This window comes from Oncorhynchus tshawytscha, linkage group LG29 (genome assembly GCF_018296145.1).
Source record: "Oncorhynchus tshawytscha isolate Ot180627B linkage group LG29, Otsh_v2.0, whole genome shotgun sequence".
Taxonomy (NCBI): Eukaryota; Metazoa; Chordata; class Actinopteri; order Salmoniformes; family Salmonidae; genus Oncorhynchus; species Oncorhynchus tshawytscha.
The window spans coordinates 24,771,229-25,036,228 of NC_056457.1; the positions used below are offsets into that span (position 1 = coordinate 24,771,229).

General features: G+C 44.4%; 14 protein-coding genes and 2 pseudogenes across 33 annotated transcripts in view; 9 read left to right on the forward strand and 7 right to left on the reverse strand.

The window, feature by feature from the left end:
• LOC112227489 overlaps nucleotides 1–10,184 on the forward strand; it is a 21,263-nt pseudogene extending 11,079 nt beyond the window's left edge.
• A 4,850-nt stretch (nucleotides 10,185–15,034) lies between these two features.
• LOC112247526 (pinopsin-like) lies at nucleotides 15,035–26,614 on the forward strand. Its single transcript, XM_042308745.1, has 5 exons — nucleotides 15,035–15,799; nucleotides 18,177–18,365; nucleotides 19,297–19,436; nucleotides 22,735–22,968; nucleotides 24,389–26,614. The coding sequence occupies exons 1-5, from the start codon at nucleotides 15,433–15,435 to the stop codon at nucleotides 24,728–24,730; spliced, it is 1,272 nt and encodes a 423-aa protein (XP_042164679.1). The 5' UTR covers nucleotides 15,035–15,432; the 3' UTR covers nucleotides 24,731–26,614.
• Nucleotides 26,615–48,317: 21,703 nt separating this feature from the next.
• On the reverse strand, nucleotides 48,318–54,935 carry LOC112247516. Its single transcript, XM_042308910.1, has 7 exons — nucleotides 53,976–54,935; nucleotides 52,364–52,408; nucleotides 52,139–52,284; nucleotides 51,122–51,348; nucleotides 50,874–51,045; nucleotides 49,896–50,144; nucleotides 48,318–49,815 (listed from the first exon to the last, which is right to left on the reverse strand). Exons 1-7 carry the CDS (start codon nucleotides 54,046–54,048, stop codon nucleotides 48,775–48,777), a joined length of 1,953 nt encoding a protein of 650 aa, XP_042164844.1. The 5' UTR covers nucleotides 54,049–54,935; the 3' UTR covers nucleotides 48,318–48,774.
• Nucleotides 54,936–58,123: 3,188 nt separating this feature from the next.
• Nucleotides 58,124–62,048, reverse strand: LOC112247568 (COP9 signalosome complex subunit 9-like). The gene is made up of 3 exons (XM_042308898.1): nucleotides 61,854–62,048; nucleotides 61,017–61,089; nucleotides 58,124–58,323 (listed from the first exon to the last, which is right to left on the reverse strand). The coding sequence occupies exons 1-3, from the start codon at nucleotides 61,914–61,916 to the stop codon at nucleotides 58,286–58,288; spliced, it is 174 nt and encodes a 57-aa protein (XP_042164832.1). The 5' UTR covers nucleotides 61,917–62,048; the 3' UTR covers nucleotides 58,124–58,285.
• A 4,611-nt stretch (nucleotides 62,049–66,659) lies between these two features.
• Nucleotides 66,660–70,087, reverse strand: LOC112247567 (apolipoprotein D-like). Its single transcript, XM_024416370.2, has 5 exons — nucleotides 69,917–70,087; nucleotides 68,947–69,061; nucleotides 68,707–68,828; nucleotides 68,439–68,524; nucleotides 66,660–67,024 (listed from the first exon to the last, which is right to left on the reverse strand). Exons 2-5 carry the CDS (start codon nucleotides 69,055–69,057, stop codon nucleotides 66,798–66,800), a joined length of 546 nt encoding a protein of 181 aa, XP_024272138.1. The 5' UTR covers nucleotides 69,058–69,061; nucleotides 69,917–70,087; the 3' UTR covers nucleotides 66,660–66,797.
• A 2,333-nt stretch (nucleotides 70,088–72,420) lies between these two features.
• LOC112247538 (myoneurin-like) lies at nucleotides 72,421–89,737 on the forward strand. 11 transcript variants are annotated; one of them, XM_042308901.1, is made up of 17 exons: nucleotides 72,422–72,838; nucleotides 73,425–73,498; nucleotides 73,732–74,038; nucleotides 75,146–75,200; nucleotides 75,297–75,334; nucleotides 75,459–75,531; nucleotides 76,727–76,885; nucleotides 76,975–77,092; nucleotides 79,382–79,432; nucleotides 79,595–79,672; nucleotides 79,801–79,857; nucleotides 80,041–80,100; nucleotides 80,218–80,270; nucleotides 80,392–80,497; nucleotides 80,855–80,953; nucleotides 83,220–83,265; nucleotides 84,313–84,449. In XM_042308901.1, exons 2-17 carry the CDS (start codon nucleotides 73,466–73,468, stop codon nucleotides 84,315–84,317), a joined length of 1,338 nt encoding a protein of 445 aa, XP_042164835.1. In that variant the 5' UTR covers nucleotides 72,422–72,838; nucleotides 73,425–73,465; the 3' UTR covers nucleotides 84,318–84,449. The 11 variants fall into 11 exon arrangements, with proteins under 11 accessions (XP_024272106.1, XP_024272107.1, XP_024272108.1 ...); XM_042308900.1 differs by having other exon boundaries at nucleotides 72,424–72,838; nucleotides 84,309–84,474; XM_024416338.2 differs by lacking the exon at nucleotides 84,313–84,449 and having other exon boundaries at nucleotides 72,421–72,838; nucleotides 80,044–80,100; nucleotides 80,855–82,001; nucleotides 83,220–83,266.
• LOC121841298 (myoneurin-like) lies at nucleotides 89,561–96,401 on the forward strand (the record flags this gene model as incomplete). Its single annotated transcript, XM_042308452.1, has 4 exons — nucleotides 89,561–89,783; nucleotides 89,873–89,956; nucleotides 94,149–94,250; nucleotides 95,684–96,401. Coding segments are annotated over 4 exons (699 nt in total), but the record flags the coding sequence as incomplete, so codon positions are not given.
• A 5,507-nt stretch (nucleotides 96,402–101,908) lies between these two features.
• LOC112247557 (eukaryotic translation initiation factor 2 subunit 3-like) lies at nucleotides 101,909–121,527 on the reverse strand. The gene is made up of 11 exons (XM_042308743.1): nucleotides 121,418–121,527; nucleotides 120,603–120,666; nucleotides 115,202–115,329; nucleotides 114,813–115,029; nucleotides 114,526–114,684; nucleotides 104,047–104,181; nucleotides 103,861–103,955; nucleotides 103,552–103,696; nucleotides 103,282–103,451; nucleotides 102,717–102,889; nucleotides 101,909–102,625 (listed from the first exon to the last, which is right to left on the reverse strand). Exons 1-11 carry the CDS (start codon nucleotides 121,493–121,495, stop codon nucleotides 102,562–102,564), a joined length of 1,428 nt encoding a protein of 475 aa, XP_042164677.1. The 5' UTR covers nucleotides 121,496–121,527; the 3' UTR covers nucleotides 101,909–102,561.
• Nucleotides 121,528–123,616: 2,089 nt separating this feature from the next.
• On the forward strand, nucleotides 123,617–150,721 carry LOC112247534 (kelch-like protein 15). 4 transcript variants are annotated; one of them, XM_042308541.1, is made up of 10 exons: nucleotides 123,617–123,882; nucleotides 124,355–124,442; nucleotides 127,294–127,396; nucleotides 128,108–128,246; nucleotides 128,345–128,533; nucleotides 130,627–130,851; nucleotides 130,973–131,134; nucleotides 144,481–144,690; nucleotides 146,982–147,172; nucleotides 147,283–150,721. In XM_042308541.1, the coding sequence occupies exons 3-10, from the start codon at nucleotides 127,377–127,379 to the stop codon at nucleotides 148,121–148,123; spliced, it is 1,977 nt and encodes a 658-aa protein (XP_042164475.1). In that variant the 5' UTR covers nucleotides 123,617–123,882; nucleotides 124,355–124,442; nucleotides 127,294–127,376; the 3' UTR covers nucleotides 148,124–150,721. The 4 variants fall into 4 exon arrangements, with proteins under 4 accessions (XP_042164475.1, XP_042164474.1, XP_042164477.1 ...); XM_042308542.1 differs by lacking the exon at nucleotides 123,617–123,882 and adding an exon at nucleotides 123,958–124,198; XM_042308540.1 differs by lacking the exon at nucleotides 124,355–124,442.
• An 8,982-nt stretch (nucleotides 150,722–159,703) lies between these two features.
• On the forward strand, nucleotides 159,704–166,253 carry apoob (apolipoprotein O, b). Of its 2 annotated transcripts, none has more exons than XM_024416358.2 (9): nucleotides 159,704–159,874; nucleotides 161,593–161,709; nucleotides 161,921–162,043; nucleotides 162,192–162,224; nucleotides 162,453–162,507; nucleotides 162,598–162,693; nucleotides 164,116–164,207; nucleotides 164,792–164,881; nucleotides 164,983–166,253. In XM_024416358.2, the coding sequence occupies exons 1-9, from the start codon at nucleotides 159,854–159,856 to the stop codon at nucleotides 164,989–164,991; spliced, it is 636 nt and encodes a 211-aa protein (XP_024272126.1). In that variant the 5' UTR covers nucleotides 159,704–159,853; the 3' UTR covers nucleotides 164,992–166,253. The 2 variants fall into 2 exon arrangements, with proteins under 2 accessions (XP_024272126.1, XP_042164652.1); XM_042308718.1 differs by lacking the exon at nucleotides 159,704–159,874 and adding an exon at nucleotides 159,891–160,240.
• A 2,959-nt stretch (nucleotides 166,254–169,212) lies between these two features.
• LOC112247554 (diamine acetyltransferase 1-like) lies at nucleotides 169,213–171,886 on the reverse strand. The gene is made up of 6 exons (XM_024416364.2): nucleotides 171,627–171,886; nucleotides 171,172–171,223; nucleotides 170,995–171,078; nucleotides 170,152–170,253; nucleotides 170,017–170,057; nucleotides 169,213–169,677 (listed from the first exon to the last, which is right to left on the reverse strand). Exons 1-6 carry the CDS (start codon nucleotides 171,690–171,692, stop codon nucleotides 169,501–169,503), a joined length of 522 nt encoding a protein of 173 aa, XP_024272132.2. The 5' UTR covers nucleotides 171,693–171,886; the 3' UTR covers nucleotides 169,213–169,500.
• A 4,246-nt stretch (nucleotides 171,887–176,132) lies between these two features.
• LOC112247541 (acyl-coenzyme A thioesterase 9, mitochondrial-like) lies at nucleotides 176,133–184,845 on the forward strand. Of its 2 annotated transcripts, XM_024416345.2 has the most exons (16): nucleotides 176,134–176,312; nucleotides 177,281–177,375; nucleotides 177,565–177,591; nucleotides 178,747–178,792; nucleotides 178,948–179,118; nucleotides 179,194–179,231; nucleotides 179,305–179,388; nucleotides 179,546–179,649; nucleotides 179,746–179,819; nucleotides 179,973–180,040; nucleotides 180,123–180,234; nucleotides 181,238–181,328; nucleotides 181,413–181,498; nucleotides 182,058–182,145; nucleotides 182,228–182,378; nucleotides 182,479–184,845. In XM_024416345.2, the coding sequence occupies exons 1-16, from the start codon at nucleotides 176,299–176,301 to the stop codon at nucleotides 182,535–182,537; spliced, it is 1,308 nt and encodes a 435-aa protein (XP_024272113.1). In that variant the 5' UTR covers nucleotides 176,134–176,298; the 3' UTR covers nucleotides 182,538–184,845. The 2 variants fall into 2 exon arrangements, with proteins under 2 accessions (XP_024272114.1, XP_024272113.1); XM_024416346.2 differs by lacking the exon at nucleotides 177,565–177,591 and having other exon boundaries at nucleotides 176,133–176,312.
• A 10,139-nt stretch (nucleotides 184,846–194,984) lies between these two features.
• LOC112247552 (diamine acetyltransferase 1-like) lies at nucleotides 194,985–226,432 on the reverse strand. The gene is made up of 6 exons (XM_024416362.2): nucleotides 226,188–226,432; nucleotides 201,911–201,962; nucleotides 201,731–201,814; nucleotides 196,912–197,013; nucleotides 196,770–196,810; nucleotides 194,985–195,838 (listed from the first exon to the last, which is right to left on the reverse strand). Exons 1-6 carry the CDS (start codon nucleotides 226,251–226,253, stop codon nucleotides 195,662–195,664), a joined length of 522 nt encoding a protein of 173 aa, XP_024272130.1. The 5' UTR covers nucleotides 226,254–226,432; the 3' UTR covers nucleotides 194,985–195,661.
• A 9,188-nt stretch (nucleotides 226,433–235,620) lies between these two features.
• On the reverse strand, nucleotides 235,621–245,593 carry LOC112247525 (annotated as a pseudogene).
• A 30-nt stretch (nucleotides 245,594–245,623) lies between these two features.
• LOC112247524 (pyruvate dehydrogenase E1 component subunit alpha, mitochondrial-like) lies at nucleotides 245,624–259,774 on the forward strand. Of its 3 annotated transcripts, none has more exons than XM_042308829.1 (11): nucleotides 245,624–245,805; nucleotides 255,423–255,491; nucleotides 255,697–255,870; nucleotides 256,028–256,154; nucleotides 256,290–256,381; nucleotides 256,452–256,559; nucleotides 256,630–256,785; nucleotides 256,858–256,929; nucleotides 258,161–258,228; nucleotides 258,562–258,670; nucleotides 258,782–259,774. In XM_042308829.1, exons 1-11 carry the CDS (start codon nucleotides 245,743–245,745, stop codon nucleotides 258,944–258,946), a joined length of 1,203 nt encoding a protein of 400 aa, XP_042164763.1. In that variant the 5' UTR covers nucleotides 245,624–245,742; the 3' UTR covers nucleotides 258,947–259,774. The 3 variants fall into 3 exon arrangements, with proteins under 3 accessions (XP_042164763.1, XP_042164764.1, XP_042164765.1); XM_042308830.1 differs by having other exon boundaries at nucleotides 256,467–256,559; XM_042308831.1 differs by lacking the exon at nucleotides 256,452–256,559.
• Nucleotides 259,775–260,998: 1,224 nt separating this feature from the next.
• LOC112247560 (ribosomal protein S6 kinase alpha-3-like) overlaps nucleotides 260,999–265,000 on the forward strand; it is a 38,167-nt gene continuing 34,165 nt past the window's right edge. For all 3 annotated transcript variants that reach the window (XM_042308511.1, XM_042308513.1, XM_042308514.1), the window contains exon 1: nucleotides 260,999–261,396. In XM_042308511.1, the coding sequence (XP_042164445.1) occupies nucleotides 261,334–261,396 (63 nt within the window). In that variant the 5' untranslated portion in view covers nucleotides 260,999–261,333. The remainder of the gene's footprint in view (nucleotides 261,397–265,000) is intronic.

A 265,000-nucleotide genomic window follows, 5' to 3' on the forward strand; every position in this document is an offset into this window, starting at 1 on the left:
CCCTCACACAGACACACCCTCACACAGACACACACAGACACACCCTCACACAGACACACCTTCACACAGACACACCCTCACACACTCACACAGACACACACTCACACAGACACACACTCACACGCAATATGTGTTTGACGGTAGTACTTGAAAAGTTTGTGTGTGTTTCTGTGTGTGTGTGTGTGTGTGTGTGTGTGTGTGTGTGTGTGTTTCTGTGTGTGTGTCTGTGTGCAGATTCTCCATAAGGTGGATGTGGAGGGGGAGAGGCTGGTGAAGCCAGATGACTGTCCCCAGGATGTTTACAACATGATGCTGCAGACCTGGAGCCCTCAGCCTGATGACAGACCAACATTCACCGCCCTCAGAGACTTTCTATTGGAGGTAGACACACATTCAATTCATGGTTCACCAAGTGACCAGCAGAGGGCACTGTAGGAACATGAGTGATTGCAAGACCGAAGCTACCCACCTAGTGGTAATAATGATGTGTGTGTGTGTGTGTGTGTGTGTGTGTGTGTGTGTGTGTGTGTGTGTGTGTGTGTGTGTGTGCGTGCGTGTGTGTAGACCATGCCTACAGACATGAAAGCGCTGCAGGACTTTGAGGAACCGGACAAACTCCAGATCACCATTAATGACATCATCACCATCATCGAGGGCAGGTCAGTGGGTGTGTGTAGGTGGGGGAGGGAAGAATGATGTTTCTGAAAGTCAGATAGCTATGTAGAACAGACATGCTTCTCTGTAATGTGGAAGAGGGAATCATATCAGTGTCTCTGTGTCTCCAGAGCAGAGCTCTATTGGTGGAGAGGTCAGAACAGAAGGACGTTGCGCGTGGGACAGTTTCCTCGCCACGTGGTCACGTCGGTTAGCGGCCTGTCGGCCCAAGACATCAGCAGACCCCTCACACACTCCTTCATTCACACTGGACACGGAGACACTGACCCACACAGGAGCTGGGGGCACGCTGACCGCATAGACAGGTGCACACACACACACACACACAAACGCACATTCCTGGCTGTTACCTGCAAGTACAGTGCCTGACCACTAGAGTGCAGCAGAGCCCTGTCAGTTGTGCTCTTGTTCTTTAGATGTCAGGCCCAATGGAACCAATTGGAAAAGAACCCAAAGAGCAAACTGCATGTCATGTAAGTTTTATAAAGACAATTTGAAGTACTGTGTTTACGCTGCACTACATCCCTGGCCTCTACCCCCTCAGCTTGTACTTGGGAAACCCCATGGACCCCCCTGATGTTATGGGAATGGATCCTTCCACTGCCCGGCCCACCAAACTACCCAACCGCACCAGGAGTGAGTAGGCTACACACACACACACACACACACACACACACACACATACATTTATTCTCTCCTTACAGTGTCTTCTTACCTCATTATTTTTGTATTCATTCCTAAACTCTCTCCGTCTTTCTCTTTCTGTCCATCAGAGCAGCCTCCCCCTCGTCCTCCCCAGCCTGCTGTCTTGATCCAGAGTAAGTCTGTCTCCCACGCTGAGTGTTTATTTAGCTGTCTATGTTGAGCTGACTATGACTCTCTGATGATAATGATGACGTTGTGTGTGTGTGTGTGTGTGTGTGTGTGTGTGTGTGTGTGTGTAGAGCCGTTCTATGACTCTGTGTTAGATGATGATGATGATGAATATGAAGGTGCTTCGTTGGGGCTGAAAAAACTGGGTGTGGCTATGGGCCTTAAACTCCGCCCGTGGGAGGGGCCAGGTGTAGGGTCGGCCAAAAGCGAGGTCTCGCTCATCGACTTCACCGATGACAGCTTTAGCTCGGCCACGTCCTCCCCTCTCACTGAGACATGCCTACCTGACCAGGACACACTCAAGGTACGTACACACACACACACACACACACACACACACACACACTGCGTGGGCAAAATAACAGTCTTCTCTTTCTCTCTCCAGGACCTTCCTTCCATCCTAGACTGGCCCCTCCCTCTTCCTGCCTATGACGAGGTTGCCACGGAAGCTGAGGGCCAATTGGCAGACATGGAGGTTCGATCTATCACTGGATTGGCTGAGGGGATTTTAGCTCCGCCCAGCACCGATGCAGAGGGGAGGGGCTTAACACAGTCAGCTGATCTGTTCCAGGAGCTGCAGAGAGAGGTACGGCACACACACCACAGGTTTCTAATTTGAGTTTGGAGTTTTAACGTACAGTTGAAGTCGGAAGTTTACATACACCTTAGACAAATACATTTAAACTCAGTTTTTCACAATTCTTGACATTTAATCCTAGTAAAAATTCCCTGTCTTAGGTCAGTTAGGCTCACCACTTTATTTTAAGAATGTGTAATGTCAGAATAATAGTAGAGAGAATTATTTATTTAAGCTTTTATTTCTTTCATCACATTCCCAGTGGGTCAGAAGTTTACATACACTCAATTAGTATTTGGTAGCATTGCCTTTAAATTGTTTAACTTGGGTCAAACGTTTTGGGAAGCCTTCCACAAGCTTCCCACAATAAGTTGGGTGAATTTTGTCCCATTCCTCCTGACAGAGCTGGTGTAACTGAGTCAGGTTTGTAGGCCTCCTTGCTCGCACACGCTTTTTCAGTTCTGCCCACAAATGTTCTATAGGATTGAGGTCAGGGCTTTGTGATGGCCACTCCAATACCTTGACTTTGTTGTCATCAAATCATCAAATGTATTTATATAGCCCTTCGTACATCAGCTAATATCTCAAAGTGCTGTACAGAAACCCAGCCTAAAACCCCAAACAGCAAACAATGCAGGTGTAGAAGCACGGTGGCTAGGAAAACCTCCCTAGAAAGGCCAAAACCTAGGAAGAAACCTAGAGAGGAACCAGGCTATGTGGGGTGGCCAGTCCTCTTCTGGCTGTGCCGGGTGGAGATTATGACAGAACATGGCCAAGATGTTCAAATGTTCATAAATGACCAGCATGGTCGAATAATAATAAGGCAGAACAGTTGAAACTGGAGCAGCAGCACAGCCAGGTGGACTGGGGACAGCAAGGAGTCATCATGTCAGGTAGTCCTGGGGCATGATCCTAGGGCTCAGGTCCTCCGAGAGAGAGAAAGAAAGAGAGAAGGAGAGAATTAGAGAACGCACACTTAGATTCACACAGGACACCGAATAGGACAGGAGAAGTACTCCAGATATAACAAACTGACCCTAGCCCCCCGACACATAAACTACTGCAGCATAAATACTGGAGGCTGAGACAGGAGGGGTCAGGAGACACTGTGGCCCCATCCGAGGACACCCCCGGACAGGGCCAAACAGGAAGGAACCGGCCAGGCAGAGACAGCAAGGGCGGTTCGTTGCTCCAGAGCCTTTCCGTTCACCTTCCCACTCCTGGGCCAGACTACACTCAATCATATGACCCACTGAAGAGATGAGTCTTCAGTAAAGACTTAAAGGTTGAGACCGAGTTTGCGTCTCTGACATGGGTAGGCAGACCGTTCCATAAAAATGGAGCTCTATAGGAGTGTTAAGGGAATTTTATCAATGGTGACTAATTATGTATACATTTCAATCAGGACTGACTAGTCCAAATGCTATAATGTACTGTACATATATGAATTTTCTCTCTTGCTCCCATTCCCAATTGTATATAATATAGTCAGGAGTTTAGTAACAATGACAGTCAGTTCATTCATTTGTACAAAGGAACAATCTCCAGATGGCAGGGACGGACTATCTCCAGACTGTCTAGAATGCTGATTTATACTGACTGACCTTGGCTTCAGGCGAGGAGGGAAGGCTCAAACTATAGGGCCTCTCTACTAGTGTCATGAAGAGATAGAACATTTAGAAAACGCTGACGTCATTTTCAGTTTATAACCTGTGGTAAAATGTGTATGTACCAGTACTCTCTTGAATTAAACGCTGTTACCTGACTTTTAAGACCGGGGCTCTGTCCATTCTTATAAAATATAGGGTCTTACAAGCCCTTTGAATGCATTGACAGAGTGATGAATTCTGATTGGGAAACAATACAGAGGAATTTAGAATTCCTTCGACAAGGAGAAAGCCTCTATAGGAGAAAGCCCTGCCTCCAGCTGTTTGCTTAGAAATTCTAGGGACAATTAGGAGGCCTGTGTCTTGTGACCGTAGCGTACGTGTAGGTATGTACGGCAGGACCAAATCGGAAAGATGGATAGGAGCAAGCCCATATAATGCTTTGTAGGTTAGCAGTAAAACCTTGAAATCAGCCCTTGCTTTGACAGGAAGCCAGTGTAGGGAGGCTAGCACTGGAGTAATATGATACATTTTTTTGGTTCTAGTCAGGATTCTAGCAGCCGTGTTTAGCACTAACTGAAGTTTATTTAGTGCTTTATCCAGGTAGCCGGAAAGTAGAGCATTGCAGTAGTCTAACCTAGAAGTGACAAAAGCGTTGTCCTTAAGTCATTTTGCCACAACTTATGCTTGGGGTCATTGTCCATTTGGAAGACCCATTTGCGACAAAGCTTTAAATTGCTGAATGATGTCTTGAGATGTTGCTTCAATATATCCACATAATTTTCCTTCCTCATGACGCCATCTATTTTGTGAAGTGCACCAGTCCCTCCTGCAGCAAAGCACACCCACAACATGATGCTGCTTGCAGCTTGCAAGACCCCTTTTTCCTCCAAACATAACTATGGTCATTATGGCCAAACAGTTCTATTTTTGTTTCATCAGACCAGAGGACATTTCTCTAACAAGTACGATCTTTGTCCCCATGTGCAGTTGCAAACTGTAGTCTGGCTTTTTTATGGCGGTTTTTGAGCAGTGGCTTCTTCCTTGCTGAGCGGCCTTTCAGGTTATGTCGATATAGGACTCGTTTTACTGTGGATATAGATACTTTTGTCCCTGTTTCCTCCAGCATCTTCACAAGGTCCTTTGCTGTTATTCTGGGATTGATTTGCACTTTTCACACCAAAGTATATCCATCTCTTGGAGACAGAACGCGCCTCCTTCCTGAGTGGTATGACGGCTGCATGGTCCCATGGTGTTTATACTTGTGTACTATTGTTTGTACAGATGAATGTGGTACCTTCAGGTGTTTGGAAATTGCTCCCAAGGGTGAACCAGACTTGTGGAGGTCTACAATTTTTCTTTAGATTTTCCCATGATGTCAAGCAAAGGGTCACTGAGTTTGAAGGTAGGCCTTGAAATACATCTACAGGTACACCTCCTATTGACTCAAATGATGTCAATTAGCCTATCAGAAGCTTCTAAAGCCATGACATCATTTTCTGGAATTTTCCAAGCTGTTTAAAGGCACAGTCAACTTAATATATGTAAACTTCTGACCCACTGGAATTGTGATACAATGAATTATAAGTGAAATAAACTGTCTGTAAACAATTGTTGGAAAAATGACTTGTGTCAGGCACAAAGTAGATGTCCTAACCGACTTGCCAAAACTATAGTTTGTTAACAAGAGATTTGTGGAGTTGTTGAAGAACGAGTTTTAATGAGATCAACATAAGTGTATGTAAACTTCCGACTTCAACTGTAGATTTTTTTCTCTTCCTGCTGACCTGCAGGTGATGGTGAAACTGCGTGTTCCCATGACAGCCGGCCGTTCCCTCCCCTCCTCCCCCCTCCCCCTCTCCCTGGCCCCCGGCCCCTCACAGACAGATCTACCTTCCTCCCCCTCCTCTTCTTCCTATGAGGACAGACCCATGCTACCTCCACGCTCCCCCATCCCACCCCTCCGCTCCTCCAAACGCATTTCCCTAGGTGAGAGGGATGACACGCCCCCTCAGATCCCTCCCAGAGACCACGCCTTCTCTCAACCCTCCTCACGCTCCGCCTCCCCCTTCCTTTAGTTCCTCCCCTCTCTGTCTCCCCTCTCTCCTCCTCCCCCTTTGTCTCCCACCCCCTCCCCTCTCCGTCTCCCCTCGTCAGAGGACAGGGCTGTATGGTGTTGTTGGTCCTCTCGGCTCTCTAGTCTCCTCCTCCCCCTCTTCCTCTCCTCCCTCCTCCATCTATTCCTCCAGGCTCACTGCTGCCCCTCCTCCCAGCGCTTCATTGGATCCCCTTATTGACAGCTCTCAGAGTTCTGAACGCCCCGCCTACCTGGAGAGATATGGAGCTGCCAAAATGGCCACTGTCCGACCCATGATGAAACAGCAACCAGGTGGGGGTGGGGCAAGGCCTAACACCTCTTTCAACAACAACAACCACAGGACTCAACATTTAACTACAGCTCCCAGCAGGCAACGGGAGAACAGCCTCATTCAGGTTAGAGATGTTCAGAACAAGCAGTGTAGAATGTGGCTGCATTCAAGTGTTCTTTGTGTTTACCTGTCAGAAATCAAATCAAATCAAATTTATTTATATAGCCCTTCGTACATCAGCTGATATCTCAAAGTGCTGTACAGAAACCCAGCCTAAAACCCCAAACAGCAAGCAATGCAGGTGTAGAAGCACGGTGGCTAGAAAAACTCCCTAGAAAGGCCAAAACCTAGGAAGAAACCTAGAGAGGAACCAGGCTATGTGGGGTGGCCAGTCCTCTTCTGGCTGTGCCGGGTGGAGATTATAACAGAACATGGCCAAGATGTTCAAATGTTCATAAATGACCAGCATGGTCGAATAATAATAAGGCAGAACAGTTGAAACTGGAGCAGCAGCACAGTCAGGTGGAAGTTGAAACTGGAGCAGCAGCATGGCCAGGTGGACTGGGGACAGCAAGGAGTCATCATGTCAGGTAGTCCTGGGGCATGGTCCTAGGGCTCAGGTCCTCCGAGAGAGAGAAAGAAAGAGAGAAGGAGAGAATTAGAGAACGCACACTTAGATTCACACAGGACACCGAATAGGACAGGAGAAGTACTCCAGATATAACAAACTGACCCCAGCCCCCCGACACATAAACTACTGCAGCATAAATACTGGAGGCTGAGACAGGAGGGGTCAGGAGACACTGTGGCCCCATCCGAGGACACCCCCGGACAGGGCCAAACAGGAAGGATATAACCCCACCCACTTTGCCAAAGCACAGCCCCCACACCACAGAAATACATTTAAATGCTTTTTGAAGTCCCAAGACTTCGGAACCTAATGAGATCCTACAACTGTGTGTGTGTGTGTGTGTGTGTGTGTGTGTGTGTGTGTGTGTGTGTGTGTGTGTGTGTGTGTGTGTGTGTGTGTGTGTGTGTGTGTGTGTGTGTGTGTGTGTGTGTGTGTGTGTGTGTGTGGTGTGTGTGTGGGTGCAGGGGCAGTGCATGGTGTGACAGCAGAGGAGTGTGAAGTGGCTCTGGAGACACACAGCTGGAACATCCCTCAGGCAATATGCCAACTAAAGGTACACACATACAGACACACACACACTCTCTCTCTCTCTCTCTCTCTTGCTCTAAGATCTCTCTCTCTCTCTAAGATCTCTCTCTTAGATCTCTCTCTCTCTCTAAGATCTCTCTCTTAGATCTCTCTCTTAGATCTCTAAGATTTCTCTCTTAGATCTCTCTCTTAGATCTCTCTCTAAGATCTCTCTCTCTAAGATTTCTCTCTTAGATCTCTCTCTTAGATCTCTCTCTAAGATCTCTCTCTCTAACATCTCTCTCTAAGATCTCTCTCTTAGATCTCTCTCTTAGATCTCTCTCTTAGATCTCTCTCTTAGATCTCTCTAAGATCTCTCTCTAAGATCTCTCTCTCTCTTAGATCTCTCTCTTAGATCTCTCTCTAAGATCTCTCTCTTAGATCTCTCTCTTAGATCTCTCTCTTAGATCTCTCTATAAGATCTCTCTCTCTCGAAGATCTCTCTCTTAGATCTCTCTCTCTCTTAGATCTCTCTCTCTTTTAGATCTCTCTCTTAGATCTCTCTTAGATCTCTCTCTAACATCTCTCTCTCTCTTGCTCTAAGATATCTCTCTCTCTCGCTTAGATCTCTCTGACATCTCTCTCTCTCTAAGATCTCTCTCTCTAACATCTTTCTCTCTGTAACATCTCTTTCTCTAACATCTCTCTCTTAGATCTGTCTCTTAGATTTCTCTCTGTAACATCTCTTTCTCTAACATCTTTCTCTCTAACATATCTCTCTCTCTAACATCTTTCTCTCTAACATCTCTCTCTCTAACATCTCTCTCTCTAACATCTCTCTCTCTAACATCTTTCTCTCTAACATCTTTCTCTCTAACATCTTTCTCTCTAACATCTCTCTCTCTAACATCTTTCTCTCTAACATCTTTCTCTCTAACATCTCTCTCTCTAACATATTTCTCTCTAACATCTCTCTCTCTAACATCTCTCTCTCTCTGTTATAGGTTGAACAGTTGTTTCGCCTGGGTTTGCGTTCTAGATCAGAGTGCCAGGAGGTTCTAGAGCGTTGCCAGTGGAACCTAGAACAGGCAAGCATCCTGCTTCTGGACTCTTATGGGAAAGTAGGCTGAGACAGACTCCAGGACTACTGACCTATAACCCCACAGATCTAAACCTACAGACCAGAAACTGCATACATTTCCCTGTAAATACATACATTTAACCCTACAGACAGGAAACCACAGACATTTCCCTGTAATTACATACATTTAACCCTACAGACCTGAACCTACAGACAGGAAACTACAGGCATTTCCTTATAATTACAGACCTTTAACCACAGACCTAAACCTACATACCGGAAACTACAGACATTTCCCTGTAATTACAGACATTTAACCCTACAGACCTAAACCTACAGACAGGAAACTACAGGCATTTCCTTATAATTACAGACCTCGAACCTACAACCTGGAAACTACAGACATGTCCCTGTAATTACAGACATTTAACCCTACAGACCTAAACCTACAGACAAGAAACGACAGACATTTTCCTATAATTACAGACTTTTAACCACAGACCCAAACATACAGACCAGAAACTACAGACATCTCCCAATAATTACAGACCTTTAACCACAGACCCAAACATACAGACCGGAAACTACAGTCATTTCCCTATAATTACAGACCTAAACCTACAGACAGGAAACTACAGACGTTTTCCTATAATTACAGACCATCAACCACCGATCTAAACCTACAGACCAGCCCACCTGTGTACTAGAGAACTGGGCGGGCGATAGAAATATACTTAATAGAACAGACATGGCTGAGTCCTACGAAGGGAAACACTGGACAAGCACACAACTGCATGCTCAGTAGTTATTATATAGTTATTTTATTTAGTTATATATATATATATTTGATTAATATCATTGTTAGTATTACACAGTCGCTCACAGGGTCAAATATGAAGTCTGAATATTTATTGTTTGAATGTCTAGGGATTATTTATGTTGCTGTAATGACTTCAGCTCTCAGAGTGTGTGTGTGTGTGTGTGTGTGTGTGTGTGTGTGTGTGTGTGTGTGTGTGTGTGTGTGTGTGTGTGTGTGTGTGTGTGTGTGTGTGTGTGTGTGTGTGTGTGTGTGTGTGTGTGTGTGTGTGTAAATACCTGCTGTAAATGCTGTTGATTGTACTGGTGGTGATCTGCTGTGATCAGGGATATAAACCACATTCTGCTGTACCTGTAGCACTTTTCATGACTTCAACACTGAGTCCACATGTAGTGTCCCGCACAGATATAACGTGTCATTGGAAAGCATGATGATGTTGTTGTATTGTAGATAATGTACTATTGTGATGTTAATATTACATGGAATACAAGTATATATGTGTTGATAAGTCCTGTAAACAGTATAGTGTTTAATGGTGTGTGACAGACAGAAGATTTTAAGATGATAAGAATAATGATAATCATGAAGATGGTGTGTGTGTGTGTGGGTGTGTGTGTGTGTGTGTGTGTGTGTGTGTGTGTGTGTGGGTGGGTGTGTGTGTGTGGGTGCACGCACGCACACGCATGCTCGTGTGTGTGAGTGTGTGCATGTGAAAGAGTGTGTGTGTGTGTGAATAATGATTATAATTACACGCAATCATACACAATATTATTACAGACCTATCCACAGGGAGGTACAGATACTGCAAGGTGTGTGTGTGTGTGTGTGTGTGTGTGTGTGTGTGTGTGTGTGTGTGTGTGTGTGTGTGTGTGTGTGTGTGTGTGTGTGTGTGTGTGTGTGTGTGTGTGTGTGTGTGTGTGTGTGCTGGCTCTAGCTGGTAGTGCTATAAACTGATGGTAGTAATATTGGCTGGAGGACAAAAGATCTGTAATACAACATGTCTGATATTTTGTAATAAACTGATTTTTGGATCAACTCTGGATTATATTCTGGTTTCCTGCTTGTTTCCTACAGGACAACACACAGAATAACAAACAATCAACAAGATAATAGAGAAAGGGGGATGATGAGAGAGAGAGAGAGAGAGAGAGAAAAAAAAAGGGTAAGAGAGAAAGAAGGAAAGAGGAAAAGGAGAAAGTGACATCCTTGAACTGGACAGAAATCGATGGGATCAAGTGGAGGGGAAAAATGTCTTCCCTGAGGAAGGGAAGGAGAGAGGTTAGAGAAGAGAGGGGGAAGGGAAGCTGTGACAGAAGAGAGGAAGAAGAGATGTCAGGGAGGAGGGAAGAGGGAGGAAGAGGAGGACTAGAAGTGAGGAGTGGAGGAGGGAAGAAGGGGGAGAGGGAGGAAGGCATAATGGGGCTGGGTTTACCTCTACAGTTCTTGAAACCATCACATACACCACCCGCATACAGACACCACATACACACCAAATGAGCGATGAGTAGCAGGTAAGATAGAAATGGTGAAGTAGTAATCTTAGTATATTCTACGTTCTTAGTATATCTACTGCTGCAAGTATCATTCTTAGTATATACACTGCTCTAAGTATCATTCTTAGTATATATACTGCTGTACGTATCATTCTTAGTATATATACTGCTGTACGTATCATTCTTAGTATATATACTGCTGTACGTATCATTCTTAGTATATATACTGCTGTACATATCATTCCTAGTATATACAGTGGGGCAAAAAAATATTTAGTCAGCCACCAATTGTGCAAGTTCTCCCACTTATAAAGTTGAGAGAGGCCTGTAATTTTCATCATTGGTACACTTCAACTATGACAGACAAAATTAGATTTTTTTTCTCCAGAAAATCACATTGTAGGATTTTTAATGAATTTAATTGCAAATTATGGTGGAAAATAAGTATTTGGTCACCTACAAACAAGCAAGTATAAAAGACACCTGTCCACAACCTCAAACAGTCACACTCCAAATTCCACTATGGCCAAGACCAAAGAGCTGTCAAAGGACACCAGAAACAAAATTGTAGACCTGCACCAGGCTGGGAAGACTGAATCTGCAATAGGTAAGCAGCTTGGTTCAAAGAAATCAACTGTGGGAGCAATTATTAGGAAATGGAAGACATACAGGACCACTGATAATCTCCCTCGATCTGGGGCTCCACGCAAGATCTCACCCCGTGGGGTCAAAATGATCACAAGAACGGTGAGCAAAAATCCCAGAACCTCACGGGGGGACCTAGTGAATGACCTGCAGAGAGATGGGACCAAGGTAACAAAGCCTACCATCAGTAACACTCTACGCCGCCAGGGACTCAAATCCTGCAGTGCCAGACGTGTCCCCCTGCTTAAGCCAATACATGTCCAGGCCCGTCTGAAGTTTAGTAGAGAGCATTTGGATGATCCACAAGAAGATTGGGAGAATATCATATGGTCAGATGAAACCAAAATATAACTTTTTGGTAAAAACTCAACTCGTCGTGTTTGGAGGACAAAGAATGCTGAGTTGCATCCAAAGAACACCATACCTACTGTGAAGCATGGGGGTGGAAACATCATGCTTTGGGACTGTTTTTCTGCAAAGGGACCAGGACGACTGATCCGTGTAAAGGAAAGAATGAATGGGGCCATGTATCGTGAGATTTTGAGTGAATACCTCCTTCCATCAGCAGGGGCATTGAAGATGAAAGGTGGCTGGGTCTTTCAGCATGACAATGATCCCAAACACACCGCCCGTGGCTTCGTAAGAAGCATTTCAAGGTCCTGGAGTGGCCTAGCCAGTCTCCAGATCTCAACCCCATAGAAAATCTTTGGAGGGAGTTGAAAGTCCGTGTTGCCCAGCAACAGCCCCAAAACATCACTGCTCTAGAGGAGATCTGCATGGAGGAATGGGCCAAAATACCAGCAACAGTGTGTGAAAACCTTGTGAAGACTTACAGAAAACATTTGACCTCTGTCATTGCCAACAAAGGGTATATAACAAAGTATTGAGATAAACTTTTGTTAGTGACCAAATACTTATTTTCCACCATAATTTTCAAATTCATCAAAAATCCGACAATGTGATTTTCTGGATTTTTTTCCCTCATTTTGTCTGTCATAGTTGAAGTGTGCATATGATGAAAATTACAGGCCTCTCTCATCTTTTTAATTGGGAGAACTTGCACAATTGGTGGCTGACTAAATACTTTTTTGCCCCACTATCATTAGTATATATACTGCTGTACGTGTAAACTCATCCTGTAAGTATTTCGCTGCACCTGCTATATTGTCTGCTAAACTGTTTACGCGACCAATAAACAGATTTTATTTGTTACGTTTCCCAGCAAGAAAACAAAAAATTGTCGCTCAAACAGGAGGAACTAACAAAGCATCACTGACAACAACCAAAACAAAGCAGGTGGGGGTTTTAGGTGGGGTTCTGAAAGACACTCATGGGGAGTCCACTGAAAGTTGACCAACAACAACTGGGTCCTAAAAGACACCCACCCTGAGCGCCCACTAAATTTGCTAAACTTAAAGACAGGAAGCAAAACAGGGAAGATCAAATAAAGGATTGTTTTTCTAGAAATCAAGTAGGGAGAGCCAACTAAAGGTGTTAACAGTCAACGTCTCTCAAGACCACTGGAGCACAAATGTCTCATGGCCATTTTAGGGATGTGGCAATCCGTTCAGAGTACAATATACATCCACCTTGTTTCTATTGAAAGGCGGTACTGTTCCGACCAAGATAAAACTCTGTGTGCAGGATGGCCTGACTAGAATCGGAGTGCTTCCAGATCTATCTCTTACTTTCCTTGTGCTCAAGCTCTAATTTATGTCGTTACTATTTTGCCTTTAGTTCTACCAATCTCAGTTGCACGTCAATGGGATGTTCTCAACCACCCGTAGGTACTTTTCAACATCCTCCCTCTCCGGGAGCATTTCCTCCTCCACCAAAGCAGTGTAAACTAAATATTTGACTACTGCTTTCAAATCAACATGTGCAACTTTGATATCATAATGATTTGCCTTCGTACATTTATATAGCATGTCCCATGTAGGGGTTTTCCACAAATGCTTCCAACTTAAAGTCCATGTTTTTGTTGTTAGCCTGTGTGTTTATGCAACCTTCAAAATGCTTCCACCAATCTGATGACCCCTCAGGGTGGCACAGTGATGCGGAAACATTGGTGATTTACCCAATAAATGATTGGGAGTTTATTTATAGGGTGTGTGACTGTCTTTATTTTGTATAGCTTATAGTTTTTTCCCCACTAGTCAGCACCTCTACATCAAATCATTTTCTCTGGGTGTGCGCCAGGTCATGTTTTTTATGTGGCAGAAACTCTACCACAGAAGTGGATTTTGAACACTCCAAATCTGGGCACAGCAGAGCTTCAGAGTAGGTGACTTATGGAGACTACTATACTCATGGGAAACAAGATCCCAGACGAGCCCCCATTTTGTTACGTTCCCCACCAAATTATCCCTCTCATCTCTCCATTTCTCACCTTTTTCTACTTGTCCCTTGTCAGTAGGGACAGTCCTCTGATGTCTCAGCTCTAAGTGTGTATTTGTGTGTGTGCGTGTGCGCGTGTGTACGTGTGTCAGTGTTTGTGATTGTGATTGTGATAGATGTGTGTAATGGTGTGTGTAAATGGATACTGATGTGTCTCTGAATTCAGGCCCTCACTCACTCACAGCTCAACCAGTCCCTTGACAAGGGTAGGAGAGAGGGGGAGAGAGAAAACAAGAAGATAATTACTTGACACATTGGAAAGAATTAAGCAAAAAACGGAGCAAACTAGAATGGTACTTGCCCCTCAACAGAGAGTACACAGTGGCAGAATACCTGACCACTGTGAGTGATTGACCCAAAATTAAGGAAATCGTTGACTATATCTAGCCTTGCTATTGAGAAAGGTAGCCAGACCTGGCTCTTAAGAGAAGACAGGCTATGTGCACACTGCCCACAAAATGAGGTGGAAACTGAGCTGCACTTCCTAACCTCCTGCCAAATGTAGGACCATATTAGAGACACATATAGTGCATTCAGAAAATATTCAGACCCCTTGACTTTTTCTTTTGTTACGTTTTTATTTCATTATCACATTTACATAAGTATTCAGACCCTTTACTCAGTACTTTGTTGAAGCACCTTGTTGAAGCACCAGCCTCCAGTCTTCTTGGGTATGACACTAGAATCTTGGCACACCTGTATTTGGGGAGTTTCTCCCATTCTTCTCTGCAGGTCCTCTCATGCCTGATATGTCTTTCTCATTTTGGAACTTTTGTGAGTGTAATGTTTACTGTTAATTTGATTGTTTATTTCACTTTTGTTTATTATCTACTTCACTTGCTTTGGCAATGTTAACATGTGTTTCCCATGCCAATAAAGCCCCTTAAATTGAAATGAAATTGAGAGAGAGAGGGAGGAGAGAGAGAGAGGGAGGATAGAGAGAGGGGGGGGGATAGAGAGAGCAGATACTCATAACAGTAAATGCAGGTCCTTCACCAGCCTGTGTCTCTCTCTCTATCCTCCCTCTCTCTCCCTCCCCTCTCTCTATCCTCCCTCTCTCTCTCCCTTCCCCTTCCCCTTCCAAGGTGGAAAATCTGTCGATGTGCCCTTAAGCAAGACACAACCCTAATTTGCTCCAGGGGCGCCATACTACTCAACTAATATGGCTGACCCTGTAAAATAGCATATTACGCTGCACCTATTCGGTGAATGTGACAATGAAACATCATTATTATTTTTATTATTATGAAATGACCACTTATGCTGCCATGTGCCCCCTTTCCCAACCAATCCTTTCCCTTACACTCTCTTGCATCAGGATACGTAACGTCACACCTTTAAAAGCGCGAGAAGACTCCCGGTGGCGGGCAGAGCAAGATGACCTCCGAGTACACACGGTGGACCACGGGGAGGGAAACACACACATATCCTTCACTGAGAGTTAACTGAACTTTACGCAGCCAGTCGGTGAGCGGGGCGCAGGAGAGGACTTCCGTTTCTACCCAGTGGAATTCGGAGTTGCTTCACCTGATGAAGGGATGTTGTTTTCAGCTAACAGTGAACGAACATTCACTTTTTTAGTGGTGTCCTTTTTCTCTCCAGCCCATGAGCAGAGTTGGATGTGAGTAAACACTACAATGTTTCACGCGGCTGTTTGTGCTCCTCTCGTGATGGGCTGACAGAGACAGAGAGACCGAACCAAATGGATTATCTTTCCTCCAAACTCCAACAGCCACCTGTAGAGTAACTAACGGGCCGGTATGATAGTGTCTAACGTTAGTCTGAGCTGCGGCGTGAGCTGCCCATGGGGAGTCAGTGACGGTAAAACGGTGGTCACGCAGGGAGGAGGCTCAGGTTCTCTGAGTCCTACGGGACATCTCGTGGTGGCAGTGTGTCTGGGGTTCATAGGTACATTCGGTTTCCTCAACAACCTCCTGGTGTTAACGTTATTCTGCCGGTACCATACGCTGCGCTCGCCCATCAACGTCCTGCTGTTGAGTGTGTGTGTTTCGGACCTGCTGGTCTGCGTGCTCGGGACACCGTTCAGCTTCGCTGCTGCCACGCAGGGCAGGTGGCTGATCGGTAGGGCGGGATGCGTCTGGTATGGCTTCATCAACTCCTGTTTGGGTGAGTAGCCTAGTGTGGGTGTGTGTGTCATATTTATCGACTAAACTTAGCCTACCACAACCCCAAACCCTAACCTTAACCAATTGAAATCATTTCCTTTTGCCAACAAACGCAGCTCAGCTGAAAGTATTCACTAAATGTGTTTGATATCATTTTGCAAACAATGTAATTCAATGGAGTTAATAAAGCCGCATACAAACATGGTCTCTTTTTTACTTTCCTGAGTAAGGCAGCTCCAAAATGCAGGTGTTTCAGCGTTGCTCAGTGCTTTCTGTGGTGGTGGGGTGGGAAATACGGGTGTGTAGGGGTGGGTCATGTTCTCTAGTTGCGCTGTGATTGGCTCACTGTTCTGTCACTCTTGGGGACACTAAGTCACTGCCAAATGTAAGGGTAGAGCTCGCAAATTCAAGCCTCATGGGTGCTGCCATAGAGTTACATTAGAAGTGCCCATCCAAGAAGGCTCAAGGTCATTGGCCACAGTTGAAAATAACATCAAACCACGTTATATCTAGTAGCTTTGATTGGACTGATCATGTCAACATCATACTTTAAAAATCGTACTTTGTAAGCTAGCAGTCATCATCATGTATCAAGTCGACAATCTACTGGCAAATCCTTTTTAATCCTTGTCATATGAAGAGAAATAATGAAGAGAAATTGTAGATAAAATGTATCTGTGCTCATCGGCCATTGGACATAAACATTAAAAAACAAGATGGAAATCGCAAATTCAACAATGAGTGGTTTGGAAGGAATAGGTGGCTAACAGCAAGCATTGCAAAGCCATCACTAGCCTGCTATTCAGTGGAGTGGTCCCGAGTCTGGGTTTAAGGGTCTCTTTTCCAAGCTTAAAATGATAAACATTCAACATTAGCCATGCTGTCAATCCAACATGACTTCTGCCGTGCTCAAAATAATTGGAAACTCAGGACCTGAAAATCTGACTTCAGTAAGTTCAAGACAACTGTGAACTCAGAATTTTTTTTGAAAGGTCATCCAACGCAGAATCGCACATTGGGAACTAGGCCTCTCTTTAGAGCTTGACCTGAAGATCACTGATGTCACCATGATTCGACCTTGTTTTTTTTACGAGTTCCCAGTTGTTTTGAATACACCATAAATCCAGAGAATGACAGAATTCTATAACAAAGTTTGATGACACAATTTGTCCACGAAAGACCGTCACACCACCTTCCTGTTCAAGTGAGCACAGCACAACAAGGTGAGTCCAGGAATGTCTTGTATACTGCTGCAAAATAATGTAATATGCCGGGGAGATATGTACACTGTAGCTAAGAAATTAATACTAAGTGTATGTTATGTTGTGGGCTCCCGAGTGGCGCAGTGGTCTGAGGCATTGCATCTCAGTGCTTGAGGCGTCACTACAGACACCCTGGTTCGAATCCAGGCTGTTTCACAACCAGCTGTGATTGGGAGTCCCATAGGACGGCACACAATTGGCCTAGCATTGTCCGGGTTTAGCCGGTGTAGACCATCATTGTAAATAACAATTTGTTCTTACCTGACTTGCCTGGTTAAATAAAAATAAATAGTAAGTTGTTAGTAGCCAATGTTCCTCACCCTAATAATTTGGTCCCTTTCCCCCTCTTAATTTTGCCTACTGTTCTGACTTGGTGGTGCACATGTAGCCTATAGCCTGTTTTAGAGAAATGTAATCATTGAATATTGTAAGAGCTTTCATTGTCTGCTTATATTCCCCCTTTATTTATTCTACGGTTCTGACTTGGTGTACAGGGAGAATACTGTAAGAATGGCCCATGTTCTGAATTCTGTTGCTGCACATTTCAAAAGTGCTGAACAAGTAGTTATATTGATTACGTCCTAGCTCGTTCATTAATGTCTTAATCAAAATAATGGATGGCCTCTTATCCAGTCGTCATCGCCTTATGCCGTAGTTTGTACATCTCAAATTTCAGTGGAAACCACATTTGTTTAAGCAAGTCAGCCATGTTTTTTTTAAAGGCAGTAAATGAGGCTGAATTAACTGTTTCGCTGCCAAACAAAGCTCCGCTGATAGCCAGGTGTAGCAGTGGTAATGTGTTGGGACTGCTGTTGGGACTCTGCTGTTGGGACAGCTTTATGTAGGCCCTAACAGCTTGTGGGCAGTTAATGTATTGTTGTGTTGTGGCTTTTCTGGCATGCATCTACACATTTTTTGTTGTTGTTGCCCCACCAAGATTTACATGCTAAAATCGCCACTGCCAGGTCTAATGTTTTAATGTTCAGCAGAGCTGCATCACAACTTTTGTCGGGATCCTGAGTAAGATAGTAGCCTAAAGTGATTAAACATACAAATAATTAATGTTGGGGTTTAAATCTCACTCTTATTCTCCAGACACTTGTGCGTGTGTTCCAGGTATCGTGTCTCTGATCTCCCTGGCAGTGCTGTCCTATGAGCGTTGCTGTACCATGCTGTGTCGGATGCAGGCGGATGGTACTGACTTCGGTACAGCGGTGGCCGGAGTGTGTTTCTCCTGGGTCTACGCCCTGGCCTGGACACTGCCCCCGCTGCTGGGCTGGAGCAGCTATGGCCCCGAGGGACCAGGTGCGTGCGTGCGAGTGAGTGAGTGAGTGAGTGTGTGTGTGTGTGTGTGTGTGTGTGTGTGTGTGTGTGTGTGTGTGTGTGTGTGTGAGTGAATGTGCAATAAGAAGTCTTCCATTCAAAGAAAATCTGTTGGCATATGGAACTACAGTATTTATTACCTAGTAACAGTATTCATAGTAAACGTATTCATAGTAACAGTAACAGTATTTATAGTTACAGTCTTCATAGTAACAGTATTCATAGTAGCAGTAACAGTATTTATAGTTACAGTCTTCATAGTAACAGTATTCATAGTAGCAGTAACATTGTTCATAGTAAAAGTATTTATAGTTAAAGTATTCATAGTAACAGTAACAGTATTCATAGCAACAGTAACAGTATTCATAGCAACAGTATTCATAGTAACAGTAATAGTATTCATAGTAACAGTATGCATAGTAACATAAACAGTATTCATAGTAACAGTATTCATAGTAACACAAACAGTATTCATAATAACATAAACAGTATTCATAGTAACAGTAACAGTATTCATAGTAACAGTAGTCATAGTAAGAGTATTCATAGTAACATTAACAGTATTCATAGTAATATTAACAGTATTCATAGTAACTGTAACAATATTCATAGTAACAGAAACAGTATTCATAGTAACAGTACTCATAGTAACAGTAACAGCATTCATGGTAACAGCATTCATAGTAACAGTATTCATAGTAACAGTATTCATAGTAACCGTATTCATAGTAACAGTATTCATAGTAACAGAAACAGTATTCATAGTAACAGTACTCATAGTAACAGTAGCAGTATTCATAGTAACAGTATTTATAGTAACAGTATTCATAGTAACAGTATTCATAGTAACAGCAACCGTATTCATAGTAACAGTATTCATATTGACAGTGTGTATTGTTGTACTGTGTTCTAGGAACCACCTGTTCAGTGGACTGGAGGACCCAGACACCCAACAACATCTCCTACATCGTCTGTCTGTTCACCTTCTGTCTGTTACTGCCTTTCTCTGTCATAATGTACAGCTACGGCAAGCTGCTCAGCGCTATCAAACAGGTAACTAACCCCCGACCTCTGACCTATTCTAACCCTTCACTCAGTTTACAGTTTAGAGAGTTGAGTTTAGAGCTAAGTGCCTGGGGTTTATGTAACTGTAGCACCACCACCTGCTGAACATATACTCTCCATGTACGTGTCAAATCCTCACCCCACTACTATTTTGACACACACTTCTCTCCTTCTCTTCTCACCAAAAATGTTATTTCCCCATGCTTATAAAACGAGTTTAGAGCTTAGAGAGTTAAGAGATGTGACAGTTTAGTTGAAAAAAAACCATCTAGCCGTCTGAACATTTAGCTTGGATACCATCACCCACTGTGGACTTAATGATGATATTTCAGGTTCTGAATCACTACAGGCAGTACAGATGCTTCTCAGTCCAGGACTTTATTATCTTCATCACCACCACATGTAGTAATCACACAGAAATCATCTTCCTTTACATTAGGAATGGAACTTGTGGTTGTGATATGGAGGACCAAAGCTGCCATAATTAGAATTAATTGAATAAATACATGCACACATAAATAGATAAATACTCATTTTTTTAAATTATCCCACTTTAATTGTATTCATTTATATTATTTCTTTAATTCTTTATTTATGTATTTTTCCTCCAGTATGATGATAAAGGAGTGATCAAGCAAACGTATGTGGGTGGTATCTAACACACCACTGGTTGATTAATGCCATGGCGTGATGATCGATTATATTTGCCTGGGCTGCATTCAGTATGACAGAACATGTTCAAAGTTTAAAGGCCATGTTTCACCTAGCTGCACAGCTATTTTCAGGTCTCTCCAGAGATGTTCGATCGGGTTCAAGTCTGGGCTCTGGCTGGGCCACTCAAGGACATTCAGAGACTTGTCCAGAAGCCATTCCTGCGTTGTCTTGGCGGTGTGCTTAGGGTCGTTGTCCTGTTGGAAGGTGAACCTTCACCCAGTCTGAGGTCCTGAGCGCACTGGAGCAGCTTTTCATCAAGGATTTCTCTGTACTTTGCTCCATTCATCTCGATCCTGACTAGTCTCCCAGTCCCTGCCACTGAAAACATCACCACAGCATGATGTTGCCACCACCATGCTTCACCATAGGGATGGTGCCAGGTTTCTGTACTGCACAGATGGTTGTCCTTCTGGAAGGTTTTCCCATCTCCACAGATGAACTCTAGAGCTCTGTCAGAGTGACCATCGGGTTCTTGGTCACCTTCCTGACCAAGGCCCTTCTCCCCCGATTGCTCAGTTTGACCGGGCGGCCAGCTCTAAGAAGAGTCTTGGTGGTTCTAAGCTTCTTCCGTTTAAGAATGATGGAGGCCATTGTGTTCTTGGGGACTTTCAATGCTGCAGACATTTTTTGGTACCCTTCCCCAGATCTATGCCTTGACACAATCCTGTCTCGGATTCTCTACAAACAATTCCTTCGACCTCATGGCTTGGTTTTTGTTCTGACATACACTGTCAACTGTGCGACCTTATATACACAGGTGTGTGCCTTTCTAAATCATGTCCAATCAATTGAATTTACCACAAGTGGACTCCTTTCAAGTTGTAGAAACATCTCAAGGAACTCTAGACCCTTTGCTATAAGACTCAGAATAGAGCTCAGGTTCATCCTGTTTCCAGGTAAGACCCTTGCGTTCAGTACAACTGAAGGCCACAGTCCTCAGTCTGGCAGCTTGAAGATGTAGCACCATCCAGGCCCATGTCACAGCAAGCCTGATAGAGATATGTCACGCCCTGGTCTTAGTATTTTGTGTTTTCTTTATTTATTTGGTCAGGTCAGGATGTGACATGGGTTTATTTTGTGGTGTGTTTGTGTATGGGGGTTTTTCGTAGGTTTTAGGATTGTGGCTTAGTGGGGTTTTCTAGCAAAGTCTATGGTTGCCTGAGGCGGTTCTCAATCAGAGGCAGGTGATTCTCGTTGTCTCTGATTGGGAACCATATTTAGGCAGCCATATTCTTTGAGTGTTTCGTGGGCGATTGTTCCTGTCTCTGTTTAGTTTGCACCAGTTTAGGCTGTTTCGGTTTTCATGTTACGTTTATTGTTTTTGTATTGCTCGTGTTTCGTCTTCATTAAAGATGTATCGAATTAACCACGCTGCATTTTGGTCCGACTCTCTTTCACCCGAAGAAAACCGTAACAAGAAATGACAATAAATGCATTATGTACTAAATTCATTCATCACCAAAGCTGTGTTAGCATTTACTGCACATTTTGCTGAACAATTCAACCCTTTTGTTAGTGTCATTGATATATGGAAATTCACATAGAATATTTACTTCTGTCTCTAGGGCATGGAACCCTGGTCCTGGAGTGCTGCAGGCACTTCATGTTGAGTAACTGGGTGGTAGCCTGCTATTTATGGCTATTTAACAGTCTGATGGCCTTGAGATAGAAGCTGTTTTTCAGTCTCTTGGTCCCAGCTTTGATGCACCTGTACTGACCTCGCCTTCTGGATGGTAACTGGGTGAAAAGGCCGTGGCTAGAGTGGTTGATGTCCTTGATGATCTTTTTGTCCTTCCGGTGACATCGGGTGCTGTAGGTGTCCTGGAGGTCAGGCAGTGTGCCCCCAGTGATGCGTTTGGCAGACCCCACCCCCCTCTGGAGAGCCCTGCACTTGCGGGCATTGGAGTTGCTGTACCAGGCAGTGATACAGCCCGACAGGATGCTCTCAATTGTGCATCTGTAATTGGATACCACGGATACCACGGATACCACGGAAAAGGGGTTGAAAAAAAATTGTGTATCTGTTTGGACTTATTGTGGTCAATATGCAATATGCCAATTATTTGTAGTGTTCTGGCCCCCTGAGCATCTGCTTAATAAATAATTGGCCCATGGCTTAATCTAGTTGATGATCCCAAATCTCTATACAATAACCATCTCTAAATGATACTATCTTCTGCATGAATACTTGTGCAATCAATTTGAAACTGGCACTCAATATAAACAACATACACATGGAGTATCTGAAATATATTTCAACTGCAGAATAGCAGCAGTGCTATATAATACAGCTACAGATGTAACAGAGTAACTAAAGATCATTCATTGTCGTCGATCATCAACCCCAAAACGTACTTTCTTGGTTGCACGCACAATCTTCCTTAAGAAGAGTACAGGATGAAGAAAGTTGAGGATTCCTGGGGATTGAGGTTGTTAGGGAGACTTCTGAGGCTCATTAATGTATAGACTTTAACTAGCTTGTGTTTCTTTCTAAATAGAGAATGTGTTAACAAGCTAGTTAAAGTCTATGTGTGTGTGTGTGTGTGTGTGTGTGTGTGTGTCTTCCCTCCAGGTGAGCAATGTGAGCACGGCGGTAACCCGTCGTCGTGAGCAACGTGTGCTGGTGATGGTGGTAACCATGGTAACGTGTTACCTGTTGTGTTGGCTGCCGTACGGTGTAGCGGCCCTGCTGTCGACCTTTGGCCCTCGCAACCTTTTGACCCCTGAGGTCACCATAGTCCCCTCTCTGCTGGCCAAGACATCTACAGTCATCAACCCTGTTATATACATCTATATGAACAGACAGGTACACACACTCACACACACACACACACAACCTGAACTCCTGTGTGGCGTTGTCAGTCTTCAGTTCCTCCCAGCCGTATCCATGGTGACAGTTAGTTGAGAGGAGCTGAAGACTTAAAAGGCTGCGCGGACTGCCACAGAGAGCGTGTGTGTTGTCTGTAAAATAACCTGCAACCTGTGCCTGTGTTTTGAAAGCATCCCTGCGACCAAAGACAACGTGCCCTATCGCACGCACCCATTCACAACAATGTAGAGATGCAGATTGTTCGTCAGCAGATACTACATCCCAACACAACCACCACATAATGTTGTCTCAGTGTTGAGGTCGGATTTGTCCTGGGTAAAATGTAGTAGACCACAAGTATACGTGTGGAACTGGAAAGTATACTAAGTACACTATGTTCAATCAGGTGTTATACACCCTGCTTGTATGTTGTGCGTGTTAGTTTATGTACTGTGTATGTGTCTTTGCGTGGCCGTGCATGTGTGTGCGGGGGGTTGTGAGAGCGAGAAAGGTGTGGGTGTGTACTTGGATGATACGATAATGCTAGATTGGATTTGATTTGAAAATTCTCCCGTCCCTTGATACTTAACATTAGCATAATATAATCATTTGCACCGATCCAAACACACTCTGTGATGTGCTCTGACTCTTTGATTTGACCCTCAGATCAGTTCTCAATGCAGCAATCAATGTGTGATTACTTGTGTGCATTTCTGTGTTCATGCGATGTTGTTGTGCGTGTGTTTCTCTCTCCCCCTCTCTCCATCTCTCTCTCACCCTCTCTCCATTTCTACCTCTCTCCATCTCTTCCTCTCTCTCCATCTCTCTCTCTCTCTCTCACCCTCTCACTCCATGTTTCCCCCTCTCTCTCTCTCTCTCTCTCTCTCTCACCCTCTCACTCCATGTCTCTCTCTCTCTCTCTTTCTCAGTATAGTGTTGCACAATGAAATCTCCAATGAAAACTAATATAGACAGAGAGTGTGGCAGTGATGATATGAGCAGGCATATGACAGGCCCTGACTTATGGGACCCAATCATATTACCTTTGACTGATGGCCCTTTGAGATCTAGAATAATCTGACCAGACAACAACACACACAGGACACACAGAATAGGACTGGCCACCCCTCATAGCCTGGTTCCTCTCTAAGTTTCTTCCTATGTTTTGGACTTTCTAGGAAGTTTTTCTAGCCAGCGTGCTTCTACACCTGCATTGCTTGCTGTTTGGGGTTTTAGGCTGGGTTTCTGTACAGAACTTTGAGATATCAGCTGATGTAAGAAGGGCTATATAAATACATTTGATTTGATTTGATTTGATAAAGGCTGAATAATTGCAGATAAAGATGTGAAGACTGTTTAGTGGTTGAAACACAGCTGACTGCATTGATGCGGTGTGTGTGTGTGTGTGTGTGTGTAGTTCTACAGGTGTTTCAAGGCTTTGCTAAGATGTTCTACTCCTGACCGAAGCTCCAGTTTGAAGGCGTCGTCACCGGCGACCAAAACTCTCGGGACCGTTCGCAATGGAAACGGACACGGCGTGCCGGTTGTTTTGGCGTCAGTAGGCCCTCCCACTCCGACTGACTCTGCCAACAGTTCCTTAGTGGTAGCGGATAACCTGCCACCGTCACCTCCCAAAATCCCTCCCCCGGTCCAAACCACGCCCCCTCTCCAAATCACTCCCCGGTCCAAACCACGCCCCCTCTCCAAATCACTCCCCCTGTCCAAACCACGCCCACTGCCACTCCCAAACCAAGACTGACCCTCGTAGCTCACTACAATGGATAGAGAGAGAAAGGCTTTGTGTTCCCAAGACATGATGTACGTTAGGAGTAAGAAGGTCATGGTAAGATGGAGGTCTCTCTGAGTAGTAGTCATTTGAAGCTGTGCAGTAGGTGGTTTTGTTCTTATCAATGTGAATGATCAGAAGTCTGACAGATCTGTGGTGAGGATAAAGTCCCCAGGAGTCACACACACACACACACACACACACACACACTGGCACGTATATACACAGTAACCAGTGGAATTATTTGTAAATGAATTGTTGATTAGATCAATGATGGTGAAATGTTTTATTTTGAGCACAAAATTATTTCTCTGATGGCTCAGGTCAGGAACATTGTTCCAGGGTAAGCTGATCCTAGATCTGTGGCGATGAGCAACTTCAACCTGAAGTAGTCTCTCTAGACAGACGGGTTGCCTCCCACAATGTACCAATGTTCAAGCTTAACATGCCTGTTTGTATACAACATCAGTTTGACATAGAGGAAAGGGCCCTTCGGCTTTCTTACAAATCTAATCAAATCAAATTGTATTTGTCACATGAGCCGAATACAACAGGTGTAAACCTTACGGTGAAATGCTTACTTACAAGCCCTAAACCAACAATGCAGTTTTAAGAAAAATATGACTAGGGTTGCTGGAGTCTTTGACCATTTTTAGGGCCTTCGTTTGACACCGCCTGGTATAGAGGTCCTGGATGGCCATAGTCACTGCCTTATCCGCTTGTTGCCCTACCGTAAACATCCCCCAGACACGAAATGGTAGCCAGCAAGATGGAGTTCAGGGAGGTTTTTTAATGAGGGCATTTTGCAAGGGGCTAGTTTGCATCAACTACCTTCACTAAAACCACTGCAAAGGTTTTGCCTGCAAACTTTGTTTTCGAATCGGGACGTTCTGGCATGTCTGCCTCGTGATTTGTTGGGAGAGTTGTCTGTCTGAAGAGGACCGTCCCCCGATAGTTTTCCTTTTTTTTGTTTTCTTGAGGTTTACCAAGAGAGTCCGTCATTAATCCCAGTGCTGTTGCTGCCCTTTGTCTGAGATTTCCGAGATTAAACCTGAAGTGAAGGATTAGCATGTTAGCATTTGGTTTTGAGAGTAAGCATGCTAGCAACAAGACAAGCATTAGCGCATTAGCCTGTTTGTATTGGGCTTGAATGGAGAATTAGTATGCCAGCAATGAAACAAGCGTGAGTCTGTTTGTATTAGATTTGAATGGAGAAATAGCATGCTAGCAATGACAAAAATAACAATTTGCTTTGGGTTTGAATGAATGATTAGCATGCTAGGGGTAGACCTTACAGTCAGAGATGGGGAATCAGCACACCAGCAACTGAGAGGATTTAATTAAAAAACACATTAGCTATGTCACAACAACAAATTACACCAAGCTACAAAAATAGGGCAAGCTTGTTCTTTTATTCACTATTAGCTACATTAATTAATAGTATGTTTTAGCTATGCAGGAACATTTCAGAGAGACACTGTTTTTTGGCAGAGAACATATTATTTGATTAGGTTTTTGATTATGTTTTGTTGCCTAAAGAGCAGGATATTCTGTGCATTTAGTTGATATAAGGATTATTGATGGGTTCTCTGACCCTGTTTCCATGCTTCGTACAGAAGCACTGATTGAAGATTTGATACACAAGGGGATTTGATACAGTGTGTTAAGCATTTCATAATAATATAATTTGAAGTAACATTTTGTGCAATTATAAATGTTTATATATACTGTATATATATATATCCCAGAGAGAAGAAGATAAGTCTGTCTGTACAGCCTCTTACAGAGGATTGGAGAAGGGAAGAGAAGCGGGGAGAGGAGAAGAGAAGAGACGAGACGAAGGAGAATAGAAAAGGAGAGGAGAGGAGAGGAGACGAGACGAGACGAAGGAGAATAGAAAAGGAGAGGAGAGGAGAGGAGAGGGGAGGAGAGGAGAGGAAATGTTCTCGTTCCCTATCACCCCTCATCTCTTTCAAATATATTCCTCTCCACTCTTTCTTTCTGCTTCCTCTCTTATTTGAATTCACAGCTGGCAGATTAAACCATAAATTATTAACTGAGTTACAGTATAGGGAAGAGAATACATGAAATGCCCCATCGGGGCATAAAGTAGATAATGTAGTAGATAATGTAGTAGATAATATAGTAGATAATATAGTAGATAATGTAGTAGATAATGTAGTAGATAATACAGTAGATAATATAGTAGATAATATAGTAGATAATGTAGTAGATAATATAGTAGATAATATAGTAGATAATATAGTAGATAATAAGGTAGATAATAAGGTAGATACTATAGTAGATAATATAGTAGATAATAAGGTAGATAATAAAGGAGATAATATAGTAGATAATATAGTAGATAATAAAGGAGATAATAAGGTAGATAATAAAGGAGATACTATAGTAGATAATATAGTAGATAATATAGTAGATACTATAGTAGATAATAAGGTAGATACTATAGTAGATAATAAAGGAGATAATATAGTAGATAATAAAGTAGATAATAAAGTAGATAATATAGTAGATAATACAGTAGATAATAAATGAGATAATATAGTAGATAATAAAGTAGATAATAAAGTAGATAATATAGTAGATAATATAGTAGATACTATAGTAGATAATGTAGTAGATAATATAGTAGATACTATAGTAGATAATGTAGTAGATAATGTAGTAGATACTATAGTAGATAATATAGTAGATACTATAGTAGATAATATAATAGATAATAAAGTAGATACTATAGTAGATAATATAGTAGATAATAAGGTAGATACTATAGTAGATAATAAGGTAGATAATATAGTAGATAATAAGGTAGATAATATAGTAGATAATAAGGTAGATAATATAGTAGATAATAAGGTAGATACTATAGTAGATAATAAGGTAGATAATAAGGTAGATACTATAGTAGATAATAAGGTAGATACTATAGTAGATAATAAGGTAGATACTATAGTAGATAATAAGGTAGATAATATAGTAGATAATAAGGTAGATAATATAGTAGATAATATAGTAGATACTATAGTAGATAATAAGGTAGATACTATAGTAGATAATAAGGTAGATAATATAGTAGATACTATAGTAGATAATAAGGTAGATAATATAGTAGATAATAAGGTAGATACTATAGTAGATAATAAGGTCGATAATATAGTAGATAATAAGGTAGATAATATAGTAGATACTATAGTAGATAATAAGGTAGATACTATAGTAGATAATAAGGTAGATAATATAGTAGATACTATAGTAGATAATAAGGTAGATACTATAGTAGATAATATAGTAGATAATAAGGTAGATAATAAGGTCGATAATATAGTAGATAATAAGGTAGATAATATAGTAGATACTATAGTAGATAATAAGGTAGATACTATAGTAGATAATAAGGTAGATAATATAGTAGATACTATAGTAGATAATAAGGTAGATACTATAGTAGATAATATAGTAGATAATAAGGTAGATAATAAGGTAGATAATATAGTAGATAATATAGTAGATACTATAGTAGATAATAAGGTAGATACTATAGTAGATAATAAGGTAGATAATATAGTAGATAATAAGGTAGATACTATAGTAGATAATAAGGTAGATACTATAGTAGATAATATAGTAGATACTATAGTAGATAATAAGGTATATAATATAGTAGATAATATAGTAGATACTATAGTAGATAATAAGGTATATAATATAGTAGATGATAAGGTATATAATATAGTAGATGATAAGGTATATAATATAGTAGATGATAAGGTAGATACTATAGTAGATAATATAGTAGATACTATAGTAGACAATATAGTAGATACTATAGTAGATAATATAGTAGATACTATAGTAGATAATATAGTAGATAATATAGTAGATACTATAGTAGATAATAAGGTAGATACTATAGTAGATACTATAGTAGATACTATAGTAGATAATATAGTAGATAATATAATAGATACTATAGTAGACAATATAGTAGATAATAAGGTAGATACTATAGTAGATAATAAGGTATATAATATAGTAGATGATAAGGTATATAATATAGTAGATGATAAGGTAGATACTATAGTAGATAATGTAGTAGATACTATAGTAGATAATATAATAGATACTATAGTAGACAATATAGTAGATACTATAGTAGATAATATAGTAGATAATATAGTAGATACTATAGTAGATAATAAGGTAGATACTATAGTAGATAATATAGTAGATAATATAGTAGATACTATAGTAGATAATATAGTAGATAATATAGTAGATAATATAATAGATACTATAGTAGACAATATAGTAGATAATATAATAGATTCTATAGTAGATAATATAATAGATACTATAGTAGATAAAATAATATAGTAGATAATATAGTACATAATATAGTAGATAATATAATAGATACTATAGTAGACAATATAGTAGATAATATAATAGATTCTATAGTAGATAATATAATAGATACTATAGTAGATAAAATAATATAGTAGATAATATAGTACATAATATAGTAGACAAGATAGTAGATAATACAGTAGATACTATAGTAGATAATACAGTAGATATGTGTCGTCTGGTTATCTGTTAGCATCTTTGACTGTTAATATTTGTCGTTACTGCTGACTGTGTATTGACTCAGCAACGTTTTATCCCGCTTTTTACATGCCAATAAAGCTGGTCTGAATTTGGAAGTGAGTGTGATTTCATAATTCTGTCAGGTTTCACTAGCCGAACCCACAGACTTCTATTAACAACTCAGGAGTGTGGAGGTGAACGGCGTTCGAGATGACGGACTCACAGTAACGTTAATGCTAATATTCAGCAAATTACAAATTGCATAACCAATGCTTAGTTGGGTTTACGGTCCACTACATCCCTGTTTAGTTGGGTCTACGGTCCACTACATCCCTGTTTAGTTGGGTTTACGGTCCACTACATCCCTGTTTAGTTGGGTTTACGGTCCACTACATCCCTGTTTAGTTGGGTTTACGGTCCACTACATCCCTGTTTAGTTGGGTCTACGGTCCACTACATCCCTGTTTAGTTGGGTCTACGGTCCACTACATCCCTGTTTAGGTGGGTTTATGGTCCACTACATCCCTGTTTAGTTGGGTCTACGGTCCACTACATCCCTGTTTAGTTGGGTTTATGGTCCACTACATCCCTGTTTAGTTGGGTTTATGGTCCACTACATCCCTGTTTAGTTGGGTTTATGGTCCACTACATCCCTCTTTAGTTGGGTTTATGGTCCACTACATCCCTGTTTAGTTGGGTTTACGGTCCACTACATCCCTGTTTAGTTGGGTCTACGGTCCACTACATCCCTGTTTAGTTGGGTCTACGGTCCACTACATCCCTGTTTAGTTGGGTCTACGGTCCACTACATCCCTGTTTAGTTGGGTTTACAGTCCACTACATCCCTGTTTAGTTGGGTTTATGGTCCACTACATCCCTGTTTAGTTGGGTCTACGGTCCACTACATCCCTGTTTAGTTGGGTTTACGGTCCACTACATCCCTGTTTAGTTGGGTCTACGGTCCACTACATCCCTGTTTAGTTGGGTCTACGGTCCACTACATCCCTGTTTAGGTGGGTTTATGGTCCACTACATCCCTGTTTAGTTGGGTCTACGGTCCACTACATCCCTGTTTAGTTGGGTTTATGGTCCACTACATCCCTGTTTAGTTGGGTTTATGGTCCACTACATCCCTGTTTAGTTGGGTTTACGGTCCACTACATCCCTGTTTAGTTGGGTTTATGGTCCACTACATCCCTGTTTAGTTGGGTTTACGGTCCACTACATCCCTGTTTAGTTGGGTTTACGGTCCACTACATCCCTGTTTAGTTGGGTTTACGGTCCACTACATCCCTGTTTAGTTGGGTTTACGGTCCACTACATCCCTGTTTAGTTGGGTTTACGGTCCACTACATCCCTGTTTAGTTGGGTTTACGGTCCACTACATCCCTGTTTAGTTGGGTTTACGGTCCACTACATCCCTGTTTAGTTGGGTTTACGGTCCACTACATCCCTGTTTAGTTGGGTTTACGGTCCACTACATCCCTGTTTAGTTGGGTCTACGGTCCACTACATCCCTGTTTAGTTGGGTTTATGATCCACTTTATCCCTGTTTAGTTGGGTTTACGGTCCACTATATCCCTGTTTAGTTGGGTTTATGGTCCACTACATCCCTGTTTAGTTGGGTTTACGGTCCACTACATCCCTGTTTAGTTGGGTCTACGGTCCACTTACATCCCTGTTTAGTTGGGTTTATGATCCACTTTATCCCTGTTTAGTTGGGTTTACGGTCCACTACATCCCTGTTTAGTTGGGTTTACGGTCCACTACATCCCTGTTTAGTTGGGTTTACGGTCCACTACATCCCTGTTTAGTTGGGTTTATGGTCCACTACATCCCTGTTTAGTTGGGTTTACGGTCCACTACATCCCTGTTTAGTTGGGTTTACGGTCCACTACATCCCTGTTTAGTTGGGTCTACGGTCCACTACATCCCTGTTTAGTTGGGTTTATGGTCCACTACATCCCTGTTTAGTTGGGTCTACGGTCCACTACATCCCTGTTTAGTTGGGTCTACGGTCCACTACATCCCTGTTTAGTTGGGTCTACGGTCCACTACATCCCTGTTTAGTTGGGTCTACGGTCCACTACATCCCTGTTTAGTTGGGTTTACGGTCCACTACATCCCTGTTTAGTTGGGTCTACGGTCCACTACATCCCTGTTTAGTTGGGTCTACGGTCCACTACATCCCTGTTTAGGTGGGTTTATGGTCCACTACATCCCTGTTTAGTTGGGTCTACGGTCCACTACATCCCTATTTAGTTGGGTTTATGGTCCACTACATCCCTGTTTAGTTGGGTTTATGGTCCACTACATCCCTGTTTAGTTGGGTTTATGGTCCACTACATCCCTCTTTAGTTGGGTTTATGGTCCACTACATCCCTGTTTAGTTGGGTTTACGGTCCACTACATCCCTGTTTAGTTGGGTCTACGGTCCACTACATCCCTGTTTAGTTGGGTCTACGGTCCACTACATCCCTGTTTAGTTGGGTCTACGGTCCACTACATCCCTGTTTAGTTGGGTTTACGGTCCACTACATCCCTGTTTAGTTGGGTTTATGGTCCACTACATCCCTGTTTAGTTGGGTCTACGGTCCACTACATCCCTGTTTAGTTGGGTTTACGGTCCACTACATCCCTGTTTAGTTGGGTCTACGGTCCACTACATCCCTGTTTAGTTGGGTCTACGGTCCACTACATCCCTGTTTAGGTGGGTTTATGGTCCACTACATCCCTGTTTAGTTGGGTCTACGGTCCACTACATCCCTGTTTAGTTGGGTTTATGGTCCACTACATCCCTGTTTAGTTGGGTTTATGGTCCACTACATCCCTGTTTAGTTGGGTTTACGGTCCACTACATCCCTGTTTAGTTGGGTTTATGGTCCACTACATCCCTGTTTAGTTGGGTTTACGGTCCACTACATCCCTGTTTAGTTGGGTTTATGGTCCACTACATCCCTGTTTAGTTGGGTTTACGGTCCACTACATCCCTGTTTAGTTGGGTTTATGGACCACTACATCCCTGTTTAGTTGGGTCTACGGTCCACTTACATCCCTGTTTAGTTGGGTTTACGGTCCACTACATCCCTGTTTAGTTGGGTTTACGGTCCACTACATCCCTGTTTAGTTGGGTTTATGGTCCACTACATCCCTGTTTAGTTGGGTCTACGGTCCACTTACATCCCTGTTTAGTTGGGTTTACGGTCCACTACATCCCTGTTTAGTTGGGTTTACGGTCCACTACATCCCTGTTTAGTTGGGTTTACGGTCCACTACATCCCTGTTTAGTTGGGTTTACGGTCCACTACATCCCTGTTTAGTTGGGTTTACGGTCCACTACATCCCTGTTTAGTTGGGTTTACGGTCCACTACATCCCTGTTTAGTTGGGTTTACGGTCCACTACATCCCTGTTTAGTTGGGTCTACGGTCCACTACATCCCTGTTTAGTTGGGTCTACGGTCCACTACATCCCTGTTTAGTTGGGTCTACGGTCCACTACATCCCTGTTTAGTTGGGTTTACAGTCCACTACATCCCTGTGTAGTTGGGTTTATGGTCCACTACATCCCTGTTTAGTTGGGTCTACGGTCCACTACATCCCTGTTTAGTTGGGTCTACGGTCCACTACATCCCTTTTCTCTCTGAATAGCGATGACATACAGAAATGTAACGCTTAAATTTTATTTTCTATCTCTGTGATAATAAAGCAATTGACCTGTACAGATGTTTGTTGTGCGATATTACTTGAATAAATGACATAATTATAGTATAAAAACCATTGATTGGTCTTCACTTTAACAACTTAGAGCATGGGTCAGACAGTTAAGAGCACAGGCTATTAGTGTCACCATGGTGATGATAATAAATGTAGATACACCATAGTGGATGATGCACACCAGATATGAGTCATACAAGAATAATGGTTCAATTAACAGCACACTCTATAAACATGTATTTGAACATCTACAGTCGGAAATGAAAGAGAACGCATGTAGAGCTGTGTCCACTGCCCCCTACCCCGTACCCACCACCCTCCCCCCTCTGTCTCTGTGTGGGCCAACAGCCGGTGCTGCTGAGCTCAGTTGTTTTAGGTGTCAATTAGAGATTAAACACACAGGCCACAGCATGTGTATGGAGTTGTGTGACATTGCTTTAATCACTCTCTTCTCCCTCCATGTCTCCTCACCTCCGCTCTTTCATCTTTTTCTCTGAGAGATGTTAGTGGGTGAGGGTCAACACACACACACACACCGCCCCAGGAATAGGTAGCTGAACCATCTGTTGCTACTAAGGCAGCTGCTCACTCTCTCACACACACATGAACACACATACGCACACGCAAACACACACAAACACACACATGAGCACACATACGCACACGCAAACACACACACAAACACACACCTCAGGCCTAATTTTTAATAGTCATGTAGCCACTCACTAGAACATAAAAATCTGTTTGATCTAAATATTGGAATAAGGGAGGAGTGGAGGAGAGAGGGTGGAGGAGAGGGGAATAAGGAAGGAAGAGAGGAGGGAATAAGGGAGGAGAGGAGAGGAGGGGGAGAGGAGAGGAGGGGAGGGGGAGAAGAGAAGAGAAGAGAAGAGAGAGAGAGGAGAGGAGAGGAGAGGAGAGGAGAGGAGAGGAGAGGAGAGGAGAGGAGAGGAGAGGGAGAGGAGAGGAGAGGAGAGGAGAGGAGAGGAGAGGAGAGGAGAGGAGGTTTATCATGGAGCAGCAGGTGGTCACTCACATACACATGAACACACATACACACAAACAAACACACACGCACGCACCCACACCTCAGGCCTAATTCCTCTCTAATCGTGTAGCCATTCACTAGAATATGAAAACCAGTTTGATCTAAATTTCTGTAAAAATAAATAACAAAGTTCTGAAATGTGTGTAGAGAGGAGAGGAGAGGAGGGGAGGGGGGGAGGGGAGGGGAGGGGAGAGGAGAGGAGAGGAGAGGAGAGGAGAGGAGAGGAGAGGAGAGGAGAGGAGAGGAGAGGAGAGGAGAGGAGAGGAGGGGAGAGGAGAGGAGAGGAGGGGGGGGGAGGGGAGGGGAGGGGAGAGGAGGGGAGGGGAGGGGGAGGGAGGGGAGAGGAGAGGAGAGGAGAGGAGAGGAGAGGAGAGGAGAGGTTTATAATTGAACAGCAGTTGGTGGAAGGGGGAAGAGGAGGAAAATCAAATTATTATTAGCTACCTAATATTTAATATAGGGATCGGTGGTGTAGTGGAGGTTAAACGACAACATCACCAGTAGGGATATGTTTTTTTTCAGAGAGAGATGGAATATGAAACAAGAGAGAAGAAAAGATAGTGAGGCAGAGAGGGAGAAAGACAGGTTTTCTTTCCTGATCTCTTTTAACCTTTGTTTATAATCTGCAACGTGAGCCTGAATATTCTCGGAGAAACATTGTCCTTTACACACACACACACGGATGTCACACTGCAGGTGCCCCACTGTCACACGCAGTGAGAATGGACTCTTTCAGCAGTGCTGACCTGTCTCGCTCTCTCTCTGTGTGTCTTTCTCTGTCTCTCTCTCGCACGCTCTCTCTCTATATATTCAGTAACAGTCAAAAGTTTGGACACCTACTCATTCAAGGGTTTTTCTGTATTGTATAATAATAGTGAAGACATCAAAATTATAAAATAACACATATGGAATCATGTAGCAACCAGAAAAGGATTATACAAATCCAAATATATTTCATATTTGAGATTCTTCAAAGTAGCCAAACTTTTCCTTGATGACAGCTTTGCACACTCTTGGCAATCTCTCAACCAGCTTCACCTGGAATGCTTTTCTAACAGTCTTGAAGGAGTTCCCACATATGCTGAGCACTTGTTGGCTGCTTTTCCTTCACTCTGCGGTTCAACTCATCTCAAACCATCTCAATTGGGTTGAGGTCAGGTGATTGTGGAGGCCAGGTCATCTGATGCAGTACTCCATCACTCTCCTTCTTGGTCAAATAGCCCTTACACAGCCTGGAAATGTTAGTCCCACTAATCACAAACCAGATGGGATGGTTTATCACTGCAGAATGCTGTGGTAGCCATGCTGGTTAAGTGTACCTTGAATTCTAAATAAACAACTGACAGTGTCACCAGAAAAGCACCCTCACACCTCCTCTTCCATGCTTCACGGTGGGACCACACATGCGGAGATCATCCGTTCACCTCCTCTGCGTCTGTGGAACCAAAAATCTCAAATTTGAACTCATCAGACCAAAGGACAAATTTCCACCGGTCTAATGTCCATTATTCGTGTTTCTTGGCCCAAGCAAGTCTCTTATTATTGGTCCTTTAGTAGTGATTTCTTTGCAGCAATTTGGCCATGATTCACGCAGTCTCCTCTGAACAGTTGATGTTGAGATGTGTCTGTTACTTGAACTCTGTGAAGCATTTATTTGGGCTGCAAAGTCTGAGGCTGGTAACTCTAATGAACTTATCCTCTGCAGCAGAGATAACTCTGGGTCTTCCTGTGGCGGTCCTCATGAGAGCCAGTTTCATCATAGGGCTTTATGTTTTTTGCAACTGCACTTGAAAACTTTCAAAGGCCTTGAAGTGTCCCACATTGACTGATCTTTAAGTAATGATGGACTGTCATTTCTCTTTGCTTATTTGAACTGTTCTTGCCATAATATGGACTTTTACCAAATAGGGCTATCTTCTGTATACCAACCCTACCCCGTCACAACACAACTGATTGGCTCAAACGCATTAAGAAGGAAAGAAATTTCACAACTTAACTTTTAAAAAGGCACACATGTTAATTGAAATGCATTCCAGGTGAACCTGGTTGAGAGAATGCCAAGCGTGTGCAAAGCTGTCATTAAGGCAAAGGGTGGCTACTTTGAAGAATTTGTTTTATAGTTTTGATGTCTTCACTATTATTCTATATATAGAAAATAGTACAATTAAAGAAAAACTCTTGAATGAGTAGGTGTGTCCAAACTTTAGACTTGTACTGTATATATATCTCCCCCTCTCTCTATCTCTTTCTGGCAGGTCATTTGGGGGGTATGACTTTGTCACCGGCCGGAGACACACTCAGTCAGACATAGATAGGCAGTGCAAATCACACTAGCTCACACACAGACATGCTCACACACAGACATGCTCACACACAGACATGCTCACACACAGACATGCACACATACAGACATGCTCACACACAGACATGCTCACACACAGACATGCACGCACACAGACATAGTCACACACAGACATGCACACACACAGACATGCTCACACACATACATGCTCACACACAGACAGGCACACACACAGACATGCTCACACACATACATGCTCACACACAGACAGGCACACACACAGACATGCTCAGACGCAGACATGCTCACACACAGACATGCATACACACAGACATGCTCACACACAGACATGCACACACAGACATGCACACACACAGACATGCACACACACAGACATGCACACACACAGACATGCTCACACACAGACATGCACACACACAGACATGCACACACACAGACATGCTCACACACAGATATGCTCACACACAGACATGCTCACACACAGACATGCTCACACACAGACATGCACACACACAGACATGCTCACACACAGACATGCTCACACACAGACATGCTCACACACAGACATGCACGCACACAGACATGCTCACACACAGACATGCACACACAAAGACAGGCACACACACAGACATGCTCACACACAGACATGCTCACACACAGACATGCTCACACACAGACATGCACACACACAGACATGCTCACACACAGACATGCACACACAGACATGCTCACACACAGACATGCTCACACACAGACATGCTCACACACAGACATGCACACACAGACATGCTCACACACAAACATGCACACACACAGACATGCTCACACACAGACATGCTCACACACAGACATGCACACACAGACATGCTCACACACAGACATGCACACACAGACATGCTCACACACAGACATGCACACACACAGACATGCTCACACACAGACATGCACACACACAGACATGCTCACACACAGACATGCTCACACAGACATGCTCACACACAGACAAGCACACACACAGACATGCTCACACACAGACATGCTCACACACAGACATGCTCACACACAGACATGCACACACAGACATGCTCACACACAAACATGCACACACACAGACATGCTCACACACAGACATGCTCACACACAGACATGCACACACAGACATGCTCACACACAGACATGCACACACAGACATGCTCACACACAGACATGCACACACACAGACATGCTCACACACAGACATGCACACACACAGACATGCTCACACACAGACATGCTCACACAGACATGCTCACACACAGACAAGCACACACACAGACATGCTCACACACAGACATGCTCACACACAGACATGCACACACACAGACATGCTCACACACAGACATGCACACACACAGACATGCTCACACACAGACATGCTCACACACAGACATGCTCACACACAGACATGCTCACACACAGACATGCACACACACAGACATGCTCACACACAGACATGCTCACACACAAGGACAAGATAGATTTTGGAGAAAGGGATGTAGTGAGAGGGATGTCAGGGAGAGACGGGAGAGAGGGACGGCAGGGAGAGACGGGAGAGAGGGACAGCAGGGAGAGACAGGAGAGAGGGATGGCAGGGAGAAACAGGAGAGAGGGACAGCAGGGAGAGACAGGAGAGAGGGATGGCAGGGAGAGACGGGAGAGAGGGACGGCAGGGAGAGACAGGAGAGAGGGACAGCAGGGAGAGACAGGAGAGAGGGATGTCAGGGAGAGACGGGAGAGAGGGACGGCAGGGAGAGACAGGAGAGAGGGACAGCAGGGAGAGACAGGAGAGAGGGACGGCAGGGAGAGACAGGAGAGAGGGATGTCAGGGAGAGACAGGAGAGAGGGACGGCAGGGAGAGACGGGAGAGAGGGACGGCAGGGAGAGACGGGAGAGAGGGACGGCAGGGAGAGACGGGAGAGAGGGACGGCAGGGAGAGACGGGAGAGAGGGACGACAGGGAGAGACGGGAGAGAGGGACGGCAGGGAGAGACAGGAGAGAGGGACGACAGGGAGAGACGGGAGAGAGGGACGACAGGGAGAGACGGGAGAGAGGGACGACAGGGAGAGACGGGAGAGAGGGACGGCAGGGAGAGACGGGAGAGAGGGACGGCGGGGAGAGACAGGAGAGAGGGACGGCAGGGGAGAGACGGGAGAGAGGGACGACAGGGAGAGACGGGAGAGAGGGACGACAGGGAGAGACGGGAGAGAGGGACGGCAGGGAGAGACAGGAGAGAGGGACGACAGGGAGAGACGGGAGAGAGGGACGACAGGGAGAGACGGGAGAGAGGGACGACAGGGAGAGACGGGAGAGAGGGACGGCAGGGAGAGACGGGAGAGAGGGACGGCGGGGAGAGACAGGAGAGAGGGACGGCAGGGAGAGACGGGAGAGAGGGACGACAGGGAGAGACGGGAGAGAGGGACGACAGGGAGAGACGGGAGAGAGGGACGGCAGGGAGAGACGGGAGAGAGGGACGGCGGGGAGAGACAGGAGAGAGGGGCGGTGGGGAGAGATGGGAGAGAGGGACGGCAGGGAGAGACGGGAGAGAGGGACGGCGGGGAGAGACAGGAGAGAGGGACGGTGGGGAGAGATGGGAGAGAGGGATGGCAGGGAGAGATGGGAGAGAAGAAAGTGGTGGCAGTGAGAGATGGGAAAGAAGGACGACAGGGAGAGACAGGAGAGACTGGTCATTCAGGTAACACACACATCAGGGAATCAACTGACGTATTATCAACCTCTCCACCCATCTGTCCACCCATCTCTCCACCCATCTCTCTACCCATCTCTCCACCCATCTCTCCACCCATCTGTCCACCCATCTCTCTACCCATCTCTCCACCCATCTCTCTACCCATCTGTCCACCCATCTCTCCACCCATCTCTCTACCCTTCTCTCTACCCATCTCTCTCCACCCATCTGTCCACCCATCTGTCTACCCATCTCTCCACCCATCACTCTATCCATCTTTCCACCCATCTCTCTACCCATCTCTCCACCCATCTCTCGACCCATCTCTCTACCCATCTCTCCACCCATCTCTTTACCCATCTCTCCACCCATCTCTCTACCCATCTCTCCACCCATCTCTCCACCCATCTCTCTACCCATCTCTCCACCCATCTCTCTACCCATCTCTCCACCATCACTCTACCCATCTCTCCACCCATCTCTCCACCCATCTCTCCACCCATCTCTCTCTTTCTCCTGTTCCCCCTAGGTGAGCCCATATGAGTAATGGGGACGTGGGGTTCAGGGACCAGGGCTCCAGGGGCAAGAGTTCCTTCCTGTATCGCTCAGCCTTCGTTGTGGGACTAACCACCCCCTTCGTTGTGGGACTAACCACCCCCTTCGTTGTGGGACTAAACACCCCTTCACTTTCCAAAGGGCTTCTACAACAAACAGGTACTGTGTGTGTGTGTGGTTGGTTGGTTGGTTGGTTGGTTTAAAAAATCAGTATGGCTGAACCAGACTTGCAAACAGAGCACTTGTGGAACCTTCCCCTTTCAGGCGTCTAGGCTACTTCCTATTTCTCCCCAGGGATGATACCCGGTAGACTGGCTGCACATGAGACGGTCTCTGTCCACAATCATGTGTGGTTTTGAACTCCACATTTCCGAGTCAGTTGCTGTCCCCTTCAGTGATGCTGCTGAATTTCGTATCTCCCTTATTAAATATTGTTTGTTTGCGTCAGCGTTCAATCTTATATTTTTCTGACAAAATCACCACAAGTCACTAAGTAATTAATTGATTATGAGCTAATATCCCTCTGTCTACAGGTGCATGGAGCGGAACAGGAAAACGTTGTAATTTACGCTGACATCAATAATCACTTTTACTGGCTTCTTGATTCTGTCCCTCTCTCCACCTCTGTCCCTATCTCTACCTCTCTCCCTATCCTCCACCTCTCTACCTCTCTCCCTATCTCCACCTCTGTCCCTATCTCTACCTCTCTCCCTATCCTCCACCTCTCTACCTATCTCCACCTCTGTCCCTATCTCTACCTCTCTCCCTATCTCCACCTCTGTCCCTATCTCTACCTCTCTCCCTATCCTCCACCTCTCTACCTCTCTCCCTATCTCCACCTCTGTCCCTATCTCTATCTCTCTCCCTATCCTCCACCTCTCTACCTCTCTCCCTATCTCCACCTCTGTCCCTATTTCTACCTCTCTCCCTATCCTCCACCTCTCTACCTCTCTCCCTATCTCCACCTCTGTCCCTATCTCTACCTCTCTCCCTATCCCCACCTCTCTCCCTATCTCTACCTCTCTCCCTATCCCCACCTCTCTCCCTATCTCCACCTCACTCCCTATCCCCACCTCTCTCCCTATCCCCACCTCTCTCCCTATCCTCCACCTCTCTACCTCTCTCCCTATCTCCATCTATCTCCCTATCCCCACCTCTCTCCCTATCCCCACCTCTCTCCCTATCCTCCACCTCTCTACCTCTCTCCCTATCTCTACCTCTCTCCCTATCCCCACCTCTCTCCCTATCTCTACCTCACTCCCTAATTCCATCTCTCTCCCTATCTCCACCTCTCTCCCTATCTCCACCTCTGTCCCTATCTCCACCTCTCTCCCTATCTCTACCTCTCTCCCTATCTCTACCTATCTCCACCTCTGTCCCTATCCTCCACCTCTCTCCCTGTCTCTACCTCTCTCCCTATCTCTACCTCTCTCCCTATCTCTACCTCTCTCCCTATCTCCACCTGTCTACCTATCTCCACCTCTGTCCCTATCTCCACCTCTCTCCCTATCTCCACCTCTCTCCCTATCCTCCACCTCTCTCTCTATCTCCATCTCTCTCCCTATCCTCCACCTCTCTACCTCCCTCCCTATCTCCATCTCTCTCCCTATCTCCACCTCTCTCCCTATCTCCACCTCTGTCCCTATCTCCACCTCTCTCCCTATCTCCACCTCTCTACCTATCTCTACCTCTCTCCCTATCTCTACCTCTCTCCCTATCTCCACCTGTCTACCTATCTCCACCTCTCACCCTATCCCCACCTCTCTCCCTATCTCCACCTCTGTCCCTATCTCCACCTCTGTCCCTATCCTCCAACTCTCTCCCTATCTCCACCTCTGTCCCTATCTCCACCTCTCTCCCTATCTCCAAATCTGTCCCTATCTCCACCTCTCTCCCTATCTCCACCTCTCTCCTTATCCTCCACCTCTCTCTCTATCCTCCATCTCTCTCTCTATCCTCCACGTCTCTCTCTATCCTCCACCTCTCTCTATATCTCCACCTCTCTCTCTATCCTCCACCTCTCTCTCTATCCTCCACCTCTCTCTCTATCTCCACCTCTCTCCCTATCCTCCACCTCTCTACCTCCCTCCCTATCTCCACCTCTCTCCCTATCTCTACCTCTCTCCCTATCTCTATCTCTCTCCCTATCTCAACCTCTCTACCTATCTCTACCTCTCTCCCTATCTCCACCACTCTCCCTATCCCCACCTCTCTCCCTATCTCCACCTCTGTCCCTATCTCCACCTCTGTCCCTATCCTCCATCTCTCTCCCTATCTCCACCTCTGTCCCTATCTCCACATCTCCACCTCTGTCCCTATCTCCACCTCTCTCCCTATCTCCACCACTCTCCCTATCCCCACCTCTCTCCCTATCTCCACCTCTGTCCCTATCTCCACCTCTGTCCCTATCCTCCACCTCTCTCCCTATCTCCACCTCTGTCCCTATCTCCACATCTCCACCTCTCTCCCTATCTCCACCTCTCTCCTTATCCTCCACCTCTCTCCTTATCCTCCACCTCTCTCTCTCTATCCTCCACCTCTCTCTCTATCCTCCACCTCTCTCTCTATCCTCCACCTCTCTCTCTATCCTCCACCTCTCTCCCTATCTCCACCTCTCTCCCTATCTCCACCTCTGTCCCTATCTCCACCTCTCTCCCTATCTCCACCTCTCTCCCTATCTCCACCTCTCTCCCTATCTCCACCTCTCTCCTTATCCTCCACCTCTCTCTCTATCCTCCACCTCTCTCTCTATCTCCACCTCTCTCCCTATCCTCCACCTCTCTCTCTATCCTCCACCTCTCTCTCTATCTCCATCTCTCTCCCTATCCCCACCTCTCTCCCTATCCCCACCTCTCTCCCTATCCCCACCTCTCTCCCTATCCTCCACCTCTCTCCCTATCTCCACCTCTCTCCCTATCCCCACCTCTCTCCCTATCTCCACCTCTGTCCCTATCTCCACCTCTGTCCCTATCCTCCAACTCTCTCCCTATCTCCACCTCTGTCCCTATCTCCACCTCTCTCCCTATCTCCAACTCTGTCCCTATCTCCACCTCTCTCCCTATCTCCACCTCTCTCCTTATCCTCCACCTCTCTCTCTATCCTCCATCTCTCTCTCTATCCTCCACGTCTCTCTCTATCCTCCACCTCTCTCTATATCTCCACCTCTCTCTCTATCCTCCACCTCTCTCTCTATCCTCCACCTCTCTCTCTATCTCCACCTCTCTCCCTATCCTCCACCTCTCTACCTCCCTCCCTATCTCCATCTCTCTCCCTATCTCCACCTCTCTCCCTATCTCTACCTCTCTCCCTATCTCTATCTCTCTCCCTATCTCAACCTCTCTACCTATCTCTACCTCTCTCCCTATCTCCACCACTCTCCCTATCCCCACCTCTCTCCCTATCTCCACCTCTGTCCCTATCTCCACCTCTGTCCCTATCCTCCACCTCTCTCCCTATCTCCACCTCTGTCCCTATCTCCACCTCTCTCCCTATCTCCACCTCTGTCCCTATCTCCACCTCTCTCCCTATCTCCACCACTCTCCCTATCCCCACCTCTCTCCCTATCTCCACCTCTGTCCCTATCTCCACCTCTGTCCCTATCCTCCACCTCTCTCCCTATCTCCACCTCTGTCCCTATCTCCACCTCTCTCCCTATCTCCACCTCTGTCCCTATCTCCACCTCTCTCCCTATCTCCACCTCTCTCCCTATCTCTACCTCTCTCCTTATCCTCCACCTCTTTCCTTATCCTCCACCTCTCTCTCTCTATCCTCCACCTCTCTCTCTATCCTCCACCTCTCTCTCTATCCTCCACCTCTTTCCTTATCCTCCACCTCTCTCTCTCTATCCTCCACCTCTCTCTCTATCCTCCACCTCTCTCTCTATCCTCCACCTCTCTCTCTATCCTCCACCTCTCTCCCTATCTCCACCTCTGTCCCTATCTCCACCTCTCTCCCTATCTCCAACTCTGTCCCTATCTCCACCTCTCTCCCTATCCTCCACCTCTCTCTCTATCCTCCACCTCTCTCTCTATCCTCCATCTCTCTCTCTATCCTCCACCTCTCTCCCTATCTCCACCTCTCTCCTTATCCTCCACCTCTCTCTCTATCCTCCACCTCTCTCCCTATCTCCACCTCTCTCCCTATCCTCCACCTCTCTCCCTATCCTCCACCTCTCTCCCTATCCTCCTCCTCTCTCCCTATCCTCCACCTCTCTCCCTATCCTCCACCTCTCTCCATATCTCCACCTCTCTATCTATCTCCAACTCTCTCCCTATATCCACCTCTCTCCCTATCTCCACCTCTCTCCCTATCCTCCACCTCTCTCCCTATCTCCACCTCTCTCCCTCCCTCCCTCCCCATCCTCACACTCTCTCCCTCCCTCCCCATCCTCACACTCTCTCCCTCCCTCCCCATCCTCACTCTCTCCCTCCCTCCCCATCCTCACTCTCTCCCTCCCTCCCCATCCTCACTCTCTCCCTCCCTCCCCATCCTCACTCTCTCTCCCTCCCCATCCTCACACTCTCTCCCTCCCTCCCCATCCTCACACTCTCTCCCTCCCTCCCTCCCCATCCTCACACTCTCTCCCTCCCTCCCCATCCTCACACTCTCTCCCTCCCTCCCCATCCTCACTCTCTCCCTCCCTCCCCATCCTCACTCTCTCTCCCTCCCTCCCCATCCTCACACTCTCTCCCTCCCTCCCCATCCTCACACTCTCTCCCTCCCTCCCCATCCTCACTCTCTCTCCCTCCCTCCCCATCCTCACTCTCTCCCTCCCTCCCCATCCTCACACTCTCTCCCTCCCTCCCCATCCTCACTCTCTCTCCCTCCCTCCCCATCCTCACACTCTCTCCCTCCCTCCCCATCCTCACACTCTCTCCCTCCCTCCCCATCCTCACACTCTCTCCCTCCCTCCCCATCCTCACACTCTCTCCCTCCCTCCCCATCCTCACACTCTCTCCCTCCCTCCCCATCCTCACTCTCTCCCTCCCTCCCCATCCTCACTCTCTCCCTCTCTCCCCATCCTCACTCTCTCCCTCCCTCCCCATCCTCACACTCTCTCCCTCCCTCCCCATCCTCACTCTCTCCCTCCCTCCCCATCCTCACTCCCTCCCTCCCTCCCCATCCTCACTCTCTCTCCCTCCCTCCCCATCCTCACACTCTCTCCCTCCCTCCCCATCCTCACACTCTCTCCCTCCCTCCCCATCCTCACTCTCTCCCTCCCTCCCCATCCTCACTCTCTCCCTCCCTCCTCATCCTCACTCTCTCCCTCCCTCCCCATCCTCACACTCTCTCCCTCCCTCCCCATCCTCCTCTCTCTCCCTCCCTCCCCATCCTCTCTCTCTCCCTCCCTCCCCATCCTCACACTCTCTCCCTCCCTCCCCATCCTCACACTCTCTCCCTCCCTCCCCATCCTCACACTCTCTCCCTCCCTCCCCATCCTCACTCTCTCCCTCCCTCCCCATCCTCACTCTCTCCCTCCCTCCCCATCCTCACTCTCTCCCTCCCTCCCCATCCTCACACTCTCTCCCTCCCTCCCCATCCTCACTCTCTCCCTCCCTCCCCATCCTCACTCTCTCCCTCCCTCCCCATCCTCACACTCTCTCCCTCCCTCCCCATCCTCACTCTCTCTCCCTCCCTCCCCATCCTCACTCTCTCCCTCCCTCCCCATCCTCACTCTCTCCCTCCCTCCCCATCCTCACTCTCTCCCTCCCTCCCCATCCTCACTCTCTCCCTCCCTCCCCATCCTCACTCTCTCTCCCTCCCTCCCCATCCTCACACTCTCTCCCTCCCTCCCCATCCTCACACTCTCTCCCTCCCTCCCTCCCCATCCTCACACTCTCTCCCTCCCTCCCCATCCTCACTCTCTCCCTCCCTCCCCATCCTCACTCTCTCCCTCCCTCCCCATCCTCACTCTCTCCCTCCCTCCCCATCCTCACACTCTCTCCCTCCCTCCCCATCCTCACTCTCTCCCTCCCTCCCCATCCTCACTCTCTCCCTCCCTCCCCATCCTCACTCTCTCCCTCCCTCCCCATCCTCACTCTCTCCCTCCCTCCCCATCCTCACTCTCTCCCTCCCTCCCCATCCTCACTCTCTCTCCCTCCCTCCCCATCCTCACTCTCTCCCTCCCTCCCCATCCTCACTCTCTCTCCCTCCCTCCCCATCCTCACACTCTCTCCCTCCCTCCCCATCCTCACACTCTCTCTCTCCCTCCCTCCCCATCCTCCTCTCTCCCTCCCTCCCCATCCTCACTCTCTCCCTCCCTCCCCATCCTCACTCTCTCTCCCTCCCTCCCCATCCTCACACTCTCTCCCTCCCTCCCCATCCTCACACTCTCTCCCTCCCTCCCCATCCTCCACACTCTCTCCCTCCCTCCCCATCCTCACACTCTCTCCCTCCCTCCCTCCCCATCCTCACACTCTCTCCCTCCCTCCCCATCCTCACACTCTCTCCCTCCCTCCCCATCCTCCTCTCTCCCTCCCTCCCCATCCTCACTCTCTCCCTCCCTCCCCATCCTCACTCTCTCCCTCCCTCCCCATCCTCACTCTCTCCCTCCCTCCCCATCCTCACTCTCTCCCTCCCTCCCCATCCTCACTCTCTCCCTCCCTCCCCATCCTCACTCTCTCCCTCCCTCCCCATCCTCACTCTCTCCCTCCCTCCCCATCCTCACACTCTCTCCCTCCCTCCCCATCCTCACTCTCTCCCTCCCTCCCCATCCTCACTCCCTCCCTCCCTCCCCATCCTCACACTCTCTCCCTCCCTCCCCATCCTCACTCTCTCTCCCTCCCTCCCCATCCTCACACTCTCTCCCTCCCTCCCCATCCTCACACTCTCTCCCTCCCTCCCTCCCCATCCTCACACTCTCTCCCTCCCTCCCCATCCTCACACACTCTCCCTCCCTCCCCATCCTCACACACTCTCCCTCCCTCCCCATCCTCACTCTCTCCCTCCCTCCCCATCCTCACACTCTCTCCCTCCCTCCCCATCCTCACTCTCTCCCTCCCTCCCCATCCTCACTCTCTCCCTCCCTCCCCATCCTCACTCTCTCCCTCCCTCCCCATCCTCACTCCCTCCCTCCCTCCCCATCCTCTTTCTCTCTCCCTCCCTCCCCATCCTCTCTCTCCCTCCCTCCCCATCCTCACTCTCTCCCTCCCTCCCCATCCTCACTCTCTCCCTCCCTCCCCATCCTCACACTCTCTCCCTCCCTCCCCATCCTCACTCTCTCCCTCCCTCCCCATCCTCACTCCCTCCCTCCCCATCCTCACACTCTCTCCCTCCCTCCCCATCCTCACACTCTCTCTCCCTCCCTCCCCATCCTCACACACTCTCTCCCTCCCTCCCTCCCCATCCTCACTCTCTCTCCCTCCCTCCCCATCCTCACACACTCTCTCCCTCCCTCCCCATCCTCACTCTCTCCCTCTTATTTCTTCTATCTGTCAGTGTTTCCAGCTGGACTCCAGCCCAGAGGGCCAGCGTGTGTTTATTATCATCTCAGTCTAGTTCTGTAATGATAAAGATCAATCTGCCGCACAAACACACACAGAGCTGTGTGAGTGTTTTCCCTCTGGTCTCACGGCTGTTGTTACTGTGTCTGAGTCCTCTTGGATTGATAAAGTTGAGTTGATGTTTCAAACAGTGTTTTTTTCTTATCTTTCTGTGGGTTGAGGGAGAGGTGGGAGTGTTGGGGGAGGAGAGATTTTCAAAATGTATTTAAATTTCTTCCCCTTCTCTCTCTGTTAATTTGCTCTGTACCCTTCTCCCCAACGTGTGCACTCGCTAACTCCAGGTGTATTTTAAAGGAGTCAACATCAATTTAGGTATATGAAGTACCGTAATGTTTTATAAGTGTATAGGGATCAGTAGATAATATTACCACTGTTGGCCTATTTAAAAAAAAAAATGTTTTACCTTTATTTAACTAGGCAAGTCAGTTAAGAACAAATTCTTATTTTCAATGACGGCCTAGGAACAGTGGGTTAATTGCCTGTTCAGGGGCAGAGCGACAGATTTGTACCTTGTCAGGTCGGGGGTTTGAACTTGCAACCTTCCGGTTACTCGTCCAACGCTCTAACCACTAGGCTACCCTGCAGTGGTCAATAGTTAATATTACCACTGTTGGCCTATAGGGGTCGTAGATAATATTACCACTGGTGACCTATAGGGGTCAGTAGATAATATTACCACTGGTGACCTATAGGGGTCAGTAAATAATATTACCACTGTTGGCCTATAGGGATCAGTAAATAATATTACCACTGGTAACCTATAGGGGTCAGTAAATAATAGTACCACTGGTGACCTATAGGGGTCAGTAGAGAATATTACCATTGATGGCCAATAGGGGTCAGTAAATAATAGTACCACTGGTGACCTATAGGGGTCAGTAGAGAATATTACCATTGATGGCCAATAGGGGTCAGTAAATAATAGTACCACTGGTGACCTATAGGGGTCAGTAGAGAATATTACCATTGATGGCCAATAGGGGTCAGTAAATAATAGTACCACTGGTGACCTATAGGGGTCAGTAGAGAATATTACCATTGATGGCCAATAGGGGTCAGGAACATGGACATAAAGAGTAAAATACACGTTTTTCAAAGCTTTTATTTAAAATATTCATAGGGGGAAAAAAAACTTTACATAATACATCATGAACAAAACAAACACAAAAAGCATGTGAGGTTTGTAGATACAGAAGCAAAGCGGAGCTGCGAGAATTTTTTAAATAAGGAGGGGCTCAATCAATTGTCAATTATTGTCAATCAATCAATAAAAGCTAACAAACTGCCAGATAAAACATCTAAAAACATCTAGTGGAGAGAAACTCCTACTGCTAAGAGCACTGTACTGCGTGTGTGCGTGCCTGTTCGCGCGTGCGTACATGACATGTGTGTGTCAGAGTGCAATCAGTCTTTTATTGTTATTTTGTATTAAATAGTGTCCCACGTCATCTGCTCCCATTTTAGCTGGTGTTTGTTTTTATTGTTGTAGTCTTTATGGTATATGTAGTGTGTCTTTGTGTATGCAGTGTGTGTGTGTTTACTTATTTTTTGCTGTAGTCAGCAGCGTATGCTCTGTGGTCGTCCTGTTCAGGGTACTGGTCTCCGTATCCTCTCAGCATGTCTTGGAAGCTGGGCATTCCCCTCTGGGGTGAGGGGTAGGACCCGTACGACAGCCCCTGCGAGGGAGGGGGATAAGTCCCGTAGGTCTCCTCCTGGCCACTCTGGTATGGCTCTGACTCTGCCTCGCTGTCTCTCTCTGGCTCTCCCTGGCTGTAACTGTGGTCCTGGCTGGGCTCTGCCTCTGGCCCCCCATGGTGTTCAGCCTGGGCGTTGGAGTATGGCAGCAGCTCCTCCTGGGTTTGGTAACGGCGCAGGCGGCAGTTGGTGTCATACTCTGGGTCACAGTCGGGGTCGGAAGGCTCCAGGACTCCGTTCCGTGATCCATCAGCGTTGAGATGTGGCTCGTAGGGCTCGGCGGGGTAGGCGGTGTTACGGTGGGCACCGGAACGCGGCTCTGTGCGGGTTATTGGGTAGCACTCCTGGTCATAGCCAATGTAGCATTCGTAGCCCTCCTTGGTCTTTCCTCGGGGGCCCAACGGGTGGCGATCCTCCTGGGGGGCTTCCTCATAGCGGGGAGGCGGGACGGGGGCCTGCCCCTGGGGGGAGGGGTGGGTACGTCTGTGCATGGAGGTTGCGGGTTCACGAAACATTGCAAAGGGATCGTTAGTATTAGCGTTAGCATTAGCTTGTTTGTACATGCCGTTTGGGTCGTTAGCTTGAGCGTTAGCAATAACTTGTCGGTACATGGCATATGGGTCGCTAGCTGGAGCGCTGGGAGCATTGGCTTGGCGGTTAGCATTAGCGTTAGCATAAGCATCCCTGTACATAGTGAATGGGTCACTGCTTTGCTCAGGGGCTGGGGCCGCGGCACGCATTGCGGCGGGATCGTCTTTGTGTTCCTCCTTGAACTTCTCCGGTGCCGTGGCAAACTTTGTGGCGGTGAGAGGGTTACAGCCGTCCTCAAACAGAGGGTTGCAGGAACCAGGACCCGCCGGGGCGTAGGGGGCGGGGGCACGGGGTGCCTGGGGACGGAAGGACAGTCATGATCATGATAATAAAATGATAATAGCTAAAATAATAATAATAATGATGATGATCTTACCTGTAGTGATGCAGCGTAGGCGCAGCGAGGGTCTCTGGGGTCACAGTTGGGGTAACGGAGGAAGAGGCCGGAGGGGCCTTTCTGGACCAGCTGGGGTTTACAAGCGGGGTCTTTCGGGTCACAGCCCAGGTGGGCGTAGGAGGGCAGCGGCCCAGCGGAGGGCTTGTGGCCGAAAGCAGCTCTCAGGTGGAACTGGAGACACTCCACGTCCTCCGCTGAACAGATACGCAGCAGCTCTGACTTCTGCTCCTGGACGGGAATAAAAACAATCATGACTACGTTAATTTACAGCAGTACAGTAGTAGTAGTAATAGTGTAGTAATACTGTTTAAAAATATATATATATTTAACCTTTATTTAACCAGGAAGGGCTCATTGAGATTTAAAATCTCTTTTTCAAGAGTGTCTTGGCCAAGATAGGCAGCACCAAGTCATTACAAAAATTACAGACAGACAACATGAAAAACTACAAGTAATCTATTAAAACCATAGAATTCACAGGAGTATAACAAAATCAAAAACAGCCAATTAAAAACATTGACAGGTCAGGGAATCAGCCTCAAAATCCTTCATCAGTGATTTAAAAACACCAATCGGGACAAGTTCTTCTAGTGTAAAAGTATTTTGTAAGGTGTTCCAAGACGATGGCACAGAGTACATAAAAGCCCCTTTACCAAATTCAGTTCAGACATTTGGAACAGTTAGCAGGATAATGTCCAGCGAACGAAGAGAGTACCCACTACATTTCTGAACAATAAAAATGCCCAAATAAAAAGGTAGTAAACCCCAAATGGCTTTGTAAATAAAAGTATACCAGTGACTGAGCCTACGAGTGACTAGAGAGGGCCAGCCAACTACTGTAGTAGCAGTACAGTAGTAGCAGTAGTAGTGTAGTAAAACTGTAGTAGCAGTACAGTAGTAGCAGTAGTAGTGTAGTAATACTGTAGTAGCAGTACAGTAGTAGCAGTAATACTGTACCTTGGAGAGGAAGGACTGCACGGCAGGGGAGTAGTAGTAGTACCCAGAATGAGGGTCTTTAATGGCCACAGGGGAGCGTGCATACAGGGGGGCTGGGGCCTTGACCGGGGCGGGGGAAGGTGGGGGCTGGCTCTTGGCTCGTGCCAGAGCGGCATAGAGACAATACGGGTCCCTACACAGGAGATTAGATTAGAATCAATTCATGAGCATAAAATGATATAACACAGACATAAATGAACATGACTGACCTGTAGGGGTCACAGGCCTTGACAGGGGCAGGGACGGGCTTGGGAGGGGTCTTGGGTTCAGGTTTGGGCCGGTTGGTTGCAGAGGCCACACAGTTTGGGTCCTCTGAGTCGGCGCAGGCCTTGTAGATGTCCCCTAGGTGACCCAGGTAGGCCTTGTAGGAGCGACGGCCCTCAGCTCGGTTCTTATTCTGGAGGTAGGCCAGGTAGACCTTGTCCAGCTCCTGGACCTGGGGATAGAGAGAAATATGAGGTTAGAGGTATATGAGAATAAAGGTATGAGGTTAGAGGTATATGAGGTTAGTGGTATATGAGGTTAGATGTATGTGAGGTTAGAGGTATATGAGGTTAGAGGTATATGAGGTTAGAGGTATATGAGGTTAAAGGTATATAAGGTTAAAGGTATATGAGGTTAAAGGTATATGAGGTTAGAGGTATACGAGGTTAGAGGTATATGAGGTTAGCGGTATGAGGTTAGAGGTATATGAGGTTAGAGGTATGAGGTTAGAGGTATATGAGGTTGAGGTTAGAGGTATGAGGTCAGAGGTATATGAGAATAGAGGTATATGAGAATAGAGGTATATGAGTTTAGAGGTATATGAGAATAGAGGTATATGAGAATAAGGTTAGAGGTATACGAGGTTAGAGGTATATGAGGTTAGAGGTATATGAGGTTAGAGGTATATGAGGTTAGAGGTATATGAGGTTAGAGGTATATGAGGTTGGAGGTATATGAGGTTAAAGGTATATGAGGTTAGAGGTATATGAGGTTAGAGGTATTAAAGACTAGGACTAGGTATATACGAGGTTCGTAAAGATGAAAGCAAAAGCTAGGAAATAAGCAAGAACATGGAGAGAGATACAGGTTCCCATGTCATTCTCAGACACAATATCCCTTTTATTCTCTAAGCAGACGATAATCAACTCTGTTGGTGGGTGGTTAGTTAGTGTTGGTCTCTTGGGACCAGATCCCAAGAGGCCAACATAGAGAACCCCCCAAACTCCTCAGAGTGTACTCACTGCCTCCGTGTTTCCATTGTCCGTGAAGTATTTGTACCAGCTCCAGAAGTCTGAGTGTTGCTTGTACCAGCTGATGTTTCTACGGTTACGGACAACCCTCCTTGGTGATGCCATGGCAACCGCTGTCTCCTCAGTGGCATCCCCTACTGGAGACACATCAAGCATCAAACATTGTTGTGTATGTAAAGTGTGTTAAGTGTGTTTGTTAGGTAGTCCCATATTTACCATCTCCTTTGAGCATCTGAACCACCGGCCCTGCCGACAGGAATTCTGAGAAAACACACACACTGTCAGAGCCAGATGTTGCCAACGTCAGCTGCAGACGGCAAAAACGCTTGCGTACACTAATAGCACACTGTGTGGAGATGTGTGTGATTAAACACACACACAGGTTTACAGGGCAAGGGTAACTGGCAGTGCCTGGAGGGTCGGTGACTACGGCTCTTTGTAGATTTTATAGGTGAGCCTGTAACAGTGGACCCCTACCTGTGTGTGTGTATGTATATGTGTGTGTGTGTGTGTGTGTAGGAAACAGTACACAGCTCTGCATGCATGCTCTTTCATCTCCACAGGGAAGAGGTGTTAACAGTTTTCAGAGGGATGGAGGTAGAGAGAGAAGGGGGAAGAGAGAGGGAGAGAGATGGATGGATGGATGGATGGATGGAGAGATGGATGGATGGATGGATGGATGGATGGAGAGAGATGGATGGATGGATGGATGGAGGGAGGGAGGGAGGGAGGGATGGAGAGAGATGGATGGATGGAGGGAGGGAGGGAGGGAGGGAGGGATGGATGGAGAGAGATGGATGGATGGAGGGAGGGATGGAGAGAGATGGATGGAGGGAGGGAGGGATGGAGAGAGATGGATGGATGGAGGGAGGGAGGGATGGAGAGAGATGGATGGATGGAGGGAGGGATGGAGAGAGATGGATGGATGGAGGGAGGGATGGAGAGAGATGGATGGATGGAGGGAGGGAGGGAGGGAGGGAGGGAGGGAGGGAGGGATGGAGAGAGATGGATGGATGGAGGGAGGGAGGGATGGAGAGAGATGGATGGATGGATGGAGGGAGGGAGGGATGGAGAGAGATGGATGGATGGAGGTCTGTGTGGGTAAATGTTGCTGTGTATCCGCTGTATTATATTTAAGGAGCCAGTAAAAGACTGGAACATCTGGAAACAACCGTCTTTACAGGATGGGGGAGGGGGTGCAGGAGAGAGCGGGACTCTGATGCTGACAGGTAATAAGCTTTTACAAGAGTTGTAACGCTGAAAGAACGCACCCAACTTCCCTCCCTCCCTCTCCTCTCCTCTCCTCTTCCCCCTGTCTCCCTCCTTGTAAATACATGATGGTTAGTTAAGGTTAGAATTATGGGTCTATTTGAGAGACAGATTCCGTATAGAGCGCCCCTGAGGGGAACTGTCAGTCATGTCATCACATGACCAGAAACACCTGGGCTGGAGGCAGTTACATAAAGGACTTCATGTTATAATAACAGGTCATTATCAGACGCTGGTCTCTGAGTGGACAATGCACATTGTTGTTGTATCCCAGACCTGATTCAACTAGGGCTTGAGGATAGGTGAGGTCGACAATATATTTTAACATTTAGGTCATGTAGCAGACACTCTTTTCCAGAGTGACTTACAGTAAGTTCATACATTTTCCCCGTAGTTGTCCCCAGTGGGAATTGAACCCACAACCCTGGCATTGCAAACACCATGCTCTGCCAACTGAGCCACACAGGACCCCATCCATCAGAAACCCCATCCATCACAAAGTCCTTCATCCATCCTGACCTTAACTATGTTTGATTGAGCGTACATGCATGTGACTCACCAGGCAGCAGTATGGTGGCTAGCAGAGCAACAGTGAGCACACCAGAGAACGATGCTCTCCTCCCACCAGCCATGGCCTCCACCTCTCCTATGGACAATTTCAGTTAAATACCTACCACTGTAAAAACGACTTACTGTCCTGGTCGGACTAAATCCATCTTTAGATGTCTTGCTTGACACAATAAAAAAAAACATTGTCTCCAGGCTATTAGCCACCAGTGGGTCTGATTCCACCCGTCTAAACTGCAGCCTCAGAGGGTGTTCTGTCTGCAAGCCTGAGTCTCATCCGGGGGTTTAGGCTGCTCTGCTGGTTGACTCTCCTACACAGGCTAGAGGTGTTTCAGAGGCAGAGCACTTCAACTTTCTAACTTTGACCTTAAACTGGACTTAAACCTAACCTTGAACTGAACTTAATCCTGACCTAGAGTCTCTCTGGTCCCCATCTGTCTGTGGATCAGACCAATCTAATCACATACTGAAGAGATTGACTCACAAACCTGACAGACATCAGGTCAGTTTGGATCAATATGTGATATTTAAGGTGTTAACAAACAACCGAAACCTTGAACCGGTTGTCTTACCTGTATTGTGTGTAGTTGATTTTCTGTTGGATCTTGAGGAGAGGCTGTATCAGACAAAGCCGCCTGGCCCGGTTTGGTTCAGAGGCTGGATGTTCAAGTGTGTGTGAGTCTCCTGGTGCACCCTGTCCCTCTGGCCCTACTGACAGACTGTGCCCCCACAAATGGTTCCATCTGGTTTTAAACGGACCCCTAATCATTAACACACACACACACCTTGCCGGATCGGGGGGGGCACTGCTACCAGGAGCTGCTATTGGTTGCTGTCAGCTCAGCCACCTGACCAATCAGACTACGTAATTACAGAGCGATAGACATAGCGAGAGAGAGACAGAGAGAGAGACAGACAGACAGAGAAAGAGAGAGAGACAGAGAAAAAGAGAGAGAGAGAGAGACCGAGAGAGAGACAGACAGACCGAGAGAGAGAGACAGAGAAAAAGAGAGAGAGCAACATGTAAAAACAGAGGAAATAATGAAGGGGGAAGGAGGACAAAGGTGCCACATAAGCACTTCCCAGAACCCCATTTTGTAGGAGGGAGGCCCAAAACCCTGCCTGTTAGCCACTGTTAGACAGCCCTGTTGGCACGCTGACAGCTGGTCTAACCATCAGGAATTATCATCATCTACAGTTTCCTCCTTAGTTCTACTGTTCAGACACATCTGCCCTGTTACAAAGGGTTTACACACACACATACACATTTACACACACGGGTCCTACTTGCTTACAGTGGCTCTCGATCGGTGTTGTCCCTGTATAATGCAATAGCACCCAAACGGTTGACGGTTTGGGACTCACGAAGTCGCAGCCACGTAGTGATGGATGTCATTTATGCATTTGTCATTTTTGTTTTGTATCCATGCGGTTCGTCCAAAAAAAAATCACATTTCAACATTTTATGTATGTAAAACGATGGAAAAAGTTGCAGAAATATCACAGATAGCTCTCCTCTCTGTTATCCGTCAATTTACCCGAACCACATAGAAAAAACATTTACAGAAACAAAATCTCTGTGTGTTCAGCGCCTTTCTTAGTAGTGGTCAATATAGGTATAATAACGGTGTACCATATACATCAGGATCATATTCATTAGGAACAAAACTGAAGCTAACAGGCAGAAATGGGGAGTGACGACCTGAACTTGTTAAATAAGAAATCATTTTCTGCTGCGAGACATTTTGTTACAGTGTGCAGTAATGAAAACAGCCCTGGTGCATTGCAAAATGTAAAAAATATTTTGCCACCTGTTGGACCTAAATTCCCATTTTCTTCATTTGTGCTATATTCATTGTTTTGCACCATTTATAATAATATTATTATTGAATGTAAGTATAAATATTTCATAATGAATTATGGAGTATGGTTGATGAACTCCTGTTTTTGGTTTTTCTATCATGGTTATCATGGGTATTTAAAAGCATTGTGGAGCCTTTCCTGGGCACACCCCTTTTTTCCCATGTTCCCCTTCCCTTGAGCTATTTAGGCTTTCGTAGGTATGGGTCTACTAGGCCTCAGGTATGGCAGTAACTTACAGTTTCTTGACCACTACTCTACGTCAAGACTTAGAAAGCTGCTACTAGTCTACCTTTTGTCTACAGTTTAAATCTGATGGATTTGACTTTGATCATCGATGGAATATAACCTATGAAATTACCTTTTGTTTGAAAAATAAATGTTTGTTTTCCCACTATGGAAGCTTTGGATTCCCTGTTCTGTAGTTGCTTTGGAAGCGAGTCTCACTGCGGCATCACATACCCGTGTCCTCAAGGCAAATTTGGAATTGGATTACAAACTGGATTACTGGATTATACTACCCTCTACATCAGGGCTATTCAAACTTTTTCAGTGGGGATTTCTTCCCCAATAATTTCTTGTGACCCCATCCCACTACAATCTAATGGCACAACCTTAAAATCAGTAAATATGTATTTTTACATCAACAAATAAATTCAGTGAATTTTCATCTATTATCAAAATGAAAATAAACAAATAAATACATTTACTCAATATTTTATTTTTCTAATTATCTTTCTCAAAAATGTTTATTGTCCCATACAATAATCTGTACTCTAAATGTTGTCCCCTCCCCCCCAAAAAATAAAGTATATACAGTAGCAGTCAAAAGTTTTAGAACACCTACTCATTCAAGGGTTTCTCTTTATTTTTTCTTACATTGTAGAATAATAGTAAAGACAACACAACTATGAAATAACACATGGAATCATGACGTAACCAAAAAAGTATGAAACAAATCAAAATATATTTAGATTTTAGATTCTTCAAATAGCCACCCTTTGCCTTCTGTGAATGTATTGTAATGTTTTTAAAATTGTATAGACTGCCTTCATTTTGCTGGACCCCAGGAAGAGCTAATGGGGATCCATAATAAATACAAACTAAAAACACATCATATTTATGGTCAGATTAGAGATCAGAGGCAGCCCATTCTCATTTATTTTTTCCACTAAATGGTCTTTTGACCAATCACATCAGATTCCTTTCACATCAGAGCTTTTTCAGAGCTGATCTGATTGGTCAAAAATACCAATTAGTAAAAACAAAAGAACAGAATTGTGCTGCCTGTCTAAATCTTTTATTTCTGTCTCTGTCTCCCTTTTTCTCTCACTTCGTCAGCCAACTAAGGTAACCACAAGTTGCTGCACAAGAGTGTCTGACTCTCACATCAAATTTAGACTGCAAGGATACCACATCCAAAACGCCATGCCACCCTGTGTTGATGCCATCGTGTAAGTCTCGAACACACACACACACACACACGTTGAACTCGGTGGTGTATGTTTTATGATTAACTACTCATGGTATGATTGTGGTAACGTACTGAAACTCAAGTCCTTTAGTTCATCTGACCTAGAATACCTCGCAAACAGATTCCGACCGTATTACCTCCCAAGATAATTATTTTTAGTTTTAGTCAGATCCATGTATATTCCCTCTCAAGCCGATACCACGATGGCCATCAAGGAACTACACTGGACTTTGTGCAAACCACATATCCTGAGGCCACATTTATTGTATCTGGGCGACTCCCACAGTGCACGCTAACCAAGGTCGCCAGGTGCACGGTGTTTCCTCCGACACATTGGTGTGGCTGGCTTCCGGGTTGGATGCGCGCTGTGTTAAGAAGCAGTGTGGCTTGGTTGGGTTGTGTTTCAGAGGGCGCATGGCTTTCGACCTTCGTCTCTCCCGAGCCCGTACGGGAGTTGTAGCGATGAGACAAGATAGTAATTACTAATAATTGGATACCACGAAATTGGGGAAAAGAAATTAGGCAACCCTACTGCAGTTCCCCTGCTACCCAGACTTTAAATACCACTGCTCCACATGATTTGTAGTGTTGCTGTACAATAGCTATCTGTGTAGTGGTCATGTTAGCTGGGGATGTTGATATAAATATTCTAGGTATGCGTGAGTATGTGATGTTATGGCGTATGTCATTATTTCTCCACTAACAGGTGTTTCTCAGCACCTACAGACCTGCCGCAGCACATTGAAACACGACGGCAACACGGATCATTTCGCCAGTCTATGGAATGCATAGAATTCACCCACACCTGCTTTTTAGAAAAGGCTTTATTTAACAAACACAGTGGAAATGAGGGCGGATGTTCCAAAGCACTTCCAACATGGAAATGGTTCTGGTTTTACAGTTCTTACGATCTTAATGTCTCTCCCTCACACACACACACAATCATGGGTATATAGGGTCTTCCTCATTCACTGCAGGTCCTCATCATCAAATGGATCCTCAAAGTCTGAGACAGAGAGACAAGTAGACAGAGAGAAAGAACACAGTGAGTTTCTGATGTGATTGATTGACAGCTCTATCTGCTGAGTGACATGATACAGTATATGCATGCTGAAGTTTGAAAACATTCTAAAATAGTAGTCCAGTTTGTAGTCTGACTCATGACAGGTCATGCAGTAGTACTGTAGGTCAGTATTTAGTAGGTAATGCCTTAGGACTTTAGGTTCCTTAAGGATAGGAGAGGTTTGGTGTTAACAAATGTGCTGCTTTACAGGAGCTACAACCACTCAAAAGTCAAAAATCACTGACACCACAGAAACACAGGGGAATGTGTTTTTCTGCTGGGTGAGCCTGAGTGCCTGTGTGATACGTGGTGTGTGTGTGTGAGTGCCTGTGTGATAAGTGGTGTGTGTGAGTGCCTGTGTGATAAGTGGTGTGTGTGAGTGCCTGTGTGATAAGTGGTGTGTGTGAGTGCCTGTGTGATAAGTGGTGTGTGTGAGTGCCTGTGTGATAAGTGGTGTGTGTGTGAGTGCCTGTGTGATACGTGGTGTGTGTGAGTGCCTATGTGATACGTGGTGTGTGTGAGTACCTATGTGATACGTGGTGTGTGTGAGTACCTATGTGATACGTGGTGTGTGTGTGATACGTGGTGTGTTTGAGTGTGTTCAAAGCGGCAGGCTGGCTAGGTGTCCTGCTGGGTTTCAGTCTAACAGGAACCATAAAACCCTTTATCATCCTCCTCTCCTCCTTTTCCTTCTCCCCCTCTCTTCTCCTCCTTTCCCTGCTCCCCTTCTCTTCTCCTCCTGACATTACTCCTATCCGTTCCCTACTCTCTTCTTCTCTCTACTCCCCCTCTCCTCCTTTACATCTTCTTTAAAGGGATACTTCGTTTTTTTTTGCAATGAGGCCCTTTATCTACGTCCCCAGAGTCAGATGAACTGGTGAATACCATTGTCATATCTCTGTATCTAGTATGAAAGAAGTTATTGGTAGTTTCGCGAGCCAACGCTAACTAGCGTTAGGATGCTCATTGCCAAAAATCCTGAAGTATCCCTTTAACCATTCCTCCAGAAGTATCCCTTTAACCATTCCTCCTGCAGTATCCCTTTAACCATTCCTCCTGCAGTATCCCTTTAACCATTCCTCCTGCAGTATCACTTTAACCATTCCTCCTGCAGTATCCCTTTAACCATTCCTCCAGAAGTATCCCTTTAACCATTCCTCCTGCAGTATCCCTTTAACCATTCCTCCTGCAGTATCCCTTTAACCATTCCTCCTGCAGTATCACTTGAACCATTCCTCCTGCAGTATCCCTTTAACCATTCCTCCTGCAGTATCCCTTTAACCATTCCTCCTGAAGTATCCCTTTAACCATTCCTCCTGCAGTATCCCTTTAACCATTCCTCCTGCAGTATCACTTGAACCATTCCTCCTGCAGTATCCCTTTAACCATTCCTCCAGAAGTATCCCTTTAACCATTCCTCCTGAAGTATCCCTTTAACCATTCCTCCTGCAGTATCCCTTTAACCATTCCTCCTGCAGTATCACTTGAACCATTCCTCCTGCAGTATCCCTTTAACCATTCCTCCAGAAGTATCCCTTTAACCATTCCTCCTGAAGTATCCCTTTAACCATTCCTCCTGCAGTATCCCTTTAACCATTCCTCCTGCAGTATCCCTTTAACCATTCCTCCTGAAGTATCCCTTTAACCATTCCTCCTGCAGTATCCCTTTAACCATTCCTCCTGCAGTATCACTTGAACCATTCCTCCTGCAGTATCCCTTTAACCATTCCTCCTGAAGTATCCCTTTAACCATTCCTCCTGCAGTATCACTTTAACCATTCCTCCTGAAGTATCCCTTTAACCATTCCTCCTGCAGTATCCCTTTAACCATTCCTCCTGAAGTATCCCTTTAACCATTCCTCCTGCAGTATCCCTTTAACCATTCCTCCTGCAGTATCCCTTTAACCATTCCTCCTGAAGTATCCCTTTAACCATTCCTCCTGAAGTATCCCTTTAACCATTCCTCCTGCAGTATCCCTTTAACCATTCCTCCTGAAGTATCCCTTTAACCATTCCTCCTGCAGTATCCCTTTAACCATTCCTCCTGCAGTATCCCTTTAACCATTCCTCCTGAAGTATCCCTTTAACCATCCCTTCTCTCTTTTCCTCTCCTCTTTTTAATGATCACTTTCTAGGTCATGTGTTGCTGAGCCATAAACTGTTTGTCCCGTGGCTAACACTGCCAGATGGAAAACACATTAGCTACACTGTGTGGTGTGTGTTGTTAATTTAAGTTTACAGGGAAAAGACATGTTACTTTCTGTGAGACGGCCCTGTTGGCAAAGCAAACACACACAGAGCACTTTCATAAGACCCCTCCCTAGCCCACAAGATGCTTCTCTACCCAGTCTAGCCCAGTGTTTCCCCCAACCTCTCCACCAGCACAGCTGATTCAACTGGTCAACTACTCATCAGCACTCGATTAGTTTAAATCACCTATGCTAGTATTGGAATAGAACAAATAAGTGAAATGGGATACTCAAGGATAGGTTTGAGAAACACTGCTCTAGTTTAGCCTCTAGCCCCACCTAGCCTCTACAGTGTGTGTGTGTGTGTGTGTGTGTGTGTGTGTGTGTGTGTGTGTGTGTGTGTGTGTGTGTGTGTGTGTGTGGTGTGTGTGTGTGTGTGTGTCTGACCGTTGAAGAAGTCTGAGTGCACTGCTTTCTCATTTGCTGCCAGGTCCATGAGCAGACCGCTGCTGCCCCCTGCCTGAAGAATCAGACACACCCACACACAGGAACAATTTTAAAACAATGTATGCCATTTAAGCCAAGTAAGGAATAAACATCAGCTAGAAATCAAAGACAGTTAAGTCTACAAACAGTTTAGTTTTTTTTAAACGGTCTGTGCTATAGCCTAACACCCATGAACTATCGCCTAGGGTTGATGTGCATTCCCGGTAAAACACTCGTGTCCTCCGTGGACCGACACGTACATAAAGCATCGTTCATTCGTGGGAGAAGCTGAGGGCTAAAAAAAAACTAGTTAACGATAGAATTGATGCCTTTGCAGCCTGACTGTAGGATGTTTTAATGTACGAGCCGGTCCACGGAGGACACGACTGTGTTACTGGGCATGCACATCTAGTTCTCGAAAACTCTTGGCAGCACTCTGCCTTCTCCATACAGTTTTCATCCCCCAGCTTCGCCCACAACTGGCTCATGTGAACTACAATCCCGACGCTGTGTTCTAACGTTTAGAAACGTCAATAGTCATCACTTGCGATTCGGCTTTCGAAACACGCCCCTCATTTTTGTTATTGTTGATATGAAACATAAAGTCATTATGCTTCCTAAACCGTACCGCAAGCGATGTATGTTAATATTCAGACCGAACGTCGCCGCTCTTGATTAACAGCAGCCGTTTTGTCTATCAGTCACCAACGTTAGCTGGTTAGGTGGTTAGGTTAGCGTTGGAGTTACTGTAGCTAGGCTAGGTCGGCGATTCTCTCGTGTCCCCAGATGATTACTAACCTCGTCTAGATCCACAAAAGGCCCGGCGCCTTCAGGGAACATCTCGTCCACCGCTGGTTTCATGATAATTCCTGTTTTTGACTAGGTACCGTAATGAATATTAGCTAGCTGTCTAGCTAGATGTTCTCTGGCAACGTAAACAATAGAAACCGGACCCTTTTCCGTGTAACACCACTTCCTGCTTTGGTAACAGTATAATGCCCTGGACTTTCACAAGGAACCAACGGTCGTTTGGGTGTACAGAGTGAAGCAAAGGTAGGTACAAATAGCCAGGTACAGCTCCTACAGACTTAGGTAAAACTAGGTCAAATATGGTACAAACCTCCAGGTGATGAAAGGAGTTACATACCCAAAGATGGGAAACCTATAACTGATTGTAAAATAACGTTATCATTGTAAAAATTCCTCATACAAAATTCCTATTACATTTCAATCCTTGCATGTATCCACATCAAATATGGTAAATTATGACAATGAGATCCGATTTCTGGTCAAATTGAATTGATATTGCACATTACATTTATGTAACGTTTTATATTATAGCCGTTGGAATTCATGTTTTTTTCAGGTATGTGAGAAGGGTTCATATATTTCATGATAAGTTAAAATACATTTGCTTATATAGCCTCATATTTTAAAGATTAATTTCAATATACAATATTACATAACCTTATGGGGCCTCTTTCTCTCCGTCCATCCTCTCTCCTCATTCTCCCCCCCTTCCTGACCCTCTCCCCACCCTCTCTCCTCCTCTCTATTCTCCCTCTATCGTACCCCCCCATCCGTCCGTCCGTCTCCTCTCTCTCCTCAGTGGTCGTGTCCCTCGTTGGTCCCATATCCCAGTGTGTCTCCCAAGTGTTGGTGAGCTTAGAATGCCCGGGCCATTTCGTTGATGTGCTTGTAGGCTCCAATGGACCTAAAGTACTCTACGTAGTGCCAGAAGTCTGAGGTGGTGTAGGGCCAGTAGGGGACTGCCGGAGGCTCATCGTATGGAACTACAAACACACAGACAGAAACAAATCACAACATTCACTGACTGACAACCCCAAGGAAGTCTACATAATATAAGAACCATGTAGATCCTATCAGTACATGTTACAGAAGGTCTGTGTGTATGTGCTGTAGAGGTCTGTGTGTGTCTATTTTACCTCCTTCAGGGGTGAATCCTCTAGCATCTGTAGGAGGGAGAGTGAGAGAGATGGGAGATGGAGTTTAGCATTCTGAAGCGTACCAAGTATTCCATACACAAATACTCGATTGAGAGTCCGGAAAAATGACAGTCCTGGGATACCTGAAGAAATTTCCGTCCTCCTCAAATATTATTCCTCACTGGGTTTACACGAACACACACACACAAACACACAGTGCTCTTTGTACACATGCAGCATTCAAAACAGACCTCGCCTTATGGATGCAGCAATCTGTCCTTACTGAATACAACAGTTAGTCATAGTTATCTGCCATCTGAGTCAGTTGCAGTCTTCAATACTGCATACTTATTATGACACTTTAACATGGATTGCACATACAGCACTATTTACTAAACAATTTGACCTAAAATGCTTTACATCAACCCCGGCCTAAAGCCACGAAGAGCAAGCAGAAGGTAACATAACTGAGGGTATGGGTTACAGGCAATATTCGCACTGAGCTAAAGGGTAGATCTGCCGCTTTCAAGGTGCGGGACTCTAACCCGGAAGCTTATAAGAAATCCTGCTATGCCCTGCAACGAACCATCAAACAGGCAAAGCGTCAATACAAGGCTAAGATTGAATCATACTACACCGGCTCCGACGCTCGTCATATGTGGCAGGGCTTGCAAACTATTACAGACCACAAAAGGGAAGCACAGCCGTGAGCTGCCCGGTGACACGAGCCTACCAGACGAGCTAAATCACTTCTATGCTTGATTTGAGGCAAGCAACACTGAGGCATGCATGAGAGCATCAGCTGTTCTGGACGACTGTGTGATCACGCTCTCCGTAGCCGACGTGAGTAAGACCTTTAAACAGGTCAACATTCACAAGGCTGCGGGGCCAGACGGATTACCAGGACGTGTGCTCTGAGCATGTGCTGACCAACTGGCAGGTGTCTTCACTGACATTTTCAACATGTCCCTGATTGAGTCTGTAATACCAACATGTTTCAAGCAGACCACCATAGTCCCTGTGCCCAAGAACACAAAGGCAACCTGCCTAAAGGACTACAGACCCACAGCATTCACGTCCTTAGCCATGTGCTTTGAAAGGCTGGTCATGGTTCACATCATCACCATTATCCCAGAAAGCCTAGACCCACTCCAATGTGCTTACTGCCCAAACAGATCCACAGATGATGCAATCTCTATTGCACTCCACACTGCCCTTTCCCACCATGACAAAGAAACACCTATGTGAGAATGCTATTCATTGACTACAGCTCAGCGTTCAACACCATAGCTCATCACGAGCTAAGAATCCTGGGACTAAACACCTTCCTCTGCAACTGGATCCTGGACTTCCTGACGGGCCGCCCCCAGGTGGTGAGGGTAGGTAGCAACACATCTGCCATGCTGATCCTCAACACTGGAGCCCCCCAGGGGTGCGTGCTCAGTCCCCTCCTGTACTCCCTGTTCACCCACGACTGCATGGCCAGGCACGACTCCAACACCATCATGAAGTTTGCAGACGACACAACAGTGGTAGGCCTGATCACCGAAAACGACGAGACAGCCTATAGGGAGGAGGTCAGAGACCTGGCCGGTTGGTGCCAGAATAACAACCTATCCCTCAACGTAACCAAGACTAAGGAGATGATTGTGGACTACAGGAAAAGGAGGCCCGAGCACGCCCACATTCTCATCGACGGGGCTGTAGTGGAGCAGGTTGAGAGCTTCAAGTTCCTTAGTGTCCATATTACCAACAAACTAGAATGGTCCAAACACACCAAGCCAGACATGAAGAGGGCACAACAAAGCCTATTCCCCCTCAGGAAACTAAAAAGATTTGGCATGGGTCCTTAGATCCTCAAAAGGTTCTACAACTGCAACATCAAGAGCATCTTGACTGGTTGCATCACTGCCTGGTATGGCAATTGCTCGGCCTCCGACCGCAAGGCACTACAGAGGGTAGTGTGTACGACCCAGTACATCACTGGGGCTAAGCTGCCTGCCATCCAGGACCTCTACACCAGGAGGTGTCAGAGGAAGGGCCTAAAAATTGTCAAAGACCCCAGCCACCCCAGTCATAGTCTGTTCCCTCTACTGCCGCTCTACTAAAGGCTTCTCAACAGTTTTTACCCCCAAGCCATAAGACTCTTGAACAGGTAATCAAATGGCTACCCAGACTATTTGCATTGTATGCCCCCCCCAACCCCTCTTTTACGTTGCTGCTACTCTCTGTTTATCATATATGCATAGTCACTTTAACTATACATTCATGTACATACTACCTCAATTGGCCCGACCAACCAGTGCCCCCGCACATTGGCTAACTTGGCTATCTGCATTGTGTCCCGCAACACACCACTGACCAATCCCTATTTTACGGTACTTCTACTCTGTTTATCATATATGCATAGTCACTTTAACCATATCTACATGTACATACTACCTCAATCAGCCTGACTAACCGGTGCCTGTATGTAGCCTCGATACTGTTATAGCCTTGCTACTCTATACAGCCTGTCTTTTTACTGTTGTTTTTATTTATTTACTTACCTATTGTCACCTATTACCTTTCTTGCACTGTTGGTTAGAGCCTGTAAGTAAGCATTTCACTGTAAAGTCTACTACACCTGTTGTGTTGGGCGCACGTGACAAATAAACTGTGATTTGATTTGCCAGAGGTGCTGTGTGTCTCGGGTTCAGAGGAGTCTAAAGCTCACGGTAGAAATGACGGAGCACGATCCTGTTGTAAGATCACGTGTCCCCCCCCAAGAAGCATGCACACACACACACACACACACACACACATAACCCCTCTTGTCACAACCACACTTTATAGTGGCCACATCAGTACTTGCTGTTTGACTAAATGCTCAGGAGGGGGGAACAGAGATTGTTTGTCCCAATTGCAATCTAAACACTTTTGCAGAAGAAAAGACAGTCATCAGTTTCACTTCAAAACAAAACTTTAATTACTAATATACAGACTGCATGACACCTATTCAGCTAAACCTGTTCCTCTAGTTCCCTTCCCTGTGAACATGTCTCTATGATGAGGACACTGTGTGTGTATCTGTGTGTGTGTGTGTGCCCCTATAGGAACCGTGCCCAACCCTCAGAGAACTGACTCATGCTGTCAGCATTCTATTCATCCCACGAAGAAACCGTCACTATCGTTACATAGCTAGACATTTAATCATTCAAACTACCTTATAAACTAACAGATCTCCAACTACAGACTATAAAGTCTCTAAATATAAAATACATGTGATAGATAGTCTAAATGAGATGGTAGGTAGTGATATGTTGGATGATAAGATTATAAGACCAACTGTCAGTGTATATAAACTATTATAAAATGGGTGGTTTGAGCCCTGAATGCTGATTGGCTGACTGCCAAGGTATATCAGACCGTATACCACGGGTATGACAAAACATTTATTTTTACTGCTCTAATTACGTTGGTAACCAGTTTATAATAACAATAAGGCACCTCGGGGGTTTGTGGTACATGGCCAATATACCACGGCTAAGGGCTGTGTCCAGTCACTCCAGATGCGTCATGCAATATACCACACCCCCTCTGGCCTTATTGCTTAATTAGACACGAGAGGTGGACACTAGGTCTAGTATGTGATGGTCGTATTTCTGTCTGTATCTACAGAGGTAGAGCTCAAATTATATGTGGATAGAGCATTGGGAGTAGAGGGAGAAGTGTCTACGGCGTTAGGACTAGGGAAGTGGGCACATAAATAACCCTTTAACCCTACAACCCTAACCTCTGACCTCTAAACCTCCATCTAGTCGCAGCCCGTTTGGTCAGTAACACTCATCTTGAAGGTGTCAATGTTTTCTTTAGCCAGCAGCTGCCTGGCGTACTCTACTTCCTTTGCGGGCAAAAAGCGGGAACGTCCCAGGATCCAGGCGTAGTCGACATGGAAAATCCTCAACACGTCAGTACAGCTGTACACCACCGCTCCACTCACATAGTCTGTACTCAGCACCCAGTACGGACTGTAGGGAGTGACTGAGAGGGGGTGGAGAGGGGGGGGGAGAAGAGGTCGAGAGGGATAAATATTAAGACAGACTCAGAGTCACAGGGATGATGTCATTATCAGATTAACTGCCCTCTCTCACAAGCCATGAGTCAGAGCTGAATTCATCCAGGACACTAGAGTAACAAGACCTGTGCAACAGTAGACATTCAGTAGAGACTCAATAGTCATGGTAATATAGTTGTAGAGAGTAGAGACTCAATAGAGTCCTGCTAACAGAGTTATAGACAGTAAGGACTCATGGTAATAGAGTTAAAGACAGTATAGACTCAATAGAATTGTGGTAATATAGTTATAGACCGTGTGGACTCAGTAGATACTCGAAAGTCATGGTAATATAGTTATAGGCAGTAGAGACTCAACAGAGTCACGGTAATAGAGTTATAGACAGTAGAGACTCCGTAGAGACTCGATAGAGTCATGGTAATAAACTTATAGACAGTAGAGACTCAGTAGACACTCAATATAGTCATGATAATAGACTTATAGACAGTAGAGACTCGATAGAGTCATGGTAATAGAGTTGTAGACAGTAGAGACTCGATATAGTCATGATAATAGACTTATAGACAGTAGAGACTCAGTAGACACTCAATATAGTCATGGTAATAGAGTTACAGACAGTAGAGACTCGATAAAGTCATTGTAATAGACTCATAGACAGTAGAGACTGAGTAGAGTCATGGTAATATAGTTATAGACAGTAGAGACTCGACATAGTCATGGTAATAGAGTTATAGACAGTAGAGACTCGACATAGTCATGCTAATATAGTTATAGACAGTAGAGGCTCGATAGAGTCATGGTAATAAACTTATAGACAGTAGAGACTCAGTAGACACTCAATATAGTCATGGTAATAGACTTATAGACAGTAGAGACTCAGTAGATGATCAGTATAGTCATGGTAATAGACTTATAGACAGTAGAGACTCAATGGAGTCATGGTAATAGAGTTACAGACAGTAGAGACTCAGTAGATACTCAGTAGAGTCATAGTTATAGACAGTAGAGACTCAATATAGTCATGGTAATAGAGTTATAGACAGTAGAGACTCGACATAGTCATGGTAATATAGTTATAGACAGTAGAGACTCAGTAGATACTCAGTAGAGTCATAGTTATAGACAGTAGAGACTCAATATAGTCATGGTAATAGAGTTATAGACAGTAGAGACTCGACATAGTCATGGTAATATAGTTATAGACAGTAGAGACTCGATATAGTCATGGTAATAGAGTTATAGACAGTAGAGACTCGACATAGTCATGGTAATATAGTTATAGACAGTAGAGACTCAGTAGATACTCAGTAGAGTCATAGTTATAGACAGTAGAGACTCGATATAGTCATGGTAATAGAGTTATAGACAGTAGAGACTCACAGTAGGAGAAGCTGACTCCCAGTTTGGCTGGGTTTTTTGGGTCCTGGACCACTGCTGTCCCCTCCACAGTCCGCACCTTACCTTTACTGGAGGCAGAGATATACACTGTCACCACTTTTAGAAAAAACATGTCTATGAGAAAACAGTACTAGCTTTCAGTTCAGGGAGGACAGTCAACTTCTAAATGTCTATGTATGAGGTAAAGATTGACATAGTTGAGACACACTTAAACACTCACTCACACATACACACACATATAAATACTGACTAGAACTGGGAGTTGAGGACTCTGATGGTGCCGTCTCCCCTCAGAGTGTAATCGGCCTGGATGCATTTCCCTCTCTCAAAGGATGCTGGAAGTTTCGCTATCTCATACCACGTGCCCAGGAACTGATAAGGGTAGGAGAGGGGTTGTTAAAAATGTACGCTTTAAATCACAAAAAAAGCTCTGTATGTGTTTGTGTATGTGTGTGTGTGTGTGTGTGTGTTTGTGTGTGTGTGTGTTTACCTGCTGCAAGCTGAAGTTGGGCTGGACACTGGGTGTGGGGCATGGACCCCAATGGTATGTCTGGGTGGAGACCAGAGGGAGAAGGAGGAGGATCCAAAATATAGGAAACATTTTTCTTATGGGGGAAGAATGGTAAAGCCGTAAGGTATAGTACAGCTGTATGCCTATGAAGTACAGGTAACCTTTAACAACAGGCGTGACTATCTGAAATTCTTTGCTTTACATTCCATCTGTTGTACCTTGACATGCCATCTGAGTGATTAAAGTCTGCAGACAGACTACATGACACCTGTACAGCTACACCTGTTCCTCCAGTTCCTTTCCCTGTGAACATGTTTCTATGATGGGAATACTGTGTGTGTGTGTTTGTGTCTGTGTCTGTGTTTGTGTGTGTGGGTGTGTTCCCCTATGGGAACTGTGACTAACCCTCGGAATACAAAACATACCAGACTCAACGACCTTCATCCTACATTGAAAAACAACATCTAAAAGATGCCCGTGTGAATTAAATAGAAAGCTTTTCTCCTAAATCTATTAGATGGTTTGTATAAAAATACAAGTCAAAACATAGTGTTATACTGTACACTCAATAATAATAATACATTTGATTAAACAGACGCCTTTCAGGACTACATAAACACCTACTTACTCCACTGTAAACTAGACTAGCCTTTATTTCAATATGGTTTGTTTACATTGACTTTTGTGACATTGACAAAGGACTTATGCCAAATGTCATCCCATGATGTCACACAGTCACTTTACATTCCTATGTTCCAAGCATGCATCATGTTTTAGATTAAGTTAAAAAACAAACAGTTATTTGAATATTCAACAGTTCATAATAAGTTCTTACCAGTATGCTATTAACTTTATCTCATGAATTTCTATACACCCAAATATGTTACATAATATATTTCTTAACAATATTTTTCACCACCTAGAGACCTATAAGAGAAATGTTTCTTACCTGTGCTCTTTTTACACACCTGAGGGAAAAATATTAGCTGCAGAAGTATATATATTCACAGAGTATATTTCCTAAAGTTGCAGCGATGCTTAGGTCTTGGGATGACAGAGAGTGAGTGTGTGTCTGTGTGTCTGTCTGAGTCATCACTGAGAGTGCACCCAGCACAAGGCAGGTGATTAGCGAAATTGTTGTCATGAGACGGTTTCCTCTTTGGGTGCATTCTGGAGAGAAAGGGCAGAGAGGGAGAGAAAGAGAGAGAGAGTAGATGCCTGTCTTGTCATTTAACCGCTGATTCAGGCTTTCGTCTCCTCTTATCGTTCTGTTACTGGAAAATCACAGTGAGTTAGGCCCCAATAGTCTTCAAATTAACAAATAAAATAAAATAAATTGAATATAACTTAATTATTTTATGAGATAATGTACTTGTAGTTACTAAGCGTGTGTGTGTGTGTGTGTTTTTGTTTTACTATCCTTGTGCGAACCAGAAGTCCACAAGGATAGTAAAACAAGGAAAATTCAAGGTCCCCACAAGGAAAAATGCTATTAAAGGCTTAGGGGATAGTCTACGGTTAGGGTAACAGTTAAGGTTCGAATTAGGGTTAGGTGTAGGGTTAGGAGTTAGGTTTAGGGGTTTGGGGTAAAGGTTAGGATTAGGTTAAGTGTTAGGTTAGGGAAAATAGGATTTTGAATGGGAATCAAATGTTTGGTCTTAACTAGGATAGTAAAACAGACGTTTGTCTGTCTGTGGGCCTGTGTGTTTGTTCTAAGGCCACAGCCCGTCTGATCTGAGGTCGACACCAATGGCCTCCTGGACACCATGGAGACGACTGATGACATCACTGGCAACAAGCGCGTGCAGGCAAGAATCCAGGCAAAGTCGACATGGAACAGACCTACGGGTGTTGGATTCCAAATAAGTCAATTCACATTCCAATTACAGCAGTCCATTCCAAGCAGTGGAGGCTGCTGAGGGGAGGACGGCTTATAATAATGGCAGGAATGGGGCAAATGGATGTATTTGATACGATTCTACCAATTCCGCTCCAGCCATTACCATGTGTGTAACGCCTGCTCCCACTCTTCCCCCCTGGTGCTCGAGGGCGCCAGGCTGCCCTGCATCGCGCTGTTCCTGTCTCGTTGCATGTCCGTTCCAAATTAAATGTCATCTCCCTGTTCCTGCTTCTCTTCTGCAGCATCGTTCTTTACAATGTGCCCGCCCTCCCCAATTAAGGTGCCACCAATCCCCTGTGACTCATATTCCGTTAGGAATTCCCATAACAGTCTTAATAATCTGCGCAGGAGTAGACAAGATAGAAACTACTGTAGTCTGTACACAGAACCCAGTATAGATCACCTGGGAAACCTAGACACAGAGATAGGTGAGGTAGGGGCTAGGGCTAAAAGCTAGGGTTGGGGGCGAAGGGGCAGAGGGTTCATGGTTTATTTGGGTCTAGGGGTGGTTGGGACTGGGTCCACATCTCACCTTTGAAGAAGCTGACAACCAACATGGCTGGTTGGGAGGTGTTTTTGCTTTGGCCACGCCCTCAATATAGTTTGCCACCCATTGGCCCAGTGGGGAGAGGGGGAGGAGCCTAAATATAACAACAATACAATTATAATAATGGATTTATTTTATATAGCGCCTTTCAATACAAGAAGAATCTCAAAGTTGTTTTCAAAATAAAAACAAAACATAACAGGAAAATTGCTGATGCACAACCACATTTTTAAATAGCACCTTGTGTATTCTACTATTATAACGCTTAACATTAAGTTGAGAGAAAGAGACTACTGGTAGCTAACCCCTTCTGTATGTGGTTGAGACCACTGGTTGAGACCAATAATATATATATATATACACGCTAAATGACTAACAGAAGGCTCTGTATTGAAGACACCGAGCCTCCATATTGGGACTCCCCCACCAGTGTAAAAAGTATTTCTGAAGCTACGGAAATGCATTTATTAATGTCTACAATCATTTTTGCCACATGTATTATATTACAGACACCTTCATACATACTTTTAAATGATATTATGTGAGCTAAAATATAACCCCCCCAAAAAATAAATATAAACATTTGTTGATGTCTAAAATTACTGTCTCCATTACAACAACAAAAATACTTAAATACATTTTTAATTTTGTCCTTGAAATATTTAATTGAAATACTGTAGAATTCCATTAATTTCTGTGGAGGACTGCTCCTTCTGGGAAGTGCCAAAATGCCCAACAGGTGGTTGGGTGGCTTCTCAATACAATATAAAGCCACAGATAGAACATTGAAACAGATATTTCACTGGAAGTATAAATGTGAAGCATCCGGTTGGCGTTGCCACTAGTAGTGAGAGGAAGCCCACTGGCGAACAGTGGGAGAAGATGGAACGAGATGGATTTTGGCCATACATACTGCACATTTTCTCATCGATTAAACATTTGATCTCAATACAGTTTTCTGCTCCCAAAACTAGAATATGTTATGAACGGAGTGGACTAAGTTTTGTAGACTGTACCCTTTGCTAAAAAAATCGCGCTGTTCAGGAGTGCAAATGCGAATTGAGTTGTAAAACACGCGCACTTCACAGAGTAGACGTTTTTTAACGGAAATATTTTCATGTATACTAGAACGCGCCAATAGGATCTCGCTAGCGCGTGCTTGGCTCTATCCGCCTCCTTACTTGTTCTACCCACTATGACTAATTTGTTCCCATTGGAAACGTCAAACTGTCGTATGTCTTGGTTTAGTTGTAAAAATCGTTGACCTAGCGTCAGCCATCCCAATTGACTTCCTAAAACAGAAAACATAGGGGTCAGTCAAGTGAGTGCATTGATAATGAAACCGATCACTGATTGGCTGAAGTTATAGTTGCTCGCGCGCACTGCTTTGACGAGGGAGACCGAGGTTATAGGAGAGTAGTTGGGTAGGTAAATGAAACTGCAATAATTAGCTAGCTAGATAGGTAAAACAAATAAATGTGTCAACAAATAATTTAATCTGCCAATAATGTATTACGTCACTGTTGTTAGCTAGCTACTTGATTGAAAAATATAAATTAGCTAGCTATTACAGTAGCTAGTCAGTTTGCGATCCCGCTTTAGCTAAAGTTAGCTTGGTCGCTAACTAAGAAAGATAAGCAACAACATTGCTATAATAGGAGCTGAAAACTGATCACATTTTCCTGATGAAAAGGACGGACAGTTAGCTATCTACAGTAACTACTTAACTTAGTTTTTTTTAAATGATTGCTATTTTTTAGCTTAGTCTTTGGAGGCGTGGTTGTTAGTGTGATGTCATGGGTGATGTTTATACTGTGACGTCATAAACGCCTACATGAACTGAACCTATTTATTTGGAATTGCTTTTCAAGCTCATGAATGATCTAGCTCTCCTAGTAGATAGCTACCGATATGTCTTTACTTCACAACTTGTCATTTGTAACAGCACACTGTTTGAACTGATTTGATTTGAAAAAAATAAATCGTCTGAAATAGTCTGAATCTCTCAAGGGGGACAGAGATTTCTAGCGGCATTGGGGCTTTGAGGGAGAATGCTGCGCAGGACCGTCTCCTTCCCCATTGAGGTAATATCTAGTTATAGCTAGAATTCGTTCATATTGTGTCAACACAAAAATAAAAAATAGTGTATTGCTTTGGCAACATTGGGTTATTTCAGTTTCATGTCAATAAAGCTCACCTGAATACTGTACTAGTAGTCTGCCATTTATCTTAACAGCCATTTATTTGTTAGCACGTTCAGAGATGTGTGTGTAGATGTAAAGCCTTTCAAGATGAAGTTGTTGTGGTTCTAATGTAGGCGGGGCGGCTGCAGCAGCTGGGTCTATTGGACTGTGCCTCCCACGGTGTGACATCATGCTCGGTGCTCGACCTCCCGTCTCTCCACCGAGGTCACCGGGGTTCACGACAACGGGAGGATGAGTGGCAGGGCCGGTACCAGGGGCCTTCCAAGGCTGGCCAATGGGAGGATGAGCGGCAGGGCCGGTCCCAGGGGCCTGCCGAGGCTGGCCAATGGGAGGATGAGCGGCAGGGCCGGTACCGTGGTCCTGCCGAGGCTGGCCAATGGGAGGATGACGGTGGGTTAGTGGTCACACCCTCTTCTAATGGTGAGTACCGACTCGTAGGACAATATACAATTTTGTCCAATTTGGATTATTTACCTTCTCAGCTCAGCTCAGAGAGTGGGAAGTGGGGTGGAACTGGGGTCTCAGCTCAGAGAGTGGGAAGTGGGGTGAAACTGGGGTCTCAGCTCAGAGAGTGGGAAGTGGGGTGGAACTGGGCTCTCGTTTGTGAGAGTGGGAAGTGGGGTGGAACTGGATTCTCAGCTCAGAGAGTGGGAAGTGGCGTGGAACTGGGGTCTCAGCTCAGAGAGTGGGAAGTGGGGTGGAACTAGGGTCTCAGCTCAGAGAGTGGGAAGTGGGGTGGAACTGGGCTCTCGGTTGTGAGAGTGGGAAGTGGGGTGGAACTGGACTCTCAGTTGTGAGAGTGGGATGTGGGGTGGAACTGGGGTCTCGGTTGTGAGAGTGGGAAGTGGGGTGGAACTGGGTCTCGGTTGTGAGAGTGAGAAGTGGGGTGGAACTGGAATCTCAGCTCAGTGAGTGGGAAGTGGGGTGGAACTGGGCTCTCGTTTGTGAGAGTGGGAAGTGGGGTGGAACTGGATTCTCAGCTCAGAGAGTGGGAAGTGGCGTGGAACTGGGGTCTCAGCTCAGAGAGTGGGAAGTGGGGTGGAACTGGGGTCTCAGCTCAGAGAGTGGGAAGTGGGGTGGAACTGGGCTCTCGGTTGTGAGAGTGGGAAGTGGGGTGGAACTGGACTCTCAGTTGTGAGAGTGGGAAGTGGGGTGGAACTGGGTCTCGGTTGTGAGAGTGAGAAGTGGGGTGGAACTGGAATCTCAGCTCAGAGAGTGGGAAGTGGGGTGGAACTGGGGTCTCAGCTCAGAGAGTGGGAAGTGGGGTGGAACTGGGGTCTCAGCTCAGAGAGTGGGAAGTGAGGTGGAACTGGGGTCTCAGCTCAGAGAGTGGGAAATGGGGTGGAACTGGGGTCTCAGCTCAGAGAATGGGAAGTGGGGTGGAACTGGGATCTCAGCTCAGAGAGTGGGAAGTGAGGTGGAACTGGGCTCTTGAGGTGTCAACCATGCAGTAGTAGTCAGATTCATTGACAGATCAGGGATGTATGTGTAACACATGGTCCCTCCTCTTTTCTGTCCCCTGTCTAGGTAGCACCAGGGGACCCAGATGGAGGGATTTGTATACCAGCTCAGACCAGCTAAGGTGAACATACACACACACAGTAATAGCCATAGCCTTCATCTATCTGCTCAAATCTGTGTGTCCACACATTTCGCTGCTCTGTGTGTGTGTGTTTAGGTCAGACTCAGTGGAAGATGATAGCTATGATTATGAAGGTGAGTTTTTCATTGGTTATTGGCTGCTCTTTACGACCAATTAAAAGGTGTGTGTGTTGGGGTGTGGGGGGTGTGTGGAGGGGGGGGTGTGGGTGTCTGTTTTGATGTTTTGTGCGTGTTTCAGAGGGGAAGCAGAATGATGAGTCGGTCAGGCTGTACGTGTCAGAGGAAGAGAGGATCCTCAACTCTGCAGACCTGTAAGGGCCTTACACCCAGACGACTCCTAGCGAATCAAATTGTATTTGTCACATGTGCTGAATACAACAGGTGTAGAGTTTTCTGTGAAATCTTACTCACGAGCCCTTTCCCAACAATGCATAGTTAAAAAGAAAGAAGAATTTGCTACGAGGTTGTAAAGGTGAGGTAATATGTACATGTAGGTAGGGGTAAACATGACTAGGCAATCAGGATATATAATAATCAAAATAAACTTTATTTTTCACATGTGCCGAATACAACAAGTGTAGACCTTACCGTTAAATGCTTACTTACAAGCCCTTAATCAACAGTGCAGCTCAAGAAGAGTTCCAGATTTTTTAAACCAAATTAAAGTAAAAAAGTATAAAATTAACACAATAAAATAACAATAACGAGGCTATATACAGGAGGCACCGGTACCGAGTCAGTGTGCGGGGGTACAGGTTTGTTTAGGTAATTTGTATATGTAGGTAGGAGTGAAGTGACTGCATAGATAAAAAAAATAAAAAAAGCTGAGATGAGTAGCAGCAGCATGTGAAAGTCTGTCTGTGACTTCAATATGTGTACGTGTGAGAGTGTATGTAGGTGTGTGTTGGAGTGTCAGTGTAGAATGGGTATAGTCCAATCAGTGTGCATAGAGACAGTGCAAATGGGGGGGTCAATGCAAATAGTCCGGGAAGCAATTTGATTAGCTGTTCAGCAGTCTTATGGCTTGGGGAAAGAAGCTGTTAAGGATCCTTTTGGTCCCAGACTTGGCGCTCCGGTACCGCTTGCCGTGCGGTAGCAGATAGAACAGTCTATGACTTGGGTGGTTAAAGTCTTTCACTATTGTTAGGGCCTTCCTCTGACACCGCCTGGTATAGAGGTCCTGGCAGGGAGCTTGGCCCCAGGGATGTACTGGTCTGTACGCAATACCCTCTGTAGCGCTTTGCGGTCAGATGCCAAGCAGTTGCAATACCAAGAGGTGATGCAGCCAGTCAATATGCTTTCAATGGTGCAGCTGTAGAACCTTTTGAGGATCTGAGGGCTCACTGCAAATTTTTTCAGCCTCCTGAGGGCGAAGAGGCTTTGTCGTGCCCTCTTCACAACTGTGTTGGTGTGTTTAGACCATGATAGGTCCTTCGTGATCTGGACATCAAGGCTGTTGTGATAGCAGTTTGCGTACTTACCACTTTCTAACTTGTGTGTTTGTAGGAGTTCAGAGGAGAGGCGTGATGTTCTAGCAGAGTTGGTGTATTCCCGAAGCAGACTGAAGCAATTGAACTCAGAGCTGCAGAGAACAGTAGAGGTAGCCGATGACAACAACACACTGCTACGCACCGAGAACACTGCCCTGCGCAACCAAGTCAAAGGGTAACCATATTAGCAACCACACACACTGCCCTGCACAACCAAGTCAAATGTAACCATCAGTTCTGTTCATCATTATTTGTGTTTGTCAGGATGAAGCAGTCGATCCATGATGCAGAGCAGCTGATGGACGAGCTGGAGGAGATCCGGAGCCTATTGGTTGAGAAAGACGATGCTACGGGCAATCTGGAGGCCTACATCAAACAACTGGTGGTTAACCAGGAAGTGGTGTACAGCAATAGTAAACAAGAAACCATCAGTGGAGGCTGCTGAGTGGAGGACGGCTCATAATAATGTCTGAAACGGAGCAAATGGAATGGCATCAAACACATGGAAACCATGGAAACCATATGTTTGATGTATTTGATACCATTCCACTGATTCCGCTCCAGCCATTACTACGAGCCCATCCTTCCCAATTAAGGTCCCACCAACCTCCTGTGGAAACTATATATATATATATATATGTTAAAGGGGCGGCAGGTAACCTAGTGGTTAGAGCGTTGGGCCAGTAACTGAAAGGTTGCTGGATCAAATCGCCGAGCTGACAAGGTAAATCTGTCATTCTGCCCCTAAGCAAGGCAGTTAACCCATTGTTCCCCGGGCACGGAAGATGTGGATTTCGATTAAGGCAGCCCACCTCACCTCTGATTGAGGGGTTGGGTTAAATGCGGAAGACACATTTCACAACTGACTAGGTCCCTATATATACAGTTGAAGTCGGAAGTTTACATACAACTTAGCCAAATACATTTAAACTGAGTTTTTCACAATTCCTGACATTTAATCTGAGTAAAAATTCATTGTCTTAGGTCACCGAGGATCACTTTATTTTAAGAATGTGAAATGTCAGAATAATAGTAGAGAGAATGATTTATTTCAGCTTTTATTTATTTTGTCACATTCCCAGTGGGTCAGAAGTTTACATACACAATTAGTATTTGGTAACATTGCCTTTAAATAGTTTAACTTGGCTCAAATGTTTTGGGTAGCCTTCCACAAGCTTCCCACAATAAGTTGGGTGAATTTTATCCCATTCCTCCTGACAGAGCAGGTGTAACTGAGTCAGGTTTGTAGGCCTCCTTGCTCGCACACGCTTTTTCAGTTCTGCCCACACATTTTCTATAGGATTGAGGTCAGGGCTTTGTGATGGCCACTCCAATACCTTGACTTTGTTGTCCTTAAGCCATTTTGTCACAACTTTGGAAGTATTCTTGAGGTCATTGTCCATTTGGAAGACCCATTTGCAACCAAGCTTTAACTTCCTGACTGATGTCTTGAGATGTTGCTTCAATATACCCACATCATTTTCCTGCCTCATGATGCCATCTATTTTGTGAAGTGCACCAGTCCCTCCTGCAGCAAAGCAGCCCCACAACATGATGCTGCCACCCCCGTGCTTCATGGTACCATGTTCTGAAGGTGTTCATGGCTTGCAAGCCTCCCCCTTTTTCCTCCAAACATAACGATGGTCATTATGGCCAAACAGTTCTATGTTTGTTTCATCAGACCAGAGGACATTTCTCCAAAAAGTACGATCTTTGTCCCCATGTGCAGTTGCAAACCGTAGTCTAGCTTTTTAATGGCGGTTTTGGAGCAGTGGCTTCTTCCTTGCTGAGCGGCCTTTCAGGTTATGTCGATATAGAACAAATTTTTACTGTGGATATAGATATTTTTGTACCGGTTTCCACCAGCATCTTCACAAGGTCCTTTGCTGTTGTTCTGGGATTGATTTGTACTTTTCGACACCAAAGTACGTTCATCTCTAGGAGACAGAACGCGTCTCCTTCCTGAGCGGTATGACGGCTGCATGGTCCCTTGGTGTTTATACTTGAGTCCTATTTTTTGTACAGATAAACGTGGTACCTTTAGGCGTTTGGAAATTGCTCCCAAGGATGAACCAGACTTGTGGAAGTCTACAATACTTTTTATGAGGTCTTGGCTGATTTCTTTTCATTTTCCCACAATGTCAAGCAAAGAGGCACTGAGTTTGAAGGTTGGCCTTGAAATACATCCGCAGGTACACCTCCAATTGACTCAAATGATGTCAATTAGCCTATCAGATGCTTCTAAAGCCATGACATCATTTTCTGGATTTTTCCAAACTGTTTAAAGGCACAGTCAACTTAGTGTATGTAAACTTCTGACCCACTGGAATTGTGATACAGTAAGTGAAATAATCAGTCTGTAAACAATTGTTGGAAAAATTACTTGTGTCATGCACAAAGTAGATGTCCTAACCGACTTGTCAAAACTCTAGTTTGTTAGCAAGAAATTTGTGAAGTGGTTGAAAAACGAGTTTTAATGACTCCAACCTAAGTGTATGTAAACTTCCGACTTCAACTGTATATATATGACAAATAAACCACCCAAGTGAACACATCTGATTTGACCAATCACCTCACCAACTGAGCTAATTGGTAAATGTGAAGTAACTTGGGAAGAAAGTATTGATAAAATGGTGAGAAATACAACGGTTTTCATCCCTCGTTCCGGCAGGAGAAAGAGAAGGAGATTTTGGAGGACCAGATCGAAACCATCGGCAGTGAGGTATGATGACCTAACTCTTGACCTTTGACCCTGTTAGAACAGACAAATTGAACGTTTCACTGGCCAGCCAATATGGAGGCATAATACACATTGTTGTCAAAACATAACAGAACTTTTCTATTCTATTCTCTCTCATTCTGTCGGTCTGTTTCTCACCCTTAGATGTCCCGTATTATACCAGACAGAGCCACTGACAAGAAGAAGATCGTTAACCTCAGCCAGGCTCTACAAGCCTTACAGGTAACTCTCACACACACACACACTCGGGTATCCTACCACCAGATCAGAGGGGGGTTATTTTGGTCCTGGGAGGCCGCAGGATTTTTCCCAGCCCTACTAGTAACTAGTAACGTGTGTGTGAGAAACAGCTTCGACTCGAGGAGAGCAGACTCGCTTTGGATCACAGGGATGAGGTCCTACGTAAGGTAGGCGCAACCTACGTATTGAAGATGATGTTTACATTTGAAATATGCCCTAAATACCCAATAAATGTACACGTTTTTCTTTAGGCATGCCACATGGATTGCCAGTTTAAATGTGGTCTGTTGCAGTCTATTAGCTGGCTGGCCTTTGCTCAACATAACTTTGTGTGCACGTGTTTCCTTCAGAAGGACTTTGTAGTTGAGCAGCTGGGGCAGTCCCTTACAGAGTACTCCTCCATTGCACAGGTACATCACACACACACACACAGACATTTTACATATGCCTGATACAGACCTCACACACACACATATTTAACTGATATACACTTGGGGCTTTATGTGTGTGTGTTTCTCTGTTCTCAGGATCTGAAGGAGAAGATGAAGGATCTGCAGAGCCAACTGGCAGAGGCCCTAATGTAACTACACACACATACATACACACACAATCGTATCATCCCTCACACCCTCTCTAATTTTGTCACGTTTGTAATCGCTCATACCCTCTCTCTCTTTCCTCATGTCTTTCTCTGTCTGTAGTAATGGAGGAGAGGGGGGTTACATGGCGTTAGATGGAACTCTGTCTGCAGCCACTCAGCGCTCCATCTCTCTAGCAGAGGAACTGGGTCTACTGCCATGCATGATGGTGGGTCACATACACACACACACACACACATGACTGATCATGGCTGAGTGTTTGTCTCCGCTGTGTGGTGATCAAGTAGTACTACAGGACAATGTGAGTTTAGGGTTAGGTAGGGCTTAGCTGGGAGAGTGTTTTCGCGCCAGTGAATGAGGACAGGCTGACCGTAATGGCTGGAATGGAATTTATGGAACAGATTAAAACATGTGGTTTCCACATGTTTGATGTGTTTGATACCGTTCCATGAATTCCTTTCCAGTTTTACAATGAGCCCGTCCTACAGCTTTGCACACATACACACACACACACCCTTGGGGAGAGACGCTGTTGCTAAATGCGTGTGTTCACTTCCTACCCCAGGAGGACTCCTCTGATGAGGTGCAGAGGGAGGAGAAGATAGAGGAGGAGCAGAGAGTGGAGGAGAGGGTAGAAAGACAGGCGGATGAGAAGAAAGAGGAGGTGGTTAAGCAGGAGAAACAGATGCTAGAGGAGAAGAGTGGTGTGTGGTCAGATATGGTGAGAGGTGTCCGAGCAGCAGGAGGTTTCACCCTGGGTTTCCTGGTTCCTCTGGGTGTCCTGGTCTCCATGGTCCCCGGCTGCTACGACCACTGTACAGGACTCGGCTTCACCAACACTTTCTGGTCTACAGCCAGATACCTCATACAGCCATACTGCAATGTGCACCACATAGGCCTCCCCCCGCTGTAATACACACCAGAGGGAGCTGGTGGTGGGAGCTATAGGAGGCTTATTGTAATGGCTGGAATGGAATTATTATCTACTTATCAACCTATACGCATATCTACCTACATAACTACCAACATTCACACACACACACTTAAACATGAATATGCACACACACAATAATACAACTCAAACCCTGATAATCAACCCTTCCAGGCTGCTATGCTGCTGTCAACTAGGTGAAAGGTGAAATAAAACGAAATAAACTGGAATACGGCATCATACATGGACAAATTGTTGTATTTTAAATAGAAAAGGTAGAGAAGATTTTACAATGTGTATTTATTTATTTGTTATGCACATTTTAAATTGACATTTTAAAGGTTGGACTCAATGTTGTTAATGTTTAGTTATTTTTTGTCTAATTTCTGTATAGTGTTCTGTACAGTACAGAAATTCACTGCCACGTCATGGTCTACTCTGTCATTTAATTATTTTATTCGTAACATTCTTGTTTTCCCTGGTTTGAATTTCAAATATTATTTACATTTAAATAAAGAGACTTGTACAGTAAGGTCGAAGATTTTTGATAACTAACCCAAGATAGACTAGAGCCTGTCGTTTCCAATGGGAATAAATTAATCATAGTGGGTAGAACAAGCAAGGAGGCGGATAGAGCTAAGCACGAGCTAGTGAGATCCTATTGGCGTGTTCTGGCATCTATTTGCATATGACCTTTAAGGGAACGCCTACTTTGAAGTGCAAGCGTACAATAACTCAAATTGCCCTTGCACTCCGAAACAAAGCAATTTTTTAAACTTTGGTAAAGTATACAAAAGGCAGTTCAATCTGTTACAGATTGTTGTTTTAGAAACAGAAAACTGTATGGAGATCAAATGTTTCATTGATGAGAAAATTTGAAGAATGTTGGCTAAAATCTCATCTCGCTCCATCTCCCACTGGGCTTCTTCTCATCACCATCTTTGGTAGTGAGTGGAAACGCAATCCGGATGCTTAATATTTATACATCTGGTGAAATATTTGGATCATTGTTCGTTTAAAATTACAATTATGCTTCAAAATTCAAAAAAAAAGACGCCATTTAATATGGTGCTGCAGCTAGCGACTGGAATGAGCTGTAATCAAGTTTTATCTCAATCTCTTCATTCAAAGGCTCAATCATGGACATTTACTGACAGCCGTGGCTGCTTTGTGTGATGTATTGTTGTCTCTACCTTATTTCCCTTTGTGCTGTTTGTGCCCAATAACGTTTATACCATGTTTTGTACTGCTACCATGCTATGCTGTTGCTTTAGGTCTCTTTTGTCGTGATGTGTGTTTTGTCCTATATTTATTTTTAATCCCAGCCCCCCGTCCCCACAGGGGGCCTTTTGGTAGGCCGTCACTGTAAATATATATATTAAATTAGTTAAATAAAGGTTAAATAAATAATATACTATTGCTCTCTAGTTCCAAACTTCGCGAGATTAGTCGTGCCTTGACGTCATCATAAAATGGCTACTCAATCAAAGGGATTATAAGGTATTGTCATTTTACACACGTTTCTTTGCTTAATTTCTACATTTAATAAGTTTCAATGTTGTACGTATCCGTGTGATTACGCAACCGAATGCCCGGTTATTTTAAAACTTCCCCACGTAGTTTACCGCGTACTCGTCGCATTTCGAAATAAGAGCCCGTTGTTATTAACGTTAGCGCGCTCATCCTCGATAACCAAGTGGGCCTAACCTTGCTAAACTTCACATTAAGTAAATGGTTTCAAGCTCCCTAAACGTTTATCTGCCCAGTATACAATAATAGTTATTGAATCAATGTCATTGATATAATCATGGTAAAATAAAATGTAGCTGATTTGCGCAGATTCCTGTGGGTGCAGTAAGCCATTGTAAGGTTTCGTGATGAACTTTTATTTTCATAGCGTTAACGTTACTCTGGGATCTACTGTGTTGCTACAGAGTACAATGATATGAGTGTTTCCGTAATGTGGATTAATTTCAATCACTTAATTTTATCCCAACAGAACAACACCTGGTATTTTCAACCAAACAATAACGCTATTATAAAGGGTGAGTATGTGTATTTATGTAAATGTAGCTATAATACTGCTGGGGGAGAGACAAGTAAAGAACCAACAAGAACAAAGGCAATAGCTAGATGAATAGATAAAACAAATATTTTGGTAGAGAAAAGATGGACATGTACAAATGTTTTAAATATTCTTGATGAATGCTTGCCACCTTATAGGACACATCACTGCACTCTACTCCTCTGTAAACTGGTCATCTCTGTATACCAGGCACAAGAACCAGTGGTTGATGCTTATTTATAAAACCCTCTTAAGCCCCCCCCCCCTATCTGAGATATCTACTTCAGCCCTCATCCTCCACATACAATGCCCGTTCTGCCAGTCACATTCTGTTAAAGGTCCCCAAAGCACACACATCCCTGGGTCACTCGTCTATTCAGTTCACTGCAGTTAGCGACTGGAACGAGCTGCAACAAACACTCAAACTGGACAGTTTTATCTCAATCTCTTCATTCAAAGACTCAATCATGGACACTCCTACTGACAGTTGTGGCTGCTTGGTGTGATGTATTGTTGTCTCTACCTTCTTGCCCTTTGTGCTGTTGTCTGTGCCCAATAATGTTTGTACCATGTTTTGTGCTGCTACCATGTTGTGTTGCTGCTTTGCTATGTTGTTGCTTTAGGTCTCTCTTTATGTAGTGTTGTGTTGTCTCTTGTTTTGATGTGTATTTTGTCCTATATTTTCATTGTATTTATTTTTAATCCCTGGTCCCTGTCCCCGCAGGAGGCATTTTGGTAGGCTGTATTTTAAATAAGAATTTGTTCTTAACTGACTTGCCTAGTTAAATAAAACATTTTAAAATGAAGTGAAACCGTAACATGGGACAAGGTTGTAAAAAGACTGGTAGTAATATATTCAATTAGCATAAAAGAGAAATGCTTTAAATACTGTCAGAGGTTGGCCCTGTCCTAGCCTGCACTGTCAGTGAAAAATTACACACAACCTCCTATGCCATGAAGTTTTATTAGTATAGGTAAAGCACTAATAGTTAAACAACGCCATTGAAATGAATTATCCTCCAGGCAGTTTGACCCTGGCGTGAAGCAGTGATGTCACAGCAGGCCCACAGCGAGCACCTGTTGGAGCAGCTGCGTTGGCAGCGGGAAAGCAACGTTCTGTGTGACATCACGGTCGTTGTGGGCGACACACTGTTCCGAGCGCACCGTAATGTCCTGGCGGCATTCAGCGGGTTCTTCTCGGCACTGCCTGACAGAGGTCACCGGGTCACGACCCTTAACCCTGAGTTTGTCAGTGAGCAGGCCCTGGACACCCTGCTGAAATACATCTATACTGGAGAACTACACACTGACAGGTCAGTACATAACTACACTGGTGTGTACAAGGCTAATTTAGCAATAGGTGTGGAAACACTATTCACCAGATCAAAAGGTGTGTAAGCTCCCCTATTCACCAATTCCCCTGAATAATATGACTACACCACAATTTTAGTATCACAATAACTATGTATAATACATTGTTGTTCATCTGTTATTGCTCTCGTTTATCTGTGGTTGACCATAAGTGAGGAGTCTGAGGCTGTGCTGAGAGCAGCAGTGTTCCTGGGGATGAGGGAGGCGGAGCGTCTCCTGAAAGACAAAACAGACAGCCAACAGAAGACTATGATAGAGTCAGCCCCACACACCCCCTCCGCTCCCTCACCCTCCTCCCCTCTCTTACCCCCCAGCCCAGAAGTAATCAAACCTCTGTCCTGCCTTTCTGGAGTGGGCTCTGTAGAGAAGGATGAGGAGAGGGAAGGAATGAGGGGGGAGGAGGAAGAGAGGGAAGATCCAGAGTACACCCCTCCCTCCCCAAGCCCCCCAACATCCCCCCGGAGAGGAGCCAGGAAGAGGAAGGGAAGAAAGCCCAAGGCCACACCTAGAAACCAGATCTCACCTGAAAACCAAACCTTGCCAAGTAACCAAACATCAGCTAGCCATGACGACATCCCAGATGATGCAAAAGTCACCCAGCCCCAGAGGGGGAGAGGCAGGGGGAGAGGCAGGGGAAGGGGAAGGGATCTGTTGTTAGAAGCATCAGACCCTCAGATCATCGAGGAGAACCAGACAGACCTCAGCCCATCGTCACTGAAACTTGTCAAGAGGATGAGTAGTGGAGAGAGGAGAGGAAAGAGAGGGAGGGGCAGAGGAAGAGGGAAACTGAAGGAGAACAGATCGAGCGATGGAGAGGTGAATGAGCGAAATTATGATAAGGGGAAGGCTGGGTTGAAGAACCAACAGGTGAAAGTGAAAGCGAAGCCGGTGTGTGCGGAGTGTAACAATGAGTTCTCTGAGATCAGTAGTCTGAGGAGACACATGAGGATCCATAAAGGAGTGAAACCGTTCCAGTGTCTCTTCTGTTCCCGAGCCTTCACACAGGGAAACCAGCTCAAGATTCACCTCCGCATACACACAGGTGAGATACACATACACACAGGTGAGACACACAAATACACACAGGTGGGACCCTAACTGTCTCTCTGCCTTTCTAGGAGAGAAGCCTTTTGCATGTTCTCAGTGTGACAAGGGTTTTACCCAGAAGTGTCAGTTGGTGGCTCACTGTAGAATGTACCATGGAGAAGAGAAGCCTTACACCTGTGAACAATGTGGGCTGCAGTTCACTACCTCATCTAACTACAAGATCCACAGCAGGTAGGAGGACTGTGTGGAAAGATGGCCTGTTTGTGTTTATCTTTTTTCTTTTTTTACCTTTTATTTAACCAGGTAGGCCAGTTGAGAACAAGTTGTCATTTACAACTGCGACTTGGCCAAGATAAAGTAAAGCAGTCCGACACAAACACAGAGTTACACATTGGATAAACAAACGTACAGTCAATAACACAATATAAAAATCTATATACAGTGTGTGCAAATGTAGTAAGATTAGGGAGGTAAGGCAATAAATAGGCCATTGTGGTGAAATAATTATAATTTAGCATTAACAGTGGAGTGATGGATGTGCAGAAGATGATGTGCAAATAGAGATACTGGGGTGCAAAGGAGAAAGAAATAAAGAACAATATGGGGAGGAGGTAGTTGGGGTGGCTATTTACAGATGGGCTGTGTACAGGTGCAATGATTGGTAAGCTGCTCTGACAGCTGATGCTTAAAGTTAGTGAGGGAGATATAAGTCTCCAGCTTCAGTGTTTTTTGCAATTCATTCCAGTCATTGGCAGCAGAGAACTGGAAGGAAAGGCGGCCAAAGGAGGAGTATGCTTTGGGGATGAACAGTGAAATATACCTGCTCGAGCGCGTGCTACAGGTGGGTGTTGCTATGGTGACCAGTGAGCTGAGATAAGGCGGAGCTTTACCTAGCACAGACTTTTATAGATGACCTGGAGCCAGTGGGTTTGGCGACGAATATGATGCGAGGGCCAGCTAACGAGAGCATATAGGTCACAGTGGTGGGTAGTATATGGGGCTTTGGTGACAAAACAGATGGCACTGTGATAGACTACATCCAATTTACTGAGTAGAGTGTTGAAGGCTATTTTTTTAAATGACATCACCGAAGTCAATGATCGGTAGGATAGTCAGTTTTACGAGGGTATGTTTAGCAGCATAAGTTAAGGATGCTTTGTTGCGAAATAGGAAGCCGATTCTAGATTCAATTTTGTATTGGAGATGCTTAATGTGAGTCTGGAAGGAGAGTTTACAGTCTAACCAGACACCTAGGTATTTGTAGTTGTCCACATAGTCTAAGTCAGAACCGTCCAGAGTAGTGATGCTAGTCGGGCGGGCGGGTGCGGGCAGTGATCGGTTGAAGAGCATGCATTTAGTTTTACTAGCATTTAAGAGCAGTTGGAAGCCACGGAAGGAGTGTTGTATGGCATTGAAGCTCATCAGGAGGTTTGCTAACACAGTGTCCAAAGAAGGACCAGAAGTATACAGAATGTAGAAGTCAACCTATTGTGATTTTTCAACGCCGAAACTGATTATTGGAGGACCAAAAAAAGCTGATACCGATTAATCGGTATTTGTAATAATGACAATTACAACATTATGGCAGCCCAAACTGCTGCATATACCCTGACTCTGCTTGCACAGAACGCAAGAGAAGTGACATAATTTCCTTAGTTAATATTGACTGCTAACATGAATTTCTTCTAACTAAATATACAGGTTTTTAAAAAATATACTTGTGTATTGATTTTTAAGAAAGGCATTGATGTTTATGGTTCGGTACATTGGTGCAACGACAGTGCTTTTTTGGCAAATGCTCTTGTAAAATCATCACCCGTTCGGCGAAGTGATTCAATGATAAATTAACAGGCACCGCATTGATTATATGCAACGCAGGACAAGCTAGATAAACTAGTAATATCATCAACCATGTGTAGTTAACTAGTGATTATGTTAAGATTGATTGATTGTTTTTTTATAAGATAAGTTTAATGCTAGCTAGCAACTTACCCTGGCTCCTTGCTGCACTCGCGTAACAGATGGTCAGCCTGCCACGCAGTCTCCTTGGGGAGTGCAATGTAATCGGCGTCCAAAAATGTTGATTACCGATTTGTTATGAAAACTTGAAATCACTCCTAATTAATCGGCCGACCTCCAACAGAATGGCGTCGTCTGCGTAGAAGCGGATCAGAGAATCACCAGCGGCAAGAGCGACATCATTGATGTATACAGAGAAAAGAGTCGGCCCGAGAATTGAACCCTGTGGCACCCCCATAGAGACTGCCAGAGGTCCGGACAACAGGCCCTCCGATTTGACACACTGAACTCTATCTGAGAAGTAGTTGATGAACCAGACGAGGCAGTCATTTGAGAAACCAAGGCTGTTGAGTCTGCTGATAAGAATGCAGTGATTGACAGAGTCGAAAGCCTTGGCCAGGTCTTTGAATACAGCTGCACAGTATTGTCTTGGCGGTTATGATATCATTTAGGACCTTGAGCGTGGCTGAGGTGCACCCATGACTAGCTCAGAAACCTGATTGCATAGCGGAGAATTGGGATTCGAAATGGTCTGCGATCTGTTTGTCAACTTGGCTTTCGAAGACTTTAGAAAGGCAGGGTAGGATAGATATAGGTCTGTAACAGTCTGGGTCTGGAGTCTCCCCCTTTTAAGAGGGGGATGACCGCGGCAGCTTTCCAATCTTTAGGGATTCCAGACGATACGAACGAGAGGTTGAACAGGCTAGTAATAGGGGTTGCAACAATTGTGGCGGATAATTTTAGAGAGGGTCCAGATTGTCTAGCCCAGCTGATTTGTAGGGGTCCAGATTTTGAAGCTCTTTCAGAACATCAGCAATCTGGATTTGGGTGAAGGAGAAGTGGGGGAGGCTTGGGCAAGTTGCTGTGGGGGGTGCAGAGCTGTTGGCCTGGGTAGGGGTAGCCAGGTGGAAAGCATGGCCAGCCGTAGAAAAATGCCAATTGAAAATTCTCGATTATCGTAGATTTATCGGTGGTGACAGTCTTTCCTAGCCTCAGTGCAGTGGGCAGCTGGATGGGGGTGCTCTTATTTGCTATGGACTTTAGTGTCCCAGAACTTTTGGGAGTTTGTGCTACAGGATGCAAATTTCTGTTTGAAAAAGCTAGCCTTTGCTTTCCTAACTGCCTGTGTATATTGGTTCCTAACTTCCCTGAAAAGTTGCATATCGTGGGGGCTATTCGATGCTAATGCAGTACGCCACAGGATGTTTTTGTGCTGGTCAAGGGCAGTCAAGTCTGGAGTGAACCAAGGGCTTTATCTGTTCTTAGTTCAACATTTTTCATGCTTATTGAAGATGGTGAGGAAAGCACTTTTTAAAGAATAACCAGGCATCCTCTACTGACAGAATGAGATCAATATCCTTCCAGGATACCCGGGCCAGGTCGATTGGAAAGGCCTGCTCGCTGAAGTATTTTAGGGAGCGTTTGACAATGATGAGGGGTGGTCGTTTGACCGCAGACCCATTACGGACGCAGGCAGTGATCGCTGAGATCCTGGTTGAAGACAGCAGAGGTGTATTTAGAGGGCAGGTTGGTCAGGATGATATCTATGTCCGTGTTTACAAATTTAGGGTTGTACCTGGTAGGTTCCTTGATAATTTGTGTGAGATTGAGGGCATCTAGCTTAGATTGTAGGACGGCATAATATGTTCAGCATATTCCAGTTTAGGTCACCTAACAGTATAAACTCTGAAGATAAATGGGGGGCAATTAATTCACACATGGTGTCCAGGGTACAGCTGGGGGCTGAGGGGGGTCTATAACAAGCAGCAACACTGAGAGACTTATCTAACTGTGTGTGTGTGTATAAAGGAAGCACAGTGGAGAGAAGCCGAATGTGAGTTCATCTATCTAACTGTGTGTGTGTGTGTGTGTGTCCATATAGGAAGCACAGTGGAGAGAAGCCGTATGTGTGTGAACGGTGTGGGAAGGGTTTTGCCCAGGCCAGCACTCTGACCTATCACATTAGGGTCCACACAGGAGAGAAACCTTACCAATGTGACACCTGTGGGGTGGCCTTCTCCGTCTCTTCTTCTCTCATCACACACAAACGCAAACACACAGGTAACCCACTGAGGCAAGGAGAGTGTAAGTGTGTGAGCGAGCAGGGGTCCCTGTCTTCTCTGACCTGTGGTTGTCTGTGTGTTTTCCAGGTGAAGCGCCACACGAATGTCTGGTGTGTCAGAGGGCCTTCATTACCAAACGAGAACTCAACAAACACTCTCGCATCCACACCGGTGAGTCTACGTAACGCGCACGCGTGAGAACCGACAACGTTGACTTCATCCAAGGGAAAAGATCAAATCAAAGTTTTTGGTCACGTGCACTGGATACAGGGTGTAAATGGCACAGTGAAATGCTTAGTTACAAGCTCTCCTCAACCGTGCAATACACATTTATAAGACAAATACAAGTTATAAAAAGTAGTAAAAGAAGAAAATAGTCATGTTTGCAATATATCACAGTAAGAGTATACAGTATAGACTATGGAATGTGCTAAAGTGGGGAGTGACATGGTTGAGCAGCTTAGGTAAATAAATAGTAACAGCAACGGAGTGAGGTGAGTGACAAGCACGAAACACGGGTTGGAGAGAGTGAGGAGGAAACACGGGTTGGAGAGAGAGTGAGGAGGAAACACGGGTTGGAGAGAGTGAGGAGGAAACACGGGTTGGAGAGAGAGTGAGGAGGAAACACGGGTTGGAGAGTGAGGAGGAAACACGGGTTGGAGAGTGAGGAGGAAACACGGGTTGGAGAGAGAGTGAGGAGGAAACACGGGTTGAGAGAGAGTGAGGAGGAAACACGGGTTGGAGAGAGAGTGAGGAGGAAACACGGGTTGGAGAGAGAGTGAGGAGGAAACACGGGTTGGAGAGAGAGTGAGGAGGAAACACGGGTTGGAGAGAGAGTGAGGAGGAAACACGGGTTGGAGAGAGAGTGAGGAGGAAACACGGGTTGGAGAGAGTGAGGAGGAAACACGGGTTGGAGAGAGAGTGAGGAGGAAACACGGGTTGGAGAGAGAGTTGAGGAGGAAACACGGGTTGGAGAGAGAGTGAGGAGGAAACACGGGTTGGAGAGAGAGTGAGGAGGAAACACGGGTTGGAGAGAGAGTGAGGAGGAAACACGGGTTGGAGAGAGAGTGAGGAGGAAACACGGGTTGGAGAGAGAGTGAGGAGGAAACACGGGTTGGAGAGAGAGGAGGAGGAAACACGGGTTGGAGAGAGAGTGAGGAGGAAACACGGGTTGGAGAGAGAGAGGAGGAAACACGGGTTGGAGAGAGAGTGAGGAGGAAACACGGGTTGGAGAGAGAGTGAGGAGGAAACACGGGTTGGAGAGAGTGAGGAGGAAACACGGGTTGGAGAGAGAGTGAGGAGGAAACACGGGTTGGAGAGAGAGGAGGAAACACGGGTTGGAGAGAGTGAGGAGGAAACACGGGTTGAGAGAGTGAGGAGGAAACACGGGTTGGAGAGAGAGTGAGGAGGAAACACGGGTTGGAGAGAGTGAGGAGGAAACACGGGTTGGAGAGAGAGTGAGGAGGAAACACGGGTTGGAGAGAGAGGAGGAGGAAACACGGGTTGGAGAGAGAGTGAGGAGGAAACACGGGTTGAGAGAGGAGGTTGGAGAGAGGAGGGAAACACGGGTTGGAGAGAGAGTGAGGAGGAAACACGGGTTGGAGAGAGAGGAGGAGGAAACACGGGTTGAGAGAGAGTGAGGAGGAAACACGGGTTGAGAGAGAGAGTGAGGAGGAAACACGGGTTGGAGAGAGAGTGAGGAGGAAACACGGGTTGGAGAGAGTGAGGAGGAAACACGGGTTGAGAGAGAGTGAGGAGGAAACACGGGTTGAGAGAGAGGAGGAAACACGGGTTGGAGAGAGAGTGAGGAGGAAACACGGGTTGGAGAGAGAGTGAGGAGGAAACACGGGTTGGAGAGAGAGTGAGGAGGAAACACGGGTTGGAGAGAGAGTGAGGAGGAAACACGGGTTGGAGAGAGAGTGAGGAGGAAACACGGGTTGGAGAGAGAGTGAGGAGGAGAGAGAGAGTGAGGAGGAAACACGGGTTGGAGAGAGAGTGAGGAGGAAACACGGGTTGGAGAGAGTGAGGAGGAAACACGGGTTGGAGAGAGAGTGAGGAGGAAACACGGGTTGGAGAGAGAGTGAGGAGGAAACACGGGTTGGAGAGAGTGAGGAGGAAACACGGGTTGGAGAGAGAGTGAGGAGGAAACACGGGTTGGAGAGAGAGGAGGAGGAAACACGGGTTGGAGAGAGAGTGAGGAGGAAACACGGGTTGGAGAGAGAGTGAGGAGGAAACAGGGGTTGAGAGAGAGTGAGGAGGAAACACGGGTTGGAGAGAGAGAGGAGGGGTTGGAGAGAGAGTGAGGGAAACACGGGTTGGAGAGAGAGTGAGGAGGAAACACGGGTTGGAGAGAGAGTGAGGAGGAAAACGGGTTGGAGAGAGAGTGAGGAGGAAACACGGGTTGGAGAGAGAGTGAGGGGAAACACGGGTTGGAGAGAGAGAGTGAGGAGGAAACACGGGTTGGAGAGAGAGAGTGAGGAGGAAACACGGGTTGGAGAGAGAGAGTGAGGAGAAACACGGGGAGAGAGAGAGTGAGGAGGGGGTTGAGAGAGATGAGGAGGAAACACGGGTTGGAGAGAGAGAGTGAGGAGGAAACACGGGTTGAGAGAGAGTGAGGAGGAAACACGGGTTGGAGAGAGAGAGTGAGGAGGAAACACGGGTTGGAGAGAGAGAGTGAGGAGGAAACACGGGTTGGAGAGAGAGAGGAGGAGGAAACACGGGTTGGAGAGAGAGAGTGAGGAGGAAACACGGGTTGAGAGAGAGTGAGGAGGAAACACGGGTTGAGAGAGAGAGAGAGGAAACACGGGTTGGAGAGAGAGAGAGGAGGAAACACGGGTTGGAGAGAGAGTGAGGAAACACGGGTTGAGAGAGAGAGTGAGGAGGAAACACGGGTTGGAGAGAGAGAGGAGGAGGAAACGCGGGTTGGAGAGAGAGGGGAGGAAACACGGGTTGGAGAGAGAGGGGGAGGAAACACGGGTTGGAGAGAGAGAGAGGGGGAGGAAACACGGGTTGGAGAGAGAGGGGGGAGGAAACACGGGTTGGAGAGAGAGGGGGAGGAGAGAGAGGGAAGAGGAGAGAGGGGTTGGAGAGAGAGGGAAGAGGAGAGAGGGGTCGGAGAGAGAGAGAGAAGAGGAGAGAGGGGTCGGAGAGAGAGAGAAGAGGAGAGAGGGGGAAGAGGAGAGAGGGTTGGAGAGAGGGGGAAGAGGAGAGAGGGGTTGGAGAGAGAGGGAAGAGGAGAGAGGGGTTGGAGAGATGGGGAAGAGGAGGAGAGAGGGGTTGGAGAGATGGGGAAGAGGAGAGAGGGGTTGGAGAGATGGGGAAGAGGAGAGAGAGGGGTTGGAGAGAGGGGTTGGAGAGAGAGTGAGGAGGAAACAGGTTGGAGAGAGAGGGAAGAGGAGAGAGAGAGGGGTTGGAGAGAGGGAAGAGGAGAGAGAGGGGTTGGAGAGAGAGGGGTTGGAGAGAGAGGGAAGAGGAGAGAGAGGGGTTGGAGAGAGGGAAGAGGGGAGAGGGGTTGGAGAGAGGGAAGAGGAGAGAGGGGTTGGAGAGAGAGTGAGGAGGAAACAGGTTGGAGAGAGAGGGAAGAGGAGAGAGAGGGGGGAAGAGGGAGAGAGGGGTTGGAGAGAGGGGGAAGAGGAGAGAGGTTGGAGAGAGAGGGAAGAGGAGAGAGGGGTTGGAGAGAGGAGGAGGAAACAGGTTGGAGAGAGAGGGAAGAGGAGAGAGGGGGAAGAGGAGAGAGAGAGGGGTTGGAGAGAGGGAAGAGGAGAGAGAGGGGTTGGAGAGAGGGAAGAGGAGAGAGGGAAGAGGAGAGAGGGGTTGGAGAGAGAGTGAGGAGGAAACAGGTTGGAGAGAGGGGTTGGAGAGAGGGGGAAGAGGAGAGAGGGAAGAGGAGAGAGAGGGAAGAGGAGAGGGGGAAGAGGAGAGAGAGGGGTTGGAGAGAGAGGGGTTGGAGAGGGGGAAGAGGAGAGAGGAAGAGAGAGGGAAGAGGGAAGAGGGAAGAGAGAGAGAGGGAAGAGGAGAGAGAGAGGGAAGAGAGAGAGAGAGGGAAGAGGAGAGAGAGGGAAGAGGAGAGAGAGGGAAGAGGAGAGAGAGGGAAGAGGGAGAGAGGGGGAAGAGGAGAGAGAGAGGGAAGAGGAGAGAGAGAGGGAAGAGGAGAGAGAGGGAAGAGGAGAGAGAGAGGGAAGAGGAGAGAGGGGTGTAGGTATTTAACAGGATGAAGGAGGAGGAGGGATAGCTTATTTGGAGATTATAGATATGGCCCTTTGCTTTTCATGACTATGTGACTTGACCAGGAAAGACTCCTGGCCCTAGTTGTAGAGAATGAGGGGATATGTGTGGTGTGTGTGTTTGCTGTATGTGTGTGTAGGTGGAGATCCAGCTGTTAAGCAGCGTGTGACATGTGAGCTGTGTGGAAACACCTACGCTGGCCTGAGCAGCCTGAAGAAACACCAAGAGAGACAACACTTAGGTGAGATTCTGTCTGTCTATACTTTTTACCATCTACACTGCCTTGTAAAATTATTCTTTATTTTATTGTGTTACAAAGTGGGATTAAAAAATAAATACATTGTCCAAAATCTACACAATACTTTTTTTTTTAAATCTAAAAATGTAATTGCTAAAATATAGTATTCGCTTCGTGACTGAAGGAGCTGAATACGTACATGTTAGAAGCACATTTGGCAGCGAGAGATATTGCCTCAAATGTGAAGAAATCCAAGGGTTCTGAATACTTTTGCAAGGCACTATACAGTGCATTCGGAAAGTATTCAGACCTTTTCCACATGTTGTTACGTTACAGCCTTATTCTAAATTGAAGGACAACCATCTCTGCTGAACTCCACCAATCAGGCCTTTATGGTAGTGGCCAGAAGGAAGCCACTCTTCAGTAAAAGTCACATGACAGCCCACTTTGAGTTTGCCAAAAGGCACCTGAAGGACTCTCAGACCATGAGAAACAAGATGCTCTGGTCTGATGAAACAAAGATTGAACTCTTTCGCCTGAATGCCAAGCGTCACGTCTGGAGGAAACATGGCACCATCCCTACGGCATGGCGGTGGCAGCATCATGCTGTGTGGATGATTTTCAGCGGCAGGGAATGGGAGACTAGTCAGGATCGAGGGAAAGAGAGAGATCCTTGATGAAAACCTGCTCCAGAGCGTTCAGGACCTCAGACTGGGGGCGACGGTTCACATTCCAACAGGAAAATGACCCTAAGCTCACAGCCAAGACAACACAGGAGTGGCTTTGGGACAAGTCTCTGAATGTCCTTGAGTGGCCCAGCCAGAGCCCGGACTTGAACCCGATTGATCATCTCTGGAGAGACCTGAAAATAGCTGTACAGCGACACTCCTCATCCAACCTGGCAGAGCTTGAGAGGATCTGCAGAGAAGAATGGGAGAAACTCCCCATAGACAGGTGTGCTAAGCTTGTAGCGTCAAACCCAAGAAGACTCAAGGCTGTACTCGCTGCAAAATGTCATTCAACAAAGTACTGAGTAAAGGGTGTGAATACTTATGTAAATGTAAAATTTCAGTTTTTTTAATGTACATTTTCAATAATACGTCATTATGGGGTGTTGTGTGTAGATTGATGAGGGGGGAGGGAGGGGGGGGGGTTTAACAAAAGGTGGAGGTGTCTGAATACTTTCCAAATGCACTGTATCTATGTTATAAAGGTTTTGTATCATTTCAGCTAGTAGTTTTGAAAGTAGTGCTCACGAGCCAAAACAGGCCCCTGAAAATGGTTTACTATTGTGTACGTCATCCATTTTGTATGATATGTTACGGATTCCAAAGCGTACAATATGTTACAAGTTTGTAAGTGCTTAAGCTCTCGTTCATTCTCTTTTTAATGTGTGTGTGTGTGTGTGTGTGTGTGTGTGTGTGTGTGTTCTCCAGTGGATGTTCCAGAAGGTGCTCTCCACCACAACATTCCTATTGATCACCAGGGAATGATCTCCCGCGATGCGCCCAGCCCTGTGCCTGTGGAACCAGACAACACAGACCCCGAGGAGCCAGACAACCTTGAGCCCGCGACACCTAACTTGAGCCCTAACCCTCTCTGTGTTCTAGTGGAGCAGCTGCATACATCTTCCCTCTCCTTCTCTTCCCCAGTCTCCACCGCCGAAAATATAGAGCAGATCATCATCATTAGAACATTGGACAACGACCTCTGCCCTGACCCCTAACCCAGACCCTAACGTTACTCTTTCAGGCCTGGAGTCAGCCCGCCGATTCAACTGGATCACATATGATTCAGCTGTAGTCAGATATAGAACTGTGTGAATAGTGGCGATGTTGATATGTCATGTAATTCTCTCCGATCTAAAAGTATTTGATTTTTCTGGTGTGTTTTTAATTGCTGTATATAGTTAAGTGAGATAGTCACTGAGGACGTACCCCACAGAAGAGCCAGGCTCACCGTATGCTGGCTTGCATTTCTCTGATGGTTCTCTGTTCATTGTTCTGGTTTTAAACCCACGTCTCAGTAACATGGGGCTTATGTATAAGCTAGAGGTTATGTTGATAGGATGGATATTAATGAAAAGTCTACTTTTTTTTCTCTTCAAATAAACAGCTTTATTTTTTATTCTGAGAAATAAATATCTGAAATCTCTGGGCTTTCTCATCCTTTCCACAACATTTCAGTATCTTTATAGATGCCATAGGAACGTAAACATTTTATTCTCATCCTAGGCCTGGTTTTGTTATATTCGCAGCTAGCCTAGTTTCTCTTCTATGGGTATTACAGAAGTTTGTTTACTAATCTGTCTGCCAAGAAAAATAACTACCAGCCAATGGAACATTTTAGAATTCCTGCGTGAGACGGAGGGGAAGACGGGGTAGGTTCGCAGCATCATGCACAGTTCATTTTCTACTTGTACTGGCGTTCACTTTTCCTTCACAAATGAGCTTAAACAACCCCAGCCTGTCTCTGCATTCCGTAGGGACATCACACTCTGTCCAGACCCCTCTGAGACAACGACTCCGTTACAGTTACAGATAGCTAGGTCATGTTTACTGTTGAGACAATACATAGCTTGCATTGGCTGCATTCTAACAAAAGTCTCAAGTGGGAACCTCTTCATCTGCTCTGAGAAGTGAGTGAATAGGATCGGTGAACGCATGGAAGCACAGGGATATCATGTTTTCACCTGTCTCGTTCTCTGATCATTGCAGGTAGAGGAAGTCGAGATATTGAGATGCACAAGTGTGTTTTTGATTGACAGGTCTGGACTTGAGGTACAACTGCAGCACGGACGAGGGGGCGAGACACCTCGCTGACCTCGAGGTACTGTTCACATATATTGGAGGTCGATGAGAACACAGGTGGGTGTGTATTAACCTGTGTGCTATTTGTGTCAGGAGAATGTGTGTCTGCGCTCTCTGGACCTGATGTGTGATGACATTCAGACAGAGATGAATACATCACCAAGAGTTTGACTGTATGTATTTATACATTAATTATAAACACTGGAGTAGCTAAAGTGCCTTCAGAAAGTATTCATACTCCTTGATTTATGCCACATTTTCTTGTGTTACAGCCTGAATTCAAAATGGATTAAATACATTCAAAAATGTCACCCATCTACTCACAATGCCCCAAAGTAAAAACATGTTTTTAGAAATGGTAAATTTATTGAAAATGAAATACAGAAATATCTGATTTTCATAAAGCATTCACACCCCTGAGTCAATACTTTGTAGAAGCTCCTTTGGCAGTGATTAAAGCTCTGAGTGTTTCTGGGTAAGTATCTAAGGGCTTTGCACACCTGGATCGTAACTGGAACAAAAAGAAACGCAACCATTTCTAAGATTTCACCGAGTTATAGTTCATAGAAGGAAATTAGTCAATTAAAATACATTCATTAGGCCCTCATCAATGAATTTCACATGACTGGGCAGGGGCGAAGCCATGGGAGGGCATAGGCCCACCCAGTGGCGATGTTAGCATGTTAATCTTGGTGGACATCATCAGTAGGCTATGAGATCAATATCTGACCCTGGATCAGTAGGATATCATCAGTAGGCTAGGAGATCAATATCTGTCCCTGGATCAGTAGGACATAATCAGTAGGCTAGGAGATCAATATCTGACCCTGGATCAGTAGGATATCATCAGTAGGCTAGGAGATCAATATCTGACCCTGGATCAGTAGAGCAAAAACACCATACCTGAGGATCCTTTAGTGCAGCTCAGCAGCTGCCTGTAGTAAGACGGGTACACAGACAGCACAGATCATACACACAGATACCATTATCAAATACGCTTTCTGACTAGAAGAGGAGCAACAATTCTTTATCAATCTGTGTGCTGAATTTAACAGTGAAATCTTAAAAACGCAGTGGCGCTTCCCCAAAGAAACACAAGTTGCGGGCGTCTTGTCTCTTTTATAGTGACAAACAGACCTTTCTTTGGCATTTAAAGTTTACAATACATAACCTTCTTTTGAAACCCAGTTTATCCATGTACTCACCTAACCGTGGAACAGCGTCTGTGGCAGGTGTAGCCTATCTCAGTTTTAAGTAGCATAGAGGCTGTCCTGTTCAGATCTAGGATCAGCTTGCTCTCACCAAACGCTACCTTTAACCATTGTCTCAAAAAATCTCCAAACTGACCTTAGATTAGCATCTAGGTGCGACTTCTTCGGATATTCGCTCAGTGTGCCATCCAGCCTGGAAGTGTACTATGGAACTGCTTTATTAAATAAGACAGCTAGCAACATAATAAAGGCAATACTCAAATATATTCTCTCATCTAGGTCAAAAGGTCAAACAGAGAGGGTTGAATAAGGCTGAGATGTTTGGATTGATCAATGAATATTTTAACATTCATATTACAACTTTATTATTATTATATTACTTATTACTCAAAGACTAGGCAATTAGACTACTCAAAGGTAACCTATGATGAATTTATGTAGCCTACATTTGTACATAAAGGCCACATATTTACTTTAGGTAAATATTTCAATTTTTTATTGGTCTTATTGACCAAATGTATCTTTTTTTTCTTGTTTTTTTGTGCCATACATTAAACATTTCATTTTCATTCAATGCATCACACATGGTCCTGAACTTTCTAATGTACAATAAAGGTACATTCAAAAATCTATCTCTGCATTAAAAGGCCAGAATCTATACTTGTGACCAGGAGAATTGATATATCATTTGAATGTGGTTCCAGAGACAAACGGTGCTGTACTTTTGCACAGAGGCCTACATTGGTAAGGAGGATGGAGACTACAACCATTACCAATAAATGGAAATACTCTCTCAGTGAAAGTGTGTGTGAATGTGTGTAGTTAACAGTGTCAGATAATGTTTGGGAAAAGCTGTTGCTCAGCAACTCACTGCCTTCCTGAAGACAAATAATGTATACAAAACGCTCCAGTCTGGCTTTAGACCCCATCATAGTACTGAGACCACACTGATGAAGGTGGTAAAGTACCTTTTAATGGCGTCAGTTCAAGGCTCCGTGTCTCTCCTTGTGCTCCTAGACCTGTTTTTGACACCATCGATCACCACATTCTTTTGGAGAGGTTGGAAACCCGAATTTGTCTATGCGGACAAGTTCTTGCCTGGTTTAGATCTTATCTGTCGGAAAGATATCAGTTCGTCTCTGTGGATGGTTTGTCCTCTGAAAAATCAATGGTAAGTTTGTGTTCCTCAAGGTTCCGTTTTAGGACCACTTTTGTGTTCAGTATATATGCTATGTCTTAGCGATGGCTATGCAGATGACACACAGCTGTACATTTAGATTAAACATGATGAAGTCCCAAAATTGCCTACCCTGAAAGGCTGTGTTTCTGACATAAGGAAGTGGACGGTGGCAAATGTTGTACTTTTAAACTCAGACAAAACAGAGATGTTCTAGGTCCCAAGAAACAAAGAGATCTTCTGTTTGATCTGAAAATGTATCTCAATGGTTTTACAGTTGACTCAAATAAAACAATGAAGGACCTCGGTGTTACTCTGGAGCCTAGCCTGATCTCTCTTTTGACTAATGTAAAAAATATTTCAAGAGCACCTTTATTCCATTGTCATAACATTGCAAAAAATCTGAACCTTTTTGTCTAAAAATGTTGCAGAAAAACTAATCTATGCTTTTGTCACTTCGAGATTAGACTACTGCAATGCTCTACTCTCCGTCTACCTGGATAAAGCACTAAATGCATTTCAGCTAGTGCTAAAGACAGTTGCTGGAATCATGACTAGAACCCCAAAATTAGAACATATTACTTCAGTGCTAGCCTCTCTACACTAACTTCCTGATTATTATTTTTTTGAATCCTGGCCTCCTCTTCATCTCATCGAAACGTGTGAAGATTATCAAACTCCTCCCTAATCTGTTTGTTTGCTGGGCCTGTGCTCTGGAGACAGTGAAAGGAATGGTAGTTATTATCAGGTAATCCCAGGCATCTACAGTATGTAGAGATCACAGAATTCTCTCCTCACTCAATATCCTTACATTGATGTGAAAAGTGAAAGTCACCCAGTAAAATATTACTTGAGTAAAAGTATTTGGTTTTCAATATACTTAAGTATCAAAATATACATTTAATTGCTAAAATATACTTAAGTATCAAAAGTATAAATCATTTCAAATTCTTTATATTCAGCAAATCAGACAGCACCATTTTCTTGTTTTTTATCTTTACATTTTTAAAATAATTTACAGATAGCCAGGGGCACACTACATAATTTACAAACTAAGCATTTGTGTTTAGTGAGTCCGCCAGATCAAAGGCAGTAGGGATGACAAGGAATTACCATTTTCCTGGCCTGCTCAGTATTCCAAATGTAACTAGTACTTTTGGGTGTCAGGGAAAATGTATGGAGTAAAAAACGTACATTATTTTACTCAGGAATCTAGTGAAGTAAAAGTAATCCAAAATTTAAATAGTAAAGTACAGAGACTCCAAAGAATGACTTAAGTTGTACTTTAAATTATTTTTGCTCAAGTACTTTACACCACTGTATTTTTGTTAATCTATATGAACAACTTCAGTGTTAAATTTAACCAATTGTAGCTTATGGTCCTGTGCAGCTTCTTCTATTGGTCTGAACTTGTGTTTTTTTAAACTCCGACACACCTCACGCTAGCGGTTTATCCTCCAGACAGAAGAGTTTCTCACTGTGCAGACTGCAGAGCTACTCCAATCCCGTAGGACTTTTTTGGATCTCTTCTCCTACTAACAGGACATTATTTCCTTCTCTCTCCAATGTTCCTGCAGACAGGAGGCTGTGACCACATGGCAGGATGACAGGATCCCTGAAGATGTCATGGCACACAGGACAGGAGCACTCCTCCTTTGGGAGAGTCAGTTTGGGAGGCTTTTTCTCCTCCGGTGGAAGAGGTTCAGAAGCAGTTTCCTCCTGAGGTTGAGGTTTGTTTATCTGATCACTCGTTACCACCTCTGTTATGGCTGAAATAAAAGGTTTCAGTTTTAATATTGGTAATATGAACCCCAACATTTCACTTTGTCACACCTGTGTATCACAATGTTAACAATGAGTAGAAATAAATGGAATTACTAACATAATACGATGCATTACCTGTTTGGCTTTCGATTTGTAGTCTTTCAGCAAGACTGTTGAACTTCATATTCCTCAGGATCTCTAGTGAGATCCTCACAGCCCCCTCCAGTCCCTAGGCCTCCCTCATCATATCCACAGCCCCCTCCCGTCCATGGGCCTCCCCATTGTATACTCCCTCCCTGCATTCTCTAGCTGTGGGGACAAAAATCATCAAGCACACCCATTTTTCAGGTACTTTCAGGTATTGAAATCTCCTTACTGTTTTGTCCTCCTGCTCGGCAATTGTTAATCTAAACTCTCCATTGGGTCAGACTGAGCTGAATTTCACCCTAAATTGAGTTAGCGGGGAAGTTTACAGGTAAATCATTAGTGTGTTTATACTGTAGCTGTATTTAGGCTTTACAGAAGCTGTGACTAATCCACAATAGGACAGGATCTTCAAAGATAGAAGCCATTTCACAACCCTTTTTATTCTTGCCACAAGACTGCTTCGATTGGACAGAAACATACCTAAATAGAACATTGAATAATAAAAGGGGCCAATCACATTCTATAGCATATTAAAAAAACACACTAACAGGCTTTTGTTCCAAATGTCCATTTTATTAGATTCTACTGAAAGCAGTTGACAGCAGAACACACAGCACTATCAAGCCTGTGTTCCTCTCCCATCTGTGGCAGGGCTTATTCAGGAGGGAGCAACGCTTACTGTACAGTCAGATAGAAATATAGCAAGACAGGATTTTCCATCAAATGGAATGAATAGGGACTCATGTCATCTCAGCTCTATCCATTACATTTCTATCTGTAGCATTGTGAGTGTTGCCCCCTGTTCAATCAGTCACAGTCCTGCTTTGGGAGACTCATCTTAAAACCACTGACCAGCTACCTTCCCTTAACCCTCCCTGGACGTATCTCAATACTCTACTGTGGCTTCCTCTCCTCGTCTATTCTCCTTCGTCTGCACTGATCTGAAAAAAAGACAGGTAAGCAGTAGATTTCTAATATGAGTAATCTGCTTCCACCTGCCCCAGTTGTTTATTTATCAGTGCAGATGAGAGAAGACAGGGTGATGAAGCCAGTTTAGACTATTGCGATGCAGCCTCCTCCCTTCCCCCTCTGGGGCAGGTATTCCTCTTTTTCAACTTGAACAGGTGTTGGTATGAAAAAGAGTATGTTGGGCATGTCGTCTGGTTGAGAGGGTGTTGCCATGAAGACACTTCCTGTCTGGTTCCTCAGTCATCGTCCACCGTGGGGGTGATGGTCACCCCCCTCCTGATCTGGCCCCAGCCAATCAGACTGCAGAGAGCGAAGAGAACCAATGAGACACAAAAGTAAGGATAAACAGCCGAACACACAAAATCCAGTGAAAACCCCTCTTCCATCTTACCGCCAATGTTTCTCCACACGACGACTGAGCGCAATCTTCTCTCCGACCTCAGTGCAGACAGGGTTGGTCAGGACGATCTTGGCCAAATCAGCCTTCACTGCACTCACTCTGCCGCCCGTAGACAGACTGCCGATGTTCACCATCAACACCTCGTTCTTAGACAGCTTCTGGACCTGAGGGGAGGAACAAGACAAACACAGGAAAGACAGCTTGAGTAAAAACAGAAAAAAGCCTGCCCGCCGCCTGCCTGCCTGCCGCCCGCCTCGCCCTGCCTGCCTGCCCGCCCGCCGCCTGCCCGCCGCCTCGCCCCCTGCCTGCCCGCCGCCCTCGCCCTGCCTGCCTGCCCGCCGCCTCGCCCTGCCTGCCCGCCCGCCCGCCGCACTGCCTGCCCGCCGCCTCGCACTGCCTGCCCGCCGCCTCGCACTGCCTGCCCGCCGCCTCGCACTGCGTCTCAGTAATCTAAAGATGCTTCCTCCTCTAAATGTAATACAAAAATCAGTATAAAGAAATCCAGTCCATTTCCATCTACACCAGTTCAACACCAAGCCCAGGGTGCAGTGCTGACCTTGGCAGCCTTCTTGTCTCCTTCAGTGCGGACTCCCAGAAGCCTCCTCAACAGGAAGTAGGAGATTTCCAGCTCTGTGAAGATCTCTGGTAGCGCTCCGACCGCTCCCAGCACCTGACCAACCATACGGTCAGCTCTGCACAGGGTCGGGTCAATCTTAGTGCCAACACCTGGATAGGAAAGAGAACACACACACCTGAGTGTTTATACTCATATTAGAAACACACACCTGACCCACCATACCGTCACAACACACACACAGGTTCATACCAATGAGTCCCCCGGGTGCCGCATATTGCAGGTCGTTGTGTTCAGCGAACAGAGAGACGATCTTGGAAAAGATGGGTTTACACATTAGCTTCCCCTCATGGTCCTTAGACACAATGCCTGGACGCACCTCCAACTCCTGTCCCACCTGGAGAGACAGATATAAAAGAGGGAGGGAAGAACAGAGGGAGAGAAAAGAGGATGAACAAATAGCAGAAGTTAATGAAAAGCAGAGAGCTTCATAAGAACTTTGCACCATTGAACCACTTGCCCATGATGCTTTGTTGCAAAGGGAAGAAGCAGGTGTCCTACCTTGAGCACGCCTTTTAGTATACTGCCTCCAGCCACACCTCCTTTCAGGTCATCTACCTCACAACCCGGCTTGTTGACGTCAAATGACCGGATCACTGAAACACGTAAACGCACGCCACATCAACACATTATTATAAGCATAACAGAGACAGCTGGGTTCAAGTCATCACGTGTGTCTGTTCTTACCGATGAGTCTGGGTTCTGAGGTGAAGTCTCTGATGGGGACAGGTATCTTCTTGACAATGTATTCACACACCACCTCTATGTTGTACTTCAACTGTGCTGAGATAGGAATGATAGGTGCTCCCTCTGCCACAGTACCTACACACCCCAGGAGAGAGTTTACACACACGAGGAGAGAGTTTACACACACACACACACACACACACACACGAGGAGAGAGTTTACACACACACACACGGGAGAGAGTTTACACACACACACACACACGAGGAGAGAGTTTACACACGAGGAGAGAGTTTACACACACGAGGAGAGAGTTTACACACACACACACACGAGGAGAGAGTTACACACACACACACACGAGGAGAGAGTTTACACACACACACACGAGGAGAGAGTTTACACACACACACACACGAGGAGAGAGTTTACACACACACACACGAGGAGAGAGTTTACACACACACACGAGGAGAGAGTTTACACACACGAGGAGAGAGTTTACACACACACACACACGGAGAGAGTTTACACACACACACACACACGAGGAGAGAGTTTACACACACACACACGAGGAGAGAGTTTACACACACACACACACGGAGAGAGTTTACACACACGAGGAGAGAGTTTACACACACACACACACACACACGAGGAGAGAGTTTACACACACACACACACACACGAGGAGAGAGTTTACACACACACACACACACACGAGGAGAGAGTTTACACACACACACGAGGAGAGAGTTTACACACACACACACACACGAGGAGAGAGTTTACACACACACACACACGAGGAGAGAGTTTACACACACACACACACGAGGAGAGAGTTTACACACACACACACGAGGAGAGTTTACACACACACACACGGAGAGAGTTTACACACACACACGAGGAGAGAGTTTACACACACACGAGGAGAGAGTTTACACACACACACACGAGGAGAGAGTTTACACACACACACACGAGGAGAGAGTTTACACACACACACACACGAGGAGAGAGTTTACACACACACACACACGAGGAGAGAGTTTACACACACACACACACGAGGAGAGAGTTTACACACACGAGGAGAGAGTTTACACACACACACACACGAGGAGAGTTTACACACGAGGAGAGAGTTTACACACACACGAGGAGAGAGTTTACACACGAGGAGAGAGTTTACACACACACGAGGAGAGAGTTTACACACAGAGAGACACACACGAGGAGAGAGTTTACACACACACACACGAGGAGAGAGTTTACACACGAGGAGAGAGTTTACACACACACACACACGAGGAGAGTTTACACACACACGAGGAGAGAGTTTACACACACACACGAGGAGAGAGTTTACACACACACGAGGAGAGAGTTTACACACACACGAGGAGAGAGTTTACACACACACACACACACACACGAGGAGAGAGTTTACACACACACACACGAGGAGAGAGTTTACACACACACACACACGAGGAGAGAGTTTACACACACACACACGAGGAGAGAGTTTACACACACACACGAGGAGAGAGTTTACACACACACACACGAGGAGAGAGTTTACACACACACACACGAGGAGAGAGTTTACACACACACACGAGGAGAGAGTTTACACACACACACACGAGGAGAGAGTTTACACACACACACACGAGGAGAGAGTTTACACACACACACACGAGGAGAGAGTTTACACACACACACGAGGAGAGAGTTTACACACACACGAGGAGAGAGTTTACACACACACGAGGAGAGAGTTTACACACACACACGAGGAGAGAGTTTACACACACACGAGGAGAGAGTTTACACACACGAGGAGAGAGTTTACACACACGAGGAGAGAGTTTACACACACGAGGAGAGAGTTTACACACACACACGAGGAGAGAGTACACACACACACACGAGGAGAGAGTACACACACGAGGAGAGAGTTTACACACACACGAGGAGAGAGTTTACACACACACACACACACACACACGAGGAGAGAGTACACACACACACACACACGAGGAGAGAGTTTACACACACACACACACACGAGGAGAGAGTTTACACACACACACACACACGAGGAGAGAGTTTACACACACACACACACACGAGGAGAGAGTTTACACACACACACACACGAGGAGAGAGTTTACACACACACACACGAGGAGAGAGTACACACACGAGGAGAGAGTTCACACACACGAGGAGAGAGTTTACACACACACGAGGAGAGAGTTTACACACACACACGGAGAGAGTTTACACACACACACACACACACGAGGAGAGAGTTTACACACACACACACACACGAGGAGAGAGTTTACACACACACACACGAGGAGAGAGTTTACACACACACACGAGGAGAGAGTTTACACACACACACACACGAGGAGAGAGTTTACACACACACACACACGAGGAGAGAGTTTACACACACACACGAGGAGAGAGTTTACACACACACACGAGGAGAGAGTTTACACACACACACGAGGAGAGAGTTTACACACACACACACACGAGGAGAGAGTTTACACACACACACACACGAGGAGAGAGTTTACACACACACACACGAGGAGAGAGTTTACACACACACACACACACACACACGAGGAGAGAGTTTACACACACACACACACACGAGGAGAGAGTTTACACACACACACACACACGAGGAGAGAGTTTACACACACACACACACACACGAGGAGAGAGTTTACACACACACACACACACACGAGGAGAGAGTTTACACACACACACACACACACGAGGAGAGAGTTTACACACACACACACACACAGGAGAGAGTTTACACACACGAGGAGAGAGTTTACACACACACACACACACACGAGGAGAGAGTTTACACACACACACACACACACGAGGAGAGAGTTTACACACACACACACACACACGAGGAGAGAGTTTACACACACACGAGGAGAGAGTTTACACACACACGAGGAGAGAGTTTACACACACACACACACGAGGAGAGAGTTTACACACACACACACACACACACGAGGAGAGAGTTTACACACACACACACACACACACGAGGAGAGAGTTTACACACACACACACACACGAGGAGAGAGTTTACACACACACACACACACGAGGAGAGAGTTTACACACACACACACGAGGAGAGAGTTTACACACACACACACACACGAGGAGAGAGTTTACACACACACACACACACGAGGAGAGAGTTTACACACACACACACGAGGAGAGAGTTCACACACACACACACACACACACACGAGGAGAGAGTTTACACACACACACACACACACACACACGAGGAGAGAGTTTACACACACACACACACACACGAGGAGAGAGTTTACACACACACACACACACACACGGAGAGAGTTTACACACACACACACACACACACACACGAGGAGAGAGTTTACACACACACACACACACACACGAGGAGAGAGTTTACACACACACACACACACACGAGGAGAGAGTTTACACACACACACACACACACGAGGAGAGAGTTTACACACACACACACACACACGAGGAGAGAGTTTACACACACACACACACACACACGGAGAGAGTTTACACACACACACACACACACACACACACGAGGAGAGAGTTTACACACACACACACACACACGAGGAGAGAGTTTACACACACACACACACACGAGGAGAGAGTTTACACACACACACACACACGAGGAGAGAGTTTACACACACACACACACGAGGAGAGAGTTTACACACACACACACACACACACGAGGAGAGAGTTTACACACACACACACACACACACGAGGAGAGAGTACACACACACACACACGAGGAGAGAGTACACACACGAGGAGAGAGTTTACACACACGAGGAGAGAGTTTACACACACACGAGGAGAGAGTTTACACACACACGGAGAGAGTTTACACACACACACACACACACACGAGGAGAGAGTTTACACACACACACACACGAGGAGAGAGTTTACACACACACACGAGGAGAGAGTTTACACACACACACACACACGAGGAGAGAGTTTACACACACACACGAGGAGAGAGTTACACACACACACACACACACACGAGGAGAGAGTTTACACACACACACACACACGAGGAGAGAGTTTACACACACACACACACACACGAGGAGAGAGTTTACACACACACACACACACACACACGAGGAGAGAGTTTACACACACACACACACACACACGAGGAGAGAGTTTACACACACACACACACACGAGGAGAGAGTTTACACACACACACACACACACGAGGAGAGAGTTTACACACACACACACACACACGAGGAGAGAGTTTACACACACACACACACGAGGAGAGAGTTTACACACACACACACACACGAGGAGAGAGTTTACACACACACACACACACGAGGAGAGAGTTTACACACACACACACACACGAGGAGAGAGTTTACACACACACACACACACGAGGAGAGAGTTTACACACACACACACACACGAGGAGAGAGTTTACACACACACACACACACGAGGAGAGAGTTTACACACACACACACACACGAGGAGAGAGTTTACACACACACACACACACACGAGGAGAGAGTTTACACACACACACACACGAGGAGAGAGTTTACACACACACACACACACGAGGAGAGAGTTTACACACACACACACACGAGGAGAGAGTTTACACACACACACACGAGGAGAGAGTTTACACACACACGAGGAGAGAGTTTACACACACGAGGAGAGAGTTTACACACACGAGGAGAGAGTTTACACACACGAGGAGAGAGTTTACACACACACACACACACACACACACACGAGGAGAGAGTTTACACACACACGAGGAGAGAGTTTACACACACGAGGAGAGAGTTTACACACACGAGGAGAGAGTTTACACACGAGGAGAGAGTTTACACACACACACACACACACACACGAGGAGAGAGTTTACACACACACACACGAGGAGAGAGTTTACACACACACACACACGAGGAGAGAGTTTACACACACACACGAGGAGAGAGTTTACACACACACACACACACACACGAGGAGAGAGTTTACACACACACACACACACACGAGGAGAGAGTTTACACACACACGAGGAGAGAGTTTACACACACACGAGGAGAGAGTTTACACACACACACACACACGAGGAGAGAGTTTACACACACACACACACACACGAGGAGAGAGTTTACACACACACACACACACACGAGGAGAGAGTTTACACACACACACACACACACGAGGAGAGAGTTTACACACACACACACACACACGAGGAGAGAGTTTACACACACACACACACACACACGAGGAGAGAGTTTACACACACACACACACACACGAGGAGAGAGTTTACACACACACACACACACACACGAGGAGAGAGTTTACACACACACACACACACACACGAGGAGAGAGTTTACACACACACACACACACACACACGAGGAGAGAGTTTACACACACACACACACGAGGAGAGAGTTTACACACACGAGGAGAGAGTTTACACACACACACGAGGAGAGAGTTTACACACACACACGAGGAGAGAGTTTACACACACACACACACACGAGGAGAGAGTTTACACACACACACACACACACACACACGAGGAGAGAGTTTACACACGAGGAGAGAGTTTACACACACACGAGGAGAGAGTTTACACACACACACACACACGAGGAGAGAGTTTACACACACACACACACACGAGGAGAGAGTTTACACACACACACACACACGAGGAGAGAGTTTACACACACACACACACACGAGGAGAGAGTTTACACACACACACACACACGAGGAGAGAGTTTACACACACACACACACACGAGGAGAGAGTTTACACACACACACACACACGAGGAGAGAGTTTACACACACACACACACGAGGAGAGAGTTTACACACACACACACACACGAGGAGAGAGTTTACACACACGAGGAGAGAGTTTACACACACACACACACACACACACACGGAGAGAGTTTACACACACACACACACACGAGGAGAGAGTTTACACACACACACACACACACACGAGGAGAGAGTTTACACACACACACACACACACGAGGAGAGAGTTTACACACACACACACACGAGGAGAGAGTTTACACACACACACACACACGAGGAGAGAGTTTACACACACACACGAGGAGAGAGTTTACACACACACACACACGAGGAGAGAGTTTACACACACACACACACACACGAGGAGAGAGTTTACACACACACACACACACACGAGGAGAGAGTTTACACACACACACACACGAGGAGAGAGTTTACACACACACACACGAGGAGAGAGTTTACACACACACACACACGAGGAGAGAGTTTACACACACACACACACACGAGGAGAGAGTTTACACACACACACACACGAGGAGAGAGTTTACACACACACACACACGAGGAGAGAGTTTACACACACACACACACACGAGGAGAGAGTTTACACACACACACACACACACACACACGAGGAGAGAGTTTACACACACACACACACACACACACACGAGGAGAGAGTTTACACACACACACACACACACGAGGAGAGAGTTTACACACACACACACACACGAGGAGAGAGTTTACACACACACACACACGAGGAGAGAGTTTACACACACACACACACGAGGAGAGAGTTTACACACACGAGGAGAGAGTTTACACACACGAGGAGAGAGTTTACACACACACACACGAGGAGAGAGTTTACACACACACACACACACACGAGGAGAGAGTTTACACACACACACACACACGAGGAGAGAGTTTACACACACACACACACGAGGAGAGAGTTTACACACACACACACACACGAGGAGAGAGTTTACACACACACACACACACGAGGAGAGAGTTTACACACACACACACACACGAGGAGAGAGTTTACACACACACACACACACACGAGGAGAGAGTTTACACACACACGAGGAGAGAGTTTACACACACACGAGGAGAGAGTTTACACACACAGAGGAGAGAGTTTACACACACACACACACACGAGGAGAGAGTTTACACACACACACACACACGAGGAGAGAGTTTACACACACACACACACACACACACACGAGGAGAGAGTTTACACACACACACACACACACACACACGAGGAGAGAGTTTACACACACACACACACACACACACGAGGAGAGAGTTTACACACACACACACACACACGAGGAGAGAGTTTACACACACACACACACACACACGAGGAGAGAGTTTACACACACACACACACACGAGGAGAGAGTTTACACACACACACACACACACGAGGAGAGAGTTTACACACACACACACACACGAGGAGAGAGTTTACACACACACACACGAGGAGAGAGTTTACACACACACACACACGAGGAGAGAGTTTACACACACACACACACACGAGGAGAGAGTTTACACACACACACACACACGAGGAGAGAGTTTACACACACACACACACACGAGGAGAGAGTTTACACACACACACACACACGAGGAGAGAGTTTACACACACACACACACGAGGAGAGAGTTTACACACACACACACACGAGGAGAGAGTTTACACACACACACACACACACACACGAGGAGAGAGTTTTACACACACGAGGAGAGAGTTTACACACACACGAGGAGAGAGTTTACACACACACACACACGAGGAGAGAGTTTACACACACACACACACACGAGGAGAGAGTTTACACACACACACACACACACACGAGGAGAGAGTTTACACACACACACACACACACACACGAGGAGAGAGTTACACACACACACACACACACACACACACACACGAGGAGAGAGTTTACACACACACACACACACACGAGGAGAGAGTTTACACACACACACGAGGAGAGAGTTTACACACACGAGGAGAGAGTTTACACACACACACACACACACGAGGAGAGAGTTTACACACACACGAGGAGAGAGTTTACACACACACACACACACACGAGGAGAGAGTTTACACACACACACACACACGAGGAGAGAGTTTACACACACACACACGAGGAGAGAGTTTACACACACACACACGAGGAGAGAGTTTACACACACACACACGAGGAGAGAGTTTACACACACACACACGAGGAGAGAGTTTACACACACACACACGAGGAGAGAGTTTACACACACACACGAGGAGAGAGTTTACACACACACACACGAGGAGAGAGTTTACACACACACACGAGGAGAGAGTTTACACACACACACGAGAGAGAGTTTACACACACACACGAGGAGAGAGTTTACACACACACACGAGGAGAGAGTTTACACACACACACACGAGGAGAGAGTTTACACACACACGAGGAGAGAGTTTACACACACACGAGGAGAGAGTTTACACACACACACACGAGGAGAGAGTTTACACACACACACACACACACACACACGAGGAGAGAGTTTACACACACACACACACGAGGAGAGAGTACACACACACACACACACGAGGAGAGAGTACACACACGAGGAGAGAGTTTACACACACGAGGAGAGAGTTTACACACACACGAGGAGAGAGTTTACACACACACACACACACACGAGGAGAGAGTTTACACACACACACACACACACGAGGAGAGAGTTTACACACACACACACACACACACACGAGGAGAGAGTTTACACACACACACACACGAGGAGAGAGTTTACACACACACACACACACACGAGGAGAGAGTTTACACACACACACACACACGAGGAGAGAGTTTACACACACACACGAGGAGAGAGTTTACACACACACACACACACACACGAGGAGAGAGTTTACACACACACACACGAGGAGAGAGTTTACACACACACACGAGGAGAGAGTTTACACACACACACACGAGGAGAGAGTTTACACACACACACGAGGAGAGAGTTTACACACACACACACACACACGAGGAGAGAGTTTACACACACACACACACACACACACGAGGAGAGAGTTTACACACACACACACACACGAGGAGAGAGTTTACACACACACACACGAGGAGAGAGTTTACACACACACACACGAGGAGAGAGTTTACACACACACACACACGAGGAGAGAGTTTACACACACACACACACACGAGGAGAGAGTTTACACACACACACACACACACACACACGAGGAGAGAGTTTACACACACACACACACACACGAGGAGAGTTTACACACACACACGAGGAGAGAGTTTACACACACACACGAGGAGAGAGTTTACACACACACACACACGAGGAGAGAGTTTACACACACACACACACGAGGAGAGAGTTTACACACACACACACACGAGGAGAGAGTTTACACACACACACGAGGAGAGAGTTACACACACACACACACACACACGAGGAGAGAGTTTACACACACACACACGAGGAGAGAGTTTACACACACACACACGAGGAGAGAGTTTACACACACACACGAGGAGAGAGTTTACACACACACACACACACACACACGAGGAGAGAGTTTACACACACACACACACACGGGGAGAGAGTTTACACACACACACGAGGAGAGAGTTTACACACACACACGAGGAGAGAGTTTACACACACACACGAGGAGAGAGTTTACACACACACACGAGGAGAGAGTTTACACACACACGAGGAGAGAGTTTACACACACACACACACACACGAGGAGAGAGTTTACACACACACACACACACGAGGAGAGAGTTTACACACACACACACACGAGGAGAGAGTTTACACACACACACGAGGAGAGAGTTTACACACACACACGAGGAGAGAGGTTACACACACACACACACGAGGAGAGAGGTTACACACACACACACACACGAGGAGAGAGGTTACACACACACACACACGAGGAGAGAGGTTACACACACACACACGAGGAGAGAGGTTACACACACACGAGGAGAGAGGTTACACACACACGAGGAGAGAGGTTACACACACACACACACGAGGAGAGAGGTTACACACACACACACACGAGGAGAGAGGTTACACACACACGAGGAGAGAGGTTACACACACACACGAGGAGAGAGGTTACACACACACGAGGAGAGAGGTTACACACACACGAGGAGAGAGGTTACACACACACACACACGAGGAGAGAGGTTACACACACACACACGAGGAGAGAGGTTACACACTTTTAAGAAGGCAGAGGGGTTAAACAAACAGACATACTTCCCTCAGACAAACACACACAAAGCTTTAGAAGAGTCAGCTATTCCAGCCACTGACCCTGTACGAAGGCTAGGATCTGTTCGTACTGCTCCTTGGCCTGGCTCTCCTTGACCAGATCAATCTTGTTCTGGAGGATCAGGATGTGTTTGAGCTTCATGATCTCTATGGCAGCCAGGTGCTCAGAGGTCTGGGGCTGGGGACATGACTCGTTACCCGCTGGGAGAGAGGGATGTGGGTTAAGTTACCGAGAGCTGATCAGGTGATGGGGAGTGTGATTATTGTTCAATCAGTAATGTCAGGAGTAGGATTATTATACAGTATTGATCAGCAGAAGTGTGTCTTACCAATGAGCAGGAGGGCAGCGTCCATGACAGCCGCTCCGTTCAGCATGGTGGCCATCAGAATATCGTGACCGGGACAGTCCACGAAGGACACGTGTCTGACCAGTTTGAAGTTGCCCTTGGTTCCAGGGATGTCTGTAGGGAACTCATCAGGAGTACTGGAGCCACACGACCTGTAGCACTCTGGCCTGGGACAGCTGGGGTCATCCAGCTTATACACCTAGGGCAGTAAAGGGGAACCACATTATGCTTTTGGTACTGTACCATTTCCATTCACTCCTTCTACCCATGTCACGCCCCATCCTCGTGTGTTGCCAACAGTTACGGGTGCTCCTACGTTATGGGTACTCAACCTTCATGTATTGGACCTAAACAGTGCGTTGTTTACTTACCTTGGCGTTAGCGTAACCTAGCTTAATGGTGATGTTCCTCTCCAGCTCGTTCTTGAAGCGGACAGTGTGAACCCCTGAGATGGCCTTGACCACCGTAGACTTTCCGTGGGCCACATGACCAATGGTACCTACAGGCCAGGAAAGAACAGAGGGTGTTACTGGAGGTGCTCAGGCAGTAGAGATGGGTGTTAGGAATCAACACTCACAGTATAACATTGTCAATAATTAGCCTTCGAATCCTTATTTTCCCAATGTCAAATTTGCACATTTAATCACAGGCTAAAATTGGGAGATCAGGTAAGGGGCAGACTATATATGGCTGAGGTCCCCAGATCTCATGTTCGACAAGACACCAGTTAGACAAAAACATCCTGTGGCGTAAGGCATTAGCATTGAATAGCCCCCGCAATATGCAACTTTTCAGTGAAGTTAGGAACCAATACACACAGGCAGTTTGAAAAAGCTATTTGCATCCTGTAGAACAAACTCAAAAAAGTTCTGCGACACTGTAAAGTCCATGGAGAATAAGAGCACCTCCTTCCCAGCTGCCCACTGCTCTGAGGCTAGGAAACAGTCACCACCAATACATCTATGATAATTTCAAAAAGCATTTTTTCTACAGCTGGCCATGCTTTCCACCTGGCTACCCCGGCAAACAGCTCTGTACCCCCAACAGCAACTTGCTCAAGCCTCCCCCACTTCTCCTTCACCCAAATCCAGATAGCTGATGTTCTGAAAAAGCTGCAAAATCTGGACCCCCACAAATCAGCTGGGCTAGACAATCTGGACCCCTACAAATCAGCTGGGCTAGACAATCTGGACCCTCTCTAAAATTATCCGCCACAATTGTTGCAACCCCTATTACTAGCCTGTTCAACCTCTCTTTCGTATCGTCTGAGATCCCTAAAGATTGGAAAGCTGCCGCGGTCATCCCCCTCTTCAAAGGGGGAGACACTCAAGACCCAAACTGTTACAGACCTATATCTATCCTACCCTGCCTTTCTAAAGTCTTCGAAAGCCAAGTTAACAAACAGGTCACCGACCATTTCGAATCCCACCGTACCTTCTCCGCTATGCAATCAGGTTTCAGAGCTGGTCATGGGTGCACCCCAGCCACGCTCAAGGTCCTAAACGATATCATTACCGCCATCAATAAAAGACAATACTGTGCAGCCGTATTCATCAACCTGGCCAAGGCTTTCGACTCTGTCAATCACCACATTCTTATCGGCAGACTCAACAGCCTTGGTTTCTCAAATGACTGCCTTGGTTTCTCAAATGACTGCCTTGGTTTCTCAAATGACTGCCTTGGTTTCTCAAATGACTGCCTTGGTTTCTCAAATGACTGCCTTGGTTTCTCAAATGACTGCCTTGGTTTCTCAAATGACTGCCTTGGTTTCTCAAATGACTGCCTTGGTTTCTCAAATGACTGCCTTGGTTTCTCAAATGACTGCCTTGGTTTCTCAAATGACTGCCTTGGTTTCTCAAATGACTGCCTTGGTTTCTCAAATGACTGCCTTGGTTTCTCAAATGACTGCCTTGGTTTCTCAAATGACTGCCTTGGTTTCTCAAATGACTGCCTTGGTTTCTCAAATGACTGCCTTGGTTTCTCAAATGACTGCCTTGGTTTCTCAAATGACTGCCTTGGTTTCTCAAATGACTGCCTTGGTTTCTCAAATGACTGCCTTGGTTTCTCAAATGACTGCCTTGGTTTCTCAAATGACTGCCTTGGTTTCTCAAATGACTGCCTTGGTTTCTCAAATGACTGCCTTGGTTTCTCAAATGACTGCCTTGGTTTCTCAAATGACTGCCTTGGTTTCTCAAATGACTGCCTTGGTTTCTCAAATGACTGCCTCGCCTGGTTCACCAACTACTTCTCTGATAGAGTTCAGTGTGTCAAATCAGAGGGCCTGTTGTCTGGAGCTCTGGCAGTCTCTACGGGGGTGCCACAGGTTCCATTCTCGGGCCGACTCTATTCTCTGTATACATCAATGATGTCGTTCTTGCTGCTGGTGATTATCTGACCCACCTCTACCATTCTGTATACGTCTGGCCCTTATTTGGACACTGTTAACAAACCTCCAGACTAGAGGTCGACCGATTAACCAGGGCCGATTTCAAGGTTTCATAACAATCGGAAATCTGTATTTTTGGGCGCCGATTTTGCCCCAAAAAAATGTACACACCTTTATTTAACTAGGCAAGTCGGTTAAGAACACATTCTTATTTTCAACGAGGCAGAACGACAGATTTTTACCTTGTCAGCTCGGGGAACCAATCTTGCAACCTTACAGTTAACTAGTCCAACGCTCTAACCAACTGCCTCACGAGGAGCCTGCCTGTTACGTGAATGCAGTAAGCCAAGGTAAGTTGCTAGCTAGCATTAAACTCATCTTATAAAAAACAATCAATCAACTGTCGTTGCTCCAATGTGTACTTAACCATAAACATCGAAGCCTTTAAAAAAAATCAATACACAAGTATATATATTTTAAACCTGCATATTGAGCTAAAATATATCCAGGTTAGCAGGCAATATTAACCAGGTGAAATTGTGTCACTTCTCTTGCGTTCATTGCACGCAGAGTCAGGGTATATGCAACAGTTTGGGCCGCCTGGCTCGTTGCGAACTAATTTGCCAGAATTTTACGTAATTATGACATAACATTGAAGGTTGTGCAATGTAACAGGAATATTTAGACTCATGGATGCCACCCGTTAGATAAAATACGGAACGGAATAAACGTTTTGTTTTTGAGGTGCTAGGTCAAATCCGGAAACTAAGGCTCGTATTTCTGTGCGTTTATTGTAGTTAAGTCTATGATTTGATATTTGATAGAGCAGTCTGACTGAGGGGCGGTAGGCAGCAGCAGGCTCGTAATAGTCAAAGGTATATGGTTTAGAGAGAAATAGCCTACACGTTATAATTCCTGTAATAACTTGCGGCTGAACTTGATAGGGGTTCCTTCGTTATTTTACCATTCATGTCTTCCATAGAGAATGTCTTGATCTACTTCAAATAAGGTCTGTGTTTCGTGCAGGTTTAAACCGCCTCTGTTCATGTCTTCCATAGAGAATGTCTTCATCTACTTCCAATAAGGTCTGTGTTTCGTGCAGGTTTAAACCGCCTCGGCGTTTTGATACCAGTGTAAATCTCACTAGGATAAGGTAACGTTTGTCAACACATTTTCATAAATCCACTCTACAAAAAAAAAGATCTTCGCTTATATTTAGCCAATATTGATCAGAGTTACCTTGTCCTATGGATATCTACACAGTTATAAAATTGGCAAGGTGGTGTAAGCCTACAGGAAACACAGACCTTATTTTAAGTGAATCTGAAAATATCCTATGGAAAAAATGAATGAAGGAACCGCTTTTCAGATTTTGCTAGAAGGTGTCATGGGAATTATGACTCGCACTTTGGTAGTCAATTCTTACCATGCCCATTATTAAAATAGGATTTCCTGCATTTTGAAATTACAGATTTTGTTTTCAACACAGGTAACCTAAACTATTTTTATTCAAACAGTTGAGAGTATTTGTCTCCCAAGCAGACTCTTCAGTATCATTGTCACGTCAGAGCTGTGTGTGTGTTTTACAGATGGCAGAGAAAAGCAGAGCACCAGTGTGGGACTATTACATGGAATTGGCACCAGGGAAAGCAAGGTGTCTTATTTGTGATAAAGATGTAAGCATGGGGTCAGCAACGGCTAAATCAAAAAATACCACCAACCTGTGGAATCACCTTAAGAACACCCATCCAAAAGCCCATAATATGTATTATATTAAGTGAAAATAAAAGTGTTCATTGTTCATTTATTATTGCTGCAATTGTCATTATTACAAAAATGCGTATACACACACACTCTAAAAATAGGCAGATTAATCGGTATCGGCTTTTTTTGGCCTCCAATAATCGGTATTGGTGTTGCGAAATCATAATCGGCCGACTTCTACTCTGGATGGTTCTGACTTAGAATATGTGGACAACTACAAATACCTAGGTGTCTGGTTAGACTGTAAACTCTCCTTCCAGACTCGCATTAAGCGAATCCAATCCAAAATTAAATCTAGTATCGGCTTCAAATTTTCACTCATGCTGCCAAACATACCCTCGTAAAACTGACTATCCTACCGATCCTTGACTTCAGCGATGTCATTTACAAAATAGCCTCCAACACTACTCAGCAAATTGGATGCAGTCTATCACAGAGCCATCTGTTTTGTAACCAAAGCCCCTCGCTTCATATTCACCGTCAAACCCAATGGCTCCAGGTCATCTATAAGTCTTTGCTAGGTAAAGCCCCTTTATCTCAGCTCACTGGTCACCATAGCAGCACATGCTCCAGCAGGTATATTTCACTGGTCACGCCCAAAGCCAACTCCTTTGGCTGCCTTTCCTTCCAGTTCTCTGCTGCCAATGACTGGAACGAATTGCAAAAATCACTGAAGCTGGAGACATATCTCCCTCACCAACTTTAAGCATCAACTGTCAGAGCAGCTTACTGATCATTGCACATGTAAATAGCCCATCAAACTACCTCATCCTGTTATTTTTTTTTGTTCCTTTGCATCTCTACTTGCACATCTATCACTCCAGTGTGTTATTGACTGTATGTTTGTTTATCCCATGTGTAACTCTGTGTTTGTGATGCACTGCTTTGCTTTATCTTGGCCAGGTCGCAGTTGTAAATGAGAACTTGTTCTCAGCTGGCCTACCTGGTGAAATAAAAAAAACACCACTGCTGCTATTAGTGTTGTCACCATACCAGTGTCGCAATACTAGGAAGCAAAGAAAAACAAAACATGAAGCAGACTTAATTTCTTGAGGAAAACAATCCTAAAGTTGGTAAAAACAGCCTTGTTGTCACATGTTTATTTTCCAAGCTATAGCACACAATACTTTACAAAAGTATCACAATGCCCCATTTCCCCTCAGGAGACTGAAAATATTTGGCAGGAGTCTCTCGGATCCTCAAAAAGTTCTACAGCTGCAGCATCGAGAGCATCCTGACCGGTTGCATCACCACCTGGTATGGCCACTGCTTGGCATCCGACCGTAAGGCGCTACAGAGGGTAGTGCGTATGGCCCAGTACATCACTGGATTTTTATTTTATTGTGTTATTTTTTTTTACACTTTAGTTTATTTTGTAAATATTTTCTTAACTCTATTTTCTTAAAAGTGCATTGTTGGTTAAGAGCTTGTAAGTAAGCATTTCACGGTAAGATCTACTAGACCTGTTGCATTCGGCACATGTGACAAATAACATTTGATTTGATTTAAATAACCATAGAGTGGAGTCTGCTTAGTGTTTACTTTTTTTGCCAAGGAAATTCTGTTATCACGATACTGGTATCATGACAACACTAGCTGCTATAGTGGACTGGTTCACTCACCAATGTTGATGGTGGCCTGTCTGCTGATGATCTCTTGGGAGAGAGGGGTCAGGATGGACACATCCTGTTGAGAAAACACACACAGGTCAATTAATTAAGGCATGGTACTTAATCTGGAGTGGGCTAAATAACAATGAGAGATGTAGCCATGAGAAATAAGGAATGGATGATTCATTTTGTGAGCTAAGACATTGTGAAGCAGACAGAGGACCGTTTGTATTATAACCTGAAAGGGTAATACATTCTGCAGTAGTAAACGTGACCTGGCAAAGGCTGCGAGTTTAGCCTACTTGACGACGTACTCTGTTGATGTGACCATCAGGTGCAGATGGTACAATGAGAACATCCACAGCAATAATATCGACAAATTTTACAGCTAAACATATTTGAATTCCCGCGTATCTTAGTTTTTTTTTTTGTGTTGATTATAGGTCGTTCATACAAATGAATGGGCTGTTGTTCAGATGTGCTGCTGCGACATTTCCTGTGCAGTCAGGGAAGATGATGTACAGAACAGCTGTTATAATTCAACAGACAAATGCACATAACGACAAATAGACCTGTAGGTCTAGAAAGCTAATGTTTCTGTATTTGAAAAAGGAAACTGCCTTTACTCATTAGGCGGGGCTGAAAATGGACAATCCCCACGCTGACAACCAAGCTAACGTTAGGTAGTTACTGTTAGCATGTGCCGGTAGAACAGCCACTTTCCCGGTGCACGCAACAACATAATGATTCACATTTTTTTCTGATGACTTTTAGGGAACCAAACCATCACTATCCTTATCATCACTATTGACAAGATAAACACTCACCAGCGAATTTAAATCTTGTTTGGAAAGATGAGGCTGACCCAGCGTTATTCCAGACTCGTCACCCGCCATCTTGAACATAAAAGGAATTTCAGTATGCTGTGGAGATTGCCTGAATGATTTAACACTGAATTATACGCAGTAAGAGTTTCTTATTGTATGATCACTAGTAAAACTTTGCAGTTATCAACAATCAGCTGTTTTATCATGTGTCCTCTTGAATTTTACTATAGATATGTATTATTTCGTTTTTCTTTGATGAATGAATAAAAAGAAAAGGGTCCTACAAGGGATGATGCAATATTCGAATTCACACGCAATTCAATGTCCCTCTTTACACAATATCCACTGTTGCGGTTGACAGCTACTGTGAATAACTGTACACAATTCATTCCGTTTCTTCATTGTGCTTTTGTTTGATTTATTCCTCCATCACAAAATAAAATAGAAAGAACTTCAGATACCTGGGTCCGTCTTTTCTTGACGACGTCATTCATAATGTGTCCATTTGTAGTTTTTTCATAGGGTCCGCCCTGGTACAATTATAAATTCTCTCGCTCGTTTTGCCAATCCATAGTTTCTCATTCTCCGTATCCCTTCAACCCTTCACCTGCATATAGGGAAAGGCTAAATATTTTTAACATCTTAATCCCCCGTAGGCCATTATGTTTTGCTCTAGCTGTCAATGGGGCTGTACTAATGAGTATGTGATTTTATTTTTTTTCACCTTTATTTATTTAACCTGGTAGGCCAGTTGAGAACAAGTTCCCATTTACAACTGCGACCTGGCCAAGATAAAGCAAAACAGTGCTGCACAAACAACGATATTCTAAATCAGAACCGTCCAGATTAGTGATGCTAGACGGGCGGGCGGGTGCGGGCAGCGATTGGTTGAAGAGCATGCATTTAGTTTTACTAGCGTTTAAGAGCAGTTGGAGGCCACTGAAGGGGTGTTATATAAAAGGTAGATAGATATGACCCTTTTCACACTATCATGCTGATCTGAACTATACTGGTTAGGTTTATTTTGTATTTTTACATTTTCCTTTCCACCATATATCTGTAACAAACTAATATACAGTATATCCTTGTTTCCATAATCTGTGATCGATGCATATGTATGACCAGACCAGAACAGTAGGTTACAGCTCTGCTCAGTAGTGTACAGTTTTCAATTTTGTTCCCCATCTGTAAATGTATCTGGGGACAGATTCATAAACACTGCCCTATTGTAGACAAGAATGTCTACCATGCAGTGATTCAAATGCCTTCATTGTTATTTTAATGACCTGACTAGATCATAAGGGAACAATTGTCCAGACAGAGGATTGAGTTTACGGTTTATTAACCCAACTTCACACAGGATACTGTTCGACCGTAGCCCACACCAAATAAATGAAGGATACCCTATAAAACAACCGTGACCTTCTCTTGTGAAGGCCAGACGTAAGGGAGAGAACAATGGCCTCTGAACCTAGATCAATGACTGCACTCTTTCCAAGTTTCATGTTTGTTTAATCTCATGTGCACACGTACAGTGAAATGCCTTTCTTGCAAGCTCTAAACCCAACAATGCAGTTATCAATGATGATGTAATACAAAAAATAACAAGGTAGAACAAAAACACAAGAAATAAGAAGAATAGAGTAAGTAAGCATACTCTATACAGGGTCAGTCAGTTTTGGTACCATATTTACAATGTGCAGGGATACTGGAGTGATAGAGGTAGATATGTAAGGTGACTAGGGCATCAGGATATATGATAAACAAAGTAGCAGCAGCGTATAAGATGATTGTATGTGAGTGGGTGTGCGTTTGTGTAGAGTCAGTATAAATGTATGTGCATATTATGTGTGTGTGAGCAAATTATATAGTGGGTGGTTGTGTGTGTGTGTTGGAGTGTCACTGTGTGTGAGTGTGTAAGGACAAGTGAGTGTGCATAGAAAGAAATACAAATAAAATACAAGGGTCAACACAAAAAGAGAGCGAGAGAGTGAGAGAGAGAATAGTTCATTACAAGGTCAGTATGAGGAAGAGAGGCCTTAATTATTCTGTACTGCAGCTCTATAATCGCTCCTCAATTATTCTGCACTGCAGGTCTATAATCCCCAGGTTGGCTCAGTATAGTACACCTGCTTGGTGATTTTGATTGACAGGCTCACTTCAATGCACAACGACGCCACTACAGTTCCGTTCGAATGGGCTATACCTCAGGAAATTACGTCAGTGCAGAGAATAATATGGCGTCTGCAATGGCTATGGACTTCATGGACAAACAGTATTTTGATATCCAGTTAAAAGAACGAAACATTGAAGCCGCAGGGGGATTCTAAATGGACGATAAGGAATCTTCGGCGATGCTTTTTTATTGTCCTTTTTCTTGATCTCGGCTATAAACCCGCAGCCCATGTCAGAAGGAGCCAGGTCTGTCTGGTCGAAGAGGGGTTGTGGGGACTCGCAGCGCCGAGGTGAGAGACATTTTAGTCTGCTAAACTAGCTGCTAGGTCATTCCACGGGATGTCGTGAGCTACCAGTCACTGTTATTCGTGACCGTTATATCTGAAGAGTTTAGATTGCAATTCAGTGTGTATTGCCGTTAGCAAGTTGGATAGCTACATTGACTATCAATTTGACACTCCTGTCATGGCCTTGCGTGGAAAATAATCAAGCTGTGATTCCCTCGACTGCGCGAGCTCACTGGTTAAACTCAGAGTTTACAAAATAAATGACCGGTTTAGCTAACGTTAGTTTGCTAGCCAACACGATTAGATCAAAGATTACATGGTGAGTCTATATACGTGTTTTTGAGTCAATTAAATGCACTAGCTAAATTACAATCATGATTTAATTCATATAATTTTTTAAATTTCTAGCTAGGTTTGAAGAACATCAGTTTTTCTCTCTCTCTCTGTCTCTCTCTCTGTGTGTGTCTGTCTTTAGATCAGGGCAAACATAAACAAAGGAAATGTGAGCGTCCCCTCAGCATGCTGTCAGATAAACTCGAGACTGGCCTCGAGGCCCCCAAAAGGTACCATCTCCATGACAACCATAACATCCATTCCAGGGGAAAACGAATGTCCCCTTTCATTAAAGCCACGGAAGTTCCGACTGCGATACTGCATGCATTGTTAGCAAAAAAACAGGAACCCTCAATTTTAGTGAATGGAAAAATGGCAATCATCTTGTAAAAAAAAAGTTTAGAAGATAATCATGGTACCAATAATTCATTATCAGAATTTCTGATTTTTTAAAATCGCAGAAATCTCAGAAAAAGTTAAAGATAATTGAGTTGCTAATGGTAGGCCATCATTGTAAATAAGAATTTGTTCTTATTAACTGACTAGTTAAATAAAAAAACAGTACCCCTGTCGGCCCTCAACTGGAGTTTCTCAATGAGAGGGGCAGTACTGAGCTAGCCTGCAACGTCACTTCCTGGAGTAGCTCAAACTGCGAATGTTAAGTCTCCACGAGACACCGTCTTAACTGATTTAATGTGGCTTCAATGCGCTATCAAAGACAGTACAGTATGAAGATAGGCAGAAACTGCTTCTCCAATAAAAATCCCTGATCACACGTGTAGGCGACGTCATGGTGACGTTGGCTAGCTAAGCTCATGCATAGAAACAGTCGTTCGCTCTGAACTACGCATGTGCAGGGCGTCAAATCAAAGCCACTCCTTCCATAAAAAGTTGTTTTTGACAAAAAATGAAAACTGTTGGAGTAATACTTAAGACGTTGGCTCGAATCTAGGTTGTGCCTTTAGATTTTGGAAAAGTGAACTAAGGAATAATTTTTCACTTCTCTCATTGACTTCTCATACCCCGGCCTGGTCTGTTTCGCAAGCGTTCCCGGAAGTCTCCCAATGTTGCAGCTCTGGGTTTAGAAACTCTGTGGTGCTATTGAGTCTTCATGTAGGATTGAATGGTGTCATGTGATCGATGACTTTAGGTGGTGGGCTGAAAAACGAGGGAGGAGCTGATTATTTGTGTATATGTTCCTCATACAAAGTATATTTTCACACTGTCTGCTCAGGCAAATTTGCCGAACTGCTAAGCTTAGAACAAATCAGAACTCCCGTACATACCCCTCATGATGAAAGCAGCCAATGGCCTGCTTCTATCTAGGATGTAAACGCAGCCTACACATATCGCATACCTTGCAATACAATCTTCTCTAAAAACAGCTGGGCAAAATGTATACAATGTGCGCTGCAATAAGATAACCAGGGTTTGATTATTTTATATATATATATATATGCCCAATTTCAATGTTCTCTCATTGCTTCATCCGAAACATGACCCGCCAAACCGCGCTTCTTAACACCCGCCCGGTTAACCCAGAAGCCAGCCGCACCAATATATCGGAGGAAACACCGTTCAACTGACAAGAGGTCAGCCTGCAGGCACCCGGTCTGCCACAAGGGGTCGCTAGAGCGCGACGAGCAAAGTAAATCCACTCCAGCCAAACCCTCCCCTAACCCGGATGACACTGGGCCAATGAGACTCCTGATCATGGCCGGTTGTGATATAGCCAGGGATCGAATCCGGGTCTGTATTGACGCCTCTAGCAATGCGATGCAGTGCCTTAGACCGCTGTGCCACTCGGGAGCCCCTAGGTTTAGTTTTCTAAACAAGATGAGTTCTCAAATTTCACCATCTGCCCAATACCATGGTGGGCATGCATAATGTTGGATGCATTGGAATATAAAGTATGGAGGAGAATGATAAATGGTCTGCAGGATTATATAAAAAGCATCTGGAAAATGAATGTTTGAGTTTTAAATACTAAATGTTCAGTGAATGTGAATAAATGTTGGCGGTTTAAATGATTAGCTTAACTTTCCTACTGATCTTCTAAAAGTTGACGATGGCAAATACATGCCAATCCATTATTCTACTGCTAATTATGACTGAATGAGGAATGTTTCCCATAATGTACACTACCATTCAAAAGATTGGGGTCACTTAGAAATGTCCTTGTTTTTGAAAGACAAGCACATATTTTTGTCCATTAAAATAACATGAAATTGTTCATAAATACAGCGTAGACATTGTTAATGTTGTAAATGACTATTGCAGCTGGAAACGGAATATCTACATAGGCGTACAGAGGACCATTATCAGCAACCATCACTCCTGTGGTCCAATGGCACGTTGTGTTAGCTAATGGAAGTTTATCATTTTAAAATGCTAATTGATCAATATAAAACCCTTTTATCAATTATGTAAGCACAGCTGAAGACTGTTGTCCTGATTTAAAGAAGCAATAAAACTGGCCTTTAGACTAGTTGAGTATCTGGAGCATCAGCATTTGTGGGTTCGATTACAGGCTCAAAATGGCCAGAAACAAAAGTCTTTCTTCTGAGAAATGAAGGCTATTCCATGCGAGAAATTGCCAAGAAACTGAAGATCTCTCTACAACGCTGTGTACTACTCCCTTCACAGAATGGCGCAAACTGGCCAGAATAGAAAGAGGAGTGGGAGGCCACGGTGCACAACTTAGCAAAAGGACAAGTACATTAGAGTGTTTCGTTTGAGAAACAGACTCCAAATAAGTCCTCAACTGGTAGCTTCATTAAATAGTACCCGCAAAACACCAGTCTCAACGTCAACAGTGAAGAGTCAGGGATGCTGGCCTTCTAGCAGCCTTTTTATCTGGCCAGGAGGAAAGAATGGAAGAAATGTAATTTGAGTATAGGAATGGGGTCCTTGGAGTCTCAGTATGCGTTCTCCTCTTTCAGGAAAAAGTTATATTCACACATCTAACCAAACATTCTCAGTAGCTTTAGATCTAGGCCTCGGCTTGGTTTGAATAATCTTTTGTATTGATTTTCAACATACAGTTTTGATGAACAATTTAATTTTGGGTTTGTCGTCCAGGTGATTCAAAGAAGGGCGTTGTTAGTTTCTCCCCGGACACAAGGGCCACTGTCCTCTGATTGGCTCGGAATACCCCCTCTGACATGCCCGTGGCCAATCAGAGGTGAGTGTGCAATGTGTGCAGAGTGTGTGTGAATAGTGAATAGTGTGTTTGTGCATGCATTTGTATCTGATTGTTTGTGGATGGGTTTGCTGCTAGTGTGTGACGCTTCGAACACACCGACAGAGTCATTGCATATTGGTACACCAGAATTGCAGTGTTTCATTGGAAAGTAATGTATACAGCATTGTGTTGCAGAGGCAGTTGCAGTGCGTTCAGTGTGGTGCATACTATCGAACGTATGCATCAAACTCTATGCGTAGACGGCTTGACAGAAATGGTAGCAGAAGGTGAATGTTGAAATGTTGTTGCACACATCTCCCGATGTTGCGTACTATTTAGCTCAAAGACGCTGTCGGGGTGTTTGAAGCGTAAGCACGTGTGTGTGTGTGTGTGTGTGTGTACGCAGCACCCATTTCTGTGTGGGTGTGTATTTCAGTGCCTGTGTGTGCGAGAGCTGAACTGCTGAGGTGTGAATGTTGAATGTTCTTGACGTCATTCCAGAGACCGTCTTACACACACGTGTTAGAGAGAAAAACAGCATTGTGTTTGGTCTGTAGTGTGACGGATCCCTTTTGAGTGACATAGTTTTTCTACTCTTTCATCGGTCTGTGGTTGAACGGTAAAGCATTAGTACTGTCATACTACCAGTGTGTTATTGATCCCTCTCCTTACCTCCAGTAAGTGTTATTAAGCTCATCCTTCCTCCTCCAGGTGTGTGATGTCGGGGGGGGAGGTGGAGGTGTACCTGTCCCAGGTTCATGATGGAAGCGTGTCCTCAGGGTTCCGGGCGCTGTACGAGGAGAGGCTCCTATTGGACGTCACGCTGCTGATAGAGGAACACCACTTCCATGTTAGCAACACACGCATACACACACACACATACATACACACACACACACACACACACACTTTCACTAACATGTAATTTAATGTTATCCCCTCCTCCAGGCACACAAGGCCCTGCTGGCGACCCAGAGTGACTACTTCCGGGTCATGTTCACAGCAGACATGAGAGAGAGAGACCAGGACAAGATCCACATGAAGGGGTTAACGGCTGCCGGCTTCGGCCACGTCCTGAGGTTCATGTACTACGGTTCACTGGAGCTCAGCATGGTCACTGTGCAGGAGATACTACAGGTAACACACAGACCTTTAACCCTCTGAGCCAGGGGTATTCAACCTGGGGACTGAGGCCCCCTAGGTGTCCGTGGAGGTACTGTAGGGGGTACGCAAAAATATATTTCTTAAAGTGATTTTATTCCCCCACTGTTTTTATGAATATCTCAAACAACAAGAGAATAAATACACGATGAATTACGTACATACAGTCGAAAATATAAGAATATCTTCTAATGACATCAACTTTATTTCTCAACTCCTAATATTGAGATTATTACTCATTGGAGCTAATTACACTCACTGGAGTATGTGACATTGAAAAAGAACCTGCCAGTAAGTCGCGGCAACTTCTTGGACCTACATTTTTTTTCCAGCACATGGCTAACCTTTGTTTAACCAGTTAAACAGCTGCTATTAGAGAAAATGTGTCTGAAGTGACCTTTCTAGCTAATAGACTGTTAGAGGTTACATTAAGAGTACATTTTATTTTATGAGACAATATACAGACTTTTTTTTTTTTATATTTAAAAAATGTAGTAAATGTAAATTGGTTTTCTTTTTTAAAGAGGAATGGAAATGTAAGTGTTTTGAAGGTTATTTGCTGATTTGGACATCTAAATTGGACGATTTTTAAGGTTGTCATACGATTTGGGGTGGGGTTGCCAGAATTTCTTGCAAAACAAATGGGGTTCCCAGAAAATCAGCCAGACAAAATGGTGTCCCCGCTGAAAACGTTACTTGCGCTGAATACAACAGGTGTAGACCGTGAAATGCTTACTTATGAGCGCTTTCCCAACATTCCAGTGTTTAAAAGTAAGAAACATTTGCCAAATAATAAAGGAAATGGTAACACAACACAACAATAATGAGGCTATATACAAGGAGTACTGGTACCGAGTCAATGTGCAGGGAGGGATACGTGGTAGTTTAGGTAACGCCAGGTACGTGGTAGTTACGTGGTAGTTTAGGTAACGCCATAATGCCAGGTCTCTGACCACCTCCCTATAGGCTGTCTCATTGTCATCTGTGATCAGGCCTACCATCGTTGCATCGTCGACAAACTTAATGATTGTGTTGGAGTCGTGCACGGCCACGCAGTCGTAGGTGAACAGGGAGTACAGGATGGGAGTAAGCACGCAGCCCTGAGGAGTCCCTGTGTTGAGGATAAGCGTGGCGGATGTGTTGTTGCCTACCCTCACCACCTGGGAGTGGCCCGTCAGAAAGTAAACAGGTATAATGTTTAGGTCCGGTATAGAGTGCATTTTACACCGGGCGTAGAGTTACGACCAGTGGTGTAAAGTACTTAAGTAAAAATACAACTTAAGTATAGTACTACTTAAATAGTTTTTTGGGATATCTTTACTTTAATATTTATAATTCTTTAATATTTACAACTTTTACTTTATTACATTCCTAAAGAAAATAATGTACTTTTTACTCCATACATTTTCCCTGACACCCAAAAGTATATTTTGAATACTTAACAAGACAGGAAAATGGTTTAATTCACACACTTATCAGGAGAACATACCTGGTCATCCCTACTGCCTCTGCTCTGGCAGACTCACGAATCACACATGCTTCATTTGTAAATGATGTCTGAGTGTTGGAGTGTGCCCCTGGCTCTCCATAAAAAATGTAAAAAACTAGTAAATTGTGCCGTTTGTGCTTAATATAAGAATTTGAAATGATTTATACTTTTACTTTTGATACTTAAGTGTATTTTAGCAATTACATTTACTTTTGATACTTAAAAGGTATTTGGTTTTAAATATACTTAACTTTTACTCAAGTAGTCTTTTACTTGATGACTTTAACTTGGGTCATTTTCTATGAAGGTATCTTTACTCAAGTATGAAAATTGGGTACTTTTTCCACCACTGCTTCTGACCAACTGGTGCAACTGGCCCCAGCTGACTAAGATCTGTCACTGTCTCCTCACCCTCTAGGCTGCCATGTACGTCCAGATGACTAAGATCTGTCACTGTCTCTTCACCCTCTAGGCTTCCATGTACGTCCAGCTGACTAAGATCTGTCACTGTCTCCTCACCCTCTAGGCTGCCATGTACGTCCAGATGACTAAGATCTGTCACTGTCTCTTCACCCTCTAGGCTGCCATGTACGTCCAGCTGACGGAGGTGGTAGAGTTCTGCTGTTCCTTCCTGCTGTCTAAGATCTGTCTGGAGAACTGTGCCGAGGTGATGAGACTTCTGGAGGACTTCAGCGTGGGGGTGGAGGGCGTGCAGGAGCAGCTTGACAACTTCCTGCTGGAGAACTTTGTTCCTCTGATGAGCAAACCTGACTTCCTGCTCTACCTCAGCCTGGAGAGACTGCAGGTGTGGTGGACGAACTGACTGGCACCCCCTAGTTAACTGTGTGTGTGTGTGTGTGTACCTGAACAGAGATGCTTTGAGCTCTTTAAAACAGATGATATATTATTGTGTGTGTGTGTGTCAGGCGTACCTGGACAGTGATGCCCTGAGTCGGTTCCCAGAGATAGAGTTGTATGAGTCTGTCCAGGCCTGGCTCCGACACGACCGCCGCCGCTGGAGACACACAGACACTGTCGTCCAGTCTCTACGCTTCTGCCTCATGACCGCCGCTAACGTCTTCGAGAAGGTAGGACGCACACAAATAGTGTTACACGGTACACCAGTACTACGGTAGTATCACAGTACTGATGCTTATGATACCAACATTTTGGAGTACCATAGTAATGTTTCATATGATACTACCAAGTTTTTCAGCCCTACCGATCTAAAGAACCTGCTGGTGCCTGTTTATAATATGTTTATAAAGTCAGTTGAATTGAAGCAACATTGACTAGTCTCTGGTATGCATAGGTCCAATGATATCTACTTCACTTTCATGTGTATATCAAGTGTGGCAGCTGTAATGAACCAACCCCATCCCCTACCTGCCCTCACTCGCCTGCTTCTCTCCGTCCGCTCTTCACATCCCCTACCTGCCCTCACTCGCCTGCTTCTCTCTGTCCCCTCTTCACATCCCCTACCAGCCCTCACTCGCCTGCTTCTCTCCGTCCGCTCTTCACATCCCCTACCTGCCCTCACTCGCCTGCTTCTCTCCGTCCGCTCTTCACATCCCCTACCTGCCCTCACTCGCCTGCTTCTCTCCGTCCGCTCTTCACATCCCCTACCTGCCCTCACTCGCCTGCTTCTCTCCGTCCGCTCTTCACATCCCCTACCTGCCCTCACTCGCCTGCTTCTCTCCGTCCGCTCTTCACATCCCCTACCAGCCCTCACTCGCCTGCTTCTCTCTGTCCCCTCTTCACATCCCCTACCAGCCCTCACTCGCCTGCTTCTCTCCGTCCGCTCTTCACATCCCCTACCTACCCTCACTCGCCTGCTTCTCTCCGTCCGCTCTTCACATCCCCTACCTGCCCTCACTCGCCTGCTTCTCTCTGTCCCCTCTTCACATCCCCTACCTGCCCTCACTCGCCTGCTTCTCTCTGTCCCCTCTTCACATCCCCTACCTGCCCTCACTCGCCTGCTTCTCTCCGTCCGCTCTTCACATCCCCTACCTGCCCTCACTCGCCTGCTTCTCTCCGTCCGCTCTTCACATCCCCTACCTGCCCTCACTCGCCTGCTTCTCTCCGTCCGCTCTTCACATCCCCTACCTGCCCTCACTCGCCTGCTTCTCTCCGTCCGCTCTTCACATCCCCTACCAGCCCTCACTCGCCTGCTTCTCTCCGTCCGCTCTTCACATCCCCTACCTGCCCTCACTCGCCTGCTTCTCTCCGTCCGCTCTTCACATCCCCTACCTGCCCTCACTCGCCTGCTTCTCTCTGTCCCCTCTTCACATCCCCTACCTGCCCTCACTCGCCTGCTTCTCTCCGTCCGCTCTTCACATCCCCTACCTGCCCTCACTCGCCTGCTTCTCTACGTCCGCTCTTCACATCCCCTACCTGCCCTCACTCGCCTGCTTCTCTCCGTCCGCTCTTCACATCCCCTACCTGCCCTCACTCGCCTGCTTCTCTCCGTCCGCTCTTCACATCCCCTACCTGCCCTCACTCGCCTGCTTCTCTCCGTCCGCTCTTCACATCCCCTACCTGCCCTCACTCGCCTGCTTCTCTCTGTCCCTCTTCACATCCCCTACCTGCCCTCACTTGCCTGCTTGTCTCCGTCCCCACTTCACATCCCCTACCTGCCCTCACTCGCCTGCTTCTCTCCGTCCGCTCTTCACATCCCCTACCTGCCCTCACTCGCCTGCTTCTCTCCGTCCGCTCTTCACATCCCCTACCAGCCCTCACTCGCCTGCTTCTCTCCGTCCGCTCTTCACATCCCCTACCTGCCCTCACTCGCCTGCTTCTCTCCGTCCGCTCTTCACATCCCCTACCAGCCCTCACTCGCCTGCTTCTCTACGTCCGCTCTTCACATCCCCTACCTGCCCTCACTCGCCTGCTTGTCTCCGTCCGCTCTTCACATCCCCTACCTGCCCTCACTCGCCTGCTTCTCTCCGTCCGCTCTTCACATCCCCTATCTGCCCTCACTCGCCTGCTTGTCTCTGTCCCCACTTCACATCCCCTACCTGCCCTCACTCGCCTGCTTCTCTCCGTCCGCTCTTCACATCCCCTACCAGCCCTCACTCGCCTGCTTCTCTCCGTCCGCTCTTCACATCCCCTACCTGCCCTCACTCGCCTGCTTCTCTCCGTCCGCTCTTCACATCCCCTACCTGCCCTCACTCGCCTGCTTCTCTACGTCCGCTCTTCACATCCCCTACCTGCCCTCACTCGCCTGCTTGTCTCCGTCCGCTCTTCACATCCCCTACCTGCCCTCACTCGCCTGCTTCTCTCCGTCCGCTCTTCACATCCCTACCTGCCCTCACTCGCCTGCTTGTCTCTGTCCCCACTTCACATCCCCTACCTGCCCTCACTCGCCTGCTTCTCTCCGTCCGCTCTTCACATCCCCTACCAGCCCTCACTCGCCTGCTTCTCTCCGTCCGCTCTTCACATCCCTACCTGCCCTCACTCGCCTGCTTCTCTCCGTCCGCTCTTCACATCCCCTACCTGCCCTCACTCGCCTGCTTCTCACGTCCACTCTTCACATCCCCTACCAGCCCTCACTCGCCTGCTTCTCTCCGTCCGCTCTTCACATCCCCTACCTGCCCTCACTCGCCTGCTTCTCTCCGTCCGCTCTTCAAGCTCATCTATTCCGCCGTCAGTTTTGAAAAATATAATTTAGCCGTGATGGCGAGCGGAGATGCAGACCCAGACTCTGAGTCTTCTGTTGATAGAGTTGTACATTTGTTATTTTGGAGCAGCACACAAAGAGAGCAGTGTTGACACATTGTATCATTTAATTGCCTGTTCTAACCAAGAGCACAGACCAGTCTGAATAGACTTTGAAAGCTCACTGTGATTCGGCCTCTGCGTGTCAGAGAGGAGCACCGTTGGCGACAGGCATGCTGTACAGCAAAGAAAACGGCTTGTTTCTAAACGGTTAAAAACATATGACCCATATTACAGGAGATGCCTTTCTTTCTTTGTGTCAGAATTCACACACATTTTATATAATTTCACAAATGTTACAGGCCATTTTAAACTAATCCGGGTTGACTAATTATTGGTTTGATAACAAACAACTGGTAACTTGACAGTAGGTTTAGGCACATCTGACACAGGAAGAAAGGAAAGGGGTCTGCTACTCATGAGATGTGCTTCAAAAGGTAGGATTCATATTGGCCTAATGGAAGCCTGAACTATATCAAATCTATTTATTTCTGGTGCTCCTTCAATTCTGTTTGGTGCCAAAAGTTGGGAGCAGTGTGTGTTTGTGGGAGAGAGAGAGACCGAGAGGGGTGTGTGTTTATAAGCAAGAGGGAGACGGAGATGGGGGGGGTGTTTATGAGGGAGACGGAGATGGAGACTGGGGGGGTGTTTATGACCGAGAGGGGTGTGTGTTTATGAGCGAGAGGGAGACTGAGAGGGGGTGTTTATGAGGGAGACTGAGAGGGGGTGTTTGAGGGAGACTGAGAGGGGGGTGTTTGAGGGAGACTGAGAGGGGGTGTTTATGAGGGAGACTGAGGGGGGGGGTGTTTATGAGGGAGACTGAGAGGGGGTGTTTGAGGGAGACTGAGAGGGGGGTGTTTGAGGGAGACTGAGAGGGGGGTGTTTATGAGGGAGACTGAGAGGGGGGTGTTTATGAGGGAGACTGAGAGGGGGTGTTTATGAGGGAGACTGAGAGGTGGGGTGTTTATGAGGGAGACTGAGAGGGGGGTGTTTGAGGGAGACTGAGGGGGGTGTTTATGAGGGAGACAGAGGGGGTGTTTTATGAGGGAGACTGAGTGGGGGGTGTTTATGAGGGAGACTGAGAGGGGGGTGTTTATGAGGGAGACTGAGAGGGGGGTGTTTATGAGGGAGACTGAGAGGGGGGTGTTTATGAGGGAGACTGAGAGGAGGGGGTGTTTATGAGGGAGACTGAGAGGGGGGTGTTTATGAGGGGGGGTGTTTATGAGGGAGACGGGGAGTGTTTATGAGGGAGACGGAGAGAGGGGGGTGTTTATGAGGGAGAGGTGGAGACAGAGTGTGTGAGGAAGGGAGGGAGAGTGTGTGTCTTAACTAAAGAGTAAAGAAGGTTTAATTTCCCCTTACTGACACAATTGTATTTACATTTTTAAATGTTGGTCATTTAGCAGAAGCTCTTATCCAGAGTGCCCTACAGTTAGCGCCTTCATCTTAAGATGGCTAGGAGGGACAACCAAATATCAGTCATAGAAAGTATAATGTTCCTCAATAATGCAGCTGTCAGTGGAGTAAGAGCTAGAGGGGGGGGCGTGGTCAAGTGCGAGTGTGCTGGTTAAGTGTATTTTTGTAATTTGTTATCATGTTTGAAGAGTTAGTCTTTCAGATGTTTTTGGAAGATGGGCAGGGACTCTGCTGTCCTAACTTCAGGGGGAAGCTGGTTCCACCAATGGGGTACCAGGAGAGAGAAGAGCTTGGACGGCGCTGAGAAGGAGCCAAGAGACCAGAGGTGACAGAACGGAGTACTCTGGTTGTGGTGTAGGGTTTGAGCATAGCCTGAAGTTAGGGGGGGTGCAGGTTCTCTTGCTGTTCAGTAGGTAAGCACCATGGTCTTGTAGTGGATGCGAGCTTCAACTGGAAGCCAGTGGAGTGTGTGGAGGAGCAGGCTGACATGAGAGAACTTGGGAAGGTTGAAAACCAGATGGGCAGTTGCATTCTGGATAAGTTGCAGGGGTTTGATGGCACAAGCGGGGAGCCCAGCCTACACAGAGTTTCAGTAGTCCAGACGGGAGATGACAAGTGCCTGGGTTAGGACCTGCGCCGCTTCCTGTGTGAGGTAGGGTCGTACTCTACAGATGTTATAGTACATGAACCTGCAGGAGCGAGTCACTGCTTTGATGTTTGCACAGAACGACAGGGTGTTGTCCAGGGTCACGCCAAGTTTGATTGCACTCTGGGAGGGGGACACTGGAGTTGTCAACCATGATGGAGAGGTCTTTGAGCGGGCAAACCTTCCCCGGGAGGAAGAGCAGTTCTGTCTTGAGGTGGTGGGCCGACAGCCAAGCTGAGATATCTGCCAGGCACGCAGAGATGCATGTTGCCACCTGGGTGTCAGAAGGCGGGGGAGGAGAACTAGTTGAGTGTCATCCGCATAGCAAGGATATGACGGAGCCTAGTAGAGGTCGACCGATGAATCGGAATGCCCGATTAATTAGGGCCGATTTCAAGTTTTCATAACAATCGGAAATCGGTATTTTTGGGCACCGATTTTAGTACCTTTATTTAACTAGGCAAGTCAGTTAAGAACACATTCTTATTTTCAATGACGGCCTTGGAACGGTGGGTTAACTGCCTTGTTCAGGGGCAGAATGACAGATTTTCACCTTGTCAGCTCGGGGGATTCAATCTTGCAACCTTACAGTTAACTAGTCCAACGCCCTAACCACCTGATTACATTGCACTCCACGAGGAACCTGCCTGTTACGCAAATGCAATAAGCCAAGGTAAGTTGCTAGCTAGCATTAAACTTATCTTATAAAAAACAATCAATCAATCATAATCACTAGCTAACTACACATGGTTGATGATATTACTAGTTTATCTAGCATGTACTGCGTTGCATATAATCGATGCAACGCTGGGGGATGATTTAACAAAAGTGCATTTGCGAAAAAAGCACAATCGTTGGACAACTGTACCTAACCATAAACACCAATGCCTTTCTTAAAATCAATACACAGAAGTATATATTTTTAAACCTGCATATTTAGCTAAAAGAAATCCAGGTTAGCAGGCTATATTAACCAGGTGAAATTGTCACTTCTCTTGCATTCATTGCACGCAGAGTCAGGGTATATGCAACAGTTTGGGCAGCCTGGCTCATTGCGTACTAATTTGCCAGAATTTTACGTAATTATGACATAACATTGAAGGTTGTGCAATGTAACAAGAATATTTAGACTTAGGGATGCCACCCGTTAGATAAAATACCGAACGCTTCCGTATTTCACTGAAATAATAAATGTTTTGTTTTTTCGAAATTATAGTTTCCGGATTTGACCATATTAATGACCTAAGGCTCATATTTCTGTGTGTTATGTTATAATTAAGTCTATGATTTGATAGAGCAGTCTGACTGAGCGATGGTAGGCAGCAGCAGGCTCGTAAGCATTCATTCAAACAGCACTTTCGTGCGTTTTGCCAGCAACTCTTCGCAAGCACCGCGCTGTTTATGATTTCAAGCCTATCAGCCTAATGGCTGGTGTAACCGATGTGAAATGGCTAGCTAGTTAGCGGGGTGCGCGCTAATAGCGTTTCAAACGCTATCAACTACTCCACGCTCTGAGACTTGGAGTAGTTGTTCCCCTTGCTCTGCATGGGCCGCGGCTTTTGTGGAGCGATGGGTAACGCTGCTTTGAGTGTGGCTGTTGTCGATGTGTTCCTGGTTCGAGCCCAGGTAGGGGCGAGGAAAGGGACGGAAGCTATACTGTTACACTGGCAATACTATAGTGCCTATAAGAACATCCAATAGTCAAAGGTATATGAAATACAAATGGTATAGAGAGAAATAGTCCTATAAATACTATATTAACCACAACCTAAAACCTCTTACCTTGGAATTTTGAAGTCTCATGTTAAAAGGAACCACCAACTTTCATGTGTTCTCATGTTCTGAGCAAGGAACTCAAACGTTAGCGTTTTTACATGGCACATATTGCACTTTTACTTCTCCAACACTTTGATTTTGCATTATTTAAACCAAATTGAACATGTTTTATTTATTTGAGGCTAAATAGATTTTTTTATTGATGTATTATATTAAGTTAAAATAAGTGTTCATTCAGTATTGTTGTAATTGTCATTACAAATAAATAAATGTAAAAATCGTCCGATTAATCGGTAGCAGCTTTTTTTGGGGGTCCTCCAATCGGTATCGGCGTTGAAAAATCATAATCGGTCGACCTCTAGAGCCTAGTGACTTGGTGTATAAAGAGAAAAGGAGAGGACCTATAACCGAGCCCTGGGGGACACCAGTAATGAGAGTACGTGATGCAGACACAGATCCTCTCCACGTCACCTGGGTGAAGCGGCCTGCCAGGTAGGATGCAATCCAAGAGTGTGCAGAGCCTGAGACGCCAAGCCCTGAGGGTGGAGAGGAGGATCGGATGGTTCACGGTGTTGAAGGCAGCAGATAGATCTAGGAGGATGAGAACAGAGGCGAGAGAGTCAGCTTTGGCGGAGTGGAGCGCCTCCGTGACACAGAGAGCAGTCTTGTTGAGTGACCCGTCTTGAAGCCTGACTGGTTAAGATCACGAAGATTGTTCTGAGAGACATGCAGATCATTATGCATATATATCACAGGAGGTTAGTGGCACCTTCATTGGGGAGGATGGGCTCGTGGTAATGGCTGGAGTGGAATGGTATCAAACACATGGCTTATATGTGTTTGATACAATTCCATTTGTGACGTTCCAGCCATTGTTATGATCCATCCTCCCTTCACCACTGATGTATACTCCTTCCTCCCATTCCTCCAAATCACAGGTAAGCCTTTTCAAATATGAGCAAATCAGTCAATCTATACAGTATTATACACTGAACAGTGTGAAGTTAAATTGAATGTGTTGTATTGAGTAGGAGTGTGAATTTCAGTGACAGGTTTTTGGAGAAGGTTTAGACAACAGGAACAAGCGTCCGGGGGACGGGACGAACAGCATGATGGGTCAGTGATTTTCTACCACCGTGGTATCACGATACTACTCGGTATCATGATACTTGGCCTGCCATTGTATCATTGGTAAAATGTTGGTATCGTAGCAAGCCCACACACACACACACATATATATATATATATATATATACAGTGCCTTGCGAAAGTATTCGGCCCCCTTGAACTTTGCGACCTTTTGCCACATTTCAGGCTTCAAACATATAGATATAAAACTGAAATTTTTTGTGAAGAATCAACAACAAGTGGGACACAATCATGAAGTGGAACGACATTTATTGGATATTTCAAACTTTTTTAACAAATCAAAAACTGAAAACTTTGGCGTGCAAAATTATTCAGCCCCCTTAAGTTAATACTTTGTAGCGCCACCTTTTGCTGCGATTACAGCTGTAAGTCGCTTGGGGTATGTCTCTATCAGTTTTGCACATCGAGAGACTGACATTTTTTCCCATTCCTCCTTGCAAAACAGCTCGAGCTCAGTGAGGTTGGATGGAGAGCATTTGTGAACAGCAGTTTTCAGTTCTTTCCACAGATTCTCGATTGGATTCAGGTCTGGACTTTGACTTGGCCATTCTAACACCTGGATATGTTTATTTTTGAACCATTCCATTGTAGATTTTGCTTTATGTTTTGGATCATTGTCTTGTTGGAAGACAAATCTCCGTCCCAGTCTCAGGTCTTTTGCAGACTCCATCAGGTTTTCTTCCAGAATGGTCCTGTATTTGGCTCCATCCATCTTCCCATCAATTTTAACCATCTTCCCTGTCCCTGCTGAAGAAAAGCAGGCCCAAACCATGATGCTGCCACCACCATGTTTGACAGTGGGGATGGTGTGTTCAGGGTGATGAGCTGTGTTGCTTTTACGCCAAACATAACTATTTGCAATGTTGCCAAAAAGTTATATTTTGGTTTCATCTGACCAGAGCACCTTCTTCCACATGTTTGGTGTGTCTCCCAGGTGGCTTGTGGCAAACTTTAAACAACACTTTTTATGGATATCTTTAAGAAATGGCTTTCTTCTTGCCACTCTTCCATAAAGGCCAGATTTGTGCAATATACGACTGATTGTTGTCCTATGGACAGAGTCTCCCACCTCAGCTGTAGATCTCTGCAGTTCATCCAGAGTGATCATGGGCCTCTTGGCTGCATCTCTGATCAATCTTCTCCTTGTATGAGCTGAAAGTTTAGAGGGACGGCCAGGTCTTGGTAGATTTGCAGTGGTCTGATACTCCTTCCATTTCAATATTATCGCTTGCACAGTGCTCCTTGGGATGTTTAAAGCTTGGGAAATCTTTTTGTATCCAAATCCGGCTTTAAACTTCTTCACAGCAGTCGGACCTCGGACCTGCCTGGTGTGTTCCTTGTTCTTCATGATGCTCTCTGCGCTTTTAACGGACCTCTGAGACTATCACAGTGCAGGTGCATTTATACGGAGACTTGATTACACACAGGTGGATTGTATTTATCATCATTAGTCATTTAGGTCAACATTGGATCATTCAGAGATCCTCACTGAACGTCTGGAGAGAGTTTGCTGCACTGAAAGTAAAGGGGCTGAATAATTTTGCACGCCCAATTTTTCAGTTTTGGATTTGTTAAAGTTTGAAATATCCAATAAATGTCGTTCCACTTCATGATTGTGTCCCACTTGTTGATTCTTCATAAAAAAATACAGTTTTATATCTTTATGTTTGAAGCCTGAAATGTGGCAAAAGGTTGCAAAGTTCAAGGGGGCTGAATAATTTCGCAAGGCACTGTATATTACACACACACACACACACGTCCCTTTTTCAGGACCCTGTCTTTCAAAGATCATTCATAAAATCCAAATAACTTCACAGATCTTCATTGTAAAGGTTTTTAACACTGTTTCCCATGCTTGTTCAATGAACCATAAACAATTAATGAACATGCACCTGTGGAACGGTCATTAAGACACTAACAGCTTACAGACGGTAGGCAATTAAGGTCACAGTTATGAAAACTTAGGACACTAAAGAGGCCTTTCTACTGACTATGGAAAACACCAAAAGAAAGATGCCCAGGGTCCCTGCTCATCTGCATGAATGTGCCTTAGGCATGCTGCAAGGAGGCATGAGGACTGCAGATGTGGCCAGGGCAATAAATTGCAATGTCCATACTGTGAGACGCCTAAGACAGCGCTACAGCGCTTCCATCACGTGGACTGGGAGATGTTTCGTATTGCGTCAGACAACAACATTGACGAATACGCTGATACGGTGTGCGAGTTCATTAGAACGTGCGTTGAAGATGTCGTTCCCATAGCAACGATTAAAACATTCCCTAACCAGAAACCGTGGATTGATGGCAGCATTCGTGTGAAACTGAAGGCACGAACCACTGCTTTTAATCAGGGCAAGGTGTCTGGTAACATGACTGAATACAAACAGTGCAGCTATTCCCTCCGCAAGGCTATCAAACAAGCTAAGCGCCAGTACAGAGACAAAGTAGAATCTCAATTCAACGGCTCAGACACAAGAGGCATGTGGCAGGGTCTACAGTCAATCACGGACTACAGGAAGAAACCCAGCCCAGTCACGGACCGGGATGTCTTGCTCCCAGGCAGACTAAATAACTTTTTTGCCCGCTCTGAGGACAATACAGTGCCACTGACACGGCCTGCAACGGAAACATGCGGTCTCTCCTTCACTGCAGCCGAAGTGAGTAAGACATTTAAACGTGTTAACCCTCGCAAGGCTGCAGGCCCAGACGGCATCCCCAGCCGCGCCCTCAGAGCATGCGCAGACCAGCTGGCCGGTGTGTTTACGGACATATTCAATCAATCCCTATACCAGTCTGCTGTTCCCACATGCTTCAAGAGGGCCACCATTGTTCCTGTTCCCAAAAAGCTAAGGTAACTGAGCTAAACGACTACCGCCCGTAGCACTCACATCCGTCATCATGAAGTGCTTTGAGAGACTAGTCAAGGACCATATCACCTCCACCCTACCTGACACCCTTGACCCACTCCAATTTGCTTACCGCCAAATAGGTCCACAGACGATGCAATCTCAACCACACTGCACACTGCCCTAACCCATCTGGACAAGAGGAATACCTATGTGAGAATGCTGTTCATCGACTACAGCTCGGCATTCAACACCATAGTACCCTCCAAGCTCGTCATCAAGCTCGAGACCCTGGGTCTCGACCCCGCCCTGTGCAACTGGGTACTGGACTTCCTGATGGGCCGCCCCCAGGTGGTGAGGGTAGGCAACAACATCTCCTCCCCGCTGATCCTCAACACTGGGGCCCCACAAGGGTGCGTTCTGAGCCCTCTCCTGTACTCCCTGTTCACCCACGACTGCGTGGCCATGCACGCCTCCAACTCAATCATCAAGTTTGCGGACGACACAACAGTGGTAGGCTTGATTACCAACAACGACGAGACGGCCTACAGGGAGGAGGTGAGGGCCCTCGGAGTGTGGTGTCAGGAAAATAACCTCACACTCGACGTCAACAAAACTAAGGAGATGATTGTAGACTTCAGGAAACAGCAGAGGGAACACCCCCCCCATCCACATCGATGGAACAGTAGTGGAGAGGGTAGCAAGTTTTAAGTTCCTCGGCATACACATCACAGACAAACTGAATTGGTCCACTCACACAGACAGCATCGTGAGGAAGGCGCAGCAGCGCCTCTTCAACCTCAGGAGGCTGAAGAAATTCGGCTTGTCACCAAAAGCACTCACAAACTTCTACAGATGCACAATCGAGAGCATCCTGGCGGGCTGTATCACCGCCTGGTATGGCAACTGCACCGCCCTCAACCGTAAGGCTCTCCAGAGGGTAGTGAGGTCTGCACAACGCATCACCGGGGGCAAACTACCTGCCCTCCAGGACACCTACACCACCCGATGCTACAGGAAGGCCATAAAGATCATCAAGGACATCAACCACCCGAGCCACTGCCTGTTCACCCCGCTGTCATCCAGAAGGCGAGGTCAGTACAGGTGCATCAAAGCTGGGACCGAGAGACTGAAAAACAGCTTCTATCTCAAGGCCATCAGACTGTTAAACAGCCACCACTAACATTGAGTGGCTACTGCCAACACACTGTCAATGACACTGACTCTACTCCAGCCACTTTAATAATGGGAATTGATGGGAAATGATGTAAATATATCACTAGCCACTTTAAACAATGCTACCTTATATAATGTTACTTACCCTACATTGTTCATCTCATATGCATACGTTGATACTGTACTCTATATCATCGACTGCATCCTTATGTAATACATGTATCACTAGCCACCTCAACTATGCCACTTGGTTTACATACTTATCTCATATGTATATACTGTACTCGATATCATCTACTGTATCTTGCCTATGCTGCTCTGTACCATCACTCATTCATATATCCTTATGTACATATTCTTTATCCCCTTACACTGTGTATAAGACAGTAGTTTTTTTGGAATTGTTAGTTAGATTACTTGCTCGTTATTACTGCATTGTCGGAACTAGAAGCACAAGCATTTCGCTACACTCGCATTAACATCTGCTAACCATGTGTATGTGACAAATAAAATTTGATTTGATTTTGATTTACAGGGAGACAGGACGGACAGCTGATCGTCCTCGCAGTGGCAGACCATGTGTAACAACACCTGCACAGGATCCGTACATCCGAACATCACACCTGCGGGACAGGTACAGGGTGGCAACAACAACTGCCGAGTTACTCCAGGAACGCACAATCCCTCCATCAGTGCTCAGACTGTCCATAATGGGCTGAGAGAGGCTGGACTGAGGGCTTGTAGGCCTGTTGTAAGGTAGGACCTCGCCAGACATCACCGGCAAAAACGTTGCCTATGGGCCCGTCGCTGGACCAGACAGGGCTGGCAAAAAGTGCTCTTCACTAACAAGTTGCGTTTTTGTCTCACCATTGGTGATGGTCGGATTTGCATTTATCGTCGAAGGAATGAGCGTTACACCGAGGCCTGGACTCTGGCGCGGGAGGTGGAGGGTCCGATTTGGAGGTGGAGGGTCCGTCATGGTCTGGGGCGGTGTGTCACAGTATCATCGGACTGCTTGCAATGACAGCAAGTTCAATCGTAATGCTGTGCGTTACAGGGAAGACATCCTCCTCCCTCATGTGGTACCCTTCCTGCAGGCTCATCCTGACATGACCCTCCAGCATACAATGCCACCAGCCATACTGCTCGTTCTGTGTGAGATTTCCTGCAAGACAGGAATGTCAGTGTTCTGCCATGGCCAGCGAAGAGCCCGGATCTCAATCCCATTGAGCACGTCTGGGACATTTTGGATCGGGGGGTGAGGGCCATTCCTCCCCAAAAATGTCTGGGAACTTGCAGGTGCCTTGGTGGAAGAGTGGGGTAACATCTCACAGCAAGAACTGGCAAATCTGGTGCAGTCCATGAGGAGGAGATGCACTGCAGTACTTAATGCAGCTGGTGGCCACACCAGATACTGAATGTTTCTTTTGATTTTGACCCCCCTCCCTTTGTTCAGCGACACATTATTCCAGTTCTGTTAGTCACATGTCTGTGGAACTTGTTCAGTTTGTCTCAGTTGTTGACTCTTGTTATGTTCATACAAATATTTACATATGTTAAGTTTGCCGAAAATAAACGCAGTTGACAGTGAGAGGATGTTTCTTTTTTTGCTGAGTTATATATCACACACACACTGATACTGTTGCAAGATGAAGCATTCTGCCTTCCTCTATGACATCACCTCTGACTAATTCATCCTCTCCCTCAGGTGAAGACGTCAGAGTTTTATCGTTACTCTCGACAGCTGCGTCAGGAGGTGGACCAGGCTCTCAGCTACTTCCACGACGTCAACGAGCAGCCACTGGTCGAGACGCGGTCCAACCGCATCCGCTCAGTCCGACCGCAGACTGCCGTGTTCAGGGGCATGATCGGACACAGCATGGTCAACAGCAAGATCCTACTGCTGCACAAACCCAAGGTACGATCCTACTGCCGCACAGACCCAAGGTACGATCCTACTGCCGCACAGACCCAAGGTACGATCCTACTGCCGCACAGACCCAAGGTACGATCCTACTGCCGCACAGACCCAAGGTACGATCCTACTGCCGCACAGACCCAAGGTACGATCCTACTGCCGCACAGACCCAAGGTACGATCCTACTGCCGCACAGAGACAAGGTACGATCCTACTGCCGCACAGAGACAAGGATACAGCCGCTTGGTTCTGTGTTGGTACCAGAGGAGTACCAAGGCTCCTACTGAAGAGCTACTGGGTGTTGAGACTTGTTACAGCCATGCTCTAATATGTCAGGTTTAATGTCTATAATGTAACATTACACTCATTATACACGTCTCTATAATGTGTCTGTGTGTCTATAATGTGTGTCTGTCTATAATGTATCTAGATCTATAATGTGTCCGTGTTTTTAATGTTTCTATAATATCTACAATATCTAATGTGCCTACAATATCTGTCTATGATTTGTATAATATCTTCACTAATAGCTGTGTTAAAAAAATTAATATTTAACCAGGTAAGTTGACTGAACACATTCTCATTTACAGCAACGACCTGGGGAATAGTTACAGGAGATGAATGAGCCAATTGTAAGCTGGGGATGATTAGGTGACCATGATGGTATGAAGGCCAGATTGGTAATTTAGCCAGGACACCAGGGTTAACACCCCTACTCTTACAATAAGTGCCATGGGATCTTTAGTGACCACAGAAAGTCAAGACACCCGTTTAACGTTCCCATCCGAAAGACAGCACCCTACACAGGGCAGTGTCACTGCTCTGGGGCATTGGGATCTTTTTTTTAGACCAGAGGAAAAGGTGCCTCCTACTGGCCCTCCAACACCACTTCCAGCAGCATCTGGTCTCCCATCCAGGATCAATCCTGCTTAGCTTCAGAAGCAAACCAGCAGTGGGATGCAGGGTGGTAATACCCATACTAACATACTGTATACTACATACTTAATGAATACATACTATTTTAGTTTATTGTAAACAAACTGTGTCTTTTCAGTTGTGTACTAGCTTTTCGCCTGTCTATTGGAAGTTGATGCTGTTGCTATGCAACTTCTTTCTAGCTTGTTAGCATGTCCATCTAGTAATTTGTTAGACATCTTACAACTTCATTAACAATGTCCATTGAGAACGCACAACGATTACACCACTTAGCTAAGATAAGAATGACGTGAATAATAAAGTCAATAAATGCTAGATAGCATATAGTTAATTTATATCCAAGTTTGGTGTATTAGTAGCCAACTAACGAGGTAGCTAGCTAACGTACCGGTACATACAAGTAACTGCTGTAATGATATGTGGTCCGTAAGGCTAGCATAGCTAACAAATTGTCACCCAGCATAACGTAACATATTTGAAAAGTCCTTACTTTCTTACATTGCTCAATTCTTAACAATTGTCATTAGTTAAAGCAATGAATTTGTATTCGCTCTCGTCGTACTTCGGCTGTATATTTTCAGACATTTTCTTCAAATCTGAATGTTGTGAAGCCTTTCCCATTTTCTGAAGAATTGAATTATGGGCCCTAAAAGCATGGAAATAGTGTCCACAGTTTGTATACTGCATATTTTGGCGAATGTAGTACGACATTCGGGAATTTTTGGCATACTGACTATATCCATACTATGACCAATAAGCATACTAACTATATCCATACTATGACCAATAAGCATACTAACTATATCTATACTATGACCAATAAGCATACTGACTATATCCATACTATGACCAATAAACATACTGACTATATCTATACTATGACCAATAAACATACTAACTATATCCATACTATGACCAATAAGCATACTGACTATATCTATACTATGACCAATAAGCATACTGACTATATCTATACTATGACCAATAAGCATACTGACTATATCTATACTATGACCAATAAACATACTAACTATATCTATACTATGACCAATAAACATACTAACTATATCCATACTATGACCAATAAGCATACTGACTATATCTATACTATGACTAATAAGCATACTGACTATATCCATACTATGACCAATAAACATACTAACTACATACTAATTTTACGTCACAAATAGTGCGGTTAGTATGGGTATTCGAAAACGGCTTGTGTCTATGTCTATAATGTGTCTAATGTGTATAATATGTCGATAATGTGCCTAATGTCTGTCTAATGTATATATGTCAGTTTATAATGTGTCTATAATGTATATTTCTAATGTGTGTGTATGACCTGTCCGTAGGTGTGGTGGGAGTTGGAAGGTCCCCAGGTTCCTCTCCGACCAGACTGCTTGGCCATCGTCAACAACTTTGCCTTCCTGCTGGGGGGGGAGGAGCTAGGGCCTGATGGGGAGTTCCATGCCTCCTCTAAAGTCTACCGCTACGACCCCCGCCAGAACTCCTGGCTACGCATGGCCGACATGTCTGTGCCCAGGTCTGTACTTGTCACTTCCCAGGTGTGACATGGTTTCATGTTTTTACAAGATCTATTAGGTGTAAAGAAGGGGAGGAAAAACGTTTTGATTTTTGTGTCTTCATTTCAAGGTCAGAGTTTGCAGTGGGGGTCATCGGTAAGTTCATCTATGCGGTGGCTGGGCGGACGCGGGATGAGACATTTTACTCCACGGAACGCTATGACATCACTGCGGACCGCTGGGAGTTTGTGGACCCGTACCCGGTCAACAAGTACGGTCACGAGGGCACGGTCCTGAATGGTAAACTCTATATCACCGGAGGAATCACCTCCTCATCCACCTCCAAACAGGTGTGTGTGTTTGACCCGGGGCGGGACGAGGGGGGAGGGGTGTGTCTTTTCGACCCGGGGCGGGACGCGGGGGGAGGGGTGTGTGTGTTTGACCCTGGACGAGATGCAGGGGGAGGGGTGTGTGTAGCAGGCTCTGCGGGAACAACGGACACACACAGGACGCGTTCAGCCCGCACCCCCCTCCTCCCCAACACACACACCAGCTGCTGGGAGAACAAGTCGAAGATGAATTACGCTCGCTGCTTCCACAAGATGATCTCCCATAACGGGAAGCTGTACGTGTTCGGGGGGGTGTGTGTGATCCTCCGGGCGTCATTCGAGTCGCAGGGCTGCCCGTCCACGGAGGTTTACGACCCTGAGACAGACGAGTGGACCATCCTGGCGTCGATGCCCATCGGGCGCAGTGGGCATGGCGTCGCGGTGCTGGACAGGCAGATCATGGTACTGGGGGGCCTCTGCTATAACGGACATTACTCTGACTCCATCCTGACCTTTGACCCCGATGACAACAAGTGGAAGGAGGACGAGTATCCCAGGATGCCTTGCAAACTGGATGGGCTGCAGGTCTGCACTCTGCACTTTCCCGAGTACGTCCTGGAGCACGTCCGGCGCTGCAGCTGAGGTCTGGTTCAGTTCAGACACACCCCTTTAAGGTTTGGGAATGCCCCCCTTTTAAGACCAACTCCTCCTACAGGCCCCAGGCGTGGAGGTGGAGAATTGGTGTTTACAGGTGTGACACTAACACTCTCTAACACAGAAGCTTTTCAACTAGACACAGACTGAACTAAACATGCCATAGTAATCTGTCCACACGGGCAGAAAATTTAGCTTTGCTAGTGATCAGTGGTGGTGGGCAAATCAAGCTGATCTGTTTCAAAATAAGCTTTTCAGAAAAAGGGAAAAATTTAGACGATTTTTCATGATTCAGCTGGTTTATTTTGGACTGAGGTCAGTTTCATATTGTTATTATGATTCCGTTTCAGCCTACAGTCCTACAAGCCCTGTCTGACTGAACTAATAATGTATAAACCCTGGATGACTGACAGTGGGGCGCTGTATTGAAGCCATTTTGGGTGGGAAGCTATAGAAATAAATGTTTCAATGTCTACACGTTTTTTACTGGTATATTATAATATGTTAATAATGTGAACTAAAAATACAAAAAAAAGTTTGATAAAAACATTCCTTACAGTAAGTACTTTAGAGAGTACTAATGTTACTGTCCCCACTACAACAAGGAAATACTTAAATACATGTGATTTTTGTAAATTTTATTGGCTAATTGATAGCATCAGCAATCCAGGGTTTATTCACGTCATTGGTCTGAACCATGTCTGTCTGTATGTCTCAACCATGCTGTGTCATGTTCATGTGATGTCATCTAGTCTCTCTGTAACCCTTTCTCTGATGCTGCTTTCAAGACAACTGGGAACTCGAAAATCTCCTACCTCTGACTTCAAGACGTGCGTTCAAGACAACTGGGAAATCGGGGGGGAGCGACCTCCGACTGGGGAAAAATAGTTTTCAACGGTCATCTAATTCGAAAGTCGGAAACTCTGGGATCATCTTAAAGCTCTTACTTTCCGATCTGAAGGTCACTGACGTCATGATTTGACCTTCCCAGTTCTCTTGAAAGCACCATTAGTCTTTGGAGCTGGAGTGTGTGTGTGTGATACATGAATGAGCAAAATATTTAAAAAATATGCACTCATCATACTATTGGGATTGTGAGAAAGATGATCATGGTGATGATTTAGCGTTGTCGTGACTACACTGCAATAACACTGTCCTGCTGACAGAGAGCCATGTAACAGTTCAGAGGTCAGGGATGACTGCAGTGTGAAGGTCCCCGTCTCTCTGGCAGTACTGTATGTAAGATTTCACTTTATTTATTGACGTTAACCATCTGCTCTGAGTGTTGCTGTGGCAGACGACTGGAGGGTGTGTTAGATGGTAGGAGTTGGCCACAGAAATGAACCAGAAACAACTTTTGATTCAAAAAACAAAATAAGTTGATACAGAAAAGGAGTTCAAATTAAAGATCAATTTGAAATAGGCTCAAAACTCCCAGTAACACATTAACTATTTTTGCTTGATCATAGAGTGTCAAAGGTGATCTGGCTAACTTATGGATCCTACTTTGTAAAGCCCTACCCTGGCTTAGTCCTGTCTCTGTCTGTCTGACGGAGCCAGCTGCAGCATATGAACCTGCTCATCTCTCTCGTTCTTCTTTTAATGAACAACAATGAAAAGGGCTAAAGCACGTTCTTCTGCAGTTCTGTCTGTCAGCCATTTTTTGTGTGTTTATGGAGATCCATCCACCACCAGCTAACTCTGTGTGATTGTGGTCGGGATGTTGGGTTGATGTGATTTGCCTTTCAATAGAACATAGTCTTTATGATACTTTGAGAGATTGTGTCACTCTTTCTGATTCCACATCTCCCTCTTCTTTCCCTCCCTCCTTTCCTCTACCCAGCGTCCTCTTGCCTGCACTCACGGCTCTATTCAATCAAACCTGCAGTGCAGTATTTATGCAGTAGCATACAAACATGCCTTTTCCCCCAGTCAAAAAGTCAGAGCGGTTTGTGGTACTGTATAAATACCAGGCAGACCCCCCTCACAGGCAGTGGCTCCATTTGACAGAATAAGATGTGTGCAGTAGTGTATAAACAGGGACTGTTAACATCACTAAGGCAGCTTAGATGTAATAAGGTATTCTGTCATCTCCCATCTGTGTCTGTCTATTTTTTACATGTAAAAATTACTATCGATATCATGAACACTTAGGCCCAGTTGGTTTTCCAGACGGTAAATCTACTTCTGGACTAAAAAGCAATGCGCAATAGAGAATCCCCACTGAAAGTGGGGGTTATTTAGTCCAGGAATAGTATGCGTCTGGCAAACGGGCCAATATTATGCCAAACTTCAGTCTTTAAACAGCGGTTTCCCTCTGCTGGTCAACATGTGTATTAGTCCTGCTGTTTTTATTTGGGACAGGGCTTGTCTGTCTGTCATAGCTCAGCATTTATAATCAGCCCTCAGTCTCAGTAGGATGAAATTATAGAATATTGTGGATTAAAAACACCCTGTACGATGACTATTTCTTAAAGAAAAAATAAATCAGATAAACAATGTATTTACTATAATCTGAGTAGACACTGCTATTTAAAACACTTTGTAATTTATATCCAGAAATAAATGTTCATACTGTTAAGCTTTTCTGCTTTACTTGAGTGTTTTATTGAATGTGTTGGCAGTGGTGTAAAGTACTAAATATACTTTAAAGTACAACTAGGTTGTTTTGGGGGGTATCTGTACTTTACTATTTATATTTTTTATGACATTTACTTCACTACATTCCTAAAGATAACACATGGTCATCCCTTTTGCCTCTGATCTGGCTGACTCACTAAACGCATGCAACTTTTGTAAATTATGTTGGAGTGTGCCCCTGTCTATCCGTACATTTTAAAACCAAGAAAATGGTGCCATAATACAAGAAATATGAAATGATTTATACTTAAGTATATTTACAACCTTATACTTTTACTCAAGTAGTATTTTACTGGGTGACTTTCCCTTTTACTTGAGTATTTTTCTATTAAGGTATCTAATCATTTTACTCAAGTATGAGAAATGGGTACTTTTTCCTTCACTGATGCTGAAAAGTGTGTGCTCATCTGTGATGCTCACTATAGTTTGCTACCACCAGAAGTCGCTGTTGATGATCATCGTTCTACAATTGCGGAATCTGGTGTTTTTATCCCTGTTCGAATTGCCGTACAAAAGCAGTCACCAGGAAGAGAAATCTCAAACGTCGGGAAACTGGTAATGGTTAAACATTTCTCTAGTATGATACATCCAGGTTCTTAGAATAGTACAGACGTAGCTAATGGCAGAGTACAATATGACAACAGTAAAATACTGTTTAAAATAGGGATGCACAATATATCAGTGTACATATTGGAATCGGCCGATATTAGCTAAAAATGCCAACATCGGAATTGGCCGATGTCTAGTTTAACACTGACGTGTATAACATAGGTACATGATGTAATGAAGCCACATGAATGTTGCGCTACACAGCATTCCTAACTTAGCCCACAATGTTGGCTGTTAATTTATTTTATTTTGTACATTTTTTTCACCTTTATTTAACCAGGTAGACAAGTTGAGAACAACTGCGACCTGGCCAAGATCAGGCAAAGCAGTGTGACACCAACAACAGAGTTACACATGGAATAAACAAATATACAGTCAATAATACAATAGAAAGTCTATATATACAGTGTGTGCAAATGAGGTAGGATAAGGGAGGTAAGGCAAATAGGCTATAGTGGCAAAATAATTACAATACAGCAATTAAACATCAATGATAGATATGCAGAAGATGAGTGCGTAAGTAGAGATACTGGGGTGCAAAGGAGCAAAATAAATAACAGTATGGGGATGAGGTAGTTGGATGGGCTACGTACAGGTGCAGTGATCTGTGAGCTGCTCTGACAGCTGGTGCTTAAAATTAGTGAGGCGGATATGAGACTCTAGCTTCAGTGATTTTTGCAGTTCGTTCCAGTCATTGGCAGCAGAGAACTAGAAGGAAGGCGGCCAAAGGAGGAATTGGCTTTGGGGATGACCAGTGAAATATATCTGCTGGAGCACGTGCTACAGATGGGTGCTGCTATGGTGACCAGTGAGCTGAGATAAGGCGGGGCTTTACCTAGCAAAGACTTATAGATGATCTGGAGCCAGTGGGTTTGAAGACAAATATTTTATTTTACCTTTATTTGACTAGGTTAAGAACAAATTCTTATTTTCAATGTCGGCCTAGGAACGGGCCGAACGACTGCTTGGGGATTTGAACTTGCAACCTTTCGGTTACTAGTCCAACGCTCTAACCACTAGGCTACCCTGCCGCCCCAATATCAATATGAAGCGAGGGCCAGCCAACGACAGCGTACAGGTCGCAGTGGTGGGTAGTATATGGGGCTTTGGTGACAAAACGGATGGCACTGTGATAGCAAATTGGATGCAGTCTAAGAGTGTTGGAGGCTATTTTGTAAATGACATCGAAAGTCAAGGATAGTCCGTTTTATGAGGGTATGTTTGGCAGCATGAGTGACGGATGCTTTGTTGCGAAATAGGAAGCCGATTCTAGATTCAATTTTGGATTGGAGATGCTTAAGAACAAATTCAAGCCGGTTAGGACATCTACTCTGTGCATGACATGTAATTTTTCCAACAATTGTTAACAGGCAAATTATTTCACTTATAATTTGCTGTATTCCAGTGGGTCAGAAGTTTACATACACTAAATTTACTTTGCCTTTAAATAGCATGGAAAATTCCAGCTTTAGGAGCTTCTGGTAGGCTAATTGACATCATTTGAGTCAATTGGAGGTGAACCTGTGGATGTATTTCAAGGCCTACCTGCAAACTCAGTGCCTCTTTGCTTGACATCATGGGAAAATACACATAAATCAGCCAAGAACTCAGACAGAAAAATGTAGACTTCCACAAGTCTGGTTCATCCTTGGGAGCAATTTCCAAATGCCTGAAGGTACAACATTCATCTGTAGAAACAATAGTATGCAAGCATAAACACCATGGGACCATGCAGCCGTCATACCGCTCAGGGAGGATACGTGTTCTGCCTCCTAGAGATGAACGTACTTTGGTGCGAAAAGTGCAAATCAGTCCCAGAACAACAGCAAAGGAGCATGTGAAGATGCTGGAGGAAACAGGTACAAAAGTATCTATATCCACAGTAAAATGAGTCCTATATAGACATAACCTGAAAGGCCGTTCAGCAAGGAAGAAGCTACTGCTCCAAAACTGCCAAACTACGGTTTGCAACTGCACATGGGGACAAAGATCGTACTTTTTAGAGAAATGTCCTCTGGTCTGATGAAACAAAAATAGAACCGTTTGGCCATAATGACCATCGTTATGTTTGGAGGAAAAAGGGGGATGCTTGCAAGCTGAAGAACACCATCCCAACCGTGAAGCACGGGGGTGGCAGCATCATGTTGTGGGAATGCTTTGCTGCAGGAGGGACTGGTGCACTTCACAAAATAGATCACATCATGAGGGAGGAAAATTATCTGGATATATTAAGGCAACATCTCAAGACATCAGTCAGGAAGCTTGGTCGCAAATGGGTCTTCCAAATGTGCAATGACCCCAAACATACTTCCAAAGTTGTGGCAAAATGGCTTAAGGACAAAGTCAAGGTATTGGAATGGCCATCACAAAGCCCTGACCTCAATCCCATAGAACATTTGTGGGCAGAACTGAAAAGCGTGTGCGAGCAAGAAGGCCTACAAACCTGACTCAGTTACACCAGCTCTGTCAGGAGGAATGGGATAAAATTCACAATTTATTGTGGGAAGCTTGTGGAAGGCTTCCCAAAACGATTGACCCAAGTTAAACAATTTAAAGGCAATGCTACCAAATACTAATTGAGTGTATGTAAACTTCTGACCCACTGGGAATGTGATGAAAGAAATAAAAGCTTAAATAAATCACTACTATTAATTCTGACATTTCACATTCTTAAAATAAAGTGGTGATCCTAACTGACCAGACAGGGAACTTTTACTAGGATTAAATGCCAGGAATTGTGAAAATTGAGTTTAAATGTATGTGGCTAAGGTGTATGTAAACTTCCGACCACAACTGTAACTGAGCTGCGGCTCTGGAGTAACATAGAGGGATGGAAGCTGCAACACGCACACACTTTGTCCTGTTAGTAATTTTATCTGCAAAGTGCCTGCACCCACCCAAACAGCTCTTATTAGCAGATAAGATTGGACACACATGTTATCTGTCCCTTCATTTAACTGCAAAATAATTGTTCCTGGAAAGGAGACCAGACAGCCATACTAGCTAACTCTTAAATACTGAGACTCAGGCTACAGCAACTTTGTCACGTAAGTAATTTTATCTGCAAAGTGCCTTGTGGGAGACTGCACCCACCCAAACAGCTCTTAATAGTAGATAAGATTTGACAAGCATGTCAACACTTTGACGAACATACAGTGCCTTGCAAAAGTATTCATCCCCCTTGGTGTTTTTCCTATTTTGTTGCATTACAACCTGTAATTTGAATGGATTTTATTTGGATTTCATGTAATGGACAGACACAAAAGTCAAAATTGGTGAAGTGAAAAATAAAACTTGGGTTAAAAAAAATAAAAACAGAAACGTGGTGCGTGCATATGTATTGACCCCTTTGCTATGAAGCCCCTAAATAAGATCTGGTGCAACCAATTACCTTCAGAAGTCACATAATTAGTTAAATAAAGTCCACCTGTGTGCAATCTAAGTGTTACATGATCTGTCACATGATCTCAGTATATATACACCTGTTCTGAAGGCCCCAGAGTCTGCAACACCACTACGCAAGGGGCACCACCAAGCAAGTGGCACCATGAAGATCAAGGACCTCTCCAAACAGGTCCGGGACAAAGTTGTGGAGAAGTACAGATCAAGGTTGGGTTATAAAATATCAGAAACTTTGAACATCCCACCGTGGCCAGAAAAAAAGCACTTGTTTAAAAGAAAAAAATAAGCAAACCCATTTGGTGTTCGCCAAAAGGCATGTGGGAGACTCCCCAAACATATGGAAGAAGGTACTCTGGTTAGATGAGAATAAAATTGAGCTTTTTGGCCATCAAGGAAAACACTATGTCTGGCACAAACCCAACACCTCTCATTACCCCGAGAATACCATCCCCACAGTGAAGCATGGTGGTGGCAGCATCTGGCAGCAGCTGTGGGGATGTTTTTCCTCGGCAGGGACTGGGAAACAGGTCAGAATTGAAGGAATGATGGATGGTGCTAAATACATTGAAATTCTTGAGGGAAACCCATTTCATTCTTCCAGAGATTTGAGACTGGAATGGAGGTTCACCTTCCAGCAGGACAATGACCCTAAGCATACTGCTAAAACAACACTTGAGTGTGTTATATTATGATCACTACATCCTATGGATTTAGATAGAGCTTTAAAGCACATTTCTGCAGCATTAGTAAAGATGTGATCAATACATGGTGATTTCATTCCTGTGCTTTTTTTAAATACCCTGGTAGGTTGACTGACAACCTAAATCAGGTTGCAGGCACTGGTTACAGTTTGAATTTTTTTCTTGAGTGGGCAGCTTGATGAGAGCCAGTCAATATTTAAATCACCCAGAAATGATGCTTCTCTGTTGAGATCACATACATTATCAAGCATTTCACACATATTATCCAGATACTGTTGAATCGTTGTGACATATGCAATACGAGTGATAGTGTAATAAACTACGTAAAAAATTAATGAATGCTTTAAATTATTATGTGACGTATTATCCAGATACTGACTGTTAGCACTTGGTCTATAGCTGCTTCCCACAAGAATGGGCTTAAGGTGAGGCAGATGAACCTGTAGCCATATTACTTCAACAGTATTTAACATAACATTGTCTCTAAGCTTTACAGGAATGTGGTTCGGGAAATATAGACCGTAACACCTCCTCTGTTGGCATTTCTGTCTTTTCGCTACATGCAGGTAGCCTAGTGGTTAGAGCGTTGGGCCAGTAATGAAAGGTTGCAAGATCGAATCCCTGAGCTGACAAGGTAAAAATCTGTCGTTCTGCCCCCCTGGCCTAGGCCGTCATTGTAAATAATAATTTGTTCTTAACTGATTTGCCTAGTTAAATGAAGGTTAAAAAATAACCATGTACTGCTCCCACTATCAAAGGTATTATCTAAGTGAGTTTGAGAGATACTCAGAATATGAGTGTCATCTGTTACAAGCTAGTTTTTGACTTCATGGACCTTGTTTCTCAGGCTGCATATATTATTATGGGCTATTTTTAACTATTTTCTGGGTTGTTTGTTTTTAATGCTTTACTGGGAAGCTTATCAGAAGTAGACTTGCTCATGTTATTTACAGGTATTGAAAGTAAGTTACACTAACGTTAGCTTACATAACAAGGGCAAAGTTTAGCACAAAAAAGAATAACGCTAACATTAGCTACAAGTATTTTTTTTAAATAATGTCACACCCGTTTTGTCCAGTAACGTTAATGCCATGGCCATATTTATGAATTAAAATGTTGTGAGAATTCTTTTTTTCTTCTCAAATTCAGACCATAAAACGTTCTCTTTTAGCTAGTCATAAATATGGCTAGATAGCTAACGTTTAAATGTCAAAGATATTTATTAGGGATGCATGATATATTGGTGAACATATCGGAATCAGACGATACTAGCTAAAAATGCCAACATCGGTATTGGCCGATGTGCAAAATCTATGTCAAACCTGACGTGCATACCTATATAACATGACGTAATGACGCCACGTAAAATGTTGCACTGCACGAGCAACACAGCATTCCTAACCTAGCCCACGTCTGTTGTGTGGTTCGGGCAGTCAACAAGTCAAGTAGTCATTTAAAAGAGTATGAATATTTCAGCGAGACAACTCAAGGGCGAAATTCATTAAACCAATATAATGGAATTCATTTGCCCTTGACAATCAACCGTTCTCTGTCGTGGGTGATGGTCGAGCACGGTTTCATTACATTGGTGTCAGAAGAGATCGGACCTTGCATCCACGATAGTGCGTGGGCTTGGCCTGTGAGCGCGTTCCTGTAAGACGTAGAGTCGCAAGCTAGCTCGAGGACGCACTCTTTGAAAGGAAGGAGTAGTGTAATGGCCCTGGGTTTATAAGTGCGGATATCGACACTGCCACTCGAGCATTCTTTTGCGGCAGTCGATAGTGCGCTGGACTTTGGACCAGAAGGTCGAGGGTTTGAGACCTGTTCCCTGCGGTTTCATTACAATACTATGGAACACCGTTTGGGTCTTTGCATATCAAAAAAATATACAGTAGCACTGTCAAAGCTGTACAAAAAAGTCTGCAAACAAGCAAACACCGGCCATAAACGATGTATTTACAATACCGCTTTGGTAATAAAGTATAATTAGTTCGACTTCTGGGGTACCTAGCTAGCACCAATACAACCAGCCTGAAAACAATGACCAGTAGAAACTGCAGTCATTTTCATTATTCTTAGCAATGATTTAGGAATCCTTGTGAGTAAGTATTAGCTAGGTTGCCACTTGTTGTTCGCCTATTTAAATTGAACTTCAGGTCATGGAAATAAATAGCTAGCCAGCTACTTAACTCTGTTCCCCAAAGCTAGCGTCATCTGGCTAGTGATGCTCGACCGGATCGGGTTATGCGTTGTGAAGCTAGCCACAATAAGGATTAGGCACAATAGTGGAATTTGCAGTTTGCCTTCAAAATAAAAGTATGTCATTGACAGTGATGCAAATTAATACAAATAGTAGAACTATGCCATTCTTTTATTTTGAAGGCTAAACCCAAAGTCCACTATTGTGGCTAATCCTTATTGTGGCTAGCTTCACATAGACCACCATTAATCAAACAAGAACTGTCTCATAAATTAGGGATATTTTAGATGATGAAACCTAGCTATATAGTTAGCTAGCTAACTATAGCTACTGAAACAGATGTCGTTTTGCTATGTTTTGGGGGAAGAACATTGTTTGCATCCATGAGCTAGCTAACTTTTTTTATGACCAGCACTGTAGGTGTGCGAGACAACTTTACCAGCATCATAGCATACGTATCGATGAGTCGTTGTGACATATACAATACGAGTGATAGTGTAATCAATGTGTAATAACTACGTAAAAAAATGTATGACACGTCTAATAGTGTTAAAAAGTATTATTTTTTTTACACGCAAAGACCCAAATGGCATTCCATAGAAATCCTGGTTGAGAATGAAACGACAGAACAAATGAACAACCAAACAGCAAGTAAGTGAAAGAAATAGGTTTTGATGACATTTAACTGGTAATGGGGACATACGTAAATGCCAACAAAATAACTTTTTGGTCAGTGTGGTGTGTGTGTAAACAAATTCTTATTTACAATGACAGCCTACCCCAGCCAACCCCGGATGACGCTGGGCCAATTGTGTGCCGCCCGATGGGACTCCCAATCACGCCCAGATGTGATGCAGCCTGGATTCAAACCAGGGACTGTAGTGACTATTTATAACTAACCCCTTCGGTCCATGTTAATATCATTGACCCTGGCCACACTACTGTAGTAGGGGTTTGGTTTGCTGAGGCTGACGTTAGCTAGCTAGCCAATGCTCAGTTCAACCAACATCACTATTTTGTACGGCAAGTCGAACGGGGATAAAAACACCAGATTTCGGTATTGTGGAACAGTGACATTTGGTGGTGGCAAACTATAGTACGCATCACAGGTGAGAGCACACGACAGACACGCTTTTCCCCAACACAGTGGTGGAAAAAGTACTCATTGTCATACTTGAGTAAAAGTATAGCTACCTTTTATATAAAATTACTCAAGTAAAAGTTAGTCACCCAGTAAAATACTACTTGAGTAAAGTCTAAAAGTATTTGGTCCAAAATCTACTTAAGTATCAAAGTACAAGTATTCATCATTTCAAATGCCTTATATTAAGCAAAGCAGATGGCACCATTTTCTTGTTTTTAAAATGTACGGATAGACAGGGGCACACTCCAACATAATTTACAAAAGTTGCATGCGTTTAGTGAGTCAGCCAGATCAGAGGCAGAAGGAATGACCATGTATTATCTTTAGGAATGTAGTGAAGTAAAAGTAAAATTTGTAAAAAATATAAATAGTAAAGTATAGATACCCCCCAAAACGACCTAGTTGTACTTTAAAGTATATTTAGTACTTTACACCACTGCCAACACACTCAAGTAAAGCAGAAAAGCTTAACAGTATGAACATTTATTTCTGGATATAAATTACAAAGTGTTTTAAATAGCAGTGTCTACTCAGATTATAGTATATACATTGTTTATCTGATTTATTTTTTCTTTTAGAAATAGTCATCGTACAGGGTGTTTTTATCCACAATATTCTATAATTTTATCCTACTGAGACTGAGGGCTGATTATAAATGCTGAGCTATGACAGACAAGCCCTTTGATTAATACAATACATTTGAAATTATTTCTACTTTTGATACTTAAGTATATTTAGAACCAAATACTTTTAGACTTAAGTAGTATTTTACTAGGTGACGTTCACTTTTACTTGAGTAACTTTCTATTCAGGTATCTATACTTTTACTCAAGTATGACAAAGGTGTACTGTTTCCACCACTGTGTTGGGGAAAGTGTGTCGTATGCTCTCACCTGTGATGCTCACTATAGTGTGCCACCACCAGATGTCGCTGTTGAGATACATATTGTTCCACAATACCGAAATAGTGTTTTTATTGCCGTCCGACTTGCCGTACAAAAGCAAAGTCACCAGGAAGAGAAATGTCAAACGTTTGGAAACTGGTAACGGTTAAACTGTTGTTTTTTTGTAGCTTGTATGATACATTCAGGTTCTTAGAATAGTACGGACTACAAAATGACAACCGTAAAATACTGTTTAAAAGAGTGATGTTGGTTGGGTTGAGCATAGGCTAGCTAGCTAGCTAACGTCAGCAAACCAAACCACTACAACAAGTGTGGCCAGGGTCAATGAAGTTAACATAGACATAAGGGGTTAGTTTTCAATATTCGACATTAGCTAGCTAGCCATATGTATGACGAACTAAAAGAGAAGACGTTTTACAATCTGAATTCGCGATCAAAAATATAGTTACTCGTAAAACGTATTTTTATTCATAAATCTGGCCATGGCATTACTGGACAAACCGGGTATGTCCGAGTTTGTAAATATACTTAATATATTAGCCTTATTCTTTATTTTGTGCACTCGGGAATTATTCAGACCTCTTGTCTTTCCACATTTTGTTACGTTACAGCCTTATTCAATCAATTCAATCTCAACACAATACCCTATAATGACAAAGCAAAAACAGGTTGACATTTTTGCAAATTTAGTAGAAATAAAAAAATATAAGGCTTACATAAGTATTCAGACCCTTTACTCAGTACTTTAAAGCACCTTTGGCAGCGATTACAGCCTCGAGTCTTCTTGGGTATGATGCTACAAGCTTGGCACACCTGTATTTGGGGAGTTTGTCCCATTCTTCTCTGCAGATCCTCTCAAGCTCTGTCAAGTTAGATGGGGAGCGTTGCTGCACAGCTATTTTCAAGTATCCAGAGATGTTCGATCGGGCTCTGGCTCAAGGACATTCTCAACTTGTCTTGACTGTGTGCTTAGGGTCGTTGTCCTGTTGAAGGTGAACCTTCGCCCCAGTCTGGAACCGTTTATATTTCCCTCGATCCTGACTAGTATCCCAGTCCCTGCCACTGAAAAACATCCCAACAGCATGATGCTGCCACCACCATCCACCGGATGGGGAGGGTTGTCCTTCTGGAAGGTTCTCCCATCTCCACAGAGGAACTCTGGAGCTTTGTCAGAGTGACCATCGGGTTCTTGGCCCTTCTCCCCTGATTTCTCAGTTTGGCCAGATCTAGGAAGAGTCTTGGTGGTTTCAAACTTCTTCCATTTAAGAATTATGGAGGCCACTGTGTTCTTGGGCACCTTCGATGCTGCAGACATTTTTTGTTACCCTTCCCCAGAGCTGTGCATCGACACAATTCCGTCTCTGAGCTCTACGTTCAATTCCTCGACCTCATGGCTTGGTTTTTGCTCTGACATGCACTGTCAACTGTGTGACTTTATATAGACAGGTGTGTGCCTTTCCAAATCATGTCCAATCAATTGAATTTACCACAGGTGGACTCAAATCAAGTCATCTCAAGGATGATCAATGGAAACAGGATGCACCTGAGCTCAATTTCGAGTCTCATAGCAAGGGTCTAAATACTTATGTAAATAAGGTATTTCTGTTTTTTTTAATTTGTAATACTTTTGCAAACATTTTTTTTAAACTGTTTTTGCTTTGTCATTATGAGGTATTGTGTGTAGATTGAGGACATTTTTTTATTTAATCCATTTTAGAATAAGGCTGTAAATGTAACAAAATGTGGAAAAAGTCAAGGGGTCTGAATACCTGCCATGAATGTCCTGACTCTTGCCATACATTTACCCATTTACCATAAAGTAATGATCCTGCATCATGATGTGTAACCAATGCCAGGTGCCGCAGTTTGCCGCTGTGTCAGGGGTCCTGGGTCTGATGACGGGCACTGCGACTGTCCTGGCCACCAGCGAGGCGAAGAAGAAACCTGCAGCTCTGAGTCTCAGTATTGAAGAGGTAGCTAGTATGGCTGTTCTGTCTCCTCTCCGAGAACAATTATTTGGCAGTTATATGAAGGGACAGGTGACATGCGTGTCCAAGCTCATCTGCTAATAAGAGCTGTTTGGGTGGGTGCAGGCTCCCACAAGGCACTTTGCAGATAAAATGACTTAGACAGGACAACGTTGCTGTAGGCTGCTCGATTGAAAAGTGTGTGTGTGTATTGCAGCTCCCGTCCCTCTATGTTACTCCAGAGCCGCAGCTCCGGTATGTGGAGCCAGAGGTGGGGCCAGTGGAACAGGGCGTGGCCAAGCTGAGGAAATGGGCCGAGCCTTACACCAACCAGTGTCAGGTACACCCCTCTTCCTCAGAGGTGTATGCCTCTTACTTACCTGTCAACTGGAACACAATGGGTGAATCTAGGCAATCTCATGTGGCACCTCTCTAATTTTCTTTTGGAATTCTCAGATTTAAGGTTTGTGGTTTTTGTTTTCCTGTAGGTAATGGGTCTGGTTGCCCTGGAGAAAGCTGAGGTAGGTCACAGACACTGTCTACCAAGACTTGACACACTAACATACACACAATGAGTTATGCCTCATAGTAATGGCTGGAACGGAATACATGGAATGGTATCAAACACATCCAGACTATTCCATTCCTGCCATTATTATGAGCTGTCCTCCGCTCAGCAGCTTCTTACGATTGAAGCATAGATTAAAGTTCTCTATCTCCTCTTTGTGATGTCATATCTTGTGAAACAGGAGGTCTACAGGACTGTAGAGCCCACTGTGAGCGCCTCTACCAGGACAGTGAGAGGTGAGAAGACACTCATATCATGCAGATACCTTTTATATACACACACATACACAAAACTGTGTCCTCTCTCTCTGTCTCTCTCTTTCTCAGAGACATATGAGTTCCTCAATGATCCTCCTCCGGACCTCTATCCCAGCGTCGGGGTGGTTGGCTTCTCTGGCTTCTTAGGATTGTACCTGGCCAAAGGTAATGTGTACATGCACACACAACTAATGTATCGACGTCGGTTCAATTATTTGAAATCCATGTCATTTTTTCTTCTTCTGTGAGCTCGATATGCCATTACTCTAGAGAGAGATCAGATCAAGGAAGAACTCTGCCATGTAGTAGGAAGTTGTAGTTTTCAGCAGGCCAATATTCAACATAGTCACTAACTACAATGACCAGAATTCATTGCGAACTGCTGCCACTTGTCCTGGCAAGTCTGTAGATGGCTGGCTGGCTGCTACAGCCTGAGCAGAGATGTGATGATGACTTAGAATCCTTAGTTGCCACATCCATTGATATACACGGGTATGTGAAGACCCCTTCACATTAGTCGATTTGGCTATTTCAGCCACACCCGTTGCTGACAGGTGTATGAAATCGAGCACACTGCCATGCAATCTCCATAGACAAACATTGGCAGTGGAATGGCCTTACTGAAGAGGTCAGTTACTTTCAATGTGGGAGCAGTGGAAATGCATTCTCTGGAGTGATGAATCTCGCTTCACCATTCAGCAGTCCAACAGACAAATCTGGGTTTGGCGGATGCCAAGAGAACGCTACCTGCCCGAACGCATAGTGACAACTAAAGTTTGGTGGAGGAGGAATAATGGTCATGGGGTTGTTTTTCATGGTTCCGGGCCCCTTAGTTCCAGTGAAGGAAAATCTTAACGCTACAGCATACAATGACATTCTAGACTATTCTGTGCTTCCAACTTTGTGGCAACAATTTGGGGAAGGCCCTTTACTGTTTCGGCATGACAATGCCCCCTTGCGCATGCGAGGTCCATACAGAAATGCTTTGTTGAGATTGGTGTGGAAGAACTTGACTGTCCTGCACAGAGCCCTGACCTCAACCCTATCGAACACCTTTGGGATGAATTGGAACGCCGACTGCGAGCTAGACCTAATCGCCCAACATCAGTGCCCAACCTCAGTAATGCTCTTGTGGCTGAATGGAAGCAAGTCCCCTGCAGCAATGTTCCAATATCTAATGGAAAGCCTTCCCAGAAGAGTGGAGGCTGTTATAGAAGCAAAAGGGAACAACTCCATATTAACACCCATGACTTTGTAATGAGATGTTCGAAGAGCAGGTGTCCACATTCAGGCCCATCCCTCAGCTTTTTACCACAGATGAGGCAGGATGTCCACTTTAATGTTTCAATTAAGGATTCTAGCTTTAAACTAAGGTGAACAAATTATTGTTATTAAGTGATAAGCAGTAATGGGCAGTCACAACCATCATGGGACTTTTATTAATTGTTTAATTCTGTGTTACAGCATTCAACCCACAATGCATTTAATGTAATAATAAATCATCTAAAACCGGGACTATTTTTCTAAAACCGAACTGGAACTGACCTCAAAAAGCAGTAATCGCTCAGCACTACTCTGTGTCTCTAGGTTCCAGGGTGAAGAGGCTGGTGTTTCCTGTCGGGCTGATGGCTCTTAGTGCTTCCATGTTCTACCCCCAGCAAGCTGCCTCCTTAACCAAGGTGTGTGTGGGTGTGGGGTGCAATGTTAGTGTGTGTCTTCCATCCCTTTTTCCCCTCTCTCTAACGGGAAAGGCTGTGGTTTCCTGTAGGAAGTTCTGGCTGTGAAATAAGAGCGATTGTGTGTGGGGAGGGTATGTGATTGATAGTCTGCCATTTGGTTTCAAAGCGGGGTGCCCTATTCTGGTGTGGATTCCTGGTATATTTTAGGCCTGTTTAATGTTGTTGTCTGAGAGAGGCACACCCAGAGATAGAGAGGATACAGGTGTGTGTTTCTGTGTGCCACAACACAGCCAGATCAGACAGACAGGATGTATGATACAGCAGCAGGATAGGAAAGTGATGAGGAGACAGCCGTTCAGAGGGAGGGAGGAAAGCTGGGACCTCTGACTGCTGACTGGGGGGGGTTTAATGGCTGTATTTCTGTGAGTTATGAATAGTTTAGACACTTAATGAGTGATTAGTTTGTGTTGGGTGTTTTTAAATGACATTTTGTGCACTAAATCTGTCACATGGTTTATCTGATTGAGGTCAGACTTCATAGAAGGTGTTTCAATTTTGTGTGTGTGTGGTTGTCTCTATATCAGGTGAGCAGGGACTCTGTGTACAGCTGGAGTCAGCAGGGTCTGGATGCTGTGCAGACGCTCTGGAAGGACCTGCCATTTGGCAAGGGCAAGGTTAGTCATCATGACAAAGAATCGAAAAAAAGATGTTTGAGATTCAGCTGAGGTGTGTTCAGTAATAGTGATGTGTATTCCTGCTTCCTGTTTCCCCTCAGGCAGGCTGAGAAGACCGAGGACAAGAGCACTGCTAGCTGACACAGAAAGCCTGGACACATCGCATGAGATTTTAAAAGTTAATGGCATCAAAGGTCCCAAAACAATCACATTTTGTTGTGTCATGGAATATTTGGTTCAAACGTAGAGGATAGGTTATAATTGGAGCCCGGCCGGTATATTGTTTCACCGATATTATCCATCTATATTGGCCGTAAAACCCAGTGTTTTATTTGACTGTGCGTGTTCATGTTGTGGGCCTAATGTTGTGTCAGAGTGTGTTTGGGTGTGTATGTTCAATCATGTGGTGTTCCTAGGTGTGGATTGTTGCTGGCCCTCAGGCCCTTGTTCTCCTATGCCTTTGGCACCTGATTTGTTTCATGAAATTGTGAAATCCTCATTGACTGATGTTAATATAGGGGATTAGGATTCTTGGCATGATAACAACGGTTGTCAGAGGAGTTGGACTGCAACTTCTGACAGAATCACCTATATTCACAACAGCCCTCTTTTCCCGAGAGTGTTTCCCTAGGTGGCAACGGTGTGACACAAAGCTCCTCACGGTGCACGTAGTGTTGGCACACAAAACAGAAAACTATTTGAATTTTGAAGGACGTTACATCATGTCATCACACCCACCAGTGGTGAGAGCCTGTTATTACCATAATCTACTGTATGTCTAAATTGGTTGGAACCAGGCTCTTGTCGTAAAAATACAATTTGTTTTCAGTGATATAACCTGGCTTACTAGAGGTGATATAAACTCTGTAGTTCTGGGTGTGCTGCACCAGTGTGGATCGAAATCACATTCAACACTCCTATATGCACCGCGCCTCCATGGTATACACACACCCTAGACAGAGCACCTTAACATACCGCTGTCTCTCCTGTAACATGATACATCACATTCCCTCTTGCTCAGTTACCTTGCCAACTAACCATGCCAACCTGTTGTAACCATGCCAATGGACACAGGAGACTCCTGTCAGCTGTCCTCTGACCTCGTTTCTGTGTTTATGTCTAAATCTTGTTGCTCATGCTTGTTTTGGTTATGTTTCTGTATTTATTTCTAAAGACATTCCACCATCATTGATCCACCACAGAGTGCACTACGATAATGTTGCATAAATTATTTAAACAGTTAAAGATGTTCTTCTACTGAAGGTGATGATTTTCAGTTTAAATTGGTTGATTTTTGTATTGATTGTCTGTTCCCAGAAAACTACTGTCTATAAACAGAGATATGGCCCTAATAAACCAAACTCCTATGTGATTGTGTTATTACAGTTAAACTTCAGCATATATTTACTGGTGCTGGATACATGGAAAGTCATGGTCTGTGTATGCCTCTGTGAGAACACCAAAGACAGAAACAGGGAGGGTAGTCTGTCCATGCTATGAGATAAGTGGGTCATGTCCAAAGGCTATTTTTCCAGATGTGTGTTATTGGTTATTCAAACAGGGATTTATCTTCCCTGCCTGTAAAACCATTTAACCATAAAACATTCATCCGGAGAAAAAGATACGGCGAGGAACTACAGCAGTTCTAGCCTGTCCCACATTTTGATGTACTGTAGCCAACTCCTCTTCCAACACTACCTGATGGGACCAGGTTAACAACACTACTGAAGGTACTGAATCTGCTGTAACCCTGTGGTGGGAGTTACACAATGTTCACTAGTTGTTTTGACGTAGACAGTCCAGTTGAACTCTGCAGTGAGGGTGAGCGAGTGAGTGATAGGTGAGTTGGGGGTGGGAGTGTTGGTTGGTATGACTTGACCCTCAACCTTATCCATCATGCCTTGGCATGTGTCACTCACTGGGGTCATGTTTGCGTGGCTGTGAACGCCTGTGTATAATCATTTGTGTGTATTTGTGCAACAGAGTGATGAACACCTGTGCTAGAATAGAACATTGTGTTTAGTTTGAAAAGGGTTAGAAAAGCTCTCAAGGCCTCATGGGGAGTTAGTGTTTAATCTCCCTGGTGTGTCTTTAAATAGATGGAAACATCACAGGCTCTCTCTCAGCCTCGGCCAATGGTTAATCAGTAACGGGGCACCGTTTAGAACTCTGGACATAAACAAGTCAGGTTCAAAGGTCAGCGAGGCTCATGGGGAATCTAGGATGAAAATACTATTCCCTGTCTGGAGATAAAGGATGCTGTCTCTTTTTCCCTCTTCTCTTCTCTGCCAGCTCAGATGTTCAGTGCATTCGGAAAATATTCAGACCCATTGACTTTTTCCACAATTTGTTATGTTACAGCCTTATTCTAAGGTTGATTAAATTGATTGTTTTTCCCCTCATCAACCTACACACAATAGCCCATAATGACAAAGCAAAAACAGGTTTTTAGATATTTTTTTTAATAAACTGAAATATCACATTTTACATAAGTATTCAGACCCTTTACTCAGTACTTTGTTGAAGCACCTTTGGCAGCGATTAGTCTCAAGTCTTCTTGGGTATGATGCTACAAGCTTGGCACACCTGTATTTGGGGAGTTTCTCAGAGTTGTTCTCTGCAGAACCTCAAGCTCTGTCAGGTTGGATGGGGAACGTCGCTGCACAGCTATTTTCAGGTCTCCAGAGATGATAGATCGGGTTCAAGTCTGGGCTCTGGCTGGGCCACTCAAGAACATTCAAAGACTTGTCTCAAAGCCACTGCTGTGTTGTCTTGGCTGTGTGCTTAGGGTCGTTGTCTTGTTGGAAGGACAACAGACCTTTGCCCCAGTCTGAGATATTGAGCAGGTTTTCAAGGATCTCTCTGTACTTTGATCTGTTCATCTTTCCCTCAATCCTGAATCCTGACTTTCCCTCAATCCACCACCGTGCTTCCACTTAGGTATGGTTCCAGGTTTCCGCAAGAATTGAAGCTTGGCATTCAGGCCAAAGAGAATCTTGTTTCTCATGGTCAGAGTCCTTTAGGTGCCTTTTGGCAAACTCCAAGCAGGCTGGGGTGGCTTCTGTCTGGCCACTCTTCCAAAAAGGCCTGATTGGAGTACTGCAGAGATGAGAGAACCTTCCAGAAGAACCATCTCCACAAAGGAACTCTGTCAGAGTGACCATCAGGTTCTTTCTCACCTCCCTGACGAAGGCCATTCTCCCGATTGTCTCGTTTGGCCAGGCGGCCAGCTCTAGGAACAGTCTTGGTGGTTCCAAACTTGCATTTAAAAGAATGGAGGCCACTGTGTTCTTGGGGTCCTTCAACGCTGCAGAAACGTTTTGATATCCTTCCCTTGTCTCGGCGCTATACAGACAATTCCTTCATCCTCATGGCTTGGTTTTTACACTGACAACTATGCTTCTCGAAATCATGTCCAATCAATTGAATTTACCACAGGTGGACTCCAATCCCAGTTGTAGAAACTTCGATGATCAATGGAAAAAGGATGCACCTCAGCTCAATTTTGAGTCATAGTAAAAGATCTGAACACTAATGCAAGTAAGGTTTGTTAAAATTTTGTTTGACACATTTTCTGAAGACCCGTTTTCACTTTGTCATTATGGGGTAGTGTGTAGACTGAAGAAAATTGAATATTACACAACTTGAGTAAGGCTGTAATGTAACAAAATGTGGGAAAACTAAGTCACACACACACTTGGTCCTGCCCCATTGATATCCTTTGTTGTATTTAAATGGAGTAACGCCAAAGAAACATTTCCAGGAGCTATGTCAGTTCTTAGGAAGGTTTAGAGTGGAGTACAAGTGTCTAGATGCTTGACAGGGTTACAGTAAAGAGGATCCATCTCTGCCTGGGCAAGGGGTTGGAGACCGTGTTTAGAGAATATTACAAACACCACTGGGCCACTACAGGGTTGGCTTCTGTTTGAACAGTCACTGCAGCAATGCCTGAACAATAGACATCCCACTGATATACATTTCTACACCCCTGGTTTCTGCTAGATCTGACTAGGATGTGTGTGAGCATTGACAGTTTAGTGTCTTTCCAAGGTCAGCGCAGTAACTAAGTGTTCCTCATCATAGACTAACAGACCATACATCCCCCTTTCACAGAGAAGGTATGACAGGAAGAGAAAGACAAGGCTGCATACAAGTGTCTTGATGACATTCTGAATTGACTCCCACGAGGATGAAGGGAGGTAGGGCATATGAAGTGATGCATGTTGGGTAAAGCCCTCCCCTACCATCATGATCCCCAACCTCACCTGCATTGGGGGCCAGGGATTTAATTTCCCCTCTTAGCTCTAGAGAAATCAGTCACCACACAAATGTGCTCTGAAACTTTTAATTACACCAACAAACATTCAAAATAGAGAACGCTAGGAATCCTAAGGTGTTGATTAGCAGAAAAAATACATACTACTACGATGGCTTCAGATAAAATTTAAACGGAACCCTAAATTAAGTTAGTACACATATGATTAGTAATGTTTAATGCCCCTTTTAATAGTAATCTGTCAGTAGTCACACCCCCCCACCCAACTGCTGAAGTGAGAGACGGGTCAATTTAATTAGCCTAAGTCTCTCACTCCCATCTTTCTATGTGTCTTGGGGCCAGCTCACTCTTCGGGGCCGGAGGACATCTTGAGGAGGGAGCTCTTGTCGATCTTGAAGAGTCTCCATCCCTCCTCCAGAGAGAGGTCAGCTGCGCCACGACGCTTGTAGAATTCTATCGACGCCTGGTTGCCCTCGGCGACAATGAAGTGCATGCTGCTGCAGCGAGTCTTGACTGCTGTCTGAGGGGGGAGAGGGGAAGGCAGGTGTTAGCACACATGCATCTGACAGCGAGCCCCCCCCACATCTAAATCAGCATTTCCTGCAAACACCATCTTATACCTACAGCTCTTTTCACCAACACTCATTAATCATTTCAACAGCAATAACCAAAAATGCACAGAAGAACAGAATCAGTCTTTACAAAGAATAACTCACTGGAATGGCTTCAATATGGGATTCTTTTTGAGTCATTGACCTAATTATACAACAGGATTTCTGGCCAGAGCTGTGTAACTGACTTGACAGCTCCCATCTAGTTGTTACCATGTTTGTACAGGGTCATAACTCAAGTTACTCACATGACTGAGGAGCTTGAGGATCTCTGAGCCGATGCCAAACCCTGGTGGATGGATGACAGGAGATTATGGTTACTGGTCAGGTCAGAGAGGAAAGAGAGCGACAGAGTAGGAGAGGAAAATAGTTACTTTGCTTACCCCTGTACTCTTCCATGACAAAGAAGTCTTCCAGGTAAAGCAGCTTGCCGATCCAGGGGTCATAGGTGAAGTAGTACATGGCAAACCCAATCACCACAGGAGCTGGACACAGAAGTAAACCCACACATAAAAACAAGCCCGATGTAATGTAACAGAGCTCGTACCGGAGTTACCCAGGTAGCTAATCTATGGTCAGTTGAGCATTTCCCTAAATGTTTAAGGGTGTTTAGGACTTGGAGGGGCAGAGTTGCGCATATATCCATGGTTAAGATTAACTTGTACTTTCAGCAGTTAACTCAGTCTGGTTGCCAGGGGACTGTAAAGAGGAGATGTTGGTTGTGTTGTGAGAACTGACGAGTGGAGACAGGCTGCTCTGGCTCAGAGAAGCTTCCAACGGAAGTTGGTTAGCGGGTGTGTGTCTGGCCTACATCGGCGTGACATCCACACCATAACAGGAAGTAAGCCTAGACACACAAACCAGCCTTCGCTGAGAGAAATGTGTGAGCGTACAGCAACAATGTTTCAAAGGCGACAACTGTCATATAATTACGTATCACATCATAACTATTGTAAGGAAATGGGTGTGTCTGTATAGAGCAAGGACAGAACATTACTGTATGTCCTGTACAAACTGGGTTAACAGGTTTGATGTATGTATGGCATAGGGGAAGGTACATACTAGGGATTCTCATGGCGCAGAAACATATGCATATGAGAGGCACCATGTCAGTCACACCCATCTGATAGTTTGCTATAATACTTGTATGTCACACTCAGCATATCCAGCCAATCCTCAGACATACAGGTGTGCTCCAGGGGATTATTGGAGATATAGAATCTCACCGTTGTTGCTCTGCTTCTCACTGGGTACTTCCGCCACGATGCAGTGGTAAAATGGATGGTCACCGAATCCGTCCTCGAGCAGATCTGTTAACACAAACGTAAAACAAAAAACGCCTTATAAACTCTGCAGTCACACCGTGCTCGAGACAGAAATGATTAGCTATAATTCACGCTCACCTTTCTCAGTCAGTATCACTTGATCTTCCATGTCTTCATATTTAGCCAGTTCCTGAACAGAAGAAACATTTCAAAATCAAAACCAAAGAGCGGGGCAATAAGGAGAGTTTAAAAGTCTGAGATAACTGACCGGCAACGAAGAGAACAGCATTTAACATTATAACCACATCAAACAGAGAAACTGGCTCGTTGCCAATGTAATAAAGGCAAAGGTACAAAACTACAGCGCGAACTGTGATACCTATTGATATGCAGCAGAAATTGCCGGTATTTATGTCACCTTCAAGACAGACACACACATTTTCGGAGTCTCCCAATGCAGTCAAACAAAAGGGTTTCGACTGGGCTTAGCCTAGCCAGGGCTACAAAATAACAACACAGTACGGTACAACACAGTACAACACACCCACGGGTCAACTCCTTGTCAATGTTTTTTTTGGGGGGGTTAGGCCTACCTTTATGAGTCGCAGTATGTCAGGCACATCTTTGGGTTCAGCTTTTCGCAATTTAAAACGATCCATTTTCTTCTTTTACTCTTTTTCCCTTTTCTCACTAAACCTCTGTATGTGAAGTGAAGCAGGAGAAGTTTCTTCATTCGCGTCCCAGGAGTTTAAACCTCCGCAGTCAGTCTGGGATCCTGACGCCTATGTCGGGAGAGTTTTCATGCAGCAGGGACCTGTCTGGGTCGGATCAGCTGGACTAGATCGTTCTTTGTCTCTCACAAGGGTTTTATAGGGGCTCGTGGGGGTTGGGGCGGTTAACCGGAACTCGGTCATTTTTGGCCAATTGGAACGAGGGATCTAGGAGACGTCACGAGTTTCGCTGTTGTTTTCATTGGATGCTTTCTCCGGTCACGAGATATTGACAACAAATTATAGTTTACTAACTGTATCTAGCCTACTCTGTATTTGAGCACGTTTTTAAATGTAATTACTATAATATAATTACTGTAATATTATAAATAAATTTGTTACATTTCGCAAAGGCCTTGACTACAGTGAAATGTAGTCACGGCCTGCACATTGTTTCCCTTTGTTGGATAAGAGCGTGTGCTACATGACATAAAATGTGAAATGTACATGTGAAATGAAGGACCGGATGTTGTTACTGGATTGTAGCCAATGCAGTTCAGACTTTACTCTCAAGTGTTTGTAAATAAGGGGGTGGAAAGAGTACGAAAATATACTCAAGTAGAAGTAATGTTACTTTAATTACGTTTGACTCAAGTAGAAGTACAATTACTGGTTAAAAAAACGACTAAAGTAAAAATTAATAGTAGCTCATTTAAAAATTAAATATACTATTAACTATTCACTTACTGACTCACTCACTCACTTACCAGAGTTGGAGAGTACTGAAATATCCTACTCAAGTAGAAGAAAAGTTACTGAAAAATATAAGTAATATAAGTACTCAGAAAAGTAAATACATTACTGTAACTAGAGTAGTTGTAATTAACTATGTTACACCTCTGGTAGCAAGTGAGGAATCATAGAATGATAATGAGCCCAGCCCGGAATAGCTCATTGAATGTGGATAACTACTATTTATGACAAAGGCCTCGTGACCCAGGCATAATGAGGAGATTTAGATGGTAATTACAAATGATCTATGTGATGGAGACAATATATGTCTGATGTAACTCTCTAAATTATTGATGATTGATTGCCATTACCATTAATCTATTTATCCTGCTAATGGCCAATATTACTCCTTTTTACATGTATTTATGTACAGTGCATTCAGAAAGTATTCAGACCCTTGACTTTTTCCCCCAAAAATGTATGTTACAGCCTTATTATAAAATTGATTAAATTGTTCCCCCCATCAATCTACACACAATACCCCATAATGACAACACAAAAACAGGTTTTTAGAAATGTTAGCAAATTTATTTTAAAACATTTTTAAAAAGTAAATACCATTTACATAAGTATTCAGACCCTTTTCTCAGTGCTTTGTTGAAGCATCTTTGGCAGCGAGTACAGCCTTGAGTCTTCTTGGGTATGATGCTACAAGCTTGGCACACCTGTCTATGGGGAGTTTCTCCCATTCTTCTCTGCAGATCCTCTCAAGCTCTGCCAGGTTGGATGGGGAGCTTCGCTGCACAACTATTTTCAGGTCTCTCCAGAGATGTTAGAATGGGTTCAAGTTTGGGCTCTGGCTGGGCCACTCAAGGACATTCAGAAACTTGTCCCGAAGCCACTCCTTCATTGTCTTGGCTGTGTGCTTATGTAACAGATGTATATGTACTCTCCATGCATTGTGTTTTCTCAACATAAATCACTTCGGCCAGTGGTCCCAGTTGAGCATCATTTATTTCTGTTGTTAAATGGGAAACAGCACGTTAGTTGTGCAGGGCTTAACGGTATTGATGGCCGTCGATGGCAAAATCCCTTGCATCACATTTTCATACTGGGTGAACAAAATACAAAAATATAATACAAAATATAACATGTGTAAATACCTGTTGATAAATGGGAAACAGCATGTTAGTTGTGCAGGGCTTAACGGTATTGATGGCAAAATCTGTAGCATGAAGACAACTGTGTTAGTAGTGGCTTATGTGACCCTTACATAGGTGTATGCTAGGTAACACACTTATTTACAGCAATCATATGCCAAAGCACATCCCAGAAATCCCCTCAATCCCTAACAGGTACCATATACCCACACATGTATAAATCAGTAACGTACAGCAAACCTGTACACATTGTAAAATAGAAAATAGAAAACAGTATTCAGAACGTGACCTACCCCTTGCATCACATTTTCATACTGGGAAGACCTGACGTTCGCGATCTCCCGCTATCTGCAAGCGGGGCCAATCACAAAACACCTTATTGTCATCAGAGTTGAACTAACCAATAAGAATGCTTGAACATTAAATACACATTTCTTTAGAGGCAAGTGGAAACATAACCAACCCTGTTACACTTAAGGTTGTTGTCCTGTTGGAAGGTGAACCTTCGCCCCAGTCTGATCGTCCTGAGCACTCTGGAGCAGGTTTTCATCAAGGATCTCTCTGTACTTTGCTCCGTTCATCTTTCCCTCGATCCTGACTAGTTTCCTAGTCCCTGCCTCAGAAAAATATCCCCACAGCATGATGCTGCCACCACCATGCTTCACCGTAGGGATGGCGCCAGGTTTCCTCCAGATTTGACGCTTGGCATTCAGGCTTAATAACCTGAACCAGATTACAGGCACTGGTTACATTGAGAAGCTTCCTCTTGAGCAGACAGCTTGATGAAAACCAGTCAACATTCAGGTCCCCAAGAAAGACAGATTTCCACCAGTCTAATGTCCATTGCTCATGTTTCTTGGCCCAAGCAAGTCTCTTCTTCTTATTGGTGTCCTTTAGTAGTGGTTTCTTTGCAGCAATTTGACCATGAAGGCCTGATTCACGCAGTCTCTTCTGAACAGCTGATGTTGAGCTGTATCTATTGCTTCAACTCTGTGAAGCATTTATTTGGGCTGCAATTTCTGTCGCTGGTAAGTCTAATGAACTGATCCTCTGCAGCAGAGGTAACTCTGGGGCTTCCTTTCCTGTGGTGGTCCTCATGAGAGCCAGTTTCATCATAGCACTTGATGTTTTTTGTGACTGCACTTGAAGAAACTTTCAGAGCTCTTGAAATTTTCTGGATTGACTGACCTTCATGTCTTAAAGTAATGATGGAGTGTTGTTTTTCTTTGCTTATTTGAGCTGTTCTTGCCATAATATCAACAAAGATTTTTTTTAAATGCAGTTTGAGACCATGTGCTAGAGATAGGGGTGGGGCTAGTGGGCAGGAGGGGTGTAGTGATGTTTGTATGATGTAGTCATTTGTATGTTTTGTATTGTTTCTAAAAATACATCTTGGAAACATACAGTACCAGTCAAAAGTTTGGACACGCGTACTCAAAGAAAAACGTTAAAAGTTCTTGAAATATTCCGGATTGACTGACCTTCATGTCTTAACGTAGTGATGGACTGTTGCTTCTCTTTGCTTGTTTGAGCTGTTCTTGCCCTCATATGGACTTGGTCTTTTACCAAATATCTTGTGTATACCACCCCTACCTTGTCACAAAACAACTGATCGGCTCAAACGCATTAAGAAGTTCCACAAATTAACTTTTAGCAAGGCACACCTGTTAATTGAAATGCATTCCAGGTGACTACCTCATGGAGCTGGTTTAGAGAATTCCAAAAGTGTGCAAAGCTGTCATCAAGGCAAAGGGTGGCTACTTTTGGTTACTACATGATTCCATATGTGTTATTTCATAGTTTGGATGTCTTCACTATTATTCTACAATGTATAAAATAGTAAAAATAAAGAAAAACCCTTGAATGAGTACGTGTGTCAAAACTTTTGACTGGTACTGCAGATACTGACTGCTAGCCTATAGCAACGCCCCAAAATTATAGGCTTTAGATGAAGCAGGTGAACCTTCAGCCACCGTACTTCAATAACACTTGACATGAGATCTATCTCTAAGCATTACTGGGATATGGTTCTGAATAAATATAGCAACACTTTCCCCATAAGCATTCCTGTCTCTTCTATATGCTCCCGAGTGGAGCAGCCGTCTCAGTGCTAGAAGCGTAACTACAGACACCCTGGTTCAAATCCAGGCTGTATCACAACGGGCCGTGATTGGGGGTCCTATATGGCGGTGCACAATTGGCCCAGCGTCCGGGTTTGGCCGGTGTAGGCGTCATTATGAATAAGAATTTGTTTTTATCTGACTTGCCTAGTTGAATAAAGATTCAATATAGATGTTATATCATTTTATTGCTACTGTTCTATAATGAATGGAATTATCTAAGTGAGTCTCAATGATGGCTAATATGTGAATGTTATATAACCTAGAAATGCCTCATGAGCTTTAAATTCAACAGTGGTACCCTATCACAATACACGAATTTGAGATTGCTTATAAACCGTGCATTATATTCCCCAAATAATTGCGCACTTATTTATAACATTACGGTATGCACCGGCAGGCCAAATGTCCAAGGAAGTACACTTTTCAGTGCTGCCACTTTTTTCAAAATTTGCTTCATCTGTCCTCTCTTTTCAGAGTTGTATTTTGGTATTTAGCTAGCTAACTTCTCAAGCGTCAAGCAAATAAACGATACACACGGACATGTTGTTGCCGAGGTATGGGGTGGAGAAGAGTTAAACCAGTCGATTTGACAGAAAAGCTAACTATGGTATTTTGTGTAGTAACGTTAGCTAGCTAAGGCTATTGGCCGACGTTGGTTTCTAGCTAAGCAAGCAGTGATTTTAGTTTGCGGCCTACCTTTACCACTCGCAGTATGTCAATCACATCTTTGGGTTCTGCTTTCCGTGTTTAAAAATGTGCCATTTTCTTTTAGGTTAATAAGAGTCAAACAGACGATTTGACAGAACATTTAGCTAGTTAGCCTGGCTACGTAGCTAACGTTAGCTACCTGCTGGTTCTATTTCAATCAAGTCCAAACCTAAATATATTGTTAGATACATTGCTGAGGCGCTTTTTCATCCTAGTTCTGGGTGAGCCAGCTCACGTGTTTAACAAAAGACGTGTTTTTACTGTCATAAATATATTAGAGGCTTCGTTCCACCCCCCTGGCTAAATACTTAGCTATGTAAAGGGAAAGTGGGATACCTAGTCAACTGTCCAACTGAAAGTTTAACTGAAATGTTTCTTCCGCATTTAACCCAACCCCTCTGAATCACAGAGGCTGCCTTAATTGACATCCATGTCTTCGGCGCCCGGGGAACAGTGGGTTAACGTCCTTGCTCAGACTGACAGATTTTTACCTTGTCAGCTCGGTTAAGTTACTGGCCTAACGATCTAACCACTAGGCTGCTATAGACTGTTAAGTCTGTCTAGTTACTAGCTACGACTGTAACCTAACGTTACTGTAAAACTGTAAAATTATGTTTGTTGACGGCAACACCCAGAGTATTGAGATGCACCCTCTGACTGACCAGTGGGCTATGTGCCAGGGACTTGACAGACATCTGGGATTCCCATACACGTCTATTAATGGGTTTACGGGACAGGGGTGTTGCAATTGGAACTGAGTTAGAATGTTGTGGGCTTGTTGTGTTGACATTTCAGTGTTACTTCCATTCCACAGGTTCCGTTTTCTAAGATCGGTGGCATCTCTGACAACGAGGGCGTTCTCCCTGGGCCCTGTGTCTCTGCAGGGGAAGGCCCCGGACATGTCTGAGGGTAAGGCCATACCCACCTTACTGACTGACTGATTATGTGTTTGATATATTGGTTGGTTGATTGATTAGCTGCCTCACTCAGTGTTATGAACCTAACGTGAACTACTTGTGAGGTATGATGGCAAGACATTGAGTCTCAATCCAGTCTCCTTTTGTTACCTCTGACCCATGACTTGTCTTGTCTCCACAGGGAATGCTCACTTGCTAGTGTCAAATGGTGTGTTGGTAAACAAACCTGAATCCTAACTGTATAAGCACTTTCTTAATTCTGTTTTAATTCAACATAAATCTGCCTGCATGTAGCTTAGCTAACTGTCTCTCAAGCACACTGTCTTGCGCACAAACTCTCACACACCGTCAATCTCTCTTGTGATATCCAGCACCCTGTCACTTTCTGTTGTTAAATCCAGCAGCCTTCTGTGTTCTGTGTTGAGCTGGCCTGGTTGTACGGGCTTGTTACCCTCTTCCATTTTCTACAGACTGAACTGTGAATGCATCCCTGGCCTGTGGCAGTGGCTAGCTCTTCTTACAGATGCTGCAACCCTCCTGTAGTATATTTTAGTAGACAGACCTTTAATGTTCTCTATACAAACTTGCATTATGTACTGTATCTACACTACTGTATGTTCCTCAGAGATGGACCCATGTTTTGAGGTGGCTTCTGTCTTGGTGATTTTAAGGCTATCCCTCTCTCAAGCGTCTTATTTCATATTGGTACATATCGTCTCAACATTATGACAACACAGCGACTCCAGTCAGGTGGGCCACAAACTAATGGGCAAATCTCAAATTACACTGTATTAACTTGTCAGTACTGATTTCTCCCCATTGCACACATACCCTCAGGCTGCAGTACAGAGCCACTGTGGTTCCATGTGCCAGCTGGAACAACAGTAGAACTGATGTAAAGTATCCCATCCAGACCTCTCTACTCTCTGGAGCTTGCTGCTGTCATTCTGTCTGAGATCATATGTTTCCCGTTGTATTTTGATTGATTAGGATTCATTTTATTTTAGTGTCATACACCTATTGGTGCCCAGCCCACATTGGCTAAGAAAGTATTATTTCTTGAAGTAATATGTGCAAAAAAACACAAAATTAAATTTCGCAATTTACCATTTTGTCACATTATATAAACACATTTCTCCTTTTCCCCCAGGCTTTAAAAATAAATTGAGCAATATTAAATACCGTAGCGCTGCTCTAAACTCTTCCACCACAGCGCACTCAACCAAGCCTTCTCATCAAATACGCCCTGTCTGCAAAATAATTCATTCCTGTGCTCGTCATTTAACCAGAATATTCTGTTCTGAGATCAGTGTCAGTACACACAAACACTGAGAGCTGAACAACTGTGTGGATTGTTTTTCAGTGCGCAACCGGCTGAGGGAGATTGTGGGAGCGTCCACTAACTGGAGGTACAATAACAGAACCAGTATACCTATTTTGTATTGAGATACTGATACCACGACAAGGAAGACCTGTGTTGACTGTTAGATATGTTCATGACTTTGTTAAACTCACAACTCATTCCTGATGAATCTCTTTCCCTATCTCTCCTCCCATCCTGTAGGGACCACCAGCAGGCGTTAGCTGACCGTTTGTCGTTGTCCAATCAGCTGGCTGGTTCTCAAGATGAGCTTCCTGTCCGCAGGATGAAGGACAGCTACATAGAGGTCCACCTTCCCCTGGGCACAGACCCTACCCTTAGAGAGAAATACCTTAACTACCACAAAGGTGTCAGGTAACACATGCTCACAAACACATGCTCACACACACACACCCTTTCCCCCCTCTCAGTCTGGTTTCTCTATTCCAGGTTTGGCCGTATCCTGGAGGATCTGGACAGTCTAGCAGGTATGACATCATCACCTCAACCACAATGCACACTGGTACATGTTATTACAGTATTATTTCTCTCTCTCCTCAGTGTTGATCTGTTACTCTCACACCCATAACAAGGCACTTCAGAGATCTCCTCTGTCCATCGTCACTGCCCTGGTGGACAAGATAGGTATGACACAACAATGCTGATACAACACCAGGATGTACTGCGTAGACCAGGGTTTCTCAAGTCTAATCCTGGGACACTTTTCCCAGTATCATTGAATAGTTTGTTGCTGTTGCATTCTGGTAGGTGTGGTTTATTTTCCCTGTATGTGATGTCACAGACATGAGGAAACAAGTCATACACCCTGACTGTGACATCAAGTTCACTGGTCACGTGACCTGGGTGGGGAAGACCTCCATCGAAGCCAAGATGCACATGTCTCAGGTACAGGTACACACACACACACACACACACACACACACACACACACACACACACTAATGTCCACAATGGTGATGTTATGTCTCTGTGTATGTATAGTACCATGATGGGGCCTACACTCCAGTTCTGGATGCTACGTTTGTTATGGTGGCCAGAGACCCTGAGAACAAGAGGTATACAACAACTATCCATCCGTCACCCCAACCATCCATCCGTCATTCCAGCCATCCATCCATCTATAGTATCCAACCATTATTAACTGTCTCTATTACTCTGTCTGTCTCTCTGTTTATCTATCTGTCTGGCTCTCTCTGTTTGTCTGTCAGGGCAGCGTTTGTTAATCCTCTGAAACCAGAGGGGCCTGAAGAGGAGGAACTGTTTCAGCAGGGAGAGAGTAAGACACATTACATGTGTTTATATATATATATATATTACTGTGTTTGTTTCTATTATTGACTGTGTGTGTGTCCTGCCAGTCAATAAGACGCGTCGTATAGAGCTGAGTACAGCGTCTCTACTGAAGGTGGCCCCTACTGCTGAGGAGAGGAAGATCGTACACAGCCTGTTCCTCAACACCCTGGACACCAAGTATGACACAAATGCACACACACACACGCGTCAGTAAAATGATGACGTGAACAATTAGCAACTTTACTTCCATAAAGTATTTTTCAATCACAATTATCATTTTTAGAACAAATATCACCATAAAGGACTTATTGGGAGTCATATCCTGTCATATCAAATTGTTGTCACATTGATGTTCCCTGTAAAATGAGAGAAGTTCACTGAAGGTGTCGATCTTAATTGACTTCATAATTTTGAGACGATATGAAACAAGACACTTGAGAGAGGTGCACCCCTTGAACGAACACAATTATTTCTCTCGATGCACCATCTTGTTTTCAAGAGTGTCACAAAAAATGAAATGTATGTATGTATGTATGTATGTATGTGTGTATATATATATATATTATATTATATACATACATGCATACATACATGCATACATACATACATGCATACATACAGACATACAGTCAGTCAGTCAGTCAGTCAGTCGGGCAAAAAAGTATTTAGCCAGCCACCAATTGTGCAAGTTCTCCCACTTAAAAAGATGAGAGAGGCCTGTAATTTTCATCATAGGTACACTTCAACTATGACAGACAAAATGAGAGAAAAAAAAACAGAAAATCACATTGTAGGATTTTTAATTAATTAATTTGCAAATTATGGTGGAAAATAAGTATTTGGTCAATAACAAAAGTTTATCTCAATACTTTGTTATATACCCTTTGTTGGCAATTACAGAGGTCAAATGTTTTCTGTAAGTCTTCACAAGTCTTCACAAGGTTTTCACACACTGTTGCTGCTATTTTGGCCCATTCCTCCATGCAGATCTCCTCTAGAGCAGCGAGGTTTTGGGGCTGTTGCTGGGCAACACAGACTTTCAACTCCCTCCAAAGATTTTCTGTCCGAATATGAATGTTACATCTTAATTATGACAAATAATTAATTATGACACATATAATCCAGGAAAACCTTTTTGTGAGTGATGGTGTGTGTGTGTGTGTGTGTGTGTGTTTGGTAGGACAGTGAGTTTCCGTAGCAGAGTTCTGCCTCCTAACTCCGTATGGATGGAGGACGCCAAAGTCAAAGGATTGGAGATCTGCCATCCACAGGTTAGAGAGAGGGAGGGAGGGAGGGAGCGAGATTTACAACCTGAAACTTTTCTAATTTGTGCTGACTAAGATGTGTGTTTTCAGGAGAGGAATATCTTTAACAGGATCTTTGGAGGGTTTCTGATGAGGAAAGCTTACGAGTTGGGCTGGGCTAACGCATGTGCCTACGGGTGAGTGAGTGAGCAAGTCTGTTCCCAGCAAACCAAGACCATTCTCAGTTACAGTGCGATGTTGTAACATGAAACATTTACCATAAACACACCTCAGAAATGATGTCTGTATTTAATGAAATTGGTTATGAGAAAATATTACAGGAATGTCCTATTAATGTTGATGGTTATGTTATTCAAAATTCCCATAACAACAAGCAAGGAGCGTTCCCACAAGACTCATAAAGTTATAGTGTGATGTTGTAACATACATAATTGGTCCCGGGTGGCTCAGATGGTAGAGTATGGCACTTGCAACGCCAAGTTCGATTCACACTGGGGAACATTACAAATGAAAATGTATGCACTCACTACTGTAAGTCACTCTGAATAAGAGCGTCTACTAAATGACTCAAATGTAAATGTAAATTTATCCAATAACATTCCCTGAACATTCACAGAACCAATTTTGACTTGCTAGATTGTGTGTGTTTGTTAGAGAAGATATACATTTGTCCCGGTGCACCACATACACCTGTACATCCTCATTGTGTGTGTATTCCTCCCTCCCTCCCTCCAGGGGGTGTCGGCCTAACCTGGTTGCCGTGGACGATATCCTCTTTCAGAAGCCTGTAGAGATTGGCTCCTTGTTACTGCTCTCATCACAGGTGTGTGTGTGTGCATATGCATTGGTGTGTTGTTTGATCTGCTCCAGTTTCAGTGCTGACATGTCCTTCTCTGTGTCTCCAGGTGTGTTACACAGAGGGGAACTACATCCAGGTCAGAGTTCATACAGAGGTTCTTGACCCCCTGACCCGGCATCACAACACCACTAACGTCTTCCACTTCACCTTCGTCACAGACAAAGACGTCCCCAACATAGTACCGCAGAGCTACGGAGGTACTCTTACGTTTGTGACAACACAAAGAGGTTCAAGTTAACGTCTATTGATTCCACACAGTCTAACATTGGTCTCATGTGTGTCTGTCTGTCTCTATAGAGTCCATGTTGTACCTGGATGGGAAGAGACACTTTAACCAGACCCTGGAGTCTCAGTGAGACAAGATGAACCCTGACCCAACACAACAACTGCCTGCCAAAGCCCTAGTGTCCAGCCACCCCAACCGCCATCCTTACTTTACGCTGTGTGTGTGTGTATTTGCATGAACAATATGTCTTCATTTGTTTCTCACTATGTACTATATACACTTAGTGACAGTTTATTACGTACACCCATCTAGTATCGGGTCGGACCCACCTCTGCCTCCAGAACAGCCTGAGTTCTTCAGGGCATGGAAACGTTTCTCAATTGGTATCAAGGGAACTAACGTGTGCCAGGAAAACATTCCACACACCATTACACTTTGCAACCAGCCTGTACTGTTGACACCAGGCCGGATGGGTCCATGGAATCATGCTGCTCACGCCAAATTCTGACTCTACCATCAATGTTTTTCCACTCCTCAATTGTTCAGTGTTATTGATCTTGTGCCCATTGGAGCCGCTTCTTCTTGTTTTTAGTTGAAAGGAGTGGAACCTGGTGTGGTCATCTGCTGTAGTAGCCCACCTGTGACAAGGACCGCCAAGTTGTGCGTTCCAAGATGCCGTTCTGCAGACCAATGTTGTACTGCGTCGTTATTTTCCTGTTTGTGGCCCGCTTGTTAGAGTCTTGCCATTCTCCTTTGACCTCTCAACGAGGTGGTTTCACCCACGGGACTGCTGCTGACTGGATGTTTTTTTGTTTGTCGCACCATTCTCAGGAAACCCTAGGCAATGTCGTGCATGGAAAGCCCAGGAGGCCGCAGTTTCTGAGATACTGGAACCGGAGCGCCTGGCACTGACAAGTTTTGCCCATTCTAATGTTCAATCGAAACAGTAGCGGGATGCCTGTTTGCCTGCTTTATATAGCAAGCCTCACACGGTACAAACGCTTACTTCAAATAGCGCTCCTTAAGCCACGCCCCAGTGGGCAGAGCTCAGCATGTTGCACAGGGACACAGTTATTATAAAAAGGAATATGATAAAAAAAGACTCACTTTACTATGGGTCCGCTGTGGTTCTGTGTAGCAGTTAATTTCGTCTTTAACATTAGGTCAAAAATATTTGAGTAGTGAACAGGAAAACAATGAGTCCCAGACAATTCACAATAGAACATACCAGGGGGGGGCATCGTTTACTGCCTAAATTATTGGGATCATCTGGTTACCATCTGCGTTTGGAATACATTAGAAATACAGATACAGGATAATTAAATGACGTTTTCTTTGAAAAGATGGGTTTGGTTGAGAATAGAACATTCTGTTTTCTGCCTGGAGTGTCGCGCTGTTTGGCCCAATTTGCTCTACTATTTTTACTGCCAATGGCATTAAAACAAAGCATGGATGTCCATGTATACTGATGATTCAACCATATATGTACGTATCAGCAACCACAGCTAATGAAGTCACTGAAACCCTTAACAAAGAGTTGCAGTCTGTTTTGGAATGGGTGGCCAGTTATAAACTGGTCCTGAACATCTCTAAAACTAAGAGCATTGTATTTGTTACAAATCATTCCATAAGTTCTAGACCTCAGCTGAATCTGGTAATGAATGGTATGGCTGTTGAACAAGTTGAGGAGACTAAATGACTTGGTGTTACCATAGATTGTAAACCGTCGTGGTCAAAAGATATATTCAATGGTTGTAAAGATAAAGGGAGGTCTGTCCGTAATAAAGATAACTGCTTTTTTGAAACCGCAATCCACAAAGCAAGTCCTGCAGGCCCTAGTTTAATCTTATTGTCATTATTGTCCATTTATATGATCAAGTGCTGCAAAGAAAGACCTAGTTCAGATGCAGCTGGCCCAGAACAGAGCGCGGCACGTCTTGCTTCATTGTAATCCGAGGGCAAAGATTAATATTATGCATGCCAGTCTTTCTTGGCTGAGAGTTGAAGATAGTTTGAGAAACATTAATTTGTTGGAAATTCCAAATTGTTTGCGTAGTCAACTTACACATATTTACCCCACCAGATATGCCACCAGGGGTGTTTTCACAGTGCCCAGGTCCAGAACAAATTCAAGTAAGCATACATCATTATACAGAGACATGAGTGCATGGAACTCCCTTCCATCTTATATAGTGCAAGTGAACAGCAAAGTTGTTTTCAAAAAACAAAACAACCCCTGACGGCACACGCCCCCCCATGTAACCTTGTTGTGTGCATGTACTGACATGTATGTGGAACTGATAGATGCACACACACTACATGTTAATGTATGTTGTCTTTTGTCGGTTAATGGGGATTCTAATAAATCAAATATCCATCACTTTCCTTTAGTTAATCAAATGAAGAGGAGAGGCTGTGACTATAATTGATGCAGTAAATTACTTTTCCTGTCAATTACTTTATTTGATCAAACGTTCATTGTGTAGGTGTGTGTCCCTTTTTGAAGGTTTAATTCAACTTTAATTCAGCCAAGAAATCCATATTTTAATTGATGGAATATTCAGACTGAACAGTCATGTTCCAATGAGATGAATTAGTTGCATTGCAGTTGTGTGGTGTTGTTTCCATTCAGCCCCATCTAGCCTTGGTATGGAATAACTCATAACTGACAAGTACCTCCGCCTGAGGAAATCCTTGGGGAAAGAAGTCACACTTCCAGTTTGCACAAATCTTTATTTAACTTGTAATACAGACCCTATAAAAGCATACAATTAAGACATTGTTAGATTTAATGTATCTTAATTGAAAATTAAAGCAGTCTTCCTTAATTCCCATTTCAATAAAGAAAGTGCAATACCAGTATTAATGGCCAGCAGGCTCAGACAATATCCATAATGACTATAGACAAAGTAAAAAACACTGGTCAGAGGGCTTTTCATAAAGACGAAATGGTAATTAATGATATTCAAGTTTCTGGGTGTGTGGGGAGTGAGTGAAAAACCAGTGGCAGCAGAAACAGGCAGGTAGTAGGTAGAGGGAGACAGTGGCGGTTCTAGACCATTTCAACGGGGGGGCAAGCTGGGGCCAGATGTACTGTTAGAGGGGCCAGTTACATTAGAGTTATTGTTGTCATATCGTTTTCTTCACTGCATTGCAGGCAAAAGACCATGTTCATAATCATCATTGCTGCCATTGTCTAATAACGGAACGATAGCAAAAAATAGTTATGTAAAAATTATTTCATACTCCACATTTAGGGGGTCCAAAATTGTGACTCTATTCGCCTTTATTCCATTCAGACCGTAGAGGACCAAACTACATCTCCCATAATGCAACGCCAGCACGGGTCGGCAGCTCAGCTAACCGTCTACATCACAGAAAGGCATGCTATGGACTTCTACAAAGTTGTAATCTGCAACACATCCATTTATCTCTGTGTTTTCTCAGACTGAGGAGAACGGGAGCTACGGGTAGTACCAGGGCGTTAGTAGGTGTCAAGCACCCAGATGAAATAAAATATTTAATGAAACAAAATCCGAAGATGTTAACATCATTCAGCTACTGTAGCCGCCTACCTAACATCAACAGGCAGCACCAGTAGCGCAACAATTTAAAATAGACACAAAAGTAAAGTTCCTGGCGATCATAGCGATCTGACTCCCCCTTCTGTCTGAACTTGGAATATTCCTGTTAGCGGGCTTGGGCCACTGACCCTCAACCTGGTTGTTCTGCGTTGTGTACTCATTCTAATAATATGAAGTTTGATGGAATAACCATTTTAACTCTACTACATACATATTTTACATTGTAATACACTACCCCTACATGACGTTGTGTGCTGGAGCTATGGGTTTATTTTTCCACTGTCACTAGGCCTACACATTCACACGCGAACCGAATGGGGGATGCATAGCTACTTTTCACTGAAGAAGGTAACCAGGTACAACATAAAACTTCGATCGAAGACCTTAAAACCATGCCTGTGTAACGGATGTGAAACGGCTAGCTTAGTTAGCGGTGCGCGCTAAATAGTGTTTCAATTGGTGACGTCACTTGCTCTGAGACCTTGAAGTAGTAGTTCCCCTTGCTCTGCAAGGGCCACGGCTTTTGTGGAGCGATGGGTAACGATGCTTCGTGGGTGACTGTTGTTGATGTGTGCAGAGGGTCCCTGGTTCGTGCCCGGGTATGGGCGAGGGGACGGTCCAAAGTTATACTGTTACACCTGACGAGACCAATGAAATCATTGACGCTGGGCCAATCACGGCCGGTTGTTATACAGCTCGGGATCGAACCAGGGTCTGTAGTGACACTTCTAACACAGATGTAGTGCCTTTGACTGCTGCACCACTCAGGAGGCCTTAATGTAACTAACTGTATGTTTATTTTTATACATTTTATTTAACCTTTATTTAACCAGGTAGGCCAGTTGAGGACAAATTCTCATTTACAACTGCGATCTGGCCAAGATAAAGCAAAGCAGTGTGACACAAACAACAGAGTTACACATGGAATAAACAAACGTACAGTCAATAACACAATAGAAAAGTCTATAAACAGTCTGTGCAAATGAGGTAAGATTAGGGAGGTAAGGCAATAAATAGGCCGTAGTGGCGACGTAATTACAATTTAGCAATTAAACAATGGAGTGATAGATGTGCAGAAGATGAATGTGCAAGTAGAGATACTGGGGTGCAAAAAACAAAAACAATATGGGGTTGAGGTAGTTGGATGGGCTATGTACAGGTGCAATGATCAGTGAGCTGGAGGAATTGGCTTTGGGGTTGACCAGTTAAATATACCTGCTGGAGCGCATGCTACAGGTGGGTACTGCTATGGTGTCCAGTGAGCTGAGATAAGGCAGGGCTTTACCTAGCAAAGACTTATAGATGACCTGGAGCCAGTGGGTTTGGTGATGAATATGAAGCGAGGGCCAGCCAACGAGAGCATACATTTCGCAGTGGTGCTCTCCCTCCACAAGCAACCACATCCTCTTCTCCTGTTCAACTCATTTGCCGCCACACTGAAAAGGACTGTACATGTGCCCATCTTATTGCAACGTGATCCATCCAAGGCCTCAGCTGGATGCCTAAAATGTGAGAAATGTAAACAAGATGCTACAGTAGTATGTGTGTGTGTGGATGGAGTTCCAAGAAAAGACATAAGATGGCAAAGGAGATGAGTGAGAGCATACAGTTTTAAAATAAAGACCCCATGGGATCTAAAATGAGTGTGGGGTGCCCTCGTGTCCCATTTTTGTCCGTTTGAGGATACTACAGGCACCTCTGGTGGAGATTCTTGGAATACTGCTATTTAATTCTGAGCAGAGGTTGACGAAAACCTTCAAAGGTGCTGGTGCTATGTTGCGTGTTATCTTGAGTACCAGGCAGATGTTTGAGTACAGAATGAAATGGTGTAAACTTTTAACAGGCTAAACTTGTTGAGTACACTCTTTGAGAAAGGGGTTCCAACAGGGTTCTTTGGCTGTCACCAAAGGAGAACACTTTTTAGGTCCAAGTAGAAGTATTTTTGGTTCCTTGTAGAACCCTCTGTGGAATGGAGCCCAAAAGGGTTCTACATAAACACAGAAGGGGTTCTACCTGGAACCAAAAAGGTTAAGGTTCTCCTATGGGGACAGTGGAAGAATCCTTTTAGTTTGTAGATAGCATCTTTTTTATCTGAGTGTAGGCCTATATTGCAGTGGTGGTTCTGTGTTTTTCTGTAAAAAAATAAAATAATACATGTCATTGATGGTGGGGAGTTAAGATAATCAGAAATACTATGAAACATCTCCACTTTTAGCACACATTTGCAAGCAGGCAAAGTAACCTTCTATGTGTGCTGAGGCATGTGTGATCACTCAACATGGACAGGACCGACAAATAAAAGACATGCTCACATGCAAACAAAAGATAACGTTTTCTAGCATTAATTTATTGAGGCAAGCAGATCAGAGATGTTAAGGTGGTACCCAAGCATATGCCATGTGTATATGTGACACACACACACAGATATGTATGGTCATATTTTCAATGTTTTACTTTATTAAAAAATTAATATATACAAGAATCGACAGAAGAAAGTTCATTTGCAGTTAACATATTCAGGGTGTTTTTACTCACTTTGTCTCTCCCACGACGTTATTCCTCTCTCCTACAGCGTCCATCACAATTACATGCACATAGCCAATTATGCAAATTAGGCAATTATGTCATTTAGCGACTTTTAGGATAGCTACTTTCCTTTCCTAAGGAGTTGGCAACACTGCCTTGGAGATTTCTTCAATCTCGGAGAATGAATACTACTGAAACAAACATTTCTGCGTCTCATCATTTTACCCTATTAAGTCAGTTGTGTAATGTGCAATATGAGTCAAAATATTGAGGTAGCATGGTTAATTACCTAGTCCATGAGTTTGATGTTTGAAGGCAATTGAATGGATTTTTAACCGAGTGAAACACTGGCTGTTTTTTTCCCCCATTGTAAGTAATTGAGTTTGGCTGGGTTGCTAATGGTTTACATGTAAGAGAAGGGATTAAGATGGCGTCCGAACTTTCTGTACTTTTTTTCAACAATATTTTAGATCCAAATTTGTTTTATTTCCTATGAACAAAGGCTCAGTTTAGGTAATGTGATGTCACAATGTGTTAGTGTTAATATTTGTATGAAAATAGCGTTTAACAGTTCACTAGCTTGATGCTAACCAAATTTAGCTTGACTTAAGCGTTAGTTAGCGCTAGGCTAGTTGGTTTGAGTCAATGTTAGCTAACATGTAATGGTTGTAGAATTGTTTCACATAGGCCTCCAGTAATTTCATTTTTTCCCGACACTGATAGTACAGTGAGTTTATATATAATGTGTAGATGTATGGTGACTCCAGGTTTGTATAAACGGACCAACAGGACTGCCATGGGCAAGTCTCTTGACGGGTACCAGGAATGGTGGGAGGCCAATCTGAAGGTAATTATCGTTGCACACAACAGCAGCGTCTAGGCCTCCAGAGTACTCACCCTATCGCCTGCTGTACGGACGGGAGCTGCAGCTGTTTACGGAGGTAAACAATGCAATTGTATATACAATTATTGCATATACTGTAGTATAAAAGTGTGCTTAGTGAGTTTTGTCTATTGCTATTTTTGTATAACATACTTTGAGATCACTGAAACTCCACCTGATGTGGTGGAAGTTGTCAAACCAGATCAGAAGGCCTCGAGGACCACCTTCAGGCATGGGCTGAGAAGGATGTGGATCAGGTAGAAATGATTTTCCGCTGTTAATTTACTGGTCTTCCAAGCGATATATAAGATGTGCATTTGTAATAATATGAAATATAATTGATTTCTATTACCAATCAAGGTGAGACTGAACATGGACATAGCGCAGGAGAAACAGGATTGCCATTGGAGGAGAATCAAGGGTTCCAAGTGTTTCAAAATCTGGGTGAATGACTTGGCTTGGAAGAAGGATGAAAGGAAGGCAAGACCTGGGAAACCTTGCTGCTCTTTTGCTCCAAGCTGGGCTCACCATCTGAGCCCATCATGTGAATATAAACATCCCAGATGATAACTATTTGCATTTGCCTCCTTGTGGTGGGCATATGGTAGCTGCGTGAGTGGGAGAGAGATGCCCGTGTGCTTCGCGGTTTACCGGAACGTTTTTCTGCAGTTTTAATGAAGATCACTCGCGCGACCCACACGCTGCAGCGCTGTCGTTCAGCAGCCAGCAGCAGATGATGCGCTGTCAGCCACTGACGTGTCATTCTCACTCGCCATAACTCACCGCTGTCAGCGCATGGACTCAAGCTAACCACAAGTTCTGATTCAGCTCAAACTCATCGTTGTCTCTCTTGGTTTCATATAAACTTTGAGAGATAACGAGGAGCGACCACAATGTGTTTTGTGCGGGGATGTGCTTAGTAATTATTCTCTCAAAACGAACAAATTAAAACGACACGTCCTGACCAAACCTCCACAGCATGACGGTAAACCCAGGGAGTTAGATCAGAACACCTACACACTGGGTAGGAACAACATAAATTGCCCAAAGTTTAATTACTGCCAGCAAAGGATAAATAGCTCATTTGTCCAGGGATATAAACATAGAGTTGTTATTTGACCTGAAATGCACAAGGTCTTTTACGCCACCAATTAATCCACACATAAAACGGTCAACCGAATCGTGTCTAGTCATCTCTCCTTCTTCCAGGATTTTTCTTCTCATGACTTTATATTGCGATTGGCAACTTTCATAAATGATGTGCATTACAGCCACCAACCCATTTCTTCTTTCAGTCACCCACCTGGGTATAACCAATGAGGAGATGGTACTTGGGTACCTGCTTCCATAAACCAATGAGGAGATTGGAGAGGCAGGACTTGCAGTGCGATCTGCGTCACAAATAGAACTGACTTCTATTTTAGCCCTTGGCAACGCAGACACTAGTTGGTGTGAGCGACCACTGTGTGTGCAACAATTGAATAAAATAGATTTCTACATTTATTTTGCAGTGCACGCAACGCGAGCGGTGTAGTCAGCCTGTTAGACTACTCTAACCTGTCTTTATAATCACAATCTAATGTTTTAGTTCAACTATATCTACAGAAACATCAGCCTCATATGAGCTCTGATTTAAGGATCAGGAGAAAGATGGGAATAAGGTTCAAGGTTATAAGTAGGTGTTCACAGGTGTGGGTGAGTTCATACTTCACCTTTCTTCAGGGTATAGAATACTACAAAGCTCCATTTACAATCGCTGAAGGTGTATACCACTCCACTTTCTTTGTCTGGGCACAATGCTTCAGGAAACAGTGCTTCAACAGTGGAAAAGTAAGTCAGCTAGCATTGTTGTAGTTGTCTAACAGGTGATGATAAGCAGAAATAAGGGAGTACAGTACTATCCCTAATAGCTAGCTAACGTTAGCCAAAGCGAGTAAGTGAGCTACTGTACTTAGTGCAACCCTAACAGTACAGATGAAGATGAAAAATGATCTGGCCTACTGTACATCTTACTGTAGAAGTTATAGTTGAAAACAAGTCAAGGTTGGAACTGTTGCTGTTAAAATGGAAGTAATTATTTTATTCTGGAATAAGCTGATTGAAGCAAGATGCTTTTTGAGGCAAACACTCACACAGTTCTGGGTTGATCATCAACAGCAGGAAGTGACCTCCTGCCTGACTGAGAAAGCAGTACATGTTCTGATCCAGTTTGGCACCACATACAGTGGGGAGAACAAGTATTTGATACACTGCCGATTTTGCAGGTTTTCCTACTTACAAAGCATGTAGAGGTCTGTAATCTTTTATCATAGGTACACTTCAACTGTGAGAGACGGAATCTAAAACAAAAATCCAGAAAATCACATTGTATGATTTTTAAGTAATTTATTTGCATTTTATTGCATGACATAAGTATTTGATACATCAGAAAAGCAGAATTTAATATTTGGTACAGAAACCTTTGTTTGCAATTACAGAGATCATACGTTTCCTGTAGTTCTTGACCAGGTTTGCACACACTGCAGCAGGGATTTTGGCCCACTCCTCCATACAGACCATCTCCAGATCCTTCAGGTTTCGGGGCTGTCACTGGGCAATACGGACTTTCAGCTCCCTCCAAAGATTTTCTATTGGGTTCAGGTCTGGAGACGGTCTCGGTCACTCCAGGACCTTGAGATGCTTCTTATGGAGCCACTCCTTAGTTGCCTTGGCTGTGTGTTTCGGGTCGTCGTCATGCTGGAAGACCCAGCCACGACCCATCTTCAATGCTCTTACTCAGGGAGGTGACAAAGAACCCGATGGTCACTGACAGACCAACAGAGTTCCTCTGTGGAGATGGGAGAACCTTCCAGAAGGACAACCATCTCTGCAGCACTCCACCAATCTTGCCTTTATGGTAGAGTGGCCAGACGGAAGCCACTTCTCAGTAAAATGCTCATGACAGCCCACTTGGAGTTTGTCAAAAGGCACCTAAAGGACTCAGACCATGAGAAACAAGAATCTATGGTGTGATGAAACCAAGTTTGAACTCGTTGGGTTGAATGCCAAGCATCACGTCAGGAAGAAACCTAGAACCCTCCCTATAGTGAAGCATGGTGGTAGCAGCATCATGCTGAGGGGATGTTTTTCAGCGGCAGGAACTGGGAGACTAGTCAGGATCGAGGGAAAAATGAACAGAGCCAAGTACAGAGATCCTTGATGAAAGCCTCCTCCAGAGTGCTCAGGACCTCAGACTGGGGCGAAGGTACACCTTCCAACAGGACAACAACCCAAAGCACACCACCAAGACAATGCAGGAGTGGCTTCAGGACAAGTCTCGGAGTGTCCTTGAGTGGCCCAGCCAGAGCCCGGACTTGAACATCTCTGAAGAGGCCTTAATATAGCTGTGCAGCAACGTGCCCCATCCAACCTGACAGAGCTCGAGTGGATCTGCAGAGAAGAAATGGGAGAAACTCCCCAAATACAGGTGTGCCAAACAAATACAGGTGTGCCTAGCTTGTAGCATCATACAAGAATACTCAGCTGTAATCACTGCTTCAAAGTACCGAGTAAAGGGTCTGAATACTTGTAAATGCGATCTTTCTTATTTTAAAAATGTCTAAAAACCTGTTTTTGCTTTTTTATTATAGGGTGTTCTGTATAGATTGACGAGGGGGAAAAAACTATTGAATTGATTTTAGAATAAAGCTGTAATGTAACAAAATGTGGGAAAAGGTAAGGGGTCCCACCCAATACTCAAACTGAAAATCAGCCAATACTCTGTCGTTCACCCAATGGAAAGTTCAAATGCTTTATTACCTCAAATTTGAAAGTGTGTAGGCGACAAAGAAACAAAATCATGTAGTTTGAGGCCATGTGGCAGAACATGATAAGGGTGATAGGGGTGGGGGCTAGTGGGCAGGAGTAATGTTTGTATGATGTAGTCATATGTTTTGTATTATTTATAAATTACATATTGGAAACATACAGTACCAGTCAAAAGTTGACACCTACTCAAAGAAAAACATTAAGTTCTTGAAATTTTCCAGATTGACTGACCTTCATGTCTTAAAGTAATGATGGACTGTAATTTCTCTGTCCTTATTTGAGCTGTTCTTGCCATAATATGGACTTAGTCCTATTTGGTAAAAGATCATCTTCTGCATACCACCCCTACCTTGACACAACACAACTGATTGGCTCAAACGCATTAAGAAGTAAAGAAATTCCACAAATGAACTTTTAGGCACACCTGTTAATTGAAATACATTGCAGGTGACTACCTCGGAGCTGGTTGAGAGAATTCCAATAGCGTGCAAAGCTGTCATCAAGGCAAAGGGGGCTACTTTGAAGAATCTCAAAAATAAAATATTTTGGTTGGACATGATTCCATGTGTTATTTCATAGTTTTGATGTCTTCACTATTATTGTAGAAAATAGTAAAAATAAAGAAACCCTGGAATGAGTAGGTGTGTCCAAACTTGACAGGTAGTGTGTGTATATATATATATATATATATATATATTTTTTTTTAATACATTTAACCATAGAAAAACATATGGAAAGTTACTATTTGGCCTGGTCCCACATCTTGACGTGCTTTAGCCAACTCCTCGACCAACACTTACTGTGGGATAGGCAAGTTGGTACATCGGTGGGGGTGGGAGTGTCTCTGGGTGTAACTTGACCCTTGACCTTTATGCGGTGGGGGTTGTGACTCACTGGGGTCATGATTATGTGTCTATTTGTACAACAGAGTGATGAACACCTGTGTGTGCTAGAATAGAAGGTTACCAAGGTTCTTCTGTAAATAAAAAAGTTAATCTCCTTGGTGTGTCTTTAAATAAATGCCAATGGTTAGTCAGTAACGGGGCACCGTTTAGAGCTCTGGACATAAACAAGTCAGTTTCGAAGTTCAGCGAGGCTCATGGGAGTCTAGAATGAAAATATTATGGCCTGTCTGGGGATAAAGGATGCTGTCTCTTCTCCCCTATACTCTCCGCACTTCCTAGCACACAGAGGATCTGTCTCTGCCTGGGCAAGGGGAGGAGAGGACAGGACAGGAGACAGTGTTTTTAATATTCTCTAAACTCTACTGGGCCACTACAGGGTTGGGTTCTGGATGTGTTTGTTGTTTAGGCATTGCTGCAGTGAATGTTCAAAATACAGTCAGTGAACACCAGACATCCCACTGATATGCATTTCTACGTCCCTGGTTTCTGCTAGATCTGACTAAGATGTGTGTGTATCTGAGCATTAGATACTGTGACAGTTTGGCGCCTTTCCAAGGTCAGTGCAGTAACTAACAGTGTTCCACTCCTCTGCTCTCCATAGACTGTTATAACAGACCACATATCCCCCTTCCACAAAGAGAAGGTATGACAGAGGGGACAAGAGAGATGGAGGAGAAAGAGGACAAGGCTGTTATTTAAGTTTCTTGATGACGTCACCATTCTGAAATTACTCCCACGAGAGACGGAGCATGACGGGGAGGGATTTCATTGTAAAGCAATGAACTCACCCCACTTCCCTCCTAGCCCCACAGAAATCAGTCACCATAGAACATAATAACCACCAACAAACACAATCAAACTACAGAGAAAAATAATTTTAAAAATCACTATTATAGAATAGTAAAATATATTGGTCAATAAATGAAACAGAGAACGCTAGGAATCCTAAGGTGTGTTGATTAGCAGAACTGAGAGAACACTAGGAATCCTAAGGTGTTGATTAGCAGAACTGAGAGAACGCTAGGAATCCTAAGGTGTGTTGATTAGCAGAACTGAGAGAACGCTAGGAATCCTAAGGTGTGTTGATTAGCAGAACTGAGAGAACGCTAGGAATCCTAAGGTGTGTTGATTAGCAGAACTGAGAGAACGCTAGGAATCCTAAGGTGTGTTGATTAGCAGAACTGAGAGAACACTAGGAATCCTAAGGTGTGTTGATTAGCAGAACTGAGAGAACACTAGGAATCTTAAGGTGTGTTGATTATAAACTACAACTACTAAAACGACGCTTCAGATAAAATACGTGACCTAAATGAGTGACTAGATTGAGAGGGTTGGTGCACACACACGTTTAATGCCCCTTTTAATAATAATAATTAATAATAATAATAATAATAATAATAATAATAATAATAATAATAATAATAATAATAATCTACTGTCAGAAGTCACACCCCCCACCGCTGAAGTGAAAGACAGGCAAATAATTAAGTAATGTAAATTGACCAAGTCTGTCACTCTTGTCCATCTTTCTATGTGTCTTGAGGCCAGCTCACTCTTTGGAGCCGGAGGACATCTTGAAGAGGGAGCTCTTGTTGATCTTGAAGAGTCTCCATCCCTCATCTAGAGTGATGTCGGCCGCCCCACGACGCTTGTAGAACTCTATTGACTCCTGGTTGTCCTTGGCGACGACGAAGTGCATGCTGTTGCAGCGAGTCTCGAATGCCATCTGAGGAGGAGAGAGGAAGGGAGAGCAGGTGTTAGCACACATAATTAAACCCAAAAGTGTTTGATGGGGTTGAGGTCAGGGCTCTGTGCAGGCCAGTCAAGTTCTTCCACACCGATCTTGACAAACCATTTCTGTATGGATCTCGCATTGTGCACAGGGGCATTGTCTTGCTTAAACAAGAGAAGGCCTTCCTCAAACTGTTGCCACAAAGTTGGAAGCACAGAATCATCTAGAATGTCATTGTATGCTGTGTTGTTGATTTCCCATCACTGGAACTAAGGGGCCTGAACCATGAAAAACAGCCCCAGACCCTTATTCCTCCTCCATCAAACTTTACAGTTGGCACTATGCATTGGGGCAGGTAGCGTCCTCTTGGCACCCGTCTAAGCCAAATTTGTCCGTAGGACTGGCAGATGGTGAAGTGTGATTCATCACTCCAGAGAACACGATTCCATTGCTCCAGAGTCCAATGGTGGTGAGGTTTACACCACTCCAGCTGACGCTTGGCATTGGGCATGGTGATCTTAGGCTTGTGTGCGGCTGCTCGGCCATGGAAACCTATTTCATGAAGCTCCTGACGAACAGATCTTGTGCGGATGTTGCTTCCAGAAGCAGTTGGGAACTCAGTAGTGAATGTTGAAACCAAGGACAGACGATTTCAGCATTCAGCAGTCCCGTTCTGTGAGCTTGTGGCCTACCATGTCGCAGTTGAGCCGTTGTTGCTCCTAGACCTTTCCACATTACAATAACAGCACTTACAGTTGACCAGGGCAGCTCTAGCAGGGTAGACATTTGGAAAGGTGGCATCCTATGACTCTGCCACGTTGAAAGTCACAGCTCTTCAGTAAGGCCATTCTACTGCCAATGTTTGTCTGTGGATACCATCTAGTTTTTACTATGTTTACAGGGTCATAACTCCTAAATTACTCACGTCACTGAGGAGCTTGAGGATCTCTGAGCCGATGCCGATCTCTGGTGGAAGGATGACAGAGAAGGAGAGATTATGGTTACTGGTCAGGTCAGAGAGGAAAGAGAGCGACAGAGTAGGAGAGGAAAATAGTTACTTTGCTTACCCCTGTACTCTTCCATGACAAAGAAGTCTTCCAAGTAAAGCAGCTTGCCGATCCAGGGGTCATAGGTGAAGTAGTACATGGCAAACCCAATCACCACAGGAGCTGGACACACAGAAGTAAACCCACACGATTGTAGCTGGAAACGGCTGATTTTTAATGGAATATCTACATAGGTGAACAGAGGCCCATCATCAGCAACCATCACTCAGTGTTCCAATGGCACGTTGTGTTCGCTAATCCAAGTTTATAATTTTAAAAGGCTAATTGATCATTAGATAACCCTTTTGCAATTATGTTAGCACAGCTGAAAATTGTTGTGCTAATTAAAGAAGCACTAAAACTGGTCTTCTTTAGACTAGTTGAGTATCTGGAGCGTCAACATTTGTGGGTTTGATTGCAGGCTCAAAATGGCCAGAAACAAAGAACTTTCTTCTGAAACTCGTCAGTCTATTCTTGTTCTGAGAAATTAAGGCTATTCCATGTGAGAAATTGCCAAGAAACTGTCATTATGGGGTATTGTGTGCAGATTGGTGAGGGGAAAAGTTAGTTTAATAGTTTAATCCATTTTAGAACAAGTGGAAAAAGTCAAGGAGTGCGAGTCCTTTCCGAATGCACTGTAACTGTTGTAAGGAAAAAGGTGTCTCTGTATCGAGTAAGGACTGTACACACTGGGCTAACAGTAAGGACTGTACACACTGGGCTAACAGTAAGGACTGTACACACTGGGCTAACAGTAAGGACTGTACACACTGGGCTAACAGTAAGGACTGTACACACTGGGCTAACAGTAAGGACTGTACACACTGGGCTAACAGCAAGGACTGTACACACTGGGCTAACAGCAAGGACTGTACACACTGGGCTAACAGCAAGGACTGTACACACTGGGCTAACAGTAAGAACTGTACACACTGGGCTAACAGCAAGGGCAGTACACACTGGGCTAACAGCAAGGGCACTGTACACACTGGGCTAACAGCAAGGACTGTACACACTGGGCTAACAGCAAGGACTGTACACACTGGGCTAACAGCAAGGACTGTACACACTGGGCTAACAGCAACGACTGTACACACTGGGCTAACAGTAAGGACTGTACACACTGGGCTAACAGTGAGGGCAGTACACACTGGGCTAACAGTGAGGACTGTGGCTGTCATTAAATCTTGTCAGCTGGTGATTGTCAAGCAAATAACTGGTACTTGACCGTTAATTAACAAAACGCATTTAGCATCTCCTGGCTTCCACGCATAGCCTACATGCCACTGATGCTGACCTTAAGAACATCTACATTTGAAAAAGTCTAACAAATCCATGGAATATAGTGTACACCATCACAATACATCTATGTATTTTAGACTGGTCTAAAGAAACATGATATGAAGAAAATGTAGTCTATTTCAAAAGAACAGATTAGCATACACCTTGTCCTTATGTTAGGTCCTGACCTGGGTATGTCATATGGCTGTGGGCTACACTAGTTCATTTAGCAGACAAGATTTGCTTAGAATTCCATGGGATTATTTTATTTTATAATATGAAGAATTCAATTGAACATAGCTGAATAAAATAGAAAATGTTTTCTCAAAGATTTCTGGGGGAGTGCGTACATGCGGCTATTCTGTGTTGAGCTGTTAACAAAAACAGGTATTCCTATATGCTTAATTTATATTTTTTAAATTAAACTTTAGTTGTGATGAAAACATATAACTCAACGTTTGTATTTTTGATATATTCCAAGGTTGCATGAAGCAACTAATGATGATTTGAAAAAAGTTCCATTAAAAAGGCATGAGTTCTGCTTTGTTATTTGTGCAGGCTGCACACATTTCATCAGCCTCTCATTGACAATTTGACAAACACTTGATAATGCCTCGAATTTCCCAGCTGCTTCCACATTCTGTGGCCATAATACCCCCTAAATACATCCATGCCTTTTGCGGCCTGAGGCCGTTGTGCCCTTGGGCTGAATATAATAATTATAATTCCCTTCTCCCGGCTGCGTGCTCCGAAGCACATCTCACTTACATGGCTCTCTCGGCCTATCACGTTATCGGGTCTTTCTCAGAGGCTACAAGTGAAGACACACATCAGGCACACAACTGCATGCATCCTTATCCAATTCCGAGGCGCACATTGAAGATATAGGAAGAACTATCCACATTTACTTTTAGTCAGCCAGCAAGATGAGTAGGCCTAACAAACCGCAAAAGCACTTGCCTATGTCAATCTACTATCCCCCATAGCACAAACGTTGACCTATTCTGTGTGAGAAAAAAATATTCCAAACATAGCCTGGGACAGTTGTGTGATGCAATAGATCCCAAATGAATACAACCACTAGCATCAAAAAAGCTTTAAGCAATGAGGCGGATGCAACAGAGCAAAATGTTTAGCTTAAAATGCTATCACCTAACAGTTTATTTCGTTACATAAGTGCAGCGATGTGCAGATGGCAGTAGGCTATAAGCACAAATGTTCCAATGGCATCGATCTTTACACCATGAAGCTCCCGACCAACAGTTCTTGTGCTGACGTTGCTTCCAGAGGCAATTTGGAATTCAGTAGTGAGTGTTCAAATCAAATCAAATGTTACATGTCACATGCGCCTAATACAACACCTTAGTGAAATGCTTACTTACAAGCCCTTAACCGACAATGCAGTTTTAATTAAAAATAAGTAAATAATAAAATAGAAATATAACAAATAATTAAGGAGCAACAATAAAATAAACAATAAAATAACAGTAGCGAGGCTATATACAGGGGGATCCAGTACAGAGTCAATGTGCGGGGGCACTGGTTAATCGAGGTAATTGAGGTAATATGTACAGTTGAAGTCTGAAGTTTACATACACTTATGTTGGAGTCATTAAAACTCGTTATTCAACAACTCCACAAATTTCTTGTTAACAAACTATATTTTTGGCAAGTCGGTTAGGACATCTATTTGTGCATGACACAAGTAATTTTTCCAACTATTGTTTACAGACAGATTATTTCACTTATAATTCACTGTATCACAATTCCAGTGGGTCAGAAGTTTACATACACTAAGTTGACTGTGCTTTTAAAGAGCTTGGAAAATTCCAGCAAATGGCTTTAGAAGCTTCTGATAGGCTAATTGACATCATTTGACTCAATTGGAGGTGTACCTATGTCACGCCCTGGTCAAAGTATTTTGTGTTTATCTTTATGTATTTGGTCAGGCCAGGGTGTGGCATGGGGTTTTTGTAATTGTGGTGTGTTTGTCTTGGGGTTTTGGTGGTGGTATTGGGATTGTAGCTTAGTGGGTTATCTAGCAAAGTCTATGGCTGTCTGGAGTGGTTCTCAATCAGAGGCAGATGCTTATCGTTGTCTCTGATTGGGAACCATATTTAGGCAGCCATATTCTTTGAGTTTGTCGTGGGTGATTGTCCTTAGTGTCTTACTTGTACTCTCTGTTAGTTTGCACTAGATAGGCTGTTTTCATTACGTTTTCATTACGTTTATTGTTTTGTAGTGTTTAGTGTTTAGTCGTGTTTACGTTTTGTTTAATAAATATGGATCGCAATCGACACGCTGCAGTTTGGTCCGACTCTCCTTCATCACCACTAGAAAACCGTAACAATGTATTTCAAGGCCTACCTTCAAACTCAGTGCTTCTTTGCTTGACATCATGGGAAAATCAAAAGAAATCAGCCAAGACCTCAGAAAAAAACTTTTAAAAATTCAATTCTCAAAAGTAACCGCAAAATGCAATTATGCATGTATTTATTTTATTATAAAAAGGTGCATTTTTATGGTGAAAATTCTTCCTCAAGCGCTGCGTATGCATGCCAGTTAGGCTCTACACCAGTTGTAAAGAAGTTATTATTTGGCCACATTAGTTGTGGTACAAACCTTAAACATATGGGTCTATGAGCTAGGCTACATGAGGTGTGCAACTACAGTAGGATTTGAAAAAGTTTCCCCCCCCCAAAAAAGGGATGCACAGTTTATTGCCTTACTGCACACAAGCTGGGCATCATTCACAAGTGGTAGGCTAATAGTGGCACCTATCAGACTGTTCTTGATTTAATTTAGTCTTTACATACACTAAATAATGTATGTGTGAAATTTGTTTTGATTTAGAATGGACCATTATGATGCATGTCATCTATGCACTTAAATAGGGAATGGAGGACGCTTTTCCCATGGTTAATTTTCATGCCAGCCAGGTAGGCTATACTCCTGTTGGACAGAGAAGCAATGCGCTTGATATTAGGAATGTTGAGAAATAAATATAGTAGGCCTAGCCAATAGAAAGCTGATCTTCCTCTTTTCAGTAGAGGCCATCACTCTGTTTTCTCACTCAAGTGCATAGCCTATAGAAATGTTGCGCAACATGAACTCATGAACTCTAAGTTTTTGATTAGATTTTCGATCACATTTGCATTGATGTCAGAATGGTTAGAGGGACAATAGACTGCCCTAGTACCAGGCAATTAGCAAGTTTGGTAGGCTACTAATGACCATCAGCAGAATCAGAGCTTGAGAAGCCTAAATATCGTCACATGGATTTGACTGCCATCATGACTCATGGCTGCAGGTGTGGCGGTAATATGGTCACCGTAACAGCCCTAATTACAGGTTTGATTTATGTTTGGCCTAGGATCAGTAGCTACACACCACACGTTCTTCTATGCTTAGGAGAGGCACCGTTTCAGTCAAGCCCATCAGATATAGTTTGCTATAATACAATACCGGTCTGTCACACTCAACACATCCATCCAATCCTGAGATGGACAGGTGTGATCCAGGGAATAGACAAGATCATTTGATATACAGAATCTCTTACCGTTGTTGCTCTGCGGCTCACTGGGGACTTCTGCCATGACGCAGTGGTATAATGGGTTGTCACCGAATCCGTCCTCGAGGAGATCTGTTTTTACAATGTTAGAAATGCCTTATAATCTATGCACAGCAGTCAATCACACGGTGACCAAGACAGAAATGCTTTAGTTTCATTCAGACTCACTTTCCTCAGTCAGTTTCACTTGGCCTTCCATTTCTTCATATTTAGCCAGTTCCTGGCCAGAAGAAACATTTCAGATTCAAAACCAAGAACAGCGAGTCAATAGGGAAAGTTTATCATTCACTGAGATAAGTGACAGTCAACGAAGAGAACAGCATTTAGCTTTATAAACACATAATCAAATGGAGGAAACCGGGCCTGTTGCCAACGTAATAAACACAAAAAGGTACAAAATTACAGAGCTAACTGTGATACAGACGGATATCCAGCGAAAATGGTCTGTTTTTATCACCTATAAGACAGACAAGTTTGCAGAGTTGATCTCTGAATGCAGTTAGGACGAGCACATTTAAAATACCGAAATGGGGGACAACAGGCTGGATTTTCCCTGGTCATTGTAACCACCACCCGTAGGGCAATGCAAAGAAATCACATTTCTCCATTTGTACCGACATATTGAATATCATTATAGAATATGCATAAAATTCATCCTCCAATTGCAACATCTGCCTTTTGTCTCAAAACGTTATATTTTTTAATATCTGCAAACACTAAGTTAGGCTTACCCAACTTCAAAATAGTGATGATGCCCTGGACTGTCAATCGTGAATGATAATTATTCAGGTTTCACCAGTGAAATATTCAAACTGTGTCTGCATGCCAATCATTTGGTCTCAATCAGTTTAAATTGGAATATGCATTTAGATTTTCTTGAATTGCTGTTTCATGAGCAAATTAGAGGAGATGGTGTTAAACTACACAGAACAAAAATGTAAAACGTGTTGGTTCCATGATTCATGAGCTGAAATAAAAGATCCCAGAAATGTTACATACGCACAAAAAGCTTATAACGACAATATATGGAAATGTCTGCTCTACCCAAATTTACAACTAACTAATTGCAGCATTACCGCAAAAATGGACGAGGCAAGTGGCAGGAAGTAAGGAACTTGTCTGTCGGCCCTGCATTAAAGACCCAAATTGGTTTAAGAAAATTGTGATAAATGAAACTGGTATACTTTTTTATTTATTTAAAAAAGACCTAAAAATTGACAGCTGTGCCATATAGATTGCAAAATCGTTGTAGAGATTTGATATACTGATTCTTTGGTACATGGTTTATGAACTGATACACAAAACGACGTCAGATTCAAAACAGTTTCAGTGTAAGCTATTATATAAAATTCTTGCAAACAATAGAATGTTATATTCTGTATATGGAGGACACAGCAATCCCAGCTCCGCAGATTTTTCTGCGAAGAGAATCATTAGATCATTTGCTTAGCTTGTTTTTGGTCGCAGGTTCAGGAATGGCTGAAGAATTGCAACATTTACCTGGAGCTAACTCTGCAAATAGCACTATTGGGTGATTTGAAGTACTAGTCAATCGATCAATAATATAATAAACTTAAGCAAAAATGTTTCTTTATTTTACAATCTTTAGAAACTATGACATTGGAAAGGTTCAGAACTTTTGTGAAACATCACAGCACAGTTGAAAAACACACTACCGGTCAAAAGTTTTAGAACACCTACTCATTAAAGGGTTTTTCTTTCTTTTTATTATTTTCTACATTGTAGAATAGTGAAGACATCAAAACAATGAAATAACACACATGGAATCATGTAGTAACCAAAGTGTTAAACAAATCAAAATATTTTATATTTGAGATTCTTCAAATAGCCACCCTTTGCCTTGATGACAGCTTTGCACACTCTTGGCATTCGCTCAACCAGCTTTTACCTGGAATGCTTTTCCAACAGTCTTGAAGGAGTTCCCACGTGTGCTTAGCATTAGTTCGCTGCTTTTCCTTCACTCTGCGGTCCGACTCATCCCAAACCATCTCAATTTGGTTGAGGTATGGGGATTGTGGAAGCCAAGTCATCACACAGTCTACTCTGCAGCACTCCATCACTTTCCTTGGTAAAAATAGCCCTTTACACAGCCTGGAGGTGTTTTATGTCATTGTCCTGTTGAAAAACAAATTATGGTTGGACTAAGCTGCTGGGGTGGTAGGAAGAGCGTTGGGCCAGTAACCAAAAGGTTGCTGGATTGAATCCCTGAGCTGACAAGGTAAATATCTGTCATTCTGCCCCTGAACAAGGCAGTTAACCCACTGTTCCCGGTAGGCTGTCATTGTAAATAAGAATTTGTTCTTAACGGACTTGCCTAGTTAAAATAAAAAGCCCAAACCAGATGGTGTATTGCTGCAGAATGCTGTGGTAGCCATGCTGGTTAAGTGTGCCTTGAATTCTAAATAAATCAGACAGTGTCACCAGCAAAGCACCATAACACCACCTCCTCCATGCTTTACAATGGGGAAATACACATTCAGAGAGATCATCCGTTCACACACACCGCATCTCACAAAGACACGGCGATTGGAACAAAAATCTCCAATTTTGACTACAGACCAACGGACACATTTTCACCAGTCTAATGTCCATTTCTGGTGTTTCTTGGCCCAAGCAAGTCTTCTTCTTATTGGTGTCCTTTAGTTTTTTTGCAGCAATTCGACCATGAAGGCCTGATTCACAGTCTACTCTGAACAGTTGATGTTGAGATCTGTCTGAACTCTGAAGCAATCATTTGGTTTGCAATTTCTGAAGCTTGGTAACTAATGAACATATCCTCTGCAGCAGTGGTAACTCTGGGTTTTCCTTTCCTGTGGAGGTCCTCATGAGAGACAGTTTATAGTACTTGATGGTTTTTGCGATTGCACATGAAGAAACTTTAAAAGTTCTTGAAATGTTCCTTATTGACTGACCTTCATGTCTTGACAGTCCATCATTACTTTGTTTCTCTTTGCTTATTTGAGCTGTTCTTGCCACAATATGGACCTGGTCTTTTACCAAATAGGGCTATCATCGGTATACCCCCCTTACCTTGTCACAACACAACCGATTGGCTCAAACACAGTAACTTTTAAGAAGCCACACCTGTTAATTGAAATGCATTCCAGGTGACTACTTCATGAAGCTGGTTGAGAGAATGCCAAGTGTGCACAAAGCTGTCATCAAGGCAAAGGGTGGCTATTTGAAGAATATCAAATATATTTGGATTTGTTTAACACTTTTTTTGGTTACTACATGATTCCATGTGTTATTTCATAGTTTTGTTGCCTTCACTAATATTCTACAATGTAGAAAATAGTAAAAATAAAAGAAACCCTGGAATGAGTAGGTGTTCGAAAACGTTTGACCGGTAGTGTAAACACAGCAAAAAAAAGTAACGTTCTCTCACTGTCAACTGCATTTATTTTCAGCAAACTTAACATGTGTAAATATTTGTATGAACATAACAAGATTCAACAACTGATACATATAAACTGAACAAGTTCCACAGACATGTGACTAACAGAAATTTAATAATGTGACCCTGAAACAAAAGGGGCGGTCAAAATCAAACAGTCAGTATCTCTGGTGTGGACACCAGCTGCATTAAGTACTGCAGTGCATTTCCTCCTGGACTGCACCAGATTTGCCAGTTCTTGCTGTGAGAGGTTACCCCACTCTTCCACCAAGGCACCTGCAAGTTCCCAGACATTTCTGGGGGAATGGCCCTAGCCCTCACCCTCTGATCCAATAGGTCCCATACGTGCTCAATGGGATTGAGATCCGGGCTCGTCGCTGACATTCCTGTCTTGCAGGAAATAATGCACAGAACGAGCAGTATGGCTGGTGGCATTGTCATGCTGGAGGGTCATGTCAGGAGGAGCCTGCAGGAAGGGTACCGATCCGGATGTACCGATCCGGTGCAGGTGTTAAACGTGGTCTGTCACTGGGAGGACGATGAGCTGTCCATCCGGTCTCCCTGTAGCGCTGTCTTAGGCGTCTCACAGTACGGACATTGCAATTTATTGCCCTGGCCACATCTGCAGCCTCCTTGCAGCATGCCTAAGGCACGTTCACGCAGATGAGCAGGGGCCCTGGGTATCTTTCTTTTGGTGTTTTTCAGAGTCAGCAGAAAGACCTCTTTAGTGTCCTAAGTTTTCATACGTGACATTAATTACCTATCGTCTGTAAGCTGTTAGTGTCTTAACGACCGTTCCACAGGTGCATGTTCATTAATTGTTCATGGTTAATTGAACAAGCATGGGAAACGGTGTTTAAATCCTTTACAATGAAGATCTGTGAAGGTATTTGGATTTTACGAATTATCTTTGAAAGACAGGGTCGTTTCTTTTTTTGCTGAGTTTATACGGCAAATATTAAATCAAAACTTCTATCTGAAGACCATCCAGTTAAGGGTAGCTGAAAGATGGGACTATAAACAAACAAAATATAACTATTGTAAAATGTATGTAGTATGTATAAGCTGGAAATAGAAGCCTAAGTGTTGTCCATTATTTTATTTTATTATTTATTTCATGAAGTGCACCAGTCCCTCCTGCAGCAAAGCACCCCCACAACATGATGCTGCCACCCCCGTGCTTCATGGTTGGGATGGTGTTCTTCGGCTTGCAAGCCTCCCCCTTTTTCCTCCAAACATAACGATGGTCATTACAGCCAAACAGTTCTCTTTTTTTTTTTTCATCAGACCAGAGGACATTTCTCCAAAAAGTACAATCTTTGTCCCAATGTGCAGTTGCAAACCATAGTCTGGCTTTTTTAATGGTGGTTTTGGAGTAGTGGCTTCTTCCTTGCTGAGTGGCCTTTCAGGTTATGTCGATATAGGACTCGTTTTACTGTGGATATAGCTACTTTTGTACCTGGTTCCTCCAGCAACTTCACAAGGTCCTTTGCTGTTATTCTGGGATTGATTTGCACTTTTCACACTAAAGTACGTTAATCTCTAGGAGAGATAACGCGGCTCTTTCCTGAGCGGTATGACGGCTGCGTGGTCCCATGGTGTTTATACTTGTGTACTATTGTTTATACAGTTGAACGTGTTACCTTCAGGTGTTTGGAATTTGCTCCCAAGGATGAACCAGACTTGTGGAAGTCTGCCATTTTTTTGAGGTCTTGGCTGATTTATGTTGATTTTCCCATGATGTCAAGTAAAGAGGCACTGAGTTTGAAGGTAGGCCTTGAAATACATCCACAGGTACACCTCCAATTGACTCAAATGATCTCAATTAGCCTATCAGAAGCTTCTAAAGCCATGACATTTTCTGGAATTTTCCAAGCTGTTTAAATGCACAGTCAACTTAGTGCATGTAAACTTCTGACCCACTGGAATTGTGATAAAGTGAAATAATCGGTCTGTAAACAATTGTTGGAAAAATGACTTGTGTCATGCACAAAGTAGATGCCCTAACCAACTTTCCAAAACTATAGTTTGTTAACAAGACATTTGTGGAGTGGTTGAAAAACGAGGTTTAATGACTCCAACCTAAGTGTATGTAAACTTCCGACTTAAACTGTAGCTAGTTGTTTGTCCATTTTCTGGTTGCTAAAATTTTAAAAGTTTGCCTAATTACAGTTTGCGACAATAATCTAGTGTAGAGAAGCATTGTACCATTTAAACCTCTGTGAAATATATTTCCAAAACCAAAAATATTGTATTTTCAGCTTTTTGAATCTGGTGTACAAACCGAAAGTAAAATATGCAAAAACGGTAAGCATAGAAATAGCATAACAGATCTACTGCGTCTTAGACTTGCTTTCAATGAGAATGACAGATCTATAACTAACATTTGGTTGTGTCGCCCAATAAGTTACATATTGCCACTTTAACCTATTCAGTCATGCACATGCTGTCTACCATGTCTCTCTCTCTCTGAATAGTTTCCTAGGAACGCGAAGCGAGGCGGCCATCTCTGTCGGCGCCGGAAATCATCTGAATACATTGCTGCTCATGAGTTTCCGTGTCCACTTCACTCACTGCTATTTGTCTTACAACCAGAATCCCTCTGATGACTGCAGAGGGGGACACGTGTGTTCAGTTCCTCATCAGCAAAGGTGTCCATCACTCCCTGTGTAACACTGTACAAATCCACACAGGAGACATCTGACACATTGCATTAGTGATCTAATATTGTCACTTCTGTTGACAAAGAGGGAATGTTAAAACAGGAAATGTAATTGTAAGGAAGAAGCACCCAGAGCATTGTTTATCATTGTTCCTCTTGTCCAGACGCACCTAGACATGGCGTTTCCTGTTAGAGGCAGGGGCTGATGAGATGCACACAGCACTCATGGAAGATTGTATGTTGAGTACACACACAGATACTGGCTGCTGTTGGACAGAAGGGGCACAGGTCAACATGCCTGCTGAATCTTTTGGCGGCTTGTGTGGGACACACACACGCGTATAGCTGGCTGCCCTGCTGATTGAGAGGTGCGCAAACCTGGAGATCAATGAAGGATACACTCTACTCATGGAGGCTGCATGAGAGGGCCAAGAGGAGATGGTAGCCCCCTGCCAGGCACTCGCCAACTTTTATCCTAGCCAGCCCCCTGCCAGGCACTCGCCCACTCCTATCCTAGCTAGCCCCTGCCAGTCACTCACTCCTATCCTAGGTAGCCCCCTGCCAGTCACACACTCCTATCCTAGGTAGCCCCCTGCCAGTCACGCACTCCTATCCTAGGTAGCCCCCTGCCAGTCACGCACTCCTATCCTAGGTAGTCGTTTTGTTGAACGACTTTACCTACCATATTTACTATCAAAGCTCAGTGTTGAGGCAAAATATCAAACCCCTCTTTTGGAAACAAAATAAAGTTATATTCAGATACAGTTTCAAACTTATTGAGTTGATGGCTTTTTGGCCTTTCCAAAACAAATTGAAATAGCCAACAGTGGGAATAGATTGGTACTTTAAAGTGTGTTCCAAGCAGAACCCTCTTATATCCTCCCTCTGTTGTCTGCAGGTGCCAACATCAATGGTCAGACAGGTGAGGCCCAGGAGACCGCCCTGACTGGCCTGCTGATGGGGTACCCTGAAGGTGGTCGACTTCCTCATCAAGGCCGGGCCGACATCGAACTGTTTGCTCAATGTCCAAGCCGACGGGAGACAGAGCTGACGTATGTCTGTGAGAACGAACACACAGGCGTGGCTGACGTGCTGCTGCAGAGTGTGAGGGCATTTTCTAGTAAACCTTACTAATGCTTGTGTACTAAAATATCCTCTTTAAGCCTAGGCATTGGGATTGTTAAAGAAACTAAATCATATAAGATAGAAAAGTGTGTGTGTGTATTAGTATAGACCGGTTCTAACTATTCTGTAGACATCTGACTCATTGCCACTAGAGCCACAGACACCTTGCTCATCAGATAAATCTACAATGATACAGTAGTCTTAACCAGTTGCGATTTTAGCATGCAAATCTTGGTGGGACAAAAAAAAATATATGAAGTAGGATGCATGCCAGCAAAGCCACTACACAACAACACATTAATTGCACTATACCACTGCTACACCTGGCTATCAGCGGAGCCTTGTCTGGCAGCGAAACAGTTCAGCCTCATGTACTGCATTAAAAAAAAAAAGCTGACATGACTGACTTGCTTAAACAAATGTGGTTTCTACTGACAATTGAGATGTACAAACTGTTATAAAGGGACGACAAGTGGATAAAAGGCAATCTGTAATTTCAATTAAGACAATGAGCAAGCTAGGACGGACGTAGTCAATAGGACAATTTGTTCAGCACTTTTGAAATTTACAGCGACAGAATTCAGAAAATGGACCGTTCTTAGTGTTCTTCCTGTACACCAAGTCAGAACCGTGGAATAAATAAAGGGGGCATATAAGCAGACAATGACAGCTTACAATAGTCGATGATTACATTTTTCAAAAACAGGTTATAGGCTACTTGTGCACCAAATCAGAACAGTAGGCGAAATTAAGAGGTGAAAAATAGACCAAATGGTTAGGGTGAGGCACATGGGCTACTAACAGCTTACTACACAACAGACACTTTGTATTAATTTCTTAGCTACAGTATAAATATCTCCCTGGCATATTACATAGTTTATGCAGCAGCATACAATACATGTTTGGACTCACCTTGTTGTGCTGTGTTCACTTGAACAGGAAGGTGGTGTGGCGGTGCTTCGTGGGCAAATTTTGTTATCAAACTTTATCAAAGTCTGGCATTCTCTGGATTGATGGTGCTTTCATGACAACTGGGAACTCAGGGGGAGAAAGAAATCTAGACTCATGACGACGTCAGTGATCTTCAGGAAAGAGGCCTGATTCCCCATTTACAATTCTGAGTTGGATGAAAGTTCAAAACATATATTTTCCCAGTCGTAGCTAGTTTTTCCTCCCTGAGTTCCCAGTTGTCTTGAACTCACTAAAGTCAGATTTTGCAGTTCCTAGTTAAAGTTGTTTTGAGCTCAGTACAAATTGTGCTTTGACAGCATGGCCAATGTTTATCATTTTAAACTATGAAAAGAGACCCTTAAACCGATGAGCACCAATACGTTTTATCTATAATTTCTCTTCATATGACAAGGATTGAAAAGGATTTGCCAGTAGATTGTCGACTTGATTCATGATGATGACTGCTAGCTATGATTTTGAAAGTATGATTTTGACATGATCAGTCCAATCAAGGCTACTGTACATAAAATGACGTCAAATCACATTATTTTATCTGTGGCCAATGACCTTGAGCCTTCTTGGATGGGCACTTTAATGTAACGCTATGTCAGTAGCCAAAGGGCTAGAATTTCCGAGGTATATCACCTTACACTTTGCGGTGACGTAGCTTCCCCATGAGTGACAGAACACAGAGCCAATCACAGCGCAAAGCTCTGTATTTTCTGCTGGCTTGACCCACCACCACAGAAAGCACTGAGCTAGGCTGAAACGCTGGCATTTTTGAGCTGCCTTAAGAAAAAATAAAATAAAGAGACCATGTTTGTATGCGGCTTAATTAACTCAATTATATATATCTTTTTTTGTACATTGTTTGCAAACTGATGTGACACGCATTACTGCCAAAGTAACATGCAAAACAGGCAAGACCTGTTATTTATTTATTATTTTTTTGCTAAAAATGTGGGGCTCAAAACAGGTGAGGCTCTGCACTGTCGGTCTGTCTCCTTCTCTCGCTGGCTGCCTGTCTCTACGGCTTTTGCTCTCTGGCTGTCTCCCGCTCACTGGCTCTGTAGTTCTCTCTCTGGCTCTGTAGTTCTCTCTCTGGCTCTCAATTTCAAATGGATTTATATGTATGGGAAACATGTTTACATTGCCAAAGCAAGTGAAACAGAAAATGAAAGTGAAATAAACATTACACTCACAAAAGTTCCAAAATAATAAAATACATTTCAAATGTCATTATGGTTAAATATAAATTGCCTCATTCATCCCCCCCCTCTCCCCTGTAACTATTCCCCAGGTCGTTGCTGTAAATGAGAATGTATTCGCAGTTAACTTACCTGGTAAAATAAAAGCTCAGTTTCCACCTCATTTGTGGGCAGTGTGCACAGTGTCTTTTCTTGAGAGCCAGGTCTGCCTATGGCAGCCTCTCAATGGAAAGGCTATGCTCACTGAGTCTGTACATAGTCAAAGCTTTCCTTCATTTTGGGTCAGTCACAGTGGTCAGGTATTCTTTCACTGTACTTTCTCTTTAGGGCCAAATAGCATTCTAGTTTACTCGGTTTTTGTATTCTTTCCAATGTGTCAAGCTCTCTCTTTGGCTCTCTCTCTCCCTCTGAATCTCTTGCTTTGGCTCTCTCTCGGTTTTTCTTTCTCAGTCTCTCTCTGGCTGTCTCTCCATCTCGCTTTGTGTCTTTCTCTTTGCCTGCCTCTTTCTTGCATGCACGCTCTTTGTCTGCTCATCTTTCTCTGTCTGACTCTTGTGAAACATTAAGGTAAATCAACCATAACCCTTCTTGGCAAAGATGTAGTCATGGATACAGCACACTACTGATTGCACAATCAATGACATGTGCCTCACCATGCAATAGTTACTTTAAAATGCATTGTCTCATTATTTATTACACACCTATACATTACCTTCCCGAGTGGCATTGCAGTCTAAGGCACAGCATCTCAGTGCAAGAGGTGACACGACAGTCCCTGGTTTGAATCCAGGCTGAATCACATTCGGCCGTGATTGGGAGTCCTATAAGGAGGCGCACAACTGGCCCAGCGTCGTCCGGGTTTGGCCATTTAATAAAGGTTAAGTAAAAAAAATGTAAATGATAAAAACATTACATACCTTTCAACACCTGTTGGAAACTGGAAAAAGGATTTCTCCCTTTTTCTTGACTGCATTGCAGCCGATTGCTACACAGCCTCATATTCATAATAATTGCAGCAGTTATCAGTATCTTTGACAAGAAACACGAGATTCCAGCTCTACAATTGAATAATCAAGTTGGAAATTAGCCTTGCATAATGATGTATTTTTATTTATTGCTTCTCCTCGCCCTAAACAAAATCACTGATAACATTTTACACTAAACAAGGTATTTATTGATGACATGTTTCTTATCGTTATAAAAAGTTGATTCACAGACGCAGTACTAATAGTGGCAAAACATGCAAAGACATCGATTTCTAGCTATATAAGCCAAGTACGTTTTTGTCTGTTCTTTGGGAGTTGTGATTTAGCTAGATATCTACTTGGGAGAAGCAAGCTAGCTATCGCCAAGAGGATGAGGACCATTTGAATATGCATGACGTTCATTGGAAAACACCCACTATCTAGTGCACTTGTCCTAAGCAAAGTCTTCTCTATAAACAATTAGGTAAGTCAAGTCTACCAAACTTTGTAACAGAGTGGAATGATTCTAGTTTTGGAAACAGAAAACTGTAGGGAGATCAAATGTTTCATTGATGAGAATGTTCAGAATGTCAAAATCTTCTCCCACTACCGCCCAAAGGGCTTCCTCTCGTCACCATATTTGGTAGTGAGAGGAAAACGCGAAACAGATGCTTCACATTTATACATCCGGCGAAATCTGTCTCAATGTTCTGTGTTCTTGGCATTGGGTCCTATGTTCTTATTGACTTTCCCTTTATTTTTTCTATCTAGGTGATATCACCAGCTGCGATGAGTACCTGACAGTCAAGAAGGACCAATGTTTAGGGAGGTCATTTTCAGACTCCAAATTGTAAGCATTTTGTGCCGTATAGTTATAAGGAAATGATGGTCAGTTTACAGATATGTGTAATGGAGGGCTAAAGGACTGTAATATTCTTAGGTTTCTGGTTTGGGTGCGTTCCCCTCCGGGCGTTGGTCATAACGCAATGATGGAAAGACACAGTGAATCGTTGGCTTGTAGTTTACTGAAGGAACAGAGTAAATAACACCACAATATGTGCAGGGCTATGGCTTGAACCCTAGAAAAGCTACTGCTTGTACCACTGATCCATAACTGTGGAAGGGGGATAGTTATTTGTGTGGTTGTCCTATAGGAGGAAGCAGAATGCAGACTGCCATTAACAATAACCAGGAAAAATATACGGCAATTATACAATGACATTACTTGCCTTTATTGTAAGTGGTGTCATCACTGTAACAGGTAAACACATAAAGGGCCTAATCTAAAGCACCACTAGGTGGGAGTAGTAACACAATGACTAGTGCATCACTACATAACTGAATGGTGGAATCTCACTGGATCCTACAAGACCCCGGAATGGGTGGGGCATAATACTGAAGGAAACATACTCTGTAGGCTCAACAACCTTTATCACTAACTCTCATAACAGGCCTACACTGAAAAAGCACACTCAAGTGCTATGATAACCTAAATAGTACACATAAGCATACACAAACATAATCCACTGGGCGTATAATAATGCCTTTATAAAAAAATTCAATGACGGTGGCAAGAAAAGAGATCCATGAAGTGAACATGGACAGCATCTGTAAGTCTGATTTGTCGTTGCGTAAAAAGGATGGCTCACCTCAGACACTGAATGGTCATTCTTATGGAGAAACAAATATCGCAAGGATCTGTACAGAATTCCTGGAATCTGAACATGTCCCAATTCTGCCATGGCCTGCATACCAGACACCTATTGAGCAGGTTTGGGATGCTCTGGATCAACGTGTACGACAGTGTGTTCCAGTTCCCGCCAATATCCAGCCACTTCACACAGCCATTGAAGAGGAGTGGTACAACATTCCACGATCAACAGCCTGATGAACTCTATGCGAAGAAGATGTTGCGGTACTTGAGACAAATGGTGGTCACACCAGATATTGACTGGTTTTATGATCCACACCCCTACGTTTTTTTGAAGGTATCTGTGACAGATGCATCTGTATTCCCAGTCAAGAACATCCATAGATTAGGGCCTAATGAATTCATATATAATGCGTTCTGAAAGTATTTAGACCCCTTGACTTGAGACATGTTGTTACATTACAGTCTTATTCTAAAATTGAATAAATATTTTTTCCCATCAATCTACACACAATACCCTATAATGACAAAGCAAAAACAGGTTTTTAGAAATGTTATACAAATGCATAAAATATCAAATTATCTTGATAATTCTTGAGACCCTTTACTCAGTACTTTGTCGAAGCACCTTTGGCAGCTATTACAGCCTTGAGTATGATGCTACAAGCTTGTCACACCTGTATTTGGGCAGTTTCTCCCGTTCATCTCTGTAGATCCTCTCAAGCTCTGTCAGATTGGATGGGGAGCATCGCTGCACATCTATTTTCAGGTCACTCCAGAATGCCAAATCGGGTTCAATTCTGGGCACTGGCTGGGCCAAAAAAAAGGACATTCAGAGACTTGTCTCAAAGCCACTCCTGCGATGTCTTGGCTATGTGCTTAGGGTCGTTGTCTGGTTGAAAGGTGAACCTTCACCCCAGTCTGAGGTCCTAAGTGCTCTGGAGCAGGTTATCATCAAGAATATCTCTTCACTTTTATCCGTTCATCTTTTCCTCAATCGTGACTAGCTTCCAAGTCCCTAAAAAATATCCCCACAGCATGATGCTGCCACTGCCATGCTTCACCGTAGGGATGGTGCCAGGTTTCCTCCAGACATGACGCTTTGCATTCAGGACAGAGTTCAATCACGGTTTCATCAGACCAGAGCATCTGGTTTCTCATGGTCAGAGTCCTTTAGGAGCCATTTGGCAAACTTCAAGCGTGCGGTCATGTGTCTTTTACTGAGAAATGGCTTCCATCTGGCCACTCTACCATAAAGGCCTGATTGGTGGAGTGCTGCAGAGATGGTTGTCCCATCTCCACAGAGGAACTCCGGAGCTCTGTCAGAGTGACCAAGGCCCTGCTCAGTTTGGCCGCCTCGCTTCGCGTTCCTAGGAAACTATGCAGTTTTTAGTTTTTTTACGTTTTATTTCTTACATTAGTACCCCAGGTCATCTTAGGTTTCATTACATACAGTCGAGAAGAACTACTGAATATAAGATCAGCGTCAACTCACCATCAATACGACCAAGAATATGATTTTCACGAAGCGGATCCTGTGTTCTGCCTTTCAACCAGGACAATGGAATGGATCCTATGCGGCGACCCAAAAACCGACTCCGTAAAAGAGGCGGTCTTCTGGTCAGACTCCGGAGACGGGCACATCGTGCACCACTCCCTAGAATTCTTCTCGCCAATGTCCAGTCTCTTGACAACAAGGTTGATGAAATCCGAGCAAGGGTAGCATTCCAGAGGCACATCAGACTGTAACGTTCTTTGCTTCACGGAAACATGGCTCACTGGAGAGACGCTATCGGAGGCGGTGCAGCCAGCGGGTTTCTCCACGCATCGCGCCGACAGAAACAAACATCTTTCTGGTAAGAAGAGGGGCGGGGGCGTATGCCTTATGGCTAACGAGACATGGTGTGATGAAAGAAACATACAGGAACTCAAATCCTTCTGTTCACCTGATTTAGAATTCCTCACAATCAAATGTCGACCACATTATCTACCAAGAGAATTCTCTTCGATTATAATCACAGCCGTATATATCCCCCCCCAAGCAGACACATCTATGGCTCTGAACAAACTTTATTTAACTCTCTGCAAACTGGAATCCATTTATCCGGAGGCTGCATTCATTGTAGCTGGGGATTTTAACAAGGCTAATCTGAAAACAAGACTCCCTACATTTTATCAGCGTATCGATTGCGCAACCAGGGGTGGAAAAACCTTGGATCATTGTTACTCTAACTTCCGCGACGCATATAAGGCCCTGCCCCGCCCTCCTTTCGGAAAAGCTGACCACGACTCCATTTTGTTGATCCCTGCCTACAGACAGAAACTAAAAAAAGAAGCTCCCACGCTGAGGTCTGTTCAACGCTGGTCTGACCAAGCTGACTCCACACTCCAAAACTGCTTCCATCACATGGACTGGGAGATGTTTCGTATTGCGTCAGATAACAACATTGACAAATACGCTGATTCGGTGTGCGAGTTCATTAGAACGTGCGTTGAAGATGTCGTTCCCATAGCAACGATTAAAACATTCCCTAACCAGAAACTGTGGATTGATGGCAGCATTCGCGTGAAACTGAAAGCGTGAACCACTGCTTTTAATCAGGGCAAGGTGACTGGTAACATGACCGAATACAAACAGTGCAGCTATTCCCTCTGCAAGGCTATCAAACAAGCTAAGCGCCAGTACAGAGACAAAGTAGAATCTCAATTCAAAGGCTCAGACACAAGAGGTATGTGGCAGGGTCTATAGTCTATCACGGACTACAAGAAGAAAACCAGCCCAGTCACGGACCAGGATGTCTTGCTCCCAGGCAGACTAAATAACTTTTTTGCCCGCTTTGAGGACAATACAGTGCCACTGACACGGCCTGCAACGAAAACATGTGGACTCTCCTTCACTGCAGCCGAGGTGAGTAAGACATTTAAACGTGTTAACCCTCGCAAGGCTGCAGGCCCAGACGGCATCCCCAGCCGCGCCCTTAGAGCATGCGCAGACCAGCTGGCCGGTGTGTTTACGGACATATTCAATCAATCCCTAAACCAGTCTGCTGTTCCCACATGCTTCAAGAGGGCCACCATTGTTCCTGTTCCCAAGAAAGCTAAGGTAACTGAGCTAAACGACTACCGCCCCCATAGCACTCACTTCCGTCATCATGAAGTGCTTTGAGAGACTAGTCAAGGACCATATCACCTCCACCCTACCTGACACCCTAGACCCACTCCAATTTGCTTACCGCCCAAATAGGTCCACAGACGATGCAATCTCAACCACACTGCCCTAACCCATCTGGACAAGAGGAATACCTATGTGAGAATGCTGTTTATCGACTACAGCTCGGCATTCAACACCATAGTACCCTCCAAGCTCGTCATCAAGCTCGAGACCCTGGGTCTCGACCCCGCCCTGTGCAACTGGGTACTGGACTTCCTGACGGGCCGCCCCCAGGTGGTGAGGGTAGGCAACATCTCCTTCCCCGCTGATCCTCAACACTGGAGCCCCACAAGGGTGCGTTCTGAGCCCTCTCCTGTACTCCCTGTTCACCCACGACTGCGTGGCCACGCACGCCTCCAACTCAATCATCAAGTTTGCGGACGACACAACAGTGGTAGGCTTGATTACCAACAACGACGAGACGGCCTACAGGGAGGAGGTGAGGGCCCTCGGAGTGTGGTGTCAGGAAAATAACCTGATTGTGGACTTCAGGAAACAGCAGAGGGAACACCCCCCTATCCACATCGATGGAACAGTAGTGGAGAGGGTAGCAAGTTAAGTTCCTCGGCATACACATCACAGACAAACTGAATTGGTCCACTCACACAGACAGCATCGTGAAGAAGGCGCAGCAGCACCTCTTCAACCTCAGGAGGCTGAAGAAATTCGGCTTGTCACCAAAAGCACTCAAACTTCTACAGATGCACAATCGAGAGCATCCTGGCGGGCTGCATCACCGCCTGGTACGGCAACTGCTCCGCCCACAACCGTAAGGCTCTCCAGAGGGTAGTGAGGTCTGCACAACGCATCACCCGGGGGCAAACTACCTGCCCTCCAGGACACCTACACCACCCGATGTTACAGGAAGGCCATAAAGATCATCAAGGACAACAACCACCCGAGCCACTGCCTGTTCACCCCGCTATCATCCAGAAGGCGAGGTCAGTACAAGTGCATCAAAGCTGGGACCGAGAGACTGAAAAACAGCTTCTATCTCAAGGCCATCAGACTGTTAAACAGCCACCACTAACATTGAGTGGCTGCTGCCAACACACTGACACTGACTCAACTCCAGCCACTTTAATCATGGGAATTGATGGGAAATTATGTAAAATATATCACTAGCCACAATGCTACCTAATATAATGTTACATACCCTACATTATTCATCTCATATGCATACGTATATACTGTACTCTATATCATCTACTGCATCCTTATGTAATACATGTATCACTAGCCACTTTAACTATGCCACTTGGTTTACATACTCATCTCATATGTATATACTGTACTCGATACCATCTACTGTATCTTGCCTATGCTGCTCTGTACCATCACTCATTCATATATCTTTATGTACATATTCTTTATCCCCTTACACTGTGTATAAGACAGTAGTTTTGGAATTGTTAGTTAGATTACTTGTTGGTTATTACTGCATTGTCGGAACTAGAAGCACAAGCATTTCGCTACGCCGCATTAACATCTGCTAACCATGTGTATGTGACAAATAAAATTTGATTTAGCTCTAGGAAGAGTCTTCGTGGTTTTAAACTTCTTCCATTTAAGAAATGGAGGCTACTGTGTTCTTGGGAACCTTCTATGCTGCAAAATTGTTTTGGTATCTTTCCCCAGATCTGTGCCTCGACACAACCCGTCTCGGAGCTCTACGGACAATTCCTTCAACATCATGGCTTGGTTTTTGCTCTGACATGCACTGTTAACTGTGGGACCTTATATAGACAGGTGTGTGCCTTTCCAAATCATGTCCAATCAATTTAATTTAACACAGGTGGACTCAATCAAGTTGTAGAAACATCTCAAGGATGATCAATGGAAACAGGATGCACCTGAGCTCAATTTAGAGTCTCATAGTAAAGGGTCTGAATACTTATTTACATAAGGTATCTGTTTTTTATTTTTTATAAAATGTGCAACAATGTCTAAAAAACTTTTTCACTTCATCATTATGGGTATTGTGGGAAGATTTGAAGATGTATTTTATTTAATCCATTTTAGAACAAGGCTGTACTGTAACAATGTGGGAAAAGGGGTCTGAATACTTTCAGAATGAACTCCATCTTAGGTTGGCCTGACGGTGAAAGCGCAAAAATGGGGATTTATCAATTTAGGTCATTCAGAGTACATGTCACTGTTTGTCATCTAATTTTTCACACAGGGTGAAAAAGCCCGGGGCCAGGTTGGGACATTTTTTTAAAGAATGGAGTATACCCACTTCTCCAGGCACCACTACACCACTGGCTGTAGCGCAACAAAGTGTGGAATAAGTCAAGGGGTATGACTCATTTCTGAAGGCACTGTATATCTTCCTTTGCACACATACACACCCACCTACCACTTATGCTGCTGCCATAAAGTATATACTGTTTACCATCAACCAACTTTAAGGTGCATTACCACCACCAACTGGCCTGGAGTGTTGACCTCAGTTCATCTTTCAATCACACACGTGGGCATATGCTCCTAAAAACCAATGAGGAGATGGGAGAGGCAGGACTTGAGCGCGTCAATAATAGAACTCAGTTCTATTTTAGCGCCTGGCTACCAGACATACAACCTGCGTGAGCATTTTGGATGGAATGACTGAATAACATGTGTACATTTATTTTGCTACGCTTGCACACCTAACGCGAGTGGTGTGGGTCAGCATGTATAGGTGAGGTGATAGCTAGCAGAGTAGAACCCTTGGAAAAATAGAGTTGCACACTAGGAGCTCAGAAGCAATCATTATATAATCAACTTTTCAAAAGCCAAGCTGTCTTCATCAGGGTATAATGACAAACACTGCATGTCACTAGTTTATATAGTCTGAAAGGACACAGGTGTCTGTAATCATGGCTGGCTGTAGCTTGATTTAGAGATATTTTAAAAAGCATGAATGGATAACATAAGATCATAAATACAATTTGGCTACATAGGCCTACAAATATTATTTACAATTGATAGCAAAAACACAATCTAAAACAACGCTGTGTATTGTTTTAGTTGTAAACTCTTTTCTACAGAAGACTACAAAATAATAAAGGAAGGTGTGAATGACTGGTCAAATATCAACACCATTCTGAAACACCACGAGGGTAGTCCTGAACACACAGACAATATGATTAAGTGAAGAGAACTTTATCTGCTCCTAAGTCGGGGACAGACTCTTGACCAAATATAAATGACAATTTTGGAGGCTGAAAGAAAGACATGGCAGGATGTCCTTACACGTTTAATAAGTATCACACAGCCTCTGGCTGAAAGAAGCATTGCATTCAGGGTTTCAGACAAACTCTTCCAACCAGAAAATGGAAACTTTCTAAAAGAGGTTGAATTATTGGCAAAAATTTGACCTTTATGGAAAATCTCAGCAAAATGAAAGATGGCGAGACACATGCTCATTACCTTAGGAAGCGCACACAGAATGAGCTGATACAGATTGTGAGTGACAAGATTCTGGAAGCAGTAGTGACTCAAGAAAGAGACAAAGTATTTCATTATATTGAACTGTACACCTGACAGTCACCAGGAGAAAATGTCTAAAACTTCTCATTGCAGATGCTGCCAAATCTTCAAAAAGATGCAGTTGGGTATGTGCAAAAGCTCTTCACCTTCTTTTCAGCGGGCACACAAAGATGGAGTGTTTTGAAGAAACACGTGAACATAACCGTGAAGTCATGGAGTGACAAGATGGAGTCGGCTCCAAAGTGTTCATACAATCAGGTATCAGCCTTCTGAGGTTTGGGAGCCATTACCGGAACCCAGACAGACGATCAACAATCCTGTGGCCAAAGTGGAGGCACAAGTACTTGCAGTTGAAGTTGGGTCCTACAGCTTCTTGATTTGCTGTGTCGTATGGTGTGATATACTGACAATGACAAACAAGGTGAACAAGCTTCTCCAATCCGCCACAATGCAGTTGGATATCGCATTGAATTTAATCTCAAATGCAAAGGCCTTCTGCACTACATACCGGAAACTGGATTCTCTGACAGAGACAGAGACAACAGTCACTACTACTGCATTTGTGAAGAAATTAATGTTGAGGCTGTTCTGAAAGAGAAGAGACTGAGAAACAGCAAGAGCATTTCAGCTGTTGAAAAATCTTGAAGTCAACTACTTCAACCTTGGTCGACTCTGCTGTGACATTCATGGATGAGAGATTTGAAACACTCAACCAGCACTGCCTCTCAGATGTCCAGTGAATCTTTTTTATTTTTTACCCACTTTTCGTGGTATCCAAGTGTTAGTAATTACTATCTTGTCTCATCGCTACAACTCCCGTACGGGCTTGGGAGAGACGAAGGTCGAAAGCCATGCGTCCTCCGAAACACAACCCAACCAAGCCGCACTGCTTCTTAACACAGCGCGCATCCAACCCGGAAGCCAGCCGCACCAATGTGTCAGAGGAAACACTGTGCACCTGGCAACCTTGGTTGGCGTGCACTACGCCCGGCCCGCCACAGGAGCCGCAGGTGCGCGATGAGACAAGGATATCCCTACCGGCCACGGGCCTCCCGGTCGCCCCACGGACCTCCCGGTCGCGGCCGGCTGCGACAGAGCCTGGACGCGAACCCAGAGTATCTGATGGCACAGCTAGCGCTGAGATGTAGTGCCACTGCGCCACCCCTAGACCACTGCGCCACCCGGGAGGGCGCAGTGCATCTTTGAAGGCTCACTGCATGGAGACACTAACCTTCAGCGATGACTGACATCAGTGGAATGGATCTGGCACACGAGATTCAGAATTTACCTGATCTGCCATCAGATAAGATGACTGCCTGTGAGCTGCTTTCCTTTCTCTGAGAAAAACCTGGAGGAACTCTAGCCTAGCCTTTGGATAGCCCTAAGAATTGCAGTCACCCTACCAGTAACATCGGCAGAGAGGAGCTTTTCAAATAAAAGCTCATCAAAAGCTACCCGAGGTCTTCCATGTCACAGGAATGTTTGAGTGGTCTGGCCATCATGAGCATTTTTTTTTATTTTACCTTTATTTAACCAGGCAAGTCAGTTAAGAACAAATTCTAATTTTCAATGATGGCCTAGGAACAGTGGGTTAACTGCCTGTTCAGGGGCAGAACAACAGATTTGTACCTTGTCAGCTTGGGGGTTTGAACTTGCAACCTTCTGGTTACTAGTCCAACGCTCTAACCACTAGGCTACGCTGCTGCCCCAGCATAAATCATGATGTGGGGAAACACATGTCCTATGATGACATCATTGATGATTTTGCCTCAAGAAAGTGCAGAAGAGGAAGATTTTAATTCAAACATTCAAATATTTACACACTTAGTAACATTTAAGATTGTATGGCAGAAGTGCATTTGTGTAAATGACTGCTTAACTATGTGACATACTTTCCATTTCTTCCAGACAGACTGGTTCCCATGCTGATGCTGAAAATGCCCAGGCTGTAGAGGGAACCAAAGCTAATCACACAGCTGTATAAGTTTTATTTAGCTATTTTAAGACATATAGCTGCAGCTTATTTTGCTATTTTAAGACATACAGCTGTAGCCATAGCCTATAGGCTTATGTTTACATCGTATAGACAAAGCTAATTGTATAATATTGTGAGGACTGGACTAATTACCAGGCAGTAGAGCCAAAGCTCATTGTATAATATTGTGAGGACTGGACTAATTACCAGGCAGTAGAGCCAAAGCTCAGTGTTATATTTTCTACAATTTCTTATCTTAAGATTCTATAGAAAATATTATATTCCAAGAAATATTGTTTGTTTATACCTCATTCTGTATAGGTTTACTTATTCTTAGACCGACAGATGGAGCAAACTGAGGAGGGAGAATTGTAGTGGGAGCACTGGGGTGTCAGTTGTGACTGTGGCAGGTGTGACAATGGCAAATGGTTTACACGGGTCAGGTAGGAGGGCCCCAGGGAGGTCAGGACCAGCTCTGAGTGGACATCTACCTTATTTTTCTTTGCTGATGACATTTTGCACCCTGAACTTTTTTTAAATAACAAAAGAAAGTTTGCTAGCTGCTAGCCATGTGAAAACTAATCTTATCTTTAGTGCCGCCATGGTTTTGAATTTGGAGGTAGAGGCGAGGAGGGTTGTCTTGCGCTTAACTAATAACATGAAACTCCTGCAAAATCATGAAAGCCCAATGGCTAATCAGGATTGACATACCTTGAATTACTGTACAACGTTGCACTGAATATCAATGCAATTTCATAACCAATACATGCAATTATTTTCTCCAGTTTATAAAAACAATTAACCGTCGAAAATAAGTAAGATAATAAATCTTCTTTTTTTTTAAATGGGGGGGGGGGGTGCCTTAGGTTGCCGACCCCTGCTGTACAGTATACTTGCTTATTTTGTCAAACTAATTTCAGTGTAACTATTAGAATTTGAAAAACCAGGAAATGACGGAGATATTTCTGTATAGTGCATCTTGAAGGAAAAAGGAAACCGCACACTGCTCTTGATAGTACCACCGATCTTTAATAAGCTTACGTATCGGCCACACGGCCTTCGTCAGAGCTTTTGGGATTTTTTGAAAGTTGCACCATTATGTGGACCTGGCCCCACCCACATCCGTTCTACACATCGAAGGGGGTTGGAGGCAAAGGAAAAATAAACAAGTGCTTCCAATTATAACAATATGCATTTCATAAATATTACAAAAGTGTATAAATAAGGCGTATTAAACACGTCTGTAAAATCTCAATGAGGACATTGCAAGTTCTCATTAGTCATAGGGTACATCATACGAAAAGCGTCAGAACAATCTACAAGAGACACATATTTCATGTTCAAATTCACAACATAACTGCATTGTGAGCAGTGTTCAGTTTCCTTTTTCCTTCATCTTGTTCAATTGTTGCCATGCACCTGCAAATTAGATTGCTCAGATGTACAAGTGCCTTTTGAATTTTGTATAGTGCATCTTCAAATTAATAATAAATACCCTACTGATTTTAGAAAGTAAATCTTGGTGCGTCAAAAAAAAGAGAAAAAAAGTGGGATGCATGCCAGTAAAGTCACTACACAACACTAAACAATCACTGTGACAAACGGTGCCTACATAAAGCTGACCCAACAGCAGAGTCCCAACAGCTTACCACTGATACACCTGGCTGTCAGGGGAGTACTGCCTTTAAAAAAAACATAGCTGATAAGGCTGACTTCCTTAAACAAATGTGGCTTCTAATGACAATTGAGATGTACAAACTATGGCATAAGGGGCAAACAGGCGGATAAGAGGCAATCTCTAATTTTGATGAAGACATTAATGAGCGAGCTAGTCAATATAACTATTTGTTCAGCACTTTTGAAATGTACAGCGACAGAATTCAGAACATGGGCCGTTCTTAGTGTTCTCCCTGTACACCAAGTCAGAATCGTAGGATACATAAAAGGGGCATATAAGCAGACAATGAAAGCTCTTACAATATTCACATTTCTCAAAAACAGGTTAAAGGCTACATGTGCACCACCAAGTCAGAACAGTAGGTGAAATTAAGAGGTGAAAATGGACCAAATGATTAGGGTGAGGCACATGGGCTACTAACAGCTTACTACACAACATACACTTTGTATTACTTTCTTAGCTACAGTATAAATATCTCAAATCAAATTTTATTTGTCACATACACATGGTTAGCAGATGTTAATGCGAGTGTAGCGAAATGCTTGTGCTTCTAGTTCCGACAATGCAGTAATAACGAGCAAGTAATCTAACTAACAATTCCAAAAAAAAACTACTGTCATACACAGTGTAAGGGGATAAAGAATATGTACATAAGGATATATGAATGAGTGATGGTACAGAGCAGCATAGGCAAGATACAGTAGATGATAGCGAGTACAGTATATACATATGAGATAAGTATGTAAACCAAGTGGCATAGTTAAAGTGGCTAGTGATACATGTATTACATAAGGATGCAGTCGATGATATAGAGTACAGTATCAACGTATGCATATGAGATGAACAATGTAGGGTAAGTAACATTATATAAGGTAGCATTGTTTAAAGTGGCTAGTGATATATTTACATCATTTCCCATCGATTCCCATGATTAAAGTGGCTGGAGTAGAGTCAGTGTCATTGACAGTGTGTTGGCAGTAGCCACTCAATGTTAGTGGTGGCTGTTTAACAGTCTGATGGCCTTGAGATAGAAGCTGTTTTTCAGTCTCTCGGTCCCTGGCATATTACATTTTTGGACTCACCTCGTTGTGCTGTGTTCACTTGAACAGGAAGGTGGTGTGGCGGTCCTTCGTGGGCAGATTTTGTCAAACTTTATCAAAGTCTGGCATTCTCTGGATTTATGGTGCTTTCAAGACAATTGGGAACTCGGGGGGAAAAAAAGGTCCAATTATTATGATGTCAGTGATCTTCAGGTCGTAGCTCTAGAAAGAGGCCCGAGTTCCGGATTTACAATTCCAAGTTGGATGAATGTTCAAAACTAATTTTGCCAGTTGTAGCTCGTTTTTCCCCAAGTTCCCAGTTGTCTTGAACTCACTAAAGTCAAATTTTGCAGTTCTGAGTTGAGTTGTTTTGAGCGTGGCACAAATCATGCTTCATTAACAGCATGGCCAATGTTGAATGTTTATCATTTTAAACTTGGAAAAGAGACCCTCAGACTTGGGACCACACAGCCACTCCACTGAATAGCAGGCTAATGATTGATTTTCAATGCTTGCAGTTAGCCAATGATACCTTCCAAACCCCTCATTGTTGAATTAGCAAGTTCCAACTTGTTGTGTAATGTTTATGGCCGATGAGCACCGAGATATAGATATATATATATATATATATATATAAATTGCCAAGAATGTAGGGCTCAAATCTGAAAGATGGGTCGCCACTGCTGATTCGTGAAGAGCTTCACTTTGAAATGCCTCATGATTTAAGTTCAACTATGGTACCCCATCACAACCACGAATTTGAGAGCGCTTTTACTCCGTACGTTATATTCCAAAAATGATTCCTCACTTATATTAACATTACCGTACGCACAGGCACGTCAAACGTCCCGGAGGAAGTACAATTTTAATTGCTGTCAATTGTCCCGTTACTCTTGCAAGATTTGCTTCATCCATCACAAGCTTTTCATAGTTAGTTGTATTTTGGTATTTAACTAGCAAACTCCTCAAGCATCTTTAGATAGCAAATCAACGATACACACGGAAATACTGTCGCCGGAGAAGAGTGACGAAGGGTGAAACCAAGTCGATTTTCTAGCTAAGCAAGCAGTGGTTTTAGTTTGCGGCTTACCTTTATCAGTCGCAGTATGTCAGGTACATCTTTGGGTTCAGCTTTCCGTATTTTAAAATCTGTCATTTTCTTATATTAATAAGAGCTGAACAGTCGACTTAAAAGCTAGCTAGTTATCTAACGTTAGCTACATTGCTGGTTCTATTCAAACCAAGTCCCTTTAAGCAAAATGTTCGCTAGATATATTGAAGGACATTGTGGAGAGGTTAGATTGGGGGCGCCTTTTTATCCCATTGTTGTGTGAGCCAGCCCACGCGCGGGTTGTTTTTACACAAGGCGTGTCTGTTGTACTGTCATAAATGCATCAGAGAGGCTTCATTACACAGTGGCGTGTGTTTACGGTTGGATCAATATTATTATATTAATGGATCAATATTATTATTTTTTGTAGTATTGTTTTTCATAATTTTCCTAAAATTCGCAAGAGGCTCAATGTATCTCACATGATACACATCCGAGATTGCAAAATAGCGCCCCTATGTCTCTACGTGTAGGCCATCCCATATATCTGATGCTGTCTGTTCCAAACGAACATGACATTGTAGCATTGAAGGATAGGGAAGTCACCGAGCATTTGGACGCCAATCAGTGTTAATATAAACTGAGCGACCTCAACTGTGAATGGTCGTGGCGCACCAAAAAAAGGCGCACCAAGGGAAAGGGAAAGCAGCGTGGATTTGTGTCACTCCTATCAAATCCCATTGAGAGCACACATAATTGACAGAAAAACTAGAATTGTTGCATCAAATTATGTTGTTGTCCTCCGGGTGGCTAGCTAGCAAAACTTGTCCCTTTTCTAAATTAGCCATGGATGGAGAAATGGATTTTGACTTGGGATTTTACTTCATTCTACACACTGACCAATGATTATAAAGGCGATTCTGATCCAACTATCCAACTATTAATTCATACATTGTTGAGACGATGGGAGTTCTATGTGTAGCTATATGTAGAAGGCTAATGTTAACTAGCTAACGTTGCACATGAATGGAAGTTAAACTAGCGAGAAAGCATTTTAGCCAGGTAGCCTAGGACAACAAAAAACAAGTGTGCACTGTATGACAGAGTGATGGACAGTTTCTCAACATGAAAGAGAGGATGGCATTGGCGTTTCTCTACAAGTAGGGTGAGTCAACATGTTTTTCTACTTACACACAGAAATCAGAACCATGGCCAGACCCATCATATTTAGCTTACTTTGATTGGACTTACGTTTTACGATCCCGTAACCAATTGTGCATGTCCTACTGACAGAGGTGGTGTAACTGAGTCAGGTTTGTAAGCCTCCTTACTCGCTCATGCTTTTTCAGTTTTGCCCAAAAATGTTCCATAGGATTGAGGTCAGGGCTTTGTGATGGCCACTCGAATACCTTGACTTTGTTGTCCTTAAGTCATTTTGCAACAACTTTGGAAGTATGCTTGGGGTCATTGTCCATTTGGAAGACCCATTTGTGACCAAGCTTTAACTTCCTGACTGATGTCTTGAGATTTTGCTTCAATATATCCACATAATTCTCCTCCCTCATGATGCCATCTATTTTGTGAAGTGCACCAGTCCCTCCTGCAGCAAAGCACCCCCACAACATGATGCTCCCACCCCCGTGCTTCATGGTTGGGATGGTGTTCTTCGGCTTGCAAGCCTCCCCCTTTTTCCTTCAAACATAACGATGGTCATTACGGCCAAACAGTTCTATTTTTGTTTCATCAGACCAGAGGACATTTCTCCAAAAAGTACAATCTTTGTCCCCATGTGCAGTTGCAAACTGTAATCTGGCTTTTTTATGGGGGATTTGGAGCAGTGGCTTCTTCCTTGCTGAGCGGCTTTTCAGGTTATGTCGATATAGGACTCGTTTCACTGTGGATATAGATACTTTTGTACCTGTTTCCTCCAGCATCTTCACAAGGTCCTTTTCTGTTCTGGGATTGATTTGCACTTTTCGCACCAAAGGACGTTCATCTCTAGGAGACATAACGCGTCTCCTTCCTGAGTGGTATGACGGCTGCGTGGTCCCATGGTGTTTATACTTGCGTACTATTGTTTGTACAGATGAACGTGGTACCTTCTCAGGCGTTTGGAAATTGCTCCCAAGGATGAACCAGACTTGTGGAGGTCTCCAATTTTTTTCTGATGTCTTGGCTGATTTCTTTTGATTTTCCCATGATGTCAAGCAAAGAGGCACTGAGTTTGAAGGTAGGCCTTGAAATAAATCCACAGGTACACCTCCAACTGACTCAAATGATGTCAATTAGCCTATCAGAAGCTTCTAAAGCCATGACATACATTTCTGGATTTTTCCAAGCTGTTTAAAGGCACAGTCAATTTAGTGTATGTAAACTTCTGACCCACTGGAATTGTGATATAGTGAATTATAAGTGAAATAATCTGTCTGTAAACAATTGTTGGAAAAATTGCTTGTGTCGTGCACAAAGTAGATGTCCTAACCGACTTGCCAAAACTATAATTTGTTAACAAGAAATTTGTGGAGTGGTTGAAAAACAAGTTTTAATGACTCCAACCTAAGTGTATGTAAACCTCCGAATTCAACTGTATGTATGTATACAGTGGGGAGAACAAGTATTTGATACACTGCCGATTTAGCAGGTTTTCCTACTTACAAAGCATGTAGAGGTCTGTAATTTCTTATCATAGTTACACTTCAACTGTGAGAGACGGAATCTAAAACAAAAATCCAGAAAATCACATTGTATGATTTTTAAGTAATTCATTTGCATTTTTTTGTATGATATAAGTATTTGATCCCCTACCAACCAGTAAGAATTCCGTCTCTCACAGACCTGTTAGTTTTTCTTTAAGAAGCCCTCCTGTTCTCCACTCATTACCTGTATTAACTGCACCTGTTTGAACTCGTTACCTGTATAAAAGACACCTGTCCACACACTCAATCAAACAGACTCCAACCTTGTTCTCCCCACTGTATATTTTGGCAATCAATCATTTTAGCAAACAATTATTGTGATTCATCCTATATTGTCCCTAACATCATAACCCCATAGAAACAGATATGGGACACACACACCCTTTCCCCCCACAAACAACCACAAGCTCAGATGTTTAACAGTTGTTAAACATTACCCTTACCTGCCGCCTGTCCCTCCTATCACCTGTGCTTGGCCCTCCTATGTTGAACATAATAAACCTCTCTATCCACCGCATCTGTACCAAACTCACTAAAAGTGGCAGTAATAAAGCCTCTTGGAAAAGCCAAACCTTGACCCAGAAAATATAAAAAACTATTGGCCTGGTTTTAGACCCCATCATAGCACTGAGAGTGCACTTGTGAAGGTGGTAAATTACCTTTTAATGGCGTCAGACCGAGGCTCTGCATCTGTCCTCGTGCTCCTAGACCTTAGTGCTGCTTTTGATACCGTCGATCACCACATTCTTTTGGAGAGATTGGAAACCCAAACATGGACAAGTTCTGGCCTGGTTTAGATCTTATCTGTCGGAAAGATATCAGTTTGTCTCTGTTTGTGGATGGCTTGTCCTCTGACAAATCAACTGTATATTTCGGTGTTCCTCAAGGTTCTGTTTTAGGACCACTATTGTTTTCACTATATAATTGACCTCTTGGTGATGTCATTCAGAAACATAATGTTAACTTTCACTGCTATGCTGCTGACACAGCTGTACATTTCGATGAAACATGGTGAAGCCCCAGAAGCCTGTGTTTCAGACATAAGGAAGAAGTGGATGGCTTTTAAACTCAGACAAAACAGAGATGCTTGTTCTAGGTCCCAAGAAACAAAGATGTTCTGTTGAATCTGACAATTAATCTTGATGGTTGTACAGTCGTTTCAAATAAAACTGAAGGACCTCGGCGTTACTCTGGACCCTGATCTCTCTTTTGACGAACATATCAAGACTGTTTCAAGGACAGCTTTTTTCCCATCTACTTAACATTGCAAAAATCAGAATCTTTGTCCAAATAATGATTCAGAAAAATTAATCCATGCTTTTGTCACTTCTAGGTTAGACTACTGCTATGTTCTACTTTCCGGCTACCCGGATAAAAGACTAAATAAACTTCAGTGCTAAACACAGCTGATAGAATCTTGACTAGAACCAACAAATTTTATCATATTACTCCAGTGCTAGCCTCTCTACACTGGCTTCCTGTTAAGGCAAGGGCTGAGTTCAAGGTTTTACTGCTAACCTACAAAGCATTACATGGGCTTGCTCCTATCCATCTTTCCGATTTGGTCCTGCCGTACATACCTACACGTACGCTACGGTCACAAGACGCAGGCCTCCTAATTGTCCCTAGAATTTCTAAGCAAACAGCTGGAGGTAGGGCTTTCTCCTATAGAGCTCCATTTTTATGGAATGGTCTGCCTACCCATGTGAGAGACGCAGACTCGGTCTCAACCTTCAAGTCTTTACTGAAGACTCATCTCTTCAGTAGGTCCTATGATTGAGTGTAGTCTGGCCCAGGAGTGTGAAGGTGAACGGAAAGGCTCTGGAGCAACGAACCGCCCTTGCCGTCTCTGCCTGGCCGGTTCCCCTTTCCACTTGGATTCTCTGCCTCTAACCCTATTACAGGGGCTGAGTCACTGGCGCTCTTCCATGCCGTCCCTAGGAGGGGTGCGTCAATTGAGCGTGTTGAGTCACTGACGCGAGATCTTCCGAACTGGGTTGGCGCCCCCCCCCTTGGGTTGTGCCGTGGTGGAGATCTTTGTGGGCTATACTCGGCCTTGTCTCAGGATGGTAAGTTGCTGGTTTAAGATATCCCTCTAGTGGTTTGGGGGCTGTGCTTTGGCAAAGTGGGTGGGGTTATATCCTCCCTGTTTGGCCCTGTCCGATGGTATCGTCGGAGGGGGCCACAGTGTCTCTTGACCCCTCCTTTCTCAGCCTTTAGTATTTATGCTGCAGTAGTTTGTGTCCGGGGGCTAGGGTCCGTCTGTTATCTCTGGAGTATTTCTCCTGTCTTATTCGATGTCCTGTGTGAATGTAAGCTTTCTTTCTTTCTTTCTTTCTTTCTTTCTTTCTTTCTTTCTTTCTTTCTTTCTTTCTTTCTTTCTTTCTTTCTTTCTTTCTTTCTTTCTTTCTTTCTTTCTTTCTTTCTTTCTTTGAGGACCTGAGCCCTAGGACCATGCCTCAGGGTTACCTGGCCTGATGACTCCTTGCTGTCCCCAGTCCACCTGGCTGTGCTGCTGCTCCAGTTTCAACTGTTCTGCCTGTGGCTATGGAACCCTGACCTGTTCACCGGACGTGCTAACTGTCCCAGACCTGCTGTTTTCAAGTCTCTAGATACAGCCGGAGCGGTAGAGATACTCTGAATGATTGACTATGAAAAGCCAACTGACATTTACTCCTGAGGTGCTGTCCTGTTGCACCCTCAACAACCACTGTCATTATTATTATTTGACCCTGCTGGCCATCTATGAACATTTGAACATCTTGGCCATTTTCTGTTATATTCTCCACCCGGCACAGCCAGAAGAGGACTGGCCACCCCTCCTATTCTGGTTCCTCTTTAGGTTTCTTCCTAGGTTCTGGCCTTTCTAGGGAGTTTTTCCGAGCCACCGTGCTTCTACACCTGCATTGCTTGCTGTTTGGGGTTTTAGGCTAGGTTTCTGTACAGCACTTTGAGATATCAGCTGATGTAAGAAGGGCTTTATAAATACATTTGATTTGATTGATTTGGGTAGGACTTCCTGAAAACAATGGTGCAAGGGATAGTTAATTGCACTACTGAAATGCCCCTAATCAAAACGAAACAAAAGCGGCCAAAACCCAGCCATCAGAAAACACTAAAAATGTTACTTTTTTCAATGTGTCAATCACGCCCGTGTCATCTGGGACCCACGAGCTAAGCCCAAGGGACTACTAAGGAGGCACTTGAACATTTGCAGTGTCATTCCAAAAAGTGATCAAATTCAACATTTTACAGACTCCAGCCTTGACTTCCTCTGCCTCTCAGAGACACGGCTCCATAAAACCTCTCCATATGCTGCTTTGATTGTGATTGGCTACAATGTTTTCAGGAGAGACAGGATTGAAGGAAGAGGGTGTCTGATGATTTACATTAAAGAACATATCCGATGTAAACAAATTGAGTGGTCATGTGATAATGAACTAGAATGTATTGGCGTTACTCTCTCCCCAAATGTCTTTTACCCTTATTGGAATTTACAGACCACCTTCCACCGGAAGTGTGTTTTTAATCAGTTTAATAACATGCTTAGGGAATGTGACTTTGGGAAAGAGGTAATATTAAATGGGAGATTTTAACATTAATTATGAAGACAAGTCTTGTAAGAAAACCACCGAATGGATAACTAATACCTTTTGACCTTACGCAGCTAGTTAAAGGGCCAACCAGCGTGACTTGTTGTTCTAAAACACAGATTGATTTGGTTTTCAGTAATAAACCAGAGAGAGTGACTAAATCATTCAATATGGTTACTGGGCTGTCTGATCATAATCTGACACTTATAGCCAGAAAGCTTTCCAAGAACAGGTTTAATATCTCTACTGGTAGCAAGCCTGAACAGCTCAGAATACCTAAGAGTCAATTTCATAATTTTGAAAAGGTGTGTAAGGGAATTAACTGGAATGATCTCTTGTCCTATACAAATGTGGAAGCTGATAGTCAGGTTTTTCTATCCACAATTCAGACTACACTAAATGGCTTCCTAAAGAAAATCTAATCCAAACCTGGCCAAAAAAAAGCACTCTTCCTTGACAAAATGGAGAAATCTGGAAAATTATGAAAGAACATGCTCTAAAAACAGCCCTAAAGTCCAAATTAGAGCATGACAGGTAGGTTTGCCATGTTGAGAAATAAGGTGATGGAAGAACAGGCCAAGGCAAACATTTTTTTGTCAACATAATTGGTGAAGCAAGGGAAAAATTCTAAATTGATCTGGGAGAATCTAAAAAGATTAACAGAGAAAGACTATAGTAACACTGCAAAATGACTAGAAATCAATGTGAATGACAGTCTAATACAGAATGCAGGTGAAATATCAACAGCCTTCAATTCCTACTTTGTTGACTCTGTCAAGGTCCTAACACATAACCCCTCCACTAGTTTCTTGGGCTCAGTGCCAGTGAATTACACTCAACCTTTCTTCATCATTAAGGAGGTTTCTGAGCCAGAGATAAACAAGCTGATTAGCTCACTAAAGAACTAAAGCCAAATATGTGTTTGGGCTGGACTCTACTTTGCTTAAAAACTACAAAGACACTAATTGGCCCAATTAAGTTCACCAACACATCTGTTTGTCAGGGGGTGTTTAGGTCTGCAAGTAGGCCGTAATAATGGCCATCTGTAAATCAGGTGACCCTACTGACGTAACTACGGGCCCATTAGTATACTACCTGTGGTGTCATAGGTTGCTGAAAGTGTGTAGCAGAGCAACTGATTGCCCGCCTCAACGACAGCCCCTTCACATTACACTCCATGCAGTTTGGCCTCAGAGCAAACACACCACAGAAACGGCCAACTACTTTCTTCTGGAAAATGTCCAAGATGGACAAAGGGGGTGGTGTTGGGGCTGTATTTCTAGACCTAAAGAAAGCTTTTGATACTGTTACCCGTGAGGTTCTCATCACAAAACTGACTCGGTTCAACTTTTCCCCTGATGCCTTGATGTATGAAATCATACCTTGGAGGTAAAACTCAGTGTGCCAGAGTGAGCAATGAAAATCAAACATTGCTAAAAACCTGTTCTGACAGTTTACCTCATTAAAGATTATAATGTTCTAATGTGGTTAGCCATAAAGACGACAAGGTAGTTCACACATTCATAAATTAGGGTTACAATATAAACAGAGGTCCCATTTCTGGTTAGTCTATAGTCAGCTTTCGTTTTGTATTAGAGTGTGTTTACAGGAATCCTTTTCAATACCTATAAGTCACATGATTTCCTAAGAAAATGTTTCTGCAGTGAGGTTTCCTTGTATGAATGTCAACAACATGCCTAACTATACAGAAATGCCAAAGGTGGAGCTGTGGCTGATGTAAAGAGTATTTGTTGGTGTGTAATGACAAGCAACCAGACGCTGCACATGACACTTTTATGAAATTGCTTATCCCAGTTACTAATAAGCATGCACCCATTAAGAAAATGACTGTAAAAACGGTTAAATCCCCATGGATTGATGAAGAATTGAAAAATTGTATGGTTGAAAGGGATGAGGCAAAAGAAATGACAAATAGGTCTGGTTGTACAACCACTTGACAAATGTACTGAAAATTGAGAAATTGAGACTAAACTGAATCAAAAGAATAAGAAACTACACTATGAAACAAAGATAAATTACATAATGAATGATAGTAAAAAGCTTTGGAGCACCTTAAATGAAATGTTGGGCAAAAATGAAAACTCCACTCCATCATTAATTGAATCAGATTGTCACAACTTCCGCCGAAGTCGGCTCCTCTCCTTGTTCGGGCGGCCTTCGGTGGTCGATGTCGCTCCTCTCCTTGTTCGGGCGGCCTTCGGTGGTCGATGTCGCTCCTCTCCTTGTTCGGGCGGCCTTCGGTGGTCGATGTCGCTCCTCTCCTTGTTCGGGCGGCCTTCGGTGGTCGATGTCGCTCCTCTCCTTGTTCGGGCGGCATTCGGTGGTCGATGTCACCGGCTTTCTAGCCATCGCCGCTCCCTTTTTCATGTATCCATTTGTTTTGTCTTCTTCCCTGCACACCTGGTTGTCCTTCCCCAATCAATTCATATGTATTTATTCCTCTGTTCCCCATCATGTCTTTGTGTAGGATTGTTTGTGTTACGTGTATTTTGATATTGTTATGAGCATTACCGTTTGTCTATGTTCTGTGTTTTGGGCACATTTTATGTTACTTTGTGCTGTCATTTTGACCGGAATAAAAAGTGCACCTGTTCACTACCCTCTGCTCTCCTGCAACTGACTTCGCCTTCAATACACAATCCTAACAGAATCCTACACCTACCATGGAGTCAGCAGGAGCAGGTACCCTGGTTAGAGGAGTCCAGGAACGCGTCCAGAAACACGCGGCTATACTACATCATCTCGGTGCCATGATGGATCGCGTTGTCCAGACAATGGACCGCTGGTAGAGACAGGAGGTCTCTCCAGCGCCTCGACCAGCTCAACCGGGGTTACCTCTCCCCGTCCCGTCTGGATCCAGCTCAACCGGGGTTACCTCTCCCCGTCCCGTCTGGATCCAGCTCAACCGGGGTTACCTCTCCCCGTCCCGTCTGGATCCAGCTCAACCGGGGTTACCTCTCCCCGTCCCGTCTGGATCCAGCTCAACCGGGGTTACCTCTCCCCGTCCCGTCCGGATCCATCTCCAGTGGAATACGTCTCTCCCTTCCCAGGGAGTATGATGGGACGGACGCACAGTGCCAGGGGTTCCTTTTACAACTGGACCTATACCTGGCCACTGTTCACCCAGCTCCCTCAGGAAGGAAGAGAGTATCCGCCCTCGTCTCAGGCCTCTCGAGGAGAGCTCTGGAGTGAGTGAACGCCGTGTGGGGAGAGGAAGACGCGGCGTTGGACCACTTCGAGGAGTTTACCCGCCGTTTCCGGGCCGTCTTTGACCATCCGCCCGAAGGTAGAGCGGCGGGTGAACGACTCTTCCATTTGAGGCAGTGGACGAGGAGCGCACAGGATTTTGCGCTGTAGTTCCGGACCTTGGCCGCCGGAGCAGGATGGAATGACAGGGCCCTCATCAACCACTATCGATGCAGCTTACGTGAGGACGTCCGACGGGAGTTGTCCTGCAAGGATGCCACCACCACCTTTGACCAACTGGTGGATATGTCCATCCGGTTGGATAACCTGCTGGTCATCCGTGGACGTCCTGAGGGGGCTCTGTCGGTTCCATCTCCCAGCACTCTCGCTCCGGTGCCCATGGAGTTGGGAGGGGCTGCGCGTAAGGAGGCTGGAGGAGGGGCCTTAACGTGCACCATCTGTGGCCGCAGAGGGCACACTTCCGGTCGGTGCCGGGTTGGTCCCTCTGGGAGTCGAGGCAGCAGGCAGGGCACTCGGGCATCACCCCAGGTGAGTCTGCACCACTCTCATCCAGAGTCCTCTGTTGTCCACCTGTTTGTACCTGTTTGTTTCCCTGAGTTTTCCCCGCATTCCCAGCATAAGGCGCCCGTCGATTCAGGCTCAGCTGGGAATTTTATTGACAGAGCGTTAGCACTTAGTTTAGGGATCCCCATTATTCCTGTGGATAGACCTTTTCCGGTTCATGCTCTGGATAGTAGACCATTAGGGTCCCGGCTAATCAGGGAGGCCACCATCTCCCTGGCCATGGAGACGCAGGGGGGTCACGATAAGATAATCAGTCTCTTTCTCATTGACTCTCCTGCGTTTCCCGTTGTACTAGGCCTTCCCTGGTTGGCTCATCATAACCCCACCATTTCCTGGCAACAGAGGGCTCTCACGGGGTGGAGACGGTGGCTATGGAGACATACTGTATATCCATCCTGCCGTGCCTATCTAAAGTCTTTGAAAGCCAAGTTAATAAACAGATCACTGACCATTTTGAATCCCACCGTACCTTCTCCGCTGTGCAATCCGGTTTCCAAGCTGGTCATCGGGTGCACCTCAGCCACGCTCAAGGTACTAAACGATATCATAATCACCATCGATAAGAGACAGTCCATGATATCTGTAGCCAGTGGTGTAAAGTACTAAAGTAGTTTTTTGGGGTATCTGTACATCTTACTTAACTACATTCCTAAACACAATGATCTACTTTTTACTCCATACATTTTATGACACCTGTTATGACTTCTACAAATGGTGCGGTGGAGGAGTCAAACGCAGAGAGCAGGTAAGGTCGTACGTGAATCTATTTATTCCAACGACAGCGGAGACATGGACATGCCAACACTAGGGTGTAAGAAACCACCCGACCAAAATACACCGGACTAAAACTGTCCGGAAAATAATGAGGAATACACTTCCACACCAACACCAAAATAACAGAGAACAAGCCCACACAAATACCCAGCGGGCCTAGTGCCCTTAAATAGCCTACAAACAAACACTAACTCAAAACAGGTGTACCCAATTAAACCCAATAAACAGAAACAAACGGAAAGGGAATCGATGGCAGCTAATAGGCCGGCGACGACGACCGCCGAGCGCCACCCGAACAGGAAGAGGCACCATCTTCGGCGAGATTCGTGACAACACCCAAAAGTACTAGTTACATTTATGCTTAGCAGGACATAAATGGTCCTATTCTCTCACTGATCAATATAACATCCCTGGTTATCATTATTGCCTCTGCTCTGGCAAACTCAGACTCTCAAAACACAAATTCTTTGTTTGTAAATTACATCTGAGTGTGCTACATTTAGCATGTTCTATGTTGCTATGCATGTGATCACTGCTCATTGTTTGTATTGTTCTTAATAACCTGCCCAGGGACTGTGGGTTAAAATTAGCCGGTTGGCTAAAACAGGCACTTTTATTGAAACGTTAATTACTGTGCTGTAACGTGTGTACTGGGAGTCGGTAAGCAAAATGTAATAAACAAATGAACAAAACAAGAAACACAGACAGGAAACAGAAACGATGACACCTGGAGAAGGAACCAAAGGGAGTGACATATATAGGGCAGGTAATCAAGGGGGGGGAGGGGGGTGGAGTCCAGGTGAGTCTGATGACACGCAAGTGCGCATTACGATGATGACAGGTGTGCGCCATAATGAGCAGCCTGGTGACCTAGAGGGCGGAGAGGGAGCACACGTGACATGTGCACTGACCCTATAAAAATAAACTCTTTGCTTAAACTTGGCTTAAATCTGTTCTGACAGTTTACATCCTTAAATGTTCTAATGTGGTTAGCCAAAAAGACAAGTGTTTACACATTCATCATTTAGGGTTACAATAAAACATACGTCACATTTTTGGTTAGTTTCCTTTTTGTTTTAGGGTGCGTTTACAGAAATCCTTTTTCAATAACTAAGTCACATGATTTCATAAGAATGTTTCTTATGAGGTGTCCTTGGATGAATGTCAACAATAGGCATAACCAGTTATGCAAGATGCATAGCAAGCCTCTGCTAATCCTACAGCTAGGTGTGCCTTAGCAGGAAGTCCACTATGTGCACCTCATCCACTAACGTAAATAACCCCAGCATGTATACCTCTGCTAAGCTTCCCAGTAAAACAAGAAAAACAAAACAATCAAGCATCCCAGGAAAATGTTAAAAATACTCACATGATTTGATAAGAATGTTTCTGCAGTGAGGTGTCCTTGGATGAATGTCAACAAGATGCATAACCAGCACACACAGATTGAGGGTTAGGCCTACTACAATAAAACACTTAACATATCTCAACTACAATAAAACACTTAACATATCTCAACTACAATAAAACACTTAACATATCTCAACTACAATAAAACACTTAACATATCTCAACTACAATAAAACACTTAACATATCTCAACTACAATAAAACACTTAACATATCTCAACTACAATAAAACACTTAACATATCTCAACTACAATAAAACACTTAACATATCTCAACTACAATAAAACACTTAACATATCTCAACTACAATAAAACACTTAACATATCTCAACTACAATAAAACACTTAACATATCTCAACTACAATAAAACACTTAACATATCTCAACTACAATAAAACACTTAACACTTAACTTAACCGTACTCATCCATTCCGACAACCTTCCGTGGTACTTATCATTAACAAGGGCCGTTCTTATTCCCTCCTAATCATGAGTTTCCTAAGACGTCTAACCTGGCAATCTATCACCCATTCGTTCCTTCTCAGAGCTGTATATGTACCCGGCCAATGTAACTCAATCGCTGATTTTCTGACCCGCCTCAGGCGCCAGGCCTCGTATGCAGAACCCCCTACCAACCCCAGTCCCTCCTTTACTCCATGATGACCTTCCCGTGACCGATCCACTCCTTTGCCTCATCTCCCAGTCACGCCACTCCATCCTATTCAGCCATTGCACCAAGTACACTGTCCTCTTACTGGAAAGCCTGGAGACTCTTCGTGTTTCCATACCATCTATCCCCCCCCACCCCCTCACTCGTCGCAAGCCCATTACACTTCACATCTAGATGCTGTGGTCTTTCTTCATTGCAGACTCTTCCATGTTATAATCAATGTTTCTTTTGCCATTATTTGGGGATTCCTGTGATTTTCAGAGTTTATCACCTCATCGCTATCTACAACCCTTGTCTTCCCAGCATGTCTGACGCCGCCATCCTCACTAGAGATACCTTCACCATTAAACACAGCAAAACTGGAAAAACAGTTTGTTTGGCAGAACCACACAAGTTTACCTGTTCTGGCTGCCCTTAAGAACCACTCACCTACTTCCTGCAGCTCAGACAAGCTCAACATGCCTATCCATCCAATCCACTATTCATCACCAACTCTGGTTCCGTCACCTCTCAACAATGGTTCCATTCCCATCTGAAACAAATGCTGACCAATTTGCCGCTTCCATGGCATCCTAACATGGTGTCCAAGACCACATTGTACAACTCCTTGGCTGCTGGTCGTACATCCATTCTGACAACAGGACAGCTCACAATATGTGCATCTCTCTGAACCTGCATTAATTCAGGCACGGTCCTCCAGTCTCTGCCTCATTTCAGACACCATCTACCTCATGCCCAGTATCCTACCCAACCAGCCAAAACAGGATTGTCTCCCTAGTTGAGCCTGGTTCCAAGGTTTTCTTCCTTCAAAGGAGTTTTTTTTCTTTTTTCCTTGTCACAGTTGCTTCTGCTTGCTTTCCTGGGGTCTAAGGTTGGCTCACTCAGTGGACATCTCGTCCATATGCCTGTACGACTTCAGCTATACCGCCAAACATTCAGCACCTGCACTCCAGAACAACTCACTTCACCTCCAGGGTAACTTGGAGTTCTCTTACCATGGCCTGACTGTCTACCTGCGCTCCAATCCAAACACTACAGAGACCCCCCCCCCTTTGGGATCATTCATCTACAGCCCTTGACTTCCAGTCCATTCTTCCCCACTGAATCCTCTCTCACATCCATTTCCTCAAATATTCTAAACACATTTCATGTCTGGTCCTTCAACTTGGGAAAGATTATTCTTGAGGTTAGCCCAAAAGATGACCAGTTCAACACATTCATCATTTTAGGGTTACAATGAAACCAACGGCGGTCGGAGATGTTTTTAGATGAGGGAGGATTTTTTTTAATGAACATGACCTTATTGCCATTACAACATATTGGATGACCGTCATTCATATTCCATTCACCCAGCTCAATGTAACAGATCAGTTTAGCCTACTACATGATAGTCTAATTATCCCTATACCCATCATGAGGTTGCTACAACCTAGCCTATGAATTAAAAATGTACAACGTAGGTGCACAGGTAGAATTGAGTAATCAAGGTGACACATTCAATACCGCCCTGCAGACTCTTGCCTGCATCTAGCTGATATAGGGTGGAATCATTAGTCATTAACGAGAGTTTCTATTGGACAAAGTCAGGTATGTTTATCCCCATTCTGTTTGCTTCCATTCAATAAATGTTTTAACAGAATCGCCGCAATGAATACACCCTTGATCACAAGCAAACATTTCATTTTCATAGCCACATCCACATCCAAACGTGTGTGTGTAATCCCTTCTCGCATTGATCTATGCACTCTCCTCCTCAGCTTTTCCCTTCGCTTGCAGAACACATCAGCTGTCTGTGACCAGGCAAACAAACCTTTCCAGGCCAAACCTTCAATCATGCAGGACCGTGTAGTCAGCCTCAATCAGTTTAGCAGTAACACCAGCAGGCCCCGGTGGCAATAAATTAATAAAGCCAAAAGCTAACCTTGACTTGGAAGAGTTCCAGCGTTGGATAGCCAGCTAGCTAACATAGCCAGCTAGCTAACATCCCTCAAACAGAGCCTGGTGTTTTAAGTAGGCTAAACTAGCTAGCTGCATTTGACACTAGCTAAGTGAAATTATATACTACGAAATAAAGCTAGTGCTGTCTCCTGCTTATCCTTAATTTTGGAAGAAATTAATTCGTTAAACTGTTTTTCTGAGTCAACTACCACATTTTATGCTGTGCAATGCTAGCTATCATTAGCTTATGCTTTCAGTACTAGATTCATTCTCTGATCCTTTGATTGGGTGGACGTGTCAGTTCATGCTGCATGTGCTCTGATAGGCTGGACGTCCTCCGGAAGTTGTCATAATTACTGTATAAGTCTATGGAAGGGGGTGAGAACCATGAGCCTCCTATGTTTTGTATTAAAGTCAATGTACCCAGAGGAGGACGGAAGCTAGCTGTCCTCCGGCTACACCATGGTGCTACCCTACAGTGGGCAGTTGAGGCTACTGTAGACCTTCATTGCACAACAGTATGTTTTAATCAATTATTTGGTGATGTGAATATTAGTATAGTTTTATCTAAAAAGGAAATGCATTGAGGGTTAGGCCTACTACAATACAACATTAAAAACAACTCAACTACATAAAACCATTAAATACAGTTGGATTGTAGTTAGAACTCTCAAACAGAAAAACAAAAAGTTGATAATCACATTTAGATTGTAGATAATGCACTTTGCTTTTGTATTACCCATAAAGATGTTTAAGGTCATACAAAGGCAGAGGGCTGTATAAGCATTTTAGTGGTCATAGGTCTGATCAGTGGTCATGGTTTGTGTATAAAGTTTCTTAATTTATGAGAATGCATCAGTGCATTATTACTGTTTCTACCATTAACATATTTGCCTGGACAGCAAAAACACTTAGGCCATTTTTCTCAAATTTACTGTTATGTTGTTACTGCTCTTTGCCGTTTTGTGTGCAAGCAGTCAATACACAACTATTCTTAATGCAATCACGGGGAAAACATGTTTGAAAGCAGTTTTGGCCTTTAAAAAAAAGAGTGGGATCCAAGCTTTCCATTGACAACACGTTTATTTCGCTACTCCTACAATTGCGCGAGTGAATAATCATAATACCAATCAGGATGTTGTGTCCAATGGAGTAAATGCAGATGGACAAGCCCCATGCTTCAGCCTATGTATTTGTAGCCACCATGCTGCATTGGTTGGCTACAGGTGATAATGCTTAGTGCTAATGGAATATCTTATAATATAGACCATGTATAGGCTATACACTGTTTAAGGGCGGCATGTAGCCTAGCGGTTTGGGCCAGTAGCCAAAAGGTCTCTGTTTAGAATCCCAGAGTTGGCAAGGTGGAGAAATCAGCTGTTCTGCCCAGGTAACCCCTGACAACTGCTCCCGGGTGCTGTGGACATCGATTTCATGCAGCCCCCTGCACATCACTGATTCAGAGGAATTGGGTTAAATGCGGAAAACGCATTTCAGTTGAATGCATTCAGTTGTGCAACTGACTAAGTACCCCCTTTCCTTATATGCATGGTCCGATATATTAAAATAATTTGACAATTTTACCAATATCTTATTGGGCTCATTTCTGGAGGTTGAAATTATTTTTTAGATGTCTAAATTTTATTTGAACCCATTTTGGAGTAGAATGTCCTTTTTTGGAGGGTGGTCCGCAGAACTGAGATTTTAAAAAATGATCCCCAGGAGGACCCCGGAAACCCGAATCAATGGGACTGAAATTGGTCAAATTTGTGGTTTAATGCATTTACAAAATGATCCTCTTTCCCTAACAGCATGATGGTCATGACTTCTTTTTACATGAAAGGTGGAAGTTAACTTAGTCACAGACAATCGATCTGAGGTTGATTTAAGTTTCAGAGATTCTTTGTTGCTTTAACCCCTGGGATCTGGGATAATCTAGGGAGAGACAAGCATCAGTCTATCCAGGATTAGATAAATATATATTAAATTCAAGCAGCATTTGGGGTTCCTCTTAGCACACGGCTGGAGCAGCACAGTGCTCCATAAACGGTGCATAGCATGTTTAATGTTTTTACAAAACTCAAAACTCAAACAGTCCAGAAGTTCTATCCCTAAAGTGTAGAGCCATCAACGGGTCTGCAGCTGTCATCTCTGTTTTGTAAAAGTTACAGGTATCCGATTTATCAGCTTTTACATTAAAAAAAAGATACATTTTAAAACTGTCAATTGGACTGTTTTGGTTAATCAACAGCTGAGACTAGATCTGATTGGTTGGTCAGCTGTTGAGTGTCGCTTTTAACAGGTGTTGGGGTTGTCACTCACAGCTCCTGCTTTGGCCAACAGGCTTTTCAGTGATTGGATAAAACATCCCTCTGTTAGTATTGGGTACAGGACTGATTAGTAACATCATGTGGTATTATGGTAGACATTACTTACTGCGTCACCTCCTGGTGTCTATCCTGCTGGACACACTGCAACGAGAGAGATGCATAAACATGCACTGGCGTCAATACTGCCTGTCATGTGTGTCGGCAGTGGTGGAAAAAGTACCCAATTGTCATACTTGAGTAAACGTAAAGATACCTCAACAAGAAAATTATTCACGTGAAAGTCACCCAGTAAAATACTACTTGAGTAAAAGTAAAAAATGTATTTGGTTTTAAATATACTTAAGTATCAAAAGTATAAATCATTTCAAATTCCTTATTAAGCAAACCAGATGGCAAAATGTTTAAATGTTTTTTTTTAGTTTATGGAAAGCCAGGGGCACACTCCAACACTCAGACATCATTTACAAATGAAGCATGTGTGATTAGTGAGTCTGCCAGATCAGAGGCAGTAGGGATGACCAGGGATGTTGTCTGTTTAGTGAGTCTGCCAGATCAGAGGCAGTACGGTTGACCAGGGATGTTGTCTGTTTAGTGAGTCTGTCAGATCAGAGGCAGTACGGATGACCAGGGATGTTGTCTGTTTAGTGAGTCTGCCAGATCAGAGGCAGTACGAATGACCGGGGATGTTATCTGATTAGTGAGTCTGCCAGATCAGAGGCAGTACGGATAAGTACGTGAATTGGACCATTTTCCTGTCCAACTAAGTATTCAAAATAACAAGTACATTTGGGAGTCAGGGAAAAAGTACATTATTTTCTTTAGGAATGTAATGAAGTAAAAGTTGTCAAATATAAATAGTAAATAGTAAAGTATAGATACCCCCAAAAAGTACTACACCACTGTGTGTAGTTGTGTTTCAAAGCCTGGACCAGACGCAAGGTCTCGTCTACAGAATGTCCTACTGGGAGGTCATTCAGGGTCACATGTCTCAGAACACCTACGCTGTCTATGATGAACACACCCCTGGAGATGAGATGAGAGGAGAGGAGTAGGGACAAGATGAGACCGGATGACTTGAAATGAGTCACACAGGTACTGCAAACAGATGTTTGTGTGTGTGTGAGCCCTACCTGAGTGTGTCCCAGGTCCTCCATGTAGACTCTATAATCTTTGGCAATCTGGATTGTAATGTCAGAGAGAAGAGGGATTTTCATTAGTCCAAGCCCACCCTGCTTCCGAAAATCTATCAATATGTAAAGCGGGGTAAGGGGTGAGAGGTCAGGGATCAGAGCTCGTATACCAGGCCAGCTGTGTGAACTGGGTCTGTAGAGCAGGCGACCACCTCGGGTTCGATTACTCTGAACTCATCCCCATGCTCACTGAACGCTATCACCTCAGTGGGACAGACAAACGCACTGCAGGACACACACACTTTTACTGAACTGAATAGGGATAGGGAATTCTCGGACCATAACACAACTTTCAGAAATGTTGTCTGGATCTCTGGTCTTGACTGAGATGAGCTGAAACCATCAGCCCAGTGGTAGACTGAGGGACTCACAAGTCAGACAGACTGAGCTGTTTTAAACAGCTCTATCAACTATTGAAGTCCCCATCCAGTCTGGAGCAAGCTTAGAGACTGAGGTACGAGAGGGTGAGACATGAACTGTAATAACTACTAACACTTTCTAGTTGTACCACCCATCTCTCTATTACCAGTCATTCTCTCATCTCTCTTCATCTCTCGCTCATTCTCTGTCTCTGTCTCTGTGTGTGCACTCATGTAAGCATGTGAGGACTAAAAGTTAATAAATACAGCAACATGATGAGCAGGCAGTTGCTTATTATAGCAGTGTGCAGGTAAAGCACGTGGTGGGATGCACTCTTTACCTTGCTCAGGTGCAGGGAACAGCCAGGGACAGGTGGGCAATGGACCTTCTTGCTTCAGCCGAGTTACAGAAGTATAAAATATGTGAATAAATGGTTGAAAGCGTCCGGGACGTCATCTCCACAAAAAAAAAATCCAGGGTAGGTCGAGCGAAAGCACACAGACAGTAGCTAGACATTTGCTTTTTCCCATGCTGGCAGAGCAGCAAAAATGTTAGAACACTTTAAAGATACAGCCAGGCAATAAAAAAAATTCAAGCAGTTTTAGAATAGACCTACATATTGAACAATGAAAATTCGGTTAAACGTTGTGCAGGGCTGCACCCAAACTTGATTATCACAATGTCATTCATTGCACCCTGTCTTGGCCAACCCCGTGATCGTTTTAGTTGGCCACCCGACACACCACGAAAGTGTCAGCTGATATTTGTTGTCGATTTTAATCCGTTAGCTAGCTAAATCGGCTCTTCTGTACTGATGCTACAACGAAGTGTCCAGTAGCATGCAAAAGATGTTGACCCTCATCTCAAACGTGTACCGACTTGGCAACGCCAGCAAGAATGTGGTACGTACTACTGGCAACCTACGTGCCGCTGTCCATGGTGCTGAAAGCTAGCTAGGTGATTTCGCTATGAGATAGCAAGCTAGCTAGCTGACGAAATTTGCCAGATGAGAGGTTGCTAGTAGCTTCAGTCCCAGATAGCAGTGCTGACCTTGTAGATGTCGGCACGTTAACATGGTAACTCACAGCCCCAACTGAACAACACAATGTCCAAATCATTGTTGTTCGGCGCTTGCATTGATGACAGCGTGTCGATGCATTTGTTCTATTCGGCCAGATACAATTCGAACATAGATGTAGCTGGATAATTTATGTATGTTTTATTTAACTAGGCAAGCCAGTTAGAAACAAATTATTATTTATATGAGATATATGAGATTCCCAATCAGGGCAGGTTGTGACACAGCCTAGATTCGATCCCGGGTGTTTGTGTAGTGACGCCTCAAGCACTGAGATGCAGTGCCTTAAATTACTGCGCCACTAGGGAGCCACGAGTTTTGCAGTCTTATTTTTATTTCCTAAAAGTTGATTAGGAAGTACAGGGACAAAGGGAACAGGTGCACTGGCTTTTTTAGGGAAAACATATTGAGAACTAGGCCTCTTTTACAAATGCGCCCTGTATATGCAACATAAATATACACATTATACACTACTCATTCTGCTTTTTAAATTTGTTTTCTACATTGTAGAATAATAGTGAAGTCAAGACTATGAAAGAACATATATGGAATCATGTAGTAACCAAAAAATTGCAAACAAATCTAAATATATTTTATATTTGAGATTATTCAAAGTAGCCACCTTTTGCCTTGATGACAGCTTTGCACACTCTTGGCATTCTCTCAACCAGCTTCAAGAGGTAGTGATTTGTTTAACACTGTTTTGTTTACTACATGATTCCATATGTGGTATTTCATAGTTTTGATGTCTTCACTATTATTCTACAATGTAGAAAATAGTAAAATAAAGAAAAACCCTTGAATGAGTAGGTGTCAGAACTTTTGACTGTGTGTGTGTGTGTGTGTGTAATTAAAATACAAAAACAGTCATGGGAAGCACAAATCACCCAGAAAAACAGTTGCATTGCTCCACAAATAAGTCTGTAATCAATACTTCAAATTGCCTGAATGGCACCAGAACATCGAGATTAATTGTATTTTGAATTTTGTTCCAGCAATACAGTGCATTAAAACTACGCTGAACGCAACATCTAAAGTGTTGGTCCCGTGTTTCATGAGCTGAAATGAAAGATCCATATATACAAAAGCTTATTTCGCTCAACAAACAAAAAAATCACATTTGTTAACATACCTGTTAATGAGCATTTCTCCTTTGCCAAAACAATCCATCCTACTGACAGGTGTGGCATATCAAGAAGCTGATTAAACAGCATGATCATTACACAGGTGCACCTTGTGCTGGGGACAATAAAAGGTCATTCTAAAATGTGCAGTTTTGTAACACAACACAGATGTCTCAAGTTGAGGGAGCGTGCAATTGGCAGGCTGACTGCAGGAACATCCACCAAAGTTGTTGCCAGATAACTGAGTGTTAATTTATCTACCATAAGCTGCCTCCAATGTAGTTTTAGAGCATTTGGCAGTACATCCAAACGGCCTCACAACCGCAGACCACGTGTATGGCGTCGTGTTTGGCGAGCGGTTTGCTGATGTCAACGTTGTTAACAGATTGCCCCATGGTGGGGTTATGGTATGGGCAAGCCTAAGCTATGGATAGCAAACACAATTGTATTTTATTGAAGGCAATTTGAATGCACAGAAATAGCGTGACGAGATCCTGAGTCCCATTGTGTGGCCAATTTAGTTTTTAAAGGTATCTGTGACCAACAGATGCATACAGTCAGTGGGGAGAACAAGTACACTGCCAATTTTGCAGGCTTTCCTACTTACAAAGCATGTAGAGGTCTGTAATTTTTTATAAATAAAATGCAAATTAATTACTTAAAAATCATACAATGTGATTTTCTGATTTTTTTTTTTAGATTCTGTCTCTCACAGTTGAAGTGTACCTATGATACAAATTACAGACCTCTACTTGCTTTGTAAGTAGGAAAACCTGCAAAATCGGCAGTGTCTCAAATACTTGTTCTCCCCCACTGTGTCTGTATTCCCAGTCATGTCAAATCCATAGATTAGGGCCTAATGAATCTTTTTACAAATTGACTGATTTCCTCATGAACTTTAACTCAGTAACATCTTTGTAATTCTTGCATGCTGCGTTTATTTTTGTAAAGTATAAAAGCAGATGTATCTAGCTCGGTAGTTAACCAATCCTGTGAACGGGTTAGGCAACTCAGGTGTCTACGCTTCAACAGCAAAGTTAGATAAGACAGAAGTTTATGAAGTAGGGCCTTGTAAACACAAAGGGAGAAATGTAGAGATCTGCAGGTCTTTAGGAAAGTCCAGCCAACCTTTTGATACAGGATTTAGTGGTTAGTGTCAAACCTGTAACAAAATGAAGGGCACTATGGTAGATGGCATCCAATGGTTTAAGAGTAGTAGCAGCTGCACTTTGATAAATAATATCACCATAATCAAGAACAGATAAGGCTGACTGAATAATCTGCTTCCTTCTTAGAGAAATGAATGATCTGTTTCTGTAGAAAAAGACAACTCTAAAACTTAGGTTCTTAACCAGGTGATCCCTATAGGTTTTATAAACGTCAAATCCATATCAATCCAAATGCCTAAGTATTTATGTGTGGGAACACGTTCGATTGGAGAACCATCTGAGTGAACGAGTAGTTCATCTGAAACATTCTTGCGAGAGTTTGAAAACAACATCTATTTAGTTTTGCCTGTAGGCGAGGGATTCCTGCATAGCTATAATTTACCCCTGTGGTACACCTTTATGTACATCAAGAAATTCAGACTTAACCCCATTAATCACGATAGACTGAGTTCTGTCACTAAGATGATCATGAAACCATGAACAGGCGTCAGGGCTCAGACCTACCGAGGACAATTTGGTCAATAAAATAGCATGATCAACAGTATCAAAAGCTTTTGACAGGTCCGCAAACAAAGCAACACATTTAATTTTAGTGTGTAAAGCATTGACTAGATCATTAACAACTAACGTGGTTGCTGTAATAGTGCTATGCCCAGGCCTGAACCCTGATTGGTTTACATCCAAAATACATTTCTCAGATAAAGAGGAAGTTGTACATTTACCAAGGATTCAAGAATCCTAGCCAGAATATGAAGCCATGAAATGGGGCGATAATGATTAAGATCACTACTGTCCCGTCCTATGGAGTGGCAGCACAACAGATGATTTACATACTTTTGGAATATTTCCCGATAACAAAAAAGTTGAGGTTATTGAGCTAACAATGATGTGCACTGCACACATAAGCAGACCGGGGTCCAATTGGTCGGCCCCCTGTGAATTTCTTGTTGTCTATTGCTAGCAAAGCATCCAGGACTTATTTGTCTTTCCCCATAATGAGACCAGTGTCTGAATACACTTGTTTTGTGGCAGAGGGGAGGAAGTAGAACCCTTCAGGGATTTAACAGTTTTCCAGAATTTAGCAGGTTCCATTACAATCCAAAAGATGTGTTACATAATAATCGATTTAGCCTTTCTTATTTGTCATACACAACAATTCCTCAGTTGCTTTATGCTTGCCAGTCCGTGCCTAAGCCTGTGTTCCTGGCCTTGACCGAAGCATCATCTCTATTAAGAATGACTTCTAAAAATTCCGGAATGTACCAGCCATTCGATCTACCTTTTTAACTCTTCATTTTTTGAAGGGAGCATGATTATCCACAATAGTATTGAAGACATATGCAAAGAGGCTCAAAGCTACATCAGGTTCAGGGACAGCTGAAATGCAATCAAGGTCACTAAAATAAAGATGATGTAAAAAAAAAGCCTGTGTTAACGGACGTTTTTAAAGTTCCTCTTTGTGACGACACAAGGCTTATATTTTTGTATTCTCACATCTCTAACACTGGACAATGATCACTAATGTCTTGGGCAAATACACCAATAGAAATGTTTTTCTCTGGTGTATCCATTAAGGTTAGACCAATCAGAGTTGACTTTAAAGGATCTTTCGGGTTGGGCCATGTACGCTTAGTCACCAACTGGGTTAGGTTTAGATCATTACACATTTCTTTTAGGTTGCCTGAAGCCTGCATTTCCACATCATAATTTAGGTCACCCAGGATAATAACTTTTGATTTTGTAAAAGACAACAAACTAGTTAACTCTTAGAGTGCCCAAAGGTTAGCCAAGGGAGGTCGGTAGACCCTTATAACAGTTATGGATACATTTCTCCCCGGACAAAGGCTTAAAGATCATAGCTCAAATTTCTGGGCAAGGGAAATAAATGATTTTCATAAAAATGGCCACTCCTCTACCCTGCCTGTCAGCTCTGAACACATTATAACCCTCAATATTAATATCAGTCCAGAGTGTCCACAGATATCCAAGTTTCAGTCAATACCAGTGTCCACAGATATCCAAGTTTCAGTCAATAGCAGTGTCCACAGATATCCAAGTTTCAGTCAATACCAGAGTGTCCACAGATATCCAAGTTTCAGTCAATACTAGTGTCCACAGATATCCAAGTTTCAGTCAATACCAGAGTGTCCACAGATATCCAAGTTTCAGTCAATACCAGTGTCCACATATATCCAAGTTTCAGTCAATACCAGAGTGTCCACATATATCCAAGTTTCAGTCAATACCAGAGTGTCCACAGATATCCAAGTTTCAGTCAATACCAGAACGTCCACAGATATCCAAGTTTCAGTCAATACCAGTGTCCACAGATATCCAAGTTTCAGTCAATACCAGTGTCCACAGATATCCAAGTTTCAGTCAATACCAGAGTGTCCGGATTCGTCTGCATAGCCCAGATCTTGATGTAATCCAGTTTAGGAAGTAAGCTGTTAATATTCAGTTGCATCAACCCAAGTTGTTTGCGATTTTTAAAGTCTCATGAAGTCTTCAACTCAAATAAGCTATGTTCAATAGATGGCTGCAGGCCCTGTCTGATGGTTGATATTGACACAGTTGGTATGGCTAGCAGATTGCATAGAATTGCACCGTTTGATCTATCCCATTTAGTAATAGAGGATGTAGATGTAGAAATGTGAATTACTTTTCCAAGGTTAGCGCCTGAGGCCAATGTCAATGTGGGGAACTCTGAGTAACTAATGATGTAATGTTATAAACTGACTTGCACGATAGCAACCAAAGCCCATGTAACAGCCCAAGCCCTCTACGTGGGGATATTCAGGTTTATGGAATTCACATTTGAACTAATAGAGGCATCAGACCGCGGCATTGTTCAGTGGCCATGGTGCGGATTCAGCATTCGCTCTTATCTAAGCGCTCTCCATGGTGGTTGTTTGTACGCAGGGCACAACCATAGCCCCTAATTTAACAGGATCTCTGTGATGAACCCTCAAAGTTCCGGAATGGTATGATAATGGAAAATACACTGAGTATACCAAACGTTATGAACACCTTCCTAATATTGAGTTCCTTTTCCCTTCAGTACAGCCTCCATTCATAGGGGCATGGACTCTACAATGTGTCTAAAGCGTTCCACAGGGATACTTGCCCATGTTAACTCCAATACCTCCCACAGTTTGTTTCAAGTTGGCTGGATGTCCTTTGAGCGGTGGACCATTCTTAATGTACACGGGAATCTTTTGAGCATGAAAAACCCAGTAGCGTTGCAGTTCTTCACACAAAAAGGTGCGCCTGGCACCTACTACCACAACCTGTTCAAAGACACGTCTTTTGTCTTGCCCATTCACCCTCCGAATGGCACACATACACAATCCATGTCTCAATTGTCTTAAAAATCCTCCTTTAACCTGTCTCCTATCCTTCATCTACACTGATTGAAGTAGATTTAACAGACCGTGTCAGAAGTAAGGAGCTCATAGCTCTGCTGTCCTGTAGGCCTGCTCTAGCCAGTAAGACCTGCTCTAGCCTATAAGACCTGCTCTAGCCAGTAAGACCTGCTCTAGCCTATAAGACCTGCTCTAGCCTATAAGACCTGCTCTAGCCAGTAAGACCTGCTCTAGCCTATAAGACCTGCTCTAGCCTATAAGACCTGCTCTAGCCTATAAGACCTGCTCTAGCCTATAAGACCTGCTCTAGCCTATAAGACCTGCTCTAGCCTGTAGGCCTGCTCTAGCCTATAAGACCTGCTCTAGCCTGTAGGCCTGCTCTAGCCTATAAGACCTGCTCTAGCCTATAAGACCTGCTCTAGCCTATAAGACCTGCTGTAGCCTATAAGACCTGCTCTAGCCTATAAGACCTGCTCTAGCCTATAAGACCTGCTCTAGCCTGTAGGCCTGCTCTAGCCTATAAGACCTGCTCTAGCCTGTAGGCCTGCTCTAGCCTATAAGACCTGCTCTAGCCTATAAGACCTACTCTAGCCTGTAAGACCTGCTCTAGCCTGTAGGCCTGCTCTAGCCTATAAGACCTGCTGTAGCCTATAAGACCTGCTCTAGCCTATAAGACCTGCTCTAGCCTATAAGACCTGCTCTAGCCTGTAGGCCTGCTCTAGCCTATAAGACCTGCTCTAGCCTATAAGACCTACTCTAGCCTGTAAGACCTGCTCTAGCCTGTAGGCCTGCTCTAGCCTATAAGACCTGCTCTAGCCTATAAGACCTGCTCTAGCCTGTAAGACCTGCTCTAGCCTATAAGACCTGCTCTAGCCTATAAGACCTGCTCTAGCCTGTAAGACCTGTTCTAGTCTATAAGACCTGCTCTAGCCTATAAGACCTGCTCTAGCCTATAAGACCTGCTCTAGCCTGTAGCCCTGCTCTAGCCTATAAGACCTGCTCTAGCCTGTAGGCCTGCTCTAGCCTATAAGACCTGCTCTAGCCTATAAGACCTGCTCTAGCCTATAAGACCTGCTCTAGCCTGTAGGCCTGCTCTAGCCTATAAGACCTGCTCTAGCCTATAAGACCTGCTCTAGCCTATAAGACCTGCTCTAGCCTGTAGGCCTGCTCTAGCCTATAAGACCTGCTCTAGCCTATAAGACCTGCTCTAGCCTGTAGGCCTGCTCTAGCCTATAAGACCTGCTCTAGCCTATAAGACCTGCTCTAGCCTATAAGACCTGCTCTAGCCTATAAGACCTGCTCTAGCCTATAAGACCTACTCTAGCCTGTAAGACCTGCTCTAGCCTGTAGGCCTGCTCTAGCCTATAAGACCTGCTCTAGCCTATAAGACCTGCTCTAGCCTGTAAGACCTGCTCTAGCCTATAAGACCTGCTCTAGCCTATAAGACCTGCTCTAGCCTGTAAGACCTGTTCTAATCTATAAGACCTGCTCTAGCCTATAAGACCTGCTCTAGCCTATAAGACCTGCTCTAGCCTGTAGGCCTGCTCTAGCCTATAAGACCTGCTCTAGCCTATAAGACCTGCTCTAGCCTATAAGACCTGCTCTAGCCTGTAGGCCTGCTCTAGCCTATAAGACCTGCTCTAGCCTATAAGACCTGCTCTAGCCTGTAGGCCTGCTCTAGCCTAAAGACCTGCTCTAGCCTATAAGACCTGCTCTAGCCTATAAGACCTGCTCTAGCCTATAAGACCTGCTCTAGCCTATAAGACCTACTCTAGCCTGTAAGACCTGCTCTAGCCTGTAGGCCTGCTCTAGCCTATAAGACCTGCTCTAGCCTATAAGACCTGCTCTAGCCTGTAAGACCTGCTCTAGCCTATAAGACCTGCTCTAGCCTATAAGACCTGCTCTAGCCTGTAAGACCTGTTCTAATCTATAAGACCTGCTCTAGCCTATAAGACCTGCTCTAGCCTATAAGACCTGCTCTAGCCTGTAGGCCTGCTCTAGCCTATAAGACCTGCTCTAGCCTATAAGACCTGCTCTAGCCTGTAGGCCTGCTCTAGCCTATAAGACCTGCTCTAGCCTATAAGACCTGCTCTAGCCTATAAGACCTGCTCTAGCCTGTAAGACCTGCTCTAGCCTATAAGACCTGCTCTAGCCTATAAGACCTGCTCTAGCCTATAAGACCTGCTCTAGCCTATAAGACCTGCTCTAGCCTATAAGACCTGCTCTAGCCTATAAGACCTGCTCTAGCCTGTAGGCCTGCTCTAGCCTATAAGACCTGCTCTAGCCTATAAGACCTGCTCTAGCCTATAAGACCTGCTCTAGCCTATAAGACCTGCTCTAGCCTATAAGACCTGCTCTAGCCTGTAAGACCTGCTCTAGCCTGTAGGCCTGCTCTAGCCTATAAGACCTGCTCTAGCCTGTAAGACCTGCTCTAGCCTATAAGACCTGCTCTAGCCTGTAGGCCTGTTCTAGCCTATAAGACCTGCTCTAGCCTATAAGATCTGCTCTAGCCTATAAGACCTGCTCTAGCCTATAAGACCTGCTCTAGCCTATAAGACCTGCTCTAGCCTGTAGGCCTGCTCTAGCCTATAAGACCTGCTCTAGCCTATAAGACCTGCTCTAGCCTGTAAGACCTGTTCTAGCCTATAAGACCTGCTCTAGCCTGTAAGACCTGCTCTAGCCTGTAGGCCTGCTCTAGCCTATAAGACCTGCTCTAGCCTATAAGACCTGCTCTAGCCTGTAAGACTTGCTCTAGCCTGTAAGACCTGTTCTAGCCTATAAGACCTGCTCTAGCCTGTAAGACTTGTTCTAGCCTGTAAGACCTGTTCTAGCCTATAAGACCTGCTCTAGCCTGTAAGACCTGCTCTAGCCTATAAGACCTGCTCTAGCCTATAAGACCTGTTCTAGCCTGTAGGCCTGCTCTAGCCTATAAGACTTGCTCTAGCCTGTAAGACTTGCTCTAGCCTGTAGGCCTGCTCTAGCCTATAAGTCCTGCTCTAGCCTGTAAGACTTGCTCTAGCCTGTAAGACCTGTTCTAGCCTATAAGACCTGCTCTAGCCTATAAGACCTGCTCTAGCCTGTAAGACCTTGAACAAAACACAGCTCATCTAGAACATAGCCTAGTGTTGGCAGCCTCTGTGTGTACTAATAGAGGTCCTGCCCTGACTCTCTTTGGTGTGCTGTGTCAGTGGGTGGTGTGCTGTGTCAGTGGGTGGTGTGCTGTGTCAGTGGGTGGTGTGCTGTGTCAGTGGGTGGTGCGCTGTGTCAGTGGGTGGTGCGCTGTGTCAGTGGGGGTGCGCTGTGTCAGTGGGTGGTGTGCTGTGTCAGTGGGTGGTGCGCTGTGTCAGTGGGTGGTGCACTGTGTCAGTGGGTGGTGCGCTGTGTCAGTGGGTGGTGCGCTGCTGTGGTGGTGGTGGTGGTGGTAGAGATCTAGAGTTCAGGTGTCAGACTCCTCTGGCTGTGCTCTGGTCTAATTGGGTGGCTCCTCTGTTCCCTCCCAGCTGCTGATTGGCCTGTCCAAACACGTCGATTTAACCTCGCCGGCCGACCCCAGCAACACTCCGACAACCACCAGTTAGTACCAAATCACCCAGACCTAGTTAGAACCAGCCATTCGGATCCAAACAGAGCAACCTGAACGTCAGCCACGTTCCTTCTGCAGAACCCCCAGTCCTCCTTTCACACTGTGGCCCAGGGCTGGATTTAGCCTTCGGGGGTGGGGCCATTGGATTTTTCTGTGTGTGTGTGTGTGTGTAGCTCTCCTGTCATGCTCTCTCTCTGCAGGGGGCGAGGATGGTGTTGTCCACACGCTTCTTCACTGACTTCACCCCACAGGCCAGTTTTGACATCAAGGTGAGTCCACATACACACAAAACAAATGCATGTGACACGTACTGAATAGATTTCTCCTGGACATGTCTCTTCTACACAACACACTTCTATCATACCCTACTGAACAAGCCCGAGATGCAGTATGAAATGGAAACTTCCTCATCAAACTTATCTGGTTGATTGGTTGAGCTGCCTGTCTCCCTCCCTTCCCTGTGCTGTCCAATAGAAGTGTGAGCTGCACCGTCTGGAGGCGGGCCCCTCTGAGACAGCGGTGTTGACCAGAGAACAGGGCCTCCAGTACTACAGGACCATGCAGACCATGAGACGCATGGAGCTGAAGGCTGACCAGCTGTACAAGCAGAAGATCATCAGAGGCTTCTGCCACCTCTACGACGGACAGGTCACCACACACACACACACACACACACACACACACATTACATATAGATTAGAACACACACACATTACATATAGATTAGAACACACACACAGCAAGAGAGAAAGGAACATACACACACTCCCCTTCTCTCTCCTAGCTGTTGTTGGTTGTGTTACAGGAGGCGTGTGCGATGGGCATCGAGGCGGGCATCAACCCAACAGACCACCTGATCACAGCGTACCGCGCCCATGGCTACACTTTCACACGGGGTGTATCCGTTAGAGAGATCATGGCTGAACTCACAGGTGAGACACACCTAGAAACTGATCGAAGGTCAGATTTGTATTTCCTCCTAATGGTTAAGGTCAGGATTTAGGGCAGATAAACTGATCCTTCCACCTGACATAGATTTCTATTCTCTCTCTGTCTCTTTTTCTCAGGTCGTAGAGGAGGTGTGGCCAAGGGCAAAGGTGGTTCTATGCACATGTACGCTAAACACTTCTATGGAGGGAATGGAATCGTGGGGGCTCAGGTAACTCTCTCACAGGTCAGACTCTCTCACACACAAACCTAGACCGAGAGGGGAACATGCATTTTCGCAGTGTGTGTGTCTACAGGTTCCATTGGGTGCTGGTGTGGCACTAGCCTGTCAGTACCAGGGCAACAACCAGGTGTGCGTGGCGCTGTACGGAGACGGAGCAGCCAACCAGGTGAGGTCTATCTAACAGTTACAATGAAGTTATTAAATCATCATCATCGTCTCTGCTCTTGTCCAATCAGGGCCAGATCTTTGAGTCGTTCAACATGGCGGCTCTGTGGAAGCTGCCGTGTATCTTCATCTGTGAGAACAACAAGTTTGGCATGGGGACGTCTGTAGAGAGATCCTCTGCTAGCACTGACTACTTCAAGAGAGGAGACTATATACCTGGAATCAAGGTAGGACACACACACACACACAGTCAATGAGTGTATCTTTGCTATACTGACCCCTCTGTCCCTGTGGTGTAGGTGGATGGCATGGACGTGCTGTGTGTGAGGGAGGCCATCAAGTTTGCTGCAGACTACTGCAGAGCCGGGAAGGTGAACTATGATTGGTTATAGAGCTGGAGAAGAGGAGTTCTGATTGGAACAGAGATGAAAAAGTGATAGCTTGTTTAAGAGCTTAGAGTGTTAAGAATCACTTTGTCTCAGACAATCTAATGTCTGAGGACTGATCCTATTCTAGTATCCCACCAGTGTCTCTTCCCTGACAGAGGGCTGATCCTATTCTAGTATCCCACCAGTGTCTCTTCCCTGACAGAGGGCTGATCCTATTCTAGTATCCCACCAGTGTCTCTTCCCTGACAGAGGGCTGATCCTATTCTAGTATCCCACCAGTGTCTCTTCCCTCACAGAGGGCTGATCCTATTCTAGTATCCCACCAGTGTCTCTTCCCTGACAGAGGGCTGATCCTATTCTAGTATCCCACCAGTGTCTCTTCCCTCACAGAGGGCTGATCCTATTCTAGTATCCCACCAGTGTCTCTTCCCTGACAGAGGGCTGATCCTATTCTAGTATCCCACCAGTGTCTCTTCCCTCACAGAGGGCTGATCCTATTCTAGTATCCCACCAGTGTCTCTTCCCTCACAGAGGGCTGATCCTATTCTAGTATCCCACCAGTGTCTCTTCCCTCACAGAGGGCTGATCCTATTCTAGTATCCCACCAGTGTCTCTTCCCTGACAGAGGGCTGATCCTATTCTAGTATCCCACCAGTGTCTCTTCCCTGACAGAGGGCTGATCCTATTCTAGTATCCCACCAGTGTCTCTTCCCTCACAGAGGGCTGATCCTATTCTAGTATCCCACCAGTGTCTCTTCCCTGACAGAGGGCTGATCCTATTCTAGTATCCCACCAGTGTCTCTTCCCTCACAGAGGGCTGATCCTATTCTAGTATCCCACCAGTGTCTCTTCCCTGACAGAGGGCTGATCCTATTCTAGTATCCCACCAGTGTCTCTTCCCTGACAGAGGGCTGATCCTATTCTAGTATCCCACCAGTGACTTTTCCCTGACAGAGGGCTGATCCTATTCTAGTATCCCACCAGTGTCTCTTCCCTGACAGAGGGAGGCTCAGTGTCCAGCAGAATAGAGACAGTCTGTGAGACTCTAGTACAGTTGTAACTGGCCTTGCACTCCTGGTCTGCTGCAGGCCAAACAGCATAGATATAGGAAGATCCTCTGCTACAGTAGAAATCCCCGATCAGGCTATTCTGCAGTATCATGGTGGGGTTGGCTAGCTTGTTGAATGTCTTGCTTTTGAAACCTCCTTGGCAGGGTCCTATTGTGATGGAGCTGGAGACCTACCGTTACCATGGACACAGCATGAGCGACCCCGGGGTTAGGTGAGACATGATCTCTGACCTTTGACCCCTGACCATGTGTTCATCAACTGAGCACCCTGTCTCTCCCCGCCCCCTCACTCCTCACCACATCTCCCATCTCTCTCCCTCCCTCTCTATTCTGTTTTTAGCCCTGCCCACCTCCTTGTGTTGCCACTCCCTAGTTTACCCCCCCCTTTCCCCTCTTAGTGTAGTGCAGTGTTGGTTTGGGAAGAGCACTGCTTCCTTTCCAGGTCTGTCTCTCTCTCTGTCTCTCTCTCATCAACCAAGGGCTGGTGCAGAACCTTGCTAATCATGTCTAAGTCCTCTTCCCGTGTGTGATGTAACTTCCTGTAGCTACCGCTCACGTGAGGAGATCCAGGAAGTGCGCAGTAAGAGTGACCCCATCACCATGCTGAAGGAACGCATGCTGTCCAACAACATGGCTTCTGTGGAGGAGATCAAGGTACACACACACCTTCACCGACACGCATCCACACACACACACAGGTGGTCCAATTACTCAAATGGTTTCCCTCCTTGCCTCCTTCTTTCTTTCCTTCCTTTCTCTATACAGGAGATAGATGTAGACATCAGGAAGGTGATCGAGGACGCAGCCCAGTTTGCCATCTCTGACCCTGAGCCACCATTGGACGAGCTCTGTAACCACATCTTTGCCAACGATCTGCCCATGGAGGTCCGCGGGACCAACCCCTGGGTCAAACTGAAGTCTGTCAGCTAGACTCACACACACGCGCACACACACATGAACCAAACTACTGTGCAGTCTATCAGCTACACATCCCTTCCTACCCTCTGCAACACCAACCCCTGGGTGAAAGTCTAATCCTCCTCCGTCCCTCTTCTCATTCCCTCATTAGTTGTCTCTAAACGCACAATATGAGAGGTCATGACCTTGTAGTTCAGAGTTCAGTCTGTAGCAGCATTCCAAACCAGTCTGTCTCTTCTGACTCTCTGTCACTGGTATGTATAGAGTATAGTATGTAGTTTTATATTGATGTGTTCTCCTGATACTGAGGGACTGTAGGTAGGAGGTGTATGGCTTAGGGCAGACTGTTGTTCCAGTCTAGCACTAACACACCTGATTCAATCAGTCACCAATACATTCCTTAGATCTGGTGTGTTCATGCTGATACTTACTAAGGTTGCACACCCTAGAACACTTCAGAACCAGGGTTGGCCACCCCAGGCTAAGGGTGTGTGTATGGGGGTGGTTTTGGTTAAACCAAGTCTCTCTGTTTCTAATGCTCCCATCTGTTAATATATGACCTCTGACCCAGATGTTATTGTAGCACTCGTTGCACTTTGATAGATAAAATAACGAGACACCAGACTGCAAGTCATTATGTTATCATAGGAAAAGAGACAAGCAATGGTAGTTCATTTCTCTCACCTCCTTTCTCCCTCTCCTTCTCGTCTTCTCTGCCTCCTCTCCGTGAGGAGCAGATACCGATCCAAGCCCTGATAAACTGACGAGGAACATCTGTGAGAACTGAACGATTGTAATACTGTTGTGATTTGATTGGAGCAATAAAGTTGTCTGAGTCTGTATGACGTGTTTGTGTCTGACACTGGAAAGTTCTGAGTGCAGACAGCTAATAATGTACCAGATAGCTGTTAATTACTTACAAGGAGCCATCTGGCATCCACCTATCCAGTTCTTTTACATCCATGAATATAATGGTGCTTTCAAGACAACTGGGAAGTCTGGGGGGGCGGGGGGAGACGGGGGAGACGGGGGGGACTAGGCCAAGTCATGACGTCAGTGATCTTCAGGCTAGAAAGATGCCAGAGTTCCCAGTTGTTTTGAACACAGCGTAAGATGTAATCAACCACCAGATGTCACCACAGTGTTGTACGTACACCACCAGGACAGTAAAGCCGTTACATGAGAGAAGACGGAGATTAATGTTCTGTCACCAAGTTCATTCTGGCAGTTCAGTATAAATATCTCTGAAGTTGGGCTGTAATGATACTGTCCCCGCCCATGACACATCTTCAGTCACACACACACACACACCTCTTTAGTCACAGATAATGACTCTGTGTCAATTCATGGTTCTCATTATCCCTGGCATGGCCCATACAGCAGATAGGCTATAAATAGCTCATAATAAAGCAGTCTCTTGCTAATGACCTCCAACATCAAACTTTAACTGGCGAGGAAGGATTTATACAGTCAGACAGACACTCCCAAAGTCAAGGGTGGAAATCCACCTGTTAACAATGAGGTAGACTTTGATGGGTTGAATTGTAGCCTGTGATAAAAACATATACACATTCTTGCTATAATTTGAAAGATGTAGGCCTAACGTCTGTATATCATATAATTATGATAGCCCAATCTATATCATAGATCTTTTTCAACGCGCCACCTGCAGCATATTTCAGTTCCTCTCCTGAATAGCTCCATGTTGATCAAAGTTATATTCTGCGCATATTCATGGCTACGGGACTGGAACCGTTTACCTACAGTGCATCACCTTCACCGAATAATAAAGCCTATCTTATCTTCTCCCCCGGTGTCTCACGTGCCTGTCCCGGCTAGAGGTCACAGCTGAAGAGAGCCCACTCACCTGCCCGTGTCCCGTTTGGATGAGGTGTCCCGTTATACCGGGTTCACGCCCCCAAAGATGACGCATGAGTGACTCTGTAGTCTGACAGGCAGGTAAGCCGACACCCGGCGCCATATTGGGACAAAACGGAAGTGAGAGAGCGAGAGTGATACAGAGAGAGAGAGAGAGAGAGAGAGAGAGATAGAGAGAGAGAGAGAGAGAGAGAGAATAGCGCAGGCAGTGGAAAAGCGGCACAGTGACACAACAAGGGTGAAAGTGGAGAGACAATTTTCCGTAAAAGGCGTTACGTAGCCCAGCGAGGTTTTCATGTTTATTCCGCTAGAGAAAGAAGGGGCGGCCCCTGATCTAGAAACAACCAACTCTGTCCCTTGTCCTCTCATATGGGTCTAACGGAGGAAATAGCCTACTAGAATAGAACAGAGCTTTAGACTACTACATTGTGATAGCCTACAGTCCTGTCTGGAGCGAAGCTTTAGCACAAACTAATAGAGTGAACACTACAATAGATCAGAGGAACAGCTCGAGCGCCAAGATGCCCCTGGCACAGTTGCCAGATCCCTGGCAGAAGATGACACTGGGGCGGGCGACGAGCGAGGTGAGTGTGTGTTTTGTGTGTGTCTATGTGTGTGTGTGTGTGTGTGACTGAGACAGAGAGAGATATCGTATTCAGGTATTTAACATTTCCATAACCACAATACTGCCTGTGTGAATCAGTGTTGATGTGAACAGATGATTCTATTGAATCGTCACTTTGACTGCCTCTGGGCTGCACTTCATTGATGTAAACAAACGCGTCGCAACACAGGCCTGAGGCTAAAAACAGATTTTACGGATAAGTTACTGAGCCTCGGATAATAGAGAGAGAGAAAGGCGAGGGGGCGGCCACCCAACAGACCGCACGATTCAGGTTGCGGCTTTCAGCGGGCGTGTGTGTGTGTGTTTCCTGTATGATGCGGTTATAGCCTGGTTATAGCCTGGTTATAGCATGCATGTTTTAACAGAAGTGTCGAGTCTCCCGCGTTTGATTCAGACCTGCTTAATAATTATGCCCTCAATACCACCTCCTATCTACCCCTCTCTCTCTCAATACCAACCCCCCTCTCTCAATACCACCCCCTCTCTCAATACCCCCCCCTCTCAATACACCCCCTCTCTCAATACCACCCCCTCTCTCAATACCACCCCCTCTCAATACCACCCCCCTCTCTCAATACCCCCTCTCTCAATACCACCCCCTCTCTCAATACCACCCCCCTCTCAATACCACCCCCTCTCTCAATACCCCCCCCTCTCAATACCACCCCCTCTCTCAATACCCCCTTTCTCAATACCACCCCTCCTCTCTCAATACCACCCCCCTCTCTCAATACCACCCCCTCTCTCAATACCCCTCCCCCTCTCAATACCCCCTCCCCTTCTCTCAATACCACACCCCCTCTCTCAATACCACCCCCTCCTCTCTCAATACCACCACCCCCTCTCTCAATATCCCCCTCTCTCAATACCCCCCCTCTCTCAATACCCCCTCTCTCAATTACCACCCCCCCTCTCTCATTACCCCCTCTCTCAATACCACCCCCTCTCTCAATACCACCCCCCTCTCTCAATACCCCCTCTCTCAATGCCCCCCCCTCTCAATACCACCCCCTCTCTCAATACCACCCCTCTCTCAATACCACCCCCTCTCTCAATACCCCCTCTCTCAATACCACCCCCTCTCTCAATACCACCACCTCTCTTAATACCCCCCTCTCTCAATACCACCTCCCTCTCTAAATACCACCCCCTTTCTCAATACCACCCCCCTCTCTCAATACCCCCTCTCTCAATACCACCTCCCCTCTCTAAATACCACCCCCTTTCTCAATACCACCCCCTCTCTCAATACCCCCCTCTCTCAATACCACCCCCTCTCTCAATACCACCCCCTTTCTCAATACCACCCCCTCTCTCAATACCCCCTCTCTCAATACCACCCCCTCTCTCAATACCACCCCCTCTCTCAATACCCCCCCCCCTCTCTCTCTCTCTCTCTCTCCATTTCGCTGTTCTCTATCAGTCAAGCTCCATAACCGGAGTAAACACATATTCTTGTTAAATGTGTGTGTATGTTGTTAGTGCTCTGTGGGAGATGAGTTGAGGGAAGCTGTCAGACTGTTTCTAGGGCACAACAGAAGAACACAGAACAAATCAAAGAGAAGGAAACGTTCTAAAGAGAACCCAACTTACAAGGATTTACATGTAGCCTATACACTGCTCACTTCTCACTCACTGCTCACTCACTGCTCACTGCTCACTCACTGCTCACTTCTCACTCACTGCTCACTTCTCACTCACTTCTCACTCACTGCTCACTTCTCACTCACTTCTCACTCACTGCTCACTTCTCACTCACTGCTCACTCACTGCTCACTCACTGCTCACTTCTCACTCACTTCTCACTCACTGCTCACTGCTCACTTCTCACTCACTTCTCACTCACTTCTCACTCACTGCTCACTTCTCACTCACTTCTCACTTCTCACTCACTGCTCACTTCTCACTTACTTCTCACTCACTGCTCACTGCTCACTCACTGCTCACTTTTCACTCACTGCTCACTCACTGATCACTCACTGATCACTGCTCACTCACTGCTTACTCACTGCTCACTGCTTACTCACTGCTCACTCACTGCTCACTCACTGCTCACTGCTCTCTGCTCACTTCTCACTCACTGCTCACTGCTCACTCACTGCTCACTGCTCACTCACTGCTCACTTCTCACTCACTGCTCACTTCTCACTCACTGCTCACTCACTGCTCACTCTCACTCACTGCTCACTCACTGCTCACTGCCTACTCACAGCTCACTGCTCACTCACTGCTCACTGCTCATTCACTGCTCACTGCTCACTGCTCACTCACTGCTCACTCAGTGCTCACTGCTCACTCAGTGCTCACTGCTCACTGCTCACTCACTGCTCACTTCTCACTCACTGCTCACTGCTCACTCAGTGCTCACTGCTCACTCACTGCTCACTGCTCACTCATTGCTCACTGCTCACTCATTGCTCGCTGCTCACTCACTGCTCGCTGCTCACTCACTCACTCACTCACTCACTCACTCACTCACTCACTCACTCACTCACTCACTCACTCACTTTCTCAATCATACCCACTCACATGATTAAGTGAACAGTAGATGAATATCAGAAGCAGGTAGACTGTTTGGCCCTCAGGCAATACTGGTCAACTAGACAGCCAGCACCGCAGTGTGACAAATGAAGTCAAGTCCAAAAAAATAAAGCTCAATGAAATTGTGAGAGAGAGCGAGAGAGAGAGAAATGGGGAGAGAGGGAGTGAGAGAGAGAGAGATGGGGAGAGGGAGAGAGATAGTGAGAAAGAGAGATGGGGAGAGAGAGAGAGAAATGAAAGAAAGCGAGAGACAGAGAGATGGAGAGAGAGATGGGGAGAGAGCGAGAGGGAGAGATGGAAAGAGAGAGAGTGAGAAAGAGAGAGGCAGAGAGAGATTTGGAGAGAGACAGAGAGAGAGGAAGAGGGAGAGAGAGAGCTAGAGAGAGAGAGAGAGATGGGGAGAGAGAGAGAGAGATGGGGAGAGTGAGAGAGAGATGGAGGGAGAGAGCGTGAGAGACAGAGAGAGATGGAGAGAGGGAGAGATGGAGAGAGAGATAGTGAGAAAGAGAGATGGGGAGAGAGAGAGATGAGAGAGAGGGATGAGAGAGAGCGAGAGACAGAGAGAGAGGAAGAGGGAGAGAGAGAGCTAGAGAGAGAGAGAGATGGGGAGAGAGAGAGAGAGATGGGGAGAGATGGAAAGAGAGAGAGTGAGAAAGAGAGAGGCAGAGAGAGATTTGGAGAGAGCGAGAGACAGAGAGAGAGGAAGAGGGAGAGAGAGAGCTAGAGAGAGAGAGATGGGGAGAGAGAGAGAGAGATGGGGAGAGTGAGAGAGAGATGGAGGGAGAGAGCGTGAGAGACAGAGAGAGATGGAGAGAGGGAGAGATGGAGAGAGAGATAGTGAGAAAGAGAGATGGGGAGAGAGAGAGATGAGAGAGAGGGATGAGAGAGAGCGAGAGACAGAGAGATGGAGTGAGAGATGGGGAGAGAGAGAGAGATGGAGAGAAAGAGAGTGGGAGAGAGAGATGGAGAGAGAGAGAGAGATGGAGAGAGCGAGAGACAGAGAGATGGGGAGAGGGAGAGAG

Coding starts and splice junctions, on each gene's coding strand:
- LOC112247526 (XM_042308745.1), top strand. CDS start 15,433: ATGATAGTGTCTAACGTTAGTCTGAGCTGCGGCGTGAGCTGCCCATGG. Junction 15,800..18,176: donor CTTCATCAACTCCTGTTTGG/GTGAGTAGCCTA, acceptor CGTGTGTTCCAG/GTATCGTGTCTCTGATCTCC. Junction 22,969..24,388: donor ACATCTATATGAACAGACAG/GTACACACACTC, acceptor GTGTGTGTGTAG/TTCTACAGGTGTTTCAAGGC.
- LOC112247516 (XM_042308910.1), bottom strand. CDS start 54,048: ATGGCTGGTGGGAGGAGAGCATCGTTCTCTGGTGTGCTCACTGTTGCT. Junction 51,349..52,138: donor ACAATGGAAACACGGAGGCA/GTGAGTACACTC, acceptor CTCTATCCCCAG/GTCCAGGAGCTGGACAAGGT. Junction 51,046..51,121: donor AAGGCCTGTGACCCCTACAG/GTCAGTCATGTT, acceptor TCTCCTGTGTAG/GGACCCGTATTGTCTCTATG.
- LOC112247568 (XM_042308898.1), bottom strand. CDS start 61,916: ATGAAACCAGCGGTGGACGAGATGTTCCCTGAAGGCGCCGGGCCTTTT. Junction 61,090..61,853: donor CTTTTGTGGATCTAGACGAG/GTTAGTAATCAT, acceptor CTGATTCTTCAG/GCAGGGGGCAGCAGCGGTCT. Junction 58,324..61,016: donor GCACTCAGACTTCTTCAACG/GTCAGACACACA, acceptor TCTCTGTCTCAG/ACTTTGAGGATCCATTTGAT.
- LOC112247567 (XM_024416370.2), bottom strand. CDS start 69,057: ATGTTTCCTATATTTTGGATCCTCCTCCTTCTCCCTCTGGTCTCCACC. Junction 68,829..68,946: donor CCAACTTCAGCTTGCAGCAG/GTAAACACACAC, acceptor TACCCTTATCAG/TTCCTGGGCACGTGGTATGA. Junction 67,025..68,438: donor GGGAGTCAGCTTCTCCTACT/GTGAGTCTCTAC, acceptor ACCCCCTCTCAG/TCACTCCCTACAGTCCGTAC.
- LOC112247538 (XM_024416337.2), top strand. CDS start 73,466: ATGCTGCGCAGGACCGTCTCCTTCCCCATTGAG. Junction 79,673..79,800: donor AGGCTCTACAAGCCTTACAG/GTAACTCTCACA, acceptor TGTGAGAAACAG/CTTCGACTCGAGGAGAGCAG. Junction 80,498..80,854: donor GTCTACTGCCATGCATGATG/GTGGGTCACATA, acceptor TTCCTACCCCAG/GAGGACTCCTCTGATGAGGT.
- LOC112247557 (XM_042308743.1), bottom strand. CDS start 121,495: ATGTTCAAGATGGCGGGTGACGAGTCTGGAATAACGCTGGGTCAGCCT. Junction 115,030..115,201: donor TAGGTTACGCTAACGCCAAG/GTAAGTAAACAA, acceptor TTACTGCCCTAG/GTGTATAAGCTGGATGACCC. Junction 104,182..114,525: donor GATCCTAGCCTTCGTACAGG/GTCAGTGGCTGG, acceptor TGGGGTGTGTAG/GTACTGTGGCAGAGGGAGCA.
- LOC112247534 (XM_042308541.1), top strand. CDS start 127,377: ATGCCCGTGGCCAATCAGAG. Junction 127,397..128,107: donor ATGCCCGTGGCCAATCAGAG/GTGAGTGTGCAA, acceptor TTCCTCCTCCAG/GTGTGTGATGTCGGGGGGGG. Junction 128,247..128,344: donor TAGAGGAACACCACTTCCAT/GTTAGCAACACA, acceptor CCCCTCCTCCAG/GCACACAAGGCCCTGCTGGC.
- apoob (XM_024416358.2), top strand. CDS start 159,854: ATGTCAAACGTTTGGAAACTG. Junction 159,875..161,592: donor TGTCAAACGTTTGGAAACTG/GTAACGGTTAAA, acceptor AACCAATGCCAG/GTGCCGCAGTTTGCCGCTGT. Junction 162,694..164,115: donor AGGATTGTACCTGGCCAAAG/GTAATGTGTACA, acceptor CTGTGTCTCTAG/GTTCCAGGGTGAAGAGGCTG.
- LOC112247554 (XM_024416364.2), bottom strand. CDS start 171,692: ATGGATCGTTTTAAATTGCGAAAAGCTGAACCCAAAGATGTGCCTGAC. Junction 170,254..170,994: donor TGAGAAGCAGAGCAACAACG/GTGAGATTCTAT, acceptor TTCTGTGTCCAG/CTCCTGTGGTGATTGGGTTT. Junction 170,058..170,151: donor TGTCATGGAAGAGTACAGGG/GTAAGCAAAGTA, acceptor TCCATCCACCAG/GGTTTGGCATCGGCTCAGAG.
- LOC112247541 (XM_024416345.2), top strand. Junction 179,389..179,545: donor TGCCCTGGTGGACAAGATAG/GTATGACACAAC, acceptor GTGATGTCACAG/ACATGAGGAAACAAGTCATA. Junction 179,820..179,972: donor AGAGACCCTGAGAACAAGAG/GTATACAACAAC, acceptor TTTGTCTGTCAG/GGCAGCGTTTGTTAATCCTC.
- LOC112247552 (XM_024416362.2), bottom strand. CDS start 226,253: ATGACAGATTTTAAAATACGGAAAGCTGAACCCAAAGATGTACCTGAC. Junction 201,963..226,187: donor ACATACTGCGACTGATAAAG/GTAAGCCGCAAA, acceptor TCTTCTGGCCAG/GAACTGGCTAAATATGAAGA. Junction 196,811..196,911: donor TGTCATGGAAGAGTACAGGG/GTAAGCAAAGTA, acceptor TCCTTCCACCAG/AGATCGGCATCGGCTCAGAG.
- LOC112247524 (XM_042308829.1), top strand. CDS start 245,743: ATGCAAAAGATGTTGACCCTCATCTCAAACGTGTACCGACTTGGCAAC. Junction 256,786..256,857: donor ACTATATACCTGGAATCAAG/GTAGGACACACA, acceptor CCTGTGGTGTAG/GTGGATGGCATGGACGTGCT. Junction 258,671..258,781: donor CTTCTGTGGAGGAGATCAAG/GTACACACACAC, acceptor TTCTCTATACAG/GAGATAGATGTAGACATCAG.